Raw genomic sequence first — 233,590 nt, 5'->3', positions numbered from 1 at the left:
AGTCCCAGCTTTGCCACTGTCTGGCTGTGTGACCTTGGATGAGTCACTGCCTTTACTTGGACACCAGTTTCCTTTTAGAATGAAAGTATAATCAGTTGTTCACATTGTTCCCAAAAAGCCCCATTAGGGATTCAAAAGTCAGCTGAAAGGGCAGGCGGCACGCTCTCCACGAGAGCCATGGTGCGTTTTGATCTGCTTTACATGTTCAGATAGCATTTCAGATTTATTTGGCCTTCAAATAAATCTCCAAAAACACATGAGAAGATTGCCAAGGACCCTTTCAGCTAAGAAATTGAATGGAGTCCTTTTAAATTGCAGTTACATCTGTCATAACAACTTCAGTTCTCACTACATTTCAGCCCTGCTTGTCTCCCAAGAGCTGCCTACAGAGCATGGGTGTTCCCCGGGGAGAAGGGAGAGAGCTCGTTTTGGAACACAGAAGCCAGAGCTGATGGGGCTTTGTGGGTCTCAGGACACAGGGGTAGCAGGACCAGCAGCTGCAGGAAGAGGCAGACGAGGGCTGAGCATGGGAACAGTGGCTCCTGGAGTGAGGGAGTGAAGACTCAGAAAGGCTCAATGTGAGGGAACAGGCCCCCTCCCCAAATCTTAACCTGTGTCTCTGCCAGTTCACCCAGTCCAGGCCTGGGAAGCTCAAGCCAGCTCCCTCCTGCCCATTAAAGTATTTGAGCTGGTACCTGTCATCCCGACCTGAACAGAAGCTGTCCATCCCAGTCAGGTGCTATTGCTGTCTCCCCTACTCTGGGGACTAGATATAGTTAGTTTAATTTCTGGGCTGTGTTTCCTACCACAAATGACCCCCTGGGGAAACAAATTGCACTAATCACAGAGCAGAGAAGCCTGGACGCCTCCCCACCTGCCCACCCCTCAGCCACGAGGCCGGAACCATCTCTCCTCCTCCCCCTTTCCCCCACCCCCAGACCCCATCGGGATCCTCAGTCTTCCTTCCTACACCCCAATTTACTCAACCCTGGGAAGGAACCAAGTGCCCCGTGCGCTCTCTGGGACAGGGAGAGTTGGCTGGGACTCTCTGGAAAGCAGTTTGATCAGCAGGGGACGGGGGTCAAGGACCTGTGCCATTGCCCACAGAGCCCTGCCAGGCCCAGCACTGGCCCAGCCCTGGAGCCTGCAGCAGCGTCCCCAAGTGTGTTTGGAGAAACTGTGGTCACAGGGCTGCTCTTGGGAAGTTACGGTGCACACTTGCCATTACAGGCTCCAGGCAGGCCGCTCTCCTGACTCACCCAGCGTTAAGGATTACTTCCTAGAAAGAACCATTTTTACGGAATTCCTTTATCATGAAAAGCTTTTTTTTTTTTTTCCCAAACAACAGTGTTTTTCAAGACTCTGGCCTTCTTTATTTTTTAAGACTCTGTCACCCAGGTGGGAGTGCAGTGACACAGCCACAGCTCACTGCAGCCTAGACCTCCCAGACTCTAGCAATCCTCCTGCCTCAGCCTCCCAAGTAGCTGGGACCACAGGCATGTGCCACACCTGCTAGCTTTTTTGTATTTTTTGTAGAGATGGGATCTCACCACATTGCCCAGGCTGATCTTGAACTCCTGAGCTCAAGCAATCTGCCGGCCTCAGCCTCCCAAAGTGCTGGGATTATAAGCGTGAGACACTACACCCAGCCAAGACTCCATCATTCTGCAGATAGTAGCTATCAGCAGCCTGCAGCTGGAAGTGTGTAGAACCAAAAGCCACCCTAAGCAGACATTAGGAGGTGGGTGAGTTGGCTGGGAGAAAAAATCCAGGGTTGGGTTTAAGGCCCATCCCCCTTCACGCCATCCTCCCCGAGCTGCCAGGGTAAGAGGAGCCCTCAGAGATTACAGCAGTCTCAGGGGCACTGTGGGCCAGGATTCAAGGCCCTGAGACTTGCTGTCCCCAAACCTCCCTGGTTCTCGGCTTCCTCAACTCAACCCACACTGTGGGGCCTCCGTGGCATGATCCAAAAGATGTGGAACTCCCCACAGAGAGTAGGGACTCTGGAGAACCAGGCCAGGTATAAACACCACGGGATACTATTTATCTGAGAAATAGGAGTTTGAGATCGCTCTTAAAGGAGCCATTTCTGAAACAGTGGGACAAAGGTTACCAGCAGTAAATAGGTTTCCTGGAGGTGTAATCCTCTGGTAGCTAGTAAAATCTTTGCTGAATGCTGTGGGCTGGCCGTTTATTGGAAGAAGAAGCAGGTAGTAAGTGCCCAGCAGGAGAGGCCCGCCCAAGAAAATTAGAAGGGGGAAAAAGAAGGAAGGGAGGGAAGGGGAAGGAAGGAGAGGGAAGAGAAGAGGAAAGAACGAAAAAAGGGAGGAAGAGGCCGGGCTTGGTGGCCCACACCTATAATTCCAGCACTTCGGGAGGCTGAGATGGGAGGATTGCTTGAGGTTAGGAGTTCGAGAACAGCCTAGTCAACATGGCAAGATCCCACCTCTTAAAAAGAAGAAAAAGAAAGAGGAAGGAAGGAAGGGGAAGGTTGGGAAAGGAAGGGAGAGAGGAAGGGAAGGAGGGTGACAGTGGGATGCATTTCATGGTAATGCAGAGGGGAAGACAGCCAAGTTGTTGAAAAGTACACCCTTGGGGATAACCACAGCCACAGTGCCCAAGAGTTTAGAGGGTCAGGCCAAGCCCAGGTACACTCAGTCCTATACACCTTTGACCATGGGGCTAATTTGCCCCGTGGATATGTGGCTCACACCATGTTTGTTTTTGCTTTTAACAACTGGCAGGCCAGCACAGTGGCTCACACCTATCACCCCCAGCACCCTGGGAGGCCAAGGCAGGCGGATCACTTGAATCCAGGAGTTTGAGACCAGCCTGGGCAACATGGTGAAACCATGTCTCTACAGAAACAAAACAAAACATTCACCCGGTGTGGTGGCACGCACCTGTAGTCCTAGCTACTCGGGAGGCTGAGGTGGGAGGATCACCTAAGCCCAGGAGGTTGAGGCTGCAGTGAGCTGTGATCACATCACTGCACTCCAGCCTGGTTGACAAAGTGAGACTCTGTCTCAAAAACAAACAGTTGGCATTCAAGGACAACACTTGAAAATGAAGGGATTTTATATAAAAGGCTCCTCTTGAAAATCAGGTGTCTTGGTTTGGGTTACACCGGCAGCTGACCCTGGGACAAGGGCACAATGGTTTCTTTAGGAGCTGCAGACGGTCCGGCAAGGGAGGAGAGGAGGCAGGCAGCCAGCAAGACTGCGCCGCTGAGCCAGCCGCCACTTTGGGGAACTGCAGCCGAATCCCTCTGGGAACCACGGTGTAAAGCTGGTGCCTTGGACTCACTCCATCCCGGGGTGAGGGGAGGCAGTCTGGAGGTTCCTACACCAGTGCCTGGCAGCCTCTGGCTGAGACTGCTCTAGGAGAGTATTAATTTCACAGCACAGCCGCTGGCCCCAGCAGAACAGCATTCCCAAACTCTGGAAAAACCCATTAGACTCAGAGGTGAAGATACAGGTGGCTGGAAGTTTCCAGAGCACAGTAAAAGGTTAGGTGTAGGGGATAGGGCACGGTCTGACAACATCTACATCCTGGGGTGCTCTCATTCCCACAGGAAAAATAGGCTCTGGTGGGAGGGGGCAGCAGCCTCTTTAACAGGAGAAGGGCAGAGTCCCCACCTGCCCATCCCCCATCGCCCCAATTACTGAGGCAGCAATGCCCATTGCCATGTATCATAGCACTTGCACTGATGTTTGACTTCCAACAGAATATCTTCTCTGTGAATTCATGTCTGTCCAACATGAGAAAGTGTCAGGCCAAGAGGGCCACGGCTCCCATGCCATTCACTGTGACAGCTCCCCAGCCACTATAGGCATTTGGGTTTACAGCCCTGGCTTAAAGTCCTGGAATGCTAAGTTCTGGGCTGGCTTTCCTGACAACACTCACTCTAGACTACTCTTTTTTTTTTTTTTTTTGAGACAGAGTCTTGCTCGGTTGCCAGGCTGGAGAGCAGTGGTGCGATCTCGGCTCACAGCAAGCTCCGCCTCCTGGATTCACGCCATTCTCCTGCCTCAGCCTCCCCAGTAGCTGCATCTCTACAAAATATATATATATATATATATATTTATACACACACACTCTAGGCTTCTTAATGCTTAGACCTCAGGAATGAGGTGGTTGCTCTCCCTGGTCCGCACACCATGGAACTGAACACCCCCTGGCCATCTCTCACGGTACCTACCTAGACTTCTCCCGCCCATCTGAGCAGGTGGCCAGAATAAACATGGAGGAAGAGGACAGCTGGTTTTGCCCACCTGGAGGTGAACAGGGTCAGGCTTGCATCCAGTCCTTGCCAGAGCTGCCCCCCTGGAATGTTTTCAACTCATTTCTGCCTCGGTGCACGCGATGGGGCATGCTCCTCTGTAGGGCACACAGACCCCTTGGGCACGCTGTCTCTGTGATCAGCATGGCAATGCCCAGTGCCTGGGCTCAAATGCTGCTCCATTCTCTCCCACACAGGAAAGCTCAACAGAGTGACAGAGGACACTGTGTGTGCAAAGAGGATAAAGGGGACATGGGAAGTTTGGAGACCAAGAAGCAGTTTGCTCTGGCTGAGACGATGATGAGACAGGAGGCTGGAGAGGAAAACTGGGGCCCGAATGTACTAAGTAAAAGAGGTTTGACTTGCTCCTAAGAGCTATAGAGAGCCATTGAAAGGCAGAGTGAAGCAGAGTGGTTTGGTCTGATCAAGTGTATTCTATTTTACAGAGAGAAGAATGAGGCACAGAGAGCTGAAATGGCCAGCCGTGTCGGAACATGAACCCATGCCACTCATCCTCAGATTCCAGGCCTAGATCCTCCTGTCCTATCCTTTGCCTCACACCTCACACCCAATGTATTAAGACCCCATGGGCTGTGTGCTATGGTTTGAATGTCCCCCAAGATTCATGTATTGAAACTTCATCACCAATGTGATAGTATCAAGAGGTGAGACGTTTAGAAAGTAAATCATGAGGAGAGAGCCTTCAAGAATGGAATTAGCAGCTGGGTGCTGTGGCTTACGCCTCTAGTCTCAGCACTTTGGGAGGCCAGCGTGGGCAGATCATGAGGTCAGGAGTTTGAGACCAGCCTGGCCAACATGGTGAAATCGAATCTTTACTAAAAATACAAAAATTAGCCAGGCGTGGTGGCGGGCCCCTGTATCCCAGCTGCTCAGGAGGCTGAGGCAGGAGAATCGCTTGAGCCTGAGAGGCAGAGGTTGCAGTGAGCCGAGATCGCACCATTGCACTTCAGCCTGGGAGACGGAGTGACTCTGTCTCAAAAAAAAAAAGAATGGAATTAGCAACCTTATGAAAGGGCTGGAGGAAATGAGCAATCGCTCCTTTTTGCCGTCTGCCATGTGACAGCACAGCACTTGTCCCTTCCAGAAGAAGCCAGAATAAGACAGGAAGCAGAGAACATCCTTCACCAGACACCAAACCTGCAGCACCTTGATCTTGGACATCCAGCCTCCAGAACTTGAGAGATAAATTGCTATTGTTTAGAACTTGCCCACTCTGTGGTATTTTATTATATTAAGTTGGTGCAAAAGTCATGGGTTTTTTGCCATCACTTTAATGTAAAAAACTGCTTGCACCCACCTAATAGCAATACAAATGGGTGAAGATACTGTGTGCATGCTATGAAACCCAAGCCAGAATCGCAGGCTTCCCTCTGGGATCATACAGGGCAAGCACCAGCCGTCTCCTGGGTATCAGCTTTCCAAAGTATGCCCTGAGTCTGCTCTTCTCCAGGCTTGAATAGCAACAATGTGTCCTGGTTGTGTGACTTTGGACCAGTGACTTGCCCTCTCTGAGCCTCGGCTGGCTCACGCATAGAATGGGGGATAATATCGACGGGAAGGGTAGGGTGCTGTATGGAGCATGCCTGATTCACAGTGAGCCTGAATCAACAAATACTTTGAAGTCTGGAATGGGGGCCCGAGTAGAGCTCGTAATAGAACCTAGGGCCACATAGAATGAGTCCCTCAGCATGAGCGCCAGGCAGGCAGGCTGTAAACCTGGACAAATACTGAAAGGACAAATACTGAAAACCAGAACTGAGGTTCCAGGGACCAACTCTGAGATACCCCATGGAGCAATTCCCAGAGTTTGGACAAGTGAGCAGGGCAGAGTTTTCTCGTTCCTTTTGGGAGTATTCATTCATTCCACTTCTGTTTTTTAACATTCTCTTTCCCCTGACTTGAGGTTGATTTATTTAAGCAGTTTCTCTTCCCAGAAAAAAAATGCCCTCTGCCCCTGTCTCTATCCGTGGAGACCGACCCTTAGGACCAAGAAGACCCTGGTTTAAATCAGTTCACTCAAAGCATTGGCTGATCGGCAGTGCTTCTCCCTCCAGCCCCGGCTCTTGAGGGGTCTGACCAGCCCAAATAGTGGCATGTTCACATTCGGCCTGACCCACCACTTCCTAACACGTGTCCTATTCAGCTGGGGAGCAGGGAAACGGTTGAGAAGACATGTATCAAGACTTGCTCATGGAAGCAGGAATCCAAGACGCCCATTAGAGGGGAATGCTGCTGACGTCTTACTTCTAGATGCCAATGCCCTTCTCTTTCTCTTTGAGGGGTGTTTAAGCCTCGGTTCCTGAACTCAGCATTCACATAGCCTGCCACTGTGTCTGACCCAGAAGATCAGTGGTTGGATGAATTAATTAATTAATTAATTAATGGTCATAAAGTTCAAGAAGCATTTGGAAGAACTTTTTTTTTTTTTTTTTTGAGACAGGGTCTCACTCTGTTGCCCAGGCTGGAGTGCAGTGGCATGATCATGGCTCACTGGCTCACTGCAGCCTCAGCTTCCCAGGCTCAAGCAATCCTCCCACTTCAGCCTCCTGGGTAGCTGGGACTACAGGTGCACACCACCATAGCCAGCTAATTTTTTTGTATTTTTTGTAGAGAAGGGGTTTTGCCATGTTGCCCACGCTGATCTCGGACTCCTGGGCTTAAGTGATCCTCCTGCCTTGGGTTCCCAAAGTTCTGGGATGACAGCCATGAGCCACCACACCCAGCCATGTTTTTTTAAATACACAGTGATGTGCCATCTTTGCAAATGTCAGTGTTAGTATAGCATGGAAGATAAGAGTGTGGAATGTGGAGCCAGTCTGCCCGGTCTCAAGTCCTGGCTCTGCCCATTTCATGGCTGTGTGGCCTATGGCAAAGTACCCAGCCTGTCTTTGCTGCAGTTTCCTCATCGGTGAAATGGGGATAAAGTTGGTATCTACCTCGTGGGGTTGTTGTAAGTATTAAGTTAATGCATGAAAATTGACTGGCGCGTTGGCCGGGCGCAGTGGCTCAAGCCTGTAATCCCTGCACTTTGGGAGGCCGAGACGGGCGGATCACGAGGTCAGGAGATCGAGACCATCCTGGCTAACATGGTGAAACCCCGTCTCTACTAAAAAATACAAAAAACTAGCCGGGCGCGGTGGCGGGCACCTGTAGTCCCAGCTACTCGGGAGGCTGAGGCAGGAGAATCACTTGAACCCGGGAGGCAGAGCTTGCAGTGAGCTGAGATCTGGCCACTGCACTCCAGCCTGGGCGACAGAGCGAGACTCCGTCTCAAAAAAAAAAAAAAAAATTGACTGGCGCATAGTAAGCACTCAGAAATGATTACTGTTATGCTAAGAGCCTAGCCGGAGGTAGAAGTAAAGAGGGTAAAACAGGCAGTTCTAATGGTTTTCCTTTCCAGAAATTGTTACTGAAACCACAGGGGTTCAGGCTAGGTCCTGCTGCTCACAACACAGAAAGCCAATCACTAAGACAACAAGACAATGAGGGTTGCCAGTGAAGAAGGCTTCAACTGGGTACCGCGTCCAAGGAGGTCAGTCTCAACTCTATCCCCCTGACTGACTAAACTTAGGGGTTTATATAGCAAGGAAGAAATGTAACTACATCTAGGAAAGCAAGAATTAGGGAGGGATAAGGAAGAGGAGTTGGTCAACAGCAGGCAGGCATTGGCTTAGGAAATCATGGCTTAGGCAATCTGGCCTGTCATTGTCCAGATCCGGTGAGTTTCAACTCCTTGATACTATCTGGAAGGCCTGATGGTTGGTTTCCTGAGAAATGAACTCAGATAAGGCAAATGTCACTTTATCAAGTTTCAAGACTGGGAGGTTTCATTTCAATATTTATTCCAAAGAAGCCATAAACGTCAGTTCTATAGGATAATTGGGTTGGTTTCAAAAATGACAAGATTGTGGCCGAGCACAGTGGTTCACGCCTGTAATCTCAGCTCTTTGGGAGGCCAAGGCAGACAGATCGTCTGAGGTCAGGAGCTCGAGACCAGCCTGGCCAATATGGCGAAACCCCATCTCTACTAAAAATTACAAAAATTAGCTGGGCATGGCGGCGGGCACCTGTAATCCCAGCTACTCAGGAGACTGAGGCAGGGAGAATTGCTTGAACCCAGGAAGCGGAGGTTGCAGTGAGCCAAGATGGCACCACTACACTCCAGCCTGGGCAACAGAGTGAGACTCTGTCTCAAAAAAAAAAAAAAAAGAATTTGGCTTTTGATGCCAGTGATGCTGGCAAAGGCAGGGAAACACCACATGAAGAGCTCCTAGACAAAGTCTCCTGCTCCACTCCAGATGCAAGCCCAAAATAAACACAGGAATAAAAAGCTCAGACTCAGTGGAGATCAAAGAAAGGCAAACCCAAATAACGGTGACCTCTTACACTGGCAATATTTTTTTTAAAAAATAGCAAAACCTAGCTGGGCCCAGTGGCTCATGCCTGTAGTCCCAGCACTTTGGGAGCCAAGATCATGCCAATGCACTCCAACCTGAGCAACAGAGTGAGAGTCTGTCTCAAAAAAAAAACAAAACCCACTGCTGGTGAAGGTGTGGGGAAACATCCATTCTTCTGATGGGAGACTTCTGAAGGGCAGTTTGGTGACATATATCAAACATCTTAACATGTTCCATACCCTTTAATCCAGCAAATCCAGTTACAGGAATTTATTTTATTTTATTTTATTTTTGAGACAAGGTCTCACTCTGTCACCCAGGCTGGAGTCCAGCAGGGCGATCTCGGATCACTGCAACCTCCACCTCCCGGGTTCAAGCCATTCTCCTGCCTCAGCCTCCTGAATAGCTGGGACTACAGGCACATGCCTCTGTGCCCAGCTAAATTTTTTCTTTTCTTTTTTTTTTTTTTTTTTTGTTTTTTGTTTTGTTTTGGTTTTTTTGGTAGAGACAGGGTTTCACTGTGTTGGCCAGGCTGGTCTCTAACTCCCGGCCTCAAGTGATCCGCCCACCTCCGCCTCCCAAAATGCTAGTATTACAGGCGTGAGCCACCGTGCCCAGCCCAGTTACAGGAATTTATCCTAAGGAAGTAACTGTGGCTGAATGCTAATATTTAATGTCATTAAACATTAAATGTTGTTTATAATAGTGAAAAACTGGAAAACTGCTCAAGTGCTGAATGACAGGGGGCTGGTTACATCAATTATGGTTACATATGATGGATTCTCTGCAGCCATTAAAATGATCCTGCAGTTTTTTTCATGACAATTAAAAATGTTTAGGATATATTAGATGACAAAAGTGGGCTGTAAAACAATAAGCACTATATGACCTCATTTTTGTGAGATGAAATATTATCTCTAATGTGAATATATCTGCACAGAGAAATGACTGGAAAGATAGAAACCAAAGTGCTGATGGCCAGGCGCGGTGGCTCACGCCTGTAATCCCAGTGCTTTGGGAGACTGAGGTGGGCGGATCACGAGGTCAGGAGATCGAGACCATCCTGGCTAACACAGTGAAACCCCATCTCTACTAAAAATACAAAAAAAAAAAAATTAGCCAGGCGTGGTGGCGGGAGCCTGTAGTCCCAGCTACTCAGGAGGCTGAGGCAGGAGAATGGCGTGAACCTGGGAGGAGAGCTTGCAGTGAGCCGAAATCGCGCCACTGCACTCCAGCCTGGGCCAGACAGAGCGAGACTCTGTCTCAAAAAAAAAAAGAAGCCAAAGTGTTGATAGTAGATGGCGAGTATTTTATGGTTTTCCCTTTCTTTATCTGAATTGTTAACAATTTCTTTAACAAACATGTATTCCTCGTGTCATCACATAGCAGTTAAGAGCATGGACTTCGGAGTCAGGCTGCCTGAGTTCAAATCCCAATTCCATTCTGGGTTAGCTGAGACCGCTCTGAGCTGCAGTCTTCAAGTACAAAATGGAGAGAATAATAATAAAGCCAGGACCCTAGCTCGGAGGGTGTTGGAGGCTCTAAGTGACATGATACATCCCGTGTGCTGCCCCGGCGCAGTTCCCCACAGTTATCCGTTACCGTCACTGTTATCACCATGACTAATTACTGTTATAATTATTAATATAACCTTTGCAATTGGGAAGGTGATAAGCCTTGGCCTCTGCCCATATCCTGTGATCACCCAGAGTCCCCGAGAGCTGTCCCCACCAGCTCTTCCCCGCCAGGCTGGCGCTCACTCTCAGACTTGCTGTGAGGCCCTCAGCCCACACTTGCCAGAACGCCTGCATTTTCTCCTCCGTGCCCTTTTCTGCAGAGAGGGCTTGGAAGAAACAGCAGAGCAAACACCAGTCTCCTGGCCCCAGAGCGAGACGTGGAAGTTTGCAGAAATGCATCACCAAATGTTTGATTTGGGAGGAGAGGAAGAGCAGAGCTCATACCGAGAGCAAAATAAGACAGAAAGGAGATTTTTCAGTAAGGGCTGAGGAGAGACCATCGTTCATCACTGGAGCCTCCTTGTTTCCTCACTTCGCTTCTTGACTTCAGTCCTGACCACCTCGCTTGCTGTGGAACATCTGGCCCCAATATGGGGCTGATTTTAATACATCCAAGACATCTTCCTTTGCCCAGCAGACTTAAAAGAAGCCAAGGAGAAACCCCGTGGGGTTGCCAGAAAAGATCCACAGAGGCAAAGAGACAGGCAGGAAAGAGGAGGATGGTGAATAACCAAGTGGGAACCGGGGCGCATCTGGCAGGTGAGCTGAGACCCATGTGTTCAGATATGAAGATTATGGGCCAGACAGAGGCATGCCCATTGGAGCCAGCAGCAGCCTCCGGAAGCGACCACCTGCCCTTGGTTTCTATCCTTTCCTGTTGTTCCTCACTAGGCAGGAGCTGGCTTTATGTAGGTCACAGATTTTCCGGATATGGGACAACAGGATTTGGGGCACCTTGTAGTTGTTACACACACACACACACACACACACACACGCCCCTCCTCCCAGACCAGGAGGGCAGAAGGGTCATGGAACTTCAGCTAGAGTACATCCTCCTGTTGATCTGGCCTGGAGGGAAGCTGCAGCCCCTCTGCTTGTGGATGTCTCATGACCCAAGACAAAGCCAAGTGACTGTGGCTGACAAGCACGTCAGAAGGGCTGACGGGAGCATCAGGTTGAAAACGAGAGAGAGAAGTGAATGAAAAAAGTTGTGGGCCGGGCGCGGTGGCTCAAGCCTGTAATCCCAGCACTTTGAGAGGCTGAGACAGGTGGATCATGAGGTCAGGAGATCGAGACCATCCTGGCTAACACGGTGAAACCCCGTCTCTACTAAAAAGTACAAAAAACTAGCCGGGTGAGGTGGCGGTGCCTGTAGTCCCAGCTACTTGGGAGGCTGAGGCAGGAGAATGGCTTAAACCCGGGAGGCGGAGCTTGCAGTGAGCTGAGATCCGGCCACTGCACTCCAGCCTGGGCGACAGCGCAAGACTCCGTCTCAAAAAAAAAAAAAAAGAAGTTGTGATTCCTAGAAGTTTCCACTCCACCCACTTCCCACAACAACTCCACTACTCTAAATGAGCGATTAATTCTTCCAGGATCAGGGTTGTGAAGGAGGTGCCAAAAGCTAAGAAAAAGGCTTTGTGTTTGCAGGTCCTGGACCTCTTAGCATTTCAGGAGAGTTAGCAAGGCTGCCCTGTGCAGGGGTGGGGTGGATCTCTTTTGTTACTGGTGTTGGAGATAGAACAGTGGTCAGGGACGTTAATTGTGGCCATCTATTTTTCTTATTCTCACTTATGTATGTAGAAGATGTTCAAAGAATGGTAAAGTCATTATCCCCCTTCCCCTACAGGGAGTAGAGAGAGACCAGCTTTCCTCATTCTGAACTCTGTCCCTCAACAGGGAAGAAAGAGTCCCCAAACTCAATACTAAACAAACCCAGTGGTTTTCAGCACTGGACACAAGTTAAAATCTCCCACTGGCTCTCACACTTTCCTGGACATCTGACGCTTTGCTCCTGAAGACCTTGTTAAAACAGATCTCTGGACCCCAACCTAACAGCTTTGGATTCTGTTGTCAGGGTGGGGCCTGAGAGTTTGCACTTTAACAAGTGCCCTGGTGATGCAGACGCTGCTGGTCCCCGGGTCCAACTTTGAGAACCACCACCCTCCCCCAGTCCTCAGAGACTGATTTGGTTGGTCTGGAGTGGGGTTTCTTTGGCAGCTGTTGTTTAAAAGCACCCAGGGTATCCCAGGAGAGCCAGGGTTCACACCACCAAGGCCAGTTATGGAGAACCTACTACGAGAGCACATTATAAAAATAAGCACTTTCAGCAGGACATGGACTCTAAAATAATAAATAACACAAAAGTATAAAATAAGCAGAAACATCCGGCTCTCAGTTAAGTACTTGCTAAGCTCCAGCTGCTTCCACCTCATCTAACTCCTGTTCCCTTTCCACATCCTAGTCTTAGCCCCACTGCGGCTCTGCAGGAGCCGTCTCCACGCGGCCCGGCCTTGCTCCGGTTCTGGCTGAGCTCTGGGACAGGAGCGCTTGGTGGCGCCTCTTGGCTCTGAGTCTGCGTTTCCTTGACATCTTATTGCTCTGATTTTCTCTCAAGTGCCTCCCCTTCTTTCCTTTGTTGTGGGAGAAACATTCCCTCGTCTTGTCTATGTGCAGAGATCCCCAATGACTCGCCTTCCTTACCACTGAGCAGATAGAAAGTGACTCGCCTTGGTCTTTGGAACAGCCGAGATCCTATGACCCTTATCCCTCCGCCTGGCCAGACCCACATGGGCATAAATCACAAGGATGCCAAGGCAAGACTGTGGACCCTGCCTCCAGCTAGGCCCAGCAGAGGGGAGCTGTGGGCTTCCAGCCCCCTTTGGGAAGATTTACCAAACAAAGAGCAGATGCTTCAAACAATGACTTCATTGCAGACTGGGTCCCAGTACATTCAGGAAGGGAGTGGCCCATGGATGCTGGCCAATCCTGCTCAGAGGAGCCTCAAAGAGAGATCAGGCAGGCAAGCACGCTGACCCAGCAGCCACAATGAGGACTGGGGAGGAAGACACACACATTACACCTCTCCTGGGCCAGGCACTTATAGGCAATATCCTAATTAATCCTTTTGACAGCCAGGTGCAGTGGCTCACGCCTGTAATCCTAGCACTCTGGGAGGCCAAGGTAGGTGGATCAGGAGGTAGGAGTTTGAGACCAGCCTGGCCAACATGGTGAAACCCCACCTCTACTAAAAATACAAAACTTAGCCAGGCATGGTGGCAAGCGCCTGTAAGGAGAATCGCTTGAACCCAGGAGGCAGAGGTTGCAGTGAGCTGAGATTGTGCCACTGCACTCCAGCCTGGACAACAGAGCAAGATCCCATCTTAAAAAAAAGAAATCAAATTAAAACAAAATTAATCCTTATGACGCCACAGTAGGTGCTGTCAGACCTTGATCTAGAAGACATGACTGCTCACCCCTATCCTGCCTCCTTGGGTCTGATACAAACAAGCCGAGTGGGAACTGGCATAAGGGCACGTGTAAGTGCTCATGTATGTGCATATAGGTGTGTGTGTGCCTGTGTGCATGTGTGTGTTGATTCGCATACCCTCCTGCCCTCTCCACACAGATTCCTACCCCTCAGTCTTCCCAGCCCCAGCGCACGCAGACTCCATCTTCATTTTCTTAAATCTTCATCTTTGCCCATAACCTCCCCCCGGGAGCCTCCCAGCCTAATTGAAAAAAAAAAAAAAAAAAAAAGAGAGAGAGAGAAAAAATGTTGAATTGGTGTAGGATTCCCTTATCTCAGACGGGAGGAAAATCGCTGGAAAGTTTTAAAGTCTAGGTGTCAATAGTCCTGTAAGTCATGTTATGACTGGGTTTGTGCAGCCCCGCAGCCAAGCCTTCTTGCCTCTCTGAATCTGTTTTACCATCTGTAAAATGCAGGCAAGGGAAGTGGGGAAGGCTTCTAGTCAGGTTAGTTTCACATCCATGCTTTGAGGCCCTGTGGTCCCAGAAACAGCATTAAATGGGCAAAACATTAAAAGGGAAAATTTATTTATTTATTTATTTATTTATTTATTTATTTTGAGATGGAGTCTGACTCTGTCGCCCAGGCTGGAGCACAGTGGTGTGATCTCAGCTCACTGCAACCTCCACCTCTAAAAGGGAAAATTTAAAACCATCCCCTCTTTTAGAAAATAAAAAGCATAGTCACACTCAAAATCATTGTAGACATATTTGTGGTACAAAAATGGAATGAAACCCCAACGCTGTAAGGCTCCGAAGCCCTGACCCCTTGGGGCTCTGGGTCAGAAGTCAACTGTCTAGGTTGGGCGTGGTGGCTCATGCCTGTAATCCTAGCACTTTGGGAGGCTAAGGTGGCAGGATCACTTGAGCCCAGGAGGTGGAGGCTGCAGTGAGTCATGATTGTGTCACCTCACTCCAGCCTAGGTGACAAAGCGAGAACCTGTCTCAAAAAAAAGAAAAGAAAAGAAAGAAAAGAAAAAGAAAGATGTTTCTTTATTGTCTTATCTTCTTTCCCGGCATCTCTTACAGCTAGGTGTACCTATGTGGCTAATGTCCAACCAATGGAAAGATGGAAAGTAAGTGGAAGCGTTAGGTGCGATTTCATAAAGGGAGAGTGGTACTCTTTTTTGCTTCTTCCACCTCATGACAGCTCAAATGCAGACATAATGGCAAGACTCAAGCTGCCATATTGGAGCATGGAGTAAAAGTCATTCACTGGGCACAGCAGAACTGGATAGAAGTCTCCTGAGTCTTTGATAAGGCACGACACTAGCCTTGGATAGCCTATCTCTGGAATGTGTGTGAAGTTTGTGTTTCATAATGTTGCTCTAATTTTGAGTGTTCTATTACTCAAGACTGAATCTAATCCTCACTAAATCAGAGGTGTCACACTTGGTGCCACTACTCATTAATCTGGGGCATTATATTTACTTTCAAATTGTTTTATTCTAAATAGCATAACATGAACCTCTTTATGTAAAAAAACACAACCTGCATCTCTGGGGGTTTTTCCCTCATGTATTCTATTATCTTCCTAGGATACATTGCTGTTAACAGAACTTTAGCATCAAAGGACATCTAGGCTGGGTATGGTGGCTCACGCCTCTGATCCCAGCACTTTGGGAGGTCAAAGTGGGTGGATCACCTGAGGTCAGGAGTTCGAGACCAGCATGGCCAACATGGTGAAACCCCGTCTCTACTAAGAATATAAAAATTAGCCCGGTGTGGTGGTAAATGCCTGTAATCCCAGGTGTTTGGGAAGCTGAGACATGAGAATCACTTAAACCCAGGAGGCAGAGGCTGCAATGAGCTGAGATTATGCCACTACACTCCACCCTGGACAACAGAGTAAGACTCTATATCAAAACAACAACCACAACAAAAATCTACATTTTAGTATCTCTCAATACATGGTGCCAACTAATGTTGTTTTTGTTGTTGTTTTGTTTTTGTTTTTAAAAAATAATAGACATGGGGTCTCCTTATGTTGCCCAGGCTGGTCTCTAACTCCTGGACTCAAGCAGTCCTCCCACCTGAGCCTCCCAAAGTGCTGAGATTACAGGCCTGAGCCACTATGCCCGGCCTACCAACCAATGTTCTGAAATGGTTGCACAAATGACATTCCTGCCAGTTGCATATTTGAATGCCTATTGCATGGTTCCTGCGCTAGTACAGGAGGCAAGGGAGTGGACGCTTTCTGTCCCCCAGCCATGCCCCTTGAACCACTCCGGACTTGAGCTGCAGCTGAGCGGTCTCTCCTGTCCCCGCTCACAGCTTCCCCCTCTCAGGTGCCAGTAACATCTCTCATTTCTAACCCAAGACTTCCTCCAAAGCTCCAGAAGCTTACTCAGCTCTGAGGCAGGTGAAGTGTGGCAAGGAGTTCGTGCCGCAAGGAGACGGGAGATGCTGAAACATACCTGGGTGTTTTTTATTTGTTTGTATTGGTTTTTTTCCCTTTTCTTTTCTTTTTTTTTTTTTTTTTTTTTTTTTTTTTTTTGAGACGGAGTCTCGCTCTGTCGCCCGGGCTGGAGTGCAGTGACGCGATCTCAGCTCACTGCAAGCTCCGCCTCCCGGGCTTACGCCATTCTCCTGCCTCAGCCTCCCGAGTAGCTGGGACTACAGGTGCCCGCCACCTCGCCCGGCTAGTTTTTTGTATTTTTTAGTAGAGACGGGGTTTCACCGTGTTAGCCAGGATGGTCTCGATCTCCTGACCTCGTGATCCGCCTGTCTCGGCCTCCCAAAGTGCAGGGATTACAGGCTTGAGCCACCGCGCCCGGCCTTCCCTTTTATTTTCAATTGACACATAATAATTGTACATATTTATGGGATACAGAGTGGTGTTTTGATACGTGTTGTTTTTGTTAGTGATTTATAAAAGAGGAATAACTGAGTCAACTGGAGATATTTTTGAGGATAGAGGTGAGGATCAGATAACAACAAAATAACAATAGCAATTATTTGTTTAACACCTACTCTGTACCAGATACTGTTTCACTGTTGACATAAAACAATCTTGGCCAGGCTTTGTGGCTCACGTCTATAATCCCACCACTTTGGGAGGCTGAGGTGGGCGGATCACCTGAGGTCAGGAGTTCAGCCTGTCCAACATGGTGAAACACCGTCTCTACTAAAATACAAAAATTAACCCAGCCTGGTGGTAATCCCAGCTACTCGGGAGGCTGAGGCAGGAGAATCACTTGAACCCGGGAGGCGGAGCTTGCAGTGAGCCGAAATTGCATTATTGCCCTCCAGCCTGGGCAACAGAGCGAGACTCAGTCTCAAAAAAGCAAAACAAAACAAAAACGAAACAAAAGTAAAACAATCTCTCAGCAACTCTGCAAAGTAGATTATTTTATCCTTCCCACTTTGCAGATGAGGAAACCAGGGTTTGGAGGTGTAAAGTAACTTGCTCAAGGTCTTGAAATTACGAGGCTGAAGCAATACGGCTTGAACAAAGCCTGAGCCCCACCTCGTCTGAGGTAGCAGAATGTGAGGAACACTGTCTTAGGAGGGAGGAAAGAGTGGATGATCCAAAATGAATCCCAGTTTCCCCTACAAAAAATGATGTTCATGTGCAGAGAACCCTGGCCAGGCCTCCTGTGAGAGTGTGTGTGTGTGTGTGTGTGTGTGTGTGTGTGTGTGTGTGTGTATTAGGATGGATGGGACAAAGTGAAACATTACAAAAAGCCAGGAGAAGGAGCTTGGTCCCATGCTAACCGGCGCTATGGGAGTGAGGCTCCTATCTTCCTACAGAGAGTGAGAGCAGGGGCCCTATCTTTGGGGCGTGGCTGGAACAAACAGTTCTGGTGGCAGCCTTGTGTTTGTTTTCCCAGGGAAGGCAGCTTAAGGGGAGGCAGGGTCACCCTGGACTGCAGCCTTGAGCTGTTGCAAACACTGCCTCACATCCCGCCTCAACCCACTCAATGCTGGGGCTCTGGGCAGGGGAACGATGGTGGGTCTGTGAGGGTGTCAGGTTGTCAGGAACAAGGCTGCTGGCTTCGAGCAAGTGGTGCAACCCCTTCCAGCCCCAGGTACTCATCCTTCTGGTGGAGGATGTCACGGCTGCCTTCACGGGAGACGGAAAGATCAGCCCCTCTCCCAGTTTCTTGTGGTTCATGTCTCTGACTCTCCTGAGCCTCCGTTCTACCCCTCCCCATTTCCTTCTTCTCCCCTTTTTTTGTTTTTGGGGTATTTTGTGATGAAGTCTCACTCTGTCACCCAGGCTGAAGTGTAGTGGCACAATCTCGGTTCATTGCAGCCTCCGCCTCCCGAGCTCAAGCAATTCTCGGGTGTCAGCCTCCCAAGCAGCTGGAAATAGAGGTACCCACCACCACACCTGGCTATTTTTTTTTTAATCTGAAAAGCTAGTAAAAATGCTGAGACGTTTCTCTGCTACCAAGGTATGTGGGCACCGGGAAAGGGTCAGCTGCCTTGGCCCGATGCTGAGGGGCTAGTAGAGAGAAACATCAGCAGATGGGAGAGCTGCTTCTGTCCCACAGAGGGGCCAGCTTGAAGCCATGGGCTTAGGGACCCAATGTTTGGGCCAACTGTGGTTAAGAACACAGTTATGACGTTCCCCTGAGCTGAGTTCCCGTCCCGGCTCACGGTGGTTCCCTGGCTGGGCAACTTGGGGCTCGTGATTGTCCCTTTCTCAGCCTGTTTTCTCATCCCTAACAAGTCGTGAACATCGTGAATGTTGTGAGATTTGAACGAGATAATGCAGACAGAGCTTTCAAAGAGGCCGGATGCAGCAGCGCGCACCTGTAATCCCAGCACTTTGGGAGGCCAAGGCAGGAGGATCATTTGAGGACAGGAGCTGGAGACTAACCTGGGCAACTTAGTGAGATCCCATTAAAATTTCTACAGAAAATTTAAAAATTAGCCAGGCGTGGTGGCACATGCCTATAGTCCCAGCTACTCAGGAGGCTGAGGCGGGAGTATCACTTGAGCCCAGGACATCAAGGCTGCAGTGAGCTGAGATAGAGCCACTGCACTCCAGCCTGGGCAACAGAGCGATACCTTGACTCCAAAAAAAAAAGCGGAGAGGAGGGCTTAGAAAAGAGCTTGGCATGTAGAAGGCCCTCCAAATGTTACCTTATAATTATGGCAGGGATGAATTTCAAAATCATAAAGTGCTCACAGACAACAGGCCGCCTTGTCCACAGAGATGGCTGCAATTCCTCTGAAATACTGGGGGAGGGTGAATGGTGATGACTGAATCTCCCCTTCCCTCAGACCCCAGGACTCCAGGCAGAACTTCCTTAGCCCTGGGGGGAGGGGTGAAGCATGGGACCCTCCTTCCAGTCCCCACTGCCAGCCTCCCTGGCCCCCCAACACCCTGTCCTGCTCTGTGCCAGGAGGCTGCTCACACCCCCCAGAGGGCCTTATTCCTGTGACTGGACCCAAGACGAGGCTGGGCCCAGTAATGTGTCACACGTGAATCTGTCACACATGAAGACACAGAAACAGCCCCTTGGCTGTTATTAAAAGGAAAAGAGGCCAGCAAGGTGACTCACGCCTGTAATTCCAGTGTCAGAGGCATGTGAACCAGAGCAACTCCATCTTGAATAGAAGCTGGACAAAATGAGGCTGAAACCTACTGGGCTGCATTTCCAGATGGTTAACACATTCTAAGTCACAGGATGAGACAGAAGGTCGGCACAAAATACAGGTCATAAAGACCTAGCTGATGAAACAGTTTGCAGGAAAGAAGCCACTAAATCCTACCAAAACCAAGATGGTGATGAGAGTGACCTCTGGTCATCCTCACTGCTACACCCTCATCAGTGCCATGACAGTTTGCAGATGCCATGGCAACATCAGGAAGTTACTCTATATGGTCTAAAAAGGGGAGGCATGAATAATCCACTCCTTGTTTAGCATATCATCAAGAAATAACCATAAAAATGGGCCAACAGCAGCCCTCAGGGCTGCTCTGTCTATGGAGTAGCCACTCTTTTATTCCTTTACTTTCGTAATAAACTTGCTTTCACTTTGCACTGCTGACTTGCCCTGAATTCTTTCTCGTGTGAGATCCAAGAACCCTCTCTTGGGACATGGGGTTGAGACCCCTTTCCTGTAACACCAGCACTTTGGGAGGTCAAAGTAGAAGGATCACTGGAGCCCAGGAGTTTGAGACCAGCCCTAGCAACATAGCAAGACCCCATTTCTACAAAAACTTAAAAAAAATATTAGCTGGAAGTGGTGGCATGAACCTGTAGTCCCAGATACCCAGGAGGCTGAGGCAGGAGGATCACTGAGCCCAGGAGGTCGAGGCTGCAGTGATCTGTGATTGTGCCACTGCACTTCAGCCTGGATGACAGACCTGTCTCAAAAAAATAATAATAAAAGAAAAAGGAAAGAAAAGAAATGCTCCTCTTCCAAGCCTTTCCCTGAAGAGAGTCCCAGCCTTAGACTGTGACCCATCCCCTCCCAGGCACTCTAGACTCCTGTGTCATGGGGTGACCCCACACACACACACACCAGCCCTGTGTCTCTCCACTGGGTACTTTTCATCCAGTATTAATTCTCCAACCTTTGTTGGTGAATCCTCCCCACTCCCCGCATATGATCTCTCACTTGGGGCTTTAACTGATTTTGAAAAATAAACATTAACAAACCATGAAACTAAAAGCACAGCTATGTTGAAGCCTTGTCCTCTAATCTAGCTTTAAATAATAATAATGATAATGATAACAGCAGTTATTATTTATTGTGCTTTGTTGGAAGGATATTAGACTGTAATTCAACATTCACAAAAATCCCGGGGTAGGTATAGTGATCACCTGCATTTTACAGAGAGGAAACTGAGTCACAGAGACGTAAAGCCACTTGCCCAAGGTCACACAGACCAAGGGAAGATTGTATAAAGCCCCCTCCCACACCAGCTGCCGCTTCCTGACTGCGGAGGCTCAGGTGCTCTCTCTGTCCTCAGAGGCTTGTAACCATCTCTGCATCCCTGTTGCCCGCCTGGACGTTCTTGCTTTCAGGGATGGGCACAGGGATCCCTCCAGTTGGCCACAGGCAGGAGCATTCTGAGTGAAATGCCAAGCCTGAGTTAGAAAACTCTGCCCCAGACAGCAGTCCGAGCATCTGCCGCTGGTCGCCTTCCTGTGTTTATTCTGAGGCCACCATGCCTGACAAAGGCCCCTTGTCCTGTCCAAGAAGGGGACAGATTTTTAAGGACATGGATTGAGGATAAGGGCTATTTATTACTAGGACTGGTTCCCTCTCCCGGTGGTGTAGGAGTTGCTGTCATGGGCTGTGTGGAGGTCAATGCCAGCCTTGCAGCCCCCCCACTGCTTGCTGACCCGGCTCCCTGCCCACACTCGGATTCACCTGACAGTTTCCTACACACACACGTGCACATGTACACAGCTTGCCAAGGTGCAGGGCAAAGCAAAAAGGGTATCTCCTGAGAATATAATGGCCTATAGGATTCCTGCACACCTGAAGTCATTTGCAAAGTGGTGGTGCATGTGGACACGTGCATGCCAGTGTAGCACATGCAGGACAGACTACATAAGTTTCAGGGCCCAGTGAAAAATGAAAATGTGGCACCCCTTGTACAAAAGCGTTAAGCATTTCATGATGGCAACAGCAGAGCATTAAACCAAAGATGGGGCTCTTATGAATTTGGAGTCCTGTGCAACTGCACAGGCCATACGCCCAGGAAGCAGGCCCTGCACACACATGCTGTGTGTTTACACCTCAGGCACTCTTCTGGTTAAAGGGCTCCAGGCTTCCATTAGAATCTCAAAGGGCAGTGACACAGTGGCTCACACTTGTAATATCAGCCCTCCGGGAGGCTGAGGCGGGCAAATCACTTGAGGTCAGGAGTTTGAGACCAGCCTGGCCAACATGGCAAGACCCCATCTCTACTAAAAATACAAAAATTAGCCCTGTGTGGTGGCACATGCCTGTAGACCCAGCTACTCCAGAGGCTGAGGCACAAGAATCGCTTGAGTCTGGGAGGCAGAGGTTGCAGTGAGCTGAGATCACACCACTGCATTCTAGCCTGGGCAGCAGAGTGAGACTCCGTCTCAAAAAAAAAAAAAAGAAAAAAAAAAGTCTCACAGGGGTCCATAATACTCCAAAGGTTATAAACCATTTAGTAGCAGAAGGCCAGTGTCAGACAGGCCTGGGTTTGAGTCCCAGGCACGTTACTTATCCCCTGCAGGACTGGACTAAGTTCTGTGCCCTTCCAAGCCTGTTTCCTGGTCTGTAGAAGGGGGATTGTCATAACACTGACCTCCCAGTGCAGGAGAGATGGGAGCCAGCTCGACACAGTGCCTCGCACATTTCAAGTTCCCAGTTGGTGGTTGGCTAGTTAACCTTTAGTTAGGTCTGTTCTGCTTGTTACTGTGTGATGTCACCTAGAAGTTTCTAAATCCTCCTGCCAGTTTGACCTCAGCTAGCTGTGCCTTCCATGGATGTCCCCAGCAGGCCCAGCACAAAGCATGGCAGGATCTCTCGGGGACCCGAGTTGGCGTTTCTGTCACCTGGTCTGCTGTGAAAAGGGGTGAGCTGCACAGGCTCGGCTGGCCTCTTCCCCTGGCCCTGTGCGTTCGTTGGCTGACCTGACTGATCTGCTCTGCAGTATCTGTACTGTAAGAACATGTGACAGGGGCAGCAGCCTGAGAGGACCTAGGGCTGGCGGATGCAGGGTTCTAGGCTGAGCTCGAAGGGGCTGGGCTACCTGATAGCTTGTGAGTCAGTGTCACTCTGGACAGAGCCTCTTTCCAAAGCAGGTCACCTAGGAGAGGGTTCTCAGGAGACCTGGGGCCCAGTGGCCCTTGGTGGCCATATTTCCCCTCCAGTGTGGTAGCTCCTCAGGGGTCTCTGTGCTGCCTCCCCAATTGTCCCCAGTGGGTCTGCTAGCATCACAGGGAGAGGACGCCCTGTTACCTAGTCACCCCTTCCCTCCTTTCCCCAGCCTGATCTCCTGGTCCCTCCCCTCCTCTTTCAGAGCAGAGACTCCCAGCGGAGAGGAAGGAGGAGGACACCAGGCTCTGGGGCCTGAGAGGAGGGGCTGAGACGCCTGGTGTGACCTCATCTTGAGACATCACAGCCCCTCGGGCCTCCATTTCCAAGGCTGTAATGTGCAAATGGAATCTTTGCTTCTGCCCCAGGAAAGCCCTGCCCTGTGCACCCAGGAAGGCTTTCCAACACACAATGTGCATTTCTTTTTTTTTCTTTTTTTCTTTTTTTGAGACAGAATCTCACTCTGTTGCCCAGGCTGGAGTACAGCGGTACAATCTTGGCTCACTGCAACCTCTGCCTCCCGGGTTCAAGCGATTCTCTTGCCTCAACCTCCCAAGTAGCTGGGATTACAGGCGCGTGCCACCACGCCTGGCTAATTTTTGGTTTTTCAATAGAAACGGAGTTTCGCCATGTTGTCCAGGCTGGTCTTGAACTCCTAACTTCAGGTGATTCACCTGCCTCGGCCTCCCAAAGTGTTGGGATTACAGGCGTGAGCCGCCGCGCCCGGCCACACAATGTGCATTTTTGAATTGATGAGAAATGGAAAGAACCAAAGGTCCACCACGAGGGAGGAGCAGACACATGGCTGGAGAGTCCTATTGTGAAAGGTATGCAGCAGTCAGAAGCTAAGTGGGCTGACAGAGAAAGGTATCCAGGAAATATTTTTAAGTGAAAAATGAAAATTGCAAAACAACACATACAGTATAAATCATTTACGTGAAAACAAACTGCTATACATTCTCTAAACATGTTGATGTGCAGGGAAGGATCTAGAAAGATATATTTTACATGAGTGATAGCGGTTACCCGAAGGGGCTGAAGGGGTGACCAAGGAGGACTTTCACCCTCTGGAGCCCCTCCCCCACGCGCAGTGAGCCTGGCCAGGCTCCCAGACCCCACAGAAGGAATGGAATTTCTAATCCCAGGGCTAAGGCCAGTTATACCACGGGCACTCAGGGTGGGAATCCCGTGTGGCTTGTAAATAACTAACTTCCTGGCCACTGATAGTAAAATTGTCACAATCACCTTTTATTAACCACCCACCAAGGGCAAGGCACAGCCCGGCATCTCCCTCACAGCAACAAGGTAAGTATTATAAGCATGGCATTGGCCGTCAAGAACTGCGGAGGTCTGAGTTCCGCCCTGCCTTCAGGCTAGCCAGCTAGCCTGTCCTGCTTTCATGGATGCTGGCAGAAGATGCAAGACTCCTGGGGCCCAGACAAAGGGCTTTATTGCTCAAACACAGCAGGCGATAGGCTTTCCTGTTCGCCTTGGTTCCCCTTGTTTCATTGGGCAGATTTGGAGGTGGGCCCACGTTCAGTGGGTTTAGCTGAAGAATCCTGAACCTGGAAAACTCCCAATCTTAGAAGGGGGTTTCCAGTAAACTTGCCCTGAAGGGAAACATTGTTTTTATTCCCCTGGAAAGCAAACAAAGAAATCTTCCCTCTTCCCTGGAGGGAGATGCGGAAATCACTAAGCCAAAGGGAAGAATCAAGCCAGGAACTAAGTCAAGCAGGTCCTTAACCTGGGAACTGAGTAGTGCAAACCTGCCTCCCAAGATAAAGCTACATACCTCCCTCACGATTTGCCTACAAGGAATGCCTACAAGGAAACTCCTTGTGGACAAAGGACAGACAGAGTTCAGAGTCATCCCTCTGCTCACGGGAGACAAATGCAGGTCTGATTGTTTCCTCTGCCCTATTGTTTCACTAAGCCGGACTATGGCACAAGTAGCTATTCCTGTAAATTGGGTATTCAGTTAAAGGTTAATCAGAAACTCCAAAGAATGCAGCCTTTTGTCTCTTATCCACCCTATGACCTGGAAGCCCCCTCTTTGCTTTGAGTTGCCCCACCTTTCCAGACTCAGCCGGTATACATCTTACATACATTGATTGATGTCTCATGTTTTTCCTAAAATGTATAAAACCAAGCTGTTCCTCAACTACCTTGGGCACATGTCCTCAGGACCTCCTGAGGACACATCCTTAACGGTGGCAAAATAAATTTTCTAAGTTGATTGAGACTTGTCTCAGCTACTCTGTGTACACTTCCTAGGCTGTTGACTACACAAACATCCTTGAAAAGATAATCCAGAACAAAAGCTGTCACAAGACAAGCAGGAATGCAAGAGGCCCTGGAGAACGATCTCCCAGTGTTGACAGACTGGGGAAGGGAGACTAGGGAAGGGAGGCGCTCAGAAGTTGAGTCACTTCTCAAGGTCACACAACCAGGACACAGCTGACCCCAAAGCCCTTGCCTTTTCCTCCTGCCTCCAAAATAGGCTGCTGGTCTAGCCTGGGAACCAAAGACCCACACGCAAGATTGTTTCCAAGCGAGTGTCCATGGAGTCATGGTTATCACGGTCACCTAGCAATACTGCTTCCACGGGAAAATCCGCTCTGAGTTCTGGACAACGACTTGTAGCAGAATCGTGGGCACAGGGCCTGTCTGTGGCTTGTGGAGCAGGCGCCGCCCAGATGTGCCTGATTCTGGGATCCAGTCATCCCGGAAGAGAAAATTCCTCCCTGGCTGCCCCCGGGCGATGTCAGAGGAGCTGGAAAGAAGAAATGAGCTTCTGGAGGTGGGATAAATGCTCTTTTCTTTTGCAGAAGGGAAAAAAAAAGTCACGTTGTTCCATATTTATTTAAATATGAAATTTATTTATAGAGTAGAAAGAGTAGGTGTTGACTTCCAGCACCCGGCCGGGAAGTGGTTTGGCCTTGTTTTGTCTCCTCAGAGCACCCTGTCCCCTGGTGACCTAATGTGATTTTTCAGAGTTGGAGGCTAGACCCTGTCCCCAGGCTCTCAGACCTCCCTGGTCCCACCTGGTCTCTGGAGCCCACCCCTCCCCGCCTGGAGAATGGCAGGTCGGGGCTCAAGCTTGGCAGTGGGCTCCCCTGTCACTTGCTCCTGGTCTGCAGAATGGGGGCACGTACACCTGCCTCATGCCGCCCTCGCAGATAAAAAGCAGTCGAATAGTAAGCCAGGCAGCTTCTCACTTGGTAAATTGCTAATATGTGCATCTGTATTTATAGAGAAGGAAGCTGAGGTTTCAAGGCTTCCCTATCTGTAGTCAGCCACTGTCCCATAGATGCCTTTGAAGAAGGTCTGTCCCTGTCACAGCGCCCCTCGTGACTTCCTCCCAGCCACCAAGGAGGAGGTGTCTTCCACAGCTGTGCCTCTGAGCTGTCTCTCAGTCACATGAGGTTTATATTCTCAGAGGCTTGGGCAGGGCTGAGACTGGGGTCTCATCCTACAGAGAGTGAAGACCCTTACCCGGGAGATGCTCCCTACAAGACCCTTTAACATTGCTTATTGCATTTCAACTTCACAGCAACCCTGGGAGAAAAGAGCTTTAACGCCATTTTCCAGATGGAGAAACCTAGGTTCTGAGGGTCTTGTGTGGCCAGGCCTCACGGTCAGTGGGGGTCAGAGATGGGACTAGAACAGTGACAAGTCTTCCACTGTCTAGGCCCAGCTTCCTGTCCCCACACTGGAAAGCTTCTGAACTGTGATGCCAGATTGAAAGCCTGCACCCCTGATGCCACCTCTGATGTCTCACGTGTTATGGTACAGCCTCAGTTTCCCCCTCTGCACCCTGGGATGATGCCTGGCTCCTCGCCACCTGAAATTCTCATGGGATTCTAAGTTCTCCTCAATTGAACTGTGTGGCGTTAATTTGGAAGGGTCCAGAGAGGGTCAGTGACGTACCCAGGGTCACCCAGTGAGCTGAAGCATGCCAGGACAAGGTCCAAGCCCCCCACCACAGGGTCAGGGCTCTGCCAGCCACACCTCCACAGCACAGGCCTCTGCAGGGAAGTCGTGGCAGTGGGTGGGCAGCCGCCCTGACTCAGGGTGAGCACTGAGAACCCTGTTCTTGCCTTGTGTGAGACAATTCCTGGTTACGTCCCAAATAAGCTCCCATGGCAGACAGGAAATTACAGGGCGGGTGGCGGTGAGGAGGCCAGGTAGGACTAGGAGGACAGGGAGGATGGAAAACCAGGAGGAGCAGGCCAACCGCCCACGCTTTCCTGCCCGGGGATAACTGGCAGCTGTGGAGATGGCACTTGCAGCAAGATGCACCCAGGAGCCTTGGGGAGGGCCGGGCCCTCATCTCGGGAGATGCCTACCTGAGCCAAGACTGGACACCTGGGGCTGGGGATGACCCCGTGACGTCTCTCACCACCCAGGCAGGGTAATGAGGGTGTCCCCTCTGCCTGGAACCCTTGCTGCTCCCTCACACTTCAGGCCTCAGTTTCTCTCTTTTAAAAAAAATTTATATAAATATAAGAGGTACAGGTACAGTTTTGTTCCATGCGTAAGGTGAAGTCTGGGGTCTTAGTGCAACCATCACCTGAATAGTTTACGTTGTACCCACTGAGTAATGCCTCACCCCTCACTCCCTCCCTGCCTCCCGAGTCAGCAGTGTCCTTCATTCCCCTCTGTGGGTCCATGTGCACATTTTTTAGTTCCCACTTACAAATGAGAATATGTGGTATTTGACTTTTTTCCTGAGTTGATTCACTTAAGATAATGGCCTTTGGCCAGGTGTAGTGGCTCACGCCTATCATCCCAGCACTTTGGGAGGCCAAGGTAGGTGGATCACCTGAGGTCAGCAGTTCGAGACCAGCCTGGCCAACAGGGTGAAACCCCGTCTCTACTAAAAATACAAAATTTAGCCAGTTGTGGTGGTGTGTGCCTGTAATCCCAGCTACGTGGGAGGCTGAGGCAGGAGAATCACTTGAGCCTGGGAGGCGGAGGTTGCAGTGAGCCGAGATCACGCCACTGCACTCCAGCCTGGGTGACAGAGCAAGACTCCATCTCAGGGAAAAAAAAAAAAAAAAAAAAAGATAATGGCCTTTGGTTCTATCCATGCTGCTGTAAAAGACATGATTTTACTCTTTTTTATGCCTGCATAGTATTCTATAAGTATATATACCATATGTTCTTTATCCAGTCAACCGTTGATGGACACTGAGGTTGATTCCATATCTTTGCTATTGTAAACATTGCTGCTGTAAACAGTGCTGCTATAAACATATGAATGCAGGTATCTTGTTGATATAATGACTTCTTTTCCTTTGGGTAGATGCTCAGTAGTGGGATTGCTGGATTGAACAACGGTTCTAATTTAGTTCTGTTTCGAGTCACCTTCTCAGGAGGGCCTTCCTGACCTGCCCTGGTAGAGCAGCCAAGCCTGCTGGGTGTTGGTGACTATTTTCATCTGCTTTATTTCTGCCTCATCTTCCTGGATTCACAAACTTGTGAAATCCACGGAGCTCAGCTTTATCTGGCTTCCCCACTGCCTCCAATACCCAGGACAGGGCCTGGCATGCATGGGGTGCCCAGTCCCTGTGCACAAGGCCCGAACTGTCATCGTGGTTCACTTGCTCGTGGGACAGGATGACAGGAGGGCAAGCTGCACCAGTGGGTGTTCGTGGATGCGTGGAATAAAGGCAAGGCCCCACACAAGACAAAAATGCAGGGCTCTAGTTCAAAGATTCCTGAGCAAGGTTAACGTCAGTGGTGAGGCCATGTTTGTACCATGTGCCTTTGGTATGAGGTGAGGAGAAGAGCACTTTACCTCTGGGGTCCTCCCAAAAACCCATAACACAGGAGGCACAGTGGCTCACACCTGTCATCCTAGCACTTTGGGAGGCTGAGGCGGGCAGATCACCTGAGCTCAGGAGTTCAGTACCAGCCTGGCCAACATGGTGAAACCCTGTCTCTACTAAAATACAAAAAATTAGCCAGGCATGATGGTGCATAACTGTAGTCCCAGCTACTCGGGAGGCTGAGGCAGGAGAATCGCTTGAACTGGAGAGGCAGAGGTTGCAGTGAGCCAAGATCGTGCTACTGCACTTTACCCTGAGTGACAGAGGGAGACTCTGTCTAAAAAAACAAAACAAAACCCATAACTCCAGTCTAACTGGGAGAAAAGCATCATACAAATCCAAACTGAATGATGTTTTATAAGATACCTGACCAACACTTTGAGGTTGGTCAAAGACTATGAGGAATCTCAAGACGACAGCAGAGTGTTAAACCAAAAGCCAAGCCCTTCTAAGCGCAGGGCCTGGGCGATGGCACAGGCCACATACCTGAGAAGCAGCCTGGGCAGGAGGCCTGAGTAGCAAATGTAGGGGTGCCCCAGGCCCCCACAGCCCTTGGAAACAGGAAAGGGGGCCCTGAGAAGGAACTCTGCAGGTGGGGGTGAGGATGGGGGAAGAACCAGGGACCTAAGCTGGAGAAGGGGTAAAGGATATGACTGTGGGCAGGACCCAGGGCCCCTCTCTGAGGGTCCTCAGCACGGGGGGGGCTGCCTGGAAGTTGGGCACTGCCCAAGCAGGCCATGCACCCCATCTACAAACAGACCCCCCATAGCTGCAGGGCCCCGGGAGCTGGGATGTCAGAGCTCAGCCACCCACAACCCATGAGTGTCCCCTGCATCCCGATTCTGCTCCTGTCCCCACCAACAAGCAAAATGAAGAGGGGAAGAGCCCCCTCAGTGTCAGAGACCCTTCACAGTGAGGGTTCGGCTCTGACCCACACGAGGGTGTGCAGAAGCAGTGGCCAATCAGGAACAAGACCAGCACTTTAAATTAGACAGGACTCATTTAGAAAACCACGTCAGCAGAAAAACAGAGAATCTTCTCAAGATATCTCCAAGGGGTAGAAATTGGGGCATTTGGCTTCCCCCAGCCGATAGCAGTGTTTGGATAGAAAGTAACATGCCTTCATATTCAGGTCAAACTGGTACAGATTCCTCAGCAGTTCCCAATGAACTCTACAGGGCATGCAAAGAATGTTCTAATGAGGAAGGGGTCAGGAGGCCTGGGCTCTGGTTCTCTGTGGCTAATTTGCTGTGTGATTGGAATGAGTCCTTGGCCCTCTCGGGGCCTCAGTTTCCTTGGCTGAACAGTAAGGGAGCTGTTTGGGGTGAACTCTGGCCGGCAGGAGCCTACTGTCCTCACTCTGCTGAAGGGCTGACAGGGCAGAAAGAGAGATAGGCTGGGTGAGGAAGGGTCTCTGGGGAAAGGAGGAGAAGAGGGGGCTTCTTGGGGACGACAGAGGCAGGGGAGCATCAGTGCAGAGGTGACACAGGGTGCCAAGGGACAGGGGAGCATCCGTGCAGAGGTGACACGGGGCACCGAGGGAGGGGAGGCTCCGCTGCAGTTAGGAGCTGAGTTCAAACTCACACTTGGGTTTGGACCCTGGCTCTGCTGTCTACTTGCTGGGTGACTTTGGGCAAGCAGCTTAACCTCTCTGGGTCTGTTTTCCTATCTGCAATGTAGATGAAACGGCCATCCCTATCTCACGAGGGTGCTCTGATTAGATGAGGTGGGGCGTGTGGAGGGTGTAGCTCAGTCTATAAGGAGCACCCGGCAAAGGTGGTCAGGATGATTGTGAGCAACGGTGCTTTGCGAGCTGATACTACCTTACAACAACCCTGAAAGGTGACACTGTCACTCCTTGAACACTGAAGAAACAGACAATCAGTGCAAGACAGTGTCACCCAGGAAGAAAGAGAACAGGACCCAGCTCCCCTACTCCACAAGGGTTCCCCAGAGGCATGTACAGAGGGAACTGACAGCAAGAAAATCAGCAAGCCAATCACCGTTTGAAAAGATGCTCATGGCCCCATGTGGCAGTTCACACTTGTAATCCCAGCACTTTCGGGGGCCAAGGCAGGTGAATCACCTGAGGTCAGGAGTTTGAGACCAGCCTGGCCAACATGGTGAAACCCCATCTCTACTAAAAATACAAAAATTAGCTGGGTGTGGTGGCAGGTGCCCATAATCCCAGCTACTTGGGAGGCTGAGGCGGGAGAATTGCTTGAACTTGGGAGGTGGAGGTCACAGTGAGCCGAGATCTTGCCACTGCACTCCAGCCGGGGCGACAGAGCGAGACCAGAAAGAAAGAAAGAAAGAGAGAGAGAGAGAGAGAGAAAGACAGAAAGAAAGAAAGAAAGAAAGAAAGAAAGAAAGAAAGAAAGAAAGAAAGAAAGAAAGAAAGAAAGAAAGAAAGAAGGAAGGAAGGAAGGAAGGAAGGAAGGAAGGAAGGAAGGAAGGAAGGAAGGAAGGAAGGAAGGAAGGAGAAGGAAGGAAGGAAGGAAGGAAGGAAGGAAGGAAGGAAGGAAGGAAGGAAACCACTCCCCTACAAAAAAATGAAAAGGAGATAGACAGGAAGGAAAGGAGGGCAAGAGGGAAGGAAGGAGGGAGGAAGGAAGAAAGTACAGACAAGCCCCCGACCCATAGCACTGCATACAGCCTCTCCCCGAATGCTCTGGTGCAACCACACCAAGACGGCCTGGAGCAGCACCTGCTGGCCACGTCCCTGGCCACACAGCGCTGGCATCCTCCCTGCAGTCCAGCAGCCATCCTCCACTGGCCATAAAGGCCCCTTTCTCTGGTGGCTGTTTGTGTTGGGCCCTTCCCACCTCCATGGGCAGCCTCCAGACACTGCCGGCAGGCACGAGGACACAGCCCCTGCCCGCTGCTGAAGGGCCGCCTTTGTGGACACACAGACCAGCCGGCTGGTGCACCCTGGCCCTTGGAAGCCAGCTGCTTCCCCCTCCTGCTCATCCAGGAGGTAAACAGGACTGAGAGCCAGCCTCTGCCATGTTCCCAGCCCCCTCCCCACCCCAGCTCTGTGAGGTCCTGACTCCAGGAATGAACACACAGCCTCTGTTCTTCCTCAACCCACGACATAAATCACCGCTCCTCTGTCCAGGCAGCCTGTATCACAGGCGCCACTGACGCCTGCTGCCTGGACACCGGGCCTGGTCCTGCTTCCACCGGCCTCCTGGAGCTGTGGGTGAGGCAGGACCGGGAGCTGCCTGGAGCCACAGCTGGGGACAGTTCCAAGGTGTATTTCTCATTTTTAAAACACTGTGTGTATTTAAACATGCCCTGCCTTGTTCCACAGAAGATCTAAAGCAGCTACAAGGACACATTAGATGCAACCAGTGTAAATGAAGACTGGGACGAAATGCTCAGAATGACTTTTTTTTTTTTAAGAGACAGGGTTTTACTCTGTTGCCCAGGCTGAAGTGCCGTGGTGGGATCCTAGCTTACTGCAGCCTCAAACTCCTGGGCTCAAGCAGTCTTCCTGCCTCAGCCTCTGTAGTAGAGACTACAGGTGCCGCCACCACACCAGGTTGAGATTTTGAGTATAGTTTAAAACAGAGGAACATCAGAAGCCATGTAAATGTTCAACGATAGGGAATTGATTAAATAAATTACAATATAGCCACACAATTCAATTCATAATAATATTTATTATGCAGCCATTAATACTGAAATTATAGGTATAGAACCTAATTAATTTACTACTTATGTATTTACAGAATCTAATGGCAAGCTTGTATGTATAGGCCTAAGAGGATTTTTCCTCAAAGGGAGCTAGAAGTCTCGTGACCTTCTTGAAATGACTATGGCCTCCAAGAAGTTAAGAGTCACAGTATAAACTGTATGTATTGTGAAATCCCACTTTCATGTATGTGTGTAGTCTAGGAGGCTGTACCACAAACTTCAAAGCGTTCTTATCTCTGAGTATTAGAATTGTGTATTTTTTCATCATTTTCCTACCAGTATGATCTATACCCTTATCATGGTAAGCCACAACTGTGGCCACATATCTTCCAGCAACCAAAGCAAAAACAAAAATGTGGTCAGTTACTAATTCCCAGTGTTCATAGGAGAAAATAAGTGACTGATTTTGGCATTAAAGAGGGTAGAGGGTTCTCTGAACTCTGAAGGGGTTCAGATTTTTTTTTTAATGTATTTATTTTTTGAGATGGAGTCTCGCTCTGTCGCCCAGGCTGGAGTGCAGTGGCGTGATCTTGGCTCACTGCAAGCGCCGCCTCCCAGGTTCAAACGATCCTCTGCCTCAGCCTCCTGAGAGAGAGGAGGCTGGCTCATATAGAGTGTGAGAACAGGGTGCAGGGAAGTCTCCATCAGGGGCTGAGGCGTCTGCAAATATCAGATGATGCATCTGTCCAGGAGAACATCTTGCAGCTCCCCTCGGCTGTCCCCATTCAGGAAAGGGGCTGACTCATTGCTTCACAATAGGGTAGAGTGAGATGGGGTCAGACACTCGCTGTTCACGTCTTCATAAGAAGGACAGGTAGCAGTATCACAAAGAGTCAGCCAAGAGTTGTCGACTGTCTGGCACAAATAGAAGAATATTTGGAGGTTACTGAAATCAGAATATACACAAAGCTGTTCACTCCACCCAAGCCTAGAAGGGCTTTTCCACCAACCTCAGAGGAAAATCTGCAGAACATATTCAAGAGTGTTCCAAATATCTATTGCTGAGTCACAAATCACCCCAGAACTTAGTGAACTAAAGTTCACAACAGCAATCCTTTTATTATCTCTCACAGTTTCTGAGGTCCAGGAAATCAGAATGGGCTCAGCTGGGTGGTTCTGGCTCAGGAAGGATCTCATAAAGTTGCAGTCAGATGGAGGCTGGTGTTGGAATGGCTCAAGACTGGAACTGCTAGGGATGGCCACGTATCTCTCTTCATATAGTCTCAGGGCCTCTCCACGTGGTCTCCTCATGTGTGACAGCTTGAGCTTCCTAACAGCATGGCAGCCTCAGGATGGTTAGTCTACTTATATGGTAGTTCAGGCCTCCAAGCCCAAGTATTCTAACTAACCAAGCAGAAGCTGCATCACATATTATAGGCTAGGATCGGAAGTCATCCATGTTACTTCCGTTGCTTTCTATCGGCTATGAGCAAGCCACAGGCCCATCAGATGCAAAGACACAGGACACATACCTCTCCATGGAAGAAATGTCAAGGTCACTCAACATCATGTAGATTGAGGGATGTTGCAACCATCTGTAGAAAATATAATCTTCCAGACAGAGCCATCACCAATATCCAGAGCAGGTAAGAACAAACTGAGGCAGATGCAACATTTGACATGGACAAACTGAGGCACTGAACATTTGACGTGGACACCCTAAGACTACCTTTTATCTACACCAATTTCAGCCATCATAGGCCTCATGATGTGGCAAACACTTTGAGCTGTGATAGGCACCACGTGTCGGCCAAGAAATGGGTTTTGGCAGTGGCCATCTTTGTCTGTCAGCAGGGCTGAGTTTAGGCAATGATTTAAATACACTGTTGAGGCTGGGCGCGGCGGCTCATGCCTGTAATCCCAGCACTTTGGGAGGCCGAGGTGGGTGGATCACCTGAGGTCAGGAGTTCGAGACCAGCCTGGTCAAATGGCGAAACCCCATCTCTACTAAAAATACAAAAATTACCCAGGTGTGGTGGCACACACCTGTAATCCCAGCTACTCAGGAGCCTGAGGCAGAGGATCATTTGAACCTGGGAGGTGGAGATTGCAGTGAGCCAAGATCACGCCACTGCACTCCAGCCTGGGCAACAGAGCAACACTCCATCTCAAAAAATAAATACATAAAAATAAAAAAATAAAATACATCATTGAGTTTTAACCATACTATCTGATTTTTAAAACATGAGTGGAGGCCGAACACTGTGGCTCACATATGTTATCCCAGTTCTTACCTGCACTGGATATTGGTGATGGCTCTGTGTGGAAGATTATATTTTCCAAAGATGATTGCAACATCCCTCAATCTACATGATGTTGGGAGGCTGAGGCAGGAGGATCACTTGAGCCCACAAGTTCAAGATGAACCTGGGCAACCTAGTGAGACCCCCATCTCCATTAAAATTTAAAATAAAGGTGGAAAACAGAAAAGTGGAGCTTCAGATGGAAATGATGGAAAAGGTGTTTGCTCCCACCCCTAAGACAGTTGAGGCTGAGATGAGTTAAGAGGGGCTCTCATCTGCCCATGTTGGCTGCTGATCAGCCTCGAGTCTGTTAGCTGTGAATTAGTTCTCTGGTGGAAAACAAAGAATAACAGTAACAATAAAAGAACAAATAAAACAATGTGTCTATCTAAAGTATTTTGGGGTGAAATTATACAATGCCTGGGATTTGCTTTAAAATACGCCAGCAAAGTAACAAAAAGTACATAGAGGGACCAAGATTTGTCATGAGTTGCTAATTGTTGAAGTTAGGGGTGGGTACATGAACGGTGTTTGTTTGTTTGTTTGTTTTTGTTTGTTTGTTTGAGACAAGTCTTGCTCTATTGCCCAGGCTGGAGTGCAGTGGCGTGATCTCGGCTCACTGCAACCTCTGCCTCCCAGGTTCAAGCAACTCTCCTGCCTCAGCCTCCTGAGTAGCTGGGATTACAGGCGCCTGCCACCACGCCCAGCTAATTTTTGAATTTTTAGCAGAGATGGAGTTTCACCATCTTGGCCATGGCTGATCTCGAACTCCTGACCTCAAGTGATCTGCCCACCTCGGCCCTCAAAGTGCTGGGATTATAGGTGTGAGCCACCGCACCCAGCCTGTGTCAATTTTCTTAAGTTAATTGATTGATTCATAATCAAGAAAAATCATCAAATGATTATTGTTGGCTATTACTTTCTTTTCCCTGTAGTGTTTTTTTGTTTGTTTGTTTGTTTGTTTTGCTGTTTTTGAACTTGTTTTGTCTGCGAAGGGAGCAGGTATCTTTAGTGGACAAGAGGTACCAGGCATAAAAGATTAGGAGACAATTATGGAAGAGTAAGTGTCAAATAGAATGAATTTTGGTCATTAGCCTAATCCTAGACCTCCCCCGATCCCACCCACTCCCAGACTTGAAAAACCTCGGTTGGATTTCCCTGGACACCTCCCGGGCCTGGTTGTCAGAGGCCTTTTCTAACGCAATGGCTGGCGCGCCCTCTGGTGGCTACTGGCAGAAGTGCATAAATCCGTGCTTTTTTTCCTGAGCTCACAGAAGCCAAGTTTTAGAGCTTCCACTAGAGATCACAAATTGGTTGCTCCAAAGGCGGAATGAGACCTATAGATGCGCTATCTACAGAGTATGCATATAGGGGCCAGGTTCTTCATATGTTACCAGCATTTAAAAATCTAGATATTTTATGTACAAATCCAGATTTCTGACTTCTTTGGAAAGCCAGGTCTGACAATGACAGGCCGAGGCCTGTACTCTCCAGTTACCTGTCTGGCCTCTGTGGTTTACATTCAGTTTCTCCAGCACACGGTCCCTGTGGTGCGTGGAATAATAACTCCCAAATATTTGTGTCCACCAGGAACCTTGGAATGTGACCTTATTTAGAAATAAGATTTTTGCAGACGTAATTAGTTAATCATCTGAAGATAAAATCTTACTGAATTTGGAGTGGGCCCTAAATCCAACAACTTATGTCCCTGTAGGAAGAGGGAGGATACCAGCTGGGTGCAGTGCCTCACATCTGTTATCCCAATGCTTTGGGAGGCCGAGGAAGGAGGATTGCTTGAGGCCAGGAGTTTGAGATAAGCTTGGGCAGCATAGCAAGACCCAATCTCTACAGAAATTTTTAAAAATTAACCAGGCTTGGTGGTTCACACCTGTAGTCCTAGCTGCTCAGGAGGCTGAGGCAGGAGGGTCACTTGAGCCCAGGAATTTGAGGTTACAGTGAGTTATGATCACACTGTTGCACTCCAGCCTGGGCCACAGAGCAAGACCCTGTCTCAAAAACAAAAGAAGAAGAAAGAAAAAAAAGAAGAAGGAGAAGGACAAGAAGAAGGATAAGGAGAAAGAGGAGAAGAAGAAGAATCAGGAAGAGGAGGAAGATAGAGAGCCACAGAGGAGAAGGCCATATGGAAATGGAGACAGCCTGGAGTGAGGCATCTGCAGGTCAGGGAATGCAAGGATGGCTGGCAAACACCAGAAGCTGGGGACAAGCCTGGCACAGATCCTCCCCAAGAACTTCAAGAAGGAGCCAACCCCACCGACACCTTGATTTTGAACTTTTGGCTGCCAGAACTGTGGGAGAATAAATTTGTGTGGTTTTAAACCACCCAGTGTATGGTCATTTCTCATGACAGCCCTAGAAAACTAACATGCAATCCCCAGGAAACCCTTGCTCTTCTACAACAACCCCCAAACAGGCCTCTGCTCTAAAGCCTCAAGGGAGGGAAAGCTCACATCTCCCCACTGGGTGATGGACTAATCATTGGAAAGTTCTTTCTGCTAAACCAGTACACAACACCAACAACACAAAATCAGGCTAAAGTCTATAAAAAATGGGGGGAAGGGTACCTGGAAAACACTGAAAAAAAGTGGGTGGAAACAAGATCATAAAAAGAAAAGAAATCCTGCTGGTTGTGGGATCAGGGAGGGCTTCATGGAAGAGGTGGTGCCTGAACTGGGCTTCAGGGACGGCTATGACAAGACAAGCAGAAACTGGTGGGAGTGCAAGGCATATTCCAGGCGATAAAGCAGTGAAAGGCCCAGAGGAGGAATGTGTGGGTCATGCACAGTAACATTCATCCACCCATCCCTTCCATGAATGTTTCTTCACTAAGCAGTGAGCAATGAGCTTAGTTGGATGGAGCCCTGTGGCTGAGTGGGGTCAGTAGGTTGAAATGAAACAGCAGAGTCTAAATCTTTTTTTTTTTTTTTTTTTTTTTTTGAGGCGGAGTCTCGCTCTGTCGCCCAGGCTGGAGTGCAGTGGCCGGATCTCGGCTCACTGCAAGCTCCGCCTCCCGGATTTACGCCATTCTCCTGCCTCAGCCTCCTGAGTAGCTGGGACTACAGGCGCCCGCCACCTCGCCCGGCTAGTTTTTTGTATTTTTTAGTAGAGACGGGGTTTCACTGTGTTAGCCAGGATGGTCTCGATCTCCTGACCTCGTGATCCGCCCGTCTCGGCCTCCCAAAGTGCTGGGATTACAGGCTTGAGCCACCGCGCCCGGCCTCAGCGTCTAAATCTTTACAAAATCCTGGGTCCCCAAGCATGCTAAGTAAAGAATTTGACATTTACACACCTCCCCAGGGGTTTTCCTTCAAGTTAAACTATTTCACTCACCTCTTATATAGAGAGGGCTGTTGGTTTTGTGTCTTTCCAGGGTCCTTCCCCTAGTAACAGACCAAGGCCCTGGAGGCAAGCATGGGCACATGACTGGCCCAGACCTGGCCAATCACTGCATTCCATCCACTTGGTAACAGTAACGGATCCAATCAGGGTCATTCCCTGGGATTAGTATACAGATTCTGGGTGCAACCAGCTCTCTGTCTGCTGGGGCAGTCTTGTTCCCTGCCACATGGAGACAGCCCATCAGGAGTCAGACAGACTGAGGCCAACAGGTGAAAAGAAACAGTAAAGCGAAGACAGTCAGCATGGAGAAGCCCAGGGTGCTGAACTCACAGTTGCCATCCCCGAAGACCTGGTTCCTCAAATTCTTCCTTCAATTCCAAGACCTGCTTCAGGATCCCCACATTCTATGAGAGCCAATACATTCTTTCTCTGTCTAAGCCAGTCGGAGTTAGGTAGGTGTCTGTCACTTGCAACCAAAGGCTCTTGGCTGGTACAGTCCTGTTTCTGAAACCCTGCCCCTGCAGACCAAGCAACCAATGAAAGCAAAGGGAGACGGTGCCCATCCTGGCAGCAGCCCTCCCTCCGGTTCAGACAGGTCACTCCAGAGCACTTTCTGGTGGGTGCTTGGTGCTGAAAAAGGTGACATTGAAAAAGCACAGGGATGTGAACTGAAGTCAGTTATGAATAGGGTAGAAAAGATAACAAATCAGACTCTCTCCAAAGGATGCACATGTCCACCCTCAGTCATTCCTTTGGATTACAGCTCCCTTTGAAATATAAGCTAGGACAAAAGTTCAGGAGGTAGAAAGTAGGCCAATTTTCCAAAATACCAAAATGCCTTAGATGCAGCCACCGAATTTACTGGTACAAATTTTGTAAATCAAAATTACTAAAAACTTGTTTCTTTTAACTAAATATAACATTTTCAGAAATTCATGTAAAGTATTGACATTTTGGTTTCCAACAAGAAGCAGCTGGGATACATTGACTTGGAAAAAATTTACAGAAAGATTCTGAAGGGAAAAGTAAAATTGTTTAAAGTAACTGAAAAGAAATGAATCTCCAATGGTGAGAAAAAGTACTAGGAGTGCTTGTAGATGTTTTATTTTATTTATTTATTTATTTACTTATTGAGACAGGGTCCTGCTCTGTCACCCAGGCTGGAGTACAGTGGCATGATCTCAGCTCACTGCAACCTCCGCCTCCCAGGTTCAAGCGATTCTCCTGCCTCAGCCTCCCAAGTAGTTGGGATTACAGGCACGTGCTACAACTTCCAGATAATTTTTTAAGTATTTGTGTAGAGATGGGATTTCACCACATTGGCCAGGCTGGTAGATGTTTTAGACATGGATGATATTCAAATGACAGGTAGAGAAGGTAGTGTAAGGGTGATGTCAGGGCTGAATTGGGTCAAGATCATTCATTCACGCATTCATTTCAATGTATGTCCTGGTTACCCACCAGGCCCAGGCCTCGGGGATACAGATGTGACAAGACATGATCTGTGCCCTAAAGAGCTTGGCAGGAGGAGCTTCAGGGAGTCAAGAAGATGCGACCCAGTTCTATATCCTTATAGATATATCCTATATCCAGCCCAGGGCAGGGTAGAGGCCTGTGCAAGGCCATCCAGGAGCAGAGGCAGCCCGGTTCTCTCTGCCTGTGGAGGTCAGGGAAGTCATGATATTTGAGCTGGGTTAATTTTTTTTTTTTTTTTTTTTTTTTTTTTAAAGACGGAATCTCACTCTGTCACCCAGGCTGGAATGCAGTGGCACGATCTCGGCCCACTGCAGCCTCTGCCTCCTGGGTCCAAGCGATTCTCCTGCCTCAGTCTTCTGTGTAGCTGGGATTACAGGCACCCACCACCATGCCAAGCTAACTTTTTTGTATCTTTAGTAGAGATGGGGTTTCGCCATGTTGCCCAGTATTGAACTCCTAGGTTCAAGCGATCTACCTGCCTCAGTCTCCCAAAGTGCTGGGATTACAGGCATGAGCCACTGCACCAGGCCAATTTTCTTTTTTTTAAGAGCAAGGGTTCCCTATGTTGTCTAGGCTGGTCTTGAACTCATGGGCTCAAGTGATCCTCCGGCCTCAGCCTCCCAAACAACTGGGACTACAGACATGCACCGCTGCACCTGGCTTGGCCTGGATTTTGAAGGATGTGTAGGAAAGTCAAGAAAGGAGTGGTGAACATTTTCAGGCAGGGGGTGCAGCCCTAAGCAAAAGGTTGTAAGGCACAGAGGGTAGAGGGAAAAGGGAGGACAATGAGGCTGGTGACAAGGGCAAGGACCAATTCTCCTGGCTTTCAAAAGGTGAAGGAACTTGACTTTCACCCTGTGGGTAGTAGGGAGTCATTGAGGGTTTTATGTAGAAGAAAGACCCCACCTCACCCATCTCAATGGTAGTTATGACAAAAATGGATGAGGAGCGCTAGAAAGGAAGGGGCTACAAGCCCAGTTTGCCAGCTGCTGCAACTGTCCAAGTGACAGGTGATCAGGGCTGAGCTGGGGAATGCATTCATTCAGCAGGTATGATGTATCCATACTCAACTAGAAGGCAGACTTTAGCCTGGACAGTTTGGCCCCAACTACTTCTCCAGGCTTCATTTGAATCCTTTCCTGCCTCCCAGCCACAGCATGCACAAGGTCTGCAGCCCCCTCTGCACAGGGTATGCACCCAGCAGACCACCACTGTTCCCAGCCCTCCCTACTGTCACACAGGCCCCGTCACCCCTTCACAATGAGTTTGCAACCCCTGGGAAAGCACCTTCCTCCCCAAGAAGAATCACACTGGGACACATGTTCTTGTGTCTTTTTTATTGGACTGTGGGCTTCCTAAAGCAGGCCAGGCACTATTTCCCTCTGTATCCTCTTTTGCACCACCTAACTCAATTTCTCCAAGCCTGATAAGCAAAGAGCCTTCTATACAGCAAGGGTTCAATAAACTCATCCAAGTTGACATCCCATCTCCAAGGGTCAAGGGCAGATGGTGTAGCTCTAAGGAAGGGGCAGACCAAGCAAGCTTTGACATCTCTGGGATTTGATGATCCCAGGATTCTGAATCCAAGAATCTGGGGTTGAATGGGCTCCTTGGAGCCCAGTGTGTGAGCAGAGGGAGAGGACAAGGAGAAAAACCAAAGAGACCCAGCTTCAGTGGAGTCCCGAGCCTGCTGGAAACAATGCTGAAGAAGGGGTGCAGGGAGAGAAAGGTAGGAGCCCGCGTCTCCCTCGCTGCCCTCTAACTGCTGCAGGACAGGCCATCACCTGCCCATCAGCACCTCAGCAAGTGAACAGGCCCCCTCAGCCCTGGCCCAGGGGTCTTGCCTCGCCTGATGGGGGCCCCTCCAGGGTGGTCCTAGGGGCCCTGGGGCAGATCTCCTTCATGTTGAACAACTGGGCATTGCCAGGCCCCAGGCTGGCCCTCCGGGACGAGGGGAGTGTTGGAGGACCCGGCTGGAGCCAGCTGCCTGGCAGATTCGGGGAGGAGGCTGGGGCTGCGGAGGAGAGAATGCAGTCTCTGTTGGTGTCACTGACTGTGATATCGTGATATAAGAAGAAATATGTATTTGGTCTTTGTCCCAGTTCCTGACCCAGAGTTCAAAACCTTTGTAATTTCCTGAGTAATGGGAACTACTGACGCAGAGCTCTGAAATCCCTTGGAATTTCCGGAGTGATATAAGCATCTATTGTTCCAATGAGGTGACTCCTGGGGGGCTCCTGGATAGCCTTGTGATGAGGGCTGGCTGCCAGGGGAACCAACTCCCCAACCGCTGGGGAAGGGAGAGGGGCCAAAGGTTGAGGCGATCACCAGTGGCCAGTGATTTCATCAGTCATGCCTACGTAATGAAGCCTCCACAGAAACCCAAAAAGACAGGGTTTGGAGAGCTTCCTGACAGCTGAGCACATGGAGGGTCCCGGAGGGTGGTGCCCATGGAGGGCATGGAGGCTCCACATCCTTCCCACCCACCTCACCCTATGCGTCTCTTCCATCTGGCTGTTCATCTGTGTCCTCTGTAATATCATTCACCATAAATGGGTAAAGGTGTTTCCCTCAGTTCTGCAAGCCACTCTAGCGAATTAACTGAACCTGAGGAGGGAGTTGAGAACCCTGATCTATAGCCCATAGGTCAGAAGCACAGGTCAGAACCTGGGGCTTGTGACTGGCATCTGAGGTGGGGGCAGCCTTGTGGGACTGAGCCCTTTTTAAAATTGTTAAATTCGTTAATTTTAATTTTTTTAGATAGAGTCCCACTGTCTTGCCCAGGCTGGAGTGGAGTGGTGCAATCATGGCTTACTGCAGTCTTGACCTCCCAGGCTCAAGAGATCCTCCACCCTCAGCCTCCCAAGTAACTGGGACTGTAGGTGCATGCCACCTCATCTGGCTAATTGTTTTGCTTTTTTTGTAGAGATTGGGTCTTATTATGTTGCCCAGACTGGTCTCAAATTCCTGGCCTCAAGTCATCCTCCCACTTTGGCCTCCCAGTTCGCCACTGCGCCTGGTGGGACTGAGCCCTGACCTGCAGGATGTGTCACTCTCTCCAGGCACTGTGGGAATTGAATTGAATGTGGGACACCTAGGTGGTGTCCCCTGGAGAACAACTTGGTGTGTAGAGAAAAATCCCCACACATTTTGGTGACCAAAGGGGAAGCCTTCTGTGTTGACAGAGTGAGAGTAGAAGAGAGAAAAATAGTTTTGCTTTTTTTCCCCTTCAGACAGACTGTAAAGGAGATTGAGGCCAGGCACGGTGGCTCATGCCTGTAATCCCAGCACTTTGGGAGGCCAAGGTGGGTGGATCACTCGAGGTCAGGAATTCTAGACCAGCCTGGACAACATAGTGAAAACCCATCTCTACTAAAAATACGAAAAAAAAAAATTAGCTGGGCATTGTGGTGTGCACCTATAATCCAAGCTACTCGGGAGGCTGAAGCAGGAGAATCGCTTAAACCTGGGAGGCAGAGGTTGCAGTGGGCCGAGATCATGCCATTGCACTCCAGCCTGGGTGACAGAGTGAGACTCCATCTCAAAAATTAATTTAATTGATTAATTAATTTAATTAAGGAGATTGAGAGGAGATAGTGCAGGGAGAGGCCTCCTTCCCCACCAGGGCCAGGGAAGCAAATATTACTGGGAGATTTGGAAGGCATCCACCCTCTCCTCTACTGGCATGGCGGGAACCAGAAGAGGACGGGCAGCCGGAGCAGGAACTCCACCTCAAGGGTCAGCCCAGCTTTCTCTAGAGGCTGACCCATCCCACAGGGGTGCATCAAGGATGCCCATCCTTCCAGGGAAACAGTGGCAGAGTCACAGCAAATGTGCAATGTGAGAGAGAGAGAGAAAGCAAGACAATCCTGAACCTAACAAGACATTTTCTGGACTCGTACCTGTGCATGTTTTTTGTTTTTTGTTTGTTTGTTTTTTCACCTGTGCACGTTTTCACAGACTCACAACACTGGACGATTGAGTCCAATCCCCTCATCTTACAGATGGAGAAACTGAGGCCCATGGAGAGGTGCTGACCCAAGTTCAGAAGCAGAGCCTGGCAGAATCTCTATATCCTACCTTCTTCTGTACTTCCCCAGTACCCACGCTCCCATCCACATTCAACCATGACTTATTGATGAAAACACAGGATTTTCCACCGTGGGCATTATCTCAGTGCGGGAGGCACGCCAGGAGTGGCTACAGCCCTGGGCAGCTGACCTTGCAGTGAGCCAGGCCTGGAGCAACACCAAGGCTCCACCGCACACCCCTGACTGAGCCAAGATCAGCCCTGGGAAACGGAGTCTTCTCATCCATAAATGGGTCTGAATGGCTGGTGATCCCTGCCTCGTGGAGTTGCTGAGGGGATTCAACAGCAGACGCGGCCTGGACTGGCTCACACCTGTGATCCCAGCACTTTGGGAGGCTGAGCCCAGGAGTGCAGGACCAGCCTGGGCAACCCCCATCTCTACAAAAAGTTTAACAATTAGCCGGGCATGGTCGCACACGTCTGTAGTTCCAGCTACTAGGGAGGCTGAGGTGGGAGGATTACTTGTGCCCAGAAGTCTGAGGTTGCTGTGAGCTATGATCTCACCACTGCACTCCAGCCTAGGTAACAGAGTGCGAAACCTGCTCTGAATAGTAATAATAATAATAATGATGATGATGATGTAAAGGACATAGGGCATTGAAGGGAACATAAAAACATTTTTTTTCCTTTCCTCTCCCTCACCTATTTTGCTCAAATATAAAAAGTTCTGGTTTTTGTTTGTTTTTGGTCAAATGCACCCCCTCTCCTCTCTGAGCTCTGCACAAAGGAGGGAAAGGCTCCTGTAGGACTCTGTGTGCAGTTTGGGTTTTTTCTTTCAGATTTGTTCCCAGGCCCCAGTTATTCACTGGAGAGAAGTCAGTACATAGACCCTGTTCCCAGGAGGCTAAACGCTGAGGGAAAGCGAGGTCCCCACGCATTTGGGCTCCGGTGACAGCTTCCCGAACGGCCTCAGGCACGTCTGCACTGCAGGTCGGCACCTGGGCCTGTCCCCGGCAATGCTCTGTTTGCTGCTGGGCCAAGGAACCCTGAGAACCCAGGTTGACAGGACATGGTGACAATGGAAGGATTGTTCCAGAAGCTGGGGCCCTGGCTGGCCTCTGGCTTCCCGTCATCTGAGCAAATGTCGATCCGCCAGGTACAAAAGCCAACATTTCCCTGATGATTGAAGATGCTCATTCAGAAGGCTCCCCCTCAGCAGGCTGCAGGGTCCTCCTAGCCACTCCGAATCCGAAACCGCTGTTCTCATCGCCACCCCTTTCATCCTACATGCTGGGAGCAGCCCCTTGGCAAACCCCATCGCTCCTCACACCACCTTCCAGAAAGCTCCTGAGCCTCCAAGTCTGAGCCTGCTGGTGGCAGCGAGACACAATGAATAGCAGAAAAGTTCCCCTTCCTAAGGAGCCGCTGCAGCCAGACGGGCAGAGCCTGCCCTGGCTGCAGGCTGTCACCGGGGGCTCGCTTTTGCTGTTCGGAAAGCACTGGGGCTGGCTACCACATGTGATCCATCCATCAGATCCTGGCCCAAGGTCACAGTTAGCTATCTCCAGGGCTAGAGCTTAGAGGTCCTGTGCCCAGATTCCATCCCCCTCCACACCGCAAAAGGATTTGTTAAAAGACACGTCTAGTGAGGAGTGGGCAAGGCCTAAGAGAAGAAAAGTCACAGAATGATGATGACAGTCCCCCAGCTCAGATAATCCCAGAAATAAAAGACACATGGTTATTCTTCTGCTGCTCTGGCTGGGCGTGGTGGCTCACACCTATAATTCCAGGACTTTGGGTTGGCAGATCAGCCTGGCCAACAGAGTAAAACTCTGTCTCTACTAAAAATACAGAAATTAGCCGGGTATGGTGGCACACACCTGTAGTCCCAGCTACTCGGGAGGCTGAGGCAGGAGAATCGCTTGAAGCAGGGAGATGGAGGTTGCAGTGAGCCGAGACTACACCTCTGCACTCCAGCCTGAGCAACAGAGACTCTGTCTCAAAAAATTTTAAAAAAATAAAAAATAAATAGAATCATGGGCTGGGCGTGGCAGCTCATGCCTGTAATCCCAGCACTTTGGGAGGCCGACGTGGGAGGATCACTACAGGTCAAGAGTTTGAGACCAGTCTGGCTAACATGGTGGAACCCCATGTCTACTAAAATTACAAAATTAGTCAGGCATGGTGGCAGGTGCCTATAGTCCCAGCTACTTGGGAGGCTGAGGCAGGAGAATCACTTGAACCTGAGAGGTGGAGGGTGCAGTGAGCCAAGATCGTGTCACTGCACTCCATCCTGGGCGACAGAGTGAGACTCCATCTCAAAAAAAAATTAAAAAAATAGAATCATAACGCTGACAAGCACGTAAGGGCCCGATACTCACGTACTCCACTGACGGCGCTGTCTCAGTTGGTTTTACCATTCTCACAAGCCATTTGCTAAGAGGTGGTTGAAGTCTCTGAAAAGCTCCCACCCTGGATGAAAATGCTCTGGAGCTGGATTGTGGTGATGGCTGTACGACACGCGAATGTACTAAATGCCACTGAACTGTACTGTACTGTATTTTTATCTTTTTAGAGATATGGTCTCCCTCTGTTGCCCAGGCTGGAGTGCAGTGGCACGACCATAGCTCACTGCAGCCTCAACCTCCTAGGTTCAAGCAATCCTTAGCCTCACACATTGCCCCCTCTTCCCAGCCTAATTTTTAAAACATTTTTTTTTTTTTGGATAGATACAGGGTCTCGCTATGTTGCCTAGGCAGGTCTCAAACTCCTGGGCTCAAGGGATCGTCCTGCCTCAACCCGCGCCCAGCCATAAATGCTGTTTTTGTGAAAAATAATACCAAGGGTAAGAATAATCCGAGTATTGCCAGCAGATGGTGTTTATAAAGTTTTTATTTTCCATTTTCTTAAAAATAACATTTGATTTCCTTTATGCATGTGTGGAGTGTACTTGTTTCCTTAGGCTGAGTAATAGGCAGATAAAGACGACACGAGGCAGCGTCCCCAAGTGGAGGCGGGGCGGGACATGAGAGGATCGGGTGCAGGGGAAAGGGATGGCTGGATGACTCACGGGACGCTTGAGTGCCCATCAACGCACACACACAGTCTAACACTTGGTTTTTCGATTTTTTAAAGACATCTAAAATTACTGAGAGATACAATTTCAGCACTTAAATCTACAGACGGAAATCCAAGCACTTGAACACAATTCCTAACTCTAAGCTCGGTTATTGCACATCACACAGTTTAAGCAGGCTTCAGGCTGGAAAGCAGTTTGCTCGCTGGGAACTTCCTCAGGATGTCTGGGTCTCCTTCTGCACCCGTGGTGTCTCTCCCCTGGGACTGCCACCAGCCTGCAGCCTCTCAAGGACCCCGGGAATCAAAGCTCAGCCATTCGTTCTCCCCAAGGGCTGAGGGCTCGGGCTTTGGTGAAGCAGGGGGTCCCGTGTTGATGCCAACAGATCCCACCCCCTCCAAGGTGAAGTTGGAAGCAGGTGGAGCTCATGGAAGGCTGAAGCCAGGCGGGCTGGAGTGAAGAGGTGTGACCACCCCCGTGTGGGACAACAGGGGGCAGTCAAGATGCCACCACCCACCGCCCCTCCCTTCCAAGCTCCCAGGCCATGCTTCCTTCTCCATCACCCTTGGACCTTCTCTGAGTGGTCTCTCAAGGCACATTTATTTTCTGTGCTCCAACCTACCAGAACTGACATCCACCTCCCCCAGCACCCACGGGCCAAGGAGGCCTGGGACAGCCAAGGGGAGTTCCAGGACCAAGCAAGCAAGAAACCGTTCTTTGAACACATGGTTAAGCTTCTTCCAGCATGGCCCTAATTCCCTTACCTGCCTAAGCCAGGGGAGTGGGGGCAGGAAGAAGCAAGGCATCGAGGAGAGGGTGCTGGAGGGGCTGGGTGGCAGGCCCCTTGGTCAAGGGCATGAATCAAGGAGCTGAGGAAGGACCAATCTGCAACATTGATCATGAGGAAATCTTAACCTTGTCTAACAAGAAGCCACTTGGAGGCCGACCTTCAGCCCCACTGGGAGCTGCTGTTCTGTCTACCTTTTGAGGGGCCCAGTCTCAGTGGGGCAAAAAGCAGTGTAGAGGCTTCTGAGACAGGCAAGGCTGGACCCCTGCAATCCTGCCAGAGGCTAGTTCAATCCCTTTTGCTTTCTTGCTAAAACATATTTACAAGGACACACAAACGTGTACAGTCAGAAGACCCAGAGACAGAGGGAGCACGTGCCCCAGGAGCAGAGGGCGACAACAAGAGGACAGGGAACACCCTTCCTCTGAATTCCTTCCCTTCCCAGGCCCCCCAGCATCCTTAACAACCTCCCCCCAGTAGGAAAGTTCCAGAACTCCAGCTGGGGCAGAGGGAAGAGACAGGTAGACTTCAATCCTAGCAAGAGCGAAGTTTCAAGTAGCTCCGAGTCAGAGGCGCGGCTGCCTCAGAGAGCAGAGGGCTGATGTGGAACAGCATTTCCCTGAACTGAGCCGGGGCTGGAGGGGGAGATGGAGGACAGAGAGAGGACAGGAGGAAGAAGGGGCTGGGGGACCTGGAATGGCATGACACCTCAACACTCAGAACTGGGCTGCGGAATGGAAAGCGGTTTATGGGGCTAAGTGGGGCTCTGCTATTTCCCCCAAGAAGGACTCGGAAGATGTTGATTCCAGGGCAGAGTGAGGGGCAGACAGGGTGAGGCTCTTCTGTAAAGTCCAACAGACACTCGCAGATGCTGGGAGGCTGGGGACTGCCAGGTTGGGAGCTTCACCCAGAGAGCCTCACCGCATTGACCCCACACCCGCCGCCCACCCAGCACACAGGAGGCCCCTCCTCACACTCCCAGGCCACCAAGACGGCCCCCAGGTTCACACACAGGCACACACACGCACGCTGCTCTCACGCACTGAAGGGCATCACAGCCCCAAGTCTGGGTAAGAAATTCTCCACCAAAGGTGTTAAGGAATTTGCTTCCATGGGGAGAACTTGACGGGTGGGGAAAACAGCAACAAACAAGCAAAAGAAATGCACGGGGCCTTTTCTCATCTGGTGAGATGAGCTTACACTGCTCAGGGGATGTTGGGAACAGCGAGGTGTGAGGTGTGGCCGCAGAGCCTAGCTGCACCGGTCCTGTCCCCTCTGACTTCTCACTTTTCCGTACTGCAGGCTTCGAAACAGAGCTTGGGGAAGCCCCTCTGCTGGGGCAACCCTAGGGGATCTTCAGAGGGGCCAGAAGGAAACCCCGGGGGGCTGCGGGGAGTGGGGCTGGACATGGCCTGTGGGTGGCTCTCCCCTGGCAGGAGGAAGATCATGGTCTCAGAGCGCGGGAAGCCTGCAGCCTTCGACAGCTGCTTCTCTCTGGGGTCTCAGGGACAGGTCTCTCTGTTGGTCTGGGCAGGACGGGAGTGTTAAGGGTCAGGGAGGAGGTGGGCACACACACCCCTAGCCTAGACCCAGGCTCTTCGCCTGCTGCTGCTGGCCCTCAGGCGCCCTCAAGTGGACGAGGGGACCCCAGCAAGGGGATGAAGGCAGGAGCAGCACCCCATGGGATGGGCTGCACCAAGGGGGAGCCAGGCAGAGGTCAACTGTGTAACCACCGCCCAGTGTCCCCAAGAGAGCAGCCCAGACCATGGCTCCACCACGAGACCCAGAGAAAAGGGACAGGCTATTCCAGGGTCTGGGATTCAGAGCTGCCCCTTCTCAACTCCTAAAAGCTCCTCCAGTCTCTGCAGCCACAGCCTCCTCCTGCTGAGCCGACCCCTCTCCCCACCCTGTTCTACCCGCACCACCTGGGCCCCCTGGGACAGACCTTGGACAGCCTGGCAAGGCACCCTGTCCCCGGCCTCTCAGCTGCTGCCCTCCTCCTCCGCGGCTGCCACCTTCATCACTCTGCCTTGGGTCAGGAGAGTTTTTCCAGTGCTTGGGGATCAGCAGAGGGACAGGGCTTGCTGTGGCTGGGCGTCCTGGCCCGACTCATCTGAGGCTGGTGGGGATGTCACACCACATCGGCCCAGTTTTGGGAGGCCCTCAGCCGGCAGACAGCTCCCTGCCCTCCCTCCCCTTTGCAATGGGGACAGGCTCGCAGGCCAGAGCTTGACTTCAGAAGCGAGAGGCAGAAGGGCAGGCAAGGGCTGGTTGAGCCAGGGTAGGAACCCAAGGGGTCAGGGCTGGGCTGGGGGACGCGGCTGGGGGCATCTCATTTCATGGATTTTGACCTGTCAATTTGTATTTGTGTGTGAATGTATTTTAAAACCAACAACAAAAGGAAAGAAAACAGCTACAAGGAGGCCGAAGCGGCCTTTGGGTGACTCACTCTGCCAGGAGCAGTGTGGATCAAGGACACATTTGTCAGCACATGCCACACACACACGCACACATACACACGCACGCACACATGCACTCACACTGTCACCCATCCCAGCCGTCTGTGCCACACTCATGCCATGCACACTCACACTCCCGGTCCCCCCGGGTAGAGCAGGGTCCTTCTGACTGCATTTCCGGATCCGTTCTCGAAGCTGCCTGCTGCTGCTCAGAGCTCTGCTGTTGAGTCCCCCCGGCCGCCGGCTCCTGAGGGCATCTACCAGATGTAGCCCCCGTCGTCAGCCTCGCCTGCCTCGCCCTCCTCCTCCTCGGCCTCCTCGCCTGCTTCCTCCGTCTCCTTCTCCTCCTCGTCCTCCCAGCCAACGCCGCTCCCAAAGTCACCCGAGAAGCCCACGATGTCATCTGTGAGGGGACCAAGCCAACAGGGGGTGAGGGAGCTTCTGGTACGCCCCCACCTGGCATCCTATGACAAGGGCCCCCCAGGTCCAGGCCCCCAGCGGGCCCCGAGCCGCCCAGCCCGTACCGCAGTCAGGGCTCCCATGCGTGCGGGTGCCAGTCAGCTCCAGGCCCAGCTGGTCCACACACCAGCAGTCGCCGCTGCTCTGGTCACACTGCATCTTCCGGTAGTAGCCATCCTCGTCGCAGCTCGGGATGAAGATGCCTGAATGAGATGGGGCCAGGCAGGTCAGAGCAGGGACCTGGGCTGTGGGCCCCTCAGAGAGGTGACCTCCGGCTCTACTCGCTGGAGATGAGGACACCCGCTTCCTTGAACCACTGCTCAGGCCCCTGTGCCAGCTCCCAGCCACCCCATCGGTTTCCCTGACTCTGTGGCCCAGATCTTCTAGGACAGCCAGTCTGACTTCATCGGGTTCGACACTCTCCATCCTCCCACAGTTCCTCCAGCCTGGCTGTCCCCTGCCAGGAAAGCCCAGCCTTCTCCTCCCAGCCACTCGGAGTCTGACCTGCCTCCAGGGCCCACTCGCTTTCCTGTAGGCCCTGCAGCTGAAGGTCCTGGGCGCCTGTGTACAGGTCACACTGCTGGTTCTATCTTTTTGGTGTGTCCATTTGTGTGTTGTGTGTCTCCTGACTGGCCCAAGCTAAAGGGTTATGAGGCCGAGGAGTGCATCTGTCTTGCCACCCGCTCTGAGCTGGGTCTGTTGCTGTTGTATCTCTGGAGAAGGCCCCCAGGTGTTTATGGAGTATGTGAGGGAATGTCTCTCAGGGAGCCGCCTCACTCAAACACTAGTCACACGCTTGCTGAAGGAAACTGAACTCGAGGGTTCCAGCGTCCTTCTGTATCCCAAACTCTAGCTCCGGCATGGATGGGCATAAAATTAGTGCCTAGAACACGCTTTTCTGGGGCAGATTGGGAGGCCCTGCCCCCCACAAGGATAGACACAGGAAGGGGGCATCCCTCTCCTGTCTTCCTAGGCCAGGGCCTCCTCTGGGCTCCATGTCTGCCATGAGGCCCAAGGCTTGAGCCACTGGGTCTCAGACGAACCCAGGAAGCCGTCCCCACCTCCTCCTCTGAGTGCCTGGTCTGGCCCCTCACCTGGCTTCTTCTTGGCAGCCTCCTGGATCTGGACACGCTCCAGCTCCGCCAGGCAGGGGGGCTCTGTGGGGAGAGAAGCAATCTCTGATGGGGCTGTCCCCTGGTGCTGGGGGGACGCACTGAGCCCTTCAAGGCTTAGAGACCCAGGCAGGGGCTCTGCAAGATGAAAACACCCCGTTTCTGACACAGGGCCACCCCACAGCAGGGGTGGGAAGCACAGGAGCTCTGTGGCATGAAAACACCCAGTCTCTAATTAGGGGAGCTCATCCCACAGCTGTGGATGACCTGAGGTCCCCAAGAAGTCCTAGGGACCCATGAGAGGAATAACAGGATTCAGAAGAGGAGGTGGGGTGAACACATAGACACCCAAGGGTGAGAGACCCCAGGGGAACGTAATGCTAGAGGGAATGTTAGAGAGAACTCCCAGGCCTGAAAATACAGCCACACGCTACATGACAACATTTCAGTCAATAATGGATGGTGGTCCCATAAGATTACAACACTATTTTTACCATACCTTTTCTGTTTTTAGCTGTTTATTTTATTTTATTTTTTTTTAATGGACTTTTGCTCTTGTCTCCCAGGCTGGGGTGCAATGGCGCGATCTTGGCTCACTGCAACCTCTGCCTCCCAGGTTCAAGTGATTCTCCTGCCTCAGCCTCCCAAGTAGCTGGGATTACAGGCGCCTGCCACCATGCCTGGCTAATTTTTGTCTTTTTAATAGAGACGGGATTTCACCATGTTGGCCAGACTGGTCTCAAACTCCTGACCTCAGGTGATCCACCTTCCTCGGCCTCCCAAAGTGCTGGGATTACAGAAATGAGCCACCACGCCCAGTCTATGTTTAGCTATGTTTAGATGTACAAATGCTTACCATTGTAACACCATTGTAACAATGGTAAGCATTTATGTGTTACATGTTATGTGTCTGCAGTATTCAGCACATAACATGCTGCACAGGCTGTAGCCTGGGAGCAATGGGCCAGGTGCACAGGAGGCCACACCACCGGGGTCTGTGGAAGCACTCCTGTGATGCTTGCACAGTGAGGAGATCACCTCATGATGCATTTCTCAGAATGTATCCCCCTCATTAAGTGACGCATGACTGTAACTGGCAGCCAGCCTCTAACTTGTCTGCGACCTTGGGAAGTCCCCACCTCTCCAACCTGGAAGCCTGCCTGGTTGTAAAATGAGGACAGTTCCCAGCCTCCTGCCCAAGAAAGCTGCTGTACAGAATGGATGGAATGGCCTTCAAAGGCCTGGAAAGTCAAAGTGCTGGAGTGACACAGGTCACAGGAGGGCTGGGCAGTCAGAGTGTTGAAACAGATCACAACATCACGCATTTGCAGAGGGATTTGTGAATTACACGGTGCTCTGCACAGATTTTCTTGGCACATCCTCACAACAGGCTCCAAGATAGGTATTGTTATTTCCTGATGCAGATGAAGAAGCAGAACTTAGAAAGATTTGGTCATTTGCCGGGGATCCCTGACTAGCGTATGGTGGGGCTCGGGCTGAAGCTTTGGGCCCTGACTGCCGATCCCCCACCAAGATGGGGAGAAGCATCCAGCGAGGAACACCAGGGCTTCCCCAGCTCCGGCCGCATAGGTCAGGTGAGCCCTGGGGACCTCAGTCTCCCCAGAGAGGACTCTGGTTCGAAAGCTCTGGCTTCAGGTATATTCAGCTGAGAAATTTCATCACATCTCTAAGGTTGATGACAACGTATGTAATCACCTATTGGCGGCACAAAACGTAAGATGTGCCCAAAAGAAGAATCACCGAGAAGCAAATGCATCTTCAGCTCTAAGACCCTCATTTATACAGCCCTTTCCCAAGCCCTCCCGAGGGGCCCCAGAAAGTTTACATTTGTAATTTTTCATACCCTTTCTTTCCTTTTTTTTTTTTTTTTTTTTGAGACAGGTTCTTGCTCTGTTGCTCAGACTGGAGTGCAGTGGCACAATCTCAGCTCACTGTAGCCTCAACCTCCTAGACTCAAGCGATCCTGCCACCTCGGCCTCTCAAGTGGCAGGGACCACAAACGCATGCCACCACGCCTGGCTATTTTTTTTTTTTCTTCTTCATAGAGATGAGGTCTCCCTGTATTGTTTGGGCTGGTCTCCAACTCCCAGGGTCACATGATCCTCCCACCTTGACCTCCCAAAATGCTGGGATTTTTTTTTTTAACTCTTTCTTAAAGAAGACCTCCAAAAGTATATAAGCGTCAGGACCCACAAAATCTGGATCCGCCTGGGAGCCTGCCAAGTAAGGGAGCTGAAAGTGTTGGCTTCCCCGGGCCTTAAAGGATGAAGCCCTGAGGGAGTGCAGGAAGTGGGCAAGCTGGGAAAGTGCTGAGTCTGGGGACGTAGCCAAGAAAGAGCCACTCTGACTTCCCAAGAGAGCCTGGAACTTCAGGCAGAGCCCACACGGGTGAGGCAGGGGCCTGGGAGAGGGGTCACACTCACTCTCCCTCCAGAAGCAGAAGCACCACTCAGCAGTGGAGACCCGGCCATCCTTGTAGGTGTCACAGGAGTTGAAGAAGGGACGGATGCAGACCTCGTACTTGTCCAGGTTGATGGCAGCCAGCTCCGTCTGGTCCAGGAAGAGGTCGGCACTGGTGTCCAACTTGGAGAACATCCAGCCAATGGAGTCCTTGCAGCTGGCCCCCAGGCTCTTGTCCAGCCCTGGGAAAAGACCAGGTTCAGGCACGATTCATCTAGCTCTTCAGTCGTTTCTCCAGCCCTCCAGCCCTCCACCTCACCATCAGCCCCAGCCCTCTGTTCTGAGTCTGGGCAGCTTGGAATCTAACCATGGCATTGACAAACTCGAGAATGGCCAGGGGTCCTTCCTTTCACCTCCACATAGGACTATGCCTGAACCATTCAAAACCCTGTTCTGAAAGCCCTTCAGGGAAAAGAATTCCTGCTTTCCCTGGGCTACCCATGTCAGGGTTTAAGCTTCCTCCACCAATGTTAAGTTCTTCCTACTAGCTAACTAGTATCCCTCCTGCTCTGGTGGAAGTCGACCTCTTTGGGGTGAAGGTTCTTTTGGGGCCCAGATTGTAGGACCCAGAGTCCAGCAGGAAGGAGCAAGGGTGGGCTGGCTCAGCATACACCTGTGTCCTCAGCCCCTTCCCTATCTCCCTCCCTCCTCCAGGCGGAGCAGCAAGCTTCCTACCGCTGGCCGGACTGGCTGCACTGCTGGCTGAGCCATTCTGCTTGGAGTTCTCATGAAGGAGCTGGAACCAGTCCCGCAGCCGATCTCCCAGGTCAGCCAGGTCCTGACCGGTGCAAGTCTCTGCAGAACAGAGAGAAGGCATGGAGGGTGAATGTGCAGTGGAGCAGCAGGCTCGATCTCAGTCTGGGATCCTGCCCTACAGGCCAGGAGGCTGAGCAGGGGTCAGGGAGGCAGCAGCAGATGGGAAGGTGGAAATCGGACTTCCTCTTGAGTCCTCTCCCATCTCCCACCACCCACTCCTTCCTAGCATGAAAAACACACAGCCCAGATTCCCTGTGGCTGAGTCCCTCCCTCCGCCCATCTTTCAGGCACCCAGGGGGGGAAACAAGGGCTGAGCCCAAGCCTCCTGCTCTGTGTTAACCTGGACCTCTGACCTCACAGCTCCCTGAAGCCTTTCTGCATTTTTGCCACTTCCCTCTTGCTCTGCACACCTCTTCTACCATCCTAGAGCCCTGAAGGAGGTGCCAGGAGGCCCTGCAGCACCCCCAGCCTGGTGGCCCAGTGCTCTCCTCACCTGGTTTGCCATCGGCAGTGGAGGTGGCCGCCTGCTCCGTGGGGCAGGGGCAGGGGCCGTCGCATCGCACCGCCAGCTGCTTGTTGCTCAGGCACGCCTGTTGCTCCAGCTTACACTGCACACAGGGAAAGGTGGGACAGGGGACTGAGGGCTTACCCCAGGGGTCCCCACAACTGGGGTCACCCTCAAGTCTCCCATGGCAGCCACATCTGCCTCCCCCCATGGAGCACCCATGAACAGCCGGAAGGGCCCCTCTTGGTCCCTCTGCAGACCAAGGTGCACGGTGGAGAGAGGCAGGGCCCGGGAAGCGGAGTCCAGAGCTGGTCCTAGCCATGCAGGCTCCCATGTACCTGCTCGGCCCTCTCTGAGGATTTGTCCCTCCCAGGACACCCATCTCCCCTTCCCTCCCTGCCCCGTCACCCCTCCCCTGTGTTAGCTGTCTGTCGCTCCCCCTGGTTCTCATGGCCTGTTCCTTGGTCCCTGTGTAATCAGCCATCAGCCCTTCCCTCAGTGATCTCCCCACAGTCACCCCAGTGGGCTTTTCTCAGCTCTCCTGAGAAGACACAGCACCGCCTATGGAGCATCTAACAATTCCTTGGCCTTCACTGAGAACTGCTTCTGCCACGGCTGCCTGCTAAAGCCAGGTTCTGAGAGGGGCTCATGCACTCCTCATCATGAAAGCCTTTTCTCCTGGTCATATCTCTTTCTTCTCATGGGGCGGCTGCTAATGGGAAGCGGGTCATCACAGCACTCGATAACATTGTCTCACTTCGGAGGCTTGGGTTTCTCCTGCTCAGCAGAGAACAGCAAGGCGCAGAGAGGCCCAGTGACTTGCCCAAGGCCATGGGCCAGGGTGAAAGCCAGATTTCCTGCTGACTCCACCTCCCTAAAGGACAGCATGATCCCCGAACCGGGCCACACTGCAGCGTCCTGCCCAGACCTTGCCCTGGCCTTGGGTCGTGGGACACTAGCTCCTCTTCTTCTCCTCCTCCCTCTGCCAGCTCTGCCAGCTCCTCTGCACCCCTCCCACCTCCTAAATACAGCCTCTGCCTTGGCCTCTTCCTCATTCTCTCTCTCTCTCCTCCCTTTCTTCTCCCTGGTGACCTCATCCCCACAGCAACGTCAATCATCACCCACAGCGGGTGACTGAAATCTGCCTCTCACTCCAGGAAGGCCCCTCAGCCCTGGCATCCACCCCGAGCCAGCTGTCAGTGCCCTCCCAAACCAAGCAATTCCTGACTCCTTGTTGCCAGTAAAAACATTCATAATCAGCATCTGTATTTCTATGTTACTTTTTTTTTTTTTTTTTTTTGAGACAAGGTCTCACTCTGTCGCCCAGGCTGGTGCAATCATGGCTCACTGCAGCCTCGAACTCCTGGCCTCCACCTCAGCCTCTCAAATAGCTGGAATCACAGGCATATGCCACCACACCCAGCTAATTTTTATATTTTTTGTAGAGACAGGGTCTCACTATGTTGCTCAGGCTGGTCTCACACTGCTGGACTCAAGCAATCCACCCGTCTCAGCCTCCCAAAGTGCTGAGATTATAGGCGTGAGCCACCATGACCAGCCTAAAATTTTTTAAATGCTTTCTCAAATATTGTCTCCTGAAATCCTCACAAAAATCCCCATAAGGTGCGAATTCATTCTCCCAGTCAGTTCCTTCTTCCATCGCCTTCTTATGGAGGATTATTTCCTGCTGCCCCAGAAGGCTCCTGCTCACTGGTGAACACTGGCGCCTCCCTGTGGAAATCCTTCTTTCTTCGCCCTCTAACAATTGGATGCCAGAGCTCCTTCTTCCACAGCCATGGACACTTGGCTGAGGCTTCCCTCAGTTCCTTTGACTTGCAGTTACCTGACCGCAGAGTCTCTTCCAGGCCCCACTCCCTACCTGCACCTGTCCGAGGTCAGGGACAGACAGGGTCTGGCTCCAACTCTCAGGTAGTCCCAGCCAGGGCTGCAGGTGGCCCCAGTATGGCTGGCTGCATTGAACGCACTGACCTTGCCATCTGGCCCCACCTCAGTCCTGGAAACCCCTTGGGAGGCCCCAGCTGGGTCATCCTTTCTGCTTCCTGTGGCCTTGGGTGACTCCACCCCCACCCTACCTGGGGCCAGGGCTCCTCACCACAGAGCTGTATGTGTGGCCATCTGATCCGCAGACAGAGGCAAGCTGGGCCATGTGGCAGGGCTTGCAGATGGAGTCTTTGTTTCCATGGAGTTTCACGGTCGGCTGCTTGATCCTACAGGAGAGGGTGGGGAGCACACCAGGGTGGAGGTGACAATGAGGAAGGAGCAGGGGAAGGGAGGGCTGAGGAGACCTGTTCCAACAGGAAGGCAGCAGCAACCTCCAGCAGATCAGCCCCTTCCTGCCCCTGCCCACCCTCCCCACACTGCTGCCAGACCTTCCTCCAGCTCAGAGGGTTGAACCAACTGGGCAAGGCATAAATTCCCCCAGCTTCGCTTCTTCCAGGCTTCACTGAGTCCCATGGGGCCTTCAGGTAGCAACTCCAGGTCTGACAGCCAGAGGTAAAAGGGAGTCACACTTCACTTAAGGGGTCAGACCAAATCTGAGGTTGCAAACTGATGGCCTATGGGCCATATTTGGCCACCAAGGGTTTGTTTTTTTTTTTTTAAATTGAGTTATTTATGCACTAACATTTACCAAATGGGAGAGTTCACATAAATACCTGGATTCTTGGCCTTTCTTTGAAAAATGGAAGACATGGGAGTCCTGGACCTGCATTCCCACATAATGGGCCAGGGCCAAGAAGGAGCTGCCAGGCCTGTGCTCCACAGAGCGGCCGGTGAAAAAACCGCTCTTCATGCATTACATTACCGGCCACGCCCCTGCAGCCTTCTAAGACTGCAACTCCATCTTTCATCTTCTGTGATTCAGGAGAGAAGGGAGGGAACTGGAACCTTTTCCAGGGTCTTGAAGCCAGACAAAGCCTTGTCCTTGGGCTGGAGCTAAGACTTCCTTTTTTTTTTTTTTTTTTTTTTTTTTCGAGATGGAGTCTCACTCTGTCACCCAGGCTGGAGTGCAGTGGCGTGATCTTGGATCGCTGCAACCTCAGCCTCCCAGGTTCAAGCAATTCTCCTGTCTCAGCCTCCCAAGTAGCTGGGACTATAGGCACAAGCGACCATGCCTGGCTAATTTTGTATTTTTAGTAGAGGCAGGATTTCATCATATTGGTCAGGCTGGTCTCGAACTCCTGACCTTAGGTGATCCACCCACCTTGGTTTCCCAAAGTGTTGGGATTACAGGCGTGAGTCACCACACCCAGCTGGAGCTAAGGTTTCCTTAAATGTCCCTCACTCCTTTCTCCTCTGCAAGCTACAACCTCTCACAAGCTACCACCTTAAATATTTCATGAAGTCACTGCATGTCAAAGCTGAAAGGAACCTCAAATTATCTAGTCTAACTTATTTGTCTTAGAGATACTACATCAAGGCCCAAAAAGGAGATGTGACTTTCCCTGGATCCCACAGTGTTTGGTAATTGTTCTTATATGGTGTGGCTTTCTCCTCACTCATCTCTTGAATGATTTACTTTAGGTGAAGGCAGCCGCCATGTTGTAAGGACACTCAAGCATCCCTATGGAGGGGTCCACATGACCAGGAACTGAGGCCTCCAACCAACAGCATAAGAGTGAGCTTGGGACCATCCTGGCTAACCCGGTGAAACCCCGTCTCTAGTAAAAAAATACAAAAAAATAGCCGGGCGAGGTGGCGAGCGTCTGTAGTCCCAGCTACTCGGGAGGCTGAGGCAGGAGAATGGCGTAAACCCGGGAGGCGGAGCTTGCAGTGAGCCGAGATCCGGCCACTGCACTCCAGGCTGGGCGACAGAGCGAGACTCCGTCTCAAAAAAAAAAAAAAAAAAAAAAGAGTAAGCTTGGAAGTGGATCCTCCAGCCCCTGACAAGCTTTCAGATGAAACAGCCCCAGCCAGCACCTTGATTATAACCTCAAGACAGACCCTGAGCCAGAACCATCTAAGAGAACAACTTCTGGATTCCAACCCTCAGAAATGATGTGAGATAATACATATTTGCTGTTTTAAGCACTAAGTTTTATAATTTACTTCACAGCAGTAGATGGCTAATTCATAAGGAGAGGGTCAGTTGAGCCCTTGCTCTTTGAACACACCCCCTCCAGGGCTCCCACCTCCCCAAACCCCTCACCTGTGCTCCAGCTTCTTGCGACTGATGCACATAGCCCGCTGGTAGCCCTGGGCGATGCACACTTTGTGGCGGCTGCACTTCACCTTCTGGCAGGGGTCCTTGGTGGTGTCCAGGGCTACAGGGGCACAGAGTCAGGACACAGGTCACCTGGGAGAACCCAAGAACCTCCAGCCCCGCTTCTGAGCTGGGAGCCCTCTCCCTCCAGCAGCCCTTGATAACCAGAGCTCCTGAGCTCAGGAGTCCCACCCCTACCAGGGCCTGGCTGCTCAAGGAGCCTCCAAGCGGGGTCAGGGCTTGCCCTCTGGTCTCAAGTCTTCACACTTGTCAGTCACCTTCCCCCACCGGGAGAGTCATGTTACCTTCATCTCCTTGCTGATTGTCCTCCCAGCTCTTGATGTAGTCGTCCTAGAGGACAGAGAGGGACAAGGGAGAAGGGAAGGGCTAAGATCCATATCCCAGAGGTTCAACTGCGGGGCCAAGGAGAGGCCGGGCCAGCAATGCCATGTGCCAATGGCCGTCATCCTGGTGGCTGACTCCTGTCCACCCAGGCCCTGCCAGCTGCCTTCCCCACACCTCTATCCCTGTAAACCCATGTCTAGAATCCTTTCCAGCCTCTCCCGTGAGCTCCTTATTGCCCCCGCGCCACACTGGAGGCTGGCAGGGAAGGCAAGTCAGAGTGAGGGTGTGGAGGGACAGGAGGGGAGGGGATGTGCTCTGCAGAGACCACACAGACTGGGCCCCCGGCAGTACTCACCTCCACTTCCTGGAGATCAGGGAACAGCCGCAAGCCATGGAAAATGGAGCAGGAGGAGAAAGGGAGAAAGATGGGGATATCAGTGTGAGGCCATCTGGTGTTTCTGGGGTCCCCTGCCTCGTCATGTGGCCATGGGTGCTGAGCAATGGCCTTTGATGGCTGTGTTCCTCTGACCCCCAGGAACCCCAATAGGAGGCCAGTATTCTTACGTCTTCACCACAGAGCTTAAGACTGGCCTTAGGAGAAGAAGAGGCTTTTTCTTTGAGAGGGTGGGGCACCCCCACTCCATTCCCAGCCCCACCACCAGGACAGATGTCCGAGGGGCCCACACTGCACGGGAACAGAGCTTCTCATGCCTGTGCCCTGGGTGTCCCAGAAACTGCCTGAGAAACGGTGCACTGTCTGTCTCCTGCCAAGGCCCCTTCCTTGTCAGTCTGCTCTCCTGACCTCTGCCCACCATGTGAGTGAGGCGGGAGGAAGGCCCTCTCATCCAGGCTGCAAAGGGATGCTTTTTGCTCAAGGTCTCACTTCTCTACAGAGCTCAGCTGGTGCACGGAGTGAGTGGGGAGGCCATGCCTGTGATGAGGCTTCCCCAGTTATCACAGGTCAGCTTCAAATCCTCAGAGGCAGAGGACCCAGAAAGGGTCCTATGAGGTCACCTGGTCCAGCCCCCTCTTTGTGCAGGAGAAAGCCCAGAGACAGGAGATGACCTGACCCAGGTCCTCCTGTCACAGAACCCAGGTGTCCCGACACCCAGCACAGGCCACTCTTCTTGCTACAACACACTCTCTGAGGCCTAAGACACAAGGGAGACCTTCTCACCCTGCTCAGCTGCAGGGGCCTCTCAGGCCATGGACCACAGAGTGGCCAGAGGCAGAGCACCTCCCACCCAACCCAGCTCCCTGGTAAGAACACCCAACTTATCTGGCTTCCTCCCTTTCCCCTACAGGGCAGAGACAGTTGCTAAAAAACACCAAACAGTCCCAGGGCACTCCTGGTGGAAGCTCTGCCAGGCAGGCAAGGAGGGGGCTTCCCAGGCCTGGAGGCTGGCAGTTACAAGGACCAGCTGCCCACTTCCTCTGCGTGGGGCTCCAGGAGGGGCTCTGGGAGCTGGTGGGGGGAGAAGGGCATGAGAAGTCATGCGCAGCTGCCCCCTTCATCCTGAGTTCTGCCCTAGCCCAAAGGAACGGAGATGTGCAGGGGTGAGCAGAGCTGTCAGGTCTAGGGGAAAAGCGCACGGGGCCATGGCACCAAAGGGCACCCACATGCATGCAGCAGTGGGCACACAGAACCGTGCCTAAAGGGCTTTGAAATCCCAAGGCCTTCAGGCTTCTGAAGCCTCCCCTGGAAGCTGGCAAGCATCAGAGCAGGCAGGGTGAGGCCTCCTGGACAAAGGCCAGAAGGGGCCAGACCCGAGCAAGCAGTTGGCATTACCACCAAGAAAGACGCGGTGTGCACAGGCATAGACCTGAGTGCATGCTTCTGTGCATGTGTGCATTTATGCAGACCCAGGTGCACTCATGCACACTCACAGGTCTGTACTATGTAGCGTGTGTGTGCAGGTGCGTTTGTGTGTATGCACATCCTCATTTATGCACAGGTGGACATATGCACACACGTGTGTAGCTACAGTAGGAAAACAAGGACACTAACAAGGACACTGTTCACCCAGTGCCAGATGGTTTTTATCCAGAAACGAGGTGACAAGACCCACTCTGTGAGCAGCCTCCAGTTTCGCACTCGAGGCTCTCCCTCAGGCTGGCCTTCCTGCCTCTTCCGCAGTGCGAGAGGGAGGCAGCAGGAGACGGGAAGGAGGGAGAGGGTGGGAGGACCACAAACTGCTCCCGTGAGGGCCCAGGCCGGCTCTCTCCCTCTCTCTCCTTCTTTCTCTTGCTTTCACCTGCGTCCCCGTGTGTTCCTGTGTCCCTTTCTCCTCTGTCTCTCTCACTGAGCCTCTTCCCCACCCCTCTGCTCGGCCCACACCTGGCCCACACATACCTGTCCCAGCAGCCAAGAGTCCCGCAGCCCCTGGGCCCAGGAGCAGACAGAGGATGGCTGCAGGGGTGCTTCCTGGGAGCCTGCGGGGCACCTGGCGTCACAGCCACCCCATCCCTGGGGCTTGACCTGAGCACTCCTGAGCCCCTAGGCAAGCTTCCGCGGAGGTACCACTTCCCTCATTTGCTAAAACCAACAAAGCCTTCTCCAGGAGCTCCTCGGGGTGCAGGGGTCCTCTGCTGGGGGTCCACCCCACAGAAGATGGAGGGAGGCCAAGAGAGGTGCAGCTGCTGAGGCCATGATGACAAGGGTTGGGGCAAAAGTAGCAACTGGTCTCCATCAGCTGGGGTCTTCCCATCTGTACCCATCATCCCCTGGGGCAAGGGTGGGGACAAGACTGTGCAGGTGACAGGAAATGGCTGGGTGCTGGGAGGGAGGTATGAGCCCTCAACCATACCTGCCCTCAACCAACAAGATCTGTGTGCCCATAACCCACCTGCCCAGAGTGGGAGTACGGAAGGCACCTCCAGCCCCTGGGCGTCATCTGAGGCCCCTGATACTTCCATCCTCTGGCCCAACCCTGCTGCCTTAACCTCCAGCCAGGCTGTGAGTGGAATCTTTGGGACTCAGTACACAGTGGATTCTCAAAGATCAAGACCAAGAATTTCTGATTAGAAATTTGGGGGAAAGTGGGGATGGGGTGGGAGTTCTAAGAAAGGGACTTCCCCAGCAGCTCCACCATCCCCTACTCCCCTCCTGACTCAGTTGGCAGGGAGGCAGCCCCTTCTGTGCAAAGCACTGCCCCAGGTTCCAGCCTCGGCTTTTTGCCTCTGCTGTGGCCAGGCTGGGTGGGAGGGATGGAGGGGCCTCGGTGGATCTGGATTCCAGGACCCTCACTCCCAGGAGAGCAAAGACAGCCAGCCAGAGAGGGACGAGGAGAGCAGGGCCCTGGGGTTCTGCAGATCCCCAGGCTTCCCCTGACCAGTGCACCTTGGGCAAGCACCCGACCTCAAGGGGCTCAGTGCCTCACGGCACTACTCAGAGATTAAAGCAGATGGCACCTGTGGGGTGCCTGGGATCCAAGAAGCACTTAACAAATCAAAGCCGAACAGGCCCCGGACTGCGGGTGGGGAAATGGGGGACAGAGATGCCACATGAGGAACCCCGTAAAAGTGGAGAGGGAGAGGCCACCACGGGGACAGCAGAGACCATAGGTGGTGTGAGGAGAGTCCCCTAGGTGGTCTTGCAGGGAGGAAGGATGAGGAAGTCCTGTGGGCAACTTGGGAGTGGCCACTCTGAGGGCAAAACCCAGGGACACACTGAGGGCCCCTGAGGCCAGGTGTGGGCTGGTGCCACCTTTAAGCTGATAAGAAGGTGTTTGTTGGCAAGTGCGAATAATGCCTTTCAGTGCAGCATTGGGTGTCTATTTCTGGCACCCCAGTGGGCTCATTAGCAGTTGTGAGAAATAGTCTCATCAGGGCACCCGGGGCTTCTCAGGAAACAGAGGCCCCGTTCCACACCTGAGAGTGCTGGCAGGTGGCTCTGCTGCCAACCTCACCTGGAAAATGGGGATTTGGAAGAGCCCATGGCTTGTATTGCATGGTGCTTAGATATGCTTATCTATCTACCTATCTATATGAGTAAAGCTTTTAATTTAAAAACATTTTTTTTTAATAGAGATGGGAGTCTTGCCATGTTGCCCAGGCTGGTCTTGAACTCCTGGGCTCAGGCAATCCTCCTGCCTTAGCCTCCCACAGTGCTGAGATTACAGGCGTGAACCACTGTGCCCAGCCTGCATGGTGCTTTTAGAGTAAGTTCTCTCCAGGAATTTGGATGGGTCTGCCTTTTGTCTTCACAGTCCTATGAAGTAGTCAGAGCCAACAGGATCAACACCAGAAGAAAGGAGAAAATGAAGGTTCAGAGAGGAACAGCAACTGGCCAGAGATTGCAAGACAAAAGAGGAACTGAGCCAGGGTTCCCCATCCCCTACTCCCACCCCATAAGTTAGAGTATCTCTCCTTGAGAGAGGACCAGTGTCTGCACTGAGGAGGAGGAGGTAGAGAGAGGACATAGAAGGGGCATTGGACCAGGAGTCCACTTTCAGCCTGGCCCACGGCGTGTCCTCAAACAAGTCACTTCCTTACTGTGCCATGAGGACCTCAGTGGTGACTGTGCCTTAGAATCAGCCGAGGAGCTCTTTATTTTTATTTATTTATTGAGACAGGGTCTTGCTCTGTCACCCAGGCAGGAGTGCAGTGGCACGATCATAGCTCACTGTAGCCTCAAACTCCCAGGCTCAAGCGATCCTCCTGCCTTGCAAGTACCTGGGACCACGGGCATGTGCCACCATGCCTGTCTAACTTTTGGTGTGGTTTTTTTCATAGAGATAGGGTCTTGATATGCTGCCCAGGCTGATCTCCAACTCCTGGGCTCAAGTGATCCTCCTGCCTCAGCCCCCCAAAGCACTGGGGTTACAGGCATGAGCCACCGTGCCCTTCCCCGAGGAGCTTTTTAAATCTTCCAGCACCCACGTGCTACCTGAGACTTCTGGAATCCCATGGGCAAGACCCAGCTTGGGCCAGGCTTCTGCGCTGGCTCTAGGCAGGCAGCTTAGAGACCACTGAGCCAGCCATGAGGCCTCAGGTCCCTCCCGCTCTGTGCTTATGTCTAACACTTTGCTGATGTTCTTAGGTGTCTTCACCCCAAACACAGGGCCTCTGGGATGAAAAAGAGCAGCCGTTCTTCCTCCCTCCGAGGGTGCCTCACACAAAGCAATACAAGGTGCGCTGAGGAACAGGCTGGTCCCGGGAGAACCCAGGCTCCTGCTTCCCATTCCAGGCCTGTTCCTGCAGCGGGCTCACAGTGCCACCCTTGCCAACCCAAAGACTGTCCTGCCCCTTCCCCTCCCAAATCCCTCTTGCCTGCCCTCCCTGCCCTCCACCCACTGGCCTGGACCACCCCAACCCGAACAACTGCAGCGCCTCCTGAGGGTCTCCCTCCTCCCACCATCTTCCACATGGCTGTGGCCACCCAGATCCTTCCAGAACACAATTCTGACCCGGTCTCTCCCTCCTTGAAACTGAATATACAGTTTGATCTCATTTTGAGGAAAAAGAAAGTGAGTAGGTGAAAAGGATTTACACCAAAATGGTAATAGTCATTTCCTCTGCTGGGTAGGAATACCGAGAATTCTGACATCTTTCTGCTTTTCCCCAACTTTCCCCAAAATTTCTGCAATGAACATATATTACTTTGTAATAAAGGGAAAAAACATAATCATAATCATAATAAATATAAATAATAAAATAAAATAAATTCTAAAAATAATAAAAAATATCATAAATATTATATTTTGAAAGCCCTTCACGGGTTCCCTGTCACATACAGAAGAAATTCCATCTTCTCTTGATCTCTCCCTGGCTACCCCGGCTCCAGGTCCCTCCTGCAAGGTTCCAGCATGGCCAGCACAGCCTTCGCCATCTGGAATGCCAGTTCACGTCAGCCCCAGAATTTCTACTCATCTCCCAAAACCCAGCTCGGCCATCATCTTCCCGAGCCCCACTCCTTATCCTTCAGGCCAGCTGCACCTCACAGAAGTCTACCATTGCTCCAGTGACACCAGGCAATGTCGCCTCCGCCTCACTCTGCCCTAGTTAGATGGCCAGTTCCTTGGATGCCCTCCTTGAGGGCAGAGATCATGTAAATTTCTTCTCTCTATGCCCAGCATCTAGTAATACACACTCCTAACACTGGCTGACATCTTTACAGCAATTACCACGTGGCAAGCATTATGCTAAACATTTTACATTCACTGGCTTGTTTCCTCTTCACAACAACTCTAAGAAACATTACTATTATTATCTCCATGTCTCAGATGATAAAATTGAGGCTCAGAGAGGTTAAGTGACTTATGCAGGGTCACACAGCAATTGCAAAGGAGAAGAGTGCTGCACCCAGAACTGTGATTCCAGAATCCATGCCTCTAACCAGTACTCCATGAATGTTAGCTGATGAAAAAAGTCCCAGGCCAGGGGCGGGTCCCAGGAGGCCCAATCCCAGCCCACAGGTGGTTTCTCCTACCACACCAACTCAGCTTCAAGCCCTAGGCAGGGAGTTTTGCAGTTAGGAGGGGAGGGTCTGGCGGTGGAAGAGGAAGACACCTGGGGGCCCCCGTTCTCCAGGCATTTTTCAGAAACCCCTTCACACGACCCCTGGTTTGGCTGGTTTGGAGCTAACCCATCTCCAGCTTTGATCTCTGCAGCTCAGCTCAGTTGCCATGGAGACGGTGCCCACTGCGCCAAGCTGGGGGAGACAGCAGTGAGTGCGCAAGCCTAGTCAGGCTTAGGGGGCACATGCTGGGTGTTTCCAAGTGCTGTTTACTTCCTGTCATTTTAATTAGCACCCAAATCACCCGCTCACTTCACAGCTTGAATTAACCCAATCTCTCCCAGCTTCTCCATCTGGTGGGAAGCTTGGGGCCCAGCAGCGCATCAGCAAAGAAGAGCAGCCCTCCAGACCCTGGCTTATGGGGTCAAGATCCACCTGCTTCTTTGCAGCACAGTGTGACAGGGAGACCTTACCCCCTATACCCCTCACCACCAAGGACTCGGGGGGCCTGGGCTCCTGCTTGGTCTTGCCACTGACTGCCAGCAAGTGAGTTGCTTCCCTTGCTGGACTGGCTTCCTTGGCTGCAAAATAAGGAAGACCCCCTTGCCTTCCCCTCTGAGCTACAGAAGAACCTGAGCAATCATGTCTGCAAGGGCACTTTGTGAACTGAAGCTCTGTACTTTCAAAACACACAAGACAGGACACCTGAACCTCGGGTTCTCTGGCACACACCCGGGGAGCGTAGGGGCAGGGCTGGGCAGAGGCTCTGTAGGATCTCAGTGTTACAAGGGGCCTCAATATGGATGTCTGACATTGTCTCCACTTGCCACACAGCCAGAAGCACAGCAAGAGGACGGAAAGAAGACGGTCATCATAAGACTGAATACACTACAACTTCCCTAACCTTGTTACGGCATTTCTTCATTTTTTAATAGACAAAGAATCTCTAAAAATGGAAGTGGGCCAGGCCTGGCTCAGCATCTGAGAGGCCCTGTACCTGCCATTATTTTGACCTCATTCCTCAGGCAAGGGAGCCTGTGATGGAGGCCAGTCCACCGAAGAAGGCCCAGGACTGGAAAGAAGCTGGCCTCTGTGGCCTTCTCCTGCCCTCCCTGGAAACAGCCACAGGGCACAGAGAGAAGGACCCAGAAAAGAGCGAGGCGGGGCCCAGTGGCGACACCTGGGATCCTCCTCTGCTGAGGATTAACACCCCATCACACACCCGGGAGAGGGCACTTGGGGAGGCAGCATCCCTGTGAGGGGGTGGGGGTGGCTGGGCAGGGGGGTGGGGGGCAGAGGGGCCAGGTATAAATACTTGCCCCTCTCTTGGAGGCGGCGGCAGAGGCTGTGTTAGGCCTGGATAAACAGAAGGAGACGGGCATCTAGAAGACTCCAGCCTCCCACCTCCTCTGCCCTCAGAGGAATTTCCTTGGAGGGCAAAAATGTGCTTATCATCACTCCCCGCGTGCCAGGAGCCGGGCTGGGCCTGAGCTCAGGTATGCCTGTGCCAACACCCACCTGATGCCCGGGGCCTGACCTCCCTGCTGGTCCAGTGGCATTTTGGTGGTTGCCCTAGTCCTTGGTCCCTGCCCCAATAGTCCATAAAGGGCAGAGAACAGTGGGAGGAGTGAGAGGCCCGGGGCTGTGTTCTGAGCTGCCTCAGGACCCTGGCTTCCCTTCTGGAACATGGGGATGGGGGTCAGAATTCAAGCCCCAGGGAGGTCTGAGGGAGACCCCAGGGCTGGAGCTGAGCCACAGGCCATGGTGCAGGGGAAGAGCCCCGGGCCGCAAGAGGAGCGGTGTCGCAGGTGCCTGCCCTTTCTCTGGCCCTGTTTCTTTTTTTTTTTTTCTGCCCTTTCTCTGGCCCTGTTTCTCTTTTTTTTTTTTTTTTTTTTTTTTTTGAGACGGAGTCTCGCTCAGTCACCCAGGCTAGAGTGCAGTGGCCGGATCTCAGCTCACTGCAAGCTCCACCTCCCGGGTATACGCCATTCTCCTGCCTCAGCCTCCTGAGTAGCTGGGACTACAGGCGCCCGCCACCTCGCCCGGCTAGTTTTTTGTATTTTTTAGTAGAGACGGGGTTTCACCATGTTAGCCAGGATGGTCTCGATCTCCCGACCTCGTGATCTGCTCGTCTCAGCCTCCCAAAGTGCTGGGATTACAGGCTTGAGCCACCGCGCCCGGCTGGCCCTGTTTCTTTACCTGTGAAATGTGGGGCTCAGTGCTTCTGAGCCTCCAGGATTCTGCTTCCCCAGTTCTTCCAAACTGAGAACTTGGAGATCAGCAGAATAGGAGCCTGAACGATTTCAGACTCTTTGCGTCCTCTGCCCTGTGCCAGGGGACAGGGGGTCAGGGAAGGAGCGAGCTGTTTGCATCCAGGCAGAGGTAAGACACCAGCGGGGTCTGGCTTACCCTTCTGTACAGGGCAGCCTTGACAGATTGGCAGGTGTTAGGGCAGAGAGCAGGAGGGGGCTGCACACCCCACCCTACAGAAGCTGTTCTCTACCCGAGGGAGCCCTGTCCCCACCATCCACATGTCTGATAGGTGACTGGCACACTCTTTGGGCATAATAAGGTGTGGGAGTGGGGAAGAGGCTCAGAGCACCCTCTCCACAGGATAAAGTGGGAGACTGGCTGCAGCCAGGGACAGGCACAGAGGGCTGAAGGACAGGGAGACCCGGGGACAGTCGTCCTTCATTTATCATTCACTCCCTTATCCCACAAATGAATCACTGAAATTCAGGGAGCTGAGCGTGTTGCTGTGTTTGTCCCAATGTTTTGGGGTTCAGGAAGAGGAAGAGATCTCCCCAAATCACCAGCACAGTCAGACCAGCACCCCAGCCCCTCTTTATTTGAACCCACAGCCCTGCTACTTGGAGAGGAGAGGGAGGGGTGCAGAGAATGTGCTGGATGAGATCCTGTCTGGCTCTAACATGCCACAGTGCACACGTTTACATTGAGCACCTACTGTGTGCCAAACACCCCATGCAATGCTCTGGGGATGGGGTGGTAAGCTACGCGAGGCAGTCTGTTCCCAGACCCTGTCCTCAGGGGATTACGATGGGAGGAATGTGACAAACATACATTACAAATACCAGCAGGAGGACTCGGAAGATACAGCCCGCAGTTTAAGTGATGCTATGAGGTGGCATCTAAACCTGTGCCAAATGAGTTATGGCCAATAAATGCTGCAGGAACCCCAAGGAAGGAGCCACACCTACAACTGGATGCTGGCCAAGCCCTTGGGCAGTCAGAGGCTGGCACACTTCAAGAGCCACAGACAGGCCAGGTCTGCACACTGAGGCTGGGCACAGTGGTATCTAAATTCTGTATCCAGGCCTAGGCCTGGGCATACATTTTTCCCATCCGCAAATCTAAGAAGACCCACATTGCTCCTGCAAGGAGACGCAGAGATGGCGTTGTAGACTGCATGTTTGTGTTCCCCCAAACCCAAATGCTGAAATCCTGACCTCCAATGGGAGTTGATTAGGAGGCGGGGTCTTGGGGGGGTGGATTCAGTCTAGGTAAGCCATCAGGGTAGGGCCCTCATCGGGGTCTGTTTAAGAGGCTAGAGGCTGGCATGGTGGCTCATGTCTGTAATCCTAGCACTTTGGAAGGTGGAAGGGGGTGGATTGCTTGAGTCCAGGAGTTCAAGACCAGCCTGGGCAACATGGTGAAACCCCCTATGTACAAAAAATACAAAAATTAGCCAGGCGTGGTGGTGTGTGCCTGTGATCCCAGCTACTTGGGAGGCTGAGGTGGGAGGATCGCTTGAGTCTAGGAGGTGGAGGTTGCAGTGAGCCAGGACTGCATCACTGCACTCCAACCTGGGTGACAGAGTGAGACCCTGTCTCAAAAAAAAAAAAAAAAATGAGGAAGAGGCTACATAGAGCTCATGCTCTCTCTCTCTCTGCCATGTGAGGCTATAATGAGAAAAGTGTAAGCCAGGAAGAGGGCCCTCATCAAACACCAAGTCTGCCAGCATCCTGATCTTAGACTTCCTGGCCTCCAGAAGTGTGAGGATAAAATAAATCTCTGTTGTTTAAGCCACCCCATCTCTGGTATCTTGTTACAGCAGCCCACGCTAACTAGCTAACTAAGAGAGATGATACGTGCGTCCTCAGCCTGGTGCTTGCCCCAAGATGCCATTAGGCCCCATTTCTCAGGTTTCTTGGTCTCCAGCTAATATACCCTCCCCTAATCTGGTCACAGGTACTTTCTCTGGAGAAAAAAGAGAATCTCTTCCTTAAACCCAAAGACTTGCTGCCCAGCCTGTGGCGGTGGTGTGGCAGGATAGGCAGGGTATACCTGTGGGTGGCCAGGCCATTTCCAGGCTCTTCCTGGAGTCACAGCATGCTAAAGCCTCTGTAGATGATTTGGTTTCGCCTCCCCACTAAACCACCAGGAAAATCAAGGCCCAGAAAGGTGAAGTGGCTGCCCTAAGGTCACAACTAGTTCTATCCCCTCACTGGGAAGATGAGCAGAGCACTCTCTCTGGCCCTTGGGGCTCAGGGTAGGACAGAGCTCTTCTGTGCTCCAGGTAGCCTTCTGACCTCTTCGAGAAGGGGAGGGGAGGGTGCTGGCTTCCCATCCTCTCAGGCTGCTGCAAGACTGGAGTAGCATACGACAGCCTCTCCAGGCAAAGAGGGCTCTTCTCTCCCTCTCTTCCCAGGCTTGGAGTCTGGCTGGGTGTTCAAGAGCCCATCATTCTGCTGACACTGCTCCAGTTAGAAGCCGGGGTGGAGGGGAGGTCAGGGAAAGGCCCACCCTTCCATTCTCAAACCCCAATTGTTGTTGTTGTTGTTATATGTTTTATTTTGTTTTTAGTCACTTTATCTGGCAGAGGACCCAAACCCCAATTATGAAATCCATCCTGACCCACTTTTGGGTTCTTCTCACACACCCACACTTACCCACAGACATTGACGCAGCGCATCCCCACACTCACGCTGGTTTAGGTGTGTGGGGTGGGAAGCAGGGAGGGGTGGTCAGGAGGGAGCACCTTTGTGGCTACTTGCTACTTGCCTTTTTGGTGTTCCTAAACACATGAGACTCATATGTAGCCAGCAGGTAACAATATCCCTGGACCAGACTCCAGGATCATGATGAAGTCCCTGGCATCCAGGAAGTGCTCAGATCTGCAGTGAATGAGTGACAGTGAACGTGCAGTAACGTCTTTCTCACAGGGACAGGCATGGTGTGGGCCAGCCCCAGAAATGAGGACCCATCTGGTGGTTTTTCCATAGGGAAGGAGCATAGTACCTGCCCTGGAAGCCCTCCAGCCCCCTGACAAGGTGCCTTCAGGCTTATGCGTCCCTTTTAGTTTCCTAGTCTGAAACCGAAGCTCAGAGGGGTTATGTGATGTGCCCGGTATCCTGGGGCCAGTCAGTGGCAGAGTCTGAACCTGCACCCAGGCCAGAGCTGTCCCAGCACACTGCACCCCAGCCCCTCCTGGGTGGAGAGCTGCCTCTGGAGTGTTGCTAGGCCTGGGTGGGGAGCAGGCTATGGGAAGGCTACTGGAGACACTGGGGGCTTTGGCCCACCTTCCTAGGAGGTGACACTCCTACTCAGGGCATCCTTGAAGACTCAGAGGACACGAGCCAGGGTAGACTTTGTTCTTCAGGATAGACCCTTCCTTCTCACTTTTGCTAAGGGTGAGCCCTAGAATTCCCTGAAAAGCAAAATTAAGTGAGATGACTTGGATTCAAATCTCAGCTCTGCTACTTACTAGCTATTTGACCTTTGGGTAAGTTACTTCTGTGTGCCTCAGTTTCTACAACCATAAAATGGTAGTCTGTAAAGTAACAATAACTATCTCCCAGGTCGTCGACAGGCACAAGAGACCACTCAAATTAAAGTGCTTTCCGTAGGGACTGGCAGACATGAGTGCTCACTGCACCAGAGACTCAACTTATATGAACTGTGCGCCTCCTGGGTGCCAAGCACTGTGCAAGACACTCATAAATATAATGAAAACTTCGTAGAAGTGGAGTACAAAGTAGAGAAGAACCAAGAAGAAAGAGAACAGTCAGTTCTTCATAGCCAAGCTCTGTGGAGCCTGCCCTGAAGAATGCTGTGTAATGGACCTGTCTCCTCCAAGTGTCCATCCCTCTAGGCCCTAGATGCTTTGTTCCAAAGACCTGCATTAAATTCCACCCAGTTGTGCAGGGAGTGAATTGGGAGGTAGGAGCATCGGGCAGCAGGGCTTGGAAAAGCCCAGGACTGCCCAGGGCAGGGCATGGCTAGATCTGTGGGCCAGGGAGCCAGGTGGAGTCCACAACCTCCCTGCTCCTCTGCCAGAATCCCCTCCTCCCTGGCAGTCGGGCACCTAGCATTAGAAGAGATCTAGCCAGGCGCAGGCTGTGAAAGCCCTGAGCCCACTGGAGGGGAGGATTACTCAACTGGTAAATCCTGCCTTCCCTATAATCCTGGTGCTCAGAGAAAGATGCTAAGCTGCGCTCCCTCTCAACCAGCTCTGGCCAGTTCCAAAGTGGAGCAACTCCTCAAGTTTTCTTGCTCTTCTTTATTCTCCTGACCCTTTCAACATGATTCCCTCAACTTCCCCCTTCAGTTCTGTCCACATCATTTAATGAGGCATTTCCCTCCCAATCCTGTTGCCTGAGAGTATCCCACTCCTCCTGCTTGCCTCCACCCTACTAGGGCAAATGAGGGGCCCTGTACCATTATGGGGTTATGAACAAAGTCCCAGTTCAACCTTGCAACCCCTTAAGGGGTTCAAATGAAATTCCCATCTCTCCTTTGAGGAACCAAGGAGCATATTTTCCAAAGAGCTGGCCTAATGGAAATATAAAGCCCATTGCTACTGGGCCCAGTTAGAGTGCCTTCAGCCCTTAGGCAGGAAGTAGGGCTTCTTCTGGCAGAAGAGGAATACGTTTCTAGTGCTGGTGGGGACCCTGTATACTGTCTGTGCACTGCACAACTTCAGGGGGCGACATTTCTATTGTGACACCCCTAGAGTTATGCAATGCAGTGGCTCTGAGCTAGCAGCCTCCTTCCTGCCTTTCTGCAGAGGCTGTCAACAGATCCCCAGGGCCAGGCCCTCCTGCCCAGCCTTCTTTGTCCTACTTCTCTCCCTGACCCTGTCCTCCTGCAGCCAGGACTACCTTCAATGGGGTTTTAGAGGACATCTGCCCTGCAAAAGCCTGAGGCTACCAAAATCAACACACGCCTAAAGCTTTCCCATAAATCTTATATGTGCAAGTCCTGAAGACTTTCAAATCTAGTGCCCTTCTTCTGATGAGCATGGGAGGAAGGGGGAAGTGGTTGGCACCAATACAGGGAGACAGGTGGGCAGCCCAGTGCCATGGGGTCAAGCAGTAAGTCATTTATTCTCACCCACTGAGCTGGCTATTAGAAGCAGGTGGAAGAGGGAGGTGGGGAGGAATCTTTTATTTTAAACCTTTCCTATTCTGATTAAGCATCTCTTTTCCCTCTGACCTTCACTGGTCTCATTTTGGCAGATCAAACAGCCAGTGAGTCGGAGGGAGGCCCAGGCCAGTGACACATGGATTCCGGATAGGCCGGCCTGCTGCCACCCCCTCGCTGCTGCGGCCGGGCTGCTGCCCAGGAGGCGGCAGGAGACTGCGGCTCATCTGCGCCGGGCCTGCAGGTGCCTCGGGAAGGCCTCGCGGGGCTCAAGGCTCCTGCGGCTGGACAGGTCGCAAGTGGGGAGAAGGCGGAGATCAGCAGCCCATCGGGGGCCCGGCCACTCAGCCTGGAGACCTGGCTACCCGTGGTTCCTGCTGTCCTCTGTGAATTACAACCTGCCAGTTTGACTTTGGGGAGAAACAGTCACTTGTCTGACGGTAACAAAAAGATCCAAATCTCTGCCTCTTCCCATTACTTGGCTGGACAGCCTATGAAGCAAGTGTGTTTTAAACAAATTTCCAAGGAACTTGTGGATGCACACAGTTTAAGAGAAAACCGGAGAGGTCATGGTGTGGCCTGCGTTGTACTGGGTGGGTCGGACGAGGGAATCTAGGGAAGCAGGAGTAAGGACCGGGGTCCTAGAAGAGGTTTTCTGGGGTCAGGGCGATGGTGAGCACCAGGTCGCCAGGAGCAGCCGGCGTCGCCTCTGGCGCATCCGGGCCCATCTCCCACAGCACCCCCAACGATCTCGGGGTCCAGCCACACCCTCCGCCCGCCCTGCCTCACCCCTGCTTCCCCAGCCCACAACCCGGCCCGGCCCGGAGGAAGGAGCTGGCCCGCCAGGCCGCCGCCTGCGACTTCCCCTCCGATCCACAGGTGCCGGTAAACAAAAGTGCCGCAGCCGCCCCCCCGCCCCCACCCCGCGGAGTTCGGCCCAAGGTTACGCAGGGGTTCGGGCGGCGCCCGCCGGGGGCCCCCAGACCCAGCTTCTGGGCTCTCCCGGGCTTCTCAAGCCCACCGGGTCGGGAGCCTTCCTGCGGCTCCGAGCTGCTCCCCTCGCTCCGAGCTGGGTTCCCCCCTGAAAGATTGGTCCAGGAAAACCCTCCTGGGTCCTCGCGCGCCCTTCTGCACGGGAACCCCAGCCCACCCCCGTACAGACACGCCTTCCACCATCTCGCCTAGGAAAGCTGCTGGGACCCCAGACCCAGAGCCCCGGCCACACTCCCGTCCCCTGCTGCCCCCTCCCGCAAAGCCCACGGTGGGAACAGAGGGCACCGCGCGAGCCGATGCCACCCTCACTGCCGGCCCCACCCAGACCTGCCGGTGCTGCAGTGCCCCGTATGTGCAGCCTGCAGCATCCCCGTGGCTGGGACAGGCCCGGGGGCGGCTCGCACAACGCAGCGGGGGAGCGGGTCGGGGTCCAGCAGCAGCCAGAGCCCGGGTTCCCCCGGCCCCGCACCCCTTCCCGCTCCCGGCCCGCAGGGGCGACCCGGGAGAGTGCGCCCCCGGAGTGTCGGGCGGGTGTGGGGCTGAGGGTCCCGGGGCTTGGGGGGGTCCCAGGGCCGCCGGCCAGGGCCACAGGGACACGGGAGGGGCGCCAGGCTGTGACCCCCATACTGTTTACTCTCCGTGTAATTAGCCGGCCGGGCTGCGGAGCCTTGGGCTGCGACGTGCGGCGGCCACTCCCGCAGATCCTGGAGCTCACTCCCCTAACCTGCAACCCTGGGCCTCTGCCCGGGCGGCCCTGCGGACTCACGTCTCGGAAGCGGTTCCAGTGCTTGATCTTGCCGCTGTACTGCGAGATGGACGACAGCCATTGCTCGTCCTCCATGAAATTGCCGGGGGTCTCGCCCTCCTTGAGACCCTTGGCGTCACCTTCGGCCAGGGCTGCCGCGGTCAGGAGCAGCAACGGCAGCACCAGTCGCCCGCAGCCCGGGGCGTGCATCGTGGTCCGGGTTCTACCTGGGGGTCTTGACTTCTGCAGTATTTTAATGTCCTTCCTCCCACCCCGCTGCTGGTGAAGAGCACGCGGCTGTCCTCAGCCCTCCTCCCGCGGTCTGCGTCCGGTGACTGGCGGAGAGTGGGTCGCGGCTGAAATGTGACCTGGTTAGGAGATGCACTTGTCTGAAAAAGCCCAGCACTGGACGCGGAGAGGAAGACAGAATCAGAGAGGCTGCGCCAGCAGGGGCTGTAACTGTAGCATCAGCATCACGTTTGACATCATCATACCTGGTTTAAAAAAAAAAAAAAAAAGGAGTGGGTAGATTTCAAAGCGAAGCGCTCTCTGGATGAGAGCGCCAAACGCCAGCCAGCCACAGCGGGGCCCAGCCCAGCCTGGCACACAGGGAGTTGCAGACCAAGAAATCAGAATCCCGAAATGTCCCTGAGCTCCCTCCAAGGATGGAGAGCAAGAAGGGCCCCAGGATCTCCCCGGGGAAGATGGGATGGGGGAAAGGGCGCAAAACTCTCCGGTTACAAAGCCAGCCAGGCTCAGGTGTCAGAAAGGGAATTTAGCCAGACACCGTTTTTCTCCCCTTGCCTCCCACCCGCAGGGGCCTGCGCCACAACCCTGACAGCTGGCTTCCTGGAGTTATGGCTCTACCGTAATGGGTGGCTTCGTTAAAACAAAAGCCGTATAACAACTGGCTGCTCAGAACCATTGCTCCCCAGTGGCACCGCATTGCGCGAGGCAAGGCCTGAGCACTGAGTGGCTGGTGAAACAGAGGCAGATGTCCTCCTTCCCAAGCAGCTGTTTAGGGGCTGTCACCCTTTTTGTTAGCTCTTCCTAGGACAACCCTAAAAGGCAAATGTCTGACCATTTCATCTGCCTTGGAGGCTGCAAATTTGGAAAAGGCATATTTGCTTATGGTTTTTTTGACTTTAAGTTAGTTTGAATGAGCCACTGGGGAAGCTGGGACGTGCGGGGATGGGGTGGGGTGCTGGTTTTGTTTAAGGTGTTTTGTTGAAACTGTGACCCTCCTTATTGGCTGTAGATTTAAATGTTGACATACCAGCGGGGAAAGGTTGGAGGCTGGCCACAGTCCCAAGATCACAGCAGAAATGGGGAGAGGTTTACATTACAAATACATTAAAGAGGAAACATCATCTAATGGGACAAAACCTAGTGAACTTTTGTGACCCAAGGCCTAGACTGTGTTTTTAAAAAGACTTAGCTGCTGTGATCTAAAAAATAAAATTTTAAAAGGCAATGAAAAACATGATCTTAATCAGTAGGAAAAAACATAGCTTACAAGGTTCCTCCTCACCCTGAATCTGGCCTGTCTGGGAACTCTGAATGCCTCAGTGGCTCAGGCTGGAGTCTCCTTGGGAAAACAGAAAACAATAGCTCCCTTTCCGTGTTTTCTTGTTTCCTTTGCTGTTGGATTTATTGGTGGTGCTGCAGTGAGGCCCTGGCCATTGACGTCTTCATCTCACAGTAATAAAGCATTCTTCCTGGGTGTGTCCTGGCGCTGCACAGTGGGAGAGCACGGCTTGCTGTCATGGAGACTGGGGGACAGAATCCCACTTACTGGCTAGATTCTTGAGCAATTACCTATTTTCTAACTAAAATTAATGGTAATACCACCATTAAAATTGCTGTAAAGTGCAAGCAAAATTACATACTAAGTGTCTGGGCATAATAGGCATTTTTTAAAAAGTTAGTCTTCCCTCTGGTTGGGAAGAGAAGGCCACGGTGTCCCATAGTTCTGCAAATTTATGAAAATTTGCCATCTTTTCCACTATCTCAATCCTACAATCCTTGTGTGTGTGTGTGTGTGTGTGTGTGTTTTAGCAAAGCTAACTATATATCTCTAAGGCACTTAGGAGATAGGTACCAGATACCACAGCTGTCCCATTCCTGTGCTATCTTAGGGGCTTCCAGAGTTACCAAAGTTGCTAAATGAAGAGTTTGGAAAGGTGCTGTCAAGATGCCCATCAATATGACAATAGCTGTCTCCAGACTCTCAGGGTTAAAATGGCTCCCACAGTCCCAGGTAGCTTCTCCAGTGGGACTCGCCTTCTGTAGCACCTTCAAGCTGGGTCAATACTAGTCCAGTCCCATTAGTGAAGCCAATAGTAATGCTATTTAGGAAGAAGAACCCCAATTTCCAGATGACTGATGTAAAACTTGTAGGAAACGGCCAATAGTTTTAGTTTACAAGGAAGAAAAAAAGGGCCACGTGTGCTGATTCACACCTGTAATCCCAGCACTTTAGGAGGACTAGAGGCAGGAGGATGGCTTGAGCCTAGGAGTTCCAGACCAGCGTGGGCAACATAGCAAGACCCTATCTCTATTCAAAATTTTAAAAATGAGCCAGGTTGCACATGCCTGTGGTCCCAGATACTCGGAGGCTAAGGCGAAAGAATTGTTTCAGCCTGGAAGCTAAGGCTGCACTGGGCTAGGATCGTGTCACTGCACTCCAGCTGGAGAAACAGAGTGAGACTCTTTCTCAAAAGAAAACAGAAAAGAAGAAAAAGAAAAGGTTTTCCTTTCTTTTTTTTTTTTTAGACGGAGTCTTGCTCTGTCACCCAGGCTGGAGTGCAGTGGTGTGGATCTCAGCTCATTGCAACCTCCGCCTCCCAAGTTCAAGCGATTCTCCTGCCTCAGCCTCCTGAGTACCTGGGATTACAGGTGCCCACCACCATGCTCAGCTAATTTTTGTGTTTTTAGTAGAAATGGGGTTTCACCATGTTGGCCAAGCTGGTCTTGAACTCCTGGCTTCAGGTGATCTGCCCTCCTCGGTCTCCCAAAGTGCTGGGATTACAGGCATGAGCCACCACACCCAGCTTGGTTTTCCTAATGTTTGAAAGAATTACTGGCAGGTCAGCCTTTTCAAGACAATGGCCCCAAACACGAGGAGCTGCTAAGTATATGTGCTAATTGGTACATATATTTTACACATTTTTCTGTTTGCACTTAATATTTAGCAATTCTAAAATGGAGAAGAGAAACCTTAGTTTTCTAATAAGAAATCCAAATTGAATACATCTTTTTTTTTTTTTTTTTTTTTGAGACGGAGTTTCGTTCTTGTTGCCCTTGCTGGAGTGCAATGGCGCGATCTCAGCTCACTGCAACCTCTGCCTCCCAGGTTCCAAAGCAAATCTCCTGCCTCAGCCTCCTGAGTAGCTGGGATTACAGGCATGCAGCACCACACCCGGCTAATTTTGTATTTTAGTAGAGATGGGGTTTCTCCATGTTGGTCTGGCTGGTCTCAAACTCCTGATCTCATGTGATCCACCCGCCTTGGCCTCCCAAAGTGCTGGAATTACCGGCGTGAGCCACCATGCCTGGCCTGAATACATCTTAAAACCCATTTAATTCCATTTCTAGATGACCCCACAAGCACAAAAAGATAAATTCACAAAGATAATTGTTCATAATAGCCCATCCTGGAAACCAATTCAATGCCCATTAGCCATTAAAGGATAAAACATACCTATAACAGACATTAAAATAATGATGTAGATCTGTATCTATTAAAGACCAGTGTGATCCACTATGTATTGCTGGGTGAGAAAAGCTCATTATATAAGATCATATATAATAGGATCCCATTTGGAAGTACAGTATAGTATAGCCATTCTCAAACTTTCTGGCATCAGGAGCGCTTAACACTAAAAAATTACTAAGGACCCCAAAGAACTTTTGTTTAGGTGAGTTATATATATAGTGATATTTACTGTATTTGAAAATCAAAGAATTAATTTTTTTTTACTTTAAAATAAATGTACCCATTTCATATAAACAGAATATTTTATGAAAAACAACAGTCTCCACCCCTCCCCCAAATTAGTAAGAGAGTGGCACTGTTTTACAGTTTTACAAATCTCTTTAGTGTCTGGCTCAGAGGAAGACAAGAGTCGCACATAAGCTTCTGCATTACAGCAAGCGTATCCGTCGCTGGGGCTGCCGTAACAAAGTATCACAGACTGGGTGGCTTCAACAATAGACAATTATTTTCTCACAGTTCTGGAGGCTCAGAGTTCAAGATCAAACTGTTGGTAGGTCTGGTTTCTCTAAGCCCTCTCTTCTTGGCCTGCAGGATGGCCGCCTTCTTGCTGTGTCCTCGTTTCCTCTGTGCACACACTAGTCTGGTGTCTCTGTGTGTCCAAATTCCCTCTTTTTGTAAAGACACCAGACAGACTGGATTAGGGCTGACCCTAACAGCCTCATTTTAACCTAATCACCCCACTAAAAGCCCAGTCCCCAAATAAACAGTCACATTCTGAGTAACTGGGAGTTAGAGCTTCAACATGTAGATTTTGGGTCGTCATGACTCAGCAGCAGGTATAAATGAAAATAGCTAGTAAGAGCACAGTAGAAGCACTGGCAGCAAACTGAGTTAATCTCTGAAAACACATACATTTATACCCTACACCTATCAATTTACAATATTCTAGAAAACAAAAGTACACACGCACACATTCTACTAACCATCAGAGTGATGTCACCATGTCACAGACCCTCTAGAAAACTCCACTGAACACTCGTGAGAGAATGAGTTTAAAAGGCACGTAGCACCTTAGTATTCTCATGAAGACAGTTTGGACCTCCTCATAGACATCCCCTAAAAGGTTCCTGGGGACTCCTAGAAGTCCAAAGTCCACACTTTGAGAGCTGCTGGTACAATCTATATGACTTAAGGCAATTTTTTTTTTGAGACAGGGTCTCACTGTCACCCAGGCTGGAGTGCAGTGATGTGATCATAGCTCACTACAGCCTTGCCCTCCTGGGTTCAATTGATCCCACCTCAGCTTCTGAAGTAGCTGGGACTAGTCACATGCCACTATGCCTGGCTAATTTTCTTTTGTACTTTTATTTTGGTAGAGACAGGGTTTCACCATGTTGCCCAGCCTGGTCTTGAACTCCTAGGCTTAAGCAATCCTCTTGCCTCCCAAAGTGCTGGGATTACAGGTGTGAGCCACTGCCCCCAACTTTAAGGAAAACTTCTTAACCTTGTTAAGCCTCAGTTTGTAAAATGGGGACAATATTACCTACTTAAGTGGGCTATTGTAAAGATTGAATTAATGTACAAAAAATAACATATGTGAGCACTCCACTAAGTTATTATTTGTGAAAAAATTTCTTCTCATAGTTTATATATGTCTAAATGTATAGGGAGTAGTTACCTCTGGAAGCTAAAATTTATTTTCATTTATTATTTTTTTTTGTAGAGACAGGGTCTTGCTAGTTTGCCGACGCTGGTCTTGAATTCCTGGCCTCAAGCAAACCTCTGGTTTCAGCCTCCGATTTAAATTGAAGTATAACACACACTGACAAAAGCACAAAGCATAAACTTGGTTATTTTTCATAAAGTAAACTTGTCTTCATTTAAAAGGACATTTTAGGCCGGGCGCGGTGGCTCAAGCCTGTAATCCCAGCACTTTGGGAGGCCGAGGCAGGTGGATCACGAGGTCAGGAGATCGAGACTATCCTGGCTAACACGGTGAAACCCCGTCTCTACTAAAAATACAAAAAAAAAACTAGCCGGGCGTGGTGGCGGGCGCCTGTAGTCTCAGCTACTCGGGAGGCTGAGGCGGGAGAATGGCATGAACCCGGGAGGCGGAGCTTGCAGTGAGCCGAGATCACGCCACTGCACTCCAGCCTGGGAGACACAGCGAGACTCCGTCTCAAAAAATAAATAAATAAATAAATAAATAAAAGGACATTTTACAAAAAAAAAAAGCCGTAATAAAAACCATAATGGCAGCCACTTTCCTCACTTCTAGCAGCATAGGCTTGAACATTCATGCTCCCTATGGTATCAAGATGGAAGCTGACAGGTGTTCCATTGACTCAATACACCTCCAGTGCCACTGGGTTCCCTTGAGCTCCAGGACAGTGAGTTCCAGCACAGTGCAAGGGAAAACAGGAACCAAATCTGAATTATTACAATGCTGGATTCTACTCAACGCCCAGTTTTGGAAACTCTAGAGCTCACTTTAAAAATAATCATTACAAGAAACATTTATAATGTTTCTAAAATAAAAATTACTCTCCATAACAAAGTTCCATGTATAACAACACAGATTCTGTGAAGTAGCAAGTGAGAGATTTTTTTCCCCTCTTCCTCTTAGAGGAATTGAGGGTGAAGTCAGTGCCTCAAAAGCTGGCTGGAGCAGTGTTAGGTACAATGAACTATTTCAGTGTAGAATGAATTACAAAACAGTAATATGAAGGAAGGTTTGATTGTAAGCACAGCAGCAGCAAATCCTCCAACATTTACCCCATTATCATTTGGTGAGAGGGGGCCTGAATCTAGAAAAATTCTTTTCTAACCCTAACTCTAACCCTTTTACTGTTGTTGCTCTCTACCATTTTGCTTTTTCATAAAAGTTCTACATCAAAACTGTTACTCCCTCTTCCACCACAGCCCTGAAAACTGTATTTCCTTAGAGCTACACTGTCCCCCAAATTGGAATACAGACCTCATGAAAGAACATTTTATGTCTGCCTACCACAGCACGCGAAAAAAAGGAATTTTTTAAAATTTAAATTTAAAAAACTTTCCAATTCTACCAATACCTACCAACTTACAAAACTCTAGAGAACACAGAAATACACAAACACACATTCCATTAACCACCAGAGTGACGATGCTGTCGTGTCACAGAGCCTGTGGAAAACCTCACTTTATAACTTGTGAGAGAAAGAGAGAGAAAAAGGCAAACAACTTGAGAAGAATTACTTAACAAGATATAGGGAAGAGTAATCACTAAATTCTCAATAACACAATTTCCAATTCTATTTAGAATTTGGTATTTGGGCCCAGTGTGGTGGCTCACACCAGTAATCCTAACACTTTGGGAGGCCAAGGCAGGAAGATGGCTTGAGCCTAGCAGTTCGAGATCAGCCTGGGCAACACAGTGAGACCCCATCTCTGCAATTTTTTTTTTTTATAGTAGCCAGGCATGGTGGAGCACACCTGTAGTCCCAGCTGCTTGGTAGGCTGAAGCGGGAGGATAGCTTGAGCCCAAGAGGTCAAGGCTGCAGTGAGCCGTGATTGTGCCACTGCACTTCAGACTGGGTGCCAGAGTGAGACCCTGTCTCAAAAAAAAAAAAAAAAAAAAAAATTTGGTATTCAATATATAAAGCTAAATTTTCCAAAGACAAAAAACTTAAAAAAAAAAAATTCCTACAAATGTTAGTCGTAAGTCTCAGACACCCAAAAGAAGTGGCATTTACTTCCTGGCTGAGGTTGCCCAATGGCTTGTCAGAAAGAAACCAACGAGACAGAGGCACACCAAGAGGAGATGGGGCATTAACTCCACAGTCAGCTTCAGAATTCAGCACTGTCCCTGGAGCACTCATTCCCAAGTGCCATCTAACAACAATCTGAGGTAACATCTCAATTTATATAGAAAATGAATATCCGTAGAAAGAGGAGGCCTTCTGGGGATAAAATTAACCTTGCGCCAGGCACGGTGGTTCACGCCTGTAATCCCAGCACTTTGGGAGCCGAGATGGGCGGATCACGAGGTCAGGAGATCGAGACCATCCTGGCTAACACGGTGAAACCCCGTCTCTACTAAAAATACACACACACACACAAAAATTAGCTGGGCATGGTGGCAGCCGCTTGTAGTCCCAGCTACATGGGAGGCTGAGGCAGGAAAATGGCGTGAACCCAGGAGGTGGAGCTTGTAGTGAGCTGAGATCACGCCACTGCACTCCAGCCTGGGCGACAAAGCGACTCTGTCTCAAAAAAAAAAAAAAAAAAAATCAACCTTGAAGGTACTAATATGTAAGTCCTCCATGAATGACACAGCTATGCTGGTAAATAAGTGAGGGCAACATTGTATTCCAACACAGGAAGGGGGTCAAATTCAAACTATGTGATTATACTAACAGAAAAACCGTCAAACATTTTATTCACAAGTGATTTGTGCAGTCCCAATAATAAATCTCAGTGTTAGACACAGTCCTCACAATGTAGCGACTTAACACAGAGTTCAGAAGTGGACTTAAAGAATAGAAAGAAAGAAAGAATCAAGGTAAGAATAAGGAAGGAGAAGGAGGAGAGGGCGTGGAAGGAGAAGGAGGAGAGGGCGTGGAAGGAGAAGGAGGAGAGGGCATGGAAGGAGGAAGAATGTGAGGAGGGACGAGTGGGAGGCTGGGGCTCCCCAGCATTCTCCTCTCCCTCTGCTGGTCCGTGGTGAGGGAGGAGTGAGTGCCTCCTGTGGCTGACATTCTTCCAGGGAACTCTGCACAGTCCTGCTGATATCATAAGTTTCTTTTGCTGCTGCCTTGAAAAGTAAACACAAAAGGGCTACAACACTGCAACTCCATCAGGGGCATGGGAAGATGAGGGTGGGGATGGGGTGAAGGAACAGGAATCCAACAAATATAAAGAGGACAAACTTTGGTAGGAAAATGATAGATCAAGCAAAGTAAAAGGCAAAAAACTTTAATAGTTATTTTGCTAAAGATAAAACTCTGGGTGGTAAAGGAATTAAAGGCAGAGACACCCTTGTCTATATTAGCACTACTCCCAATGGTCAAGAGGAAGCAAGCCAAGTGCTCACTGATAGAGAAACAGAGTGTGGTACACACATGTAACGGAACATTCCATTATATGTATAATACAGGAAGGAAATCCTGTCACCTGACACAACATGGATGAACCTTGAGGACATTATGCTAAGTGAAATAAGCCAGTCACAAAAGACAAGTCACTGTATGACTCCACTTATATGAGATACTGAGAATAGTCAAAACCAGAGAGACAGAAAGCAGAATGGTGGCTGCAGGGGCTGGGAGGAGTGGGAATGACTGTTTAATGAGTAGTTTCCTTTTTACAAGCTGAGAAGCCTATGTAGATTGACGGTGGTGATGGCCACACAGCAATATGAACGTATTAACAGTTAATGTTATTGAACTGTGCACTTAAAAATGGTGAAGACAGTATGTTTTATGAGTATTTTACCACAATTTAAAAATTAAAAGAAAAAAAACCAGAACACACTAAGGGTTATAGGCACAAATTCTCTTTATGCCCACCACCATCTCGGCTGGTAGTTTGATGGCTGTAGACACCATTAGAGGCACCACCCAGGAAAGTCACCATCCAAATGTGCACATCTCTGCTTGGCAATTAAAATGAAGAGACTTTTCTTCAGCACCTGGTGAGGATGTTCAGTTTCTAGTGCTTTCCAAGATCTACCTCAGGAGAAGTCAATTTGTCCACAGGAAGCGTAGTTTCCAAAGCTGTCTATGGTGAACCTCTGAGAGATGTGAATTGAATTCAGCTTCAGGGAGCCAAAGTAGAAGTTCTCAAACAACTAAAAAGGAAGAATAAAAACCCAGAATGAATATTTAAAGTATAGATGAAAGTATTAAACATCAGATTCTCTTGTAAAAACACCAAACCACAACAATCCCAACAAACCTCTCATGCTTTTTCTTTTCAGTGTTTACTCTGAATAATGATCCAGGAGAGGAGGGATGGGGGTGGGAGTGAGAAAAGAACAGCCAGCTCTTCTCTCTGATTAATTCTAAAGTCTCCCCTAACAAATGCACCAGAGAAAGAGGTTCTGAAAAGTCAAATCCAATAGTCATCTATTGACCAGATATGACCAAGAATTTGTAGCAAACGCCCCGTGGCCACACCCTGACTCACAGAGCCTGACCAGGCTGCTTCTGACTTCCAGTGACTGACCATGCAGGGATCCCAGCTTTGTTGCACCAGGGTTAAATTTGACATAACATATGCCTAATCAACGCCATTTGTTAGGAGCGCTGACTAAAATAAATAGAAGATAAGGCTCTTGACTCACAAGTGATTTAGACTAGCCACTGAGGGGCACAAAACATGCACACACACACAGAACAACCCGAGGGACACTTACTTGCCAACAGAACAAGTACAAGTGATTACTTATCAAATACCTTTATTAGACTGGGATTCAAGCCAGCAACCTAAAATAAACACTTTTTACTATGATCCTGTACTTTATAAAAGCTGTCAAGTGTGTCAGAGGGAGGGATGAACCATACATACTTCAAGAGGGACTGGACTTTGTGATTACCACATTTATAAGGCAGGACCCAAAATGACATCAGAATTCATCCCAGGAAAATGCAGCCATACTGCCTGAATAAGGACTGTCAAAGAGTAAAGCATGTACCTTCCTCTGTTAGGATGTAGGAATTGCTCTTTCTTAAAATGTCAGTACAATCCCAAGAAAGCCTTTGCTTGATTTTTAGAGATAGGGTCTCTCGCTCTGGTGCCCAGGCTGGAGTACCTTGGATTGCAGTAGTGTAATCATGGCTCACTGTAGCCTCAACTCCTGAACTCAGGCAATCCTCCCATCTCAGCCTCCCAAAGTACGGAGATTACAGGCATTAGCCACCATACCTGGTCCCAAGAAAGCCTTGCGATACACGTCCCCAACGATGCTTGAGGGGACCTTTGCACATGGGCAAGTGATTGTCTTTTCACTTATTTTTATACAACCTCCACACACGGACCTTGGCCACCATTGCTTTTCCTCTTCCTGCAATTAATGGCCTAGCAAAACGCCTGAGGGTTCATTAAAGGTTAACTTTACAAAGTCCAGTAAATATTGATTCTTCAACATGACATCAACTTGACCCCAAAGATCTATTTAGAGGTTGTGTGCTGCATTGTCTTGTGTTTCAGAAAGGTGATCAGCTCTTGCCTGCATTGATTTACACAATTAACTTCTCTTCCTGGCTTTGGCAGCCTACTCAAACCATATCCACCCTTTTATGTAAAGAAATTCGGCCTGAAATGGTTATCTGCTAATCCCTTTGCTGAACATTAATTTGAAGTGAAAGACACGTCACTAAGACTGACAGATTTATAGCTCTGCAAACTGAAGCCTTCTAGGTACAGAAAAGCATATAACCAAAGAGCCAATAAAAGACAATACAAAAGAAAACTAAAAGGAAACTCATAATACTTTCAACAAGTTACTTTTTAAGGATTGGCAGCCTGTGGGTTCTCTACCTTCTTCTCTTTGTGCCCATGTTTTCAAGTAGTGGGGAGGCCGCCGTGAGGAGCTGCAAGTGACCCACCCATGACTTAACTTTGCCTTATGCAGATGGCCTACAGACAGCATCAATCTGCCAGGGATATTCTCCTGCTCCAGGTTTAAGGAAACAGCAAATGTAGCAATCATGAAGTTAGCTGGGATGTGACTGCAATGCAGTAACAGAAAAATTGAGAGAGATAACTGAACATAAATTCTCACGTCCACTAAGGCAAGAGCAGGCTGTGGAAAGACTGCTGGATTCTAAACGTATGCCCAGACATGTAAGCTGTGTGACTGTGGGTAGAAGACACCACCCACTGCACCAACCACAACAGGGGCAAAAGATCATAATGGGCAAAGACCTCATAAGAGTAAGTACAAGTCCAGGCGCAGTGGCTCACGCCTTTAATCCCAGCACTCTGAGGCAGCCGGATCACCTGAGGTCGGGAGTTTGAGACCAGCCTGACCAACATGGACAAACCCCGTCTCTACTAAAAATACAAAATTAGCCGGGTGTGGTGCCACATGCCTGTAATCCCAGCTACTCAGGAGACTAAGGGAGGAGAATTGCTTGAATCTGGGAGGCGGAGGTTGCAGTGAGCCGAGATTGCACTATTGCACTCTAGCCTGGGCAACAAGACAGAAACTCCGTCTCAAAAAAACAAACCAAAAAACAAACCAAAAAAAGAGCCAGTACAAGTACCTTGTGTGCTCACTGAGCAGGGTTTTAAGTACCTTGTAAACTGTAAAGTGCTATGGAAAATTGGTATTTTCGTAGCAATATGGTATTTCCGTATGGTATTTCTTATGATGTTTTAAAATATCTCTCTGCCATCATTACCCTTGTATTTATTTCACCTTCGTAAGTTGCCATGTTCTTTCATACCTTTTGATAATATCACAACAAATGGATTTTTCATCCAGACGACCCTAGTGCCAGTGCCAATCTTCATGTCACCCTTCCTACCTCTGTTCTTGTCCTCTCTATATGTTTACAATTATTTAGTAACGGATAATTCTCTCTGTCACCCAGGTTGGAGTGCAGTGGCGCGATCTCAGCTCAACACAACCTCTGCCTCCCAGGTTCAATTGATTCTCCTCCCTCAGCCTCCCAAGTAGCTGGGATTACAGGCATATACCACCACACCCAGAAAATTTCTGTATTTTTCAGTAGAGACAGGGTTTCACCATGTTGGCCAGACTGGTCTCGAACTCCTGACCTCAGGTGATCCGCCTGCCTTGGCCTCTCAAAGTGCTGGGATTACAAGAATGAGCCACCATGCCCGGCCTGTTATATCTTTATTCTTTGTTTTTTTTTTCCCCCCTTTTTATTTATTTTCTTAATACAGACAGGGTCTTGCTATGTTGCCCAAGCTGGTCTTGAAATCCTGGGCTCAAGTGATCCTCTTTCCTTGGCCTCCCATAGTGCTGGGATTATAGGCATGAGACACCACATCCCGCCAATGTAACTTTTTTCTTTTTTTTTTTGAGACGGAGTCTCACTCTGTTGCCCAGGCTGGAGTGCAGTGGCACAATCTCGGCTCACTGCAAGCTCCACCTCCCGGGTTCACGCCATTCTCTCGCCTCAGCCTCCCAAGTAGCTGGGACTACAGGCGCCCACCACCACGTCCGGCTAATTTTTTTGTATTTTTAGTAGAGACGGGGTTTCACTGTGTTAGCCAGGATGGTCTCGATCTCCTGACCTCATGATCCACCCGCCTCGGCCTCCCAAAGTGCTGGGATTACAGACATGAGCCACCGCGCCTGGCCGTATCTTTGTTCTTAAGTCTTTCTTTTAGTTCTATCAATTATTTCTAATGACTCACTAAAATATAAGCCCTACAGAGGAAGAAGCTGGATCCTACTGTACTGTAACAAACATTATCTAGTAGACTGCATCTGATCAATAAATATCTGTTGGACAAAATGACAATGAAAACGAATGCTGTAGATGTCTATGTACATCCCCAAGTCTGGAAAGAGAAAACTATGACATGCACTTGTCTAGACTGGATTTAAAGGTCTAATGTATAGATTCCCACCAAGGAATTTCTGAACAGGACTTGCCAAATTGTATTACTTCAAATCAAGGGGGCAGGGGACATTTCTACATGTTTCTTATTTGTAAAAAACCTGGATCTCTTTCTTAGCTTCAGTTCCTGATCTGGAATACTGCTGAGCACCTGATGTTATACATTTTCATGCAAAGAGGCACAGGAAAGTAGTTCTGTTTCCCAAGTGCTTACCATCTCGTTAGGGAGAGTGCATATCAGAAGAGAGAAATGCTGATGACCTGGGTGTGTCCACCTTATGAAAAGTCACTGAGTCCTTTACTCTGTGATCTGTGTAGCTTTCTGTATGTATGTTCTACTTTAACGAAAAAAGTTTACCTAAAACAATATAGGCAGTAAAGGTTAAGTGTGTGAGATGAGAGGTATAGGCCATCAATAAACAAAGCAGGAGGTAAGGAAACAAGGGATGCTGAGGGCTGCAGACCTAGGAAAGCCATCTGGAGGAGACCAGACCTGAGCTGGGCCTTGTGGCAAGTATAGGGTGTAACACAGAGGAGGGAAGGCAGCACGAAGGCAGAAATGGGCATGGTGGGCTGGGCCAGGCAAACAGTTTAGATGTTTGGAAGGTTCCTAGACTTAAGCAGTGAGAAAGACAGAAGGAAGGAGAATCAGATTAAGGGTGTCTGGGGGACCTGAGGCTCAAGTTCACAAGTTATACTTCATCCTACACGGTAGGGAACCACTGAAGGCTTTAGGGTAGGTTGGTGGCGCAAGATGAAAACCATGTTTTAGGGAGATGAACCTGGGTATGATGTGTTGTGCTGACTGGAGAAGGGAACAAGAGAAAGAAAAGAAAGGAGACCATGGTAGTCATTCAGTCATGAGGATGATGTTGAGTGTCTCAACTACAAACAGGCAATAGTTGGAAAGACTGGAGCAGATGTGAATGAATAAATGAAGCCATGAATGAAACTATGAATGAAACAGACCAGAGCTAAATGATAAGAACTTACGAACACAAAGAAGGAAACAATAGACACTGGGGCCTCCTTGAGGGTGGAGGGTGGGAGGAGTGAAAGGAGCAGAAAAGATAACTACTGGGTACTGAGCTTAATACCTGAGTGATGTAATAATCTGTACAACAAACCCCCGTGACATGTTTACCTGTGTAACAAACCTTCACATGTAGTACCCCCAAACCTAAAATAAAAATTACAAAAGAAACATAGAAATGCCTTGGTGACTTTCTGGATGAGAAGGAGATGGAAAAATCAGTGATGATGGGTCAAATGGGTATGTATGAGGCTGCCATTGATAGTAACAGAACATTTTTGAGAGGGAGCTATTTCATGGGGAAAACAACAACAACAAGTTCAGGTGTGTTTGCATACTCACGGCTGTATCACACCCACTAGCTCTCTGTGTCCCAAGCCCTTCTCGATTCTAGGATTTTCCTGGTAGGCTCTGAGAATACGCATCAGAGACATCTGTAGCACAGTTAAGTGGAAACAGATCACCATAAAAAGCTTTACGATCGTCCCTTCTTTATTGAGTTGTAGTTCTTTTTATATTAGGGAAATGAACACTTTTTGTCTATGTCACAAGTTGCAAATATACATATATTTCCTCTAGTTTGTCACTTGTCTTTTGACTCTGCTTATGATGGTGTTTACCATGTCAACTTTAATTTTTATGAACCCACATTTATCATAACAGATTTTAAAAACAAAGTTACCTAATGCCAATAGTTATATATTAAAAGATTGGCTGGGTGTGGTGACTCACACCTGTAATCCTAGCACTTTGGGAGGCCGAGGTGGGAGGATCACCTGAGGTCGGGAGTTCAAGACCAGCCTGGCCAACATGGTGAAACCCCGTCTCCACTAAAAATACAAAAATTTACCAGGCGTGGTGGCGGTAGCCTGTAATCCCAGCTACTTGGGAGGCTGAGGCAGGAGAATCACTTGAACCCGGGAGGCAGAGGTTGCAGTGAGCGAAGATTGCATCATTGCACTCCAGCCTGGGCAACAAGGCAAAGTTCCATCTCAAAACAAAACAAAAAAAGATCAAAGTGAACCAAAAGTATGTAGGTATTGACAACAACACTAATAAAGATCGCAACAGTTGACATTTATTAAGTAAACACTTGTGCCAAGCATTATCTCATTGCATCCTCACAACCCCAGGAAATAGATCCTATGATTAATTCTCATTTACAGTTGAGCCTTAGGTTTAGATGGCTTAAGTCACTTGCCTAAAAACACACACAAAGTTGATGGTGTTCAGGACTTCCCAAAATATGGCACCTTGGCATTTGAGCAAACAGCAGAAGCAGGAAAGTCTCTCTTACCTTCCACAGCCCTTCTTCCCTAAAGCAGATGATAAAACCTACGAAGGCTGTCCTGTGACCTCCTGCTCTTCTCCTCTGAAGCAGGTCATAAGACCCTCATTCGACAGGTACCCTCCCTTTACCCAGAGGAAAGAAATATCCTTATCTGTGAAGATACAGGGCATAGAGAAGAATCCGAACAAACAGGCCTTACTAAGCCTCCCTTCAGTTTATTACCATTAGACCACACCCTTTGTTCTCCAACCATACTTCTCCATGACAGTCAAACTTACTTATAAAAATCAAACCTACTTATAAAACCTTTATCAAACCTACTTATAAAAATACACAAGTTACCTCTTCCTTTGGATCTTTATTTCTGAAGGCTCCCATGTCATATAAAGCTTGTATTAAATAAATTTGTATGCTTTTCTCTTATTAATCTGACTTTTGTTACAGGGGCCTCAGCCATGAACCAAGTGATGGGCGAGAGAAGAAATCTTTCCTCTCCTACAAAATAAAGGTAAAAAACTGAGATTCACACCCAAACAGCCTCACTCTAGAGTCTGAGCCCTTTGATTCCTCTACTCTACTGCCCCTTACTGTGGGTGGCTCCCCCTGAAACACAGCCCCATTAAATAGCCACGGTGAGGAACGCTGACCCAGACAACTCCCAAAGACTGAAATGAACATGTTCTTTCCCTTGCTGTTCCTATATTCACTGCCACTGCTTTTCCTGGACCTGGTTTAAGAATCGGATGGCTCTAGCTCAGCTGGAAGCATTTTAATTGAATTCTGGATGAAAATAAGCACGAGTCAACTAAAAGACTATATTTAATTTGGTATTTGAATGGGGAAAGAAGAAAAAGCTTAAACTACAAGTTTAAAAAAGAAACTTGGTTGCTCTTTTGAACCTGAACTCAACATGAAGAGCAAAGTGTTGTATTGTTTGGAAAATAACAGACCTAACAGGAAAAATTTAAGTTGAAAAAGCATCTAGTTAAGGTGTCTGAATCACATTGAATTTTTTTTCCTGTTGTTTTATAACAATTCCCTTGGGGATTTTGAAACCTAAACCATTTTCTTTCTGAAACATTTTTCCCTGACATGCACACACACACAGCCCTGTTGTTATGGAAGTCAGTATTTTTTAAAACCTGCTATAAAGGAACATAACAACGAACAGTACACAAAACTACAAATATTTAATGAGGAAATGGAAATAGGATTAAAACTGCCAATCGCTGTGATATAATTAGTAAATAATAACTACTGACTTGGACGATTTAAAAAAAATTTAAAACCAGGCCAGGCATGGTGACTTATGTCTTTAATTCCAGTACTTTGCAGGGCGGAGATGGGATGATAACTTTAGCCCAGGTGTTCAAGACGAGCCTGGACAACATGGCAAAACCCAGTCTCTACAAAAAAATACAAAAATTAGCCGTGTGTGATGGTGTGCATCTGTGGTGGGAGGATCACTTGAGCGAGTGGTGGGGGCAGAGGTTGCAGTCAGTGAGACCCTATCTTAAAAAAAAAGAAATGTAAAACCTAAGTAAGTGTAAGTATGACATTTGAAAACTGTTATGCACACAGCTGCTATCCTCTATTGAGTACTCATAATGACGGAGACAGGAGGCAGAGAAATTCTAGGCAGACAGGGGCAGGTCCCCAGCAAAACCCCACCTTCAAGCTGAGAAGCCTGAAACCCGCAGACCAAAGTGAGAACTTCTATCCCTGTTTGCCCACTCTCTCCTGATTGGTTCTTCATAAATCACGTCTTTTTACCAATTGAATGTTGCCTTTTCCAAAACTGCCTACAGCTCACCCCGCCCCCCATCCTGTGCCTATAAAGACCCCAGATTCAGTTGGTAGAGGGAAAGAAGCGGCTTGACTGGAGAGAGGCGACTTGACTTCAGAGGGATGGCTGGACTCCGGAAGAGAGATGGCTGGACTTGCGGGAATAGCCAGCCAGAAACAGGCAGACTTTGGGGTAAGATTACCTGCCCGTCCCATCCCTTCTCCAGCTCCCATGTCTGCTGAGAGCCATTTCCATCGCTTAATAAAATTCTCCACCTTCAACATCCTTCAAGTGTCTGGGCAACCTCATTCTTCTTGGATTCCGGACAAGAGTTCAGGACCCATTGGGTGCGGGTACCCAGAAAAGGCTGTCACACTGGCCCTTTGCCCTCACTGGCAGAGGGCAGCCACCCCACATGACGAGGCAAGGGTACCACTGAGCTGATCACACACTGCTGTCCACGGACAGTGGGACTAAAAGAGCATTCTAACACGCCCTCTGGGGCTTTGGAGGTCGCTGGCACCCTCACCTGGGCACTGCCACAGGGCCCACACGGAGCCTGCTTCTGCCAGCACCCAAAATGGCCGGCCAGATCCCATACTCACTCGCTCACATGCTCCCTCCCACAAGGGTTGAGCACAGAGAGCCAAATAAATTGGGCCACCCCCATCACAAGTTTGACGAACTGGTCAAGAAAAATCCTGCATCAATAATATCTTTAGAAAATTAAACAAACTTATCCTATCACCAAGTAAGAGAGAAATGTGGACCTTTGATGAAAGGTTTTTGGTCAAAATAAAGGTTTCCCTGACAAAGAATGGCAAGATAAAATCCAACCATCCTGCTGTCCCCTGCTCACATGATCTGTAAAGCCTACCATTTTCAGTTTGTACATGTTTCTTTCCTAGGGAGAACACAGATGGAATTATTGATTTCTGGTAATGTTGTGGTATACACTGAAAGAAAACAAATAGCAAGATTTAAGGGCTCACTGTGGTTATTTTTCCTTGCATTCGTTTCAAACCTTCTACTCCTTCCCCACTGCCCTGTGACACAGCCATCAAAGACCAGAAATAACTCCAAATTCAACAAGGCTGCCAAAATGAAACCGGCAATCTCAAACAGAGGTGGGGAGGAAGGTGGAGAGGGGCGTTCTCTTCTCATATCTGTGACCTCGGGCTACAAAACTGAACGAATGACCAGTCTGCAACAGCACAGTGACAATCTGCTGGGGATCCCTGCTCACTTGGCTTCCCCAAATGAGGCTCACTGTTTTTCTTCAATCTTAGACAAAGCTATGGTTACTCTCTTCCAAGATCCCTCTTAAGAAAATCTACTTCTTGTGCTGGTGGTCTCGGTGAACTATTTGCTGTCTCAATACTACTTGAATAAGAAGAAATTCCGTTTTGAAGTTAAAAACGAAAATTCAAAATATTCAAGTCTTACGCTATTTATAATCATTTTTTACATACATGAGATAAACCAACCCTTAGGATGTAATCTGGAGCAACTAAAAGTAAGTGCAGGGAGTTCAATTAATTCAAGTATTTAGAAGGATGTACTAGGTCATATTTCTCTCTAGGAAAGGATGCTATTGTTATCATGTATGGCAATCAGACTTTTGAAACTCAAAGCAGAGTGAATAGGAATAGCAAATGCATGCTACTTTGAGGTTTTCCCAGTGTTTTTCTTCCATAGTCTGTTTTACCAACTTCTATTTCTCACAATTATCCCACTTATAGATAAAAGTAACAGTAACAACACTATTTTGTACTTAATAATAATGCTTAACCACCTACCTCCCTACCAGGGATGGTATGAGGATGAACAGAAGACAGGCTGACAAGTACTTTGAGCTCTTTGGGAAGGCACTCCCAGTGTGAAGCCTTGCTGTGGTTAAATAACACCTTTCATCTAAGGATCTAAAAGTGTCTTACAAAGCCCAGCTCATTAACTCCAAAAAATTGCTATGATATAAACCAGAGCTGAGCATTATTATCGCCATTTATATAAGAAACAGGGACAAGCTAGGACCACTAATACTGTGAGAGAAATTTAAGAGTTCCTGGGATGAGGCCTAGGAGACAGGCCAGTAGAAGGCCATGTCCACAAGGCACTGTGTATGTGCCTCTCAATTCCACTAACAAACATGTACCAAAGAATGCCAAGAGGGGAAGCAGGTCCATCCTTAGGCTGTGCATATACAAAAAGATAGCGAAGAATGAGAAGCAAATGATATGAAAAGCTATCATCACAGCCCTTGGAAGATCCCAATTGCAAAACATCAAAACAAATAATGGTATATTTCAGATGCATTCCTCATAAAAGAGGCATCGAGGTACAGGACTAGTATGACTTCAGAGAGCAAACAGAAATATATAAATAACAGACTAAAAATATAATCGATTTTGAAAAAAAAAATCAAGGTTCTTCATATGTTATGTTACTAATCTCACTTAGAATTAAGATCACTTTATTGGGAGTTAAGTCATCAAAAAGAATTAAGTTCACAAATAAGTTTCACCCTCCAAAAAAAAATTTTGTTTCAGTTATGCTTATTAAAATTCCTCAAACCTAAAAAAAAAAGATTCTGAGTTTCTGCCAAATACAATGCATTTGTCTTCTGGGCCACCTGTGAGATTACTTCTGAGGAGACCAAACGTGGGAGGTACGAAGAGGCAACAAGGAAATGGAGATCCACCACATCCGGAGTACAAAAAAACCTTCCATCTACTTTAAAAATATTCATATGGGCTCTGCCCAAGTGGATTCTTTCTAAATATCATCACAAAAGAATGTAACTGAGCCTGTTTATCCTAAGGTAAGTCATGCTCCTCTACACACAGACACACATACGTTCACCTAGGTACAAAAAATAGAAATTTCTTTTCTACTGAAGAAAGGGGACAAAAAGTTTCTTGGGGCGGACTAGACTTTAATGCTTTCCTATTGTGAAAATATGTAATTCAAAATCTAAGCTGTTGGAATCTTAACATATTGTAAGACTTAAGGGAATGTGATTATGTGGGTCACTTAAACTTGTAGCTGTAACCTGGGCAGCTGTAAGTGTTGTTTTTCTGATTATAGATTAGCCTTTTGCCTCACCTACACTGTTTTGTAAATTGTTGTAAATGAATAAAGGGTGCCAGAGAAGACCCCTTCCCTTTTAACTGTTGCTCTTCATAACAGATTAAACTTCCCTCTTACACTTCTCATACAGAGACTTAAAAGACTGTCACGTCATCTAGGATGGTATGTTACATACACTCTTTTCTTTTTTTTTTTGAAACAAGGTCTTACTCTGTCAGCCAGGCTGCAGTGCAGTGGCATGATCACAGCTCACTGCAGCCTCTGCCTCCTAGGTGCAAGTGATCCTCCCTCCTCAGCCTCCCGAGTAGCTGAGACTACAGGTGCGTGCCACCATGCCTGGCTAATTTTTGCATTTTTTGTAGAGACAGGGTTTTTCCACGTTGCCCAGGCTGGTCTCAAACTCCTGGGCTCAAGTGATCCTCCCACCCCTGCCTCCCAAGGTGCTGGGATTACAGGCGTGAGCCACCATGCCAGGTCCTACACTCTTCAGTTGGAAAGGAAGTGAAAACAAGCTGTACAGAAAAGAAAACAAACTGTAATTAACGAAATTATAGCTCATAAACCAACCTTGTATAGAAAATGTTACAAACCTACTAAATTTCTTTGTCTTCTGCCTATATAAGCAGGACCTTAACTTTTAACTTTAAGCACTGACCTCATTTCTCGGAAGTCCCTGTTTCCCGAATGGCCATTCCCAGCTTTTCACTTGAACAAACTTTTAAAAGCTGAGTTCTGATCCTTTCCATTATTGTTGGTCGACATTATCAGTGACTACAGACCCACTCCCTCCCCTCAATTTCTCCATCTTTAAACAGGGATGATCCTTTACAAGGATGTTCTGCAGTTACAGTAAGATAAATTGTAAGATGAAATTTTGAGCTCTGATTATTATTGTCACTCACTGACTATAATCTCTAATGCATCACTGCAGGAACCAAAATGCAGAGTATCCTTAAAAGAAAAAAGGAGGTTTATCAGGCACTCTGACAGCTTACAGGCTCTGCAATCATTATCTGGTCTCATAGGGCTGTAATATTTTTAAAGATCAAAATAGGAACATCTACTTCAGAATAAAAGACAACGAGATTGGCAGGTAGTGACTATCCTAGAGTCATCTCCAAATACAGCCTTAACTCTGCCCAAGATGCCACTTTTAATCTGAAACATCAGACTGCAGTGATCAGTGGTGTGAGAGCCAATAATATTATAGTATCTAATAATAGCCAATAAAAGAGAGGACATAATGCACTTCCAGAAGGCCTGGGCACCTCAGATGCAAGGAACAAGGTCAAGGGCAGTCTGCGAGAGAAGCAATTCTTATCATCATCGTGGCCCCTGTGAGGAGAGCAGCAAAAAGGCTGTCAAGTCAGTAGAACAGCTGTGATTTTTCAACCCATCAGCAGGCCACTCCTGTTTTTGTCTCCATTAAAATAGTACCAAAAGGCTTGTGTTTCCCCAGAGCCCAAATCCCCTCTCCACTGACTGAGATGGCATTCCTTGCACAGAATGGGAACAGGAACTTCCCTCACTCATCCTGCTCTCAAATCACCTGCCTGTCTTGCTGCAGTGAGCAAGAGGAATGCTCAAATGAGCATTAGCCTGACCTAAGGATGTGCTGGCAGAAGGCAGACAAACAGAGCCAGGGAGGGAAGGTTTGAAAACTTCCTTCAAATAATCACTCAGGGATGCACTTTGGGAATTTGGCCTGAGGCTCACTGCTGATGTAAGGATTATCAAGTTTAAGACTGCTAGTAAGGCCAAATGACTTATTAAAGGGCAAATTAAAACCGCTATATACAAACAGGATGCCAGGCAGTTCTGCTGAGCACCTCAATATTCAAAATGCCAAGGGATTTCCCCTCTCTGCAGTCTTTCAATTTTGAAAAGTAGCAAGAAAAAAAACATGAGTGGGGGTAGGAGGTGGAGGAGAAAAGAGGCTACACTGACACGGCTGGAGAACCCATACCTAATCTCCGCACAGGCTAGGCACACTCTGCCCGTTTCCACATTACCTCGCAGAATTAGCCTCAGAGATGAGAGTTGAAAGTTCAACTTGCTGCATGACTTATTCCCAAGGAAGCCTTGCCACAGGGCATGAATATTACTGCTTTACCGGACAAAACTGCCCCTGGGGCTGATGGCTAGCAGAGACTCTTCAAGCCTGTGACCAGCAACCCTAAGGGCAGGCGCCCTTTCAGAACTAACCTAGATGATGTTTCTGCAGATAAATTATCTCCCTTAGAAAAATGCCTCTTCTTATTGCTCTTATTTCTGGTGTGGTCATCTTCCCTCGGGTATTATTCATAATGGTCCCTCAAACAAATGCAATAGAAGATAAATATTTGGTCTCCATATCACACAGTAGAAAGGAAGATCAAGTCAACAGAAATGAATCCTTAGAGGGGAATACATAGGAGACAACAACAGGGTTTCTTCCTGGTCCCCGGCTTTTGGGAGGCTGGGCACAAAGGGGCTGACTATAGTGCCAAGGCAACAGATTCAGGAGCAGCATGGAGGAAACCAGTCACCAGCCTCAGCCCATCTCTACTCCAACTTCTCCACCAACAAGGCAGCATCCAGCAGTTAAAGAGCAAATCACACCAGGTGCAGCGGCTCACGCCTGTAATCCTAGTACTTTGGGAGGCTGAGGCGAGTGGATCATGAGGTCAGGAGTTCGAGACCAGCCTAACCAACATGGTGAAACCCCGTCTCTACTAAAAATACAAAAATTAGCTGGGCGTGGTGGCACCTGCCTGTAATCCCAGCTACTCAGGAGGCTGAGGCAGGAGAATCGCTTGAACCGGGGAGGTGGAGGTTGCAGTGAGCTGAGATCGCACCATTGCACTGCAGCCTGGGCAACAGAGCGAGACTCTATTGTCTCAAAAAAAAGCAAATCAGACGTCCCTAGGCAACATCAGACAATGCAAAGAGTACACATACATATAAATAACAGCAGTCCAAATAACGGCTGGCCTTGGAATGGCTCCCTAGAAGAGGGGAGAAAGGCTGCCACATGTTATCATCTAAGTTATTTTCAACTAAGTTACCTCATTAGACTGGAAGACATGAAATACTGCATCCTCTGTTAGAACCAAAGGAAACACACCTTGAGTAGCATCACTGTAACTTTATAGACTACAACACACACTTTTCTATAATCTAATTCAGATGGCCCTCCTTGCCCTCTGCAAAGGTGTGGGCTAGATGTCAAACAAGCAAAATGCCTTGGAAGAGAGAGAGGGTTGTCTCCACGCATGTCACAGTGATAAGGCCACTATAATTTAAGAAATTGCTATCAAGCCAGGCGTGGTGGCTCATGCCTGTAATCCCAGCACTTTGGGGGGCCAAGGTGGGTAGATAATTTGAGCCCAGGAGTTTGAGACCAGCCTGGGCAACATGGCAAGACATCTCTACAAAAAAATACAAAAACTAGTTGGGTGTGGCAGCACACACTTCTAGTCCCATCTACTCAGGAGGCTGAAGTGGGAGGGTCACTTGAGCCTGGGAGATTGGGGCTGCAGTGAGCCAAGATGACGCCACTGCACTCCAGCCATGGGTGACAGAGCAAGACCCTGTCTCAGAAAAAAAAAAAAAAATCAAAGTTTTAACCTACAATTGAGAGAGTAAACTGAATTGGATTTCTGGTTGATTTATACCGTTTTCTCACTTTTAATTTGTAATAATAACGTTCACATTTGAGTATTAATTCTAAAATTGTTTCATCCCTGGGATATGGGGGAAGAGAGCATTTTTTGTTTTTTTTTTTTTTGAGATGGAGTCTCTCTCTGTAGCCCAGGCTGGAGTGCGGTGGTGCGATCTCAGCTCACTGCAAGCTCCACCTCCTGGGTTCACACCATTCTCCTGCCTCAGTCTCCTGAGTAGCTGGGACTACAGGTGCCCGCCACCACGCCCGGCTAATTTTTTTGTATTTTTAGTAGAGACGGGGTTTCACTGTGTTAGCCAGGATGGTCTCGATCTCCTGACCTCGTGATCCGCCCTCCTCGGCCTCCCAAAGTGCTGGGATTACAGAACATAGTTTCATTTGGTCTGGTCTCTAACAAAGGGCTGCTTCAAAGAAGACAGTGCCCTGTCACCACCTCTGCGTTCAGATTTATATTCTGCTACTGGTTTGCTTATACTGTAGCTAAAAACACACAATGCAGAATATACGTACAACGGAATAATATTCAGACTCAATAAGGAATGAAATCCTGACACATGCTGCAACATAGGTGAACCTGGAAAACGTTATGCTGAGTGAAATAAACTGGACACAAAAGGACAAATGTACAATTCCACTTACATGAGGTACCTAGAGTAGTCAAATTCATAGAGACAGAAACTACAGTGGTGGTTACCAAGGGGAAGGGGAAATGGGGAGTTGTTGTTCATTAAAACGAGTTTTAATTTGGAATGATGAAAAAGTTCTGGAGATGGATAGTGATGATGGTTGCACAACAATGTGAATGTACTTAATGCCACTGAATTGTACACTTAAAAATGGTTAAAATAGCCAATCTTATGTATATTTTACCACAATTTAAAAAAACAACGGCCAGGCGCAGTGGCTTACACCTGTAAGCATAGCATTTTGGGAGGCTGAGGTGGATGGATCACTTGCGGTCAGGAGTTCGAGACCAGCCTGGCCAACATGAAACCCCATCTCTACTAAAAATACAAAAATTTCCTGCGCATGGTGGCATGCGCCTGTATCCCAGCTACTCAGGAGGTTGAAGCATGAGAATCGCTTGAACCCAAGTGGTGGAGGTTGCAGTGAGCTGAGATCCTCCACTGCACTCCAGCCTAGGCAACAGAGCCAGATTCTGTCTCAAAAAAAAAAACCAACATACAACTCATTTCATCAGTGAACTACATCCAAAATAATATGAACAGTCCTAGAAATGAACACATAAAAGAGATGAGTATTTTCTATAAGAACAGACATCCCATTCAAAGAGTTCGTAAGAATGACATCACAGGAGCCACAGACAATTGAATATTTATTCCCCCTCCCTCAAATGCACCAAGCAAGCATGTAGCTTAGTGTTTCATATTTAGTAGGTATTCAATAAACATTACCCAATATTTATTTTCATTCTGATAAGAACAAGAGATGATTTTAAGAAAGGCAATGCTAACCTCTTAATTTTTTTCTATTTTCCCTGCCTTTGCCAAACCATGGCCTATTTCTTGTTACTGTGCTGGCTGGGCCCTTTCAAAAACCCTGCATCATTTCCTGCCTGAGCCAAAACAACACATGGAAGTATTCCAGTTCCACTGCAAAGAGGAATAACCTGTGAACATGAATTCAAAAGAGAGCAAAAAACATCACGTAGAAACAGATAGCCACAGACCAGGGAAGGTGCATCTTCCCGGAATAAATGCTGGCTTTTGCCAAAAAACAGCCAATTTCTTGTTTTTCAGTTCCATGTTAACAATGGTTTCACCTCACTGACAGCCGTATCTTCAGATGCTCTCATTAGACTTCACTGTCCAGGCAAAGTAACACATAAAACACATTTTAAAATTCCGAGGAAAAGTTATGGTGAAACACAGCTTAGATTTGAATTTTCCTTTCCCTCACCCCCTAAACAGACTGAAATGAGAAGCTACGACACCAAACTGAAGCATTTCAAACTGTACTTTTTCCTTATAAATCTGATGCTCTAAGGAACTGCCCAATCACCTGTCAGAAGTCTTTCAGATCCTTTAAAACATGGTCTATTGTTTTTCTATTGCTGGCAAAATATGAAAAGCCCCTAATAATCTTCTGCAATCTCCTATTTTTATGAGTTTCATTTTTCACCATCAAAGAAGGGAGGCAGAGCCCTATCTTATCACTAACAAAGCACCATATTCTAGCAAGATGTCTCATCACAATCTCCTTCCTAAGCTTTCACATTTTTCTGACATTCATGTTAATTGTAAAATTAGCACCATTCACTTGCAAGTTCAGTGCACTTTATTTTTCATTCAGTATTTTTTATTAATAGCTTCTGTAATAAGGCATAAATGAAGCTGCAAACAAAATCACTGTCCATGTTTCAAGTTAATTAGTGCATACCACAGAGAAGCACACAATTAGTTTTGGATGTATTTTGAAATAAAAGAAAGTTAAATGTAAATTTAAGCTCATTATTATCTTTATCAGCTGAGTGTTGCTATGTGTAATAATAAAGTTGCAATCAAATTTAATTGAGAAATGAACTTGAAAGATTGTGAGTATGAGCTATAGGTATATTCAGTTTGTGGCTCTCTTTTCTTGAGTTGAGTAACCTCACTTTAAAAAAGAAATAAACGGATGGGAGCGGTGGCTTATGCCTATAATCCCAGCACTTTGGGAGGCTGAGGCGGGCGGATCATGAGGTCAGGAGATGGAGACCATCCTTGCTAACACGGTGAAACCCCGTCTCTACTAAAAATACAAAAAATTAGCTGGGCGTGGTGGCTGGCACCTGTAGTCCCAGCTACCTGGGAGGCTGAGGCAGGAGAATGGTGTGAACCCGGGAGGCGGAGCTTACAGTGAGCAGGGATCACACCACTGCACTCCAGCCTGGGCCACAGAGTGAGACTCCATCTCAAAAAAAAGAAATAAACATTTGCTAGAAATGAAAATAAACAGAAATTCAATGGGATTGACTATTATTAACTAAATCTTTATGACATAATTAGTTTATCTTGAAGGCCTATTAAATAAGTGCATCATATTTAATCATAAAGCAAAATTGTGTTGGATGAAATAAAAGAAAAACTAAACTCTAACCTCTAAGACAGGAGTCAGCAAACTTTTTCTTTAAAAGGCCAGGAGGCCACATGGATTCCACCACAACTACTCAACTGTGCCAAACGGTGTGTAAATAAATGAGCTGAGCTGTGTTTCAATAAAGTTTTACTTATTTGGATTTCACATAATTTTCACATCATGAAGTATTACAGTATTCTTCTTTTGATGTTTTATAATCATTAAAAAATGTAAAAACTAATCTTGCTTTGAGGGCCATAAAAAAAACAGGTGGTGCGCCACATTTGGCCTTCAAACAGCAGTTTGCCAAGTCCTGCTTTAAGAGTTTATTATATGAAGTACAAGGCAAAAAATATCCTCTCTGGCAAATCCAGTGTTCTATTGATGCATAAGAAAAAATCTTTTTCTCCGCTCCTTCCAAAATCTGATGTCTGTAGAAAACACTTCCAAAAAAGTTTCCTGAGTGCCTGCCAGGTACAAGACACACTGCTAAGCACTGAGAGGCACCTAAGAGGTCTCTGAACAATCAAAGTAGGGAGAGGCGGGGCGCTGAGAGATGGAGAGAGCTCCATTGATTTGGACGGCTCTTACCATTAAGGAAAAGGTAATATCTGTATTAGACTTTGAAGAACAAGTATCATTTGAATACACGAAGACTGAAGTAAAAGAAAAACACAGAGATAAGGACAAAACCTTAGGGAATAGACATATTATGGAGTGAATTTTTTAAAAAGCAGCTCCAGAGTCAGGAAGAAAACCAGGAGAGCCAATTGCCCCTGAAGCCAAGAGAAGAAAGCATTTGAAGGAGAAAAGGGCTTAACACTTTCCATGTGGATACTGGGGAAAAAGTAAAAGTAGATAAAGGCACTGAACAAATAGGGGCTATCAATGACTTTTTACAGTGCTATTTTGGTATAATGATAGAGGTGACAGACAGGTTGGGGAGAATAAATAGGGACTAGTCTGAAAGGGATGGTGGTAGGAAGAATGGCTTTATAGTGCTTACTCAGACTAGAGAAATGGGTTATCCTTTCTTAAAACAAAAAACACTCCCATGAAAGATGCAGCTACCTTCTTAGTAAATTGCTCTAATATGAAACACTCAAATCAGAAAGTTGTTCTTTATACCAATTAAATTCTTACACTCTTTGAAGTCAAATGGCCCAATTTATGTGGTAAGATCAACAGTTAATAAAAGGTTCATCTATTGTAAACATTGCAAAAAGATATAGCCAAGAATCAACAAACTTTTCTGGAAGGTGCTATATAAACACACACCCACCCCAAATGGTTAAGTGTCCTACTAAGCTCCTAAGTGCATGTCTGTCTGTCCTTCTTTCTTTATAAAACTTTTTATTTCAACATAGTTTTAGACTTATAGAAATGTAATAAGAATAGTAAAAAAAATCCTGAATACTTTTATTCTTCTTTCTTTTTTAATAACCTACTTTAAGAAATGCATTATTTGGCTGAATTTCCTGCTTTTTATTCTTTGTAATGTAGATATTGCCATTAAATTTTGGCCATCAGTTTAAATACTGTTAGGACTCAAGTAGTTTAGTTAATGTTGTCCATGATTGAGCCACAAGTTGTAAGAAAGCAAAGTACAATATAAGCTCACTTAACAGAGTTCCTGTTTAAAATTCATCGGGTTTCTTTAATCTTTAGATTGATGTTTTTCACCAACTATGCCCCATTCTCTCCTTCTGAGGTTCCAATTAAATATATGTTAGATCTTCTCACTTACTATCCTGAATGTCTTGTTCTCTTTCTGTAATTTTTATCTCTGTCTATGCATCATTCTAGATAATTTCTCCTGATGTTCTGGTTCACTATTTCCCTCTTCAGCTATGTTTTATTTGCTGCTAAACCCATACATTGAGCTCTTTATTTCAGTTATTGCCTTTTATAGTTCTAGCATTTCTATTTGGTTCTTTTTCAGAACTGTTATATTGGTTTTTCTTTTTAATAGTTCCCAATTCTCTAATAAAAATTTTAAGCTTGCCAGCCAGACACAGTGACTCATGCCTATAATCCTAGCACTTGGGAGGCCAAGGAAGGAGGATCACTTAAGCCCAGAAGTTCGAAACCAGTCTGGGCAACATAGTTAAGACCTCATCTCCGTATTTTAGTTTTTTTATTTTCTGAGATGGAGTCTCACTCTGTTGCCCAGGCTGGAGTGCAGTGGCATGATCTCAGGTCACTGCAACCTCCACCTCCCAGTTTCAAACGATTCTCCTGCCTCAGCCTCCCAAAGCGCTGGGATTACAGGCGTGAGCCACCATGTTTGGCTTTTTAAATTTTAAGAATTAAAAAACAAATTTAAGCTTGGCTTTGGTTTCTTCGAACACAGTAAGCATAGTTGTTTTTAGTACAAGTCTGATAACTCTAGTATATCATATATTTATGAGTTTTATAAGTCTGTTTGCTTATTGTGACTGGTTTCCTCTTATGTCTAATCACCTTTGACTGTGTACTGGTCACTTTTGGAGAAAAAGTTCCCTGGAGGAATATTTTTAGACAGAGGATGATGGTACCCTCTTCCAGAGATTTCTGTTTGCTACTGCCATATGCCTGGGAGCACTACCAGTTCAGAGCCTCTTTCATCCAAATTCAAGACCTTAGGGTCTACTTCCTTCTTTTAGAACCCTAATAGTTAATTTTTGCACTGATTGAGAACCATCTTTGTCATATTTTCCCCTCACATTTTCTCTTTGCCATTTGCCAGAGATTTCCTTGACTCTTTCTTCCAATCTTTGATTGAATACATGTATATGTGAGTGCATATATGTAATCTCCAAGGACTCTCTCATTCTCTAATTGATCCTTTTAAATAACATTTTTACTTTCCAAATGATTCTTCAGAAAGTTGTATATTTGTTTCACTAACAATTATCTACTTCACATGATTGTCAAGAATAATGTAATTGCTTTCAATGCTATATGTAAACGCTATTATAAAATATTAGTATGACCAACTGAACTGCAGTTTGTATGTTAGCATTAAAAGCCTGGAGAAGAAGTGACATCTGCTAGTGATTTTACTTAAACAATATTAAAATGTCCAGTCACAGAAATATAACTAAGTAAAAAAGGCACAAGAGCCATGGTGAAAATCAAGGGACAATAACTTTATCCTAAATTCCATTTGCTGTTATATATCCTGCTATAATAGTGCAATGAGACATTCAGCAATAGACAATCAAGGAAAGACTTTCTGAGAAATTTGAGTTTTGAGAAAAAAATCTAAAGAAGAGCCAAGTGACAAAGAAATAATTTTCAAAAACAGTACATAATATGGCTGAATATTGAACTGAATAATAAAACTGGATAATAAAAAGACACAATGTTTTCTTCCTCAAATGAAATAATATACTTTCTGGCTGGGCATGGTGGCTCACGCCTATAATCCCAACATTTTGGGAGGCCAAGGTGGGTGGATTACCTGAGGTCAGGAGTTCGAGACCAGCCTGACCAACATGGTGAAACTCCGTCTCTACTAAAAATACAAAATTAGCCGGTCATGGTGGTGTACGACTGTAGTCCCAGCTACTCGGGATGCTGAGGCAGGAGAATTGCTTAAACCTGGGAGGCAGAGGCTGCGATGGGCCAAGATCGCACCATTGCACTCCAGCCTGGGCAACAAGAGCAAAACTCCATCTCAAAAAAAAAAAAAGAAAAGAAAAAGAAAGAAATAATACACTTTCTAAATGCTAGTCTTCCTTTGCAAGCATTAGTATCTTTTTTAAAAAGCTACAAGACTTCTAGTTTACAGTCTAGCATAAAGGAGTTTGGAAGTCGCCACTCCATCCTAACAAGTGAAAAGCTGAACAAACTAAAACCTTGACAACTCTTCATAGGTCTATCAGAGAGGTGAGGTTGGGGACAAACTGCTGCCCCCAAAACTGGAGATACACACAGGTAGATACAGAGAATCACAATGGAGCAGAAACCCATAGGAGAAACCTCCAGAGAGTGGAGAAACCTAACTGTAATTGACAAACTGCTACAGGCTGTGTGGACAAGTCTAAAAGTTAGAAACTCCAGGGAACCAACTCACCAAAGGTTTTTGTAGTTTTACCTCCAGGAGCTCTACTTGGCCTCCTGCTTCCAGCAGGGGGAGGAATAAAAGAACCATTCTGAAATACACCAGACCACTTTGTTCCTAACAAAGCCTGCCCTCAGGAGAAACTATTTTACCAGAGCCTAACCTGCTGGGGTTTTATGAAAGCTTAACATACCTAGGAGAAGGATGATACCCAACTCCAGCCCCCTCTAGCCATCCACAGTGGGGAAGAGAAATATCCAGCCCTAGTGGGCACTAACCTTCCATGTGCAGGAACCCCACCTCAGCTCCCTCCAGCCTTCCACATAGGGGCCCCTCTAACCATCCTGTCCCACCTAACGAGGGTGATGAGAAGCACAGGTGACATTCACAGTCCAGTGGCACAAGCTCACCAAAAGACTAAGACCTAATGACAGAATTACAGAACACTTCCCCTCCCTCCAACCTCACCATCACACCACAAAAGGCCTTTTTACAGGAGTCCCTTTCACCCAGTACATCATGTTCAGATTCAACAAAAAATTACAAGACATAGTAAAGGGCAAAAAAACACAATTTGAAGACACAGGGCAAACATCAGAACCAGAGTCAGAAATGGCAGGGATATTGGAATTATCAGACCAGGAACAACTATGACTCCAATGGATAAAGGAGACAACATGCAAGGACAGATGGATAATGTAGGCAGAGAGATGGAAATTCTAAGAAAGAATCAAAGAGAAATGCTAGTGATGAAAAGCACTGTAACAACTGGGCACAGCGGCTCACGCCTGTAATCCCAGCACTTTGGAAGGCCGAGGCAGGCGGATCACCTGAGGTCAGGAGTTCAAGACTAGCCTGACCAACGTGGTGAAACCCCATCTCTACAAAAATACAGAAATTAGCCAGATATGATTGTGGGTTCCTGTAATCCCAGCTACTCGGGAGGCTGAGGCGGGAGAATTGCCTGAACCCAGGAGGCAGAGGTTGCAGTGAGCCGAGATTGTGCCACTGTACTCTAGCCTGGGCAACAGAGTGAGATTCCATCTCAAAATAAATAAATAAGTAAATAAATAAATAATAAAAATACTGTAACAAAAATAAAGAATGTCTTTGATGGGCTCACTAGCAGACTGGACATGGCTGAGAAAGAATCTCTGAGCTTGAGGATATGATAACAGAAACTTCCCAAACTGAAAAGCAGAGAACAAAGACTGAAAAAATACAACAGAATATCCAAGAACTGTGGTACAACGACAAAAGATGTAAGGTATACACGATGCAAATACCAGAAGAAGAAGAAAAAAAGGAATGGAAACAATATTTGAAGGAATAAAGACTGAGAATTTCCCCCAAATTAATGTTAGATTCCAAACCACAGATCTAGGAAGCTCAGAGAGTACCAAGCAGAAGAAACGCCAAAAAAAAAAAAAAAAACCCGGCTGGGCGCGGTGGCTCACGCCTGTAATCCCAGCACTTTGGGAGGCCGAGACGGGCGGATCACGAGGTCAGGAGATCAAGATCATCCTGGCTAACACAGTGAAACCCCGTCTCTACTAAAAAAATACAAAAAACTAGCTGGGCGAGGTGGTGGGCGCCTGTAGTCCCAGCTATTCGGGAGGCTGAGGCGGGAGAATGGCGTAAACCCGGGAGGCGGAGCTTGCAGTGAGCTGAGATCCGGCCACTGCACTCCAGCCTGGGCGACAGAGCAAGACTCCGTCTCAAAAAAAAAAAAAAAAACCCAAAAAAAACCCCCCCAAAAAAACCAAAACAAAACTGTATCTAGGCATATCATAGTTACACTTCTGAAAATCAAAGATAGAGAAAAAATTATGAAAGGAGCCAAAGGGAAAAAACAAATACCTTTCCTATATAGAAGCAAAGATAAGAATTACATTTGACTTTTCCTCAGAAACCACGCAATCGAGAAGAGAGTGGAGTGAAATACTGTTGAGAGAAAGAAACTCTATCAACCTAGAATTCTGAACCCTGTGCAATTATCCTTCAAAAAATGAGGGAGAAACAAGTATAAGAGATATGTTAAGAAAGGAGAGAAAAAGAAATTATATATAATATTCAAATAAAACAAAAAAAAAGGCAGAAAAAGGGTGGGAGGCAAAACTAGAAACAAAGAACAAGGGCAATAAGTAGAAAACAGTAACATATATAATAAACACTAATCCAACTATATTAATCAATAATCACTTTAAACATCAATGGTCTAAATACACCAATTAAGAGACAGAGAGTGTTAGATTAAAAAAAAAAAAAAAAAAAAAAAAAAAGCACCCAAACAATATATTGTCTACAAGAGACCGACTTTTTATTTATTTATTTATTTATTTTGAGACAGGGTCTCACTCTGTCACCCAGGCTGGAGTGCAATGGTGCAGTCATAGCTCACTGTAGCCTCAACCTCCCAGGCACAAGTGATCCTCTCACCTCAGCCTCCAAAGTAGCTGGGACTACAGGCATGCACCACCATGCCCAGCTAATTTTTAAAATTTTTTGTAGAGATAGGGTCCCACTGTGTTGCTTATGCTGGTCTTGAACTCCTGGGCTCAAGTGATCCTCCCACCTGGGCCTCCCAAAGTGCTGGGACTACAGGCATGAGCCATTGTACACAGCCAAGAGACTCGATTTAAATATAAAGACACACAGAGATGAAAAATAAAGGGATGTCCCAGCATAGATGGGTTCTTTAAAAAAAAAAGAAAGAAAAGAAAAAGTAAATAAAGGGATGAAGAAAGATATGCCATTCTAACACTAACTAAAAGAAAGTTGAGTAGCTATATTAATTTCAGATGGAGCAAACTTTAGAGCAAGGAAAGTTATTATGAATAAAAGGGAGCAATACATAATGATAAAAGGATCAACTGTCCAAGAAGACCTAACAATCCTTAACACATACGTGCCTAAAAACAGTGTCAAAATACATGAGGTAAAAGTTGACAGAAGCAAGAAGAAACAATGAACTCACTATTATAGTTGGAGACTTTAACCCCCATATATCAGAAATAGATGGATCCAGAAGGCATAAAACCAGTGAGGATATAGTGGAACTCAACAGCACTACCAACTGACGATATAATTGACATCTATAGAATATTTCATCCAACAACAGCAGATTACATGTTCTTCTCAGGCTTACAGGAAACAATGACGAAGACAGATCACATTCTGGGCCACAAAATACTGCTGTAATAAGTTTAAAAGAATAGTATCACACAGTGTCTGCTCTCAGGCCACAGTGAAATTAAACTTGAAAGTAATAACAAAGATAGCAGGAAAATCCCAAAATAGGTGGAAATTAAACTGCACACTTCAGCCAGGTGCAGTGGCTCACGTCTGTAAACCCAGCACTTTGGAAGGCCAAGGTGGGCGAATCACAAGGTCCGGAGTTCGAGACCATCCTGATGGGGTGAAACCCCATCTCTACTAAAAATACAAAAATTAGCTGGGTGTGGTGGCACGCGCTTGTAATCTCAGCTACTTGGAAGGCTGAGCCATGAGAATTGCTTGAACCTAGGGGGGTGGAGGTTGCAGTGAGCAAAAATCATGCCACTGCACTCCAGCCAGGGCGATAGAACCAGACTCGGTCTCCAAAAAAAAAAAAAAACAAAAAAACACACACAAACACACACACTTCTTACCAACACATGGGTCAAAAAGACCTTAGCTACCACACCCTTAGCTGGTTTCTCTTAGCTGTGTGTGGTAGCTCACTCCTATAACCCCAACCTTGTGTAAGGCTGAGGTGGGGGGATTGCTTGAACCCAGGAGTTAGAGAACAGCCTGGATAACATAGTGAAACCCCATCTTTACAAAACAATTTAAAAGAAAAATTAGCCAGGCATGACAGTGCATGCTTGTAGTCTCAGTCACTTGGGAGGCTGAGGTGGAAGGATTATTTGAGTCCATAAGTTCCAGGCTGCAATGAGCTATGATTGTGCCACTGCACTCCACTCTGGGTGACAGAGCAATGAGGCCTTATACCTAAAGAAATTAAAAATTAACTTTTAAAAAAGACACCTCAAGAGAAATTTAAAACAGTTTAAGCTAAATGAAAATGAAGACACAACTTATCAAAATGTGTAGGATACATAAAAAGCAGTGCTTAGAGGGAAATTTATAGCATTTAGTGCGTATGTTAGAAAAGAAAAATGATAAAAAATCAATAATCTAAGCTTCTACCTTAGTAAACTAGAAAAGTAAGAGCAAATTAAATCCAAATTAAGCAGAATAAAAGAAATAATTTAAAAAATCAGAGCAGAGGCCAGGCGCGGTGGCTAACGCCTGTAATCCCAGCACTTCGGGAGGCCGAGGCGGGCGGATCACGAGGTCAGGAGATCAAGACCATCCTGGCTAACATGGTGAAACCTCGTCTCTACTAAAAATACAAAAAAGCCTGTAATCCCAGCACTTTGGGAGGCCGAGACGGGCGGATCACGAGGTCAGGAGATCGAGACCATCCTGGCTAACACAGTGAAACCCCGTCTCTACTAAAAAAAATACAAAAAACTAGCAGGGCGTGGCGGCGTGCGCCTGTAGTCCCAGCTGCTGGGGAGGCTGAGGCAGGAGAAGAATGGCGTGAACCCAGGAGGCGGAGCTTGTAGTGAGCCAAGATCGCGCCACTGCACTCCAGCCTGGGTAACAAAGCGAGACTCCATCTCAAAAAAAAAAAAAAAAAAAAAAAAGAATCGGAGCAGAAATGAATATAACTGAAAAGAGAAACTCAATAGAGAAAATCGGAGTGAATCCTAATGTAAATGGTGGTCAGTGTGGCCTATTGATTTTAAAGATGCACGAATCTGGTGTCAGATGCCAAAAGTGGGGGAGGCTGTGCGTGTGCAGCGATGGGGGCATTTGGGAACACTGTATACTTTCTGCTCAATTTTGCTGTGAACCTAAAAAAATAAAGTTCATGAAATTTTTAAAAAAGTGACCACATAGTTCTAAATCTCACATCTCTTCTCTGTCCTCTAGAAAAAAAAAATTGAATTTATCTTTTCAACACTCTTCTAATACTTCAAAACAAAAAATTCATTCAAAACAAGCCTCTCCCCTGAGAGTGTTTAAGAAGTTAATTGTGCTTTTGTTCCCTTAGGACAGACTGACTAAAGAGTCTCCCGGGAGGGGCATGGGAGGCAGACTCTACTCTTTGACCTTGGTAGTAGTCAACACTGTTCATTTTATGACTACTTGTTCAACAGTAAATGTATGTCTCATGTACATATATATATATATTTCAGCAAAAAAGAATAAACAGTATTTTTAAAAGCTTCCTTCATAAAAATGTCTCTAAGTAAAGCAAACTAAATAAAGATCTCATTTAAATTTATTCATTCTAATTGTCCTTTTAAAGGCTCTAAAGAACAGAGATGGGACAAAACCAAAACCGAATGAAATACGTGGGTGACTCAGTCACATCTTTCAAGAAAAGTCTCAGTGAGGCTAGAGATTTAAAACATTTTCAGGGGAAAGTATTTAAAATTAATACAGTCAGTTTAATACTGCCAGTCTCTTCTTTCTCTAAATTTAAAGATTCTTATATATAAAATAGAAAAGGTATAAATTCATTTCCCTTTTACATGGCTTATATTTTCCAGGATTTTTAAGTGTCTAAAGATAATGCACTTTTACACTATCCTCAGACTTTAGACCTATAGTACTTTCCATTCTTTCCCAAATATATCACTGTGCCTTTGTTTGTACCATACCACCTTCTCTGATGAGTACAATCTAGGGCTCTAATGCCTCCTCTTCACTCTGCAGTCAGAAGCTATGCTTTTGAACCCCTGGTTCAATCTGCTGACAGCACAATCTTGGAACACTGATTCTATTGCTTAAGACCCCAAACAGACTGTCATTACCTCTCTCCCTAGAAGCTGGCAGTTAATGACCATTTTACTTCTAGCTAGTGAGGGAGCAGTTACTTCCAGGCAGTGTGTCTTTAGGTCAGTATGATTTCTCCAATTATAAATTTATCACTGCCTAAGGCTATACAAACAGCACCTTTTTTTTTTTGCTATCTCTTAGATTAGAAATGGATACTCTCTGAGGGGGCACCATCCCATTAATTTGGCCTAAGTCTTCCTCACTCATGCATCCTCCTTTTGGAGCTATCTGGCACTTTTCCGTAAAAAAACACCATAACCAAATATGTTTGTTCCTTTTCAGGTTTGAATAACACAGGAGAATGATTCTAGTTGTCAATTCTTAATTCAAAGTCTTTCTTAGGGAAAGACTTTCTTATTTTAACTAGGAATAACCAGACACTAGTATATTACAGCTGCAACAACTCTCAAAAAAGCTGTACGAAAGAAAAATGTGGCTTCCATCTGCATTAGTCATTAAAGATTTCTTTTTTTCTTATTAAGGCACCCAGAACACATATTATACCAAGCCAAAAGAACCAATTTTCTTCATGGAGTAGAATAGCAATTGGCTGTTACTCATTAAATTCTTACAGCAATGAGCAATGACTTTCTTTCTTGTTTTGTTTCTCTTTGAATAGTAGATGAAGTTGATTTTTTTCTAAGGCTGCCTCCCATCACCAGCATTCCTGATCCTTGGCCTATGTAGCTGTTAATATGCTGCACACGTATGCCTGGGTTCCTTAACAACCAATGCAGTTAACCTTTCTGTTTACTCCAAGTCAGTTCCTATCTTGTTAGTGAAATTGATTTTTTTCTTTCTAAACATAATAATTTCATATTGTACAAAAACTATACATATATATATATATATGAAGTCCACTGGTTTTCTAAATCCTGTTTTTAAGGGCAGGGCCATAGAGTCTCATATTTTAATTGAGAAAGACATGTCCATTCATGGTAATGCCAAAAGGTGGGTGGACTACGGCTACTTCACAAACACTTAATTGCCTCTGTGTTGGGGGTGGGAGGTAACTGTTGGAGCCCACAATTTACTTTTATTTTAAAAAGTAGTTAATTCTCTTGATTGAACACAGGTGAAAGATTATTTTTCTGCAACTAGTGATTAAAGAGTAAATATTAGATACTATACTAAAGGATATGTCATCATAACTATCTGTGGCCAAAGGCACTTGTCCATAACTCACTCCATGGTTTCTACATTCTAATTGTCTATTAACTAGCTGTACCCCTCAAGGACTGGAAGCTCCTAGAAGGCAGGCATTGTATCACAAAGACTGTTTCATCTTTAGGGCACATAGTCTGCAGATGGTATAGAGTCAGTAAGTATTTCGGTTAGTGTTGATATCATGTTCAATACAAGAATCTAATTATTAACTAGCTACGGTTTTAGACTAATTGGCACACTCACTGCCCCACCATTTATGAAACAAACTTTAATTGGCCATTATCCCAGTTCAGGCAGATAGACCCAACTTCAAATATCTAATGTTCTCTACCTAAACACTGGGCATCTTTATGGGAGGCAGCAGAACACAATGCTCAATTTGTGAGTTTTGAGTCTTTCTGTTCTGATTCAGACTCTGCTACTAACTACAGTACCTCTGGCAAGTCACTTTACCTTAGTAGATTTTTTTTTTTTTTTGAGGTGGAGTTTAGCTCTGTTGCCCAGGCTGGAGTACAATGGCCCTATCTTGGCTCACTGCAACCTCTGCCTCCCGGATTCATGCAATTCCCCTGCCTCAGCCTCCTGAGTAGCTGGGATTACAGGTGCCCACCACCATGCCCGGCTAATTTTTGTATTCTTAGTAGAGATGAGGTTTCACTGTGTTGGCCAGGCTGGTCTTGAACTCCTGACCTTGTGATCCACCCGCCTTGGCCTCCCAAAGTGCTGGGATTACAAGCGTGGGCCACCGCGCCCAGCCCTACCTTAGTAGATTTTGTGTCAGAGATTAAAGTGGGGAATTGGACTAAATGGTCTCCAAGAACCTAGCTAGGTCCAGGTCTAAAAGTGATTTGGCTTGAATTAATAAGGGTATTACTGATATAGCAAGTCCTTGTCAACACCAGAGGGAGCTACGTTCATATCATCACTGGGGTGGTTCAGAAGATTTCAGGAAAAAGCATAGTTAAATGGAAAACTTACTTCCCAGAATGAGAGAAATTCTATACCAAGGTAAGAGCTCCATACAGCCACCCAACAGGCTCTCTGCCATCACCCCACTCTTATAGATGTCAAAGCACCTCACACCTGACTTGTACTGACACACAAGGCTTCAGTTTTAACTCCAGAAAACCCAGTTGGCTTTGAGCCATTCCTAAAGATTTCTTTCCCCATTCAGTCTATTTTCTTTCTTAACCAAATTAACAATAACAAAAAGCAAAGTAATTCATTGTGATACTGGAAAATCCCCAAAGAAGGGAGATAAAGGAGGAGAAAGATTCATATCACACCGAAGCTGTAGCCTGGAAAAAACAGTCAAGTTAACTACAACTGAATTCATTAGCAGCCTGCCACTCAAACCCAGAGCTACCTCAAAAACAAGAAAACTACTCAAAAAGAGAAAATATATCAAGGAAAGGAAGGACTCGGCATAGCTCTGCAATGCGGGTGCGGGAATGCCTGTCTGAGTCGATGGCTGGCACTGCCCTATTGGGCTCCTTGGTAAGCAGTCACAGCTGTTGAAGAGTGATGTCATTAATTAAGGCAAGGGGGCCACATTAGGCATTTGGCAAAAAAAACTGTAAAGCGACAAGATAAGGAAATGGAGGGTGAGATAGGGAAGAAAAAGTAAAAGCATTTCTAAAGCTAAAGCTTATTCTGATGTTATTATATACTCCCTCCTCCATCTCAGCAAAACACCCAAAGCCTTGAAAATGACCTAAACCCTTACAGAGCAAGTGAAAAGAAGAATTGAAAGCCTCTCCATTAGTATCAACTTATGTTTCTCTTTGTCCAGAGGAACAATGGCATGTTAACCTGATAGAGAAGGCATAAATCACGAAAATTACAGAAGGGTAGTCTGTTGGAGAAAGATAAATGTAATCTTGAAGAACCCCTTTACTTTCATTTCATAGATTAATTCAACACTCAGAAAGGCAAAGCTTCCACAGTCAAAAATGGACCATCTACTTTTTAGGACATAGGCTGTTTCTAAGTAAAAATGGATTATAAAGCCAGTACAGAGATTGACTTTGTGGGTAAAGAGAAAAATCTACTAAACAAGACAAATAATTATTTTCCACTTTAAAAAATACAAGCTCAAACCTCTAGAGGTAAGTACAGAGTAAAACTTCGGTTGAAATCAACTTATTTCTATGAATCCAAGTAGTTGGAATACCTAAGGATTTTTTTTTTTTTTTTTTTTTGCTAAGTGTTTCTTATATCACTAATTTCAGGCAGGGTGCAGAGGCTCACACCTGTAATTCCAGCACTTTGAGAGACAGAGGTGGTAGGATCACTTGAGCTCAGGAGGTCAAGGCTCCAGTGAGCCGTGTTTGCACCACTGCACTCCAGCCTTAGCAACAGAGCGAGACAGTCTCAGATAAATAAACAAACCACCAATTTCAAATACTCTAGAAGTGCCAAAACCTTAAGGGGACCATCTACTTTTCCTCTCTCTCCCTTTAGATAATTAAAAAAAACAAGTATGAGAAAAAGTATGAAGTAGTATGAAAAAATATACTCTATTGTTAAAAGGAGAACTATTCCTTTTCCTCCTTTATTTAGGACATGTGCCAAAGGATTTCCAATTCACTCTGCTTCATACTGACCTTTAAAATATTTCGGCCATCAAATGATTCTCTTTCCTTGAAGATATATTTGCCATCCGCTGTGTAGAGATTGTACCTGCCTTCAGCTGTAAATATTCCAAAGATAATGTTAGAAGCTCAGATTGGTTGGTTGTTTTCTCTTGGACTTCTATAGGTACATAGGTACAACTAGCAAAATTTTCATGTACTACCTGGAAAGTGGCATAATGCAGAGGAAAAATGTCAGGCAATGAATCAAGAGACCTGGCTTCTAGTCTCAGTTCTGTCAACGATTCATTCAATGTACATTTATTCATTAATCTATTCATTTGACATTCTCCAGGCACTCACTATATATTCCTAACTATGCAACTAGCTACATTATTAGGCAAATTACGTCTCCATTGTGGACCTTAGTTCCTCACTGACAAAGTGAGAGGTAGGACTAAGTGATCTTCAAAGGTTCCTTACGTTCTATAGATCCAAGAAAAGTGGCATATAATTTTAAATATGTAAAAACACATAAGGGTTCACACATTAGCTAGTCAAAACTGCTGGCACTCATGCTCTGGGTTGATTTAAGGACTTCCCCCAAAGGAAAAAGAGCCCTTTAGTTGCAATCAAAGCTTTCCTTACAGACATTCTACACAGAAATGCAGCAAATCTATGACCTTAGCCTAAACCAAGCTGTGCTCTAGCTTCTTGAGTTAATTTGGGTTGCATATCTCAAAAGACATCCTTAAAGGTTGGCAACAAAAAGAATATCAAAGGAGAGGGAAACAGGAAAGAAAAAAAATGTAACATCATTTCATGTCCTTTTCAAGTAAAAATTCAATACAGGAGAGTCCAGAGCACAAAAAATTCAAAGCATCCTCAAGAATTAACTCAGAATATTTTCTGAAATATTAATCATTTCCTACCCACTGACAGACCTTCAAAAATACTTATTTCCACCTTTAAGTACATTATTTTACTTATATAAGTAAGGAGAGTACTAGGCCAGAATTGATCAAATATATCTAGAGTTTTAAAAACTCCATGAACAGAATACATAATACATTTCAGCTAGCCCACTGGAGTTGCACATGCGTAACTATGGAACTATTTGTCTAAAGAGAAGAATGCTCTTAATCAAAGATCCCAATGCCATGCATGTTTCACAACTTAAAATTAGGAGAAAGGGAATGTGTGAAGTTGCAAAAGAACAACAAATACATTAATACCAAATAAATATCAAAAGTGGAAACAACATAAATGTTCACCAATTGATGAATGGATACATAAAATGTGGCATATCCATACAATGGAATATTATTCGGCCATAAAAAAATGAAGCACCAGGCATGGTGGCTCACGTCTGTAATCCCAACACTTTGGGAGGCTGAGGTAGAAGGATCACTTGATCCCAGGAGTTTGGAACCAACCTGAGCAATATAGTGAGACCTTGTCACTACAAAAAAAAAAAAGGTTAGGCCAGGTGTGATGGATCACGCCTGTAATCCCAGCACTTTGGAAGGCCGGGGCAGGTGGATTACCTTAGGTCAGGAGTTGGAGACCAGCCTGATCAACATGATGAAACCCCGTCTCTACTAAAAATGCAAAAATTAGCCGGGCATGGTGGCGCACGCCTGTAATCCCAGCTACTCGGGAGGCCGAGGCAAGAGAATCGCCTGAACCTGGGGAGGCAGAGGTTGCAGTGAGCCAAGATTGCCCCATTGTACTCCAGCCTGGGCAACAAGAGTGAAACTCCATCTTGGGAAAAAAAGAAGAAAAAGTTTAAAAATTAGCTGGGTGTAGTGGCATGTGCCTATAGTCGCAACTACTCTGGAGGCTGAGGTGGGAGAATCATTTGAGTGTGGGAGGTGGAGGTTGCAGAGAGCCAAGATCACTCTACTACACTCCAGCCTGGGCAACAGAGACCTTGTCTCAAAAAAAAAAAAAAAAAACCCACACAGAAAACAAAAAAGGAATGAAGTACTGCTATATTATAACATGGATGAGCCTTGAAAATATTATGCTACGTGAAAGCAGCCAGCCTCAAAAGATCACATACTGCATGATTCTGTTTATATGAAATGTCCAAAACAGACAGCTCTATAGAGACATAAAGTAGGCAGGTGGTGCCTAAGGCTTGGTGGAGGTCAGGGGAGGGCAGAGTAAGAGGGGTAGGAAGAAATGGAAAGTGACTGCCAATGGGTATGGGGTTTCATTTTAGGGTAATGAAAATGTTCTAGAACTGATTGTGGTGATGGCTATACAACTTTAACCAGACTAAAAACCACTAAATTATATATATATCTCAAGACAGTAAATTGTATAGTATGTGAATTATATCTCAATAAAGCGATTATATTTTGAAAATCTGCAAACAGAGGGATAACTAGACTGTGAACACACAACACTCTCTTATATAAAGCTCTAGTGCTAACTGAATATAAACCTGGATCCACACAACTTAGAATATACAGATTCCTACATATATCAACTCTTTCTGTGTTAAGACATTAGTTAACAATGGACCATGATGTAGTTTTAAGAGCTCTGAACAAATATTTAAAGACTAAGACAAATGGAAAATGTACTGATAGCTAACAAATGTCTAATAAAATACTGTCTATACCTGCAACACCCAAAACAGAGGCCCCTATCCAGATGTGGCTCTATAAATTTTAATTAAAATTAAAAATAAAAGTTCACTTTCACAGTCTCACTAGCCACCTTTCAAGTGCTCGGTAACCACATGTGTCTAGTGGCTACCATATTGGATATTACAGATACAGAATACTTCAATCATCACAGACAGTTTTCTTAATACCATATGTCTTCTGAAACAATAAATTTAGGGTATACTCCAGAATTCTGAAACTCTGCCATTACATAGAAATGTTAAAATGCACATCACCTCAGGGGATTCTCAATTTGTTTTCCAAAATTAAAATATACTGTCCAGAATAAAACAAACAGCACAAACCTAGTTATATGTTTCTACTGGACAAGCTACATTATAATACATAGATACCTAAAATATTCCTACTTTCTGTAGTACTACTCCCCGAAGGAAAGAAATATGCTCAACTTGGCCGGGCACAGTGGCTCATGCTTATAATCCCACCACTTTGAGAGGCCAAGGCAGGTGGATCACGAGGTCAGGAGTTCAAGACCAGCCTGGCCAAGATGGTGAAACCCTGTCTCTACTAAAAATACAAAACTTAGCTGGGCGCGGTGGCAGGCGCCTGTAATCCCAGCTACTCAGGAGGCTGAGGCAGAAGAACTGCTTGAACCCAGGGGGCAGAGGTTGCAGTGAGCCGAGATTGCGCCACTGTACACTTCAGCCTGGGCGACACAGCGAGATTCCATCTCAAAAAAAAAAAAGTATATATATGTATATATATATATGTATAAAATATAATATATATATTTTATACACACACACACTCAACTGGAACAAGTTCAAAGTTTTGGATTATTCTATCACCTACCCAAACAAGAATATATAGGCTTTGACTGAGTTACTTGAAGCTCTTTTAATCTCAGTGTTCTCAAAAGTAAAATAGAGATTTATTCATAAGTCTTAAATAAAATTCAATATGATATCACAAAATAGTAACATTTTAGAACTAATAACTAGATAGCTATATATTTCTTGGTCCTACCATGGCTCTAACCAAACTGGGTTAATATCAAATGATTTCCAGTTGGGATCTTTGGTACATATCTGAGAGAAATTAAAAGACGTACCTTAACTAAAAGGGACACACAAATTGTCCTAACTAAAAACCTACAAATAGTCAATGGTTCAAGTCCTGATGGAGTTCTCTTCTCCTCTAGATTTTTTTCTTTTTTTTTTTTTGAGAAAGAGTCTTGCTCTGTCGCCAGGCTGGAGTGCAGTGGTGCGATCTTGGCTCACTATAACCTCCGCCTCCCAGGTTCAAGCGATTGTCCTGCCTCAACCTCCCAAGTAGCTGGGATCACAGGCATGTGTCACCACACCCAGCTAATTTTTGTATTTTTAGTAGAGACGGGGTTTCACCTTGTTGGCCAGGCTGGTTTTGAACTCCTGAACTCAAGTGATCCACCCACCTCAGCCTTCCAAAGTTCTGGGATTACAGGCGTGATCCACCGTGCATGGACCCCACCTAGATTTTCTAAAACCAAGGTCGGGCCCAAGAAAGGAAATGAAACCAGAATATGTGATCTTGGTGCTAGTGTATTTTGAACCACGAATCTTGGAAGGAAGAGTTTCATATGGCTTAAATGTGTGACTCCTGATCAGATGCTGAAGGTACTAGAGAAGCTTTCACTTTGGAGATACGGACAGGAAGAAAAGAAAACTTCTTTTTGAAATAAACACCTATCCCAAATCAAGAATTAAAACAAGGCATTTTTATAAAAAGGCTCAGAGTCCATGAAGAAAAACATTATTATTTTAACACAAGGTTTCTCAACCTCTGTGCTACGACATTTTGGGAAGAATAATTCTTTGTCGTGGGCAACCATCCCACGCATTATAGAGTGTTAGACAGCACCCACTAGGTGCCAGCAGCAACCCATCTCCAAATCCCTAACCATGATAACCAAAAATGTCTCCAGACAATGCCAAATGTTAGCTGGGGGCAAAATCACCCCCAGTTGAGAAACACTGACTTAACATTTACTTTTACTAGCTCACCTTCCTTTCTCTCTTTAAAAAAAAAAAAAATAGCCACCAAGTATTACATGCGACATACTTATGCCAAAAACTTATTCACTGTTTATATAAAATTTACTGAAGCGTCCTATATTTTTATTTGCTAAATATGGGCAATCCTATGTGTGACAGAAATAAAAGATCTGGAAGCCACAGTCCCACGCTATATATGTTCTTGCCCACCTCTACTATGCTCATCAGAATAAGCTAAGAGGTCTAAAAAGAAGTATATCAGAGATTCTTTGATAGCCCATTCTGTGTAAACCTCAGAGATGCCACAAGGCCACTGATCACAAACTGTGCTACAGTTCTCTGGGGGACTTACCATTGGGGTCTTTCCTGAATAGTGTATTCATAACTGTAGCATGCAGTTTCACACTATTCCACTCTTTCACTATTAGTCCAGATGCCTGAAAACGTTCCAGCACTCGATCAACTAATTCTTGCAGCCTGGAGAAATTGGAGAAAAGTAGTGCAGAAATCTTAGTAAACTTCCGAACATGCGATTACTAATTCAACAATGTTTATGGAGCCTCTGCTCTGTGCTCATCACTATACAAAGCCCTGCATCACGAGAGGAAGAAGAAGAGACTCATCTCCCACCATCAGGGAGCTAAAGCTCAGTCTTGTTTGCTTAACAGATAGTAGAAATAAATGATGGCAATATATTATGGTGAGTGTGAAGGGAGTGATCAGCTCTACATGGAGAGGGCCAGGTTTCCACAGGAGGTTTAGACATAGTCTGGAACGATCATTAAAAGATTTGCAAATAACACCAGGGAAGAAGGGGCACTTCAAGTAGAAGAATAAATAGCATGTGCAAAGATGCCAAGGCATGCAAAATCACAGCATATTCAAAAAACTGTCAACTATTTACAGTACAGCTATGACAGAGAGTGAGAGAAAAGGGACAATGGAGATGAGCTAAGTCTATAAGTAGTGGTCAGATTAGGGAAGCCACAGAAAGACTTTCAAAAGGGAATAATGTGGTCTGATGTCCATTTTTGAAAGCTGACTCAATAGCAGAGTGGGAAAGGCTTTAGAAGAGGAACAGCTACAGAGGTCAGTCAGCTAGGTGGCTATTTCAACAGTCAACATCACCATGATGTATCAGGCACTGTTCTAAGCACTTTTTATCTGTTAAATCATTTAATCCTTATAACCAATTATTATCCCTATTTACCAATACAGAAGCCAAGGCACAGAGAAGCTACAAAACTTGACCAAGTTCACAAAACTAAGTGACAAAAACTAAGTAGCAAATCCAAAATTAGAAGAGGCCAGGTGCAGTGGCTCATGCCTGTGATCCCAGCACTTTGGGAGGCTGAGGCAGGCAGATCACTTGAGGTCAGGAGTCCGAGACCAGCCTGGCCAACATGGTGAAACCCCGTCTCTACTAAAATACAAAAATTAGCTGGGCGTGGTGGCACATGCTTGTAATCCCAGTTGCCTGGGAGGCTGAAGCAGGAGGATTGCTTGAATCCAGGAGGTAGAGGTTGCAGTGAGCCGAGACTGTGCCACCACACTTCAGCCTGCGTGACAGAGTGAGACTCCACCTCAAAACAAAACAAAAAAGAAAAACAAAATTAGAATGTATGCAGTCTGGCTTCAGAGTCCATATTCCTAAGGACTGTACTATAAAGGGGGAAATGGGGACAGGCATGGTGGCTCACACCTGTAATCCCAGAACTTTAGGAAGCTGAGGTGCAAGGATTGCTTGGGGCAGGGGTCTGAGACCAGCCTAGACAATATAGTGAGACTGTGTCTCTACAAAACATTTTTAAAAATTACCCACCCATGGTGGCATGTGCCTACAGTCCTAGCTACCAGAAGGCTGAAGCAAGAGGACTGCTTGAGCCCAGGAGTTTAAGCCTGCATTAAGCCATGATTGCACCACTGCACTCCAGCCTGGGCGACAGAGCAAGATCCCATCTGTAAAATAAAGGGGGTGAGGAGGGGATGATAAAGACCTAAACCAAGCTTGTCCAACCCGTGGCCTAGGACGGCTTTGAATACGGCCCAAAAGAAGTTCGTAAACTTTCTTAAAACATTATAAGTTTTTTTGTGTGATTTTTTTTTTTTTAGCTCATCAGCTATCATTAGTGTTAGTGTATTTTATGTGTGTCCCAAGACAATTCCTTCTTCTTCCAATGTGGCCCAGGGAAACCAAAAGTTTGGACACCCTGACTAAACTATGGTGGGGCAGTGAGAACTGAGACAAGGGAATGGGTTCACAAGAGCTATGTGAGAGAGAAGCTGGTGCCCATTCGGATCTGGCTGTGTTAAGGGAGAGGAAGTGGTTGAGAATGACTCCCAAGTGTTGCCTAAAATGACCAGGTGGCTCACTAACCAAGGTGGGAGGCTGTGGGGAAGCAACTGCTTATTGTTCTGCTGTGTCATCTCGGGGAGGAGGTTAATACTGTGCAGGATTTTGCACATGTGGCACGGGATGCAAGTAGGACATGTCCAGGAAAAGAGATGGAAATACAGGCCTGGAGCCCAGGAAAAAATCTAGGCAAATGACAGATTGGGAGTTGTCAGTGTAGCAATAGTAGTTAAAAGCACGGGATAGATGCTTTTAACATGGCGAAACCCCATCTCTACTAAAAATACAAAACTTAGCTGGGTGGTAGTGGCATGTGCATGGTGGCTCACACCTGTCATCCAGGCACTTTGGGAGGCCAAAGAGGGAAGATCACTTGAGGCCAGGAGTTCAAGACCCACTTGAGCAATATAGCAATACCTCGTCTCTACAAAAAATTTTTAAAAAATCAACTGGGCATGGTGGCATGCACTTGTAGTCCCAGAAACTCAGGAGGCTGAGGCAGAAGGATAGCTTGACCCCAGGAGTTCAAGGCTGCAGTGAGCTGTGATTGTACCACTGCACTCCAGCCTGGGCAGCAGAGTGAGATCATGTCTCTTAAAAAAAAGGAAAACAAGGCCGGGCACGGTGGCTCAAGCCTGTAATTCCAGCACTTTGGGAGGCCGAGCCGGGCGGATCACAAGGTCAGGAGATCGAGACCACGGTGAAACCCCGTCTCTACTAAAAAAATACAAAAAATTAGCCGGGCGCGGTGGCGGGCACCTGTAGTCCCAGCTACTCAGGAGGCTAAGGCAGGAGAACAGCGTGAACCCGGGAGGCGGAGCTTGCAGTGAGCCGAGATCTTGCCAGTGCACTCCAGCCTGGGCAACAGAGGGAGACCCCGTCTCAAAAAAAAAAGAAAAGAAAAGAAAAACAACAACAACAAAAAACAACCCTCAGTTTCCCATGGCCTTCCAAGTAAGAGTCCAATCCTGCCTGACCCACGTGGCCTTCACAGCTTGGCTCCAGCCTGCCTTTCTGTTTCATCGCTGCCCTTCCCTTTCTACAGATTTTCTCCAGTCCTTGAATGGATTGCGTTCTTTGATACTGAATCTCTCAATTACTTAGGACAAACATCCTTTTAGAATCACCTTCACTTCTTTGACTCCCTTATACCAGGGAATCTCACTTCACCACTTCCAGTGCCACTGTCCCAGCCACCTGGGAATCGGCAAAGACAACCAATAAGGATGAGGAAATAAGAGCAGGAAGACTTCAGAGACGCTGAAATGGGAATTACAACGGGGAAAAAAGGAATAACCGTACAGTACAATACTCGAGAAAAGAAAAAAAGCAAAACTATGCCTCCTTGTTTCTCACAATTAGAGCCCTCTATCAGAGCAGTTTTGCTGGCATACTGGGGATAGAAATCTTGTGACGGAGGACCAAGGGAGGAGCCAGAGAGGAGGGAAGGCAGGAAGCGCACATAACTCTGTCCAGAAACTTGAAAGGAAAGAGAGAAATGAATACCTGGGGAATCTGAAGATAGGAGTTGAGTGAGGGCTGTGTGTGTTTTCAATGAGGAGAAAACGTTGAAAATGCTTACTGACAAGAAATTATCCAACAGAGAAAGAAAAGGAAACCAGGCAATAGGGTAAATGGACAGAACAAGACCTCAAAGGATGGTGTGGTCATAGGTGATAGGAACACAGCAGTGAACAAAACAAGCCCCACTCTTGTGCAGCTCACAGTCCAGTAGGAGGAATGAACAAACACACACGCGCACCTCGGGGTGCCATGTGCCTTGAAGGAGGTGAAACGGCAGAGAGGGAGTAGAGTGTGATCTCACTCTGCTGACCATAGTGCAGCTAACATAGGTGCACTATGTTAGGTAGAGTGATTAGGAAGGGTCTCCCTGATAAAATGACATTTGACAGAGACCTGAGGGAAAAGCATTCTAGAGAGAGGAAACAGCAAATACACATATCTGAGATAGGCATATGCACAGGAGGACTGAGGAACAGAAAGGATGCCAGTAGTGAAACTTCAGTGAAATTAGAAAGAGAGAAGTAACGAGGTCGGAGCGATGTGACCAGGTTACCTGAAGCTCTCAGGCCCGTGGAAGGACTTTAGTAGTTACAGAGTGAGGTGGGAGCTTTTGGAGGGTGTTTAGCAGAAGACTGACATCATCTGGCTGCTGTGTGGAGGACAGATAGCAGTGGAGGCAGGATAGAAGCAGGAAGGCAGTTAGGAGGCTGTGGCAATCACGCAGGTGGCTGGGACAGTGGCACTGGAAGTGGTGAGAAGTGAGATTCCCTGGTATAAGGGAGTCAAAGAAGTGAAGGTGATTCTAAAAGAATTTTTGTCCTGAGTAATTGAGAGATTGAATGTCAAAGAACACAATCCATTCAAGGACTGGAGAAAATCTGTAGAAAGGGAAGGGCAGGCTGAAGCCAAGCTATGAAGGCCCCATGGGTCAGGCAGGATTGGACTCTTATTTGGTAGGCCATAGGAAACCGACGGTTGGTTTTTGCTGTTGTTCTTGTTTTTCTTTTTTTAAGAGACATGATCTCACTCTGCTGCCCAGGCTAGAGTGCAGTGGCACAATCACAGCTCATTGCAGCCTTGAACTCCTGGGGTCAAGCTATCCTCCTGCCTCAGCCTCCCAAGTTGTTGGGACTACAAGTGCATGCCATCATGCCCAGCTAATTTTTTTAAAAAACTTTTTGTAGAGACGGGGTATCGCTATATTGCTCAAGTGGGTCTTGAACTCCTGGCCTCAAGCGATCTTCCTTCTTTGGCCTCCCCAAGTGCTGGGACGACAGGTGTGAGCCACCATGCCAGGTCATCAATGACAGTTTTTGAGAAGCAAGAAACAGGCCAGGCGCAGTGGCTCACACCTGTAATCCCAGCACTTTGGGAGGCCGAGGTGTGCAGATCACAAGGTCAGGAGTTCGAGACCAGCCTGGCCAACATGGTGAAACCCCATCTCTACTAAAGATACAAAAAATTAGCTGGGTGCGGTGGTGCATGCCTGTAATCCCAGCTACTTGGGAGGCTGAGGCAGGAGAATAGCTTGAACACGGGAGGTCAAGGTTGCAGTGAGCCAAGATTGCGCCACTGCACTTCAGCCTGGGTGACAGGGCGAGACTCCATCTCAAAAAAAAAAAAAAAAAAAAAAAGCAAGAAGCATAAGGAAAAACAACAACAACAAAAAAACCCTAAAAGCCTGGAAACCAGTTAAGAGAGATGTTGTGCTTCCTTATATACTTATCTTAATCTTTTTCTCCAATTACAAAAATAATACAAGCTCATTATAGAATACATGCAAAGTACCAAAAAGCATAAAAAGGAAAACATAACCTCACCATGCACAGATAAACACTTAACCTTTTTGTGTTAAGTGTATATCTATAGACGGTGAGGTTACCTAATCAGAAAAAATTTTCAGGTAAACTAGTTTTAAAAGTTTCTGATTAACACCATCGCAGAACCATAATATTTTTTCTTCCATTTATTTATTTATTTATTTATTTATTTTTGGAGACAGGGTCTCACTCTCTTGCCTAGACTAGAGTATAGTGGCACGATTTTGGCTCACTGCAACCCTCTGCCTTCCAGGCTCAAGCGAGCCTCCTGCCTCAGTCTCCCAAGTAGCTGGGATTACAGGCGTGCGTCACTACCACCTGGCTAATTTTTGTATTTTTAGTAGAGACAGGGTTTTGCCACGTTGCCCAGGCTGGTCTCAAACTCTTGACCTCAAATGATCCACCTGCCTCGGCCTCCCAAAGTGTTGGGATTACAGGCGTGAGCCACTGCGCCTGGCTGAACCATAATATTTCTAAATATAACTTAGGTCTGAATATAACCATGCACCACAAATTGCACCTCAGTTACAAATCACAACAGAATAATTCCTCACTTTCCCGCTTCTTCTCTTAAAGAAAAAAAGTAGACAGGGAGTTCAGCTACATAAAACTGAACATGAAACATGAAGCACGAAATACTGGCGTAAGTAAACTAAACAGACCACATGAAAGAAATCAAGTTTCCACCTTTGTCTTTCTAGAAAACTAGGATTTCTGACAATTTACAGACTCAAAACTTTGAAGGGACTAATGTCCTTTAAAAAGTTCTAGTGTAACCTGCTCTTTTTACGCAGGAGGAAATGATGCAGAGAGGTTGGGTTGCTCAGTCAGTGACAGAGGAACCAGAATCCAAGTCTACAGGCAGCCTGTGCTGTTTTCTTTCTCTTTGTCTTTTTTTTTTTTTTTTTTTTTGAGACAGAGTCACTCTGTCAACTAGGCTGGAGTGCAGTGGCGCAGTCTTGGTTCATTGCAACCTCTGCCTCCCAAGCAGCTGGGATTACAGACACTCGCCACCATACCCAGCTAATTTTTGTGTTTTTAGCAGAGATGGGTTTCGCCATGTTGGCCAGGTTGATCCCCTGACCTCAGGTGATCCGCCCGCCTCGGCCTCCTAAAGTGCTGGGATTACAGGTGTGAGCCACCACTCCCGACTTGTTCTGTTTTCAATTCACTGTGCACTCCATGAAGACTGGCTCTTTGTCTTATTCACTGTTCTATCTCTGCACCTAAACTAATGCCTAATTGGCACATAATCAGTGCTCAACAGTCTTCATATGCATTCATGAATGAATTCACAGATAGCAAATATTTTGGAATTCTATTAAGAGAGCTTAAGGGTACTTGGACATAATCACTAAATTTCAGGTTGACAATATGTCACTTTTTTTTTTAGATAGTCTCACTCTGTTGCCCAGGCTGGAGTACAGTGGCACAATCTTGGCTCACCACAACCTCCGCCTCCCCAGTTCAAGTGATTCTCCTGCCTCAGCCTCCCGAGTAGCTGGGACTACAGGTGCCTGCCACCACTCCCGGCTAATTTTTTGTATTTTTTAGTAGAGATGGGGTTTCACCGTGTTAGCCAGGATGATCTCCTGACCTTGTGATCCGCCCACCTCCCAAAGTACTGGGATTACAGGCATGAGCCACCGCGCCCGGCCATTTCTAACTTCATTGATCAATTCTTACTTGATTGATCCTTTCCTGTTTATGAATAAGTCACAAAGTTTCTCTATGCCTTTGCTTCCTAATAAGTAAATTAAAAATAACATAGGGTTGCTATGAAAAAAGGAATGAATTATTCTTAAGCAGCTTTATCACTTAGTGCTTTGGATTTGAAAACAGAAGCCAGTTAATAATGCATTAAATCTAAGCTCTTAGTTTAAAGGCCTGTAAATGCTACAAAGCTCAAGCATTCCAGGACCATCTTTACAGATAAGGAGTTTGTGCTGCAGAATGATCACTGACTGCCTAGAAAGTGCAAATTTCAGGCTTTTGTTTCCCAATTTAATTCAGCTCCATCCAATTAATGCTTCCTGAGTGCTCACTGTGTACAGACATTATCCTAGTGACTACAAGAATAAAAACTAAGCAAAGACGGTCTTTGTTATTAACAGATCTACAATCTACCAAGATAAATTTTTTGTTAGTTTTATATGAGACTATAAAGTAGATTTTGGTAATGACATAAGCAATACAGAGTGTTTGGGTAATTTAAAATTTGAAGAGATTGTAGGACCAGAATAGGTTACAAGGAGGATGGGCTTAGGATAAGAAGCTAACTGCACTCAATGCATTTTTATGTGTCAGTTGAATGAATAAATAACAAACGTTCTTTGAACATCTATGTCATGCATTATGAAAGGCAGCTGAATAACGCATACTCCCTGCCCCCAAAAATCTTACAGTCTACTTAAGAGAAAGAAAAAAGGATGGCAAGCAGAAAGAGAAATAGCATTTGGACAAAAGAGGAGTAATATAAGGGAAATTTCAGTCACAAGAAACAGTATTAACAAAGACACAAAGGATCATCCACCAATAATGAAGCAGGCTGGGGCCCAGGGCAGGGACTAGATAGTGGGAGATAAAGCTGAAGTATAAAGCTTTATCCAGTATGGTGTCATACTGGAAAATCTTGAATGCTAGACTGAGGATTATGAATTCAAAAGATGATGAGAAATGAAAGATTTTTAAGCAAAGTCCTATGGTACACAAGCTATTGCTTAGACTGATGCAGTAGTATTTCATAATATCTATATTCACTAACATAAAAGTAACGTCTAGGTTATATTTCACAAGAAAAGAACTGCAGAAATACATGTGTAATGTGATCAATTTACGTAAAATTATATGCATAGACAATGACTCTCAGTATTTGCTCTGGGGAAGAAAACTCAAGAGTCGGAGGAGGGGGAAAAGGAACTGTTTAATTTTCACTTCACCCATCTGTAAGATTTTATTTTTATAGGCAAAAACAATGTAAAAAGAAGCTTGGCTATGAAAAGAAGATGGCAAACTATGTATAGTGATGCTGGGCTGCTGCACCATTGTGGAATTTAATGCACACATAATTACCTCTCTCATCTTTTCACCAAACATCTCAAAAGAGTAGACTATATCCACTTATTTTAAATGTCCTCTTTGTGTCCCATAAGCATAGGCTTTACAGTCAAACAGAGCGGGGTCAAACCACAATTCTACCACTTACAAGCACACACTAATTACTACTAACCTGGACCTGGCCAAGTATACCAAGTATAACATCAAATTGTTCATACAGATATACACTATATACACACATACACACACATACATACATCAGACAAGCTAAAAGAAAAACATTGCTTGCTATTCAGAAATAATGACTGGCAAATTGTTTATGTAACCAGGCTAACTGACTTAATTGCTCTCTCTTCCCACTTTTGAGATGGGGGGAAGTCAGTATACAAATTGCTTTGTAATCTCTTTTTAACACATTGTAATCTACAGTGAATACTTTCCCAAGATATAATGTTTAGTCAACCCACAGTATTCTCTATTCTACAGATGTTCTATAGTTTATTTTCCATCAATTTGATGTTGATGAACATTTAGACTGCCACCAGTATTTACTGTTATATACAATACTGTAATCGGGATTATATGAAAATCCATATATTTGTACATATTTCTGATTAATTCCATTGGATAAATTTCTACAGGAAGAATCAGCAAGTCTAAGAAATATAAAACAAAATACTGGGAGTAAAAGGCCAACATGCTCTCTAGAAAGCTTATATTAATTTGTACTTTTACCAGCAATGACCTCATACCTCTTAACAAACATCTACCTAGTTTTCTTCTATTTTTAAAATTACCCTTCCTTGTAACAGATGAATTATTGAATAGATTTAAGCTCCCTAAGATAAGGGCCATTGTACCCATTTTTGTTTCCCTTGTGGTATCTGGTACAATGCCTGGTACCAGTTTGTAGGTACTAAACTATTTTTTGATATTTATCTTTTGTCTGACTGCTTGTTAGCCCTTTTACTGATCTCTTATCAATGTTAAAGCTTTTACAAGTATTTTTAGTAGAATGCTATTTATTTGCAAATAATGACCATTTGGTCTTTTAAAAACATTTTCCCACACAACACCTATGTACTTTTAAAAATTGTCTCTGTAGCTGGGGTATTAGCCAAAACTTTCAGAACAATGAGTTTAATATTAATGATAAATGTAGGCAATCGTGTTTTCTGATTGTAATGGGAATAAACCTAGTATATTACTGTTCAATATGATTGCTAATTTAAAACAGACATATTAGACAATACCTATTTTTATTTTTTGAAAGTTGGTTTTAAAAATATTAAATTTTATCCAAAGTCTTTTAGTCATGCACTTAGATATTATTTTTTAATTTGACCCATTTAGTAGGATAGTGTATTAGATTTTCTGTTCCTAATTCATCTTTGCATTCCTGAGAGGAACCAGCTTAGTCATAAGAGTTCATATTCATCTTATTCTTACCCTCTACTTTCAGAAAACCGCCAAAGCCAGCAGATTTTTTTTTTTTTTTTTTTTTTTTTTTGAGAGACAGAGTCTTCCTCAGTTGCCCAGGCTTGAGTGCAGTGGTGCAATCTCAGCTCACTGCAACCTCCACCTCCTAGGCTCAGACAATTCTCTTGCCACAGCCTCCAGAGGAGCTGGGATTACAGGCATGTATCACCATGCCCAGCTAATTTTTGGTTTTCATACAGACGGGGTTTCACCATGTTGGCCAGGCTGGTCTTGAACTCCTGACCTCTGGTGATCTGTCCGCCTCAGCCTCCCAAAGTGCTGGGATTACAGGTGTGAGGCACTGCACCCGGCCAGATCTCACTATTCTTGCAACCACGTGATTCTCGTTGCTACTACTCTAGTTCAGGCCTTCTTTGCTTCTTAGCTGGACTACAGTAGTGGCTTTTTTTTTTTTTTTTTTTTTTTTTTTTTAAGATAGAGTTTCACTCTTGTTGCCCAGGCTGGAGTGCAGTGGCTTTTAAATACTTCCCCATCCTGTTCCTGATACTTCGTTTCCATTACACATGTAGTATACACCTGCATACAATTTATATAGTCTCTCAATTTATTTATAATTTCCTGCAAAAAGGTATTAAATGGGCTGGGCACGGTGACTCACGCCTGTAATCCCAGCACTTTGGGAGGGCTGAGGCGGGTGGATCACGAGGTCAGGAGATTGAGACCATCCTGGCTAACACAGTGAAACCCCACCTCTACTAAAAATACAAAAAATAAGCCGGCCGTGGTGGTAGGCACCTGTAGTCTCAGCTACTCGGGAGGCCAAGGCAGAAGAATGGCGTGAACCCAGGAGGTGAAGCTTGCAGTGAGCAGAGATGGTGCCACTGCACTTCAGCCTGGGTGACAGAGTGAGACTCCGTCTCAGGAAAAAAAAAAAAAAAAAGGTATTAAATGTGTTTTGTCATATTTATTCCTAATTTCCTTAAAATTTTTGTTGCTACTATAAATGTGTTTTACTTTAAATGATGCTGCTTTCTGTTTGCTGCTGGTATACAGAAAACCAAATGATTTTATTAGACTGATTTTATAGTCAATCACCTTACTAAACTCGCTCTTCTTTTTTTTTTTTTTTTAAGAGACAGGGTCTCGCTGTTGCTCAGACCGGCCTCAAACCCCTGGGCTCAAGCAACTCTCCAGTCTCAGCCTCTCAAGTAGCTGGGATTACAGATGCATGCCACCACGCCTCAAACTCCCTTATTATTTCCTAATAACTTGGTAACTGCAGGTAACCTTGTTTTATCTCTGGTCAGAAAGTATAATATGTAAGATACCAACTCATTAAAATGTATTAAGCCTTACTTTATGATCTAGTATGTAATCAATTTTTTTCTACTGTTCCATGTGCCTGAAAAGAATATGAATTCTCTAATTACTGGGCATATAATTCCAGAGATGACTATTAGATGAAAATTGTTCATGGTTAAAATATTCTGTATCTTTACTGACTTTATATCTGCTTGATCTACCAATAATTGAGAAATAGGTTGCAATCTCCTCCTATGATGAAGGATTTCTCAGTTTTTCCCTAATAAAAAATTAACTATACAAATTTCACTTAATCTACTTTGAGGCTGTTCTATTAGGCTCATACAGGTTTAGAACTGGTGTATCTTCCTGGTAAAATGAACCCTTTATCATATATAATAGCCTTCTCTATTGCTAATAATGCATTCTTTTCTTTTCTTTTTTTTTTTTTAAACAGTCTCACTCTGTTGCCCACCCGTGATCTATGCTCATTGCAACCTCCGCCTCCTGGGTTCAAGCAATTATCTGCTTCAGCCTCCCGAGTAGCTGGGATTACAGGGACCCGCCACCATGCCCAGCTAATTTTTGTATTTTTAGTAGAGATAACGTTTCACCATCAAATAAAGCAAATAAATGTGGGAGCCTGCCTAGAGAATCAGATTTTCTCTAGGTTTCTGGCTCAGTGTGAACCTTCTTCTACCCTGCCCTAAATAAAAAGACCACACAAAAACAAATTTCCAATGCATGTGGGGCTTCTCTGTTCACCAAAGGCTTCCATTCAACTAATAAATGACATTAACACTGGAAATGGCTCTGGATGCCAAGGCCAGCCTTAGAAATTGCCTCAACTGCAGACTGAGAATCGCTGGGAGGGACGTAGGTGTGGTAATAACAAAAATTAAAAAGAGTAAACATTTGCAACCTACAGAATGAGAGAAAATTTTTGCAATCTACCCATCTGACAAAGGGCTAATACCCAGAATTTACAAAGAACTTACACAAATTTACAAGAAAAAAATCAAACAACTCCATCAAAAAATGGGCAAAAGATATGAACACTTTTCAAAAGAAAACATTTATGCAGCCAACAGACACATGAAAAAATGCTCATCATCACTGGCCATCAAAGAAACACAAATCAAAACCACAATGAGAGACCATCTCCCACCAGTTAGAATGGTGACCATTAAAAAGTCAGGAAACAACAGGTGCTGGAGAGGATGTGGAGAAACAGGAACGTTTTTACACTGTTGGTGGGAGTGTAAACTAGTTCAACCATTGTGGAAGACAGTGTGGCGATTCCTCAAGGATCTAGAACTAGAAATACCATTTGACCCAGTGACCCCATTACTGGGTATATACCCAAAGGATTATAAATCATGCTACTATAAAGACATATGCACACGTATGTTTATTGCAGCACTATTCACAATAGCAAAGACTTGGAACCAACCCAAATGTCCATCAATGATAGACTGGATTAAAAAAATGTGGCACATATACACCATGGAATACTATGCAGCCATAAAAAAAAAAGATGAGGTCATATCCTTTGTAGGGACATGGATGAAGCTGGAAACCATTATTCTGAGCAAACTATCGCAAGGACAGAAAACCAAACACCGCGTGTTCTCACTCATAGGTGGGAATTGAACAGTGAGAACATTTGGGACACAGGGCAGGGAACATCACACACCGGGGTCTGTCATGGGGTGGGGGGTTGGGGGAGGGATAGCATTAGGAGAAATACCTAATGTAAATGACAAGTTAATGGGTGCAGCAAACCAACACGGCACATGTATACATATGTAACAAACCTGAACATTGTGCACATGTACCCTAGAACTTTAAAAAGTATAATAAAAAAAAAGTAAACATTTTTTGATGTTTTGATAATGTAAGCGTGTGCCAAGCACTATTTTAAGCATTTTAAGTAATTTAATCTTTTTAATTTTTTTTTTTTTTTTTTTTGAGATGGAGTCTCGTTCTGTTGCCAGGCTGGAGTGCAGTGGCGCGATCTCGGCTCACTGCAACCTCCACCTCCCTGGTTCAAGTGATTCTCCTGCCTCAGTCTCCTGAGTAGCTGGGACTACAGGCGCACGCCACCACTCCTGGCTAATTTTTTGTATTTTTTTAGTAGAGATGGGTTTTCACCATGTTAGCCAGGGTGAATTCGATTTCCTGAACTCATGATCCACCCACTTCAGTCTCCCAAAGTGCTGGGATTACAAGCGTGAGCCACTGCACCCGGCCGATTTTTTTTTTTTTTTTTTTTTTTTTTGGAGGCAGGGTCTCGCTCTGTTGCCCAGGCTGGAGTGCAGTGGTGTGATCGTGGCTCACTGCAGCCTTGACCTCCTCAGGCTCAGGTGATCCTCCCATCTCAGCCTCCCAAGCAGCTAAAACTACACACGTACACCATCATGTCTGGCTAATTTTGTTTTTGGTTTGTTTTTTTGTTTTTTTTTTTATAGATAGCTTCTTTCACTCTGTTGCCCAGGCCGGTCTTGAACTCCTGGGCTCAAGCAATCCACCCACCTCAGCCTCCCAAAGTGCTAGGATTACAGGCATTAGCCACCACGCCCAGCCAAAATTAAGATTAATAACCCTATGAAGTTGGTAACGTTTTCATCCCCATTTTGTCCTGGTATCCACTACAACCGCATTACATCACGTTTGAAACTCATATTCTAAAATGCCATCCTTCCTGCCTCTTATCCTGGAAAACACAAAGGAACCACTGAGTTCCACAAAGACTAACTATCAACACCCGTTACCCAAGTAACTCAGCAGCTACCAGATTAGCCTGGTGCAGGGTGCGCACCTATAGTCACAGCCACTTGGGAGGCTGAAGCAGAAGGATCCCTGGAGCCCAGGATGCTGAGATCAGCTTGGTCATAGTAAGACCCCCATCCTAAAAGTCAGACTTAAAGTATGATACTTTTTCCTACAACAAATTCCTCTTCCAGGAGATTATTAAAAAAAGAAAGAAAGAAAGAGAGAGAGAGAAATAATTAACATGTTCTTTACAATAAGAACTCAAAGAAAAGGAATCAAAATTAATCAAACTTTTGAAGATGATTTTAGGTACCTCTTGATTGAAACAAAGCAGCATTCCAGAAACATACCTGTTGGAGCCATCTTTCATATGGACTTTGGCGTAAAGAACATCCACCATGCCAGGATCATCATTCATGTATTCTATCCCTGCCATCTCCACTTCTAGGGGTTTACCCCCAGAAATGTCACTGCAAAGGAAAAAGCATTAAGATATCTGTAACTGTTTAAGCTAAGAGGGCTATTATATTTTGAAACATGGTTAATATACATAGTCAAATATGTATGTTACTTACATATGTACAAAAACATAGTAGTTGTGTTTTTTCCCTAACATTATCTAATTGCCCTTCTAATTTCAAAATTAGTAAATTTTCAATGCACACAAATTGGAAAACACTGGAAAGTATTTCCAATGTCACACTATATTTATCCCAATACCAGTTTATTAGCACGGTCTCATAGAGAAAGTCAAGAGATGACAGTTCTGATCCATAAAGACATTTACTATCTTGGCTCATCTCTCAGGTGCCCATCTCTACTATTTCAACAAGTTACAAACAGCGTTTCACTCATATAATAAAGGTGGAGGTGTAAACTGATATCACATCTTTATTTATTTTTTTGTTTGTTTGGTTGGTTTGTTTTGTTTTGAGATGGAGTCTCGCTCTATTGCCCAGGCTGGAGTGCAGTGGCACGATCCTGGCTTACTGCAACCTCCACCTCCCGGGTTCATGTCATTCTCCTGCCACAGCCTCCCAAGTAGCTGGGACTACAGGCACCTGCCACGACGCCCAGCTAATTATTTTGTATTTTTAGTAGAGACAGGGTTTCACCATGTTAGCCAGGATGGTCTCGATCTCCTGACCTTGTGATCTGCCTGCCTCGGCCTCCCAAAGTGCTGGGATTATAGGTGTGAGTCACCTCGCCTGGCCTTTTTTTTTTTTAATTTATTATTATTATACTTTAAGTTCTAGGGTACATGTGCATAACATGCAGGTTTGTTACATATGTATACTTGTGCCTTGTTGGTGTGCTGCACCCATCAACTCATCAGCACCCATCAACTCGTCATTTACATCAGGTATAACTCCCAATGCAATCCCTCCCCCCTCCCCCCTCCCCATGATAGGCCCCGGTGTGTGATGTTCCCCTTCCCGAGTCCAAGTGATCTCATTGTTCAGTTCCCACCTATGAGTGAGAACATGCGGTGTTTGGTTTTCTGTTCTTGTGATAGTTTGCTAAGAATGATGGTTTCCAGCTGCATCCATGTCCCTACAAAGGACACAAACTCATCCTTTTTTATGGCTGCATAGTATTCCATGGTGTATATGTGCCACATTTTCTTAATCCAGTCTGTCACTGATGGACATTTGGGTTGATTCCAAGTCTTTGCTATCGTGAATAGTGCTGCAATAAACATACGTGTGCATGTGTCTTTATAGCAGCATAATTTATAATCCTTTGGGTATATACCCAGTAATGGGATGGCTGGGTCATATGGTACATCTAGTTCTAGATCCTTGAGGAATCGCCATACTGTTTTCCATAATGGTTGAACTAGTTTACAATCCCACCAACAGTGTAAAAGTGTTCCTATTTCTCCACATCCTCTCCAGCACCTGTTGTTTCCTGACTTTTTAATGATCGCCATTCTAACTGGTGTGAGATGGTATCTTATTGTGGTTTTGATTTGCATTTCTCTGATGGCCAGTGATGATGAGCATTTTTTCATGTGTCTGTTGGCTGTATGAATGTCTTCTTTTGAGAAATGTAAGTAGAAAGCTGAAACTGGATCCTTTCCTTACTCCTTATACGAAAATTAATTCAAGATGGATTAGAGACTTAAATGTTAGACCTAATACCATAAAAATCCTAGAGGAAAACCTAGGTAGTACCATTCAGGACATAGGCATGGGCAAAGACTTCATGTCTAAAACACCAAAAGCAACGGCAGCAAAAGCCAAAATTGACAAATGGGATCTCATTAAACTAAAGAGCTTCTGCACAGCAAAAGAAACTACCATCAGAGTGAACAGGCAACCTACAGAATGGGAGAAAATTTTTGCAATCTACTCATCTGACAAAGGGCTAATATCCAGAACCTACAAAGAACTCAAACAAATTTACAAGAAAAAAACAAACAACCCCATCAAAAAGTGGGCAAAGGATTTTTTTTTTTTTTTGAGACAGTTTTGCTAGTCACCCAGGCTGGAGTGCAATGGCACAATCTCGGATTGCAACCTCCGCCTCCTAGGTTCAAGTGATTCTCCTGTCTCAGCCTCCTGAGTAGCTGGGACTACAGGTGCTTGCCACCACACCAAGCTAATTTTTGTATTTTTAGTAGAGATGGGGTCTCACTATATTGGCCAGGGTGGTCTTGAACTCTCGTCCTCAGGTGATCCTCCCGCCTCGGACTCCCAAAGTACTGGGATTACAGGCATGACCCACTGCCCTCAGCCTGATATCACATCTTTACAAGCAATCTGTCAATATTTATGAGAAGTCTTCTTCAATAAAAACCCTTTCCCCAAGCAATTCCATTTCCAGGAGCCCATCCTAAGGAAACAATTATGAATTCAGTTACACATCAACTTGTGTAACTGCTGATAAAGTTCTCCTTTACAGAAGAACTCCAAAACTAGTAAATGCAGAAAGAACAATGAAATTAGAATCTTGCAACCCCTGATAAAATAATAGATCTCAGCCGGGCGTGGTGGCTCATGCCTGTAATCCCAGCACTTTGGGAGGCCAAGGCGGGTGGATCATGAGGTCAGGAGATCGAGACCATCCTGACTAATACAGTGAAACCCCATCTCTACTAAAAATACAAAAAATAGCCAGGTGTGGCGGCGGGTGCCTGACGTCCCAGCTACTCGGGAGGCTGAGGCAGGAGAATGGTGTGAACCCAGGAGGCGGAGCTTGCAGTGAGCCAAGATAATGTCACTGCACTCCAGCCGGGGCGACAGAGTGAGACTCCATCTCAAAAATAATAATAATAATAAAAATAATAATAATAGATCTTGACAATGATCACCAATGGCTGCTAAAAACTTGGGCAAAAGGCTGGGGGAAATATAAAGTGACCTCTCTAAAGAGGAGCTCTATAAACAATGGTCATGACCACACCTGAACCAACTGACCAAGCTGAATGTTAACAGTAAAAGAAACAACCAGACAAATATGTGCCTCTTAGCATGATGCAGTAAGAATAGACTCATATTTATGAGAAATAATTTATGCATAGGGTTTTTGTTTTTGAGACAGGGTCACACTCTGTCACTCAGGCTAGAGTGCAGTGACGTGATCTTGGCTCATTGCAACCTCCACCTCCCAGGTTCAAGCGATTCTTGTGCCTCAGCCTCCCAAGTAGCTGGAATTACAAACGTGTGCCACCATGTCTGGCTAATTTTTGTATTTTTAGTAGAGACTGGGTTTTGCCATGTTGCCCAGGCTGGTCTCGAACTCCTGGGCTGAAGCCATCAGACTGCCTTGGCCTCCCAAAGTGCTGGGGTTATGGGTGTGAGCCACTGCACTTGGCCTATGCATATGGTTTTAAATGAGGCATAAAGTTTTGTTTCGAGTATCAAAAGATTGGCAACAGACTAAAAGTCAAATAACATGGTACTGATTAGATAAACTATAATAACTATGAGCAATAAATAAACTATACATGTGACTAAGGAAGATTTTAGGTACTGATATAAAAAGATATAAAAAACTGATTAAAAACTGATATAAAATAATATATAAAACTGATATAATAAATTATATTTCTAAGTTTTAAAAAAGGTCTACAACAATGTGCATGCTATGCTACTTGTACACAAGATGGAGGTAAGAAAAAATATATGTTATATATATTTGTTTACACATCTATAAAATCCCTGGAAGGATACAGAGAAAGTGACACACTGGTTGCCTCTAGAGAGGAAAGCAGGTGGTTGATGAATGAGAAACTGCACTGCATATCCTTTGCAACTTTAAATTTTTGAACTATGTAAATGTATTATCCATTAACAAGTTAAAATTTTAAAAAATATCCACAATAAACCAAAACAAAAGTGTATATACTGAATAATTCTATTTGAGGACATTAAAAAACAAACCAACCAAATCTATGCAATAGAAATCAGAACAGAGGTTGCTTCTGGGAGAAGTGAAGTCACTGGAAAAAGGCATGAGGGACCCTCATGGGGTGATGGCAATGTTCCACGTCTTGATTTGGGTGAGGTTGCACAGGTATAGACATTTTGTCAAAGCTCATCAACTACACCTAAGATCTGTGCATTTTTACTGTAAGTAAATTACACATCAAAGGAAAAACATACATATATGTATCCAAAATGTTAATGGTAATTATTTTTAAGTGGTAAGATTACAAGTGATATTTTATTTTTGTGTATCTATAATTACTGGCTTTCCTAAAGTTAACATGTATTACCTTTGTGTTAAGTAAAGCTCCATCATCCTGTTTTCTTCCTGGGCCCCTTATTAAAGAAACTTGTACTCCAACCAGAAAAGGCCTTGTTGTGCCATGCTGAAACCCAATTAAAAATCAGCTCACTGCACAGTCTTCTCCAAACCCCAGGAGGATAGGCACTTTCTCCATCTTATCCACATCTATATCCTCAAAATCTGACACCATGCCTTATACAAAATGGGTGTTCAATAAATCTCTGGTAAACATTAAATGGATGTTTTAAGGGGGAAGCTGTTCTGGACAATTTTGAGAAGAATATGGTCACAGGCTGATATATTAGTTGAATATGTGTCCCTGCACAAATCTCCTGTTGAATTGTAATCCCTAATGTTGGAGGTGGGGCCTAGTGGGAAGTGTTGGGATCATGGGGACAGACCTCGTCAATGGCTTGGGGCACCCCTTGGTGATAAATGAGCTCTCACTCTGAGTTCGCACAAAATCTACTTGTTTCAAAGTGTATGGTACCTCCCCTGCCACTCTCTGTTGCTTGTTCCTGCTTTTGCCGTGTGACATGCTTGATCCCCTTTACCTTCTGCCATAAATGAAGCTTCCTTAGGCCTCCCCAGGAGCCAAACATGCTTCTTGCAAACCTGCAGAACTGTGAGCCAATTAAACTTCTTTTCTTTATAAGTTACCCAGTCACTGGTATTTCTTTATAGCAATAATGCAAGAACAGTATAATATACATGCTATATTGTCATTAAGTAAAAATGTGGTGCTGCCTTAAAAACAAAAGGATCAGGCCGGACGCAGTGGCTCACACCTGTAATCCCAGCACTTTGGGAGGCTAAGGCGGGTGGATCACGAGGTCAGGAGATTGAGACCATTCTGGCTAACACGGAGAAACACGGTGAAATCCCGTCTCTACTAAATATACAAAAAACTAGCCAGGCGTGGTGGCGGGCACCTATAGTCCCAGCTACTCGGGAGGCTGAGGCAGGAGAATGGCGTGAACCCAGGGGGCGGAGCTTGCAGTGAGCAGAGATCTCACCACTGCACTCCAGCCTGGGTGACAGAATGAGACTCTGTCTCAAAAAAAAAAAAAGGAAAAAAAAAAAGAGATTTTAGGATCAATCAAAAGACAGCTGGAAAAAAAGTTGTCTTGACATTGAACCCAGGTCATGGGGATGCTTTGTAGCCTAGGAATCCTAATAGTAAAGATTCCCTTAACACTTCAAGGCCTTATTATTGCATAAGACCAAAACTTTTCTCAGTACGAAATTAGTAACTCAACTATTTTAGGCAGATACTTTTCTTTCCATGTTGCCTAGTGTGGTCTCAAACTCCTGGGCTCAAGCAATCCTCCCAGCTTGGCCTCCCAAAGTGCTTGGGTTACATGCCTGAGTCACTGCGCCTGGCCCAGATGCTTTTTCTAATTAAGAAAAATTACAGCCCCGATCATAATAAGTCTTCCTATAGCCACCTCTAATAAGAAGTGAAACATTTCAAAACACAAGCCAAGCTCTGAACTGTCATCTGAGGTATGTAGCTTCAATCAATACACAATATATCTCCATTCCAAGCACTAGCCAAAGAATTCAATTTGAAAGATTGCCACTGAATCCTATCAAAGTGAAGTCAAAAAAGTCTGTTTGAAGAAAAGTTTCACACTAAATATACATCCCCCACCATTTCTAAAGCTCTCACCCTGCATAGTTAAATCACCAGAAAGCATCACACCATTGGCTTAGATTCCCACTAAAATGTTTTTAATGGGTTATATTTAATGTTACATCTGCAATTTCTAGGGTCAACAGAAGAAAGACCCATAAGAACAATGTTTTTATCTTCTGCAAAATTCCTGTTAAAGACACTGTCCATCATCATTTAGCATTCTTTATTAAGATTTACATGACAAACTTTTGACAGACTGAGAACCAGAAAAGGTTACTCTCCTGAAAAAACTGTTATACTGGGGTTGGCTGCACAACAGCCTGAGTGTACTTAACACTACTGAACTGTGCACTTAAAATGGTTATGATGGCAAATTTTATGTTGTATTTTACCACAACTGAAAACTTTTTTAAACTATAAAAAAAAAATTGTCATACTGCTTTTTATCAGACAAGAACTATAATAAGTGGTGTGCTTCTTTTTGTAATTTAGTTCAAGTACACTGGTGTCAGAAAATAGTACCAAACTTTAATGCTCAAGTACAATTACTATCTTACCTTGATTTTCAGGTAGAATTTTCTCCCTATACCATCCTTATGGTTTCTAAATCTCTGACTGTAACATTTCTTTTGTATACATGTCCTCTTAACTACCTCAAATACTTGGAATTAGATGGGGTACTAAAAACAAAAAAAAGTTAGAAACAACGAAACAGGATCCAAAGCCTGCTTTATGAGCAGAAACACAAACTCTTTCAACCTACCCCTAAGATTTATCAAGAGGGAGATTAAAGAGCAGGACAGAAATCCAATGGTTTGCCCGATAAACACTTTGTCTTGGTGGCCAAACAATTACATCTGGGACACCAGTAAGCAAATTACTTTCCAACTGATGCCACGTGAGGCAATAATCAGGCATTAACGTTTGTTCATGGGTATTTTCTCTCCTCTTTCTAGTCCCTTTAAACTTCTGTGGTTTGACGTCAGACCTGCTGGGAAAACTGAGGCACAGGAGGGTGCTGCTGGGACTGAAGAAGAGCTGCACATCTGTCAGACTCCATACTCAGAGCCAGTGCACGGTCTGTGTCCTACATCTCACAAAGAAAAGTCAACAGGGACACAGCCGGAGCTTCCGAATTTACTAAACACTGAATAATTCATTCAAAATCTATAGAGCTACATAAGCCTTTCACTGAAAAACTGAAACAAAAATCCTGTTTTTGGTCTTATAGCATCCTTCAAATTAAAAAACTACCCCCAAATTTAAAACGAATACTCAACTACTCATTTCTTTAATATAGCCATATAGCACCACAGTTTAAATCAAATTCCAATATAGCCACATTTATTTCAATCCTTCAATTTTAAAAACCATCAAATTAAACTACAGCACACTATGTACAGGTCTGTTCATTTTTCAGTGTTTTCCTTTCATATTTTAATTTGGGACCACTACACCATAAAAGGTTCAGGTTAGAAATGTCATTATTTACAATTTTTTTTTCTAAGTATATACCAAGCACAAAGATTAAGGTCAAAGAGCAAGAAAAAATTCAATGATCCAATTCACTGATTTACTTGCCAGAGCTTTAACAGAAGTGCCCTTTTTGTTTTTTTAAGAAGTTGTCTCTTCTCAGAAGTAAGTCGGTTTTGCACTTTTTACTTTTTAAACAAATGCATGTGATGGGGGAAATTAGAAGAAGGTTGGGGAGGCTTGCTTTATTTTACTCGCTGGTTCCACATCTTTCCAGCTTTTTAAAAAGAGCATCTTTAAACAAATTTTTGCATGCACTGCAGATTTTTGGCAGGGTAACTTTGTCCTATTTCAAAAGCTTTGCTGAATTTGAAAAACTACAATTACTGTTTTCATACTGTCATGTCAAAAATTCTGAGGAACTATTAAGACTGCTCTTTATTCCCTAGGCACACTAACTCTGACATGCTTAAAGGGCTCCGATTTGGCATTTAGTCACAAAAGGCACCAAGAGACATAAAAGGGAGGAACTCAGCTAAATCTTCCCACAGCTTAGGATAAAGCTTCAGTGATTAAAAACCTGTGACCTGATTTTCAAAAGGTAAAAAGAACAAATACTTCTCTAAACAAATATTTTATCTACCTTTAAATTTTTTCTTAGCAAGATTATCCCAATGGCAGCCAAGGAAATGCAGCAGCTTTCAGTTTAGTTTAGCAAAAAGTAAACTGGAAACAAGTTAAAGTATCAGAATTGATCCTTAAACCAGGTAAAACTGCCCTACTTTGTAAAATAAAGCATAATGTTTTGCTTTATACAAGGGAAACGGCAAGTATCTAATGACAAACACCAAATTATTTTGCATTTCAGGTAAGATCTAAAGAAAACAGGTATGTCTGTTACTGAGCAAAGAACATGACAAGAAGTGTTTTTGCTCTCTCAGATTCAGAAAGGATAGGAGACTGCAAACCCTATCAGATTATGATCTTGCTCAAGAAAAATAGTTTATCTTTAAAACAATTAGTGGAAAAGGATAACTGGCCCATAAAGTGTTTGTATTACACAGTTTCTTTTCTTTTTTTTCTTTTTTCTTTTTTTTTTTTTGAGATGGAGTCTCGCTCTGTCGCCCAGGCTTAAGCGCAGAGGCGCCATCTCGGCTCACTGCAAGCTCCGCCTCCTGGGTTCACGCCATTCTCCTGCCTCAGCCTCCCAAGTAGCTGGGACGACAGGCACCTGCCACCACGCCCGGCTAATTTTTTGCAGTTTTAGTAGAGGCAGGGTTTCACCGCGTTAGCCAGGATGGTCTTGATCTCCTGACCTCGTGATCTGCCCGCGTCGGCCTCCCAAAGTGCTGAGATTACAAGTGTGAGCCACCACACCCAGCTACACAGTTTCATATACAACCTAACTAGAGAAAAATTTTAGATCCTTTTACCTTGTTCTATCCAATGAACCAGGTAAACCATTTCTACAAGGCCATGTTAGAATAGCATGGGGCCTGCCTACAAGAATGGAATAAAAAAACTATTTGAGTGAATTGGCTTTCACATTTCTCTCCTTTGTCAGTCTTAAGTAAAAGGAAGAAAGTAAAGGGAAATACGGGAAGATATGGTTCTTTGAAATAAAGCTGTTATGTCAGATGTATGTGTAAATTAAAATTTTACAGTAAAAAAGAGTAACAACTCTGCCCTCAGAACAGTAATGCTTTCCCTGAGTCAAAACAGATTGCTTAGACTATTTCTGGTATCCTTTTTGAACTGGCTGGACATGGCAGCTCACAACAGTAATCCTAGCACTTTTGGAGGCCGAAGCAGGAAGGTTGCTTGAGACCAGGAGTTTGAGACTAGTCTGGGCAACAGAGCAAGACTCTGTCTCTAAAAATAAATAAATAAATAAATAAAATAATAATAATAATTTTAAAAGGCTTTATCTTTTTAAATTCTTGCTGAATCAAATAAAATTATTTGTACTGAAAAAAAAAAAAAAAAAAAGAGGCTGGGTGCAGTGGCTCACGCCTGTAATCCCAGCACTTTGGGAGGCTGAGGCAGGCGGATCACAAGGTCAGAAGATCAAGACCATCCTAGCTAACACAGTGAAATCCCGTCTCTACTAAAAATACAAAAAATTAGCCGGGTGTGGTGGCGGGTGCCCAGCTATTCGGGAGGCTGAGGCAGGAGAATGGCGTGAACCCGGAGCTTGCAGTGAGCCAAGACTGCGCCACTTCACTCCAGCCTGGGCAACAGAGCAAGACTCTGTCTCAAAAAAAAAGAAAGTCAGTGTTTCTAAAATATAATGAAGACTTTCCAGAGAATCGTGTTATAATGTTTGGGTTACTATAGTAGACAGAATAATGACCCCCAGAGATGTTGATGTCCCACTCTCTGGAATTTATAAATATTCTATCTTACATGGCAAAGAGACTTTTGTAGATGTGATTAAGGCTACAGATTCTGATATGAGAGGTTAGCCTAGATTACCTGAGTGGGCTCCATCGAATCGCATGAATCCTTCCCATGTCGTACACCCTCTAGTTCAAAAAAAAAGTCTGTAACACCAAAAAGAAGCCAGCCCAGGTAGACCACCCAACCCCATCCCTGAGGATTACTCACTTAATGAATTCCTCTTTACACTTCTGCAGCATCTCACATGTCTGCTGGATCTCTTCCTCACTCAAAAGCACCAACATCCCAATAGTGAGATGAAGCTTTTTAGGATTCTGGAAAATGCTGCTGTCAACCCCATGATCCTGTTATCAAAGGGAGAAAAACAAGAAACTCTGCCCTTACAAAGGCAAATGGCAAGAATAAAATTGAGTCCCCAGAAATACACCCACACACCTACAGCCAAGTGATTTTCTACAAGGTGGCAAGACCATTCAATAGAGACAATCTCCTCAATAAATGATGCTGGAACAATAGAATACCCACATGCAAAAGAATAAAGATAGACTACAACCTCCTACCATATAAAAAAATTAACACAAAATAGATCATGACCTGGAATTCGGCAATGGATTCTCTGATATGACACCAAAAACATGGACGACAAAAGAAATAAACTGGACTTCATCAAATTAAAAAACTTTTGTGCATCAAGAACACTATCAGGAAAGTGAAAAGAAGCCTACAGAATGGCAGAAATATTTGCAAGTAATTTACCTGATAAGGGTCTAGTATCCAGAATATACAAAGAACTCTTCCAATTCAACAACGAATATACAATCTAATATTTTCATTTTTAAATTTATATTTATTTATTTATTTATTTTTGAGACAGAGTCTTGCTCTGTTGCCCAGGCTGGAGGGCAGTGGCGCGATCTTGGCTCATTGCAAACTCCGCCTCCCGGGTTCATGCCATTCTCCCGCCTCCGCCTCCTGAGTAGCTGGGACTACAGGCGCCCACCACCATGCCCAGCTAATTTTTTTGTATTTTTAGTAGAGACGGGGTTTCACTGTTTTAGCCAGGATGGTCTCAATCTCCTGACCTCATGATCCGCCCTCCTCAGCCTCCCAAAGTGTTGGGATTACAGGCGTGAGTCACCGCGCCCGGCCCAATTTTTTTTTATTTTTTAAGAGACTGGGTCTTCTCTGTCACCCAGGCTGGACTGCAGTGGCACAATCACAGCATACTGTAACCTCAAACTCCTGGCTCAAGTGATCCTCCTGCCTCAGCCTCCTGCATAGCTGGGATTATGGGTGTGAGCTACAGAACCCAGTTGAACCTAATTTTAAAATGGGAAACGGGGCCAGGCACGGTGGCTCACGCCTGTAATCCCAACATTTTGGGAGGCTGAGGCAGGCTGATCACTTGAGGTCAGGAGTTCAAGACCAGCCTGACCAATATGGTGAAATGCCATCTCTACTAAAAATATAAAAATTAGCTGGGTGTGGTGGCAGGCGCCTGTAATCCCACATACTCGGGAGGCTGAGACAAGAGAATCGCTTAAACCCGGGAGGCAGAGGTTGCTGTGAGCCAAGATCACACCATTGTACTCCAGCCTGGGTGACAAAGTGAGACTCTGTCTCAAAAAACAAACAAACAAAGAAACAAAAACAAAAACAGACAAAAGGACTTGAATAGACTTTTTCTCCAAGGCAGAAATACAAATGGCTAACAAGCAGAACTGGCTAACAAGCACATGAACATTATTAGTCACTTAGGGAAATGCAAATCAAAACCACTGTGAGTTACCATATCACACCCACTAAACTGTCTATAATCAAAGTAATGGAAAATGACAAGTGCTGGCCAGGATGTGCAGAAATTGGAACCCACATACATTGTTGCTAGGAAGGTAAAATGACTCAGTCACTGTGAAAAACAGTTTGGCAGTTCCTCAAAAAGTTAAACATAGAATTATCATATGACCCAGCAATTCTACTCCTAGGTATATGCCCAAGAGAATTGAAAAAGGGACTCAAATACATGTATATGCATGTTTCCAGAAGCACTACTCACGACAGCCAAAAGATGGAAATAACCCAAATGTATATCAACAGATGAATGGATAAACAAACTGTGGTATATATACACAGTGGAATATTATTCAGCCTCAAAAAGGAATGAAATTCTGGCCGGCCGTGGTGGCTTACACTTGTAATCCCAGCACTTCGGGAGGCCGAGGCAGGCAGATCACCTGAGGTCAGGAGTTCGAGACCAGACTGACCAACATGGTGAAACCCCTGTCTCTACTAAAAATACAAAAATTAGCCGGGTGTGGTGGTGTATGCCTGTAATCCCAGCTACTCAGGAGGCTGAGGCAGAAGAATTGCTTGAACCTGGGAGGAAGAGGTTGCAGTGAGCCAAGATCGCGCCACTGCACTCCAGCCTGGGTGACACAGTGAGACTGACACCGTCTCCAAAAAAAAATTTTGGCTCTGGGAAGCACAAAAAGTAAATATACCTTATGAATCCCTTTTTTAAAAAACTGAGGTGAAATTTGCATAATATAAAATTAACCATTTTAAAGTATACAATACAGCAGTATTTATATTTAGTGTATTCAATGTTGTGCAACCACCAGCATTCTTTAATAGCAAAACTTTATCACCTGATAAAAGCATTCCATACCCATTTATTTATTTACTTTATTTATTTTTATTTTATTTTTATTTTTTGAGATGGAGTCTTGCTCTGTCGTCCAGGCTAGAGTGCAATGGTGCAATCTTGGCTCTCTGCAACCTTTGCCTCCTGGGTTCAAGCAATTCTCCTGCCTCAGCCTTCTGAGTAGCTGCGATTACAGGCGCCTGCCACCATTCCTGGCTAATTTTTGGATTTTTTGTAGATGGGGTTTTACCATGTTGGACAGGCTGGTCTCGAAGTACTGACCTCAGGTGATCTGCCCACCTCGGCCTCCCAAAGCGCTGGGAATATAGGCGTGAGCCACCATGTCCAACCCTCATACCCATTTAAATAATCACTCCTCTTTCTCCATGTCCCATCCCCTAGTGACCTCTAAGTTGCTTTTTGTCTATCTGAATTTATCTATTCTGGATACATTATATAGAAAGAATCATATAACATAAGACCTCTGCGACCAACTTCTTTCATTTAGCTTGATGTTTTCAAGGTTCATCCAAGCTGAAGCATTATCACTGCTTCGTTCCTTTTTAGAGTTAAATAATATTTTAGTGTATGTATGTACCAAAATGTGCTTATTAATTCATCTACTGATGAAGATTTGGGTTTTTTGCACCTTAGGTATTAGGAATAATGCTGCTATAAACATTTGTGTACAAATTTCTGTGTTGACATATGCTTTCAGTTATTTGGGGTACAGGAGTAGAACTGCTGGGTCACATGGCAATTCTATGTTTAACTTTTGAGAAACCACCAAACCATTCTCTACATTGGCTGAACTAACAAACATTCCCAGCAGCAGTATATGAAGGTTCCTGTTTCTCCACGTCTTCACTGACACTTCCTTTTTTAAAAAATGATAGCGATCCTAGTGGGTATAAAGTGGTATTACATTGCGGTTTTGATTTACATTTCACTAATGATCAACGATGATGACATCTTTTCATGTGCTTTTTGGATATTTATACGTCTTCTTTGGAGAAATGTCTGCTAAAATCTTTTGCCCATTTAAAAATTGTCTTTTTATTGTTGAATTATAAGAATTCTTTATAAATTATTGATACTATACCCATATCAGACCATGGATCCCTTTTAAAGGAAGGTAGGTCTCAAATTTCATTAATCTCATTCTGCAAATGAAAACAAGAAAAAAAAAAAAAAGTTGAAGCTCTTCTATTCCAACAGGAACGAAACAGGAATGCTATCACTGAATTGCAAGTTCTTATTGTATAATCAGGTGTCTGGCCTAACAAAATGCCCCAAAGGCAGAGAAATGTATTTTATCAAATGTGAATACCTTACATCCTGTTCTTGGTTTGCCTAAGGCTTACTGCCTAATATTTGCCTTGGCAACAGTAGTTAGTTGATTCTTCCTTTTCTAAGTGTTAATGGAGCTTGAGCTATTTTTACATCTGATGGAAAGTTTTGCGATTCCACACATCAATACAAATTGCCTCACTTAATGAAAGTGACTGTAAGGAACAATCAGCTTTAAATGTGTCAAGGAAGGCTAAGTACAAGGCTTATCACCCCAGCATCTCTAACCCATGGCCTGCCACATTAGAAAAGGCATGCAAAGCCCCTCAAATGATTTTAATATGCACAACTCCATCCCAAACTACAACTGAGAATTGCTCCTCAGCAATAACGGTATATTTGTTGGGCCCTTGCTCTGCTCCAAACGTTTTCTATGCAACGTACAGACAAATATCTTATGAGGGAAGCACTATTATCATCCATACTTTATGGATGAGGAAACTGAGGCACTGAGAAATTAAGCCACTTTCCCAAGGTAACATTGCCAGGAAGAGATGAGGTCAAAATTCAAACCCAGGCAGTCGGGCCCCAAAGCCTATACTTTTGATCAACATTATATACATAGCCTTCCTAGTAATAGTTGCCCAAAGGGGACTAGGACCATAAGACACCACCCAGAGGCAAGTCCTTATGCATTTCAACACAACTCACTCAATAAATGGATCTAACCACTGTATTAGCCCTGAAAATAAAGAGAATCTCATAATTCTATGAAAGGAAAGTGGTTTTAACATCTGCCTTTTTTAGCCAGGCACAGTGGCTCATGCCTGAAATCTCAGCACTTTGGGAAGCCAAAGCGGAAGGATCACTTGAGGCCAGGAGTTCAAAACCAGCCTGGGCAACATAGACCAGTTCAAGACCAGCATGGCAAACATGTTTCTTTTTGTAGAGAAAAAAAAAAAAACAACATAATTGAGTTTTTTTTCTCTACAAAACACACACACACACACACACACACAATATCTGCCTTTTTTTAGATATGACCCCAAAAGCATAATCCATAAAAGAAAAAATATGGATAAAGTGAACTTAATCAAAATTTAAAACTTGCACTTCAAAAGATACTATCAAGAAAATGAAAAGATAAGTCACAGAGAAAAATATTTGGGAGAAAGACTTTTGCAAGTCCTATGTCTGATAAATATAAACATAAGAAATTCTTAAACTTCAACAATAAAAAGATACATAATCCAATTTTAAAATAAGCTAAAGATTTGAACAGATATTTTCCCAAAAGAGGATATACTAATGGCTAATAAACTTATGAAAAGAGGCTCAACATCATTAGTCATTAAATAAGTGCAAATCAAAACCAAAATGAGATATTACCTCAGACCCATCAGAATTATTATAATCAAAAAGATAATAACAAGTGTAGATGAGGCTATGGAAAAACTGAGCAGCCACTTTGCAAAGTAGAAATTTGTAAAATGGCACGGCCACTTTGGAAAACAGTTTGGCAGTTACTCAAAAAATTAAACATAAATTTACAAAAATTCACAGAAAAAAATAAAACCCAGCCATTTCACTCCTAGGATTCTACCCAACGAAATGAAAACAAAGGTCCACCTAAAGATGTGTACGTGAATCTCACAGCAGTATTATTTATAACAGCCAAAGATAGGAACAATCCACAAGTCCATCAACTGGTGAATGAAGAAACAAAACAGAGGCTAGCCATATATGCAACACTATTCGGAAATCAAAAGTAATGAACTACTAACACATGCAAAAGTATAGCTAAACCTCAAAACATTATGCTAAGTAAAAGAAGCCAGATGCAAAAGACTATGTATTATATATGATTCTATCTATATGAAATGTCCAGAAAGGACAAATCTAAAGAGACTGAAATCAGGTTAACAGGTGCCTGTGGTGAGGAGTGGGATGGCAAACAGGCAAAATGGAACTTTTTAGGGTGATGGAAATGTTCTAAAGCTGGATTGTGGTAATGATTGCACAACTCTGTAAATTTATTTAAAATCACTAAATTGTACACTTAAAATGAATGAATTTTATGGTATGTAAATTATACCTTAATGAAGCTGTTAAATAAGTTGTGTCTACGTTGTTTTTTTTTTTAAGACAAGGTCTCCTCTGTCACCCAAGCTGGGGTGCAGTGGCAGGATCATGAATCCTGCAGCCTCAAACTCCTGGCCTCAAGCAATCCTCTCTCCTCAGCCTCCCAAGTGGCTGGGACTACAAGCTCACATCACCAAACTCAGCTAATTTTTTTTTTTAATTTTTGTAGAAATGGGGTCTCATTATGTCGCAAAGGCTGGTTTCAAACTCCTGGCCTTAAGCAGGCCTCCCACCTGAAGCTACCACACCTGGCTAGCTCACTGGCGGTGGCTCACGCCTGTAATCCCAGCACTCTGGGAGGCCCAGGCAGGGGGATCACAAGGTCAGAAGATTGAGACCATCCTGGCCAACACGGTGAAACCCCGTCTCTACTAAAAACACAAAAATTAGCAGGGCATGGTGGCACGCGCCTGTAATTCCAGCTACTCAGGAGGCTGAGGCAGGAGAATTGCTTGAACCTGGGAGGCAAAGGTCGCAGTGAGATGAGATCGTGCCATTGTACTACAGCCTGGGTGACAAACAAGAGTGAAACTCCGCCTCAAAAAAAAAAAAATTCAGGCAAGAATCATTAAAGGATGTTAAATCTAAGGAGAAATTTTGTTGAGGAGTAGAATATTTGCATAGTCTTAAAATGTCCTCTTATAGATTGCTTATTGGTTGAAAGGTAAAAATACAGTAACTATAAAGAAATTAATCAACACTGACTGGATGGTGTCAAAATTAACATCACCAGCGAGGGACACTGTATACTCTGAGAAGGACACATCATCACTTACACAATACTCCATCCAGGAATACCTAAGTCTACTCATAAGGAAATGCCAGACAGATCAAAAGTGAGAAGCATTCTATTTAAAAAGTCAATGTCAAGAAAGACAAAGAGCCGGTGGGGCACCATGCGCCTGGAATCCTGGCTACTCAGGAGGCTGGGGTGGGAGGATCACTTGAGCCCAGGAGTTCAAGGTGCAGTGGTGCTCACAACACCACACTGCACCCTGGGTGACAGCAGAGTGAGACTCTAACTCTCTAACTCAAAAAAAAAAAAAAAAAAGAAGAAAGGCAGACAAAGAAAGCCTGTGGAAATGTTCCAGATTCAAGGAAGCTAGAAACGTGACAATTAAACAACACCTAATCCTAGACTGAATCCCAAACTAGAGGGGGAAAAAATGCTACAAAGGATATTATTGGATTAAGCGACAAAATTTGAACGTGGATGGTAAATTAGATAAAACTATCAATGTTAAATGTATTGAGGTTGAGAACTATAACACTATTATGCATAAAAAAAATTTTGCCAGACACAGTGGTGCATGCCTATAGTCTCAGCTGCTCAGGAGGCTGAGGTGGACGGGATAGCTTGAGACCAGGAATTCAAAACTAGCCTGGACAACATAGCAAGACCCCATGCCACTCCCCCCAATATTTTTAATTAAAATATTTTGAAATATTTAGGATTAAAGAGCTATGACATGTGCAACTCACTCTAAAGCAGTTCAGAAAGAAAAAAATGGAATACTAAAACAAATAGTGAAATATTAACAATAGGTGAATCTGAGTAAAGGATACTATTCTTTTCTTCAACTTTTCTGTGAGTTTAAAACAACTTCCTGCATAAATTCTCTATTGGTGCTATAACAAATTACCACAAACTTTGTGGCTTACAACAATACGAACTTAACCTACCATCTTCTGGAGGTCAGAAGTCTAACATGAGTCAGCAGGGCTGCATTCCTTGAGGAGGCTCCAAGGCAAATCATTTCCTTGACTTTTCTAGCTTCTAGAGGCTACCTGAATGTCTTGGCTCAGAGTCACATCACTCCAATCTCCACTTTAATTGTCACGTCTCCTTCTCTGACTCCGACCTTTCTGACTTCCTCTTTTTTTTTTTTTTTCTTAGACAGAGTCTTGCTCTGTTGCCTGGGTTGGAGTACAATGGCAAGATCCTGGCTCACTGCAACCTCCGCCTCCTGGGTTCAAGCTCTTCTCCTGCCTCAGCCTCCCGAGTAGCTGGGATTACAGGCGCCCACCACCACGTCCAGCTAATTTTGTAGAGATGGGGTTTCACCATGTTGGCCAGGCTGATCTTGAACTCCTGACCTCAGGAGTGATCTGCCCACCTCGGCCTCCCAAAGTGCTGGGATTACATGTGTGAGCCACCACGGTCAGTCCGACTGCCTCTTATAAAGACCCATCTCAACATCCTTAACTTTATCACATCTCAAAGTCTCTTTTGCCATAAAAGGCAATAGTCACCGGTTATGGGATTAGGATATGAGTATCTTTGGAGGGCCATTGTTCTGCCTGTCACATGCCCCCTTCCCAAAATGTTTTTTAAGGCATCTTTGGGAAAATACACTTGGGTGATAAAACTAAAGAAAACTAAGGATGTGATTACTGTAAAAGTTGGGACAGTGGTTACCCTTCAGGAGAAGACAGAGGCAAGACAAGGAAGTCTAGGGTGCTGATAAGATTGTATCTCCAGCCTGCATGGTGGTTATAAAAGCATCCATTTTTTCTGTACCGTCTTCTGATGTGTGTTACATTGAACAATTTTGAAGTTTTTTTAGAAAAACTCTAAGCACAAGGCTGGTGCACTGGCTCACCCCTGTAACCTCAGCACTTTAGGAGGCCGAGGCGGGCGGATCACGAGGTCAGGAGTTCGAGACCAGCCTGGGCAACATGGTGAAACCCTGTCTCTACTACACATACAAAAAATTAGCCAGGCCTAGTGGTGCATACCTGTAATCCCAGCTACTCTGAAGGCTGAGGCAGGAAAATCGCGTGAACCCGGAAGGCAGAGGTTGCAGTGAGCCAACATTGCACCACTGCACTGCTATCTGGGCAACAGAGCAAAACTCAGTATCAAAAAAAAAAAAAGAAAAAGAAAAACTCTAAGCACAGGCCGGGCGCGGTGGCTCAAGCCTGTAATCCCAGCACTTTGGGAGGCCGAGGCGGGTGGATCACGAGGTCAGGAGAGCGAGACCATCCTGGCTAACATGGTGAAACCCCGTCTCTACTAAAAATACAAAAAACTAGCCGGGCGTGGTGGCGGGCGCCTGTAGTCCCAGCTACTCGGAGGCTGAGGCGGGAGAATGGCGTGAACCCGGGAGGCGGAGCTTGCAGTGAGCCGAGATCGTGCCACTGCACTCCAGCCTGGGCGACACAGCGAGACTCCGTCTCAAAAAAAAAAAAAAACTCTAAGCACAAATAAAAGAGGAAACCATTTGTTTTTAAGCTTTTATAGATGTTGGGCTTTTCTTTTTTTCTTTTTCTTTTGTAGAAACGGGGTTGTGCTATGTTGACAAGGCTGGTCTTGAACTCCTGGCCTCAAGTGATCCACTGGCCTCAGCCTCCCAAAGTGAGGGATTACAGGCATGGGCCACCACACCTAGCCCAATGTTGAGACTTTTTAAAGGTAAAATTACCCTAGTTCCTCTAAAAATATATATTTTTATATTATATATAATATTTTTATATTTTACATATATATAATACATAGTCATTATATATAATATATAAAAAATACATAATATAGTGACTAGAGAGAGAAAAACGAGGGAAAAAAATGCCCTGTCACTGGCATGCCAAATCAAAACTTAACTAGTAGAGCCAGACTCAATTCTAAAGGCCTGAAAGCACACATAAGTACCTTTCTAGACCCGGAAATGACTAGGAAACATAGGAGGAAAACAGCCTAATGGTTTAAAATTCCCAGCTTACTATCTCAGTCACTTTCACATTCCATTGTTCTTTTTTCCTTTTTCTTTCTCTTTATTCTTCAGCCTTATCTTGCATAAATTTGCCCTAATACCCAGCTAGAAAAATGAAGTTCTACAGATTTGCTTTCCCTGCCTTACCCTTTGGGAGCCTAGCACTCTAGTCAACTTGAGTTTACTTGCCAAGGAAACACCCAGTACTGGGAAACAAAACACACAGAAGGCAATGGAGTAGGAAAAGGTACAGACAGGACACCTAAGGGTCACACAATCAAAAGTCCTTTTTGGAATTTTGAGTCATAAGGGTTCAAATAATCCTTCACTCTACTGTAGACTATATAGTTTACAAGTAACTCCACTGGACAGTCTTTTAATGAATGGAGAAACTCTCTAAACTGCCCTACCTCACAATGCCATCTACCAAGAGAAACTTTTCTCTTACTGAATAATCTAAATTTAATTTGGAACCAAACAATCTTCAAGGCAACAGCATAAATCTCTAGAGCCACTGTTTTTCTTTGCTCGGAATATATCATATTCCTGCTGCAAGCCCATTCACTGAGATGAATGAAGACCAACCAACGTCAAATTCTTTACTGCAGGGGTTTAATTACACTGGGCCCTGCTCCAAGTTCGCCATTACTTGGAGCTGGAACTATCTTACTCCATTAGGTTGGCCACCCAGGCTGGCGCCTCAAAGTTCTAATGGTATTGACCTTCCACCCAGCAGGGAGAAGCAAAGGTGAAGTAACAGGAATTTCCTGGGGCAGTTTTGTGTATGAAAATAAACATGTTTCTTTATGGCTAAGTCACACCACCAATGAGCCTCAGTTTCTTTCTTGTTAAATAAAGCCTCATGCATGCATGCAAAAGCTTCCTCTAAAGAAAACTTATGTACATGCCCAACTCACAGTTCACCGAGTTCAAGGTCATGTCCTGACTCATCAGTCCTGGGTGCACGGACCTTAGCCCTCTCATTCAAACTGCAGCTCATGATTTACCACTAGCAGTCACCACATCATCACAGGCCCTTCACTGGTATCACTTTTAATCCAGCACCCTGGGCTCGACTGGGGCAGAAGTGCTCATAATACTATTAGTAGGAACAACTAACAAGACATAATAAAATCTACAGATATCAAGCTTGGGGAAAAGGCCAGTAGAGAGCAGTATGGTTTAGTCCATCATGAAGCATTCTCTGCTTCCTTAAAGCTCAACCATCCTTTCCATGAGATGGGATATAACACAGGTGCAACTGCCAGAGCTGTCAGCAAGTAGAAGGGAGGCCTCTCTCCAGACATAGACCTGTAAGCTCACGCTCCACTATATGATAGTGAAGAATCTGATCCAAATGTGTAGCACCCAGAATGTAAATAATTTATAGTCCTCTGCCTTGATGGTACATGCCAATTGCCAGAGACAAAAAATAATTCTTAAATCATATTCACATATATCTTTTAGGAACTCCAGGTGTAACAAAGGTCTGTGCCTTTAACCCGGAGTAGAGAGTCTAGGATTCTAATTCCAACTGTGTCACAAAGCAGCTGTAATTAGGCAAATCATGTCACTTTTCTAGCCTCGGCTTCCTCCTCTGTAAAATAAGGGAGGTGGCCTGGTTTACCTGTAAGTCAAAGGACCTATAAACTTTTTACATGTTCCCACAAAACCTAAATAATTATCTGCTAACAAAACAGATTATGTGTGAAGGATCTACCAATTCACTTTCTGATATTCTATGCAAGGAAAAAGAGAAAACATGCATGCTTTCCCTATACTCGTCGTATTTTCTTTCTTTTTTTATGGCCAAATCCTGTAGAATTGCTTCTGGGCAGGTGATATGAAGTTCATTCATATAAAGAAGTCATTCCAATACGGCAAAGTGATGAAAAGGGCATTTGGCTATGCAACCAGACAGGCCTATGTTCAAATTCTGCCAACTATCAGCAGCATGACCCCAGGTGAGTTACTCAGTTGCTACAAAGCTTAATTTCATCATCTATAAAACAGACAATACTTCTCAGGTTTGCTCTACAGATTAAATGAAACACAAGTGAAGTCTCTGGCACACAGTAGTATGGAATTAATACAAGCTTCCCCCTCTTCCTTTTTACATGACTGTGCAGCACTACACAAATGCCATCTTTGCTCTCCCTTTTAAAGCAGCACTGGAAGCTAAATCAGGCTCTGCTGAGTCATTTCCATTATTCTTTAGGAATGTTCAGAAAAGCTGACTTTGATTTGCAAGTCACTATGTGCTATTAATGAAATACTGTGTTAAGCTGTATAAGCTTTAGAAAAAAGGGTTTTGTTTCTCCTGGCTTATAAACTCTATTTATTCATACATAATTACAAGAAAGTGGAGAGGTTCTTAAAACGTGGACAAATACTCAAGCATGGGCTTTTATATTGACCAGAGAAAAGAACTTCTCATGCATTGTCTAAAGATCTTTACCTACAGGCCGGGCGCGGTGGCTCAAGCCTGTAATCCCAGTACTTTGGGAGGCCGAGGCGGGTGGATCACGAAGTCAGGAGATCGAGACCATCCTGGCTAACATGGTGAAACCCCGTCTCTACTAAAAATACAAAAAACTAGCCGGGCGTGGTGGCGGGCGCCTGTAGTCCCAGCTACTGGGAGGCTGAGGCAGGAGAATGGCGTAAACCCGGGAGGCGGAGCTTGCAGTGAGCCGAGATCGCGCCACTGCACTCCAGCCTGGGTGACACAGCGAGACTCCGTCTCAAAAAAAAAAAAAAAAAAAAAAGATCTTTACCCACTAAAGACGAGTGAAGAGCATCTCCCCTCACTAACGGATGCACCACCCCACTTACCTTAGATGAGCACAAAGAATCCTTCAGCTTGCGCTTCTAAAAGCTTCACTATTCCTCCATAGTTACTTGAAAGCACTCGTTAGCAAGGCATTTACTCAACTTACATTTATTCCCAAAGACAGACCCTAGTCCCTCTCACATTTCTGATGGGTTAATAGCGTAAGAGAGATCTGCTGCTGCTTCTTAATGCCACTCCTTCCCTCCCCTCCATTTTGTAACCCATGGGATTATTACAAGTCTTACTTGGTACCGCAATAATTAGAACAATTATAACAACAATAATACTTATTCGGCACTATGTGCCATGCTCTGCTCCAAACACCTTAAACTTATTAACTCATTTACTCTTCATATCAACACTGTAACATAAATACCATTATTATCCCAACTTCAGAGCAGAACTCTGTAATATCTTTGGAATACATCCCCTCCTGAATATGCCACAAACCCTGTCCTTTCAATAGACAGTATTGATAGCCTCCCAACTGGTACCTGCCTTGGTGCCCAACTCCTTACCTCTCAAGGCATCCTCCACACTGCCTTCAATTTTTTTCCTACGGTGCTAAGTTCATCACAGTCCTTGCTTAAAATCTCAACTAGTTTGTTTCTTTCTTTCTTTTGGAGACAGGATCTCGCTCTGTCACCCAGGCTAGAGTACAGTGTCATAATCATGGCTACTGTAACCTCTATCTCTGGACTCAAGCAATCCTTCTCCCACTCAAGCAATCAGCCTCCCAAGTAGCTGGGATCACAGGTACACACCACCATGCCTGGCTAATTTTTTTATTGTTTGTAGACATGGAGTTTCATTATGTTGCCCAGGCTGGTTTCACACTCTTGGACTCGAGGGATCCTCCCACCTCAGCCTCCCAAAGTGCTAAGATTACAGGTGTGAGCTACTATGCCCAGTCTTAACTATTTTCTTACTATCTATAGGATATTACATTCAAAATCCTTAACCCACACAAGAGCTTTCACAACTTGGGAGCCATGTCATTTCCACTCTTAACTCCTACCTCTTCCTAACTCTACCTCTTTCTAAGTACCAGCCTTAACAAATTCCTCACTCTCCCCTGAATACCTCACAAGTGACATTTCCTCTGCGCAATGCTCCCTGCCCCATTTGCCTGCCTAGCACAAACTCCTGTCCCTTCAAGAATGTTCAATTGTCAGCTCCTTTATCAAGCCTTCTCCAACCACTACAGAATTTCTCCTCTGGATACCCACTGCATTTATCTAGTAGCACTTATCTCACAACACTGCAACTATTTCTGGAAGAAGTCTATTTCCTACACCCTAGAGTATGGGATCCTTAACAGCAGAGTCCATTGTTGGCACATAATATGTCCTATATGTTATGTATACCTGGTATAAAGTAGACATTTAATAAATAGTGCATGAATCAATAAGACACAAAAACCTGTTCAAAACTAGTATCTTCCCCAAAATGGGACAATATACGAAACTTTTAAATATTTTCTTTTCTTACTTTCCTACTGAACATCAGAAATCAGGGGGTTTTACAATTTTCCTTAAAACCAAAGACAACTATCCCATCTTCATTCTAAATCAGTTCAAAAGTTAACTACAAATCCTGCAACTCCCCTTATACATGAAAAATCCTAAATTATACACTAAAGCTTTTATATAAACATTTTCTTCTTCAGTCACTAATACTAACCGGAAAAAAAAACCCTGCCTGAGGGAGTTAGGGGGATGCAGACCCATTACCCATTCTGCCCAGTGTAAACCTTCACGCTGCAATATGAGCAGAATTATGCAGTTTCTGCAGCTATAACCGATTCAGGTTCTCTAGGCAGCCTGAGAAATCCCCTGTTGCTTCAGATGGATCTATAAGCCTTCAAATGTTCCACTGCACATGGTTTTGAATTACTGTTTTTCATTACTGATGTGCTTTCTACTGGACCCTGCTGTGAGATAAAGTGGAATTATAGCAGCATTACTAGCTAAAGAATGATTGAGAGATATACAGGGTTGTAATATGCTTCCTGAATTTGTAGGCAATGAGACATCTTTGAATCTTAATGCAAGAAACGAGTGAAAAAATAAGGTGTAGCTTATCTGCAGATCACGCAGATAAAGAATAGCTTGCCAATGTCTGTGAGCAGCTAAATCCTACATTAAATACTCAGGCTTAGGGAACTGAAGCACAGGGATGATAGTGATAATGTCTGCAGTCAAACAATATTTCTTATATAACAGATGAACACAAACAAAGGTGATTTCAGGGAATGCTATCCTAAAAGGTAAATTCAGTTTCCTTGAAGAGCAAAGGGTGAGGTCAAGGACAAGTCTGCTACCAAACAAAGAGGAAAAAGAGGCCGACTGTTTCAAAGGAAGAAAGAATTATGTTCAAGGAAGGATGATCAGGAGGATAGAATGAGACCTGAGCGTAGAAAAGTTGCCTGTTGCCCCAAAAATGTGACCTTCACAACAACGTTAAACAATGAAAATTAATAGCTGTGATGGAATTCTCAGACTGACCCCTAATGACCTTTTGTTCTGGTATAATCCAGGTTGTAGGTGGACCCTGTGGCTGTGATAATGTATCAATCCTATGAATTATATTGTGTTATATGGTACAGCAGACTTTAAGAGAGAGAGATTATCCCAATGAGCCTAATCTATACACATGAGCTGTTTAAAAAGCAGTCTTTGGCTGGTGGCAGAAGTCAGATCTGACATGAGAAGGATTTGATGAAGCCAGAGCAGCTATGTATCAAGGAAATGGCACTTTCAGATGTATAGACACAAGGATCTGAATTCTGCCAACAACCTGAATGAACATGGAAGTTGATTCTTCCTAAGAGCCTCCAGATGAGATACCAGTCTGGTCAACATCTTGATTTTGGCCTTGTGAGACCCTAAGCAGAGAGCCCAGTCCAGTCCACTGGGTCCTCTGCCCTGCAGAACTATGAAACTTAAAGAGAACTGTGAGATGATACATGGGTGTGGTTTTAGGCTGCTAAGATTGTGGTAATTTTTTATACAGCAATAGAAAACTCATAAGGTAGGGTAAACTATAACCTGACATTTCAACAGAACCTTTCATATCAGAGATCCCAAAAGCACGTGATGTATTTGTCATGAGTTATAAAGAAAAATAAATTCACCTTCTCAAAAAAGGAAATAAACATTAATAACATCAATTTTTTTTAGAAGATGAAGAGTCTCACCTTCTTAAGTCCTGAACCAGGACTGAAGGCAGACATCATAATGAACACATCCTTAGATAATATCTGATCCATATGACACTTCTTTTGAACAGTTCAGGAAGAGCATATGATTTGAATAAAACCCAAGCAAAAGTGGAAAGCTCTGCTTTTCTTTTCCCCCCCCCGCGAGACAGGAGGTTGCTTTGTTGTCCAGACTGGCTAATTTTTGTATGTTTTGTAGAGACAAGTTTTCACCATGCTTCCCAGGATGATCTCAAACTCTTGGGCTCAACTGATTCACCTGCCTTGGCCTCCCAAAGGGCTGGGATTACAGCTGTGAGCCACTGCGCCTGGCCTGCTGCTCTTTTTTAAACCCTCAAATACTGTCCAAATTATTACCGAATTCCAGTCAAGGCTGTTCTCACTTGAAAATGCCTGCTGAAAGATTGATATAGTTGGTTAGCAGTTGGTCAGCTGATTAGCAAGCAACCATCAAAACGTCTTCAATTGTTTCACAGGGTATTTTTTTTCCCATTCAAATAACTTTTCCTCAGTGACCCCCAGAACTGTCAACTATTTGTTCTATTGGATTATATAAACTAGAGCAGATGCTAGATCCTACACAACTTCGTATCACTGCTCTACTTAACACTGTGGCATCCACTAGCTGTGGCACCTTAGGCAAGTTACTGTCTCTAAGCTTCCATTCCTTCATCAGTGAAATGAGATATAAATACCTACCTCATAGGGAGGGAATGAAGATTAAACAAAATGAGCATAGAAGGCATTTAGAACACTGTCTAGCAAAATATAAAGCTCAATAAATATTTGCTATTTTATATATCATTCAATTATCAATTGAGTGAATAAAAACAGTGGGACACTCAGGCTAATTTACAATATCATAGATTACTAGCAGGAAAAAAAAAATGCATGAATAGCAGCTTTATTCATAATATCCCATAAGTGGAAACAATCCAAATGTTCCAGTGATGAAACTCAACTTTAAAAAAAAAACATAAAAATACTAATGACAGAAAAGAAAAATATTTTTTTAAAAACCAGCTGGGTGCGGTGGCTCACGCCTATAATCCCAGCACTTTAGGAGGCCAAGGCAGGTGGATCACTTGAGGTCAGGAGCTTGAGACCAGCCTGGTCAACATGGTGAGACCTCATCTCTACTAAAAATACATAAATTAGCCAGCCATGTTGGCACATGCCTATAATTCCAGCTACCCAGGAGGCTGAGGCATAAGAATTGCTTGAACCCGGGGGGCAGAGGTTGCAGTAAGCCAAGGTTGTGCCACTGCACTCCAGCCTGGGCAACAGAGTGAGACCCTGTCTTTTTTTTTTTTTTTTTTTTGAGACGGAGTCTCGCTCTGTGGCCCAGGCTGGAGTGCAGTGGCCGGATCTCAGCTCACTGCAAGCTCCGCCTCCCGGGTTCACGCCATTCTCCGGCCTCAGCCTCCCGAGTAGCTGGGACTACAGGCGCCCGCCACCTCGCCCGGCTATTTTTTGTATTTCTTAGTAGAGACGGGGTTTCACCGTGTTAGCCAGGATGGTCTCAATCTCCTGACCTCGTGATCCGCCCATCTCGGCCTCCCAAAGTGCTGGGATTACAGGCTTGAGCCACCGCGCCCGGCCGAGACCCTGTCTTAAAAAAAAAAAAAAGAACCAAATGGAACTTCAAGAGATAAAAAATAAAAGAGCTACCCAGGCACGGTGGATCACACCTGTAATCTCAGCACTTTGGTAAGGCTAGGCAGGTAGATCACTTGAGGCCAGGAATTCAAGACCAGTCTTACGAACATGGTGAAACCCTGTCTCTACTAAAAATACAAAAATTAGCCACGTGTGGTGGCATGTGCCTGTAATCCCAGCTACTTGGGAGGCTGAGGCAGGAGAATCACCTGAACCCAGGAGGCAGAGGTTGCAGTGAGCCAAGATCGCACCACTGCATGCCAGCCTGAGCAACAGAATGAGACCCTGTCTCAAAAAATATATAAAAATCAAAAATCAAAAATGGTAATTCCATCAAATGGGATTAACAAAAGATTAGACACTTCAAAAAAAAATCAGTGAACGTGAAGACACAACTATAGAAACTATACAACCTGAAGCAGCATGGGTGACGGCATCAGTCATACCCAAACCTCAGCATTACATAATATACCCACGTAACAAACCTACACATGTACCTCTGAATCTAAAATAGAAGCTGATTCCAAAGTATTGAGTTCAGTTCAAGGCAGCTTCCCTATTCTGTTAACTAAACTTTGGGACACTGAAATGGGCTACAGGAGATGATTAGTTAGAAACCATTATTCTGGGTGGTGGGCGCCTGTAGTCCCAGCTACTCGGGAGGCTGAAGCAGGGGAATGGCATAAACCCAGGAGGCGGAGCTTGCAGTGAGCTGAGATAGGGCCACTGCACTCCAGCCTGGGCGACAGAGTAAGACTCTGTCTCAAAATAAATAAATAAACAAAAATATTAAAAAAAAAAAAAAAAAAAAAAAAAAAAGCATTATTCTGTTCAACTGCCTCTCTCTCTCTCTTTTTTTTTTTTTGGAGACAGAGTCTCACTCTGTCACCAGGCTAGAGTGCAGTGGCATGATCTTGGCTCACTGCAACCTCCACCTCCCTGGTTCAAGCAATTCTCCTGCAATTCTCCTGCCTCAGCTTCCCAAGTAGCTGGGAATACAGGCGCACACCACCATGCCCAGCTAATTTTTGTATTTTTAGTAGAGACAGGGTTTCACCATGTTGGCCAGGATGGTCTCAATCTCTTGACATTGTGATCCACCTGCCTCGGCCTCCCAAAGTGCTGGGATTACAGGCGTGAGCCACCGCACCTGGCCTATTTGCCTCTCATCTTACAAAAAATGCCTGCTTGGGTCTAATACATCAACAGTTAAAGATGCCTAGAAGAGATGGGACTGATGAGGCTAAAGACTTACTGAGCTTGGACTAACAGACAAGTTACATTCAGTTTTAGGAAGTCAGGTCTGATGAGCTAAGATAAAAAGAAACTGAATTATTTTCATACATGGTTGCTTTTCAGAAATAAAATAAAAACAAAATAGAAGCTGAAATTTTAAAAAAAGAAGATAAACAGATTTTAATATTATAAAATTAGAAAAACAAAAATTTTGAACAGTAAAGGAATATTTAATTTTTTTTTCTTTTTTTTCATGAACTATACATGAGACTTAAGGAATATTTAACTATTTTTGGAAAACCGAAGCAGAGGGAAAAAAACATCTGGACAGAATTTCAGTAACTTGTGCACCAATATCAAGTGATTTTTTTTTTTTTTTGAGACGGTCTCACTCTGTTGCCCAGGTTGGAGGGCCGTGGCACCATCTCAGCTCATTGCAACTTCCACCTCCCAGGTTGAAGCGATTCTCATGCCTCAGCCTCCCGAGTAGCTGGGATTATAAACATGTGCCACCATGCCCAGCTAATTTTTGTATTTTTAGTAGAGATGGGGTTTCACCATGTTGGCCAGCCTGGTCTCAAACTCCTGACCTCAAGAGATCCACTCACCTCAGCCTCCCAAAGTGCCGGGATTACAGGTGTGAGCCACTGCGCCCGGCCTCAAGTATTCTGATACACATGTAATCAGTGTTCCAGAAGGAAACGAGAAAAAAGGAAAGAAAAGACATCCGAGGAAATAATGACTGAAAATTATACAAAACTGGAGTGAAACAGCAAGAACGGAGACTAGGAAGTTGTAGGCCCTCATTCCCCCATGGACACATCAAATAACAACATACAGACCAAAGTAGCTTTAGAAAAACCCTAAAAACCAGTTAAGAAGTTGCAGGAACCAAACATACACCTAACCATGAAAAGGTCACACTTCAAAGTGGTAGAAAACTTTGTGCCATTTTCATTCATCCTTGTCCCACTCAATCTGTCCCACCTTGTCCTATCAATGGGAAGAAGCTATCCAATTTCCAGCTCTTCCCTCAGGATGGAGCAAAAATAGAACTAGCTTCAATGTTCTGGCTTGTGTGGGGCTGCCTGAGGAACTGACTGCTGTCTCACCTCACTCGGAGGGCTAATGGGAATGGTGGCATAGTCTGGATACCAGGCTAGAGGCCACTGAAAGCAGTGGCAGGAACCACGGCAGGGTGAGAGAGTGCATATCGTGAGTACCTGGGGCAAAAGGATTGCTGGCAGAGGAATACAATAGACCACCTAAGGGTCCAAGAAGAATTAGAGGTAAGACTCAGTGAAATTAGGACATTTAAAAGCAGCTACATATACAGGGGAACTTTTTTTTTTTATACTTATTCATATTTTATTTTGGTTTTTTTTTCTGGTCTTTTTTTTATTATTATACTTTAAGTTCTGGGGTGCAGAACATGCAGGTTTGTTACATAGGTATATCCATATCATGGTGGATTGCTGCACCCATTATCTACATTACGTATTTCTCCTAATGCTATCCCTCCCCTAGCCCCCTATCCCCCGACAGGCCCGGGTGTATGATGTTCTACAGGCGAACTTTAAAAAAAAAAAAAAAAAAAAAAAGCATATGCTATGAACTAGGCATGGCGGCCCACGCCTGTAGTCCCAGCCACTCAGGAGGCTGAGTTGGGAGGATCACTTGAGCCCAGGAGTTCAAGGCTACAGTGAGCCATGAATGCACCACTGCACTCCAGCCTAGATGACAGAGTGAGACCCTGTCTTTAAATATTTTGTTTAACAACAAAAAAAAAGGCACATGCACAGGCCCAAGGAAGACATATCCCCACAAAAGGTTTGAGAAGACCCCGGGACAATCTGAGATAATTTTTTAAACGACCAAAATAATTAAGCACAATAGTAACTTATATAAATCCTTGAAAAAAGAAAAATTCATAAAACCATACCAATAATAAATAGATAAATTATGAAGTAAGGGGAGAAGGTAGGTCTCCTCCTTATAGTAGGGTGTAGAAAGCTAACTACTAAATGCAGAGAGACTGCTTTAGAGTCGGAAAATGATTATTTTGCAACCATCATGGTAAAAGATTGGATCAGGCAAGAATCATCAATGGATACAGAATCCAGGGAGACATGTTAATGAGGAACAGGATATTTGAACGATCTTTTGAAGTATCTCCCTGCAGATTGCTTATTAGTTGCAAGACAAAAATAAAATACAGTCATTACACTTAGGAGAAACTGAGTAGCACGTTGATTCAAATGTAACATCACCTATGTAATGCAGACACAGATTACATGCCCCTAGATGTGACAGCCTGAGGACATAACATTACCTATACAGTACTCTGACTGAGAAAGTGTAACTTAAAGCTAAACAAGAGGAAATATAAGAAAAACACAAAATAAAGAATGCTCTTGGGGCCGGTGGCTCACACCTATAATCCCAGCACTTTGGGAGGCCAAGATGGGTGCATCACTTGAGCTCAGGAGTTCGAGACCAGCCTGGACAATATAGTGAAATCCCATCTCTATCAAAAATACAAAAGATTAGTTGGGAATGGTGGCACACGCCTGTAGTCCCAGCTACTCAAGAGACTAAGGTGGGAGGATCGGCTGAGGCAGGAGGATCGCCTGAGCCTGGGAGGTAGAAGTTTCAGTGAGCCAAGATAGTGCCACTGAACTCCAGCCTGGATGACAACATGAGACCCTGTCTAAAAAAAAAAAGAAAAGAAAAGAACGCTCTCCTGGCCGGGCGCGGTGGCTCACGCCTGTAATCCCAGCACTTCGTGAGGCCGAGGTGGGCAGATCACAAGGTCAAAAGACCGAGACCACCCTGGCCAATGTGGTGAAACCCCATCTCTACTAAAAATACAAAAATTAGCTGGACATGGTGACATGTGCCTGTAGTCCCAGCTACTTGGGAGGCTAAGGCAGGAGAATCACTTGAATCTGGGAGGCAGAGGCTGCAGTAAGCTGAGATCTCGCCATTGCACTCCAGCCTGGCGAAAGAACAAGACTCCATCTCAAAAAAAAAAAAACAATGCTCTCTTTACCTGTCATCCCAGAACTTTGGGAGGCTGAAACAGTTGGATTGCTTGAGCCCAGAAGTTTGAGACCAGCCTGGGCAACACAGCAAAACCCCATCTCTACAAAAATTACAAAAATTAGCTGGGCATGGTGGTACACACTTATAGTATCAGCTACTTGGGAGGCTGAGGCAGGAGGATTGAGTCCAGGAGGTGGAGGTTGCAGTTAGCCAAGACTGCACCACTGCACTCCAGCCTGGGTATCTGAGTGAGACCATGTCTCAAAAAAAAAAAGTTTTTTAATAAAAAATAAAATAAACAATAAATGCCAGAAGACAGTGGAATTATATGTTCACAGCCCTAGAAGAATAAACTACTTAGAATTCTATAACTAGTAAAAATCTTCCAAAAAAGGTGAATTAAAAATTTTTTCAAACAAATAAAAGCTGACAGAAATTTCCAGCAGACCTGAACTACAAGAAATCTTAGGCTGGGCATGGTGGCTCACACCTATAATCCCAGCACTCTAGGAGGCCAAGGAGGGCGGATCACCTGAGGTCAGGAGTTGGAGACCAGCCTGGCCAACATGGTGAAACCCCATTTCTACTAAAAATACAAAAATGAGCCAGGTGTGGTAGCATGCACCTGTAGTACCAGCTACCCAGGAGGCTGAGACAGGGGAATCACCTGAACCCAGGAGGTGGAGGTTGCAGTGAGCCAAGCCTGCACCACTGCACTCCAGCCTGGGTAACAGAGCGAGACTCAGTCTCAAAAAAATAAATAAATAAATAAACCCTCAATCCAAAAAAAAGGCGGGGAGGGGTACAAAGAAGAGTCAAACAGAAACAAACAACAAAAGAACAAAGAAGACCAAAAATATAAATAAAGAAGAGACAAAGAGAAACAAAGACTAAGATGGTAGATTTAATCCACCCATAGCTAAAATTACATTAAATGTAAATGTTCTGTCTACTCCAGTTAAAAGGTAGAGATGTCAGACTGCAATTTGAAAATAAGAAACAATACCTAACTATATGCTGTCTAAAAAGAAACCTGTTTTGAATATAAAGACACAAATATGTTAAAAGTAAAAGGAAATAAATACATATATAGTACAAACATTAATCAAAACAAAGTTAGAGGCCAGGCACAGTGGCTCATACCTGTAATCCCAGCACTTTGGGAGGCCAAGGCGGGCAGATCATGAGGTCAGGAGATCGAGACCATCCTGGCTAACACAGTGAAAACCCATCTCTACTAAAAATAATTTAAAAAATTAGCCGGGCGTGGTGGTGGGTGCCTATAGTCCCAGCTACTCAGGAGGCTGAGGCAGAAGAATGGTGTGAACCTGGGAGGCAGAGCTTGCAGTGAGCCGAGATCGCGCCACTGCACTCAGCCTGGGCGACAGAGTGAGACTTCGTCTCAAAAAAAAAAAAAAAGAAAGAAAAGAAAGTTGGAATGGCTATATTAACACCAAAAAAGTAGACCAGAACAAGGAATATTATCAGGAATAGAAAACATTTTATAATTATAAAAGGATCTTATTAAGAAAGTGTGGAAAAAACTGATAGAAATGAAAAGAGAAATAGATGAATCCACAGTTATAGGTGGAGATTTCAACACTCATCTCTCAATAATTAAAAGAACAAGTAGATAGAAAATCAGTATTGATAGAGAGCTTGCAGTGAGCCAAGATCACTGCACTTCAGCCTGGGCGACAGAGCAAGACTCTGCCTCAAAAAAAAAAAGAAAAAATTATAACACAATAGTAAGAAACAAAAAAAAAGTTAAATAAACAATATCATGCACTTTTTTAAAAAAGGTTAAAATGGTAAACTTTATGTTATGTATATTTCACCATAAAGAGAAAAAGCTAAAATACCATTAACAACAACAAAAATGGACAAAATATTTGAACAGGTACTTCACAAAGGCAGATATACAAATAGGCAATGAGCACATGAAAAGACGCTTCGCAGCATCAGCCATGTATATAAAAACCACAATGAGCTACCATGATGAGATGCCCACTAGACAGGGTTAAATTTAAAAAAGATAGACACTACTAAGTGTTGGTAAGAATGTGGAGCAACCTAAACTCTCATACATTATTTGTAGCAGTATAAAAGAGGCACAACCACCTTGGGAAAAGATCTGATGGTTTCCTATAAAACTAAACATACACATGATCCAACAATTACACTACTGAGTATTTACCCAAGAGGTATAAAAACATATACTGAACACAAAGATTTCCGCACAAATTTATAATGGCCAAAGACTAGAAACCATCCAAACATCTATCAGGGTTGAAGAGATAAAGAAATCTCCAGCTATAAACCACCCAAACATCTATCAGGGTTGAATGAATAAAGTGGTACATTCATGCAAAGAAATACCACTCAACAATAAAAAGCAGCAAACTCCCATAACACACAACATGAATGACTCCCAAAAATATTAATGTTGAACCAAAAACAAAGTCACACAAAAGACTACATATCATATAATTCCATTCATATAAAGTTCTAGAAAAGGGAAACCTAATAGCAACACAAAATAGATTAGTGGTTGCCTGGAATCAATGGTAGGAGGTGAGAGGGGAGGGAGAGGGCATCAACTGCAGAGGAAAGAAATATTTGAGGGTGATACAAACATTCAGTATCTTGTTTGTGATGGTTGTTACATTGGTGTATACCTTTATCAAAACTCATCAAGTCATATTCTTAAAACGAGTACATTATAATGTTGTATATAAAGTATAACTCATTAAAACTGACTTTTAAAACAGAATGGAAAAAACTATGAAAAAATTTAAAGTTTGCATTCCCTTAACCCATGTCATTCTACCTCTTAGAATTTATCCCAAAGAAACCAGGAGTCAAAGACAAAAAGATGCATGTACAGATGTTCACTGCAGTGTTATTTAATAAAAATAATTTCCTCCAATGTTCCATCAATAGAGGATTGATTAAATAAACTAAGGTACATTCACAGAATACTTCACAGCAATTAAAAATGGGAGTTAGCTTCTAATGTATGGACCTGAAATATAAGTATTAATTTAAAAAGTAATATAATATAAAAGAATATAATTTTTTTTTTTTTTTTTTTGTAGAGACATGGTCTTACTACATTGCCCAGGCTGAACTCCTGGGCTCAAGCTCTCCTCCTGCCTCAGCCTCCTGAGTAGCTGGGGTGCCCACCACTGCACCTGGAGAATAAACATATATTACAAATATACATGTATATTCAAAAAATTTATGAACCAAGAGATTTTGTACCAAGAGATGCTATCTTTTTCTTATGCTATTAAGCAAGGGAATGTTGAGATCATCCCTACTTTAAAGATGAGGAAACTCTCAGAGATGTCAAATGAGTTTCAGAGGAGCCAAAAGAACTGAAAACCCCACAGTCTCTCAGAAAACAACTGCTATCTCTGTGAACAGGTATTTGCTCTTCAAACCTTGTAGAAGAGAACTCACATAAATTGAGTCATAAATGCAGAGTACTATTGGAAAGTGCTTACAGGCTTTCATAGCCATCTTCGTGTCATTCTAACATCAGAATGAAACTTACTAAAAATCTCTTCCATATAATCTAGATAATGGTCCTTTACTGATTTCCTCTTTAATGCTGTGCTTATTTCCAGCTGTTATCAGGGCCTGATTTGAAGACAGAAAAGAGATTATGTTAATATGCAGTCTCCCTGAAAGCAGGAAGGAAGTCCTTTGGACTGATTAAGGCCAGCATGATGTTCACAGCAAACAAGCTCATTCTGGCCAAATTAAAGCAGTAATTCCAATGTTTGTTCCCTGTCAGCCATATCAGCAGCCAAAAAAGAAATCCAAGAAAGCAGATGTGCATGCACGTACCCAGAAAAAAAAAAAAAAAGACTAACTTATTACACATCTGCTTGTCTCATACCTGGTATTTGTATCATTCCAAAGAATATATCAATGACTGAGCTTCAACTAGTTCGCATTTACCAGTTAAATAATTTCAAAACTTACCAGCCCTCACTCCCCAAAACAGTACTGGACTATACTGAAACCTCAGCGTTTCTGATCTCCTACCCCACTCTCCATTCCCACTGAGAATGAAGCCATCTTGTTACGAAATGTTAAGGGGAAAAATGATTTTCTGATGGCTCACTGATATTAACATTCACATATATGTATTTTCCTTATAGATATGGCCTTATTTAAGCACATAAATGCAAAGTTAGTCATTAAAACTGGTTTTACAAATACAAAAATCAACCAGGTGTGAATGATTAAACTTATTGACACTGACTTTTTACAGTTACAGGTGGTGGCCATCTGTAGTCCCAGCTACTGGAGAGGCTGAGGCAGGAGAATTGCTTGAACCCAGGAGGCAGAGCTTACAGTGAGCCGAGATTACACCATGGCACTTCAGCCTGGGCGACAGAGCGAGAGTCTGTCTCAAAAAAAAAAGAAAAAATTGGTTTTACAATTCTACACTAAGCTCAGGCCATCTCTTGTATTTGCCCAATCTGAATCTATTCACCTTCATAGGCCTCTTCACAAATAAGCAATTTTACTAATTCTCATCCCCTACCCCACAAAAGCACTTGGTTTCTAACACTTCTTTTTTTTTTTTTTTTTTTTTTTTTGAGACAGTCTCACTCTGTCACTTAGGCTGGAGTGCAGTGGCATGATCTCGGCTCACTGCAGCCTCTACCTTCTGGGTTCAAGCGATTCTCCTGCCTCAGCCTCCCAAGTAGCTGGGATTACAGGTGCGTACCACCACGCCCAGCTAATTTTTGTATTTTTAGTAGAGACGGGGTTTCACCATGTTGGCCAGGCTGGTCTTGAACTCCTGACCTCAAGTGATCCACCCGCCTCGGCCTCCCAAAGTGCTGGGATTACAGGCATAAGCCACCGTGCCCGACCTGGTTTTTAATACTTCTAACACTGCATGTCCATGTCTCACTGTATTCTAACACCTAAGACTACCATTAGCAATATGGACCTGATCGAAAAAAGGAAAGGAAAAGGAGAAAGGGAAAGGGAAAGGAGAAGTAAGGAAGAAAAGAAAGAAAAAAGAATATTGTAAAAGTTTTCACCCAAAACATTTTCACTTTGCCACAACTTTCAAAGCTACCCTTTATCTACTCTTTACCCTCCAAATAATACTAACAACTTTAACTGGCAGTAAAGTATAGCAGGAGTAGCAGCTGCCATTTATTAAACGCTTATTATGCATCAAGTACCATGCTGAGTTCTTTATGTCATCTCATACATTTATTTTGAGACAGGGTCTCACTCTGTCACCCAGGCTGGTGTGCAGTGGCACAATCATGGCTCACTACAGGCTTGACTTCCTGGGCTCAAGCATTCTCCCACCTCAGCCTCCTGAGTAGTTAAAACTACAGATATGTGCCACCACTCTGAGCTAATTTTTTATTTGCTATAGAGACAGAGGCTGCCTAAATGGCCCAGGGCAGTCTTGAACTCCTAGGCTCAAGCAATCCTCCAGCCTCGGCCTCCCAAAGTGCTGAGTTTAGAAGGCCGAAGCTACCTTGTCCAGCCAGTCATCTCATCTGATCCTTCCTACAACCCTCCCAAGTAGGCTATAAAGATTTGGAGAAGTTCATTTGTCCAAGTTCACACAGACTGAAGAACTCAAAATCAGAACTAAGTCCATCCGTCTCAAGAACCAAAGATATTGGTCAGGCAAGGTGGCTCATGCCTGTAATCCTAGCACTTTGGGAGGCCGAGGCAGGTGGATCACCTGAGGTCAGGAGTTTGAGACCAGCCTGACCAATATGGAGAAACTCTGTCTCTACTAAAATAAACACAAAATTAGCCAGGCGTGGTGGTGCATGCCTGTAATCCCAGCTAGTCAGGAGGCTGAGGCAGGAAAATCACTTGAACCCAGGAGGCAGAGGTTGTGGTAAGCCGAGATCGCACCACTGCATTCCAGCCTGGGCAACAAGAGCAAAACTCCATCTGAAAAAAAAAAAAAAAAGAACCAAAGATATTAACCATTGTTCTATTTTATTCCAAATGCTTTTATTTCTGTCTTCACTACAAGATTAAGAAAGTACAGCCTTTCCATCTGGCAGCAACCATCAGGGAAGCCAAGATGAGTGCATACAAGTATATCCAGGAGCTATGGAGAAAGAAGCAATCTGATGTCATGTGCTTTCTTCTGAGGGTCTGCTGCTGGCAGTACCGCCAGCTCTCTGCCCTCCACAGGGCTCCCCACCCGGCCTGATAAAAGTGCGCCAATTGGGCTACAAGACCAAGCAAGGTTACATTATATATAGGATTCGTGTTCGCTGTGGTGGCCGATAACACCTAGTTCCTAATGGTGCAACTTACAGCAAGCCTGTCCATCGTGGTGTTAACCAGCTAAAGTTTGCCTGAAGCCTTCAGTCTCTTGCAGAGGAATGAGCTGGATGCCACTGTGGGGCTCTGAGAGTCCTGAATTCTTACTGGATTGGTTAAGATTCCACATACAAATTTTTTGAGGTTATCCTCATTGATCCATTCCATAAAGCTATCAGAAGAAATCCTGACACCCAGTGGATCACCAAACCAGTCCACAAGCACAAGGAGATGCAGGCTGAAAGAGCCGTGGCCTTGGAAAGGGCCATAAGTTCCACCACACTATTGGTGGTTCTCGCTGGGCAGCCTGGAGAAGGCACAATACTTTCCAGCTCCACTGTTACCACTAATGTAAGTAAAGTTTGTAAAATTCATACCTAATAAACAATTTAGGATAGTCATGTCTGCTTACAAGTGTTATTTGTCTGTTAAAGTTAGTCTGCAGATTATTTCATGAATGCTTTGTCAAATTAAGAAAGTTAAAGTGCAGGCTGGGCGCGGTGGCTCACGCCTGTAATCCTGGCACTTTGGGAGGCCGAGGCAGGCGGATCATGAGGTCAAGAGATCCAGACCATCCTGGCCAACATGGTGAAACCCTGTCTCTATTTAAAATATAAAAATTAGCTGGGCGTGGTGGCAGGCACCTGTAGTCCCAGCTACTCAGGAGGCTGAGGCAGGAGAATCGCTTGAACCCGGGAGGCAGAGGTTACAGTGAGCCGAGATCACACTATTGCACTCCAGCCTGGGCGACAGAGCAAGACACCGTCTCAGGGGGGGGAAAAAAAGTTAAAGTGCAATAATGTTTGAAGACAATAAGTGACGGTGTATCTTGTTTCTAATAAGAAACTTTTTTGTCTTTGCTTTATCTTATTAGGAAGTTCTGTGTCAGTGTATAAAACATACTGTGTGGTATAATAAGTTTAAAATAAATTCTTTAAAAGAAAAAAAAGCATAGCATGGACATATATACGCAAAAAAATGAACCTTGACCTAAATATTGCATCTTGTACAAAAAAATTAACTGAATCATAGATCTAAATATAAAAAACCAAAACTATAAACATTCTAAAGAAAACCTTCATATTTGAGGGTTAGGAAAAAAATTTTCTTTTTTCTGAGACAGAGTTTCACTCGTTGCCCAAGCTAGAGTGCATCTCAGCTCACTGCAACCTCCGCCTCCCAGGTTCAAGCAATTCTTGAGCCACCACGCCCGGCCGAAAAGATTTTTTAGGCATAACATCAAGAGTACAATCCATACAAAAAAAAAATCAATAAACTAGTCTTTATCAAAATTTAAAACTTTTGCTCTACAAAAGACACAAATAAGAGAATGAAAAGACAAGCTACAGATTAGGAGAAAATATCTGCAAATCACATATACTCGAAAGGACTTGTATCAACAATATATATATAAAGAACCCTAAAAACTCAATGATTAAGAAAACAATCCGGCTGGGCGTGGTAGCTCACACCTGTAATCCCAGCACTTTGGGAGGCTGAGGCAGGTGGATCACGAGGTCAGGAGTTCAAGACCAGCCTGGCCAATACGGTGAAACCCTGTCTCTACTAAAGATACAAAAAATTAGCCAGGCATGGTGACACGTGCCTGTAATCCCAGCTACTCGGGAGGCTGTGCTGGGAGAATCGCCTGAACCCGGGAGGCAGAGGTTGCAGTGAGCCAAGATCGGGCCATAGAACTCCAGCCTGGGCAAAAGGGCGAGACTCCATCTCAAAAAAAAAAAAAAGAAAAGAAAAGGAAAGAAAAGAAAAGAAAAGAAAAAAACCCAATTGTTGTTGTTTGTTGAGACAGTCTCACTCTGTCACCCAGGCTGGAGTGCAGTGGCACCATCTTGGCTCACTGCAACCTCCATCTCCTGGGTTCAAGTGATTCTCATGCCTCAGCCTCCTGAGTAGTTGGGATTACAGATGTACGCCACCGTGCCTGGCTAATTTTTGTATTTTTAGTAGAGATGGGATTTCGCCCTGTTGGCAAGGCTCGTCTCAAACTCCTGGCCTAAAGTGATCCACCCACCTCCATCTCCCAAAGTGCTGGGATTACAGGCATGGGACACTGCACCCCGCCAAACAACCCAATTGTAAGACAGGCAAAAGACATGAACAGACACCTCACCAAAGATAATAAAAGGATGGCAAAAAAGCACATGAACTAATTCAACACCATTAGCCATTAAAGAAATGTAAATTAAAACCACAATAAGATGTCACTATACAGCTATTAAAATAGCTAAAATAACAAATAGTGATAATATCAAATGCTAGTGAGGATGGAGAACAACTGGAATTCTCATAAACTGCTGTTGGGAATGCAAAACAGTACATGCATTCTGAAAAATGGTTTGGCAGTGTTTCGTAAAGTTAAATATACACCTAGCATACATCACAGCAACCCAATTCCTGGGTATTTTACTGTAAAGAAATGAAAACTTATGTTCACACAAAAACCCGTACACAAATGTTTACAGCAGTTCTAATCATAATTGCCAAAAACTGCAAAAACCCAAGTGTCCTCCAATGAGTGAATGGATAAGCAAACTTTAGCACACCCATAAAGTAAAATATTACCCAGAAATAGTAAATGAACAAACTCCTGAGATACACACAACTTGGATGAATCTCAAAAGCACTATGCTGAGTGAAAGAAGCCAGTTACCCACTATATGAATCCATCTATATGACACTCTCAAAAAGATAAAACTACAAATAATAAACAAAACACACATAAACACAAACACACACATACACACGACAAAACTACAGTGAAGAAGAGATTAGTGATTGCCGGGGTTGTGGGTGAGGAAGAGGTGACTATAAAGGGAGAGTATGAGGGAGTTTTTGGGGTGGAATTGTTCTGTATCCTAATTGTGGTGGTAGTTACAGAAATCTAAACATGTTTTAGAATTCATAAGACATGGGCCGGGCACGGTGGCTCAAGCCTGTAATCCCAGCACTTTGGGAGGCCGAGACGGGCGATGGATCACGAGGTCAGGAGATCAAGACCATCCTGGCTAACACGGTGAAACCCCGTCTCTACTAAAAAATACAAAAAACTAGCTGGGCGAGGTGGCGGGCGTCTGTAGTCCCAGCTACTCAGGAGGCTAAGGCAGGAGAATGGCGTAAACCCGGGAGGCGGAGCTTGCAGTGAGCTGAGATCCGGCCACTGCACTCCATCCAGCCTGGGCGACAGAGCAAGACTCTGTCTCAAAAAATAAAAAAAATTTTAAAAATTTAAAAAGAAAAAGAAAAAAGAATTCATAGACATGTATACCCCAAAAAAGTCCATTTTAATTATAATAACTTTGGAGATAAAATTGAAAAAATTTAATTCTTCAGAGGATAACTGGTAAAATAGGTGTTTAAAAAGTTACAGTCTTATCTCTTACTGTATATCAAAACATATTCTAAATGAACTAAAAAGCTAAATGTAAATTATAAAATAATACTGATCTTTTTTTTTTTTTTGAGACGGAGTCTCATACTGTCACCCAGGCTGGGGTGCAGTGGGATGATCTCTGCTCACTGCAAGCTCTGCCTCCCGGGTGGTCATTCTCCTGCCTCAGCCTCCCAAGTAGCTGGAACCACAGGCACCCACCACCATGCCCAGCTGATTTTTCTTTATTTTTTTTTTAGTAGAGATGGGGTTTCACCATGTTAGCCAGGATGGTCTTGATTTAGAGACGGGGTTTCAACATGTTGGCCAGGATGGTTTCTATCTCCTGACCTCGTGATCCTCCCACCTCGGCCTCCCAAAGTGCTGGGATTACAGGCGTAAGCCACTGCGCCCAGCCTGATCTTCTTAATATATATGATGCTCCTACAAATAAATTTTTAAAAAGAACACTCCCAGAGAAAAATGGGTCAAGACATGAATAAACAGAGTTAAGTAAAGGAAAACGCTTTATCTCACAAATAATTGAATAAACAGTAAAGCAATGAGACAGTATTTTTTGTCAACTGAAATACCAAAAAAAAAAAAAAAAAAAACTTTAAAAGAATGATAACATCCAGTATTGGCAAAAGTGGGAAAGGAAACCTAAAGAAAACTCTAGTTTGGAGCATAAAGTGCTATAAGATTTCCTGAAGGTAATCTGGATGTCTATACATTATCGAAAAATTCATACACACACACATAAACTGTTTTTTTCACTTCCAGGAATTTAAGTAAAATAACCCACTAATGCAGAAAAATGTATTCAGCATACACATAACAAAATACAAATTTAAAAAGTTAAATAATTATATATCCATATAATAGAACAGTAAGTAGCCATTACAAAATCAAGTCACCCGAACAGTTAATGAAATCAGATTTTTTGTGTGTGTTTTTTGTTTGTTTTTTGTTTTTGAGATGAGTTTCATTCTTGTTGCCCAGGCTGGAGGGCAATGGCGCTATCTCGGCTCACTGCAACCTCTGCCTCCCTGGTTCAAGTGATTCTCCTGCCTCAGCCTGCTGGGTAGCTAGGACATGAGTCACCATGCCCAGTCTAAATTTTATTTCTAAAATGTATGTGAGTGGGCCAGGCATAGTGGCTCACGCCTGTAATCCCAGCACTTTGGGAGGCCAAGGAGGGCAGATCACCTGAAGTCAGGAGTTCGAGACCAGCCTGACCAATGTGAAGAAACCCCATCTCTACTAAAAATACAAAATTAGCCAGGCTTGGTGGCGCATGCCTATAATACCAGCTACTCAGGAGGCTGAGGCAGGAGAATTCCTTGAACCTGGGGAGGCAGAGGCTGCGGTGAGCTGAGATGAGTCATTGCACTCCAGCCTGGGAAACAAGAATGAAACACTGCCTCCAAAAAAAAAAAAAAAAAAAAGTATGTGAGTATACAGACACATTGATACATACACACATATAGTAATGATGTCACAGCATCTCTCAGTAGTGGAATTATGGATGATTTTTTATTAATCTTTTCTGTATTTTCTAAATTTTCCATAATAAACATATATTGCTTTCATACATTTTTTTGAATCAATATACATTTTTTAAAATCAACTAACTGATATCCAAAATGAGTTTAAAACTTGTTTTCTAATCTGGATTATCTGCTATTATCCTGGTCACAAGCATTTCACTGTTATCTAAGTATGGCAATTCTATATGCAAATTTGTCTTTTAGTTACTAATCTCAAATGAGCCATGACTGCCCAAAGGCAGAAGATCTACAGATAATGGCATCTCATTAACATTACCACCCAAAAGATGCAGAATAGTGTGTCTATTAGGATGAGCATTCTGTGTCTTAAATTTTTTTTTTTTTTTTTTTTTTTTTGAGATGGCATCTCACTCTGTCTCCCAGGCTAGAGTGCAGTGACACAATCTTGGCTCACTGCTTGGCTCACTGCAACCTCCATCTGCCAGGTTCAAGCAATTCTCCTGCCTCAGCCTCCCAAGTAGCTGGGATTACAGGCACGCACCACCAGGCCCAGCTAATTTTTTTTGTATTTTTAGTAGAGACGGGGTTTCACCATGTCGGCCAGGTTGGTCTCGAACTCCTGACCTCAAGTGATGTGCCTACCTCAGCCTCCCAAAGTGCTGGGATTACAGATGTGAGCCACCGCACCCAGCCTGATATGTGCTAAAAATTTTTTTTTTTTTTTTGAGACGGAGTCTCGCTCTGTCGCCCAGGCTGGAGTGTGGTGCTGGATCTCAGCTCACTGCAAGCTCCGCCTCCCGGGTTTACGCCATTCTCCTGCCTCAGCCTCCCGAGTAGCTGGGACTACAGGCGCCCGCCACCTCGCCCGGCTAGTTTTTTGTATTATTTTTTAGTAGAGACGGGGTTTCACCATGTTAGCCAGGATGGTCTTGATCTCCTGACCTCGTGATCCGCCCATCTCGGCCTCCCAAAGTGCTGGGATTGAGCCACCGCGCCCAGCCTGTGCTAAAATTTTTTAAAGACATTTCTGTAATATACAGAAACTTATGAGCTGATATGTCCATACACTTTTTTTTCAGTTCAATATTATACGAAGTCATAAGAAATAGTTATCTTTTTTGTTGGGGGAAGAAGTTTATAACTCCCTACTGTTTGATTTATGAACCATTTTTGTATTCTTTTTATATTTAACTTTTTTTTTTTAACCTTCTTGTTTTGTTTGTGCTTACCATGGAGCACTTCGCCAGTACTTCCTCCTGGAATCTCAGGAATCCTTCCTGAACCTCAACTTCATTGAGGAAAAAGGCAAGGAAGTGAGTGAAGGGCTGCTTTCTTCTAAAAGTGTCCAAAAGAACATCAATCCGTGTTCGGGCTGAAATTACACCATTTCGATGCTGGCCAGTGATTACTGTAAACAAAGAACAAAGGGTAAACATGCTCAAGGACCCCCAAATGCTTATAAAATATGGGACCTCTTGATACTGTCATTTCTGAGAAGCTAAAGCAGTTCTGAATGCATATATGAATCTAAACAGGGGACAATAACAAAGAAAACTGCTAATTAATTCAATGTAAGCAGAATGAGGCTTAAAAATAGAATACCCTTAAGACAGCATATAAAGTAGAAAAATGAATTCAAATACTACAAAGCAAACTCTTGCTGACAGGAATGTAAAATGGTGTAGTCACTATGAAAAAGTTTGGTAATTCCTTAAAAAGTTGAACACAGCTGGGTGCGGTGGCTCACGCCTGTAATCCCAGCACTTTGGGAGGCTGAGGTGGGCAGATCACTTGAGGTCAGGAGTTCAAGACCAGCCTGGCCAATATGGCAAAACCTCGTCTCTACTAAAAATACAAAGATCAGCTGAGCATGGTGGCACATGTCTGTAATCCCAGCTACTTGGGAGGCTGAGGAACAAGAATGGCTTGAACCGGCGAGGTGGAGGTTGCAGTGAAATGAGATCGAACCCCTGCACTCCAGCATGGGCAACAGAGCTAGATTGTATCAAAAAAAAAAAAGTTGAACATAGACTTACCATATAATCCAGAAATTCTACCCTTAAGGATACCCAAAATAAGTAAAAACAGAGAAAGAAAAAGGAAAGGAAAGGAGGAAGGAAAAGAAAGGAAAGAAAAGGAAGGAAGGGAAGGAAGGGAAGGAAGGAAAGAAAGAAAAGAGAGAAAGAAGGCAAGGCATGCTCACGCCTGTAATCTCAGCACTTTGGGGCAAAGGCCAGAGCAGGAGGATTGCCTGAGGCCAGGAGTTCCAGACAGCCTAGGCAATTTACTGAAACTGTCACTACAACAACAACAACAAAAAAAGCTTCTGATGTTCCATTGCCTGAGATTTCAAAACAGACAAGACCAGATCCTTGTCTAGAGGATTAAAACCTACTAGATCATTTCCTTCTCTGATTTCTCTAATTTAAGAGACACAAAAGAAATGGATAAATGACAGCAAATATCACACCACTGCAACTGCAGACTTGACTTCACATCACAACTCAATTTACTCTAACCAATAAATTTGGTTTTTCTATATACTTTACTTCTGCACAAAATCAATAAGCTAGTTTATTTATTTTATTTTATTTTCGAGACAGAGTCTTGCTCTGTCGCCCAGGCTGGAGTGCAGTAGCGCGATCTCGGCTTATTACAACCTCCGCCTCCCAGGTTCAAGCGATTCTCCTGCCTCAGCCTCCCAAGTAGCTGGGATTACAGGCATGCGCCACCACCGCCTGGCTAATTTTTATATTCTCAGTAGAGACAGGGTTTCATCATGTTGGCCATGCTGGTCTCGAAATCTTGACCTCGTGATCTGCCCGCCTCGGCCTCCTAAAATGCTAGGATTATAGGCATGAGCCACCAAACCCAACTTTGTATTTTTATTTTTATTTTTTGAGACGGAGTCTTGCTCTATCGCCCAGGTTGGAGTGCAGTGGCACAATACCGGCTCACTGCAACCTCCATCTCCCAGGTTCAAGTAATTCTCCTGCCTCAGCCTTCTGAGTGGCTGGGATTACAGGTGTGTGCCACCACGCCTGGCTAATTTTTTTTTTTGAGACAGTCTCACTCTGTCACCCAGGCTGGAGTACAGTAGCACAGTCTCAGCTCATTGCAACCTCCGCCTCCCAGGTTCAAGCGATTCTCCTGTCTCAGCCTCCTGAGTAGCTGGGATTACAGGTGCAAGCCACCATGTCTTGCTAATTTTTGTATTTTTAGTAGAGGCTGGGTTTCACCATGTTGGCCAGGATGGTCTCGATCTCCTGACCTCATGATCTGCCCACCTCGGCTTCCCAAAGTGCTGGGATTACAGGCGTGAGCCACCACGCCTGCCTAGTTTTTATTTTCTCTTCTTTGTTTTTTCTTTTTTTTTGAGACAGAGTCTCGCTCTGTCACCCAGTCTGGAGTGCATTGTGTGATCATGGCTCACAGCAGCCTCGACTTTCCCATATCAAAAGATCCTCCCACCTCAGCCTCCCAGGTAGCTGGGACTACAAGCACATGCCACCACACCCAGCCAATTTTTGTATTTTTTTGTAGAGATGGGGTTTTGCCATGTTGCCCACGCTGACCTTGAACACCTGGGCTCAAGTGATCCTCCCACCTAGGCCTCCCAAAGTTTTAGGATTACAGGCATGAGCCACCCAGCCCAGCCTGACACATTCGTTTTCCACACTGCAACATTTGTGCTTTCTAAGTTGAAATGGAATCTTTATAGCCTGTCTACCCTTTTCTGGATAAGTTCTGGAATGACTCTAGTATATTAAAATGGCTAGGGTCTCCAGATTTATACCACGTTATAATTTTACTGCAATAAAAAATATTATATAACTTACTACACAGATAGAAAAAACAGGGAACATATAACAAGTGTTAATAGCAATTATGTTTGGGGTTAATACTATAAGAGACTTCCATTTATAACTTATATATAATTTCTGCAAGCTTTCTCTTTTTTGAAAGCATGTACTAATTTTATAATGAGAAAAAATTAGGGCCGGGCGTGGTGGCTCATGCCTGTAACCCCAGCAACTCTGGGAGGCCAAAGCTGGCTGATCACTTGAGATTGGGAGTTCAAGACCAGCCTGACCAACATGGAGAAACCCCATCTCTACTAAAAATACAAAATTAGCCAGGCATGATGGCGCACGCCTGTAATCCCAACTACTTGGTAGGCTGAGGCAGGAGAATCACTTGAACCCAGGAGGCAGAGGTTGCAGTGAGCCAAGATTGTGCTGAGCCGAGATCGTGCCAATGCACTCCAGCCTGGGCAACAAGAGCGAAACTACGTCTCAAAAAATAAAAATAAAAATAAATAGATGAAGTAAGGTTTAATGCAATTATAAAATGACTTTGGTATTTGTAACTCGAACGTTACAACTTAAGGAAAATAAACTTTTGCACTTATAATTCTAATAAACTGAACATTTACTTTAACAAAAGTCCTTCCAAATGATGTTAAAAGTTCTAATGCTCGAGTTTGCTAACATTACCAAGGAGCTAGAGAAAACTGTCACTGCACTGGTCAATATGGGAGCCCACATGCAGCTAGTTAATCAGAATTCAGTAAAAGTAAAAATTCAGTTCCTGTCACACTAGCAATATTCCAAATACTCAAAGTCACATGTGACCAGTACCTGACATATACAGCTCCTGTGCTAGACAGCACGGATATAGAACATCCTCACTATCACAGAAAGTTCTTTTGGACAGCACTGCTGTAAAGTCAATTGCTATTTATCTGCTGTCAAGGTGATTGTTTTTTTTTGTGTGTGTGTGTATGACAAGGTCTCGCTCTGTCACCCAGGCTGGAGTGTGGTGGCATGAACACGGCTCACTGCAGCCTCAACCTCCTGGGCTCAAGCGATCCTCCCACCTCAGTCTCCCAAAGTGCTGGCCTAACAGGTATATGCCACTGTCCCCAGTCAAGGTGATCATTCTTACGTAACATAAAATGAAAAAGAGTACTTATAATTTTTTCTGCAAAAACAATACAGTCTATTAACAATTATGGAAAATGAGGCTGAGTGCAGTGACTCATGTCTATAATCCCGGCACTTTGGGAGGCCAAGGAGGATCATTCTGCCCAGGAGTTCAAGGCCAGCCTGGGCAACATAGTAAGACCCCATCTCTACAAAAAAATATTAAAAATTAGCTGGGCATGGTGGCAAGTGCCTGTAGTCCCAGCTACTTGGAAGGCTGAGGGAAAAGTATTGCTTGAGACAGGAGTTCAAGGCTACAGTGAGCTATGATGGAGCCAATGCACTCTAGCCTGGGCGACATGCTACACTTTGGGAGGCCAAGGCAGGCAGATCGCTTGAGTGCAGAAGTTCGAGACCAGCCTGAGCAACGTAGCAAAATCTTGTCTCTACAAAAAATACACAAAAATTAGCCAGGTGTGATGGCACGTGCTTGCAGTCCCAGCTGTGCAAGGCTGAGATGGGAGGATTGATTGAGTCCAGGAGGTAGAGGCTGCAGTGAGCTGTGATCATGCCACTACACTCCAGCCTGGGCAACAGAGACTCTGTCCCCCCAAAAAATAAAATAAAGGACTAAAAGGCTGGGCATGGTGGCTCATACCTATAATTCCAGCACCTTGGGAGGCTGAGGCAGGCAGATCACTTGAGACCAAAAGTTCAGGATCAGCCTGGGCAACATGGTGAAACCCTGTCTCGATAAAAAATAAATAAAAATTTTTAAATGAATAAAGAAAAAGAAAATGGGTTAATGAATTATTGGAGGTTGCTGCACTCTTTGACTTTAAAAAAGTTCCATCAGCCGGACACGGTGCTCATACCTGTAATGCCAGCACTTCAGAAGGCCAAGGTGGGAGGATCACTTGAGGCCAGGAGTTCGAGACCAGCCTGGCCAACATGGCAAAACCCTGTCTCTACCAAAAAATACAAAAATTAGCTGGATTCAGTGGCACACGCCTGTAGTCCCAGCTACTCGGGAGGCTGAGGCAGGAGAATCGCTTGAACCTGGGGAGCAGAGGTTGCAGTGAGCTGAGATTGCACCTCAGCACTCCAGCCTGGGTAACAGAGTGAGACTGCCTCAAAAAAAAAAAAAAAAAAAAAAAAAATTCCATCCTTCCAGAATGAGTTTACAGTTTTGTCCTAACAATGCCCCTCACTCAAAGCCATTGTACAACAAAAGCCTATGCCCTTGGTTCACACCGAGGCTTGGTACAGACACTTTCTAACTTGATTTATACTGCTAAACTATTTTTCCTTATCAGAACAGTTATTTGAGTCAAGTTACATTATTTTAATCATTACTCTTATAATTTCCTTTCTGGTCTATAAAATCAAGGGTAAAAAACTGAGAACACAATGGAAAAGGCTGAACTCCATTTCATATTCACTGATCTCATTGATTTTTCTCTAATTCTAACTGGAAAAAATTCACAAGTCCATTTCAAAGTACCAAAGCATAAAAAGAAATCTCCTAATACACAGTGAAATCTGGAAGTTTTATTCCATCGATGTATGGTAAAGTGTAAAACTAAGGCCCAGGTACTCAATCAAGATAAGGTTATATAATTCTATATTTCCTCATTTGGGAGATTGGTACTGATAAAACATAAAAAAGCCCACAGCTGGCCGGGCATGGTGGCTCACACCTATAATCCCAACACTTTGGGAGGCCAAGAGGGGAGGATCACCTAAGGTCAGGAGTTCGAGACCAGCCAGGCCAACATACAGAAACCCCGTCTCTACTAAAAATACAAAATTAGCTGGTGTGGTGGCACATGCCTGTAATCCCAGCTACTAGGGAGGCTGAGGCAGGAGAATCACTTGAACCCGGGAAACGGAGGTTGCAGTGAGCCGAGATCGGCCGTGCCACTGCACTCCAGCCTAGGTAACAAGAGCGAAACTCCGAGTCAAGATAAAAAAAAAGAAAAAGCCCATAGCTATAGAACCCCACAGAAAACATAGTTACTAAACCCTGCAGTTGGTTACATTATTCCATAAACATGCAAAAGTGACTTCAAATGTAACTTATATGTAGTGAGTCTCACCAATTTCCCCGTCTTCTCCAGGTTTAGGAATGCTAATAGAAGTTTTGGTCTCCATTTCTATTTTCTTCCTAGTGTCCCCTCTCCTTCCAACTATATGCCTGTAACATAAAGAAAAAGTAATTAAAAGAAGATTAAGTCAAAATGTACTAAAATAAAGAACCTCATCATGTTTAAATCCTTTGTGACTAGAGATACTCCCTTACAGAAAAGTGATTCAGTAAAAGCCCAATATTTGTGGAAGAAATTACAAGTCAACTAGCTTTAGAACATGCTGCATTACAGTCATTGGCAAAAATGAGTTTTTGGCCCTATAGCCAATTCAATGCATAGATAGAAAAACCATGCCCAACACCCATTTGCTTCTCAAAATTAGATTTAAAATCTGGGTCTGCAATTCAGTGAAAGAAAAGCGGGCCAGCAAGTACAGTGGCTCACACCTGTAATCCCTGCTACTCAAAAGGCTGAGGTGGGAGAACTGCTTGAGACCAGGAGTTTGAGACCAGCCTGGGCAACAGAGTAAGACGCTGTCTCTAAAAAAATATTTTAGGCTGGCCGCAGTGGCTCACGCCTGTAATCCCAGCACTCTGGGAGGCTGAGGCTGGCAGATCACCTGAGGTCAGGAGTTCGAGACCAGCCTGGCTAACATGGCAAAACCCCATCTCTACAAAAATACGAAAATTAACCCGGCGTGGCAACAGGGCACCTGTAATCCCAGCTACTTGGGAGGCTGAGGCAGGAGAATCACTTGAACCCAGGAGGCAGAGGTTGCAGTAAGCTGAGATTGCACCACTATACTCCAGCCTGGGCAACAAGAACGAGACTCTGTCTCAAAAAACAAAATTTTTAAAAAATTTTTTTAAATAGAAAAATTAGAATATCTGAGGACTCATGGCAACAGTGAGCTACAGCCAACTCTCGACTACCCCATGAAGACGGGACATGAGCTCACAATCCCCATCACTCCCACTTCAATCACTTATTGACTCATTTACATTACTTGCCTGGACTTCCAAGTATAAATATTCTGACAATCCAAAGTTATCTTCTGGAACCCACAGTCATTTGATGTGTTCAAGTGAATGAGACTACTGAATCCCAAGAGAGAAGTTTCAGAGTCTATAAAGCACTAAGAGGCCATCACAGGGCTACAGAGTTAAGAGAAAGAACTCCTTGTCATCAACGTTATTTCAACCTCTATGACTTCAATTACGGTACCCAATACCACAGATGACTATGTCTAAAACTATTGGTTTGTTTGTGCATGGGATAACAAAGCCCAATTATTTCCCTTAGGATCTATTACAGTAAGCCAGTTTTTAAAAATAAGATGTTTAGAAGATTGGAAGTCTGTAATTTCCAAGTGGTTTTTCTTGTGTGGGGATGGAGATTGTAGGGCACCAAACTCTGTCGGGCCTTTGTATTCCCACCTATCAATTAGGAGTGCTTTCCGGCCGGGCGCGGTGGCTCAAGCCTGTAATCCCAGCACTTTGGGAGGCCGAGGCGGGTGGATCACGAGGTCAGGAGATCGAGACCATCCTGGCTAACATGGTGAAACCCCGTCTCTACTAAAAATACAAAAAACTAGCTGGGCGTGGTGGCAGGCGCCTGTAGTCCCAGCTACTGGGAGGCTGAGGCAGGAGAATGGCGTGAACCTGGGAGGCGGAGCTTGCAGTGAGCCCAGATCGCGCCACTGCACTCCAGCCTGGGTGACACAGCGCCAGACTCCGTCTCAGAAAAAAAAAAAAAAAAAAAAAGGAGTGCTTTCCATCGGGCTCCAGTTTATTACTATGTGGCTAGTGAACAAGCCTACCACAAAAAGCGTGGTTCAAAGTGCTATTAATAATCCAGGCTTCAGCACCTTAGAAAGCAAAGTGGTTGAGGTTTAAAAGGCTTTAGAATCAAACAAACCTTGGAACTCATATAACTACTGTAAGCCTACTTCTTCACTTATCAAAATGAAGTAAGAGGCTGACACAGAAGGATCCCTTGAGCCCAGGAGTTCAAGGCTATGGTAAGCTATGATCACACCATGGCACTCTGGCCTGGGTGACAAAGTGAGATCCTGTCTCTAAAAAAATAAAAATAGGCCAGGTGCAGTGGCTCACGCCTGTAATCCCACACTTTGGGAGGCCGAGGCGGATGAATCACTTGAGATCAGGAGTTCAAGACCAGCCTGGCCAACATGGAGAAACCCCGTCTCTACTAAAAATACAAAAATTAACACATGCACACGTATGTTCATTGCGGCACTATTCACAATAGCAAAGACTTGGAATTAACCCAAATGTCCATCAGTGACAGACTGGATTAAGAAAATTGGCACATATACACCATGGAATACCATGCAGCCATTAAAAAGGATGAGTCTGTATCCTTTGTAGGGACATGGATGCAGCTGGAAACCATCATTCTCAGCAAACTATCACAAGAACAGAAAATCAAACACTGCATGTTCTCACTCATAGGTGGGAACTGAACAATGAGATCACTTGGACTCAGGAAGGGGAACATCACACATCGGGGCCTATTATGGGAAGGGGGGAGGGGGGAGGGATTGCACTGGGAGTTATACCTGATGTAAATGACGAGTTGATGGGTGCTGACGAGTTGATGGGTGCAGCACACCAACATGGCACAAGTATACATATGTAACAAACCTGCACGTTATGCACATGTACCCTAGAACTTAAAGTATAATAATAAAAAATAATAATAAATAAAAATTCTTTCTGCTAAAAAAAAAAAAAAATACAAAAATTAGCAAAGTCGGGCAAGGTGGCTCAAGGTGGTGTGGTAGCTCATGCCTGTAATCCCAGCATTTTGCGAGGCCGAGGTGGGCAGATCACCTGAGGTCAGGAGATCAAGGCCAGCCTGGCCAACATGGTAAAACCCCATCTCCACTAAAAATACAAAAATTAGCCAGCAGTGGTGGCGGGTACCTGTAATCCCAACTACTCAGGAGGCTGAGGCAGGAGAATTGCTTGAACTCGGGAGGCGGAGGTTGCAGTGAGTCAAGATCACACCACTGCACTCCAGCCTGGGCAACAAGAGTGAAACTCTATCTCAAAAAAAAAAAAAAAAATCAGTGGGGTGTGGTGGCAGGCACCTGTAATCCCAGCTACTTGGAAGGCTGAGCAGGAGAACTGCTTGAACCCAGGAGACAGAGGTTGCAGTGAGCAGAGATTGCACCACTGCACTCCAGCCTGGGCGACAGAGGGAGACTCCATCTCAAAAAAATAACTGAATAAAATTAAATTAAAGATGGCTGGGCGTGGTGGTTCACATTTGTAATCCCAGCACTGTGGGAGGCTGAGGCGGGTGGATCACCTGAAGTCAGGAGTTCAAGACTAGTCTGGCCAACATGGTGAAACACCATCTCTACTAAAAATACAAAAATTACCCGGGTGTGGTGGCAGATGCCTATAATCCCAGCTACTCAGGAGGCTGAGGCAGGAGAATCACTTGGACCCAGGAGGCAGAGGTTACAGGGAGCCGAGATTGTGCCATTCCACTCCAGCCTGGGCGACAGAGCGAGACTCTGTCTCAAAAAACAAAAAAAGAGGCCAGGCATGGTGGCTCACGCCTGTAATCCCAGTGCTTTGGGAGACTGGGGCGGGCGGATCACCTGAGGTCAGGAGCTTGAAACCAGCCTAACCAACTTGGAGAAACCTCATCTCTACTAAAAATACAAAATTAGCCAGGCATGGTGGTGCATGCCTGTAATCCCAGCTACTAGGGAGGCTGAGGCAGGAGAATCTCTTGAACCCAGGAGGTGGAGGTTGCAATGAGCCGAGATCGTGCCATTGCACTCCAGCCTGGGCAACAACAGCGAAACTCTGTCTCAAAAAAAAAAAAAAAAAAAAAAAAATTAAATTAAATTAAATTAAAATGGAGTGAATAGTACCTATTTGTCATAAGGTTGTCATAAGGATTAAACGTGATCATATATGAAAGAGCTTCCCAATAAGTGGCACAGAGCTCCATACAGTCCATGCCATTGGGCAGATACCCCAAACGTTAGCAGGTTAAGCATACCAGGAGAAGGACCCTGTATGGCAGACACACCTGACAGTAATAACTTAAGCCTACCTGAGAATCACCCTATGATCTAAGAAGAATATGTGTTCAGAGTTCCAAGATACGGAACCTGGCTTGAATTCATTCCAACCCAGAGATCCATTCCTTTATGCATGAGGAACATCTGAATCCCTGACCCATTTATGGAACCCAAGCCATACAGGGGATCGAGGGCCTTTGCTTTGGATTAAATAAAGGTTGCCAAGTGATGTCTGCTAGGGGCAGGGTGCGAAGTGGAAATGTTATATAAACTGTATGCTTTTTCCAAGCAGTTGAAGTTCTGTCCAGCCCACCACCACGGTACCGCCCTTTATGCAAGTCCCCTCAATAAACCCTGTGTCTCACTTGCTGGCTCTGGGTCTGTTCCCCAGACTAACATGGTGCCATCCCTGTTGAAGTCAACAGGTATGCAGCATGACACATGCTATCCTCATTAAACCCATACTGGTATCTTTCCAGTTAAAAGTATAGTTGGACTGAAAAGAGGTTTCCATGGAAAATCTAAAATATTCACTATAGGGCAGGCACAGTGGTTCTTGCCTGTAATCCCAGCACTCTGGGATGCAAGGCAGGCAGATCACCTGAGGTCAGCCTGACCAACATGGCAAAACTCCATCTCTAACAAAAACACAAAAAAATTAGCCAGGCATGGTGGCGCATGCCTGCAGTCCCAGCTACTTGGGAGGCTGAAGTAGGAGAATCGCTTGAACCGGGGAGGCAGAGGTTGCAGTGAGCCCAGATCACGCCACTGCACTCCAGCCTGGGTAACAGAGTGAGACTCCGTGTCAAAATAATAAAATAAAATAAATAAAATATTCACTACAATAACACAAATAAGCAGTGACAAGGTGACTCCTTAGTTGAATACATAAGAGGAAACTCCTACCAGGTCAAGTGGTTCTCAGTCTTGGCTATACACTGGAATCACCTGGGGGGCTTCAAATAGTGATATCTGAGTCCTGCTCCCACAGACTCTGATTTAATTGGTCTAGGGTGCACCCAAGCACTGGGAATTTTAGAAACTCCCCAGATGATTCTCCTGTGCACCTGAGGCTAAGAACCACAGCATGAGACCTAACCCATGGACAGGTGTTGTCAATATTAGGCTCTGATTATAAATTAGTTTGGCCAGGTAATTTCTTTCTTGATCCAAATAAGCCTACAGAAATTCTTCCTAAGAAAGAAAATCTTCTTAGTATTTTTTATTTATTTATTTATTTATTTATTTTTGACAGAGGATATTGCTCTGTTGCCCAGGTGGAACTACATGGCACAATCATAGCTCACTGTAACCTTGAACCTCTGGGCTCAAGCAATACTCCCGGCTTCAGCCTCCCAAGTAGCTGGGACTACAAGCACTCACTACCAAGCCTGGCTAATTTACCTATTTCTATTCATTCATTCGTTCATTCATTCATTCATTCATTCATTTATTGTAGAACGGGGTCTCACCATGTTGCCCAAGCTGGGTGGTCTCCAACTCATGGGCTCAAGTAATCCTCCCATCTTGGCCTCCCAAAGTGCTGGGATTACAGGTATGAGCCACCACACCCAGCCTTCTGAGTAAATATTATCTATTAATTAGGATTTATCAGAGCCAATACCTAATCTAACATGCAAGTCACCTGGCACATAAGGAGTGCTTAGAATATAGAGAAATCAAAAGATTATCAAGTTAGAATCATGCAAGGAACTTTTACACACCTCAGTAGTAGCAGATACAAACCAAGACCTGTTACACTGATTTTTTTTTTTTTTTTCCTTCAGGAAACTGAGCCACGACTTTCTAAAATCATGTTTCTTAGGAAAAAACGTCACTAGAGCCTGATTTGGTCATATTCCAGGAAAATTTTATATTTAATAGGTGTTTAGACTGCTATCAAGGTTGATGAAACCATTTGTGGCCAAGCACGGTGGCTCATGCCTGTAATCCCAACACTTTGGCAGGCCAAGCGGGCGGATCACCTGAGGTCAGGAGTTCGAGACCAGCCTGGCCAACATGGTAAAACCCCACCTCTACTAAAAATACAAAACTTAGCCAGGTGTAGTAGTGCAGGCCTGTAGTTCCAGCTACTCAGGAGTCTGATGCAAGAGAATCGCTTGAACCAAAACAGAGGAGGTTGCAGTGAGCCAACATCATGCCACTGTACACCAGCCTGGGCAACAGAGTGAGACTCTGTCTCAAAATATATGTGTGTGTGTGTATGTGTGTGCAGAGACCAATAAGCAGGCTATTTTAAGTAATCCACAGAAAAGGCAGAGGGGTAGCAGTGAAGATACAGATAGCTGGTAGATTCAAAATATATTTAACACATTTGTAATACCTGCCCACTGGGAGGCCAAGGCAGGTGGACTGCTTGAGTTCCAGAGCTCAAGACCAGCCTGGGCAATATGGAGAAACCCTGTCTCTATCAAAAATGCAAAAAATTAGCCAGGTGTGGTGGCGCACAACTATAGTCCCAGCTATTTTGGGGGGTTGAAGCAGGGAGGATCACTTCAGCCCAGGAAGTCAAGGCTACAGTGATCCAAGATCGCACCACTGCACTCCAGCCGGGTAACAAAGCAAAAGCAAAGCCCTGCCTTTAAAAAAAAAAAAAAAAAAAGATATTTAAAAGGTAACATGGGATATGGTGGTTGGGCATGGCTCATTCCAACACTTTGGGAGACCAAGGTGGGAGGATCACTTGAGTCCAGGAGGTCAAGATCAGCCTGGGAAACATAGTAAAACCCCATCTCTACAAGTAATTCAAAAAATTAGCCAGGCTTGGTGGTGTGTGCCAGTCCCAGCTACTTGGGAGGCTGAGGTAGGAGGATCACTTTAGCCTGGGCAGTCAAGGCTGCAGTGAGCTGAGATTGTGCCACTACACTCTAGCCTGGCAACAGTGAAACACTCTGTCTCAAAAATATAATAATAATAAAAATAGGCTGGGTGCAGAGGCTCATGCCTATAATGCCGGCACTTTGGGAAGCCGAGGCAGGTGGATCACCTGAGGTCAGGAGTTCAAGACCAACCTAGCCAACATGGCGAAATCCCATCTCTACTAAAAATACAAAAATTAGCCAGGCATGGCAGGCACCTATTATCCCAGCTACTCAGGAGGCTGAGGCAGGAGGATGGCTTGAACCCTGGGGGCGGAGGTTGCAGTGAGCCAAGATCGTCCCATTGCACTCCTGCCTGGGTGAAAGAGCGAAACTCCATCTCAAAATAAACAAATAAATAAAATAAATAAAAGGTGATGTGGTTTGGATCTGTGTCCCTGCCAAATCTCATGCTGAAATGTAACCCTCAAGTGTTGAAAGTGGGGCCTGGTGGCAGGTGTTTGGAACATGCGGGTAGATCCCTCATGATGGCTTAACACTATCTCCTTGGCAATGAGTGAGCTCACACAAGATCCGGTTGTTTAAAGTGTGTGGCACCTCACCTCCCATGGTTTTTGCTCCTGCTTTCACCATGTGACATGCCTGCTCCCACTTCAGCTTCTGCCAAGAGTAAAAGGTCCCTGAGGCCTCCCCAGATGCCGGTGCCATGCTTGTAGTGTCTGTAGAGTCATGAGCCAGTGAAACCTCTTTTTTTTTTTTTTTTTTTTAAAGACTAAGTTTCACTCTTGTTGCCCAGGCTGGAGTGCAATGGCATGAATCTCTGCTCACTGCAACCTCTGCCTCCCAGGTTCAAGTGATTCTCCTGCCTCAGCCTCCCGAGTAGCTGGGATTACAGGTGCTCACCACCACACCCGGCTAATTTTTGTACATTTAGTAGAGACAGGGTTTTACCATGTTGACCAGGCTGGTCTTGAACGTCCGACCTCACGTGATCCATCTGCCTCGGCCTCCCAAAGTGCCAGGATTACAGGCATGAGCCACCGCACCTGGCCGAAACCTCTTTTCTTTATAAATTACCCAGGCTCAGGTATTTCTTCATAGCAACACAAGAATGGCCTAACACAAGAGGCAAAATCAGCTTAGTGATGCATGTGGAACAATGAAATTAATCTGTAATCAGTCCTCTGACACTTTAGGACATTTTATCATTTTATCATTAGTAATCAAGCATCGCAATAAGTATGGAAGACCAAAGAGTCCACTTCCCACTGAGTTTCCTGGAAGTCTCTCCCCATGAAGCTGTTGGGGACATGACTCACTTATAGAGCAAGCTGGGGGCCCTCACAGTAGACCGGAATCCTTGTGGGGTCTGCTCCACCTCGTAGGCATCACAGGGCTCATCAGCACACTCCATGGAGCCTGCACAGAAACCATGACATCTCACTCAGAAACAATGTTGCTCTGTGGACAACAGCTTTTGCCTCAGCTGTCAACCGCTGTTGGGGTTTAAAAAAAGCAATACACAGGCATAAAAAACAGCCAGACACTGTACATTCCATGACACTGCTCTGATACTCCTTCTGACCTGATCTTATAAGAAATAAACCATAAAAAAAACACATAATGACTATTTTAAATCTTTCAGTCTTGGAACCCTGGGAAGGTAGCACATGTATACAGTAGTTCCCCCTCATCTGTGGTTTCGCTTTCCAAGTTTTCAGTTACCTGCAGTTAACTGCTGTCCGAAACCATTACTACAATAAGATACTGGGCATGAGACAGAGAGACCACATTCACATCACCTTTATTACAATGTATTGTTATAACTGTTCTATTTTGTTAGTGATTGTTATTAATCTCTCACTGTGCCTGATTAACAAACTAAACTTTACCAAAGGTTTCTATATACAGTTGGCCCTCCATATACAGGGATTCTCCATCAGTGGATTCAACCAACCACAGACTGAAAATATTTGGAAAAAAATCCAGCCTGGGCAACAAAGTAAAACCCCTCATCTCTACAAAGATTAGCTGGACATGGTGGCACATGCTCGTAGTCCCCACTACTCAGGAAGATGATGTGGGAGAATCATTTGAGCCCAGGAGGTGACGCTGCAGTGAACCAAGGTCGTGCCACTGCACTCCAGAATGGGCTTGTCTCTTAAAAAAAAAAAAAATTACTTGGAAAAAATAAAATAAAATAACAACACAGCAATAAAAATAAAACAAATTAAAAAACAATACAGGCTAGGCATGGTGGCTCATGCCTGTAATCCCAGCACTTTGGGAGGCCAAGGCAGGCGGATCACCCAAAGTCAGGAGTTTGAGACCAGGCTGGCCAACATGGTGAAACACCATCTCAACTGAAAATACAAAAATTAGCCACGTGTGGTGGCGGGCGCCTGTAGTCCCAGCTACTGGGGAGGCTGAGGCAGAACTGCTTGAACGTGGGAGGTGGAGGTTACAGAGAGCCCAGATCATGCCAGTGCACTCCAGCCTGGGTGACAAGAGCAAAACTCTGTCTCGAAAAATAATAATAATAATAATAATAATAAACAATACAGTACAACAACTATTTACAGAGCATTTGCATTGTATTGTGTATCATATGTATTACGAGAGGATTTAAAGTAGGATGTGTGTAGGTTACATGCAAATACCACGATGTTCTACAAAAGGGACATAGGCATCTGAGGATTTTGGTAACATTACTGGGCAATGGACTAAATACATATGTTCATTTACTTCAAAAATTTATATATAATTACTTTAGGGCCAGGTGCGGTGGCTCACGTCTATAATCCCAGCACTTTGAGAGGCCGAGGCAGGTGGATCACTTGAGGTCAGGGGTTCAAGATCAGCCTGGCCAACATGGTGAAACCCTGTCTCTACTAAAAATACAAAAATTAGCTGGGCATTGTGGCACATGCCTGTAGTCCCAGCTACTTGGGAGGCTGAGGCACCAGAATCACTTGAACCTGGGAGGCAGAGGTTGCAGTGAGTGGAGATTACATTACTGCATTCCAGCCTAGGTGACAGAGCGAGACTCCATCTCTAATAATAATAATAATTACAACTCCACAGACAAAGGAACTTAATTTTGTCATAGAATATTAATGGTTAATATTAATAACTAAAATTTCTCCTTATGATATTTAAACCTCTGTACAAAGAAGAAACATAACTTAGAAATTGCAACCAAAAACACTTCAGCTAAACTCAAACTCATCAGTACCCTTAGACATGAACAAAAACAGAGCTATATGAGGCCAAACATCTCAAATTTCAGTGCTGACACAGAAACACATTGAAACAAACAAAAAATTGATCCTACAATACACAGGACATTTTACTTCTTATCTGACCAATAAGCAACTAGGATTACCTTGATAGAAGTCCTCTTCATCTTCTTCATGTTGATAGGTCTGTTCTTGGACTGGATTCTTCCTGTAATTCCGGCCATCAATTCTTATAAGCTGTGGACGCAGAACTTCCATGACACTTTCTTCAAATAATATTCTGATGACGTCCTGAAAAATATAATTACCATCTTACCCTTCTTAGTGAGAATTAAACATCCTATCTCTAGTATCTGAACCATTGTGTAGGTCTGAATTGGGCATCAGTTCACAGTATCTCCCACACAAAAGCAGCACTGTTTCCCATTGGATTTCCCATCTGTAAACCAGTTTAGGTTAACTGCTGTATTTTCTACCACACTGGCTCACTCTAGAGAGCAAAGTAATTTGTAAACTATTTATCACCCACCCCCCCAAAAAAAGGGATTAAAAGGCATATACTCTTTAAAAAAAAAAAAAGAAAGAAAGAAAGAAGGAAGGGAGAGAGGGAGGGAGGGGAGCAGTGGCTCACATCTGTAATCCTAGCACTTTGGGAGGCCAAGGTGAGAGGATTGGTTGAGTTTGGAGTTCAAGACCAGCCTTGTGAACATAGTGAGGCCTCCCCTCTAAGAAAAGAAAAAGAGGACCAGGTGCGGTGGCTCACACCTGTAATTCCAGCACTTTGGTAGGCCGAGGTGGGCGGATCACCAGGTCAGGAGTTCAAGACCAGCCTGACCAACAGGGTGAAACCCCGTTTCTACTACAAATACAAAAATTAGCTGGGCATGGTGGCACGCGCCTGTTATCCCAGGTACTCAGGAGGGTGAGGCAGGAGAATCTCTTGAACCCGGGAGGTAGAGGTTGCAGTGAGCCGAGATCGCACCGCTGCACTCCAGCCTAGGCAACAGAGCGCAACTCCGTCTTAAAAAAAAAGAAAGAAAAAGAGAAAACGGCCGGGCATGGTGGCTTACACCTGTACTCCCAGCACTTTGGGAGGCTGAGGAAGAAGGACTGCTTGAGCCCAAGAGTTTGAAACCAGCCTGGGCAACATGGCAACACCCTGTTTCTCAAAAACAAAGAGATTAAAAATAAAAGGCAGCCTTTGAAAGAGAGAATAAAGCTCTCTTTATTACTTTAACCTAATAAGTAAAATGCGAACTTCAGTGGTTATCTAACCATTTGCACAGTATCTTTTTTTTTTTTTTTTTTGAGACGGTGTCTCACTCTTGTCCCCCAGGCTGGAATGCAATGATACAATCTCTGCTCACTGTAACCTCTGCCTCCCGGGTTCAAGTGATTCTCCTGCCTCAGCCTTCCAAGTTGCTGGAACTGCAGGCATCCGCCACCACCCCCGGCTAACTTTTTGTTATTTTTAGTAGAGACTGGGTTTCGTCATTTTGGCCAGGCTGGTCTGGAACTCCTGGCCTCAGGTGATCCACCAGCCTCAGCCTCCCAAAGTGCTGGGATTACAGGAGTAAGCCACTGCGCCCAGCAAACTCTATCTAGCAAGATAAAGACAATGAGGGATATTTAATACACTTAACCATCCAGAAAAAAAAAAGCCCCTAAGTACTTTCAGAGGTGCTAGAAATTCACACAAAACAATCAGTTCCAGTTGCCTGTCAAAGCAGTAAATTAATAACAACTTAACCAATATGGTTCTCAGACCAATATACTGCTGAGGGGAGGAATCCAGTTTCTACAGGCCACTGCCCAACAAAATGCACATCACTCACTGAGAAGCCAAGCTTCTGGTCACACCACTTAATGGATCCATAATTTAGGAAACAAAGGTTCCTTATAGGCTAGCTGAAGTTAAATTCAGCCAGTATTCCTACCACGTACAGCTTAGTCTTGAAGCCCAAAATACTGAAGAGTTCCAAAGAAAACAAGTTGATCCTTACTAAATACACTAACGCTCAAGCCAACGTGGACGCGGTGGCTCACGTCTGTAATCCCAGCACTTTGGGAGGCCGAGGTGGGTGGATCATCTGAGGTCAGGAGTTCAACACCAGCCTGGCCAAGATGGTGAAACCCGTCTCTACTGAAAATACAAAAAGTAGCCGGGCTTGGTGGCGGGCGCCTGTAATCCCAGCTACTCGGAAGGCTGATGTGGCACGAGAATCGCTTAAGCCTGAGAGGCGGAGGTTGCAGTGAGCTGAGATCGCGCCACTGCACTCCAGCCTGGGTGACAGAGCGAGACTTCGTCTCAAAAAAATAAATAAAATAAAATAATAATTGATTATTTGTGTGCTTACAGGACCAAGAAGAGGTTTTGTGAGAAATAACAACATAGAAGGTAAACCGACATGGATAGAGGAAAAGAGCACATCATTAGCAATAGTCGATGACATCACAACCCAGTGGTCTATTCCCTGAGGCCTCTAAAGTTCTCAATGAAAAAACACTTTCAAGGCGAAAGCTAAAAAAAAAAAAAGTTCCCCACAAAAGCAGACTAAGGTGAAAGTCGGGCCCTCAGAACAAGAGCTCCGGAAAAACAGGTAGTCGTCGCGGAGACAGCAAACGCAGCATCTACCTGTCCTACATGGCCCTGCGCTACGAGACTGCTCGGAAGGAAAGGCGGGAATAACCAACTTAACCCTGCTTCGAGGTGGTTTGGAGAGGAAGAGGAAAGCCGTGTCTTTCTGCAATATCGTGAGGGAAGCCGAGACCCCGAATCATCAAAGAGAAGGAGCAGAAGAGGACTAGGCGGCTGCAGGTAAACCAAGGTACGGCGAGGAGGCAAAGGAACCGGAATTCCTCTCCACGAGCGCGTTCTCGGCTCCCCTCCTCGCGTCTCCGCCCCGGCCACGCCCACCACGGCACGGGCGCGCGCACGCCGCCTTCGCCGCAGGCCCCTCCGTGGAGGCGCGAGCACGCCGCCGTCCTCGTCGTGGTGAGCGTGACCGCTCCGGCTGGTCCTGGGGGCGGGGCTGTAGGGGAAAGTGCTAAAGCCGCTGAGGTAAGAGGCCGAGGGCTGAAGGGCCCTGGGGAGCTTGGTGAAAAGGGAGTTAACCCTTAGGATCCTACCTGCAGGGACTAGAAAAATGGAGAAGGTAGGAGGAGAAACAGGAGACTGCTGTAGCAGACGTGCGACAGGAAATTTTCCCAGGCCGGGTTTGACTGAGTGCGCATGCGGGCCAAGGGGTGGCGCCTGCGCAGTGGGACAGCGCCGATGGCGTCGTTTCCTGTGGACCCAGCTGGGTGGGAAATGTGGCTAGGAGTTAGCTTGGGAGCCGCTGGTGTTCTGACCGCTCCCCTCTCTGGCCACTCTCTCTCCACGCCCACCCCACCCCCGGTTACAGCTGCGGCGTCTGTTTGGTTTGGGTTGTAATCCAGCTGTTTTGAAGTGGAACGATTTTTTGATGATGGAATTTAATGATTGCTTGTAATGATTTGCCTTTGTACTAGGGTAGGAACTTTTAAGGAATTACTCTTTTTAAGAAAATAGGCATATGTCTGTTAGAAAGGAAAGGAATTTATATTCATAAAACTATGAAGGCCGGGCGCGGTGGCCCACGCCTGTAATCCCAGCACTTTGGGAGGCCGAGGCTGGCGGATCACGAGGTCAGGAGATCGAGGCCATACTGGCTAACACGGGGTTTCACCGTGTTAAATACAAAACAAAATTAGCTGGGCGTGGTGGCAGGCGCCTGTAGTCCCAGCTACTGGGGAGGCTGAGGCAGGAGAATGGCGTGAACCCGGGAGGCGGAGCTGGCAGTGAGCCGAGATTGTGCCACTGCATTCTGGCCTGGGCGACAGAGGGAGACTCCGTCTCAAAAAAAAAAAAACTATGAATGCGAGGTCATCCCTGCCGTACATGAAGTAAATGTTTAAGCATCTTAGCTCGGACACAGCAATCTGTCCACAAAGCATCGTTACTCTCCTGTGAGGATCTCCACTGTCAGCCCCAACTTCCCTGACAGGGCCAAATCCCAGGATACTTCATCAGTATTTGTTCAACAGAACATTACTGAGCACCTCCGGTGGGCCTCTCAGACTAGTTGAAAATAGAGTTGTGCGAATAGATCTGCACAATGAGAAAAAAAATCCGTAATGAACCAATACTGATGACACCACGCTTGTCTATCTCCTGCATAACCTTTGCTGAGCCCTGCGTTCTGTCATTTGTTCTTCATTCATTCATCCGAAATGCTCAGGAAGCACTGTGGAAACACTGTGACCCAGGTTCTGTGCTCGGCATTGAGGGTAGAAAGACTTCGAAGGTGGCAGGATGTTTCTTAAGATCATGAACCTTAAAATGAAAGTGTAGGCCGGGCGCAGTGGCTCACACCTGTAATCCCAGCACTTTGGGAGGCCGAGGCGGGCCTGATCACGAGGTCGGGAGATCAAGATTTTCCTGGCTAACATGGTGAAACCCCGTTTCTACTTAAAAAAAATACAAAAAATTAGCCGGGAGTGGTGGCGGGCGCCTGTAGTCCCAGCAACTCGGGAGGCTGAGACGGGAGAATGGCGTGAACCCGGGAAGCAGAGCTTGCTGTGAGCCGAGATCGCACCACTGCACTCCAGCCTGGAGTGCTTAATAGAAGCACTTAATAGAGCGAGACTCCGTCTCAAAAAAAATAAATAAATAAAAATGAAAGTGTAAAGTGCTTAATAGAAGGTATTGGCCCTCCTCCTGAGCAGATTCTTTCCCCTCTGGGAGCTTGCTAACTCTGTTAGATGGAGAGAATTAAGACTTTTTCCATGAATTTTTTTCATAGTAAGTATGAAAAACTGGGATCTGCATAGGAAAAAACACTCAGGAGTAACTCTCCGTTAATGATTTTGAACAGCCAAGATTTATGAAGTGTTTACTAAGCCTGTAACCATTCCAAGTGTTTTACGTGTATTAATTAATCTTTGTCACACCTGTGTGAGGTAGGTGATGTTATTACAGGTTGAGTATCCTTAATCTAGAAATCCAAAATCCTCCAAAATTTAAAACTTGAGCACTGACGGGATGGTCAAAGGAAGTGCTTTTTGGAGCATTTTGAATTTTAGATTTTCGGATTTGGGAGGCTTAATCGTTACGTATAATGCAAATATCCCAAAACCTGGGAAAAAATCCGAAATCCAAAATACCTCCAGTCCCAAGCATTTGGGATGAAGGGTACTCAACCTGTTTCCCGTTTTGCAGATAAGACAACCAAGGAACAAAAAGATCCCGAAGTGGGAGGCGGACGCGGAGGTTGCGGTGAGCCAAGATCGTGCCGTTGCACTCCAGCCTGGGCAACAAGAGCGAAACTCCATCTCAAAAAAAAAAAAAAAAAAAAAAAAAAACAGAAGTTGCAATTTTTTACATTTTTGCCATCAGACCTTGGCAATGACCTTGAGCAGTACGATATAAATAACTCCCACATGCTTAGCGTTCCAATAATGGAACACTAGGCATAAATGGGTGAAATGATTTGTCCACAGTCTTGCAGCAAGTAAGTAGCAAAACCAGAACTCAGAGAGGCTTCATAATCTTACCCACTATGCTGCTTTACCTTGCACATGACAAATGACATGCCAACAAGCCATTGCTTCAGAATGTCACAGCAGATAAGCTAAAATTGTCTCTACACCTCAGTTTTATTTTTTCATGTATAAAATGAGGAAGTTGGGTTAGATGACTTTTAAGGAATCTGGTTTCTGTGAAATGTTTAATTCACTCAGCAAACATTTACTGAAATGAACAGCTACTTCCTTACCATAGACCAGGTGTTATGTTTGGTTCTGGTGATCAGTTAATGCCTGCCCTGAGAGCAGTTACAACCTAGAGTTTATTAGTTTTGCTTTACTCTCATTTACCACTTGCTGGTAGCGTTCAAAATTTAACTGAAATCTTTAGAGCTAGAAATTATTTAGGTTTATCCTTCCACCTCAGCAGAAAACTGCTTATTTAAAGTTAGCTTTGTGCTAATTCTGTGCTCCAGTTTTTAACTCTGGCTGTTTTGTGTATGGAACGATAGAAGTTCTGAGAGTTTGAAAGAAAACAGGATGAAAGGGAATTCCTTTGATTATATTCAGCTTAGAAGTCACACTGTGGCTACCTTTAGAAGCTGTCCTCACTCTGGCAGTTGCTTGGGTGCTCTGCTGAGCACCTGACTTCAAAATATAAAGTATAAAGCATTTGCAACTGAATAGAGCATTTATTATAGAGTTTTAAATCTTAGGTGAGATATATAAACAGTTCACCGTGGGTTCTACTCTGAACTGATGGGAAATAAAGACTGAGCTACTCTCCAAAAGGTGGCTAAGTTGTCTGTATACTTTATTTGAATCCCACCAGGTATTCACTTAGAGATTTGGACCTGATCCCTTACTGCTTAAATTCAAAAACAATTCAAAAACTTGTCAGGCTATATTTTGACCCAGTGTATTCCGGAAGATTGGATATTAATCTAACTCCAAAAGTTGTTGCCTCTGTGGATATGAGTACAATTTGAAAAGTTAGCTCAGAGAAAAAAGGAAGAGTGATCTAATAACAAGATTGAAAATGTCAGCTGAGCAGAGTGGCTCAGGCCTGTAATCCCAGCACTTTGAGAGGCTGAGGTGGGAGAATCACTTGAGCTCAGGAATTGGAGACCAGCCTGAGCAACATAGTGAGACTTTATCTCCACAAAAAATAAACAAAATTAGTGGAGTTTGGTGGCACATGCCTGTAGTCCCAGCTACTCGCGAGACTGAGGTGAGAGGATAACTTGTACCCAGGAGGTCAAGGCTGGAGTTAACCAAGATCGTGCCACTGCATTCCAGCCTGGGAAACATAGTGAGACTCTGTCTCCAAAAAAATAAAATAAAATAAAATGTCATTAATCAATTTGCATTTTTGCTGACAGTCTTGTTATAATAGCTGTTCTACCGTTGTTCCGGGTTCCCACTTCACTATTAATCAGTGTTACTTATAGACATGTAATGAAGTCAGAAAGCAAGCTCTGCTTCTCTAACAACCTTAAATCTTCATCACAAAATTAAGCAAACAGAACAGCCAGTGTTTCAAGACATACTATATCATTTTCCTTACTAGGAAACTGGATTTTATGTATATAAATTTTATATTTGTATTTCATTTCCTCACTTTTTTCTTTTTTTTTTTTTTTTTTTTTTTGAGACGGAGTCTGGCTCTGTTGCCCAGGCTAGAGTGCAGTGGCTGGATCTCAGCTCACTGCAAGCCCTGCCTCCCGGGTTCACGCCATTCTCCTGCCTCAGCCTCCCGAGTAGCTGGGAGTACAGGCGCCCGCCACCTCGCCCGGCTAATTTTTTTTGTATTTTAGTAGAGATGGGGTTTCACCGTGTTAGCCAGGATGGTCTCGATCTCCTGACCTCGTGATCCGCCCGTCTCGGCCTCCCAAAGTGCTGGGATTACAGGCTTGAGCCACCGCGCCCGGCCACTTTTTTCTATTTTCAAAAAACATGGCCAGGTGTGGTGGCTCACGCCTGTAATCCCAGCACTTTGGCAGGCCAAGGCAGGTGGATCACCTGAGGTCGGGAGTTCAAGACCAGCCTGACCAACATGGAGAAACCCCATCTCTACTAAAAATACAAAATTAGCTGGGCATGGTGGCACATGCTCATAATCCCAGCTACTTGGGAAGCTGAGGCAGGAGAATTGCTTGAACCCGGGAGGCAGAAGTTGCGGTGAGCCGAGATTGCGGCACTGCACTCCAGCCTGGGCAACAAGAGGGAAACTCTGTCTCAAAAGAAAAGAAAAGAAAAGAAAAAAACATAAGTTTCAGCTAGGCATGGTGGCTCACACCTGTAATCTCAACACTTTGGGAGGCCAAGGTGGGAAAATTGCTTGAGCCCAGGAGAGCTATACCAGCCTGGGGGCAACATGGTGAGAAGTTGTCTCTACTAAAAGTAAAAAAAAAATAGCTGAGCATAGTGGAATGCACCTGTGGTCCCAGCGACTTGGGAGGTTGAGAGGTTGGTGGATTGCTTGAGCGCAGGAGATTGAGGCTGCAATAGCCATGATCACGCCACTGCACTTCAGCCTGGGTGACAGAGTGAGAGCTTGCCTCAAAACAATAGGTTTCAACTCTTTTATAATAAATATGTTCATTTTGCAACTAGCAAAAAAAAAAAAAAAAAAAGAAAGAAAAAAATTCAGTCTGGTCTAGGTACAGTGGTGTTTCCACTAACTGATCACCACCAGTTACAGATTTCTTTGTTCCTTTTCCACTCCCACTGCTTCACCTGACTGGCCAAAAAAAAAAACCAGCTCAGCTAAAATTCTGTCTGACCATTATAGAGAAAAATTCATTTACAATCCATTTTCCTCCTCCCCACCCCACCTCCCCAAGATGGAGTTTTGCTCTAGTGGCCCAAGCTGGAATGCAATGGCACCATCTCGGCTCACTGCAACCTCCATCTCCTGAGTTCAAGCTATTCTCCTACCTCAGCCTCCCAAGTAGCTGGAATGACAGGCACCTGCCACCATGCCCAGCTCATTTTTGTATTTTAGTAGAGATGGAGTTTCGCCATGTTGACCAGGCTGTTCTTGAACTCCTCACCTCAGGTGATCTGCCTGCCTCGGCCTCCCAAAGTACTGGCATTATAGGCATTAGCCACCAGCCTACAATCCTTTTTGAAGTCCTTTCTTCTAATTGGGTTAAAATTCACATAACATAAAATTAACCACTAGCCATTTTCAAGTGTACAAATCAATATAAAGTTATTTTTAATCTAAATACTAGAACTTTATCCATTACAGCAGCCAATAGCCACATGTAACTACTTAAATTTTAATTAATATTAAATAAAATTTAAAATACAGTTTTTCAGTCATACCAGTTTATAGGTACAACATGAAGCTAGTGGCTACCATATTGTGCAGTGCAGAAATAGAACACTGGAACATTTCCATCATGGCAGAAAGTTCTATTAGACAGCGTGGCACTAAACCTTTTTTTTTTTTTTTGAGACCGAGTCTGCTCTGTCACACAGGCTGGAGTGCAATGGAGTGATCTCAGCTTACTGCAACCTCCACCTCCCAGGTTCAAGTGATTCTCCTGCCTCAGTCTGCTGAGTAGCTGAGGCTACAAGCGCCCACCACCACAGCCGGCTAATTTTTTTGTTTGTTTGTTTGTTTTGAGATGGAGTCTCACTCTATTACCCAGGCTGGAGTGCAATGGTGCAGCCTTGGCTCTCTGCAACCACCGCCTCCCGGGTTCAAGCAATTCTCCTGCCTCAGCCTCCTGAGTAGCTGGGATTACAGGCACGCACCACCACGACCAGCTAATTTTTGTATTTTTAGTAGAAATGGGGTTTCACTGTGTTGGCCAGGCTGGTCTCGAACTCCAGACCTCGTGATCTACCCACCTCGGCCTCCCAAAGTGCTGGGATTACAGGTGTGAGCAACCGCACCTGGCCATTTTTTCTTTAAAAAATACTGTATACCGGCCGGGCGCGGTGGCTCAAGCCTGTAATCCCAGCACTTTGGGAGGCCGAGACAGGTGGATCACGAGGTCAGGAGATTGAGACCATCCTGGCTAACACGGTGAAACCCCGTCTCTACTAAAAATATAACAAATTAGCCGGGCGAGGTGGCGGCGCCTGTAGTCCCAGCTACTCTGGAGGCTGAGGCAGGAGAATGGCGTAAACCCGGGAGGCGGAGCTTGCAGTGAGCTGAGATCGCGCCACCGCACTCCAGCCTGGGCGACAGAGCGAGACTCCGTCTCAAAAAAAAAAAAAAAAAAAAAAATACTGTGTACACTTTTTAGAGAGCTGAGCGCAGTGAGACTTTGGGAAGCCAAGGTGGGAGGATCACTTGAGACCAGGAGTTAAAGACCAGACTGACTGGGCACGATGGTTCATGCCTGTAATCCCAGCACTTTGGGAAGCCGAGGCGGGCAGATTACGAGGTCAAGAGATGGAGACCATCCTAGCCAACATGGTGAAACCCCGTCTCAACTAAAAATACAAAAATTAGCTGGGCTTGGTGGCGGCGCCTGTAGTCTCAGCTACTCAGGAGGCTGAGGCAGGAGAATCGCTTGAACCTGGGAGGCAGAGGTTGCAGTGAGCAGAGATCGCGCCATTGCACTCCAGCCTGCCGACAGGTGAGACTCCGTAAATAAATACATATGTACATACATATATACACACCAGACTGGGCAACATAGCAAGACCTCATCTCTGTTGTAAAAAAAAAAAAATGGAAAGAGGCCAGATGCAGTGGCTTATGTCCATAATCCCAGCACTTTGGGAGGCCAGGCAGGTAGATCACCTGAGGTTAGGAGTTCGAGACCAGCATGGCCAATGTGGTGAAGCCCCGTGTCTGCTAAAACTACAAAAATTAGCTGGGCATGGTGGCTCATGCCTGTAATTCCAGCTACTTGGGAGGCTGAGACAGGAGAATCGCTTGAACCTAGGAGGTGGAGGTTGCAGTGAGCTGCTATCGTGCCACTTTAGTATGGGTGACAAGAGCAAGACTGTGTCTCAAAAAAAAATAAATAAAATACCATATACACTTTTTAGAATTTTTGTTAAAGTTGTGTAAGCTTCTGTGGCAAAGAGAGTGTTTGTTTTGAACTTTAGTAAGGTGTCATGTATTCAGGACAGTTTTCTCTATAACATTTGCATTTTTTGATATGCAATAAGGTTAAACACTCACAGGTGCTCTGTTCATAATAGGCAATGATTTCCAAGATTGTTTCCTGAACTTTTTGTTCCGGTTTTGGGACGCCACCAAGTGATAAGTTTGGGTATTACATTTGAATGAAAAGGTTAATTTTTTTTGAGAGAGAGTCCTGTTCTGTCACCCAGGCTCACTGCAACCTCTGCCTCCCGGGTTCAAGCAATTCTCTTGCATCAGCCTCCCGAGTAGCTGGGATGAGAGGCGCCCACCACCACGCCTGGCTAATTTTTTTTGTATTTTTAGTAGAGACAGAGTTTTGTCATGTTGGCCAGGTTGGTCTTGAACTCCTGACCTCAGGTGATCTATCTGCCTCCACCTCCCAAAGTGCTGGGACTACAAGCGTGAGCCACCGTGCCTGGCCAAAAGTTAATTTTTAATGAGAAGGCCAATAGGTATTTCCTAACTAGTTCCCCTTCCCTGGGAACAGAACACAGTGTTACTCTGGAATTTTATTTGGAAAATATTATAATTTATTTATGTGGCTTGATCAGGATGTATCCAAGACAAACTGTCCTGTGAAGTGTGATGCTTTTATCCTCATATAACTTATTTCCTCAGTCAAATTTCTGCCTTGGCACTGCCATATCACCCCTTCATAACTCATGAATCACCCACAGTCAATCTCAGTTGACATAAACAGTTTGCTAATGGTAGGAATTCATGTTTTAAGTAGATATACTATTCTTAAGCTTATTTTCAATTCAAAACCTGACTGATATTTTGGCCTGAGACATCAATAAAATATCATGAAAGTAGAGAGGATAGAAAAACGGGGAGCTAACTCTTTATAAAACTGCATGCTGACCCTTACGGCAGCTCGAATGAAATGTTGTCACTCTCACTTCCATAAACTTGCCAATTGCTGTTTTTCTTTCTCTGTAGTGAAGTAAGAACTCTGCTAGAGAGGAAATGGCTGCTTCATCATCATCCTCTTCAGCTGGTGGGGTCAGTGGAAGTTCTGTCACTGGATCTGGTTTCAGTGTCTCAGACCTTGCCCCACCACGGAAAGCCCTTTTCACCTACCCCAAAGGAGCTGGAGAGATGTTAGAAGGTGATCTCATGCTGCTTTCTGAATAATTGGATTCAGACCTGCAATGAATATTAATTGTGAAGAAGCTATTAAGTGGATTAAAGATGAGTTTGCCCTGATTTCAGCTCTACATTTCATCTCTTGTCCCCATCTCAAAATAATATATTTAAAAACAGTCTTGCTCCAGAATCAGAATGTTGGAGCTGAAAAGGACTTTGGAAATCAAGGAAGTCATCTAAAGTTATTTAGATCCAGAAAAGTTAAGTGATTTGACCAGGTTAAAGGCAGAGGTAGGGCTGGGCACCGTGGCTTATCCATGTTATTCCAGCACTTTGGGAGGCCAAGGCAGGCGGATCACTTGAGGCCAGGAGTTCGAGACCAGCCTGGCCAACATGGTGAAACCCCATCTCTACTAAAAATACAAAAATTAGCCGAGCATGGTGGTAGGCGCCTGTAATCCCAGCTACTGGAAAGGCTGAGACAGGAGAATCACTTGAACAGTAGAAGTTGCCATGTGCCGAGATCATGCTACTGCACTCCAACCTGGGCAACAAAATGAGATTCTGTCTCAAAAAAACAGAGTTGGCCGGGCACAGTGGCTCACGCCTGTAATCCCAGCACTTTGGGAGGCCGAGGCGGGCGGATCACGAGGTCAGGAGATCAAGACCATCCTGGCTAACATGGTGAAACCCCGTCTCTACTAAAAAATACGAAAAAAAAATTAGCTGGGCGTGGTGGCGGGCGCCTGTAGTCCCAGCTACTCGGGAGGCTGAGGCAGGAAAATGGCGTGAACCCGGAAGGCAGAGCATGCAGTGAGTCAAGACCGAGCCACTGCACTCCAGCCTGGGTGACAGAGCGAGACTCTGTCTCAAAAAAAAAAAAAAAAAAAAAAAAAACCAGAGTCAGCACTGAGTCCAGGAATTCTCTTGACCTCCTACTCCAGTTTGCTTTATCCTGGCACCTGTCTACCTCCCATGGTAGTAGGTTTGATGTGTCTTTTTATAGTATGATTAATCTACAGATAGATTCACCCTGTCAGAAAGGTTCTAAGAGGGAATAAAAGCTAATACAGTGCCCTTTTATGTGAACATGACTCCTGACCCACTGCAGCATGATGCTGTGTGGTTTTTCTAGCACCAGAGCCAGATTTGCATCAAATCATTCACCATCTTGTTCAGCATCATTGGCTAACTGACTAGCCAAGATCAGGGTACAGGCTGTAACCATGTCATTTGAAGAGCTAGACTAATAATTCTTATCAGGAGGCATAAAAATCACCTGAAGAGTTTACTTAAAATGCACATTTCTGGCCAGGCACTGTAGCTCACGCCCGTAATCCCAGCACTTTGGGAGGCCGAGGCGGGTGGATCACCTGAGGTCAAGAGTTCAAGACCAGCCTGCCCAACATGGTGAAACCTTTTCTCTATTAAAAATACAAAAATTAGCCAGGCATGGTGGCAGGTGCCTGTAATCCCAGCTAATCCAGAGGCTGAGGCAGAAGAATCATTTGAACCCAGAAGGCAGAGGTTGCGGTGAGCCAATGTTGTGCCACTGCAGTCCAGCCTGGGTGACAGAGCGAGACTCCGTCTCAAAAAAATATATAAATAAATAAATAAAATGCATATTTCTGGGCCCACCTTAGAGCTTCTGAATTAGTCTAGGGTGTAGCTCAGGAGTTCATTTTTTACCAGCATCCAAGCTCTTCTCATGAAGGCAGTCTTCCATATTTTGAAAAACACTGGGACCAGAAGTGGTGGCTCAAACCTAAAATTTCAGTATTTTGGGAAGCCAAGGCGTGAGGATTGAGCCCAGGAGTTCAAGGTTGCAATGAGCCATGGTCATGCCACTGCACTCCAGCCTGGGTGACAGAATGGGACTGTGTCTCAAAAAATAATAATAATAAATTTTTTTAAAGCACTGGGAGGCCGGGCGCGGTGGCTTATGCCTATAATCCCAACATTTTTGGGAGGCCAAGGCAGGCAGATCACAAGGTCAGGAGGTCGAGACCATCCTGGCTAACATGGTGAAACCCCATCACTACTAAAAATACAAAAAAAATTAGCTGGATGTGGTGGCGCGCGCCTGTAGTCCAGCTACTCGGGAGGCTGAGGCAGGAGAATCACTTGAACCTGGGAGGCAGAGATTGCAGTGAGCCGATAACATGCCACTGCACTCCAGCCTGGCAACAGAGCAAGACTCTATCTCAAAAAAAAAAAAAAAAGCTTTGGGGAATAACCTATTAAAGATTCAAAATTTACTTGATTCTAGCATTTTAGTGCTTAATTATATATTGATCTTTTTTCCTTTAAGTATTGCAATTTTTTTGTTGTTGTTTTGTTGTTGTTGTTGAGATGGAGTCTCACTCTGTTGCCCAGGCTGGTGTGCAGTGGCTCAATCTTGGCTCACTGCACCTTCTGCCTCCCAGGTTCAAGTGATTCTCCTGCCCCAGCCTCCCAAGTAGCTGGGATTACAGGTGCCCACCACCACACCTGGCTAATTTTTTTGTATTTTTAGTAGAGACAGAGTTTCGCCATGTTGCCCCAGCTGGGCTTCAACTCCTGACCTCAAGTGATCTGCCCACCCCAGCCTCCCAAAGTGCTATGATTACAGGCATGAGCCACTGTGCCTGGCCTTAATATTTCAAATTTACACAAATATATTTTTAAACTAATCTAGGAATATCTGTGAGAAAGATACAAACTATCGGCCAGGCATAGTGGCTCACACCTGTAATCCCAGCACTTTGGGAGGCTGAGGCAGGCAGATTGCTTGAACCCAGGAGTTTGAGACCAGCCTGGGCAACATGATGAAATCCTGTCTCTAGAAAAAATACAAAAATTAGCTGGGTGTGATGGCATGTGGCTGTAGTCCCAGCTACTTAGGAAGGTGAGGTGGGAGGTTCACCTGAGCCTGGGAGGTGGCGGCTGCAGTGAGCTGTGATTGCATCACTGCACTCCAGCCTGGGTGATGGAGACCTTGTCTCAAAAAAAAAAAAAAGATACAAACTGTAGTTGGCTTTGGGGATGATGAATAATCAGAAATAATAAAAAGAGTTATGGGTTAAGCCCAAAATCATTTGTGACAGGAAACCACGGGGGGACTCTGGGACCGTAGAGCTCCCTAGCATTGGTTTGGATTATGACTAGTGGTGAGGTAGATGACCAGGTAGCATATGTAATTAGTGATATATATACTTCTCTCTTTGCCTTTTTATTTTCTTTAATTGTGTTAACTAAACACTGAAGTTAGTATTACTGAGTCTGGTTGGAAGTAGTGAACAATTGGGGCCCTGTTACCATATTTGGTGCTAAAACTGTATTATGACTTCATTTACATGCAGCAGAGATCTAGTATTGAGGAAGTTTCCCACAAAACAAATCAAAAAATGGGAGACATTTAAATTGCTTAATGAGTTTTATAGCAGCAGAAGAATCAGTATTCAATAATGGAGCTCTAAGATTAAAGTCATTTAAATTTTAGCTATAAGAGGAATTTAATACAGGAGGTACCTCCACAGTCTCAAAGCTATCAGCATTTTGTCAGTATACACCAAATTATGTGGAGATACTGAAGAAGAAAGGCTTCTAAGATTAGTCTGAATGTTGATGTTCTAATGAGTTATAGATCTATCCATTTTTATTCCATCTCAATATGCTTCATGGAGAAATGTGTTGGGTCTCTGTTGTAGGATACATTTATAGTAAGTATAAATACACAGTGCACAGTTTTGATTGTGTTTCTTAGATTTCAAGTTTTACTGATAATCTTAAAGCTGCTTACACTTAAAGACTGTGAAAAATAATGTAGATATAGCAACCCCTAAACCCATTTAATATTCTTGGTCAAATCAAGAATATTAAATTGAAAAGAGTACTCTTAATGTAAGGATGTTGGATTTGGAAGCATTTTCTACCATGTTTATAGGTGATACTATTCTATTATACAATAAATCTAACACACATGTACCTGACCAGTAATAGTTTAATAGAATATGAAAATAGAGGCCGGGCATGGTGCCTCACACCTGTAATCCCAGCACTTTGGGAGGCCGAGGCGGGCGGATCACCTGAGGTCAGGAGTTCGAGACCAGCCTAACCAATATGGTGAAACCTGGCCTCTACTAAAAATACCAAAATAAAAACAAGCATCATGGCATGCGCGTATAGTGCCAGCTACTCGGGAGGCTGAGAGAATTGCTTGAACCCAGGAGGCGGAGGTTGCAGTGAGCTGAGATCATGCCACTGCCCCCCAGCCTGGGCGACAGAGCGAGACTCCATTAAAAAAAAAAAAAAAAAAAAGAATATGAAAATAGAGCACAGGGTTGCCTGTCAAGAGTAAGGAACAAAACCAGTTAGGAATCAAGGATGGATGCTGTTTTTAATCTCAGCAGGTTCAACTTGATGTTATATCCTCATGAGTCTAGGATAGTAAACCCAAATCATCTGTAGTTAACCTTGTGAATTAACTTTTTTGTGCCTCTGCTGTCTGAGAACAGACACCTCACATAAGCAGCAGTTTTCAGCATTCTCCTGCCCTTGACCAAAATTGTCCTCACCCAGTTACTACTGAGCACATTAAAGACTGCCTTTCAGCCCATCAGTGGCTGTATTTTAGAGACATTGTAGCCACTAAAGTATAAATTATCTGGCATTGTCTAATTTCCTACTGTGAGGTAATATTCTTTTTAATGTATTTGTTACCATCCTAATTTATTGGAGTTGGCGATGGTGTTAGATTTGGGTAATTTACTGAACTTTTCCCTGTTTATAACCTTTGCTTGTCCCTTATGAGGAAAGCTGATGTATTGCTACTTGCTGTGTTACAAAGAGTTTCATTACAGTTTCTAAATGGAAGAGATTGCCCCCAGCTGACTCTGCTCTCCAGGCTTTAGACTGGTACTGATATCACATCTAATAGGGTGGCTAAGAAGTAGTTGGACTTTGTGGTTAATAGAGAGCGGCAAATCAGCAAAAGTGTGTTCCACAGGCATATGGTGTGGTAGAGTGACATGCAGAGGTGCCTTTTTGAAAGTTTAGCTTATATCCTTTTGCTTTGAAGTTCATTACCAAGGAAAATATGCAAATATCACAACTTAACCATTTTATCCTAATGGTGCCTGTGATTAAATGTAAGTGAGGGGGGCACTTCAGGAGCTTCCATATACATGTTGGCCTGATCCTTATAGTCCATAATTCCCACTGCCATGTGTGTAATCCTAAAGTTCAGGATCAAACCACCTGGGAGGTAAACTCTAGCTATGCTTTCCTCTTTCTAAAATAAAGTATGAGTTATAATTGGACTTTTTAAGCAAGAGTATGAATAGGATGATGACTACTGACATACCATTTACACAGAAGACCTATAATAAATTACATCATTGGTGTCAAATGTTCTCAACAGTCCCTCTTCTTGTCATGGAATTTATAGTTATTTGCTGTTCATTGCTTTTATCTAAAAAAAAAAAAAAAAAAAAAAAAAAGTTATGTATTACCTTGTCTAGATCTTTAAACTGAATTGTCAGTGTAATAGTTACTATTTTTTTTTTTTAGATGGATTCTCACTCTGTCACCTAGGCTGAAGTGCAGTGGCACCATCTCAGTTCACTGCAATCTCTGCCTCCACACCCAGCTATTATTTTGTTAATTTAAAATGAAAATATTTATTTGCCCAGTTTGGCGATCAGCAGCTCAGAAGTGACTTATATTCAGCCAGAGAAATGGGACTGGGTGGAGAAGATGGGATCATATCCCATATCACACAGTATGTTTAAAAGAGGTTTGAAGGCCGGGCGTGGTGGCTCATGCCTGTAATCCCAGCACATTGGGAGGCCAAGGCAGGCGGATCACCTGAGGTCAGGAGTTCGAGACCAGCCTGGCCAACATGGTGAAACCCTGTCTCTACTAAAAAATATAAAAATTAGCCAGGCGTGGTGGCGGGCGCCTGTAGTCCCAGCTACTCTGGAAGCTGAGGCAGGGAGAATTGCTTGAACCCAGGAGGTGAAAGTTGCAGTTAGCCAAGATTGTGCCACTGCACTCCAGCCTGGGCAATAGAGTGAGACTCGGTCTCAAAAAAAAAAAAAGTTTGAATTTACAGAATGTAACACTCTCTCTGAAGAATATAAAGAGTATACATCCCAATAATTATACTTTCATTTTTTTCTTTTTCTCTTTTTTTTTTTTTTTTGATCACTTTGAAGACAATATTGGAAGGATGCCCTCTTGGTTATATATTCAAGCTCTTTGGATACAGTAGCTATAGTTTTTTTTGTTTTTTTTTTTTTTGTAATTGGTTATTGTGACTTCTGAAATAAGATCTCCCTTGTGTGAAACTCAGCATGAGGCCAGAATGTGTTAGTCCTGTCTCCTTGCCACTTAATACCTTGCCAACACAACAACCCGTGATTGATGGGTGCATGTTTGAGGCCTATTAGTGCTGACATGAAGTACTGCCTGAAAAAGGACAGCTGTGTCCTCTCTCCCCATTTGTTTTAGGATTTTCACAATAAGGTACATCCCCCAAATGGTTTCTGCTACCCTTTTAAAAATCAAATGTTTCTACATGAGCCGTAAATTTTTGAGAATATGTTTTGCTGTATCAGCTCTTGCCTGACAAGGAATAACATGAACTAGCTTGTGTTTCATGATCATCTTCCAAGTGCTGTGGCAACTGAGTTGGCCACTTCTTATTGGGCAGTTCTTGGCACCAGTACAATGCTAGGTTCTGAACTTGCACCATACTCTTATCATCATCCAAATTGCAGTGTTTTGGTTCAGTTGGAAAATCAAGGTTACAGTTTGCGTTCACAGAATGACATTTCCCGGCAGTGCTCTGTGTTTATCAGAGTGATGTAATTTGATATATTAAAAATCAACAATTGTTTTTTCCTCAGCTTTGTTTTTTAGACTGAAAATGATTTGGAGTTTTAGTGAACCTTTATATTTTGATACCACAGGAGCCAGCCACATGGCCAAATGTGTCGGCTGCCAGTGTTTGCTTGACATACAGGAGAACATTAAGGAACTCTCAGGTTGGGAAGAGGGAAGTGTTGACCAGGACATCAGACTGAGGTTTCTTGTTTTTGTTTTTTTAAACACTATTTTTAAACTCTTAAGTAGAGGAACTATTTTAATATTCTAGGTATAGAATAAATAGCTTTTATAACAGTCTTAGTTCTAAATGAAACAGATACCATCTTTGTAAACACTGAGAACTAGACCCTGAATGTAGAAGTAGGGAAAAGAATAAACAAGTTTACTTGGTTTATCAGAAGCCATAAAACCCTTACAGCAGATTAAAACCTTTTCTCCTTTTGTTTGTAGATGGCTCTGAGAGATTCCTCTGCGAATCTGTTTTTAGCTATCAAGTGGCATCCACGCTTAAACAGGTGAAACATGGTAAGCACATGAGTGTTGTGTACTTGACTGTGAGAATAAATTTGCTGGGGGTTGGATGAGGCTGTGACAAAAACCCCCAAACTCAGCAAGGCTATTTTAGTGGACTTCCTAAATTTAAGAACATTCTAGGTCTTAATCTGGTCATAATGTCCACATTGAGCCTTAAGTTTGGGGCCGGGTGCAGTCTCACATCTGTAATCCCAGCAGTTTGGGAGGCTGAGGCAGGTGGATCACTTGAGGTCAGGAGTTCAAGACCAGCCTGGCCAACATGGTGAAACCACATCTCTACAAAAAAAAAATTAGTCAAGCATGGTGGTGCACACCTGCAGTCCCAGCTACTTGGGAGGCTGAGGTGGGAGGATCACTTGAGCCCGGGAGGTTGAGGCTGCAATGAGCTGGAATCGCACCACTGCACTCTAGCCTAGGCAACAGAGTGAGACCCTGTCTGAAAAACAAAAAAGTTGGTTGTCCAGGGAGTCAGTGCTTCCTGCTTCTCTTGTGTTGCTTTTTCCTCTCCTGTCCGAAACCTCCTTTTACTGTTGTCCTCCACTGGTTACCATCATTATCTCCAAGTATTTGTACAATACCTCCTGGTCTATCTATACTCTAACATCCTGGTAACACCTTTTCTGTTAACATTAAGCCTCACTAGGCCTTCATTTCTGCATCAACAAACTGTGTTCCCCCACCAGACCATTTCTCCATTGAAACATTATGTAGGGGGAAAAGCTGTAATTGCCTCTAACACTAGGATTTTAGTCCACAAATCACTATGGCATAGAGGATGCATACTTTTTTTAAGAACAGAGCACATCCGGGCCGGGTGCGGTAGCTCACACCTCTTATCTCAGCATTTTGGGAGGCTGAAGCAAGACGACTGCTTGAGCCCAGGAGTTCAAGACTGACCTGGGCAACATGGTGAGAACCCATCTCTAAATATATATATATATATATATATAAAATTAGTGGAGAGTGGTGGCACATGCCTGTGGTCCCAGCTACTTGGGAGGCTGGCGTGGGAGGATTGCTTGAACCCAGGAGGCATACTCCAGCCTTCATGACAGAGTGAGACCCTGTCTCTGGGAAAAAAAAGAATAGGGCACATCCTGAAAATGTGATCATTTTATTTTAAAATGACTTTTTTATTTTTTGAGATGGAGTCTCTCACTGTCTCCTGGGCTGGAATATAATGGCATGATCATGGCTCACTACAACCTTCGCCTCCTGGGTTCAAGTGATTCTCCTTCCTCAGCCTCCCAAATAGCTGGGACTACAGGCACCCACCACCACGCCCAGATAATTTTTGTACTTTTAGTAGAGACGGGGTTTCACCCACCATGTTAGCCAGGATGGTCTCGATCTCTTGACCTTGTGATCCACCTGCCTTGGCATCCCAAAGTGCTGGGATTATAGGCATGAGCCACCATGCCCAGCCTAAAATGACTTTTAACATTAGAAGAAACTCCGACTTAAAAAAAAAAAGGCCAGGCGCTGTGGCTCACGCCTGTAATCCCAGCACTTTGGGAGGCCGAGGCAGGCGGATCACAAGGTCAGGAGATCAAGACCATTCTGGCTAACACGGTGAAACGCCGTCTCTACTAAAAATACAAAAAAATTAGCTGGGCATGGTGGCAGGTGCCTGTAGTCCTAGCTACTCGGGAGGCTGAGGCAGGAGAATGGTGTGAACCCGGGAGGCGGAGCTTGCAGTGAGCCGAGATCGCGCCACTGCACTCCAGCCTAGGCAACAGAGCAAGACTCCGTCTCAAAAAAAAAAAAGAATAGGCCGGGCACAGTGGCTCACGCCTGTAATCCCAACACTTTGGGAGGCCAAGGCGGGCGGATCACCTGAGGTCGGGAGTTCCAGACCAGCCTGACCAACATGGAGAAACCCCATTTCTGCTAAAAATACAAAATTAGCCAGGCATGGTGGCGTATGCCTGTAATCCCAGCTACTCGGGAGGCTGAGGCAGGAGAATCGCTTGGACTCGGGAGGCAGAGGTTGCAGTGAGCTGAGATCATGCCATTGTACTCCAGCCTGGGCAACAAAAGTGAAACTCTGTCTCAAAAAAAAAGAAAAAAGAAAAAAAAAATTAAGCTTCTGACCAGCATAGAATAAGACCCCATTATGAGAATTTTGAGGGTCAGGCGCAGTGGCTCACATCTGTAATCCCAGCACTTTGGGAGGCCGAGGCAGGCAGATCACCTGAGGTCAGGAGTTCGAGACTAGCCTGGCAAACATGGTGAAATCCCATCTCTACAAAAATACAAAACTTAGCCGGGCACTGGTGGATGCCTGTAGTCCCAGCTACTTAGGAGGCTGAGGCGGGAGAATCACTTGAACCCAGGAGGCGGATGCTGCAGTGAGCTGAGATGGCGCCATTGCACTGCAACCTGGGCAACAAAGCAAGTCCATCCCCCCGCAAAAAAAAAAAAAAAGAGAGAATCTTGAGGGGAAAAAAAATCCATCTAGAAATTGACTTTTTTTTTGAGACGGAGTCTCACTCTCTGTCGCCAGGCTGGAATGCAGTGGGACAATCTTGGTTCACTGCAACCTCTGCCTCCAGGGTTCAAGCGATTCTCCTGCCTCAGCCTCCCGAGTAGCTGGGACTACAGGCGCATGCCACCACATCCAGCTAAATTTTTTGTATTTTTATAGAGGCAAAGTTTCACCATGTTGGTCAGGATCGTCTCGATCTCTTGACCTCGTTATCCGCCCGCCTCGTCTTCCCAAAGTGCTGGGATTACAGGCATGATCCACCGCACTCGGCCTAGAAATTATTTTTATACCAGTCATCATCTTGGTGGCTGGTGGCAGTCTCATGGGTAATACATTGTTGTATAGTATTTTCTCCTCGACTCTTTACAGATCAGCAAGTTGCTCGGATGGAAAAACTAGCTGGTTTGGTAGAAGAGCTGGAGGCTGACGAGTGGCGGTTTAAGCCCATCGAGCAGCTGCTGGGATTCACCCCATCTTCAGGTTGATGCTGCCTGGATGGTCGCCTCTGGTGCGCAGCAAGTGCAAAGCCAGTGGGGGACTTTCTCACAGCTTGCATAGCCATCCAGAGATCCACAGCTACATCGCTGAATTGTTAATGCACATTTGTACTTGGTTTCTCTGTATCTATTCACAGGCAACAAATACTTATATGTATGATCTTTCAGGGAATATTTTGTTTGTTTTTAAAAGTATTGGGAATCAGATTAAGACAGTCGGTTTCAGAGAACCAAGAGGTTTGGGGTTAAGAGATACTTAAAAATTTTCACAAGCCAGGTAGGGCATATATCAGATTTGGCCAACTGATTGGCATCTGTCCTGTCATCCATACGGTGCCTGGAAATATTCACCAGTCAAGGTCAAGGTCAGCATCTGTGGTTAAAAATACAGCATTCTGACCTAAAAAATTATTTTGCAGATGAATGTGATTTCAACTCAGGAGCTATCCAAATGAGGATTAAATATTCATTTTTTTTCCTATTTTTAGACATCAATTCTATAGATTCTAACTTTTTCTAACCTCTTCTTGACATGCTAAATGCTGGCAAAAAGAAGTGCTTTTTGGATATGGCAACACTTGTAAAAATAAAGCAGTAAGCAAAATCCTTTTAAACACAGAAATCCTGAGTTCTTCTCATTGGTGGACTCAAGCAATTCTGTAGCAAATAAATCCTTTGAAAGAGCTCCAAGTTGGTGGCTTTATTCTTTCAAAATCTGAGGGATTTGGGATGAGGCAAAGAGGTCAAATTACTTTTTAGAAGAAGAGAATCTAAAAACCGTTTCTCCTAAACAAATGGTAGACTGGCTTTTCTTCAGGGATATGTGTCTTTATAGGAATACATGAATTTATCTTACTGATAATTTAAGTAGGTTTTTTTTTTTTTTTTTTTTTTTTTTTTTTTTTTTTTTTAAGAAACAAGGTGTTGCTCTGTTGCCCAGTTGGTCTTGAACTCCTGGCCTCAAGAGATCCCCCCCGCACCTCGGCCTCCAAAGCGCTAGGATTACAGGCATGAGCCACTGTGCCTGGCCTCAAGTAAGTTTTTATACCATGATAGGGAAAAACCTGGAAGGCTAAGAGATGTACTTTGTTTTCCCTCATGGGACCCCACGTTCCACAGTAAACAACTGGGATAATCATATATTACCTTGTATGCAAATTTTGCCTTAGACAGCATTTGTCTGTTCCTTGTTAATAACTTGCACCTGATCTGCTTAGAGTTGCTTAATTATAAGTAAATATAATCCCAGTAGCAATTAGCCTTAATCCGAAGAGTTCAAAATGTTTAACACGTTCTACCTGACAGGAGGTGGTGACCTCATTCAGTCGGTTAAGAGCCTGAGCCCTGTGAAGTTAAACACCTGCTCATGGTCACATAGCCCAGGCAGAAGAAAATCTCGGAACTTGGAATAGATCCCAGTTGCCTGATAGTTCATCTCATTATTGCCTCTAAAGCAAACTGGAGACTCGGCACGGTGGCTCCCCACTTTAATCCCAGCACCTGGGGAGGCTGAGGTGGGTGGATCACTAGAGATCAGGAGTTCAAGACCAGTCTGGCCAACATGGTGAAACTCGGTCTTTATTGAAAATACAAAAATTAGCCCGGCGTGGTGGCACATGCTTGTAATCCCAGATACTCAGGAGGCTGAGGAACGAGAATCGCTTAAACCCGGGAGGTGGAGGTTGCAGTGAGCCGAGATTGCGCCATTGCACCCCAGCCTGGGTGACAGAGCGAGACTCTGTCTCAATAAAAATAAAAATAAAAAAAATCAGAGCACGAGAAGTACCAGTCCAACTCACCTTTTCCATATTAATAATTCTCAACTAAAAGAAGTTCCATATTCGAAAGCATTTTAGTTTTTTAACAGTACTTATTGGCATCAACCATCTTGATAATCAAGGGAAAAATTAAAAATACCTAGACTGCAATAAACCTTTAAATCGGATTTTCAGTGAGAATTTAGAAGCAATCACTACCTTTCTCTTGCTTCATTTGTATAACCATGCAGCACAGGCACTGTGTTACCTCATCTTTACGCTTTGGTATTTGAACTTATTACAGAGTTTTTTCTCTAAATTGGATGTTTCTTAATATGACCTTGGAAACTGAAGTGATCTTAGCATTAAACAGAAATGCTTTCTGAAACACCTTTCCCATTGATCACTTAGCTGCTATTTTAGTCTTACCAAGAATAAGACTCTTACAGTTTTTTAAAGAGAGTACCTCCCTCTCTGTACCTTTCTGTCAGTCATTATGTTGCATCGTCCACAATGCCTGTTACCATGCTTTGGGCTCAAAGATGGTCCCAGTTGCTCATCTGTCATCTGTTATCTCTTGTGCCAGTCAGTCACAGGCATGAATTATAATCCTCTGAATAACACAGCAAGATACATAATACCCCCTAATATAGAAAAGGAACTTGAAGCTCAGAGCAAGTGTCACTTGCCAAGGCTGCACAGCTAAGTCAATAGCCAAATCTGGACTTCAATTCAACTCGGCCAGAATCCAAAGCAGCTTCTTTTAGGTTCACTATGCCACATCCCACCAAACCCAACCCAGCACACTGTATTAGGAAAAATCCTAAAACTTTTGATGAAATGGTAGAATGAAGTAACTACCTGGAGAAAATCAGCCTTCCGCTACCTTCCCTCCTCCCTCCCAGGGCTTGACAAAAAGAGATCTCGAGCATGAGGAAGGAACGGCTTCCTCAGAAACAGACAGGAATTAGCTGTATGTTGGCTTCTGCATACCCTCTTAAAATTCAATATGGGGCCGGACGCGGTGGCTCACGCCTGTAATCCCAGCACTTTGGGAGGCCAACGTGGGCGGATCACCTGAGGTCAGCAGTTCGAGACCAGCCTGACCAACATGGAAAAACCCCGTCTCTACTAAAAATACAAAATTAGCTGGGCGTGGTGGCGCATGCCTGTAATCCCAGCTACTCGGGAGGCTGAGGCAGGAGAATCACTTGAACCCGGGAGGCAGAGGTTGCAGTGAACCGAGATCGAGCTGCTGCACTCCAGCCTGGTGACAGAGCGAGACTCTGCCTCAAAAAAAAAAATTGTTCATGTCAGTCTGACATATAATCCTATATAACTGTTTTGTCTCATGATGATGAGATATCAACAGTAAAATAGCTAGTTTTACACAGTCATACAAAAAATTTCCCATTTTTGACTTCACAATTATCCAGCATCAGCTTTAAAGTCCAGAATTTTTACTAATACACAAACATGTTATTGATTACTGCCATCCCATAGCTGACACACCGGAATGACAGTGTCTGGAAACTAAATCAAGATCCTGACCCAAGTATCTCTCTTTATCTGCTCATTTACTTGGAGCCTGTGGCTCCCCTTCCCCTCCATGACCGGGAGTCCTGGAATCTGCTGATCCCAGTCAGAGTGCCAGATACTGAAGTGGTAGAAACTTTGGGCCTTAGGGCTAGGACTTTCACCTCTGTAAAGGGAAGGGGCCAGAGCTGGGAGATTCCTGTCATCCAGAGGAAAAGGAGGAAGCCGCTTAAGAAGCTGACGCCCTTTTGGGCAAATGTAGGAAATGTTACACTTAAGGCTGGGCATGGTGGCTCACACCTGTAAGCCCAGCACTTTGGGAGGCCAAGGCAGCCAGATCACCTGAGGAGTTCGAGACCAGCCTGACCAACGTGGAGAAACCCCGTCTCTACTATAAATACAAAATTAGCTGGGCATGGTGGCGTATGCCTCTAATCCCAGCTGCTCGGGAGACTGAGGCAGGAGAATCGCTTGCACCCAGGAGGCAGAGGTTTTGGTGAGCCGAGATCATGCCATTGCACTCCAGCCTCGGCAATAAGAGTGAAACTGTCTCAAAAAAAAAAAAAAGAAATACTACACTTAGAGGAGGCTGCTTTGCCTCTCCCTGTCCTTTTGCCAAAGCACCTAACCTTGCCGAAAATATCTTGCCACACCTTTTAATTGCCTAAAGTTCAACCAAAACCAAGCCTTTCATTTCATAAAAGAGGTAAGTCTTAAATAACAGGTACTCGGGAGAGTTAAAAGCTTGGGCTACAGGCAGACTGTAATGATACCAGATCTTTTCCTGTTTTCCCAGAGCTGAGTTTGGGATGGAGATTGCATCAAAGGAGCCTGATGCTTTGCCACTAGCCTTCTGTGCATACATTTATTAGCATCTGGTCAAAGAGAGGGTCTCAGAATTGTAGAACTGAAAAAGACCTTAGAGGTCATCTAGTTCACCCCTCATTTACATATAGGAAGTAGGGATGTTGTTTGTCTGGTTTACTGCTGCATCCTCAGTACCTAAGATACTACTTGGCACATAGTAGGTATATCATAGGTCTCTGCTAAGTGAGTGACATAGGAATTTGTGTGTTACCTTTGTTTTAGAAGCTACTAGCTATTTCTAAGCCAGGCGCTATGGCTCACACCTATAATCCCAGCACTTTGGGAGGGCGAGGCTGGAGGATCACCTGAGGTCAGGAGTTCAAGACCAGCCTGGCCAACATGGCAAAACCCCGTGTCTACTAAAAATAAAAAAATTAGCCGGGTGTGGTGGTGGGTACCTGTAATCCCAGCCTCATGGGAGCCTGAGGCAGGAGAATGGTTTGAACCTGGGAGGGAGATTGCAGTGAGCCAAGATCACGCCACTGTACTCAAGCCTGGGTGACAGAGTGAGATTCCGTCTCAAAATAAATAAATAAATAAATGAAACTACTAGCTATTTCTAGGGCAAAATCCATAGTGGAGTAATCCCTGAGGTAATTCAGATAGTTAATGGGCAGAGCCAAGACTATCACCCAGATATCAGCCCAGAGCTATAACGTCACCTTGACAGGTGGAGGCTGTGGAACAAATGGAAGCTGTTCCAAAGCATTCATATCTCATATGATCCCATCCACGCGATGAGCCAAGGCAAAGGGCACCGGTGGTTCCCTACCGTCATGGGCCCCGGCCGTGGGCCTGGTGGTAGGGTCATATGTCAGCATCCACGACCTAGTCTCACCTCACAGGTACTCTAATTTCTCCTGTCTGTCAAGTTTCCCAAGGAGGAGTTTTCCCAAATCAGCCTGGTTCTTTTTATAATATAAGCTGTTTAGAGGTCAGGCGTGGTGGCTCATGCCTGTAATTCCAGCATTTTGGGAGGCCAAGGCGGGCAGATCACCTGAGGTCGGGAGTTCTAGGCCAGCCTGGCTAACATAGTGAAACCCCATCCCTAATAAAAATACAAAAATTAGATGAGGCCAGGTACGGTGGCTCACACCTATAATCCCAGCACTTTGGGAGGCTGAGTTGGGCAGATCACCTGAGGTCAGGAGTTTGAGACCAGCCTGGTCAATGTGGCAAAATTCCGTTTCTACTAAAAGTACAAAAATTAGCTGGTGTGGTGGTGCACATCTGTAATCCCAACTACTCGGGAGGCTGAGGTGGGAGAATCTCTAGAACCCAGGAGCCAGAGGTTGCAGTGAGCCGAGATCATACCACTGGACTCCAGCCTGTAAGACAGAGTGAGACACTGTCTCAGAAAAAAAAAAATAGCCGTGTGTGGTGGCACATGCCTGAATCCCACTTACCCAGGAGGCTGAGGCAGGAGAATCTGTAGAACCTGGGAGGTGGAGGTTGCAGTGAGCCAAGACCACACCACTGCATTCCAGCCTGGGTGACAGTAAGACTCCGTCTCAAAAAAAAAAAAAAAAAAAAAAACCTGTTTAGAGCAGGTAATGAAACAACATACAATTTGTTACTAACAGTAATAGAGAGGATATTCCTTTCCAAATGCCTGTCATTCTTTTCAGCAGACACTTAGCACTGTGTGTCTAGTGTCTGCTAGATGCCAAGGATATGCTGTAAAACAAGACCCAGTCATCAACCTCAAGAAGTTTACAAATAAATATTAAGAGGGACAGAAAGGTCATTTTAAGTGTAATAACTGCTCTAATGGGGAAAGCATGAGGTGCTGGACAATACCCTAGCAGAGACAACTAATCCAGCTGGGCCAGGCATCAGAGAAGGTTTTAATGAAGGATGAGGTTTAGGCTGAGACCTGAAGAAAAAGTAAGTGGGGTGGGAAGGAAGGACTTTATAGGTGGAGGGAATACAATTTTCAGAGGCCTAAGGGTGGGAAAGGGCATCCTACTTTTGTAGGGCTGCGGGTGATTCATTATGACTGATTCATAGGTGATAAGGGCAAGAATAAGGCAGAGGGTAGGACTCGTGGGCTGTGCTAAGGAATCTGAACTTCAACCAGAGGACAGTGGGGAACCACTGAAGAGCTTGAGGCAGGAGCATGACAAGATCTGGTTATACTTGAGATAATTTACTGGGAGGCAATGATGGAGAATTGGTGGTGGCGAGAGCCAGATTCCTTAGGAAGCCTTTGAGGTCATCCAGGTAAGAGATGACTGTAGGCCAAATTAAAGATGAGCGCAGTGGCTCATGCCTGTAATCCCAGCACTTTGGGAGGCTGAGGCGGGCAGATCACTTGAGGTCAGGAATTCGAGACCAGCCTAGCCAACATAGTGAAACTCCATCTCTACAAAAATACAAAAATTAGCTGAGCATGATAGTGGGTGCCTGCAATCCCAGCTACCCAGGAGGCTGAGGCAGGAGAATCACTTGAACCCAGGAGGCAGAGGTTGCAGTGAGCCCAGATCATGCCATTGCACTCCAGCCTGGACGACAGAGACTCCTCAAAAAAAAAAAAAAAAAAGAGAGAGGATGGATTTGATTTGAGAAGTGGCAGGGGGTAGTGGCTCACACCTGTAATCCTACACTTTGGGAGGCCCAAGTGGGAGGATCACTTGAGGCCAGGAGTGAAGACCAGCCTGGCCAACATAGCAAGACCCCCACCTCTACAAAAAAATGTACAAATTAGCCAGGCATGGTGGCACACACCTGTAGTTCTAGTTACTCCAGAGACCGAGGCAGGAGGAGTGCTTGAGCCCAGGAAGTCAAGTCTAGGGTAAGTTATGATCGTGCTATTGCCTGGGTGACAGAGCGAGACCCTGTCTCAAAAACAAAATAATGCTGGCACAGTGGTTCATGCCTGTAATCCCAGCACTTTGGGAGATGGAGGCAGGCAGATCACATGAGGCCAGGAAGTTCGAGACCAGCCTAGCCAACATGGTGAAACCCCATATCTACAAAAAAGAGAAAAATTAGCTGGGCATGGTGGTGGGCACCTATACTCCCAGCTACTCAGGAGGCTGAGGCAGGAAAATTGCTTGAACCTGGGAGTCAGAGGTTGCAGTGAGCCGAGATTGCGCCATTGTGCTCCAGCCTGGGCCAGAGCGAGACTCAAAAAAAAAAAAAAAAAAGACATGTAATATACAGGATTAGGTGACTGGTGGAACTTGGATAACTCAGAGGACACCCAAGTTTTCTTGCGTCAGGAGCTGAGGGACTAGTGGTACCATTCACTGGGATAGGGGTACAGAGAGGGCAGCAGGCTACAGAGATGTTCAAGAGGCAGGTGACTCCCCGGGTCTATAGTCTGGAGCGTGAGCTGGGCTGGAGTTAGATTTGGGACTCACCAGCCTGGAGGCGTTTATTAAGACAAAGGTGGAGAGTGGATAGATTGTCCAGGGAGAGAGCCCATGGAGTGAGGAGAGAATCACACCAGGGAGGGACCCTCAGGGCATGCTGACATGTAAGGGACAGGCAAAGCAAGAAGATCCCAGAGACAGGGAACAAGGAATACGGCCTCACAGATGCCCAGGGGAAAGCACATTTTGAGAAGAAGGCTGCAAATAGCAATATATGGTGCAGCCAAGCAATTGAGACGAGGGATTAAGAAGGCCCACTGCAACCTCCGCCTCCTGGGTTCAAGCGATTCTCCTGCTTCAGCCTCCCAAGTAGCTGAGACTACAAGTGCCCACCACCATGCCCAGCTAATTTTTGTGTTTTTAGTAGAGACAGAGTTTCACCATGTTGGCCAGGCTAGTCTCTAACTCCTTACCTCAGGTGATCCACCCACCTCGGCTTCCAAAAGTGCTGGGATTACAGACATGAGCCACGACTCCCTGCCATTGGGATCTTACCACGGAGACTGTTGGTGACTTTTTTTTTTTTTTTTTTTTTGGAGACAGCATCTCACTCTGCCACCCAGGTTGGAGTGCAGTGGTGTGAGATCACAGCTCACTGTAACCTTGCCCTCCCAGGCTCAAGCAATCCTCCCATCTCAGTCTCCTGATTAGCTGAGACTACAGGTGCATGCCACCACGCCTGGCTAATTTTTGTATTTTCAGTAGAGACATGGTTTGCCATGTTGCCCAGGCTGGTCTCAGACTCCTGAGCTCAAGCAATCCTCCCGCCCCGGCCTCCCAAATTGCTGGGATTACAGGCCTTAGCCACCGTGCCTGGCTGGTGACCTTGTGTTAAGAGTAGCCATCTCTGGGTAGCAGAGCCAGAGCCAGAATGCTGTGGGGCAGAGTGACGGGGAGGGGGGGAAAGTGGGGCTAAATCCGGGCAACACTTTCCAGAAGTTCAACGGGAAGGGGATGCAAAAATGAGGGACTGAGAGGGGGACAGCTAAAGGAGAATGCACAGTGAAGAGCTCATTTTTTTCTTTTACGATGAGAGAGGTCAAAAAAAGAAAAAGGGGTAATTGGCCGAGCACGGTGGCTCACGCCTGTAATCCCAGCAGTCTGAGAGGCCGAGGCGGGTGGATCACCTGAGGTCAGGAGTTCCAGACCAGCCTGGGCAACATGGCGAAACCCTGTCTCTACTAAAAGTACAAAAATTATCTGGGCGTGGTGGCAAGCTCCTGTAATCCCAGATACTCGGGAGGCTGAGACAGGAGAATCACTTGAACCCGGGAGGCGGAGGTTGCGGTGAGCCGAGTTGGCGCCGTTGCACTCCAGCCTGGGCAACAAGAGTGAAACTCCGTCTCAAAAAAAGAAAGAAAAGAAAAGGGATAATTGACGGACGGATCCCTGAGAAAGTGGGAGGAGGTGGGAGCCAAAGCCTGGCTGGCATGAGGCAGGAGAACAGGATGATGCTGATGTGGGTAAATGTGTAGGAGAAGCAGCAGGAAGAGGGGGCATTCCCATCCAATGGCCTCTATTTTCTCAGTAAAGGAGAGGCAAGTTGGCCTACTGCCTGTGTCCTAAGGTCAGAAGGCTTGCCAAACCCAATCAGGAGCCTGTTGCAGTGAGAGGCCTTGCAGTAGCACCACTCTTTGGGGAAGTCCACCAGCAGCTCCCAGCAGCCTAGCAGGAGGAATGGAAAAAATGAGCAGTTGGTGGCTAAAGTCTTGCATGGTAGGGGTAAGGGGCTAAGGAAATTGTTGGACTAGGGTGAAGAGGAAAGGAAGTGAAAACAAAAAGAGGCCCCCAGAGAGAAACTAACAGGGTCAACCACTTATTGAGGGTCTACTGTGGCACAGGCAATGTTTAGGGAAAGAGAAATAAAAAGGGCAGGCCGGGTGCCGTGGCTCATGCCTGTAATCCCAGCACTTAGGGAGGTTGAAGCGGGCGGATCACCTGAGGTCAGGAGTTCAAGACGAACCTGGCCAATATGGTGAAACCCCGTCTCTACTAAAAATACAAATATTAGCCGGGTGTGGTGGCGGGCGCTTGTAGTCCCAGCTACTCAGGAGGCTGAGGCAGAAGAATTGCTTGAACCAGGGAGGCGGAGGTTGCAGTGAGCCAACATTGTGCTGTTGCACTCCAGCCTGGGCAAAACAGTGAGACTCAGTCTCAAAAAAAAAAAGGGGGGCAATAGTTTCCAAACCTGGCATGCTTCAGAATTAAGCTGGAAAAAAAATGCAGACTCCTGGCTTCATTCCTGGGGCCTAGTAGGTCTAAGGGAAAGGGGGGTTGCACATGACAGTTATGTAGTCAGATCTGGAAGCCTCTTGGACCCATGGAAGAGGCAGAGGAGTAAACAGATGCATGCAGTATATACCATGGGATGAGGCCATGGCCATGGTCTGTACAGGCTGCCATGGAAGCCAAGAGGACTTGGGAGTGGGAATGCCGAGGAGATGACAAGGAGCCTTTCCTAGAGAAGGCGAGCCTGCTCTTGAACGTGATGATGAGAGACCGCGCGCCACCCACAAAGGGGAAGATGCCAAGGAAGTGTTCCAAGCACAGAGAACAGCATAATCAAAGTCAGGAACTCCAGGTCCCTTGGAACACGCATGTGGAGCTGCAGCTCATTTGGTGTGGCTGGAGCACAGCACATAAACGGGGGTGTGGTGAGAAGCATCGGGAGAAGGAAGCAAGAACCAGATTGTCTGAGATTGTTCACCACGCTCCACTTTCCATCCAAAGCACATTTCTCTGAAAGAGCCAGGGACACCTAAGAAAGAGGCCAAGAATCCCAACTTGCACAATAAATAACTTAGAAAGCAGGCTTGTCTGGGTCTGGAAGGGTTAGACCCATCGGCTGGTATAATGCAGCAAATGTGATCTTTGCAGACCATTAGGTGGTGAGCAGTATTTCTGCTGTGACTGCAGACAGCATTCACAGATTTTTAGTTGTTTATTTACTTTAAGGGAGAGGCATATGTCCTAAACACACAAAGAATTATAGAAGGAGCCTTCCTTCTGGGCTCTGAGCCAAAACCAGGATAAGAGACAGCCCGAAGTGATCACATTTAAAGTATATGGACATCATGGAAAGATGTTTTTCCCCCAAATGGCTTCTCCTCCCTTTTGCCCTGGGCCCTAAAAGCCTGAAGTGGACTCCCACACCCTTTCTCTCCCACTCTGTTCAGAAATCTCCAGACATATATTTGAAGATAAACCAACAAACACAGACATTTCATTTGTTTAGCAAACTGAAAGGTTACGTTTGGGGGGCTGATCAAGTCACACTCTACCCACTAAACTTTCTGCAGTCTCCAAAATAGAGTCAATCTGTAATATCTTACGAAGTCAGATTGACTTAGCTTTCCAAATAAAAACACAATGATCAGAGGACAACCTAGGACTTTGCCATCCCAGGCCAATGTCATTCCCCAGAAAGGACTCAGGGTTCAGTCTATAATCCTGCTCCAATGCTCAAGGCTGGAGAATGCTTTTTGCCTGTACTCCTGTTAATGAAAAGGAAAATCAGACTCTCGGGAGCAGCCCAAGACCACAGCTGGAGTACAAGATACTATGGCCTCCAGAAACCTATAGATTCGGGAGCCAGGAAGAAGGCAGAACATTGTCCCCAAGGCATCTCTCAACACAGAGAGGTATCCATCCTGAGGGCTAGAAAAGATGCTGGAAGAGGAGGATGAAGGATCAAGGAGGAAGACAGCCTTGCTGTCTGAAAGCACAGAGCCCTGACACCACCTGTAGTTAAGCCTTATCCGGTACCCTGCCAGCCAAGGAGTGTCCTCAGGCAAATAGGAAAACAGAGGCTGAGCCCCAAAGGTCTGCAGCTTCACTTGACCCTGGGGATCAACTCCTCCTCCAACTGTAAAGGGGGATTTCTTGCAGATAAGCAGTCTCCCATTCTGAGTTATTGCAGTCTCTTTATCTACCCTGCTGGCTCTGTGGCCACTGTGCACTTTCCACTTAAGAGTTAGGCCAGTCCATGTGTGTAATCCCAGCACTTTGGGAGGCTGAGGCAGGCAGATGACTTGAGGTCAGAAGTTCAAGACCAGCCTGGTCAACATGGTGAAACCCTGCCTCTGCCAGGCGCGGTGGCTCACACCTGTAATCCCAGCACTTTGGGAGACCGAGGCTGGTAGATTATGAGGTCAGAAGTTCAAGACCAGCCTGGCCAAGATGGTGAGACCCCAGCCTGGGCGACAGAGCAAGACTCTGTCTCAAAAAAAAAAAAAGATAAAAAAAAGAAAGCCTGCTTCTACTAAAAATACAAAAATTAGATGGGCATGATGGCACGCGCCTATAGTCCCAGCTACTCAGGAGTCTAAGGCAGGAGAACCGCTTGAACCCAGAAAGCAGATGTTGCAGTGAGCCAAGATCGCACCACTGCACTCCAGCCTGGGCAACAGAGTGAGACTCCGTCTCAAAAAAAAAAAAAGTTAGGCTCCTAGAAGGAGCCTAACTGGAAGTTGCTGAGGGTGATGGAAAGTCTTCAATAACAAAGGTAGGAGTGATCAGGAGGGCCTGGGTTCAGAACTCACACCTCTCATTCTGTACCCCGTGTCTCAGGGTAGGTACAAGTAGCACCCAGGCACTGGGAACCCTGGGAACATTCATTATGGTTAACACATGGTGAGTGAGGGGTTACTATATGTGGGGCATTATGCCAAGCACTCCTCACGCACGATGTCATTTACAGAAAGACCATGTGGGATGGGAGGAAGCCACCAAGTTATGGCAGGTATGGCAGGAGAAAATCCTACAGCCTAAGACTGCAGGGTCCTTGGCTATTATATTCGTTTGCCAGGGCTGCCATAACAAAAAACCACAGACTGAGTGGCTTAAACAACAGAAGCTTATTGTCTTGCAGTTCTGGAAGCTAGAAGTCCAAGATCAAGATGCCAGCAAGATTGGTTTCTTCTGAGGGCTGCGAGGGAAAAAGTCTGTTCCAGGCTTGTCTCCTTGGCCAACCTCTCCCAATGTCTCTTAGTCTTTCCTCTATGCATGTCTCTGTCCAAATGTTCCTTTTTTTTTTTTTTTTAGACAGAGTCTCGCCCTGTCACCCAGGCTTGAGTGCAGTGATGCAATCTCGGCTCACGGCAACCTCCGCCTCCCGAGGTCACGCCATTCTGCTGCCTCAGCCTCCCGAGTAGGTGGGACTACAGGTGCCCGCCACCACGCCCGGCTAATTTTTTATGTTTTTAGTAGAGACAGGATTTCACTGTGTTAGCCAGGATGGTCTTGATCTCCTGACCTCGTGATCCACCTGCCTCGGCCTCCCAAAGTGCTGGGATTACAGGCATGAGCCACCGTGCCTGGCCCAAATGTCCCCTTTTTATAAGGACACCAGTCCCACTGGATTAGGGCCTACCCTACTGATCTCATTTCAACTTGATGACCTCTTTCAAGACCCATCTCCGAATAAGGTCACATTCTGAGATACTGGGGTTAGGATTTCAACATACAAATTGGAGTGGGGACAACACAATTCAACCCACAACAACAGTCTCTAACCCAACCCTCTCTTTATTTTATTTATTTATTTACTTACTTTTATTTGTTTATTTTTTGAGATGGAGTCTCGCTTTTGTTGCCCAGGCTGAGTGCAATGGTGCAATCTTGGCTCACCGCAGCCTCCCGGGTTCAAGTGATTCTCCTGCTGCAGCCTCCTGAGTAGCTGGGATTACAGGCATGTGCCACCATGCCCAGCTAATTTTGTATTTTTAGTGGAGACGGGGTTTCACCACGTTGGCCAGGCTGGGCTTGAACTCCCAACCTCAGGTGATCCTCCCGCCTAGGCCTCCCAAAGTGCTGGGATTACAGGCGTGAGCCACCACGCCCAGCTATTTATTTTTTTGAGATGGAGTCTCGCTGTCGCCCAGGCTGGAGTTCAGGGGCATGACCTCAGCCCTCTGCAACCTCCGCCTCCCGGGTTCAAGTAATTCTCCTGCCTCAGCCTCCCAAGTATCTGGGATTACAGGTGTGTGCCACTATGCCTGGCTAATTTTTGTATTTTTAGTAGAGATGGGGTTTCACCATGTTGGCCAGGCTGGTCTCAAACTCCTGACCCAATTAATCCCCCTCCTCAGCCTACCTAAGTGCTGGGATTACAGGTGTGAGCCACTGTGCTCGGCCTCCAGTTGTTATTTTTATTGACAAAGTTATGAAAATCTTTGAGTGGGAAAGTGATTTGCACAGGCTCCATCAGATTGACAAAACCAAGACCGGAACACAGGTCTTTTGGGGCCCCCAGCCTTCAGCAGACTTCCCCAGGAGTAGCAGTATTGCCTGCTTTTGGAAACCTCTTCCCTGAGAAGGGAATCCCTGAGCTTGGGCCAGTCTAGGAAGCACCCAGTTGAATCTACAGGCCTAGGACACATGAAAACCCTCTTACCAACCAACATCTGGAAAGGGACTCTACAATGCCAGGGTAGAAGGAGCCTTATTCATGGAGCTTTGTAGAGTCACTGGGTCTTATTTTCTTTGAGATGGAGTTTTGCTCTTCTTGCCCAGGCTGGAGTGCAATGGTGTGATCTCGGCTCACCACAACCTCTGCCTCCCGGGTTCAAGAGATTCTCCTGCCTCAGCCTCCTGAGTAGCTGGGATTACAGGCACGCACCACCATGCCCAGCTAATTTTTGTATTTTTTTAGTAGAGACGGGGTTTCTCTTTTTTTTTTTTTTTTTTTTGAGACGGAGTCTCGCTCTGCCGCCCAGGCTGGAGTGCAGTGGCCAGATCTCGGCTCACTGCAAGCTCCACATCCCGGGTTCACACCATTCTCCTGCCTCAGCCTCCCGAGTATCTGGGACTACAGGCGCCCGCCACCTCGCCTGGCTAGTTTTTTGTATTTTTTAGTAGAGACGGGGTTTCACTGTGTCAGCCAGGATGGTCTCGATCTCCTGACCTCATGATCTGCCCGTCTCGGCCTCCCAAAGTGCTGGGATTACAGGCTTGAGCCACCGCGCCCGGCCGAGACGGGGTTTCTCTATGTTGGTCAGGCTGTTCTCAAACTCCTGACCTCAGGTGCTCCACCTGCCTCAGCCTTCCAAAGTGCTGGGATTACAGGCGTGTGCCACCCTGTCGGGCTTGGGTCTTATTTTCAATGGCCAGGCCTCTTATTAACGTGGCAGGAATGCAGCCTGTGCAGAGCTCTGCCCTTTACCTGCAGCCCCCAACAGTGCAGTTTGCCAGAAGTTGGCTGGGATTGTGCTGAGTTTCTCACAGCTTCCCCTCCTTGTTCACTCTCCTCAGACCCACCTTTGCCTGCAGCTGGCCAGAGGCTGATAGATCTCTATTTTGCTGTTGTGAGCACTCACTAAAAAGGCACTTCTCAAAGCCTCATGCAACTAGCAGGAGAAACATAGGTTTAAGAGCCTTGCTCTTGCAGCTTCAAAAACAAGGAGGCAAAAATTGAGATTGAATATAGCACAGAGTGTGGGTGACATCAAACCACAGACTGAGTTGATAGGCTGCAGGGAAGGAAGTGAAAAGTTCACCTTGTCCTTCCTTCTAACAGAGGACTGCTGGTTTTGCAGAGGTTTGCTTTTTTTTTTTTTTTCATTCAATAAAAATAGCTTGGTGGGACAACATATTATAGCATTCGTGGAAATAAAAACTAGGAACCACATCATAGGATGTTCTGCCCCAAACTTGGCACTGATCCCCCAGGCAGCTCCAAGTTCCCTCTGATTCAGGCAGCAGCGGCGGTGGAGGCCCTCCCCTGTCCCAGGTGGGACCCGGCCTTCAGAGAGGAAGGGAGGTGGTGGTATGAGGCATCAGCTGTTTCCTTTGCCTCTGGGCCAAGACCTTTGCCATGGCAGAAATACAACTTTGTCCCCAGTGTCTGCCTTCTGCACTGTAAAAAGTTTCCATCTCAAAGGGTCGCGATTCAGGAAACCAAGGTTAGAAGCAAACGGGTCTTATTTGAAAATGGTAAAACCTGGCCAGGCCTTGGACTTCCTGCATTGATTGCTCTCCTGGGGCCTGGGACCAGCCCAGCAAGGGTGGGGTGGGGCAGCAATGCAGGTTACAGGATGTGAAAGTGGGGACTGAGGTTAGGAAAAAGAATAAAAGGCTGTGACCGGAACACACCCAGCAGAGGCCATGTGCAGTTCTCTTCTTCAGGGTTTCCTGTGGGTACACTGAGAACATTGTGTTCTGGCTGAGAACTTATCCGGCAGAGCCTGCTGCATACGTGGCCCCTGGGTCCTAGTGCTGCCTCTTACCTAGCCTCAGGCCTGGCTCCCCTGCCTGCACCTGTGTGCAGCCCACTGTGTGACCCAGGGAGGTTGTCTCCATTGCGTCCTCCTGCTAGGTGAGGCCCCCAGCCACCAGACTCTCAGCACTTAAGATTCTGACCCACCCCGCATTTCCAAAGCGTCTTCAGCATGCTGGGTGCCATCACACAGTCGCGTTTCATGTCCCTCATAACAAAACGTCCTTCAGATGACAAAACTGAGGTTCAGAGAAACTGGGAGGAACAACTAACATCAGTATTTATTTTTATTTATTTATTTATTTTAGAAAGGGGGGTTTCACTTTCACCCAGGTTGGAATGCAGTAGTGCGATCATAGCTCACTACAGCTTCCAACTCACAGGCTCAAGTGAACCTCAGCCCCCTGACTAACTGGGACTACAGGCGCGCACCACCACCCCGACTCATTTTTGTATAGTTTGTAGAGACAGGGTCTCATTATGTTGCCC

General features: G+C 45.6%; 3 protein-coding genes, 1 non-coding gene and 1 pseudogene across 20 annotated transcripts; 3 read left to right on the top strand and 2 right to left on the bottom strand.

The window, feature by feature from the left end:
- Positions 1-46,018: 46,018 nt before the first annotated feature.
- SPOCK2 (SPARC (osteonectin), cwcv and kazal like domains proteoglycan 2) lies at positions 46,019-75,355 on the bottom strand. Its single transcript, XM_045400097.2, has 10 exons — positions 74,946-75,355; positions 59,307-59,352; positions 58,948-59,062; positions 56,893-57,007; positions 54,768-54,882; positions 54,194-54,313; positions 53,482-53,700; positions 51,020-51,082; positions 49,991-50,128; positions 46,019-49,869 (listed from the first exon to the last, which is right to left on the bottom strand). The coding sequence occupies exons 1-10, from the start codon at positions 75,132-75,134 to the stop codon at positions 49,724-49,726; spliced, it is 1,266 nt and encodes a 421-aa protein (XP_045256032.2). The 5' UTR covers positions 75,135-75,355; the 3' UTR covers positions 46,019-49,723.
- An 8,227-nt stretch (positions 75,356-83,582) lies between these two features.
- Positions 83,583-198,428, bottom strand: ASCC1 (activating signal cointegrator 1 complex subunit 1). Of its 14 annotated transcripts, XM_045400093.3 has the most exons (11): positions 198,338-198,428; positions 195,355-195,499; positions 193,289-193,388; positions 185,073-185,170; positions 179,278-179,456; positions 145,245-145,381; positions 135,139-135,258; positions 120,870-120,994; positions 115,879-115,964; positions 89,596-89,687; positions 83,583-84,472 (listed from the first exon to the last, which is right to left on the bottom strand). In XM_045400093.3, the coding sequence occupies exons 2-11, from the start codon at positions 195,464-195,466 to the stop codon at positions 84,442-84,444; spliced, it is 1,080 nt and encodes a 359-aa protein (XP_045256028.1). In that variant the 5' UTR covers positions 195,467-195,499; positions 198,338-198,428; the 3' UTR covers positions 83,583-84,441. The 14 variants fall into 14 exon arrangements, with proteins under 14 accessions (XP_045256028.1, XP_015311373.1, XP_045256029.1 ...); XM_015455887.4 differs by lacking the exon at positions 89,596-89,687 and having other exon boundaries at positions 197,908-198,428; XM_045400094.3 differs by lacking the exon at positions 89,596-89,687.
- On the top strand, positions 163,054-163,187 carry LOC123566996 (small nucleolar RNA SNORA36 family). Its single transcript, XR_006689707.1, has one exon. It is a non-coding gene; the product is annotated as a small nucleolar RNA SNORA36 family (small nucleolar RNA).
- On the top strand, positions 172,905-173,499 carry LOC102141384 (large ribosomal subunit protein eL15-like; annotated as a pseudogene).
- ANAPC16 (anaphase promoting complex subunit 16) lies at positions 198,149-218,039 on the top strand. 4 transcript variants are annotated; one of them, XM_005565572.5, is made up of 5 exons: positions 198,180-198,269; positions 200,448-200,504; positions 206,814-206,982; positions 214,281-214,355; positions 217,222-218,039. In XM_005565572.5, exons 3-5 carry the CDS (start codon positions 206,841-206,843, stop codon positions 217,335-217,337), a joined length of 333 nt encoding a protein of 110 aa, XP_005565629.1. In that variant the 5' UTR covers positions 198,180-198,269; positions 200,448-200,504; positions 206,814-206,840; the 3' UTR covers positions 217,338-218,039. The 4 variants fall into 4 exon arrangements, with proteins under 4 accessions (XP_045256031.1, XP_005565629.1, XP_073857968.1 ...); XM_074001867.1 differs by having other exon boundaries at positions 200,448-200,739; XM_045400096.3 differs by lacking the exon at positions 200,448-200,504 and having other exon boundaries at positions 198,149-198,203.
- The last annotated feature ends 15,551 nt before the right edge of the window (positions 218,040-233,590 follow it).

The sequence above is a fragment of the Macaca fascicularis genome, chromosome 9 (assembly GCF_037993035.2).
Source record: "Macaca fascicularis isolate 582-1 chromosome 9, T2T-MFA8v1.1".
In the NCBI taxonomy this organism is placed as follows: Eukaryota; Metazoa; Chordata; class Mammalia; order Primates; family Cercopithecidae; genus Macaca; species Macaca fascicularis.
This window is presented reverse-complemented; position numbering and strand designations above follow the sequence as displayed.

Bases quoted from the DNA above. Each gene is read 5' to 3' on its own strand.
- SPOCK2 (XM_045400097.2), bottom strand. From the start codon at position 75,134: ATGCACGCCCCGGGCTGCGGGCGACTGGTGCTGCCGTTGCTGCTCCTG. The intron at 59,353-74,945 runs GTGAGTCCGCAG...TCTGTCCTCTAG, and splicing joins ACTGGAACCGCTTCCGAGAC to GACGACTACATCAAGAGCTG. The intron at 54,314-54,767 runs GTGAGGAGAGCA...TCTGTTCTGCAG, and splicing joins CACTGCCGATGGCAAACCAG to AGACTTGCACCGGTCAGGAC.
- ASCC1 (XM_045400093.3), bottom strand. From the start codon at position 195,466: ATGGAAGTTCTGCGTCCACAGCTTATAAGAATTGATGGCCGGAATTAC. The intron at 135,259-145,244 runs GTGAGTAATCCT...TTTCCTTTGCAG, and splicing joins TGTAAAGAGGAATTCATTAA to TGACATTTCTGGGGGTAAAC. The intron at 120,995-135,138 runs GTATGTTTCTGG...CAATTTCTCCAG, and splicing joins ATGAAAGATGGCTCCAACAG to GCTGCAAGAATTAGTTGATC.
- ANAPC16 (XM_045400096.3), top strand. From the start codon at position 206,841: ATGGCTGCTTCATCATCATCCTCTTCAGCTGGTGGGGTCAGTGGAAGT. The intron at 206,983-214,280 runs GTGATCTCATGC...TTTTGTTTGTAG, and splicing joins AGCTGGAGAGATGTTAGAAG to ATGGCTCTGAGAGATTCCTC. The intron at 214,356-217,221 runs GTAAGCACATGA...GACTCTTTACAG, and splicing joins GCTTAAACAGGTGAAACATG to ATCAGCAAGTTGCTCGGATG.